This window comes from Siphateles boraxobius, unplaced genomic scaffold, assembly GCF_051911475.1.
Source record: "Siphateles boraxobius isolate OS27281-9 unplaced genomic scaffold, OSU_SipBor_1 11, whole genome shotgun sequence".
Taxonomy (NCBI): Eukaryota; Metazoa; Chordata; class Actinopteri; order Cypriniformes; family Leuciscidae; genus Siphateles; species Siphateles boraxobius.
The window spans coordinates 12,248,862-12,537,219 of NW_027508711.1; the positions used below are offsets into that span (position 1 = coordinate 12,248,862).

The following is a 288,358-nucleotide window of genomic DNA, read 5'->3' on the forward strand; positions in this document are numbered from 1 at the left end:
TGTCCTTACAGTGTCAAACACAACCCCAGCCCAGGCTGCGAGTTTTACAGACACAGCGCGCGCTGCTGTAATCACACACGCGCCCATTCACTCAGCTGCTCAGCGCGCGCCCGCGCCTCTGAGAGCTATGAGCTCAGGCGATTCACTGGCCGGGTCCCTGCGTCACAGCGGCCCGCCCCTAGCCTGTATTCAGCCCATATCTGTACACGCAGCGGCATGGGAAAATATTCCAGATATGCCGAAATGGGTATTGAATATAGTAAAGCACGGATACTCGCTCCAGTTCGCTCGCAGACCACCACGTTTTACGACTGTGGTCGAGACGAAAGTGAGAAAAGAGTGCTCACATGTTCTACGCACCGAGGTGCGCAAACTAATAGAAAAGGGTGCTGTGGAAACTGTTCCCCCCTCTCTGAGCGAGGCAGGTTTTTACAGCCGCTATTTTCTCGTCCCGAAAAAGGATGGCGGTCTCCGCCCCATCCTAGATCTCAGACACCTGAACAAAGCACTAATGATTCGCTCGTTCAGAATGTTAACAACCAAGCATATCCTCGCGCAAGTACGCCCAGGAGATTGGTTTCTCTCAGTGGATCTGAAAGATGCTTACTTTCACATTCCAATAGCGCCTCATCACAGGCCGTTTCTGAGATTCGCTTTCGAGGGACAGTCGTACCAGTACACAGTACTTCCGTTCGGCCTGTCCCTGGCTCCCCGTACATTCACGAAATGTATGGATGCAGCACTTTCCCCCCTAAGGCGAAGGGGAGTGCGAATACTGAATTATCTCGACGATTGGCTGATTCTAGCACAATCAGAGAGTCAGTTAATAACACACAGATCTTGGATTATCAGCCATTTAGAATGCCTGGGTCTAAGAATCAATTTTGCAAAAAGCATACTATCTCCCAGCCAGAGGATTTCTTTCCTGGGAATAGTTCTAGACTCGATGCAAATGACAGCGCGTCTCTCATCAGAGCGCGCGCTCACCATCCGGCGCCTTGCAACATCATTCAGGGCGGGCGCGCTCGCCCCCGTCAAGCGGTTTCAGAGGATGCTCGGTCTCATGGCCTCAGCATCGGCCGTACTCCAGCTAGGATTGTTGCATATGCGCCCTCTCCAACGCTGGCTCAAGAGCCGCGTCCCTACTCACGCGTGGCGTTCGGGCCACCTTTTAATCAGAGCGAACCACGGCTGTATAAAAGCCCTGACGCACTGGAAAGCCGCCGACTGGTACCAGTCAGGCGTGAGTCTGGGTGTGAACACAAGGAGAAAGATGATAACGACAGATGCCTCCAAAATAGGTTGGGGGGCCCTTTACGAGGGCAGGCCTGTCTCCGGCTTTTGGTCAAACCCGGAGAAGCGCCTACACATAAACTGTCTGGAAATGAAAGCGGTCGCTTTGGCTCTCAGAGCCCTGCTCCCACAGCTGAGAAACGAACACGTCTTGGTCCGAACGGACAACATGACGGTAGTATCGTACATAAATCGCCAGGGTGGACTCAGGTCGAGCTCCATGCATTCAATGGCCAGGAGACTCATTTTATGGTCCCAGCACAACTTGCGCTCGCTGAGAGCAGCGCATGTGCCAGGTGCCCTGAACCAGGGGGCGGACATGCTATCCAGAGACAAAATTCTCCCAGGAGAATGGGCTCTCAACCCGCTGACGATTCACTGGTTATGGAAAACCTTTGGCAAAGCGGAGATCGACCTCTTCGCCTCCAAGGAGAACGCGCACTGCCCTCTTTTCTTCACGAAAAGCATGGATGCGCTCGCCCAGAGCTGGCCGAGCCGTCCCTTATATGCCTTTCCCCCGATCGCGATGCTACCGCAGGTCATCAGTCGGGTCAGAGAGGAGAAAGACGCAGTGCTGCTGATAGCCCCACTCTGGAAGAACCAAACATGGTTTCCAGATCTGATGCAAATGCAATCTGCACCACGGCCGATTCCACTGAGGCCAGACCTCCTCAGTCAGGCCAACGGGATGATATTTCATCCCCGCCCCGATCTGTGGGCCCTTCATGCATGGCCCCTCAACGGGTTCCCAGGAACCTCACGAGCGGAGCACTAAAAACCATCGCTGAGGCGCGGGCGCCCTCCACGAGACGCTTATATGCCCAGAAATGGAAAGTGTTCAGTGTCTGGTGTAATGCCAAGGGCCTGAACCCTGAAACATGCGAGATTACGAACGTACTCGCTTTTCTACAAGGGCTTCTGGAGGCGGGCCGCGCCCCCTCCACGCTCAAAGTATATGTGGCGGCCATCACAGCATCACACGACCCTGTAATGGAACGTCCATTGGGAAGAAACGACCTAATTATTCGTTTCCTAAGGGGCGCTAGGAGGATGAACCCTTCACGCCCCCCCTCAGTGCCGATCTGGGACCTAGCTACTGTCCTAGACGCTCTTAAAGGGCCTCCGTTCGAACCACTCCGAACCGTGCACCTTAAACAGCTCTCGCTCAAGACTGCGCTCTTGCTGGCACTCGCCTCGGTCAAGAGAGTGGGCGACCTGCACGCGCTTTCGACAAGCGCTGCCTGCCTAGAATTCGGACCTAACGACTGCAGGGTCGTCCTTAGACCGAAACATGGGTATATTCCTAAAGTGCTCACCACTCCCTTCAGAGCACAGGTTATCTCCCTAACTGCGCTATCGTCCCCAGCAGACGAACACGACGCTAATCTACTCTGCCCCGTTAGGGCTCTCAGAGTGTATTTGGAGCGTTCTGCCCTATTCAGACAGACAGAACAACTGTTTGTATGCTTTGGCGGCCGTACGAAAGGTTCCGCCGTTTCAAAGCAGAGAATCTCTCACTGGATAGTTGAAGCTATAGCGCTGGCTTATGAAGCTAAGGGACTTCAATGCCCCTGGGGAGTCAAAGCACACTCCACCAGGAGTGTGGCTTCTTCCTGGGCATGGTCGAGCGGGATACCGATCGAGGATATTTGTGCGGCGGCAGGCTGGGCCTCACCGTCCACATTTATCAGGTTCTACAACCTACAGGTCCCGACACTGCATTCCAATGTACTATCAGCATGATGCTAGTTGAACTACGAGTTCGTATCTAGATTATGTATGTGCTTGTGTCACACTGAGCGCCTTCTAGCCGCTCTGTATTCTTTCCCACATATAAAGCTCGCCTCTGCCGGCTAGTTGGATGATAACTTTGCTTTTTTAGCTCAGGCACCTGCCTCTGGCTATCATAAGGCGAAGTTCAGCACGCACGGCGTTTTGCATGGTGTTCCCATAGCGTAAGCTACTTACGCAATAGGAGAGACCTCTCGAAAGGGAACGACTCGGTTACTAACGTAACCTCGGTTCCCTGAGAGGAGGGAACGAGTATTGCGTAAGCTGCCGTGCTTGTGCTTGGTTAGTTCGCTTCAGTCGTTTTAACCTAAAGAACTCTCATGACGGGGCGCCCAATATATAGCTCTTGGCCACGCCCATCTTGGCGGGCTCTGACGCGCGCGGGCGCGAAGCGCGCTCATTGGTCGCGCATTCAGAGTCGCCCCGTCATTGGTTCGAGCAAGTTGCCGCAGCACAGCCAATGACCGAGCTGCCTTCGTTCATTGCTGTCAGCTGTGCAGCTGCAATGCGTTTTACATAAAGACTTCAATATTCTCGAGAAAAGGAGTTTTCCCATAGCGTAAGCTACTTACGCAATACTCGTTCCCTCCTCTCAGGGAACCGAGGTTACGTTAGTAACCGAGTCGTTTTCCTTTGTCCTCATTGGTGAACGAGCAAAATCTAAAACTCAATTTACAGGATCCTGTGTTTGTGTTTTTCAGGTACTCCATCAGTGCAGACAGTAGCCAAAGTGGGAACACCTGTGTCACTGACCGGCCAGCGCTTCACCGTTCAGATTCCCAACTCACAGGCTTCATCTGTCAAATCAGGTACCAGTTTCCACCTTAGGACAAAGCAGTTCTCTTTGTATGATCTTCTTGTATATTAAGGACCATGTGGAAGATTTTGTGCCAAATCAGTGAGCAGGTCAAAAGTTAAGCTATTAATTGAGCTACAGTACCTATCAATAGTTTGGAAACATTACATTTTATTTTTTTGTCTCTTATACTCACAATGCTGCATTTCATAAAAAATACAGTAAAAAAAAAAGTAATATTGTGAAATATTATTACAATTAAAAGTGTAATTTATTCCTGTAATGCAAAGCTGTATTTTCAGCATCATTACTCCTGGCTTCGGTGTCACATGATCCTTCAGAATTCATTCTAATATGCTGATTTGCTGCTCAAGAAAGAATTCTCAATATTATTATTATCATTATAAATTTTGAAAACAGTTTTTGCTGATTAACATTTTTGTGGAAACAACGATGCCATTCAAACCTTTGTGGTAAGATTTAAAACAAAAAAGAAGAGAGAGAAATTATTACTTTCATTCATCAATGAAGGGGACCTTTTAAGCAAAGTTCACTTTTATATTGTTTTTGAACAGAATAATGTGTCCGTAGTGTGGGTACACAATCACCCTAATGTGGTCAAAATTCATCCACTCCATTTTTTATTTTCCCCATAAATCCGAAACAGTTTAAATCCGAAACAGTTTCTCAAAACGAGCCGTTCAGGAATGTGCTCCAATGTGACATCACACATGCTCAGGCCCCGCCCACGACTGGCGACTTAACCTGCACTATTAGCTTAGCTCCTCCCCTCAGTGAGCTGTACACAGTCCGCCATGTTTATCTCCACGCCAGAGCATTTAACAGCAGCATTCGATTAAGAAATGTATCCTTATTAAAGCTACTAAACTTATTTAATCAAGAGTAGTGAGTTATTTTCTGTTTTTCTTTGTTATTTGATTCATATTAATAGCATATATAGCAGTAGGTACTGTATATTACGCTAGGGCTGGTCGATTATGGAAAAAATCATAATCACGATCATTTTGGTCAGTATTGAAATCACATTTATGTAACACTATTATTTCACATGACTTTGGGAACGTGTTGCATTTATTAAAAAGATTTATTTGAACAATTCTTAAATCAAAATCTGAACATTTATTGTACTTTAACTATTAAAATAAATAATATAACAGATAGAATTTCATTAAGTATTTAATAATTCCCACAGGTCTACCACTTGTAATGCGGGAAATTCCCCCGCAAACATTGATTCACTTTAGCATGTAGATTGTATGAGTAGCCTAAATTATTCCACACAGATTATAAAATCAAATCAATCATTTTCATATTTCACAAACCGCGTGAGTGTTCAGCTGTGCTGCGTCTTCTCTCCGTCTCTCAAAATGGGTTGGACAAGGCAAGCGGTGAAACTACATTCTCGCGTTTAGCAGTCGGGACATGACGGAATTGTCACTTGCACAATCGGGCCAGCATTGCATCATAATGAAAGTTGCTCACTTCTTTTTAAATGTAATCAGTTTAAACATTAAAGCTGAGTGAGTTTATGGCTTCGGGAGGGGCGGATGTGCACGTGTCATTCACAACACAAGACAAAATAAGAGTGTTCTTGCAAAACAGAACATGGCAAAATAATCGTTTTTACTCGATTGTACTATTATCATAGTATTATCATTGTACTATGATCGTTGGGAGCCGAAATTGAAATTCAATTAATTGCACAGCCCTATATTACGCTTTATAAGCCCTTTCACTCTAATACACAGGTCAAATATACATGTGATTTCTTTACTTGCTGTTTACCTTCACAGACATAACCGACTGTGTTTGTGAACTTTGTTAAATACACACCAGGTTATGTCAAAAACATAGTTTAAGCGCAGTAAGATGTGAAAGAGAACTTAGTTTAATTCTCACGGGACGCCCCGTCTGACATTCAGCTTTCTGTGCACGAGCTTCTGATGAAAAACATATATCAGAAGTTTAGACTGATATGGCTTTAAAATACATGCAGATAATAAACTTTCAAGAAGATGAAGAACTGATATGTCAAATAAATGCTGCTCATTGGACTTTCTATTCATCAAAGAATCTGGAAAAAGTATGGCCATTTCCACAAAAATGTTAAGCAGTACAACTGTTTTCAACATTGATAGTAATAATAACAATAAATGTTTCTTGAGCAGAAAATCAGCATATTAGAATGGTTTCTGAAGACTTGTGTGACACTGAAGACTGGAGTAATGATGCAGAAAATACAGCTTTGCCATCCCTGGAATAAATTACATTTTCAAATATATTCAAGTAGAAACCTGTTCTTTTAATTTGTAATATTTCACAATGTTACTGAGAGACTTCTTTCAAAAACATTTAAAAAAGAAATTGACAGGTACTGTAAGAGAAATAAAAACATGACAGGCTTTAAGAACATGCAGTGAATTATGAATTATTTAATTTGTTTTCATTCACAGCTACTCCTACCACTCCCACGGTTCAGAACGTCCTCATCAACCCCTCTCTCATCGGCTCCAAGAACATCCTCATTACTACCAATATGGTGCCGCAGAATTCATCCAGTGACTCTACGTCTCTTAAGAGGAAGCATGAAGATGAGGATGACTATGATGCTTTATGACCTGCTGTGGTTTCTTACTAGTATGGAAGCAAAAGTGATTATGTAAATAAGCATTTGATAACTCTGAATTTGCCTTTCAGTAGTATTGTCTTGTTTAGAATATTACCATTGCATATTACCATTTATTGTTCATTTTTGTTAGTAAAAAATAAATACAATTAAAATGATAAATTGTGTGTTTTGTTGTTTTTATGTTTCACAGACTTCATTTAGTGGTTCAAAAAATCTTGATCACCCTGAGCCAGTTTAATAAATGAAGGGCAGTTTAATTATTTAGATAATTTAAACTCAATATTAGGTGTAAATAAAACGTAACGTGCTTATGAAATCAATGAAATGCCAGCAGAGGGAGCCAGTTAAACAAGGGCTCTTACTCCAGGATGCTGAGACTGATATATGCTTATGGTATATTATATTATACTGATATAATTTAGAGGCAGCTAACGAGAACGGAAAAACATTTGTTACATAGAAACAAAATCTTATGTGCAAATAATAAAAAAATAGCTATTATTAAATATTTATTTCGAAATGTATTTTTCTAGATTGAGAACGATTGAAAATAAACGCTGAGCTCATTTTAAGTTTTTGTTTTTTAAATATATTCTCATTGCACATATTTCATATGTCATATGTGTACGTTAACCCAAGCATGTTAATTGAAGTGCATTTTTGTTCTGTTTTTGTTCAGCCAGATAGGAGGGGGTTTTAATAGAGCTAATAAAATATGTTCCTTCCATTTTATAGTCCAGTGAGAACTTTTTATTAGGACTTTATATCTCATTTTGTTTTTCATTCTGTTTAGTTCTAATGATTTAGCTTTAATCTTTTTAAAAATGCGTCAGTCTTCTGATTGCATAAAACGATGAAACATCCTTCGATAGTGTCGAAGTGCCGTAGTGCAACTGTTTGCTGTTTACTTCACTAGCCAGTCACGTAGACTCTTACGTAAATGTCAAGAGCAGCTCTGTGATTGGCTGAAGAGAGTGTCAATCAAACATCCTTCATCCAATAGTATCGTTACTCGCTCTCAAACTATGGCGGCCATGTTGTATCCGCGGGGGATTGGAGGCTGCTCGGAACCGAGTCTCTCTTCAGTTGGGAGTACATGGTGAGGATCTCGGGCTTGAACTCGTCTGGGTTTTAAACCATCAGAGATCTACACTCCTCGCCATGAGCCGTCCGTCCTCGACGGGTGGTGCGGCTGGGGGACTCGGAGCTGGTAAAGCAGGAGGAAGTAAGCATGGAGGTTCTGGAGGAACAGCCGCAGCCACAGCCGCCGCAGGGGTCTCTGGCTCTGTCCCGGGCTCTGGTACTGTTCCCGCGGTCGCTGTAACCCTTCCAGCCGTCGCCCTGCCGGGACAGTCAGCTGAACTGACAGCGTTGTTTGAATGCCCAGTGTGTTTCGACTATGTGCTGCCTCCGATATTGCAGTGTCAGGCTGGGCATCTGGTGTGTAACCAGTGTCGGCAAAAGCTCAGCTGTTGTCCAACCTGTCGCGGCCCTCTTACGCCGAGCATAAGGAACTTGGCAATGGAAAAAGTTGCATCTAATCTACCGTTTCCTTGTAAGGTAAGAACAACCCCGAAGCACTGGTGAAATGCATTCACAACTTTCTTAATAACCAATCCAGTTAACTACCTGCCAGGTCGTTTCATTCAGTACTGTATGATGATGGCACACAGGCAGCAGCCATGAGTTTAGAAAGTGTGCTCATATCCTGTAACTGAAGCTCAGATGCCACAGGTGTATTACATCAAGCCAAGAACATGCAGCGCTTCTCCTTCATTCATATTTTCAGTCACCTTTCGCTTATATTTGAAGTGACATATCTAGCTGAAGTGTGTATTTTGTCTGTTAAAATACTTTTATCTACTATTCTTTATTATAGCGTCATATTCAGTTGTTCCTAAATGGATTTCATATCACTAAAATTCAAAATTATATTTTGAGCATCCCTACCAAAACCGTCGTATCAACATTGTCTCAACCAATGGCGTGTGTTTGGGGGCGGGGCTATCTTTTTGTTCAACTAGTGATAAGCAGGGAGGCGGGGAGTGTTTCGGAAACCTGTGTGAGAACATTCATTGTTATTTTTTTGTATTTCCGATTGGTTACGCTAGGGGCGCAGAAATTACACTTTAGCTTTAAAATTTGACATGGGGGGGTCATATAGGATGTGCCCTCATTCACTATTCCCTACATTAGTCCACTAATATAGGCTAGTTCACTTGAGAGAGTGAATGAAAACTAGTGAGTGAATTCGGACATGGAGTGCCTGAATTTTGGGGTTGCCGCTTTCGCATAGTTTGTGCTCCCTGTTTAATAATCATTTGAAACTAAGCAAACTGGCAGCTCCAGTTGTAATGAAAATATTTATCTTGAACTTTGTCATGGAAACTGTTCAAACCTTAGTTAAACAATTTAATAATCGGTTAAAAAATATATATACTTGTATGATATTACGCTGTGGCCACATTGAGCCAGCAGTTTGGAAAATGGATGGATTGATGATTCAGTCGAAGGCGTCATCTTCTGGTCTGACTTGAATATCTATTTGGCACACGACTCTCACAGACAGTGCATTATTCTCCAGTCGTTGAGTGGATATTAGTTGTACACTCGTTATTGCGGTGCATTGTGGGATTGAATGAGTGCACTCAATAATGTCCACTATGGTTTCGGACACCACTACAAATGGCTGTTCCTTCAAATACTGCCAAATTTAAGGGTATATAGGGGGCGATTTCAGACTTAGTTTCTTGACTGAAGTGTCCAAATGAACCAAAATTAATCAAAAACATTTTCAAACTTTTTTGCAAACCTAGCAGTCCCACCAAGATGTCCTGAATCTCCTTTCTGTTTCTTTTTTTTTTCTTTTTGCTGATTTTGTCATCAAACTACTGACCAATAACTGGTGTTATTTCCAGAATTCTGTGGAAAATTTGAGCTGTTTTATAATTCAGATACCACCACATTTACTATATTTATGACACTAGATGTAGTCATACAGCCCTGAAAAATAACAATCATTTAGTCTTTCATAATGGCAAATTATGGAGGATCGCAAAAACAGCTACATGTTGTTGATTTTTGAAAAACTGGAGGGCCTGAATTAATCAAACGGGTGATTTGTTTGCGATTCCGTATCTAGTTCTGATTCTACAACATACAACATATGTGATTATTGAAACATTATCAGGGATCATTTGAACATGATCAGACAAGGATCAGTCATATTTTACTAGGGTAATTACTGGAGTAAGTTTGATTGCTTTGTTTAAACATAAGAAGTCTTATTAAAACCGTGACTTGGTTTTGTTTATTTGATGATCAAACTGCACCAGAAAGATCTGAATTCACTATGGATTAGTTCTAGCTCTTGATACAGCATATTAAACCCTAAGATCAGTTCACATTTTTTTTACCACTGCAGCATTGCAGCAGTGTGTTGTAACTTTTTAGGCAGTTTGAGCTTAAAGTTTTCTTTTGACTGACCTGAAACTACTTGATTAGATCATCAGTACATTAAAGTTGTATTCTCTATGTTATCACTGGTTGAAAGTTGATCACTACTCTTGTTCCCTGGGGTAATGTTTCCTCCTTACAGTGGCTATAATCAGGACATGGCAACTGGTACGTGATGTAGTGCACTTTAGAGTCTGTGATAGTGATACAAGCCATCAGTAAAGGAAAGTAGGCCTAAGCCTCAACATTTGTGGTGAAAGTAAAGCTTTCTCCACTGTTGTTTCAGCAAAGGGCTTTGTCAGTTAGTTGTTCAATGCTCTGTACTAACAGAGCATATATATGAAAGAAACCTCTGTTGTTGTGAACTCTTTCTGGCATTTTTATTGCAATCTATTAATTTTACTACAGTTTTCTCTCTTTGGCTCTTGGAATAAATAATAAATATTTTTTATTGCAGTTTGGGGGTCAATAAATTGTATTTTTGGACTGGGGAGGACATTGTACGGAAGAGGATTCGGGCCAAGCAATAATAAAAAAATAAAACTATCTCGAGATTAAAGTCATTGTAATGCAAAATTAAACTCGTTAAATTTCGAGAGAAAAAAAACTCGAAATACAATCTTGAGAATAAACTCATTAAATATCGAGAATAAAGTCGTTGTGTTTAGAGAAAAAACTCGTTAAATTTCGAGAAAAAAGTCAAAATAATCGTGAGAATGAACGCGTTAAATTTTGAGATCGATTTGAGGCCACATTCATCCTAACATCCTAAAGTTGATAGTATTTCTTTGTTACTGAAAGAAAGTCTAAAATATAGCTCGACTAAGTGATCCAACTCTGCCATGTCCACTATCAGTAGGCTATGCAATGAACACTGATCGAATGCATTATTCTCTACATTTTATTTCGACTTTTTTTCTCGAAACACAACAACTTCATTCTAGAAATGTAATGAGTTTATTCTCAAGATTGTATTTCGACTTTTTTTCGTCGAAATTTAACGAGTTTAATTTTGCATTATAATGACTTTAATCTCGAGATGGTTTTATTTTTTTATTATTGCTTGGCCCTAATCCTCTTCCGTAACATTGAGACCTGAAAGTTATATAGTATATTTTCCATAGTACTTTTTTATTTCAAGTGGTCAAGGAAATATGTTTCTCATAAATTTGCCTTTTTTTAAGATGCTTTTTGAGGTATGACTATATGACTTTCTTCTGCGGAAGACAAAAGAAGATATTTTGAAGAGTTTGGTTACCATGCGCTTGCTTTTTATGAACAAAAAAAATTCTCAAAAAAGCTTCCTTTGTGTTCTCCATAGGCTAATAAAAGTCATACAGGTTTAGAACGGCATGAGGGTGAGTAGATGACAGAATTTGATTTTTGGGTAAAAATAATACGATTAAAAAAATGTAAAGTCAAAATAAATAAGGTACTATAAGCTAAATAATAAGGTACTGTTTTATATATTTAGGTACTGTTTTTAATATTTCATGGCTATCTTTGCATTGATGCATGCTGTTCTAAATGAAAACAAATAAAAATTGGCCATTTTAATAAGCGTGGCTGCTTTGTATACAGGGGTTACCAGGGTAAACATTATATTTCTGCTGTTCCATAAGTGCCACATATGGCAATTCAATTTCATTTTAATTCAGCCCACAGCAAATATTGACTAGGCTAGTCAGTGTTACTGTTGTTACAATGTGTTCGGCCATACACTGATGACATTACTTGGTCACCGTGGCACTGCCCCCACTGTCATGTATCTTTTTTTTATAGAAATAAAAACTATGTAGTTCAATTGGACAACAGATGCTACATTTATAAACTAAAAGTGTCTGCTGTGTTTCATAGCACAGTGCAGCATGAGTCAGATTTAACTCATCATGTGATGAGACTATGGAGAGGTAACTGACTGGACGATGGCGCCATGGTGGAGGATTTGGTGGGTAACACATCCTGAGCATAACTGACAAATAAATAAATGTAGAATGTGCAGTCAATACTGGCGCTGTTAATTTTATATTGTTTATTTTGGGTTTTGTTTTATTTTTTAGCTAATGAATCTCACCATTGCATACAACACTTGAGACTCTGGCTTCTTTGACACTTGCTAAGAAATAAGTAGGGGAGAGAAAATAGTGTCAAGTTCAATAGTACTATAAATAAGCTTTAACAACACAACTAATACCTTAACCTGTTTACTTGCATCCCCATTTGGAACCCAAATCCAAGAAATGGCATATCCCCTTGTGTTACGCAGCACGTTTGAGCTTCTGCAAGAACCAATGAGGTTCATTCTCGTGTTATTGAATACGTACAGGTCTTAAGAAAGGTCTTAAACGCCATACATTTAATTTCAAAAACCCTGCAGATACCCTTTTCCACATTCCTAAAAATGATTTATTTGGTTTATAAGAAACATGCGCCTTGGGAGAAGTGGAAAAGGAAACGGAAGGCTTGGATCTCAGTCGTAGTGTCCCGTCAGATGTCTTAGCAGCACACCTCATGATGTAGGATGTCCGTTTGAAGCTCGGCCCAGAGAGTCTGGCAGGAAGAGAGCAGTTCCTCAGAGCTGTCACTGAGATGAGATGCTTTCCTCACACACCAGGCCCTGTGTCCGGCTGGCATTCGTAGCCAGATTAGACATGGATACGCTTAGTCCCCTAAGGCTTGGGCATTTATTTTGCCATGTGAATCTATTTTCAGACTGTTCTGCGGGTTTGTTAAGACACAAGCTGATGTCCCTATGAATAGTGGCGGGTGCAAAGCGAATTAGAGGTTTGTAATGATCCTCATCAAACCCTGTTTAGGAGAGCACCACAGTGTGGCGAACACTGGTGCACCACTGCGCATGCGTCTCAAGGATTGCAGCACTGAGTGAAATACTCGTCCAAGCATCTGTGTACATGACACAAAAGGCTCTGCTGCCCTTGCAAATCAGTTTGTGCATGCTTTTGATTCTTATATTCTTGTTTACAAGATTTATTCTCACATAATTCTTAGCAAAAATCTTCATCGTTACCATACTTTACCCTAGAGAATGTGGACAACATCAGGCAGTCATTTTGATATTTTTGGTATTGTTCTATAAGTTTCCTCTTGGCTGGCTGTTGTCAGCATAGATATACGTAGACGCCACACTCCATCAGCTCAGACACGTCTGTGCTCTTGTCATCTTGCAACGGTCAGCGTATCATCACTTACAGTAAGAAATAAGAATCAATGTTCCCACAACATGCAGCTTCTGGTTGTGAAACCGTCGAGATTTAAAATCCCGAAGAAATGGGATAACATTTTATAGGTGAGAATTAGTTGGGTTGTGTTTTTGTATTAACTCAAATTACATGTTTTTATTTTGGTACTTTTACTGTGTTAACGTTTTAATGTCTTGTCAGCTGGCGCTTTCGTCTTGTTGCATTGTGTTAGTTTAGCTAAATCATCTGCTGAAATCTATTTCTTATATAGATATTCATAAATGCGTCTACCTACGGTTGCAGACGCTCAGTCAACTGGCTCTGGAAAGTTCACGGATCGCTCCAATATGGCGGAATAAATAACTGGGAATTATTCATATGAAACTTACAAAAAATGTAATGTAGTAAATATTAAAATACTGTCAAATATTTCTTTAGAAAGTCTTATATAATCAATATATATATATATATATATATATATATATATATATATATATATATATATATATATATATATATGTGTGTGTGTATGTGTATATATATATATATATATATATATATATATATTAGGGGTGGGCCGTTATCGGCGTTAACGTGCTGCGTTAACGTGAGACTCTTATCGGGCGATAAAAAAAATATCGCCGTTAATCTATTCTCAAAGTTGGGTTGGGATCATAAAATAGCTTTTTCGAATATCGTTATATTTTTGCGCAAATTTTTTATGGGCATGAGCGATGCTCAATCACTCTTTTGGGTCGATTCTGTTCAAAGACTTCATCAAACAAGTTGGCAGTTCTGTCTAAATCGGTTCGTGAATCAGTTCAGTTCAGTCCTCGCGCACTGAATCACTGAAGCGCGTTCAATCACACTCGACTCGGAGTCGTAACAGGAAGATTTAAAAACATCAAGAGCTACAGTTTAGTCTAGTGAAAGCAAATCTGCAAATGCATCATATTTTTTGCCAGCGATGAAGATCTTTATTAGTTGAACATCTTCGTAAGCTGTCTGTGAATGAATGATTCCACAGGACGATACATTCGATTTAATTTCATTCAGATACATTTTACAACCAAACAGATTATTACGCCACGATAGCACTACTAAAAAGTATGACATTATCCGTTGGACATATACATTAATTTATAGGCTACCAAATAAATAAGCTACCATTGTGTACAGTTTATGAAATGAACACCCGCCATCCCGCGGTAATGTGTGTGCATTGCGCAGGGGGCATTGTTTTTTTTCTTCTTCCAATCAGCCTAAGTTACTATGTTTAAAAAAAACGACGAAAACATGTTACTTGTTCAATTAATAAACAGTTTGTTTGATGACAAATCGCTAAAGATGAAATTGGCCTCCCTTTCTGTCATTGTAATTGTGCGTTTTATTTATTTATTTTATTTTATATATTTTTTTGAACGATATTCGACTTTTGCTCCTCTATTGTCGAATGGCATTTTTGGCAGAAGTTCACATCCCTACGCGAGGCGACCTATTCTCAAAGACTTACTTTTAGTCATTATTTGGGTAGCACACTTTTTTTCTGAATGCCTTCGGCAGAATTCAAATGAGCCATTTTAATCTAGATTAATTCCAAGATTCCAGTGAGATTAATCTAGATTAAAAAAATTAATCTATGCCCACCTCTAATATACATATACATATATATATATATATATATATATATATATATATATTATGAGCAATGAACAAATATTGCAATATTATGGAATTCATGTTTTTATCATTCAGATATGTAAATCAACATGTATAAACTGATATTAGTCAATTAATTGGGAGGAGATAATCGAATCGAAATCGAATCGGACTGGAGAAATGATTCGTAAGATAAATCGATGCATCGAAAAAATAATCGTTAGATTAATCGTTTAAAAAATAATCATTTATCCCAGCCCTAATATATAATATATATACAGTATACACACAAACACACACACTAAATTTGAATATATATATATATATATATATATATATATATATATATATATATATATATATATATATATATATATATATATATATATATATATATATATATATTGTTGTTAAGCAATCTGTATAATACTGATCTCTATATCTACACAGATATAGATATTTTGTGATATTTGTTTCAGTACCATAGTACATATAGTTTGAAAAAACATATATTGTTTTTGTGGCACATGTTTTGGCTACATAACTCTTTCTTCTTTTTTTCTCAAATATAGGCACACAAACCCAAACATGCCGCTGATCATAAAACATATAGACAAATATTTCACATGCATTATTATACAAAATGCACACACACACACACACACACACATTCATGCACAGAGATCTCCAGGCACTCAGTGTCAATTAAGTAAAGAAATGGAAGGATTAATGAGGAATCTGCAGTTTTCACACATGAGCTGTGCTGAGAGGTGGATCAAAAGGCCGTTTTAGCGCACCGCGTTTCCTCCCCCTACTGTAAGAGCTGCGGCCCCTTCATCATATCATTGGAGGAATGAATGTGAGCGGCCCGTAATTAATTTCACAGATGAGTTGCTCAGGGGGTAAGTCGCTCGCCCCTCTGCAGCTGCATGTGTGTGTTTGCAGGGATGTTGAGAAGGGACACGGTCAGCATATTGACGTGTGAACTTCAGAGGGCAAAGAATGACAGAAATGAAAGACTGATTTTGTGTATATCTGGAGGCCGAACGCAGAAAGGATGACTGAAGTGTTAGGTTAACGTAGAGTGCTTTTAATGGCAATCTGTACATTCATTCGCCAGAGGTAATGTAGGACTCTTTGTACTTCTAGGATACGTGTGGTCGATAAAGTAAAATTGTTGTTTGTCGACATTTCCTGCACTATAACACCTGTTTCTGCACAAGTTCACATTAGCAGAGATTCTGATACTGAGCAATTTGTTTTTTTTGCCACTGTAGAGAGAACAAGTCACGTTCCCAGTGAAATGCTCTCAGACAGCAAATGCAGTGAGTTTGCTTCCTCCTCCTCCTCTAAGAAAATCAATAATATCATAAAGGCGATCAGCACATCCTTGAGTTGCGCTGAGGTCAGACAGATCAGACCGCAACCTCAGAAAGTAGTTACTAATTACTCTGATTTCGAAGCAATCGATGGCAACATTTTGGAAGAAACAGTACAGCACCTTAAAACATCAACCTGCGCCCTTGACACACTTCCCACATCTTTTTCAAAAGTGTGTTAAACTGTTTAGAAGCAGATCTCCTAGAAGTGGTAAACGCCTCACTTCTTTTTGGGATTTTTCGAAAGTCCCTTAAAACTGCAGTTGTCAAGCCCCTCCTGGAAAAGAGCAATCTGGATAACACTGATCTCTGTTTTTTGAGGGGGGGGGGGGGGGGGGGGGGGGGTATAGAAATTGGCATCAATTATATGCATTTATTCATTTTTTGGAAGTGCCATGATATAATATATGCATAAATAACACAATTATACAGCACAGCAATATGGAAAGAGCAGAAAGAATGCAAAGTTAGCTGTTTTAGCTCTATTTCAATGAACGCAACTTCCTCTGAAATATTTAAGGAATATATTTGTCTCAAGATGCACACCAGTAATGTTTTTTTCTAGAGCACGATTATAAAAGCTACTTAAACGTCCTAATTAAACTAAGGCCTAATGCTGGCTTAATCTATGCCCTGTTTGTGAAACCAGGCCTTAAGTGTTAAACAGTTTTGTTATTTTACTCAAGTACACAAATCAAATACTTGAGTAAAACTACAGATACCCTAATCAAATATTACTCAGTTAAAAGTATTAAGTACTACTTTTCCATTTTACATGAATAAAAGACAAAAAAATACTTTATTTTAAATGTACTTGTGTATAGAAGTACTGATCGATTAACCATTTTTTAAATTTATACTAACCAGCACTTGTCATACTTGTGATTAGTAGGGGTGTGTGATATTAAAACGTGACGATATTTGAGGTGATTCATTATTTGCACTGCAGGTTTTAGAGTGAATCACAGCACTGTTTACTAGAGATGCTCCCATCAGCATTTTTGGGGCCGATCACCGATCACCAAAATCATGATCTGCCGATCACAGAATGGCAGGGGAATGGGAATCTTTTATCTATAATCTAGCAGAGTTTGCACTATTTGTCGAAATGTGTTTATTTAATTGTATTTAGAAAATGAGATGTCTTAAGGCTACTGTAGGCCAGCTTTCCCAAATAAGGCAGAGTAACATTAAATTATTCCAAACAAAGGGGGGTCAGGCAGACCAACACACATCAGATCAGCCTAATGGGAGGGGATCAAGTTACACTTAGGCATATTTGGAAATTGTAGCCTCTTAATACACCCACTACATTTACTAATTGGCAACAAAATGTACAACTTACACCAAAACTGGCTACTGATAAAAGGACAAAACTATGGCAAGTTTTTTTCTGTTATTATTATGAACGTCTGATGTAGTTGAGCAGAATGCTCTTTTATGAAGTTACTTCATTGAGAACATATTTAATGAGATTATGCCTGAAAAGGTTTTGGATTTTTTATCATATGTTCATTTAAAAATATATATTGTATAAAATTACTTCTTGTTTTGTTTTATTGTATTTATATGATATTTGTATTTTTATAATTGAATTTTTGCCATGAAAATAAATTTGAATGCTGACATGGCATTAAATAAAATAATCTGAATCTGAATCTGATGTAGTTGAGGAACAAACTACGTCAGATCAAAAAAAATAAAATACCACCACCACTTTTGAAACATCTCGCGGCACGAATGTACCAATACAAATAAATAAAAACATCTCCAGTTAACTCAGAGCATTCATTTTGTTCATTAGTTAAATAAGAGGCGATCTAGCGCTGAAATGTTTTTTTTTTTTTTTTATCAAGTGATCAAAGTGCTCGTTGCCGCAGCGATCAGTGGCGCAGATACCGCGTTCTGTTGTGGCTCGCGCGGTGCACGGTCTTCACTCGGACGAGCGCTTCAATCCGTTGGGAGACTCCCTATTAGTTCCGGTGAAGGGGAACTCATGTTGTAACTGCCAAGCTCCACTCTGCTGTTGTGTGCCCGTGCGCCACGCATGCAGGTGGGAAAAAGTCGCGCGAGTAATTTACGTCACGTGATCGGCTTTTTTGATCGGCGCTTTTGGGGTTCGCCGATCAATCTATTTTTAGCCAATATCGGCCGATCATGATCGGCGTCCGATCAATCGGAGCATCCCTACTGTTTACATGAGTGCTGGTAGCGAGTTTCTTCCATCTCAAAGCAGCTCCGTTCACAGTAAATGCTGCTCCACAAGAACTACTTTTTGTTTAGGTTTCCAATAATGTGGCTTTGGAAATGCATAAAATCTGACGCGCTTTGTGTGTCACAGCAAAGTGTTGCGCTGTTATCATTTATATGCATGGAGCGTGTCTCAGCAGCTTTGTTGAATGTGTTTAAGTATTATGCACTATTTACAAGTTGATTAGGGCTGCAACTAACGATTATTTTGATAATCGATTAATCGGACGATTATTTTTTCGATTAATCGATTAATCGGATAGAAATTAAATTAGATTTTTTTATTATTATAACTAAATAAAACCGTAAATCAGGGTATTTATGTGTAAAAGTGTACTTTAAAAAGTGCAAAAGCCACACATTGAGTTTTACTAATATCAATATTTGCATTGTTTTTAATGATAATTGCTGATGGCAAGTTGACAAACATGATTATTGTTAAAAAAATGATATCCAACATATTATGTTTTAACACAATTTTTGTTAAAACAAATTTACACAGACATGTTGTTCAGATGTGAATATCTGAACTAAAAACAAACTAAAAACATCTAAAATATATAATTAATTTAATTTTTATTTAAAATTAATTATATATAAGGAATATAAGGATAAAGAATATAATATATATTATATATAATATATAAAAGAATATAATATAAGGATAAATTGATTAAATAAATATAGAAAGACTGAAAACAATTGTGTGAACGTAGAGCCGCAGTAGATCGCGTTTGAAAAACAATTAAAACTTAGTAGACAAATGCTATAAAAAGAGAACGGAATGGAGGTAACGTTACCCAGCAAGCTAACAGGCTTGAGTAAAGGACAGGAGAAATTATGCATTAGTGCACAAGCATTCGCTGAAAACCACTGAGTACAGTGACTAAAAAACAATATTTTACTGCTGCTGTTATTAACTGCCTTTGTATTTAATGCTTCACTTTGTAAACACCGTTTTAATTTAACCTATTTCTGCGGTAGCGCTATTTTAATCCATCACTTACGTTGCGAGCGAACTGATTGCACAACCTGATGCTCGAGACAAAATACAGACATCCCGGAAGTCCCGGGAGTCTCCCGCATATTGATTGCGGCTCCCTGATGTCCGCGAATTAGTTCAAACTCCCGAAATCTAGAGCGCGCAAGCAAGAGCGCGCATGCAGACAGAAGAGACTGCTCCAAACCGTGTAGCGCGCGCGCTCGGCAGAGCGCCTGAGGGAGAGAGACCTTGCGTGTGTGTGTGCGTACCAGTAAACGCTCCCCGTGACGTAAGCAGACCAACTAATCGATAATGACATTCGTTGACAACGATTTTCATAATCGATTATAATCGATTTTATCGATTAGTTGTTGCAGCCCTAGGTGATGTGACCTACCAGTGTCAGTTGCGTCGCTTCACTGCCATTCATAAATCCTCTCCTGTGGCCTCATGGGATAGCAAAGTGTCTATCATATGCACACTTCAGTAGTGAGTCATCTGGGTACTTTTTGCCTACTCTTATATAAGTATTGTAAACTGAGTTTGGGTTGCTTATAACATTCATCCGGGATTGCAACGTGCTTCATTTTTAACGTAAATCCTTTATAAACCTAAGCCAACACAGGAGAAAACATCAATATGTTTCTAAACATGCAAACTGTAGGCCGTCACGATTTCGAAAGTTTAACCCCTCGCTCGAGTTTGCATGCATTGATGTCCACATGTTCTTGTCCAAGAAATTACAGTGGCTGTATCATTTCCATCGTAAAACAAGTGGCCAAATATTAAAGATTAAGTGGACATTTGAATGAAATGTTTGGCCTATATTAAACAAGGATTTGATCTGCTGTAAAGTGAAACAACACCAGGCCGTTGATGCCCACTGCAGGCATTTGTTATTATACATAATGTATAGGAGTTGATTGTTTATATTATGTATGTTACATTTTGTATTTTTAACCATGTTGTTCAATAAAACTATACGATTACTTGCTTTTGATACTTTATTTGAACCAATTATTATTGTCTCATTGTTATTATATAGCCTCATTTACTAGGCTATTGTTGTTCACTTAAGTCTATTTTTATTACCACAATTAAAAATACTGTGTGTGGTGTTAACACGACAGCAGACATCGTTGCATGAACAGGCATTGGAGATTAATATTTTGTAAATAAAGTGGTAAATTATGTTTTTTGCGGAAAAAAACACTCTCGTCGCTTCATAAAACTGAGGTTAAACCACTGGAGTCACGCGGATTACATTACATTTATGATGACTTTACTTACTTTTCTAGGGCTTGAAAGTGCCTGTCAATGGAGGGACAGAAAGCTCTTAGATTTCATTAAAAAGATTAAAAAGAGTGAAAGTCTTGCGGATCTGATAATTAATGACAGAATTTTCATTTTTGGGTGAACTATCCCTTTAAGTCATACAGTAACAAAGTAAAAATAGTTTACTCACCACATGTCTTCTATAAGAACACCTTTTCAATGTTATTGCTGTTAATATCAGTATATTTTCATCTGCAGCCCACACTCAATTTCTAAGCTTTACTGTCAAACATTTCCTGGAACAAAATATGCAAAATATGACTGCATTATAGGCTAGTATCATCCCTTTTTTTGGTTTCAGTCTTCCCAAAACAGCCATGTTAGTCTTGAGACCTTATACAGTAGCTAGCTAGCGCATGTTCTAGTAGCATGTTTTGTTTTGTTTTTTGTTATGTGGTTGCCGTTTCAGGCATTTACCTGCTCCACTTACAACAAAGTAATAGCACATTCCCGTAAGCACAGCAGTTACATTTCTGTGCAGCTCTTTATTATATGAACAGAATTGCTTTTCATCACGCGCTGAGCAATATCATCCTCAGCTTGTACTTCAAATTGGATTATCTGATGCAGTGGAATGCATTGCACCCAAGCTCATTCTTCCTCCCGCTCTCTCACTGTACAATGTGAGGACGCCTATGGAAAACAGTATTGACCTTTGGTGCCATGTCAGCAGCATTTTGTATCTGCCCCGTGGGCACACTGATGCGTCACTCCTCACTTCTTCTGCACATTAATGATGGACGCAGCGATCCTTGACCGCATTCTGCTCGGCCTGTTTAATGATGCGACATCTGCCTTGCGAACGATTCTGCTCGAAGCGCGCAACCTTCCAGTGGCTCTCTAGCGATCATGGCTCACTGCCCACAAGGAAAATGGCCCATCGTGGAATCCAGACAGGGTAATGGAATACAACGATCCACACAAAAAGCAATTAATCATTTAAAAGTTAATTGAGCTTTGTGACAACTTTTAAAGGAAACCTTTGTGAAAAAGCACACTTTGGCATGCCTTTAAAAAGAATACTTATTACGGAAATAAGAATATACTTAAGTTTTCGGACATCTAATTGCATATCATTTACAAATAAATGGAATTGCATTCTAGTTGAAACTTATGATAAATAAAATAAGTTGAACTTAAAGGGACATTGAGTAGGAATTTCTCCCATCTAGCGGTGAAATTGTATTTTGCATTCAAACGAATTGTGCTCTCCAGCGCCTCGCATTTTGAAATGCGTGTTGCATCTACGGTAGCTGTTATGTACCAAAAAGCTATGACAGGATGTCTTCTAATAGCACGTCGAGTTTTCCTTCGAGTGAACAGGTTTGTTATTTCAAACAAACTGCAATTTGACACAACGAACAAACAAATGTTATTACAGTATGAATAATAACAGTGCAATGCAGCCTTTTAAACTTGCCGGGGCCATGAAGCGCCTCTCACTGCTCTGCTCCTCCGTTTCTGCTGCTTTCAGTTACCAGCGTCAAACTGACTCTGAACGAAAACTCGTTGTGAAAACGCGTTGGTCTAGTACTTTTTGACCCTCTCTGCTATTATAGTTTTTCAAGATGGCGGAACGACATGGAAGCCTCCGTGGATCTACCCGTCACATGTATATAAAGATAATAAATTCTTCGTTTAAGAGGATAAGTCAGATAATTGGCAGAGGTATTTGTACACAATTAAGGACATATTTATGAATAAAGATATTGATTTTAGATAATAAAATACCTAAAAAACTACACATAGTCCCTTTAAGTGTGTTTTTTTTTCTCGAGTATGGTTTAAGTACTTTTTTATATGTAATTTCATAATTCTATTGTCTGTTGAAATACGGTTAAAGTGTACTGCTGAATGTACAAGCATTTATGGTAAACAAAAATATACTTTAGTGTAATTTCTATTAAAAGGTTTTGTCATAAATTTGTATTTACACATTCGTAAAGAGAGTTGCAATTTAGTACATTTAGAATATATTGACTAAATGTAGTGCTAACACAATACAGTTAAAATAATCTAGTTCTTAAGTATGTTAGTCACATCAAAATAAGTGTACTTTAAATTATGACAAAGTTATTAAAACAACGATTTAAATTATTTAAAATGTGTAATTAATAATAATAATAATGTAGGCCAATTATTATTGTCATCTCATGTTGTTCTAAACCCCCTCCATACAATGAAAAGTCAACAGGGAGGTCGGAGACCATTGTTATTTTGGACTTAATTGACTTTCATTGTGTGGGAAAAATGAATGAAACATTTAATAGCAGAATTCAGTCAGTCATATGGTTTTGAAACCACATGAGGGTGAGTAAATATTAGCAGAATTTTTATTTTTGGGTGAACTCTTTGTCAAACATTGTGATTTGATTTTTCGCCATTTGGAAATGGTTTCAACAATGGTTTCTTATTTGAAAGAAAGCTTCTGAACTGTAGAGTTAAATATGCATCTGGACGGTTTGCTGAATTTTATTGAGTTTAACCTTCGTCCCTCATCGCTTAAGCTTGTTTAATGTCCATTATAGCGCAGTCAATGAGCTCTTTAGCCAGCCGTAATCAATCCCTTACTGGGTGACCTTTCCTCATCCCATTAAACTAGCGAGCACTTAGCTTATTTAACTCATCCATGGATTTAAGGTAAGTGAGGGCCCACCAATCCACTTTGTAAATATATAGCTTAATATATTCCCTCCCCAGATTAGTTCCTCTATGTGAATATGGTTAAAGGAAGTCAGGCGAGATTAATGGGATGGCTCAATTGTCTCTGTTTCAATCATCTTTTCTTTGTAGCCCTTCTTCTACAGCCCGTCTCTGTCCCCATCCAGCTGCTTCCTTAGTAACTTGGACATTCACTTAACGGAGCCTTTTAATAAGGGGCCATTTGGAGCAGCGAGAGCTCTATGAGAGACGGGCAGCTTGGACTATTGTGCCTGAATTGAATGATTCCCAGGAGGCTAAACTGGAGGGGACACCAAGGTTTGTCATACAATGGGGCTCAAATTGAATGAAAGTGCAATTTAACCTTGTTCTACCCAATTAGGATTTGAGGAATAGAAGATATTGATGGTTGGACATGCCACTAGACAGATTTTCAAACCAGTGATTTGTAGGTTTCCTGTCATGGCATGTAATATTTGTTCAGGCTGAGGTGGAATGTTGTACGATTTATTATTAATAAGGACCAAATCAATCAATTTAAAATGATTTCTGAAGGGTCAGGTGACACTCTTTCAAACTATTTAAAATGATTTCTGAAGGATCATGTGACATTTTCACTTGCCCCTTCAAAAAATGTGTCAATGTCCAGTCCTATATACGCATGGTGATGAGCCAAAATATTATGAGCAGTCACATGTGTGTCGTTATTAATGTCTGGATAGGTTAGATGGTAAGTAAACAATTAGTTCTCATAATCAACGTGTTGGATGCAGGAGAAATGAGCAGGAATAAAGATCTAAGGAACTTTGACTAGGGCCAAATTGTTATGGCAAGTCGACTGGGTCAGTCGACAAGGTAACGACAAGGCTTGTGTGTCGCTCCCGGTCAGCAGTGGTGGGACTTTACCAACAGTGGTCTGAGAAGGGACAAACCACAAACTGACGACAGGGTGTCAGGCGGCCAAGGCTCATCGATTCACGAGGGCAACGAAGGCTATCCAGTCAATAGAAAAATCTACTGTGGCACAAGTCACAAAATTTTAATGATGGTTATGGGAAGAATGTGTCACAACACAGTTCATCGCGCACTGCTGCATATGAGGCTTCGTAGCCGCAGACCAATCAAACTGAATATGATGACCCCTGTCTACCATTGAAAAGGCATGTGCGGATTGGAACTGGACCTTGAGGCAGTGGAAAATGCGTAATTTTTTCGATGAGTCCTGTTTTCTTTTACATCACATGGGCAGGTGTGTACGTGTGCGCATTTACCTGTGGAAGTGATGGCACCCGCATGTATTGTGGAACAATGACAAGCCAGCTGAGGGAGTGTGATTCTCTGGGCAATATTCTGCTGGGAAACCATGAGTCCCACCATTCTTGTGGACGTAAATTTGACGTGTTAACTACCTAAACATTGTTGCAGACCAGGTACACCCCTTGGTACACCCCTTCAGGACAATGGTTTTAATGAAGAGTTCAAGCTGTTGCCCCTCTCCAAATTCACCAGATCTCAATCCAATTGAGCATCTGTAGGATGTGCTGGACAAACAAGTTTAATCAACAGCGGCTCCACCTCTAAACCTACAGGACTTGAAGGATCTGCTTCTAACATCTGGGTGCCAGAGACCACAAGATGCCTTCAAGGGTCTTATAGAGTCCATGCCTCGGGAGGTCGGCGCTGTATAGCATATTAGCCATTTGGTCATAATCTTTTGGCTAATAACAACATCTGTTATATTTGATGATATTTTGATGATGGCTGTGAATGTGTTTAGTAAAATGTTGTTGTTACACCATGGCTTTGTCCAAAATCACCCCCTATAGCCTTAAATAGGGCACTATTTGAGGAAATAGCCATTTGTAGCGGTGTCCGAAAACTTAGTTGACGTTATCAAGTGTACTCATTCAATCCCACAATGCACCGCAATGAGTGTACAACTGATGTACCATTAACATCTCGAGAATACCCATAATGCACTGTCTGTGAGTTGCGGCAATTAATTCCAGTGTCTCGACAGAACATGGCGCCTGCGACTGAATCATCCATCATCCATTTAGCAAACCAATGGTCCAACAGTGTAATATCATTCAATATAAATCTAAAGTATGTATTTATTTTTTAATTGATTAAACTGTTTAATTAAGGGTTATACATGCTAGTTTCCATGACAGAGTTCAAGATAAATATTTTCATCTTACTACTGGAGCTGCCAGTTTGCTAAGTTTCAAATAATTATTAAACAGCAAGAGCAAACTTCACAAAAGCTTCAGCCCTTCTGGCTTCTTCTTTCACTCCCTCAAGTGGACTATAGTTGAGTAATATATGATTTCTAACACAGCCCATGTGTACATGTAGGCAGTTTTACATGGCCTTTAGTTCTCCTGTGGATGAATGTTTTATTGCGCTGAGATATCACATCAGTGGTTTATAATATAGCCAGGCTTATATATGCCATGCCAGGCGGCGTAATGAAAAGTGTTGACACTAAATGATTTGTGGCAGAATATAAATTTGTGTAATGCCAGACATGGAAGTATCCAAGTCTTTTACTGCTGCTTCCAATCAGAGAGGGGAAGCCATTTCTCCTAATTCATTATCTCTCTCTCTCTCTCTCTCTCATTTACATTTCACACTCTGTCGACCCTAAAATGTCCACGTTCCTCAGCTCTTTACATTCTGCTCATGTCTGCGTTAAGAGCTGGTATTCTCTCTAGCGTTTGTGTGTGTGTGTGCAGGAAATGGAAATTGGAATGGTTTTGGAGGGTGCACACACTGGCAGGCTGCCAATCTCATCCCATCACTGTCTCGCTTGGCTCTTTGAGCACTTGGTGTTGGGGGCTGCAGTTGATTGATTGACAGGTGGTCCTCTCTGTTGAGCTCTTTGGGGTACAGCTTTGACAGAAATTGGTGCCTGTTGTAAGGCGAGTGATTACTACTGCAGATTAGCCTGTCCCACAGTTTGGGTATGTTTGTAATATTATACACATCCATGTTCTTAAATGTTTATTATAGCAGTTAGTTCCGGTCTACTAATTGGGATGAAGTAATAATATTTATTTAAATGATTTTCATTGTTTCTATAATAAAACCATTCGGCCGTGGAAAATCGGCTTTTGTCATTGTTTTTAATTTCGAGTACTGATAGGTTGAAGGTCAGATATTCTCAGGCATCTTGGCTTTTTTGTCTCCAATAAAATCAGAGTTTTGGCTTCTGGAACTCTGTGACTCAAGTTATTTTAGACTTTTTCCACAACAAAAATCTGTAAAATGCTAGAGTGGTAGCTGACTTAAAACACCATTCACTTTAAACCTTCCATTTAAATTTTGCGTTGCAAACGTCAATAACAGCCTTAACTTGTCAATGCTAGCAAACTACCATGGTATAAACTAGGGATGGGCATTTTTCAAAAAATCGAGTATTCTAATATTCCTTTATTTAAATGATTTCTCATTGTGGTGATGATATTATAACTCCGATTCAATAATTAATTTGATAAAAAGTTCAATTTTGTAAAATCATTTAGTAAGATAATTTTCAAGTAATTCCAAACTTCGCAAGGCAGACGACAACATCGCGAGTTGCGAGAGTTATCATGGATTCAGTGCATTTACGGCGAATATTCGTGCACCTCTCTAGTATAAACGGTAAAATCTACGGCTAGCTGTGCATTAAATGATTTTAATGTAAAGGCAAAGAACCGCCCATCGCTAAGCGGAGGGTTGTTGCTTCCGCGGAGTGTGCATTCAAGTCATATATCTAGGGATGCACCGATACCGATACCAGTATCGGTATCGGGCCCGATACCAAGCTCATGTACTTGTACTCGTACTCGTAAAAATACCCCGATACCAAAGACCGATACCTCACGTATATCCTTAGCTTATATTTCTTAATTCTTATGAACACTCTTCCTGCAGTTATAGTGTTGCTAGATTTAATAGTACACTCTAATATTTCACTTTACACTTTCAGCTGTGATTACATTGTTACTCAGTGTTATGTTAAACATTTGTTCTGTGATTTCTATGGCACTTTATGACAAATTTGATTGTCTTGTTGTCTGTGATTTCTTTAGCACTTTGACAACTTTGTGACAGGCAGGTAAAAATTACATTCATTATGTCCTTGGTTTTGCCCTTTGGAGGTTATTGGACACTGTGAAATTTGGGCTTTGAAAATTTGTGATAAGCACAATAAGAATTATTTATTTTCTTAAGTTTATTTAAGTTGTTGAAAATAAAGATGCTGATTTGTTCATTAGTCTCATTGTGTTCTTCTTAGAAAATTGCCACATAAAACGAGAACCCCCCCAGTACAACAGGCATCGGTATCGGTATCGGCGAGTACCAGGAAAAAAATATCGGTACTCGTACTCGACCCTTCAAAAGTGGTATCGGTGCATCCCTACATATATCCCTTACGTTTACAACCATAAGATGTGCAATGAAGAAAACACATCTCAAAAGCATTAAACAACACGCACGTCTGACGTTGATGAAAGCAATGCAGGTTTATGATTTTGTTTGAAGTCCTTAATATAAAGAACATCTCATGTTTAAGATAACTTAAGCCCAATTTATACTTATGCGTCGGACCTACGCCCTAGGCTATACGTTGGTTTTCATTTACTTCTGCGTCATCTGCCTTGACGTGCAGTTACCCATAGAGGGAGGGGTTCTAGCAGACCAATCACAGCGCTTGCGGTTCACATAGAATTGATGTTTTGTTAAATATTTGGAAAGGTACGCGTCAGGGTACGTCGTAGGCTATGCGTGCTACACACAGCCAGTGGTGTAGCTACGGCGTGAGTTCGACGCAGAAGTATAAATTGGGCTTTAGGGTGTGTTCACACTTGCAGTTTCGGTTCGCTTGGTTCTTTTGGTCCGAACCAAAAGGAGAAAATAATACATTTAGTCCTGGTTCACTTAGCATTCACACTGTCATTTTTAAAACCGAACTTAAAGGGGTCATATAATGCCATTTTTGTACAAGTTAATATGAATCTTTAGGGTCTAAAGGAAAACTTTGTAATATACTTTTATTAAAAATTATCATTAGTATTGTAAGAAAACACTATTTTTACATGGTCAAATACAGCTCTGTTTTCGGCACGCAGTTTCAGTGCATATGCCTTTAAATGATAATGAGCTTTGCTCACTCCACCCCTCTGTTCTTTTATGGTGTTTTGACACCACGCACATGGAGTGTTGCCTTGACAACAGTTGAGGGTATATTTTGCAACAAGAATGTTAGCGGGAGTCTCTGAGGACACATCTGTTCTACCATACCAATTTGAACCGGAGTCGGACCCGGAACAAGATGACGGCCCCGAAGAAGTTTGACAATTAAGGCTCGAACAGGACGTTTCTGAGTGGTTGGTTAACTCAGAACCAAAATGACTTAACACAAAAATAGATGTCACTTTGATCTATTTTTGTAACTTATGTACTGGCAGGGTAATTTAGAGTAGTAAGATACAGACGCTATGTGTTTACTGATGTACAGGTTAGTTCGTTGACCGATTGATGTTGAAAAACTTCTTTTTGGGTAAATGTAGGCTTGTCAGTGATGCGTAACGTTATCTCAGTGTTAGGTACAACTGTCAGTGCTGAAAGATAAACCATAACGCCTTGTTCATTATAAATGTGGGATTATGAATTATATTGAGAACGTCGTAACGTTACAGAGAAAACATGCCGTAATATACCCTGAGTGTAAACATTAGCCGCATTCATCGTGAAGCGTGCAAGCGATTTGCAAAGATTAATATTTAAAGGTAAATAAAACGTTACACTCACTTCTTCTGGAGGTGCAGCAGGAACACGAATAGTTGGTACCGATTCTGTTTTCAGGAGCAACTTCTTAGCAAAACCAGATTTACACTGATGCTCGTTTATAAAGCAGTCTGGTGAGAAATTATTAGCGCAAACATAAAAGCATTTACGTTGATCGTTGGGATAATCCCTTCAAAAATAAAACTCAGCCACTGCGTCTTCAGTGGTTCGAATTTAGGAACACCAAAATGGCTGCTGTGTTCCTTATTACACCCAAGAACAGAATACCACAATCGCTTAGACGCCATTCTGCTCCAGTGTATCAACAATGGCAGACTACGATGACGGCTCGCTCAGGGCGGGTCTGTGTTGAAACCATATAAACGCTGCTGTCAATTATCAATTGTGGGAGGGGCGTCCGTTTTATTGACGTCACAAAATCGAACGGCTCAATTTGAGGCAGGGGAAAACATATAAGGAGATTAAAACAAAAACACTGGATGGATTTTTATCATTATATGATGGTTGTGTGCAGGCACTGCCAACACACATTTCAGTATAATCAACTTGTAAAAGTACATGTACCATTATATGACCCCTTTAAAGATTAAAAAAAAATATATATTATTTCACGACGGAACGTGGCGTTCAAACCAATGCTGTGTTTTGGGAGAAATGCGCTTGTTCTATATGTGTACATATGATGGCATTTTGACCAGCTGAGAACTCGTGAAGAGTTTATAAAATGTGTAAAGGAGTTCTTTCATCACACACACAAACACACACACACACACAAAGATCCGCTGCAAAAAGACGGCGTTTCTGAAACCTGTACCGGACTATGATGAGAGAAAATTTCAGTTTAAATTTTAATTTAAAATAAAGTTTAGGGTGTTTTTGGTTCGTTAAGATGTCTTTGGTCTGTGTTGCGTCCATATTTCAGTCGAGCCACACCAGAGTTTGTTTGTTTGGTGCACACAAGGGTTCAGATGGCAGCGTTCAGTTCACACTTATTCAAATGAACCACACTAACAGAGCAAGCAAAACAAACCAAGTGTGAACACACATGCACTTATGCGGCAGAATCTCACTCTGTGTTATTTTTCAGATGTGTTCACAACATCGTTGTATATCATTATAAATAATATTGTCCCATCCTAGGGGGGGAAACTCAGGGTTTGTTCCTCACAGAGAGAAGTTTTGCATGTGCAGTGTTTAAAACAAACTGAAAGACCTGTACCGAATACGTGTACATTCACACCCTTAATGTTTATCAGTTAAGATTTAAATTACAGAGCAATAATCACAATACATTGATGTTTTGTTTTATGCTACATGTTGTACTTGGGTTTTGTTTTATTTATTTATTTTTTGTGGTTTGGTGTCTATGGTCTGCAGCATTCTTACCAAACCATTTTTTTTTTATTGGCAGAAGAAAAAATAAACAAAGTGCCAGATCATGATGTGTCTGAAATGTCACTTAACTTGATATTAAATGCATATTTTCTTGTAGAAAGCGCGACTCTCGCAAATATGCTGTTTAGCACTTGTGATATTTTTTTCACAAGATGTAAAATAAGTCTTTGATGTCTCCGGAGTGTGTATGTAAAGTTTTAGCTCAAAATACCTAACAGATATTTTTATGTAGCATGTTAAAATTGTTATTTTTTTGTCCCTTTAAATGCAAATGAGCTGCTGCTCCCGGCACAGAGGGCGGAGCTTCAACAGCTTGTGTCCTTTTACCTCACACAGAGATGCACTGAAAATTTCTAAAACTTTTAGCTTTTTATGTTCAAACCGGAGTCAGACAAAGATGAAGAGACTCAAGAAGTGACAACATGTAGAATGCTGTAGTATTTTCTCTTTAAAACTGCAGTGAACCAAAGACAGTCTCAAAAACGCGGTTTGAAATCGCTGGCGTTTCTGCCGTCACAAACTACCTTGTAACCAATCATGTCAACGAGTGAATCTCTAAGCTGCTGTGAGTGAGTGGAGGTCGGGCTAATTTGCATATTCATAGCACAGTGTATATTAACTGAGACAAGGGTGTAGAGTTATATTCAAGCTATTTTATGGCATGAAGAATTTTTTTTTTCAAGGAAAAAACTTTTAAATATGTAATTTTGGTGATCAAAGATGAGTTTTAAGGGATACAATTAGGACTTTAAGAGAGAGCCGTTTATTCAAGCTACTTTGAAAAAATTACCTGACCAGTTCTTGGAATTACACATGACATTGCCTTACTGTGAAAACACATTACTGGCTTCTGCGAGATAAAAAGCCTTATGTTATTGTACTGAACCAGTATCAATACGATCTGTCTCTGTCCCAGCTCAGCGAACATTAAATTTAAACCGCAATCACGGGTCAATCTGTCATGCCCCATAACTCCATGAGCAGCATCCCTTAATTCAATTGCCTGGTTTTGAGAACCCAAGGCAAGTTTAGTGCTTTCTGTATCCTTTATCTGTCATCATGGGGTCCAAATGGAAAAGCACTAGTTTTTTAGCTGGAGAGGAACACCTTGTCCAACTCATCCTCCTATTTTTGTGTCAAGTCAAGTCACCTTTATTTATAAAGTGCTTTTTACAATACCGATTGTTTCAAAGCAGCTTTACAGAGATATAATGTTGTAATAGTATTGTTAAATATAAAATTAAATGTCCCCAACTAAGCAAGCCAAAAGCCAATGGCGAAAAAAGGTGAAAAAGGCGACAGTGGTGAGGAACCAAAAAAACAGAATGGAGAAAAAAAAAAAGCGTGGGAGAACCCAGGCTCAGTTTGGGGGCCAGTCCTCCTTTGGCCAATGAACGAACGGTGTATGATTATGATTCAGGCAGCATTATAGGTCAGAAGTCAGATTGGACCAGAACTTAAACAATATTTATCCAGTTCAGGTTGGGGGTCGGATTCATCACGTTGGTATGGAGACGTGTGTGTGAGTGAGTGAGCGCGCGCCCATATGCTCATTACGACTGTATGGTGTGACAGTGTATAACATGTGTCAGCATTAAATGTCAACACATATCCGATCCTGCTGTCTGCTACGTTATATCCTCACTCCATAGCATGATTTTTAAAAATCTGACACCAGCAAGCAAACATTTGTATTCTATTTCTCAAAATGATAAACACAATATAATTGTACCTTATTGGTTATCTTCCAGGGTGTTGAATTGTGAAAACTCATTTCCCAATTTTTTACCTTTGTGTTATGCAGCGCACAGATGCAGTTAGTTTAAAACACTCTAACGAATCTCAAAATGAATATAAATTTTTCACACTGTACATGTATAATGTTTTGATGCCTGAATTGACTTGTAGTAGGGGTGTAACAATATATCATATCACAATGTATCGCAATACAAAAATGCAACTATATATATATATATATTGTTGGTCCTGATAATGGCAAATGTCTGATGTCACCAGTAAAAAGTGGCCTACATTATTTTACATATATCTAGTCAGTGACAGAGTGGAAGCATATTTGTCTAAAATAATTCTGTATTTTTAGCTTCAAAATCAAATATTTTTATTCTAGTGTCACCATTGTCCTGTGCATTGGGTTTCCAGCACCAAAGTCCAAAGCCTATTCATTCACACCCCAAATGTAATATCAAATTTTGCATTTTAATAAACAGTACATTTTTTGTTAACCTTTTATCATGCGTCTTGGAGTATCGCAATAATCGTTCGATATAGTGATTTGTATCGAATCGTGACAGGGTATAGTTACACCCCTAACTTGTAGCTTTTAAAATGATTTTAGTTTTTAGTGTATAATTTCAATTGATTTAGACAAAATATTATAACATTTAAATATTGGCCATTTAACGGTTATAACATGAATAATTGGCTTATCATATCAGAATTTATATTCAACAAATTTTTTGTTTAAATTTCCAGGAAAACTGTATCATGATATACGTACGGCTGTAAAATGAAGTGACTCATACTGGGATGTTCTTACCACCCACTCTAAAATGCTCATGCATGTCATTGTAATGAAATAAGAATGCGAGTGTCAGCCTCCGTCCCGTGTAGCCCTATAATTGTAACGTCCTGATTGTCCTGCCAGTCATCGTCAGGCTAAAAATAGGCGGACTTTTCCAAAGCAGAGAAAACCAAGAGGTATTAGCCTTGTGTGTGTGTGTGTGTGTGTGTGTGTGTGTGTGTGTGTGTGTGTGTGTGTGTGTGTGTGTGTGTGTGTGTGTGTGTGTGTGTGTGTGTGTGTGTGTGTGTGTGTGTGTGTGTGTGTGTGTGTGTGTGTGTGTGTGTGTGTGTGTGTGTGTGTGTGTGTGTGTGTGTGTGTGTGTGTGAAGAGGCTAAAGATGAGTAGAATGCGGTGAGACAGATTTTCTCTCTCCTTGTGCATGAATGTAAATAACACCTGTGGTACTGACGGCTAGATCCACAGACTTCCAGGCACACAGATGTGTGAATACATCCAGGTTCATCTGATGCATCTCAACCTTAAACAGGACCGTGAAGAAAAGAGAATGATGAAAAGGGAAATGGACAATAGGGAAAAAAATATGAAATGCTGGAGCTATGAGAATAAGTCATAGTCAGCACTGTGCTTAAGAAAAGAAAATCCAATGCATAGTGTGAATTTTTTTATTTTTTTATTTTTTATAGGCAACACACACACACACACACACACACACACACACACACACACACACACACACACACACACGTGGAATATACGGGATTAGGGATAGGCAATTTATTTGCAGTATATCTCATACAATTTTTCTTTTTGACAGTTTGATATTAACAATTATTGTGATTAACGGTTTATCGAAAAAGATAAAAAATTGTAGGATGAGACCTGGATCTATCCGTCGGTTGTGGATTTTATGTACATATGTCTGGCCAGAGTGTTTAAAATAATGTGTTTACATGAATGAATCATTGACAATAAGATCAGTAATTTGCATTTATACTTTTTTTTCTTTCATAAATATAACAGGATTTTTATTAGAAATGATTACAGGATTATGACAGAAATTAATTGTTTTTTAATTTAATTATTAAATGTAAATCTTGTACTTGTTTAGTGACTGGAAATTTTATAAAAATACCATTGATAATTTGAATTCATGTTTTTTTTTTCTACTTCTAAACATATAGATAGATTCAAACGGAATACTTTTATTCAGCCAGACGTATTAAATTGATCAAAAGTTTCCATAAATAAATTTGTTGTAAAAGTTACTATAAATAAATGCTGTACTTTTAAACTTTCCAACAAAGAATTTTGAACAAAATGCATACCGCAGGTTCCACAAAACCCAGCAAAAACTGTTTTCACCTTGATAATAAGAAGCAGCAAATCAGCATATTACAATGATTTGTGAATGTGGTTAAAATGTTTGTAGTTAATCCGCGATCTGTACGGATCAGGCCACACGGTTCGGCATGCATGTGATTCGCGGATTAATTGCTAAGTTTAACCATCATAGTGAAAGTTTATCATTTGCACATGTTTTGTCTGGCCAGTTTATACATTCAAGCTATTTTAAAGCTATTCCAGCGCAAGAAGAGGCGAAAGAGAACTCAGTTCCTGTGCGCTGTTATCTGTACAACCGTGAACACTGGATGTATTCCTCTTTTGCATCTCCTTGCACTTGAATGGACACATACACACAGAATTATGTCAAAATACCCGTCTAGGCAAGTATTCTCATAAACCCAGTTGGAGATGTCTTAAAGGAATAGTTCACTTAAAAATGAATAATTTACTCACCCTCAAGTTGTTTCAAACCTGTATGAGTTTCTTTCTACTGTTGAACACAAAAGAAGATATTTTGAATAATGTCGGTAACCAGACAGTTGATGGACCCCGTTGACTTTCATAGTAGGGAAAAAAATACTATGGAAGTCAATGGGGTCCATCAACTGTCTGGTTACCGACATTATTAAAAATATCTTCTTTTGTGTTCAACAGTAGAAAGAAATTCATACAGGTTTGAAACAACTTGAGGATGAGTAAATTATGAGACAATTTTAATTTTTTAGTGAACTATCCCTTTAAGTGAATGTAAACCGTTGAGAAAGAAATCGGATGGGTATCATTGTATTGGATCTGTGCATTAGGTCTTAAAGTGACAGCAGCCTACAAATACCTGCTGCTGTCTATCTCATTAATGTTATTCAAATAACAAAGCGCAGCAAATATGAGTCCATATTTGATTTATACAGTGAACACTATAGTGTTATTTGACATTTAGGCCTAATTACATTTCTGCACCCGAGTACTACTTTTAAACCTTACTTTATTTGTAACTTTGTTAAATTGTATTTATCTATGCTTGTAATTAGTGTATTTTTTCATACTTTTTTATTGACCCTGTCCTCCTCCCCCCTCCATTTGATTTTTTTCTTGCATATCCGAAAAATTATCCGATCTGTGACTCAAAACCGTAATATGATCCGAACCGTGAGTTTTGTTATCCATTGCAGGATCATGTGAGACTGAAGACTGGAGTAATGATGCAAAAAATTTAGCTTTACCCTCGAAGGAATAAATCAGTTTAATAAATATATCAGTAAAGTTGTTTTTAGTAAAAAAAATTTTTTACTGTATTTTTGATCAAATAAATGTAGCCATGGCATGCATTAGAGAAATATATCTATATTTTAGTTTTTTATGTTGATATTCACAAATCATGTATAATCCTCATTTTCCCTTGTGGCTCACTTTCTCATGTGTATATGCATGTTTCTATATCTGCCCTTCAAAGTGCGGCAGGGGAATAAACGAGCCCAAATCTAACATGAAAGACCTGTAGATTACGTTCTGCTTGATGTCCCCAAATGGCTGTGCTACAGGCATGAGAGAGGGAAAAAAACACGAGCGGAGGAATGGGGAGGTGAGAACCCCCCCCCCCCCCCCCCCCCGACACACACACACACACCATCTCCTCCTCCTCCTCCCCCACCCCCTCCCGTCGTGTGCAAGCTTGCTGCCAGTGCTGCAGTCCACAATGTTTTTCCGCGTCCGCAGCTCTGCTGAGTTGTCACCCTCCGGAGCGCAGCAACAACAGAGGAGAGAAGAAAGAAAGGAAGGAAGGAAGGAGGAAAGATTGTTTTGCAGAGATCGCAGTCATTTAGCCAGCTATATTTGTAGGATCTTGCACAATATGAGGAGAGGTTGATGCTTTCCTGCGGGTACAACATCTCACCTGACTGCATTTCAAAAGCCTTTTATTGAGGCTGATCAATTTGAACAGGATGCTGCGGTTCGTAGATGTTTTTGGGGCTTATCCTGAAAGCTTTTTCAAACAACTGATTTGACCTGAAAATCCAGAATTGGGAATTGAGAGAAAAGCGTAGGTTTTATTTATTTTTTCGTCTGCATGGAATGAGAACAGAATTTAAATTGGGATTGAGGTGTTTTGACACTGACAGTTTCTGTACGGCTACTGAATCCCAGCGAGGGTCTCTTTCTGGTCCTGTGAGGGGACAATGCAGTCCATGGTGTATATTTTGAATCAATAGATTGTTTGTTTGGTTTTACTGTTGTTATGTGCATGTGTTAGCCAGCAGACGAGGGGACTGCGTCGCTCTAACCGGTCCGTAAGACTTGTTTTGGCAGTGTCCTTCAGGACACACAAACAGAATCTGAGGTAAACAGAGACATTGAATATAATTACTCTGTGCTGCCATACACACTTGGACTTGTACAGATGCACTCATGGGAACGTTGTTTTTGCTTGAGTGAGCGAGTACAGCGTGTTCAGTTTGCCTCTGACTCTTAGTAGGGTCAGTAGGTTCATTTCACACAATTTCAAAATCATTATTTTTGCATTAATAGTAAAATTCTTAAGATTTAGATTTTATCTACCTGTGAATGGGAAGACCCCAAACAGTTTTCTTGTTTATGTTGAGCAGCATTTCTTCAGGTTGATTTGTGAATACTGAAGATAGAATTAGGCTAGCCTAATTTTGTCCGACACGGCAAACAGTCTCCAAACATTTTGACTGGAGTATTGAGGTGATGTTGTGCCCGGCCTCCTGTTTCCCTCTCCTGAGGGATTTGTCACAGTTGCGGTGCCTGCTCGGTTGGCCACGACAACGAGGTGTTTGTGTCACGGGCACAAATCGACCAGTTTGTCATACCAAGCCACTTCCAGGGAGCAAGGTGAGTATTGCATGTGAAGATCATTGCTCAATATTTTTATGTTAGATATTATGTATTATGGTATTTGTTAATTTGCTGTTTGCTGCAGGAATATTTTATAGGTTTTTCCCCCTCACTTATTTTACTTGTTTTCATATGTGTGAGCTGGCATTAAGCCCATGCATTTACTTGTAGAGGAAACCAAAGGACAATTTTAGGAAAATATGAATGTTACGTGAATAGGGAATGAAGTTGCGCCGCCTATGCCTATGGGAATAAAGTTGCACCATTTACAGAAATAAAATATTGCTTTAAAAATACTCTTATAATGGTAATAGAATACTTTCTCTAGGCTAAGTTTTAAGAAAAAAGTCATAAAACATGAAATTAAATTCATAATTTTATGACAAAGTAATAAAAAATAGCCTCAAAGACAAAAAAAATCCTAAAAGGCTTAAAACCATCGCAATGTTGTTTTTTAACGAAATGTTATGCATTTGTAAACCGCCTTTTATAAAATCATTTTCAAAACATTAAGACTTGATTCTCGAAAATGTAAATTTTTTGTTTTAGTCTCGCACTTAAATGTCATCCTACATTACAGAAGGCTCAGTTTCCATGTCTTTCCAGCTCAATGCCAGTTATACTATGTTCATACAGACACATTACACTAATTGCTCCGTAAAAACATTAAATGTAATTGAAGAACCGAGCGAGAAGACTGCAAGCAAGAACTCCCCTCCCCCTTTAACCTAATTACTCTGGCTTTCACTGGGCCGATTTCAGCTTTGAAACTTTTAACTAAATTGCTATTGATTCCGAGTGGCTAGGCTTCCATTGCAGTGGTTGAAGCGGGTGCAACGGCTTGCCACAGATCAGGAGAAATCCGATTTCTCTGTGCCTTTCGGTTGGGTTATTTGAAGGCCCCCACAGAGGTGATTTGTAATTATGATCTTGCTGCTTCCCAGCAGTGATGAGATCAAGTGCAAAGACAATGACATGGTGCTTTATAAGAGGGGACCAAGATGATGGTGGCCTTTCTTGGTCAAAGAGTGCTTTCTTTTGCCATGTCACCCTGTCCTTGAGAGAGAAGGGAAAAGACACAGTAATTATGCCATCTTGTCTGTCCTGGGCTCAGTCTCTTGGGATATGAATTCGGAGACGCCTTCGCTTTCAACTGACACTTCGGTGATGGCAACTCAAGGTCCTCCTGCTGGTTAATGGAGGAGAGATAAGCCTACCTCTCATTCATTTGCTCTGAATAGGTGAATGGGAGACATCAATAGTTTCTTGAAATGAGGCTACCCAGTGCTTCCCAACTGTCAACATTGTAGGCAAAGGCATTAGTCATTTGGAACAAGGAAAGGTACACTTGAAGCTTAACAGTACTTGCAGCACTAAATTTGTTTTGAAAACTGAGCATTTTATCCTAGGGTAAAATTAAAACCAACAAAAACCTATGAAGTGTGACTTTTACATGCCCATTTTGTGTTCTGATTTGCCGTTAATTTGTTGAATTAAAATACATTTTCATGTCAACACACTACAAAACTAGTTAATAGATTGTCAAAATTCCTTGTCATCTATCAAAATAAGCATATCCAATGACTTCCCCCTTTAAGCTAAAGTGGCAAGATATAATTTGCAACTTAAATGTGGAATTGTGTAAATAATTCAGTAGCTAAGCTCCTAGCCCAGGGTCTGTGCGTCTCCACAGGGCTAAATTGGCACAGCGTCAAGGGTGTCCCAGAAAGAGAGCACTTCATTTATTATTTTATCAGGTCTCTTTAGAGCAATGTACACTGATGATAGATTCAAAGTTTTAATTAAAGTGAATGAGAGTAGGAAACCAGTGGCAAATATGTTGGTCTTTGGATGTTCAAATGCGTTGTTGAAATGTTAATTTGTTTGCTCTAAGGGCTAATCAATGCTAGGTTAGTGATATACTGGGTTGTTTTGAGAAGTTCACAGCTGAATTCGGGTATAGTGATAACTGAGGGTTCTGAATGTCACACATGCTCATGAAACTGCACACACTCAACAGTGTACCCTAAACAAATACTTGATATGGTTCCTTCCTACCAGATACGCCAATACCCTCAGCTCCAACAAGCTCTAGAAAAAGGCTTTATCTCCACCGTACGGCCCTAGGATTACCGCTCAAAATCCTGTCATTCTCTCATTAAAAAGGTGGATAAGAGGATAACTGTCTGATTTGTAGGGAAGAGATGGGACACATAAACCTTCAACACCTAGAAGTCAGATTGTTTGATTCGTGAAAGAAAGGCTGGGTAATGAGGAAGGATTAGCTAAATGAATTTGAGGGTATTTGGACACAGGCCATGTCCTAATGAAAGACAGTTTGGAAAACCCAGTTTAACGTGAAGGAGATATAATGATTATTTCTCCTAGCTGCTTCTTAACGGCTTTTGACAATAAATGTCAGTGTTTTAAGGCAGTTACAGCCTCTGGGGTGTTCTGGACCACTGGATAACGGCTGTCACTCATTGATTTTTGCTAGGCAGCCAGTGACTTACCACTCAGATTAAAAATTAATTTGGCAGATATTGAAGCGCACCCTTGGGGGGCGTTGAGTGGGCTGAACGCCCACACCTCCAGCCTTGCATTAACTTGATAGAAACCAATTGCACTGTGGTGCAAGGATTTAAAAGTAATTAATAAAGTTTACATTTTCAGAAGAAAGAATCCAATATTTTGACTTGGTCTTAGTTCTTCACTGCCTAGACTAGTTGAGCTTGCTTTTTGTCAGAAAACCAGTATGTTTGCTCCTTTTTCCTGCCTATTCATGCTAGGATTTTCTTTCTTTGTTACTTTGTCTATGGTCTCATCTAAACCTTTACCCATAAATTGAGTTGAATACCTTGCCTTTACTGCAGCTCTGCTAAGCTGATGAAATTCCCTGAAAGGGGCATTTATCAGGTTATCGTGGGATTTCACCTTTTGTTGATGCAAGTCCAATCCAGTAGGCCATTCAGGGAGATAAATGTTGGTTTTAGAGTGTGCAGTGAAAGTCATGCAGTGTGCACATTTCTAGTAAAGTGAGCATATTGGGGGTACATTCATATTTGACCTTCATTGATATTCCCTTCCTTAGATAATCAAAGAGAGAGCCTTGCTGTGCTATTCATCTTCAAGGAATACAATCCGTCCCGCTCATTTCCCCAAACTGCACGTGCATTAAAAGAATGAGAGGGTTGTCACAGCTTGACACATGATTAGTAGCAACGTCGCTTTTATGGCAAGTACACACATGAACAGACGGATCACTCTATGTAATTTATGGATACGTTTCAAAATGATACTGCCATATCTCGACACATGGCCTAGTTCCGTCTTTCCCCTACCTATATATAATCTCCTGTGTCCTTCACCTGCCCTCCTGAAATCCCTTTATCCTACTTTTTCTCAATTTTTCCTTGTTCTCTCACCATTTCTCAGCCTCCCCACTCACCGTTCCTGCTACTGTCAGTGTTTTCCCATTACTTACCCGAGGATTCTTAATTCAAACACTCTTCACTTTCAGATGTGTACCAGAAGCCTTTTATTAATGTCTCTTTTCTTCTTTTTTCCCAACAGTATGCCTCGGCTGGATGTATGCTGTCCCTTCACCACAGCGAGAAGCCAGAACATGAAGAAGTGTGTGAGTTTCGCCCGTACACCTGCCCATGCCCGGGGGCCTCCTGTAAATGGCAGGGCTCCCTGGAGGCTGTCATGCCACATCTCATGCATGCCCACAAATCCATTACCACCTTACAGGGCGAGGACATTGTCTTTCTGGCCACGGATATCAACCTACCCGGGGCTGTGGACTGGGTCATGATGCAGTCGTGTTTCGGCCACCACTTCATGCTGGTTTTAGAGAAGCAAGAGAAATACGAGGGACACCAGCAGTTCTTTGCAATTGTGCTGCTCATTGGCACTCGAAAGCAAGCGGAGAACTTTGCCTACCGCCTCGAGTTGAACGGCAACCGTAGGCGGCTCACATGGGAGGCCACGCCGCGATCAATCCACGACGGTGTAGCGGCAGCCATCATGAACAGTGATTGTCTTGTATTTGATACCTCTATTGCTCACCTGTTTGCAGACAACGGCAATCTGGGTATTAACGTGACCATCTCCATGTGCTGAGGTGGCAGCGTTAGGCTTTTTCCATTGATCCAAACAATTGACAACCTCTGCTCCCCAACAGACTGCGGATTCTGAAGGCAACGGTTGGGAGATGTATACATTTGTGTATATTTCTGTTCAAGAGTCACCTGCAAAAACAACGCAGACTTTCCAGATTCACTTGTAGGTTAGTATGGTAGATGGATGGCAGGAGTTCTTCTCGAGATAAAGAGGGGGGAGTGTGTAGGTGTTGGCAGTCAGTTGAAGTGCAATTGAGATTTTCCCTTGTACACCCCAAGGATTCAAACACCTCAGTCCCCGGGTAAAGTTTATGTGTGGATGACCACATTTATTGTCTGGGATGTCCAGCCCAAAATCCACAGGAACTTGACAAGTGAATCTAGCTTCACAGAATCAAATGCTACATTGGGAAGATTCTAGGCATGAATGTGTAACATTTGCCTCAGAAAACCTGTGTTCAAAAACTGCACTGACTACTTTGGTTTTCCTCTCGGTATATCGAGTGGAACCATGGCAATGTAAATGGTAATCCTCTGAATTTCATAGTTGTATAATGGCTTGATAAAACAATACCCATGGTGGAGATGCAGTGTGCATGGTGGAAATAAAACTCACTTGCAAAAATAACTACAGAGCCACCATGTTTGCAAGAATCTAAGCTCATTTTTTTTTTTTTTTTACTAATATATCGGTCTTCAATGTTGCAAGATGTAGATGAGGATAAGTTTGTTAATTTGTGGTCTTGTTAACTTATCCAGAGGAGAGAACTGGTTTGTAAACGACACAGATTCAACATCATCAGCTACATGAAATGACAGAACTACAGCCAACTTTTCAGATGTTCTGTTACCCATGATCTAATGCCACATGATAATATTCTTAGATATATTTGTACATGATGCTTGATTTTTAAATGGATAGTTGACCTACCAATGATACATTTATCAACATTTACTCACCCTCATGTTTTGTTGTAACACTTTTTTTTGTGGGACACCAAAGCAGAAGTTTAGCAGAATATCAGCTGTTCTCTTTCAATACAATGTACGTGGATGGGGACCAAAGGACAAAAAAAAAAAAAAAAAAAAAAAAGCACCATACATGTAGTCCATACAACTTGTGCACTATATTACATGTCTTCTCAAGCCATATGATCGCATTGGGTGAGGAATGCCTAAAACTTAAGATGTTTTACACTGAAAACCATGCCTTTCATTGTATGTAAAAGAGCAGCTTGCACATTTAGCTAGATGACTGCTTATGTGTTCCATAGGATAGAGGAAATCATGCAGATTTCAGAATTTTCATTTTTGAGAGAACTATTCCTTTAATATAGGTGTTCCACCTTTTGCGTAAATTGTCCTGTCTCCAATGACCGTATGTAAAAGATTTAGCCTGCGCACACCCCCATCTGTTATTTCCCCATTGATTAAGTGGCTGAATTTGACTGGTTTTGTTGTCTTTGTACTTTTTCTTTCTATATATTCAAGGTAATATGTAAGATTAAGGAAAGTTTTTGTAAATATATAAACAACTTTAGTTTTGTTGATATTTGTTGTTATTGTTAAGTCTCTTTAAAATGATTGTTTAGTCTAGACTGAAGTTTTGTCTGTAAGTTCTGAGCAATTCCTCACTCTCCCCTTGAGAATGAACCCACAATGCCTTACTTGTATACAAACTTAGTCTTTTTTCGAGTCTGCCTTCTAGGACTCAAAGTGTGTCAGGTTCAGGTCACTATGCTCCAAACCTCCAGTGTCTTGAAAGAGACTTTTACAGAATTTACAAAGTGGCATTATGTGTGGGAAGGACATGGCGTGTTCACAGTAACCATTTCACTTACACTGTTCAAGTATGGAACCCAGCCTCTTATCTAATACCTCTGAAGACTTAGGAGATGTCTTTGCGAGAAGAGCATTGATATCCCTGAATGTGGTTGGTTCTGTGAAGAGATCCCAAGTTTGATGCACAACTTCACACCCTCAGCTTCTATTTCATTCTCTCTGGAAAATAATTTAAAAATGTAAATTAAATGTTTTATAAATCTGTTCTAGAGCAAATGTATTCTGTTTTGTTGATGAATTTGTACATTTATAGACCCATAGCTGGAGATGAAAGTGTGGTCAGTGACTCTCGTCCCCATGGTTGTGCGCTCTACATGCAGTTGTCATGGCAACTAAATATGCTAATGAGGAATCTAGCTCATTCATTCCAAGTAAAAAATTATTGTACATTTTTTTTATTATTATTATCTTAGTCTGAAATCCTATTTTGACACATTCTGTAGATGACAGATCCAAAATCCTAGATCCAAGATCCTAAATGTGTGTTGAACAGGATGGAGTAACTGCATGTAGATGGCAAGCCCTGAAGGAAGCCCAGAGCCCTGAGTCTGGGTGGTGTGGCTATAAAAACAATAGTAATGGGAAAAACTTAATTTGCATATTTAGCCTAATCTGTTTGGATTTTCAAGTAATACCCAGATATATTCAGGTCTTAATTCTGATATGACCAACCAACAATTGTAGCTTGTTGTAGCAAAACATACCATATCAAAATAGTCCACCAGCCATCTGTCTATCTCCCACGGCATTTCAGACTCCCCTACACCGAAGTGAACCTAAAACGGAATAAATACATTTTAATTAAGCCACTAGGTGGTTTCCCGAGCCGTGTGGCATGCCTCGCAATCAAGCCATCATGATCAATATTGAGTACCACATCCTAATGAACTGGTGAATAAACATGTTCCCATCAAGCACTAGAATACTTTACATGCATGGCGATGAAATTAGCTTTTTCCCGTTTCTTATGCCAACCCAGTGATACAAATACTAGCACATGTGAGTTTACAGGTCAATCACATTTGACAAACCCTAACCCTCGTTCTTTCAAATGCATTAATCTAGGAAAAACAATATTGAATAGATTAAGGTTAAAGTTGAGATGAAATAGAAGTAGCGACATAAGTAGGTTTTTTTTTCCATATTGTGACGTACATCTGAGTGAAACGGACAGGGACTTTCGTTCTATCGATATATCAGTTGTTGATTGGATGGAGACACTTCTGTCGCAGAAACAACTATTTCAATAACAGTTTGTGCAATATATTAGACTCGATTTGCCACCAAAATCTACACTGTCAAAAATTATAATGACCAATAAGTTATGACATGTTTTTACATTGCTTTAACTTCAAAAAAGATTTGTTCTACAAGATTCAACTAATTTTTTTAAGTCAGTTTAATGTCATTTAAGTTGAAATGAATTAAACATCCAAGTTGATTGTCCTTAAAAATTTAAGGCAGCAACTTTTTTACAGTGTATTTATATTTTGCTTTTAGAGGTCGTCCAAATGTAATTTTCCACAATGAATCAGTGTTTCTGCGGAAACCTAATGCTTTGCTCTTGAACTGTTCATTGAAATATTACGTTACATTAATAAAGTAATGAAATAATTGATATGAACATTCTTATGGTGAATAATTCACATAATTTAGTTTGGGAAATACTGTGAGACATTAATGAGCTAAAAATGACAATAATAATATGCCACTTACAACAACAAAAGACCGCTACATCCTGATGACGTATGGCAGCTGTTTATTTTTTAATAACCGGTGTAAGCATTTTTTCTTCTTTATTTTTTGATAGCTTCATCAAACCTGGGTTTGGGATGTACTCTAGTGAGTGAGCATGAAAAGAGGGACATCTTATGAGAGTGACAGTGCAAACAAACATTTGACCTTTAACCTTGAGTATTGACTTGAATCTTTAGTGTCTGTGACAGAACAAGACTAATGGAGTCACATCTGCAATCCTCCTGATTGGCCAATTAATGGATTGTTCATATTTGACTTGAATTGAACTGCTCGCAGTAACTAAGGATATTACATATAAGGGCAATTTTCTTAATTTACAGTATAAAAAGCTGTGCTAACTGGTGTTTTTCTACCGAAATCAATTATTTTGGACATAAAAAATGTGTTGGATTTCTTTAACTGTTTTTTGTCATTAGACGAGCTAGATAAATTCACCACAACCCACATTCACAACTCTGTTTATTACAAATAAATTCGGTGTGTTTATCTATTCAGAGTATATTTGTGTAGTTCTGTTTTATCCTCTCATGCTAGGTTATTGAATATGTTGATGTGGCAATAGCAATCATTTGAAATATTAGAGATGAAATGCTGTTTCCGGTTGAACAGGTATAAATGGATAATGTGCAAACCTGCTTGGTCTGATATAAATAATTTTCTTTTTACTTCACGCCCTTAACTAAATGTCTTGTAATAGTTTTACAACTGAATCCATAATGATTGGTGTACTTTGATTGCATCATCTTGATTTTAGAGTATTCAGTTGACACTGTTCATCAAGACATTTTTGTTTTTTGTACCATTTAAACTTAAATAAAGATTATTTATTTGTCAAAAAACTGTGTTGGGGTAATGCATTAACAAGTAACTTGAGATATGTAATCAGATTACTTTTTTCAAGTAACTAGCAAAGTAAAGCATTACTTTCAAATCTATAATTAAATATCTGAGTTACTTTTCAAATAAGTAACTTCGATTTCTCATGTTTTGACTGATAGCTCTGCTGTCGGGAGTGAGGTGCAGAGGCGTTGTGTGTGAACATGATGGTTATTGCAGTTCTAGAATGAATGTCTCACTTGTACAAAAACAGATTCAGTATTCCTGTAAGCAAAAACAGTGAAATGCCATTCAAAATATTATGCAAATCTGCAATAATTACATGTGTTAAATTATACAAATATACTTTATTTAATCTCACTTTATTAACCAATGACCATCACTGATTCAGTTCAACGACACTAAAAAGTAATAATCACTTTATATAAACATTACATATGTTTGTGTTGAAGTGTTGACATTTCTTCTCCTGCATCCTTTTCTTCTACGATCCAGATTCCAGAATGGAAGCGCGGGAAAGGATCCAGAAAAGTTTGTTTGAGCGGCGCCCTCTACTGTACAGACGTGCGTTTGCATTTCCTTCAGCCTTCGAGGCTTATTCATTTCATTTATGGTGAGAAAGGACGTGTTATGGTGTGACATTTGCCAGAAGTATAACTTTTTATATTAGAAAACAAACTAGAAAATGTAATGTAAAAGTAATCCAACCAGGGTTTGAAAGGTGGTATCCACCGGCCAATTTGGCAATTCAGAACTTCTACTAGCCAAAAAAAAGAAATTAACCAGATTAACTACGTTTAACAGCTTTCTATATGTATATATATATATATATATATATATATATATATATATATATATATATATATATATACACACACACAGACAAACAGACACATATAATACAATTTGGATTTCATATATTAATTTCTTATTCAAACAAAATCCTGTCATCCAGCCATCTCCTCCCTATATCCACATCACCAAAAATGTGTTTTAGGAGGACAGATACAGTAACAGATACAGTTTACAATACAGTAAAAAGAACATGTAGGATGTTGGTAAATAACAATGTCTTTTCTGTTAAACAAATGCTTTTTAATCTTCGCTATTGCTTCAATGCAAATGAACAAGCGCGCTGTTATTTGTTGCGTATTGACGTGAGTTCAAGTAAGCCAGAAAAGCGCAGATTCTAAGCAATACGCTGTATTAAATATCATGATGACACACGAGTTGAGTATTTGCACTAAATCTGCAGATTTGGCTTAGACGAACTTCCCCAGCAAAGTGAGTAAACATTAGTAACACAACAAATTAGCTAGTGATTTGACAGCGTTAAGCGCCACAGTTGATTTTTACCCGTATTTGGTGGGTGTTCATTTCAAACCCTGAACGCAACCCAATACTTTCCATAAAAAGTAATGTAATTTTAATAAATGTAACATTTAGTGATACAAATACTAGCACATGTGAGTTTACAGGTCAATCACATTTGACAAACCCTAACCCTTGTTCTTTCAAATGCATTAATCTAGGAAAAACAATATTAAATAGATAAATGTAAGGTTAAAGTTGAGATGAAACAGAAGTAGCGATTGGACTTTTTCCCCCCATATCGTGACGTACATCCGAGTGAAACGGACAGGGACTTTCGTTCTATCGATATATCAGTTGTTGATTGGAAGGAGACACTACTGTCGCAGAAACTATTTCAATAACAGTTACTGCAATTTATTAGACTCGATTTGACACCAAAATCTACACTGTAAAAAAATGATAATTATCAATAAGTTATGACATGTTTTTACATTGCTTTAACTCACCAAAATAAGTTAAGCCGTTTTCAAAAATGATTTGTTCTACAAGATTCAATTCATTTATTAAAGTCAGTTTAATGTCATTTAAGTTGAAATGAATTAAACATCCAAGTTGATAGTCCTTAAAAATTTAAGGCAGCAACTTTTTTACAGTGTATTTATATTTTGCTATTAACGCAATATTGTAACTCATTACTTTTAAGTGTGACTTTCCCCAACACTGCAAAAGAGTATATTGTGTGATATCAGGTGGTCATTATACAGTTAATTACTCCAAACAGATGTTTAATAAAAAATCTAAAGATTTATTTACATTTTCGAATCACACACACACACACACAAAAACACAAAAATTGTATTTTAAAAAAAAAGTAAAATAACTATCTCTGCTCAATTTCGCCTGTGTTCTCTTTCACGACTGTGTTGTCTGTGTTTGGCAAACCCTCGGTCTCGCTCCCTTCTGTCTCGCTCTCTATCCCGTTCCCTTTCTCTCTCTCGTTCCTCATTTCTCTCTCTTCCTCTATCCCCCTCCCTGTCTCGCTGTCTCACATCCTCTCTGTTTCTATCCGTCTTATTGTCTTCTTCTCTATCCCTGTACCTATCTCTGAATCTGTCCGCCTCATCCTGTGGATTCCCGGGATCCTGTCCGGGTCTGTCCCTCCTGCTCCCTGCCAGTCCTTTCCCAGCGTACTTCTCATATGCCGTGTCCTCCTTCTCCTTCTTCACTCTGACAGGGGAAGACGCTGACGCCTCATGTTTCTCTTCCTTCAGTGCCTTTTTCTTCTCTTTCTTTTCCTTCTTCTTTTTCTTCTTCTCCTTTTTATCTAAGGTATAACAATATGAGCCAAACAATTGTTAAATAAATAAAAACGGGAATTTATTAAAGAAAAACGAATTGCCTCTTGAAATAAAGACATGTTCCATTCAGTGAACAGATCCGCCTCTCCTCACCTTTTTTGGGCTTTTTCACAGGTACAGCATTATCTTCCTCAGACTCGGAAGGTTGGGGCACGTTGGGAGCGCATCCCTCCTCTCGCAAACGTTTGGTGACATCATCGATGTCATCTGTGTCCTTTGGTGGTCGATAATTTGCGACGTGGTCCACACGTATGGTTCGACCCTTAATCTGTAGAGCAGAAAAACAATTTAAAAAGATCAAATATATAGGTGATGTTAAAAATGGTTATATATGGCAATAAGTTAAAAAGGGTACTGATATCATAATAAAGACAAACAAAAAAATATATAAACATTACTTACTTAATACATTTAAATGATATTATAAACTATATTAAAAAAATATATATTTCTAACAATATGGTTTTGTAAAGAAAAATAAAAATATAAAATTAAATATATAAACATTAATTAAATGATATATTTAAATGATATTATAAACTATTAAATAAAATAATTTAGCATTTTTATAACAAGATGGTTTGTTAAGGTTGTAAAATGTCATGTGCGACTCCCCGAAAATGTAATATTTCTAAATTAATAATGCATGATATTGTTAAAAAAACAAAAAACTTTTATCTCAAAAAATATATATAATAAAACTTTTTTAAGATTTGCCTTTTTTAAGATTTTTTGAAAAGCATGGATACAAATAATATCACTGATCCACAACTAGGTCAGCATTTATCAATATTCATGTATATATATTGTTTATATAAATAACAAGAAATAGTATATTCCCTTAGTACACGCACACAACTGAATAAGCGTCTGGGAAAGCCCTTCACCTTGATTCCATTAAAGTTATCCACAGCCAGAATGGTGCTTCTTTGATCTTCATAGCACAGGAAGCAGAATCCTTTAGATTTGCCCGTCTTCTTATCTCGCACCAAGTTGATGTTGGCAATCTCTCCGTACCTGAGATGCACAGAGGAGGATTAAGCTTCACTAGGAGGAAATAAAACAAGAAGATGTGTTTCTGATGCAATTAGGACTTACTGAGAGAAAACACAGATGATGTCTCCTTCTGTCAGATCATATGGAAATCCACCTGCAGATTACAACATATTTACATACAAGGCTGAACAGGTCAGCATTTACCTCAAATAAATTATCAATAAATACAGAATTTATAAAACAAAGTATTATGCAATTCTTGAAATTGTTCTCTTTAGTCTGGCAAATGAGTGTGATCATGCCATTGTCTACTCTAGTGAAGAACAGGTTTAGTGAAACAGGTAAATGCTGCCACCATCTGGAACAGTGCAAATCTCTCCATCCAGAGAGCATTTCAGTGGCATTGCCTCCTACACCACAGACGGGTGAGAGGAGTCGGACCCCCATCCTACAATTTAAAACGCAGCTATATATTTTCATATATAAATATACAATTTATACTGTGAAAAACATACATTATAAATATGCATACAATTTTATTTAGAAAATATTTAGTTTCTGTGTTGTTACTATGTTTTAAACTCACTATAGTAGTGTACTTTTAGATATATTATTTATTTATTTGATTATTTATTATTTTTATGCATTTTATTCAAATGATTTATTTAGTACAATAGTTTTATCTTTTTATATACTTTTTACACTTCTGTCTCTGAATCAATTTATTATTATTTATTATTTTAATCTTTTTGTGTATTTTATTCAAATAATTTATTTAGGACAACAGTTCATTGTTTTTTACACTGTCTTTCTCGTAATCAATTTATAATTTTAATATTTTTATGTGTTTTATTTAAATTATTTATTTAGTTAGTATGATAGTTAGCTTGATCTTTTATATTTTTTATTTATTTTTTATTTACACTGTCTTTCTCTAAATCAACTTATTATTATTCTATTATTATTGTAGTATTTTTAAGTATTTTATTCAAATTATTTTTTCATTTAGTATGACAGTTACATTTTTTATTTCTCAAAGTTTTTACGCTGGTTTTCTCTTAATCCATTTATTACTATATTATTATTTATTTTAATTAATTTTTTTCATTTCAAATATTAAACTAACTATTATACTAAATAATTTAAATGAAAAAATAAATTATAAATATGTATACATACATATTTATATATGATACATACATACATACGTAAATATATATGTACATACATAGTCAAACAAAAATTTATTCAGACACCTTCAACATTTCTCACATTATCACAGTTTATTTGCTATAGTTTAGAATATTGTAATAAAATATGACAAGGACTAAGAGTTATCAAATCAGTTGATATTTCACTAGTTTTGTTCATCCCTCTGTTAGACTGTCTCACAAATGAATTAGGTTAAATAGCTGTTAAATTTAAGTACACTATTAGATAATACCAATTTAGTTCAACAAATTACCAAGCAATGTTTAATTTCCTCAGTCTGTGGTGTAAAAAGGTCGCCTTAACAATAAAGGAAAAAACGTAACCAAAACAATCATTTTTGGTCCAATTTTTTTTGACATTTTACTGGTAGTCCACTGTATGAAGAATTTGTGGGAATAATGTCACAGTTTACTTTATTTTGCTATCCTCACTTACATAAATTAATATTAGTGTCCTGCACCCACTAGTAATAAAATAATATCAAATTTTATAACTGGTTTCTGAATCATTTTTGGTTTGACTAATATATATATATATATATATATATACACATACACACACACACAAAGTCAAACCAAAAATGATTCAGAAATGACTCATATTCTTTTATTACTAGTGGGTGCAGGACACTATAATTAATTAATTTATTTAAGTGAGGATAGCAAAATAAAGTGAACTGTGACATCCAGCTGGGATTTTGGCACACAGTCACAGTGTTATAATCTAATAATCTATAATCTAACCAGTCACTTACCGATGAAGACCCAGGCGCTGTCTTTATAGACTGAATGCCAGGACACACTGTCTTTGACACCCAGTTCAGCCTCTCTTTCATTCAGTTCATTGATGAGTTTCACTTTGGTGAGTGGACTAAAGACAGATAATGAACATATATTTGCATTATATCTCATTTAGTACAATATACATGCTCTCTAATGACGTTTATTATTTTGTTGTGTAGTCTGTGCATCAAGATACCAGAATTATTTATGATTCTTCCATTAGGATGACTTTTCACTACTTGAAAACAATTAAATTCTTTAAAGTATGTCAACTGTATTCAAACATTTTATCTCAAATGTCCATTTATGGTAATAATACAGTATCTATAATACAGTATAATTATGTACAATAACTGTCACCCTGTATGCCGAAAGAGTCGTCGTTTTATGTTTTCATTTTCTTGTTATATGTCAGTGTCCTATAAATTATTCAAAAAGAATAAATGATTCGAGAATTAGTTTACTTTCATGTTTTACCAGATGGATGTTTAGCTTTTAGCTAACAGTAACTGCTAAAAACTCTGAGGCTAGTTGTTTAGCTTTCACCTTTAGTGACCTTTTCCATTACTGAGGGGTCTAGTAACTGTATTAGACTAATAAAAAAACATATGACAACAAAAGTAAGGGAGATATAACATTTTTAAAGCATAAATTTCAACGCATCACTTACTTCATTGTGATGAGCCGCAGTCACTCCGGAAGGATTTTGTTCCACTAACGTTAGCGATTTGAGCGTTTTGCATGTGGTACTACTTTTTCCGGGTTGTTGAAAAGGACTGTGGGATATGTAGTCAACTGACTGTTAAACTTAGATTTCTCCTTTAGCATTGATTGTGTGTTTGTAGCTGAAAGTGTATTTTCTCATATTTTGCAACGGCTTTTAGCCTTACAGCTGAAGAACTAACATATGAAGCATACACTGATAGTTTTATTGGCATAGTAAAAAAGTGTAACACTATAGATGCATAACGTTTACATAGGCTACATGTAGCACAATTTAAAGGAGTACAAAAATAAATGGTCTACAATAAAATAAATGGAATGGTAACATTTAAATAAAAGTAGAAATAACATTGAAATAGCCTAAGTTAGCCTAGCCTATAATTTTACTAATAAAATAATACACTTATTTTATTACATTTATTTTATTTTAATACACTTATTCTAACAATAATTTCACTGTTTACACATATGTTTCTTGGGAATTCATGGTTTTCGCACAGTTTTGAAGTCGTCTTCCAATTAGTGGTTGGCCTTTTGTCATAACACAGGGAAACTTTTTGATGCCCAAAACCCCCACTCTTGTGGAGGACCACAAGCAGATCATATTTTTATCTAGCCTCGTTTATATTGGCGGAAAACAATAATTGTGAAAGATAAATGTCATATCAAAAAGACTATAAATGATATTTAAATATCATCTACTATATTCTTTAGCAAGTGTTTGCAAGCTAAAATCTAATAATGCTACAAAGTACATAAACATTCGGTTTGTATAATAGCATATTGTACTCTTACTGTTAACCAGACTTCCTTTCCCATACTTCTTTTCTATATCACCAAATTACATTTATTTGTGAATGTATAATGGATAACAAAAACACGTTCTGTTGAATATGAGTTTAATCTATATTACCGTCATCTATTTTACAATTGAAAAAACAAACAAAAAAACAAGAGGAAACAGGGGAACTAAGTGCTATGGTTATATTTGGAATGTAATTTGTTCATTGCAAGCGGACAAGTTAAGCAAATAAAGTCTGTTTTATTTAGACAAATACTCTGGTCTTCACATCCATTAAAAAAGCCATTAACGACAAAGCAAGACCTTTTACAGTTTCCTATGACCAGAGGACTAAAAGGACATTCCCCCTCTATTGGCAATATTTTCCTGATGTAGTTCAGGAATTGTGACAGACCTACTATAATTCCCCGGAGAGGCTATCATCTTGTCATGAAACTCAACTGACTGAGTGACAGTCGGGTGGTCTGTGGGGTATCTGTCCGCTGTCTCGGAGTGTGTCACACAACACAACACAACTTTAACATGAGCGAAGAGCTCGCAGATCTTGTCACTCACCTCTCGCTGCCAGCAGGCGTAGACGAGGGGATTTATAAGGGAGTTCGAGAGTCCTAGCAGCCAGAGATGGTTCTCCAAAAAGTGATAAAGTTTACAGTTTGGACAAGACACCTGCACAATACTGACCACAAAAAAGGGGCACCAGCAGAGAGTGAAGCAGCCAACCAGCATTGCAACAGTCCGCAGGGCTTTTACGTGACCCCAGTAGCGGCTAGACGACAGAAAGCGTGTACTCGATTGCTGGGCGCAGATGCGCTTCTGGTGGCCACAGGCGATTTTTAGGATGTCCATGTAGAAATAGATGAAGACCGAGAGTAGTGGGAAGAAAAACAGGCAGAAGACCACAATGATGCTCTTAGGCTCAATGACGGAGAAGAATGTACAGACATTGAGATAGTCTTCTTTCTGCATTGGTTTCACAAAGCTGGGTGCAAATCCCACAAACATTGAGATCAGCCAGACGGGAACCAGAGCCCCAGCAATCATCTTCTCATTCATAAGCTGTGAATAGCGCAGGGGCAACTTTATAGCTATGTAGCGGTCCAGTGAGATCAAGAACATGGTTATGATGGAGGCTGCAGAGGGTGCGATGATAAAGGTCATGCGCAACAAACAAATGCCCTTCTCCATGGAGGCTGTCGTTCCTTCCAGAGCATCAGTGGCGATGCCAGTGATGGCCATGCCAACTAGGATGTCTGCAATGGATAGGTTTAAAACAAAACACCAACTCTGGCAGCCCCTTTTGCGGATAAGCAAGACCAGGGCAATGGCGACTAGAAGGTTGGTAGAGATGATCAAAATGGATCCTACACTAAGGATACAGCCCATGGTCACTACTGCTCTTTCTATGGGAGGGGTTGTGAGCTCTGGACTGGCTGATGTCACTCTATAGTTCTTCAGTGAAGTCTCCTGAGACACGTTGAAGGCGATCATTGTTGCACTCAATGTCTCATTTTATTTCAAAGTTGAGAGTTTAAACAGACCAGGATATTGATGGTTTCAAGAGGAGGAAATGGACACAAGAATGTAGATTTTTATTTGCTCCCATTGGGAAAAGCAAAACTTTTGGCTGCTGTGGTTCTGTTTGTCCGACCCTTGTGCTGTCTGGCTGTCATCCAGGTCCCATAAGAGCATGCTTCCTTCTAAGTGGCCATATATCCGTGAGCATTTGATTATGATGAACCTAACCTTGCTGAAGTACAAAGACAATGCTGATCTATTGATGAAATCTTTATCCTTTAATAAAGCTTTTCATTAAGGAGTAATCTCAGAATACTATTCGATTTCCAGATGTTTTAAGAGATGTCCTTGCCTGAAACGGTGATGAGAAGCAGAACTCCTTTCTCATGAAATCTCCATGTAAAACTCCAATAAATTCAACAGAAAACTATTCCAACTGAGGAAAAGATGTCCAGAACAAGGATACCAAGTGAGTGCGTCTTTCAGATTCGGTTGGCTTTCACTCAAAATAGGGGTGATGTCCAAGTGTTCGTTTTGTTGTCTCTCTGTCAGCAAGGGGAATCAGTCTACTTACTCTGAACAAACAAAAAGGGGAAGAGAAACTGATGAACATGTAAAGAGGTTTGGGTTTGGAGAGTGGGCTGGGAGGAGGGTGGACACTAACAGCGTGGCTGTGATTACTCATGAGTGAACCAACTCTGAACAAACAGAATCGCTCATGGGTAAATAAACTGTTACCATATCCAAACCATTTCACATTTTATCATAGGAGCCAGGGTCAATGCACAGATATGGATATATTTTGGGAGCAGGACGAATCATTTACATTAATTCCGCAATAATGCACTTCAACTTGCCTCTCGAGGACAATGAATGAGTCAAAGTACAATGGGCTTAAAATTACACAACTGGTTTTTAAAAATCTGCACACAGTTGTCCGTTCCAAGGAAAGGTCTGTTTGCTACACAATAAAGCCTGACTCCCACAGGCCAACAATGTGGTGATGTTATTCATCCCTACTAGACTTTTCACTGCTATTGAAAGTGGATTTAGGTCAGCAGTTGTTGTGCCCACTGCTATGCTCAGCCCACAGAAAGCTCTTGGATGCGATTTGTGCAGAACCGTGTCTACCCTTCGCCGACACATCACTGCCTGTCTTCAGTTTGAGGTGGATAAATAAGGAACGTCTTGGGCTCTTTGAAAAGAATACTGAAGATTCTTCAGAATCAGAGCATCGGGAAGATGTCTTTAAAGCGGAGACTGATCTCCATGTTGTTGTGCTGTATGTATTGCGTGGGGTCACTCTTTTGCCTCCACCCGGACAGAAACAACTGTGTCTCGAATGGTGCTCGGTGAGTTTAAAGGCCACCCTAAACTATTTAAAATACATCTAATCTTATTTGTCAAGCAATTAAAGGGATAGTCTGTGCAAAAATGGAACATAAAAGAAGAAACTTTGAAGAACTGTTTTTGTCCAAATTTTGAAAGAATGTTATTGTATGAAAAAAGACACAGGCATTTTTCAAAATATCTTCTTTTGAGTTTAATACGTTTGTAGCGACTTGAGAGAAATCAACCCATATAAAAAAAAAGTTAATTTATACTTTAGTAAAGTTCAAGTATATTTTTTGAGTATACTTTATGTAGTAAGTATACTAATATCAAAACGTACTAGGAGTATACTAGTAGTACTATTTCAATACTGCTTGGGACTAAATTGGCCTACTGTTTAGTAGACTATATAAAAGTATACTTTTAAGTATACTTTGCGAATCAGTAATAAACAGAGTACTATAGATATAAACTTTTTTACCATTTTAATACTTGTAGCACATGTTTTAGTTTATGAAAGTACACTTTGAAATATACTCTCAGTAACTTGTTTATTAGTTTTATACTGCAAGTATACTTATACTGCAAGTTTTCTTCAAGTGAACAAAACATCATACTTATACTTATACATGGGTTGGACATTTCATTCAGTAATGTTAGGCAGTTTTTATTTATATGCTGTTTAATGTTTAATGTTTGCGTTATTTTACATTTGCGTTAGCAATCTTCTATTGTTTCTTCTTCTTCTTCACCTGGGTTTTGATCTGGAGATTCTTTACTCTTTCACAGAAGATGCGTAGTTGCGCCCCATAACCTTATAACAGTGAAAACATGGATAGCCGGAAAATTCAGTCAATGGTGGGGAAAAGCAGATTTGAAGTAAATTCCTCTGTACACAACCAGTGGACTAGCCTACACCAAAATTCAGATACTCGTTTCTGACGTCACAAACTGCCTTTTAAACCAATCAGGTCAACGTGTGATCATCAACGAGTGGAAAACAAGCGTTTAGCCCAGACAAAAAGTTGCAAAATGTTTTTTTAACGGAAACGGTGGTGCGTTGAACACCCTTGTTCTGATGACGCAAGAGTTGCAGCTATGGCAGCTGAGAACGCCTTTCTTTGTGTTCTTTTTGAAGAATTTTCAGAGCCTGATGAAATCGGTATAAATACGTGTTTAATACTGCAAAATACGATCGATGTTATAGTCACTGCCCCTGCCGTCCAGAATAAAAGAGAACATCCCAATCGAGTGAGGGATTTGTGAAAATTGTGGTTCCTAATTATTGTGATCCAACATTTGGCTCGCATTTCAGGATGAAAAGATAAACATTTCAGGTGAAGGATAATCAGGATAATCAGGATTAATCAGGATAATTTCCATCCGAAACTGTGATCTACCTATCTGACCTTATTATTTTTATTGTGAGTATTAGGCTCATCATTATTGCTGATCACTATTGATGTGCTATATTTTTACGACAAACATTTCTTTAATATCTTCAAATGTTGCGTATACCGAGCTGAAGCGGACACATTTGTGAACGACTTTACTTGGATCCATTGTGCGAGCTGTCTCTTTAATACCGCGTGGTTTACATACATGTTGCTGCTGATTTTGCTGACATTTTTGTCACACCCAAACAAGAGAAAACGTATCTCAAACTCCGGTTCACACCGTTTCCGGGAAACATGTTGTTCAACCCGGAAACCGTAGCAAAATGTTGAGCTTCAACCCCTTGTGTGAGTGAGTGGAGGCGGGGCTAATTTGCAAATTCATAGACACATTTTTTTCAAGGAAAAAAATTAAATATGCAATTTTGGTTGCTCAAATGTGAGTTTTCAGGGATAAAATTATTGACTACAGGCGGACTCTCGATCAAAACATAGAGTACAAGTATAGGCCAAATTATACTTACACTTTTCTGTCAGTTTAGGTCAAGTATACTTACACTTTTCTGACAGTATAGGTCAAGTATACTTACCCTTTTCTGACAGTATAGGTTAAATATACTTATACTTTTCTGACAGTATAGGTCAAGTATACTTAAATTTTTCTGACAGTATAGGTTAAATATACTTATACTTTTCTGACAGTATAGGTCAAGTATACTTAAATTTTTCTGTCAGTATAGGTCAAGTATACTTACAATTTTCTGACAGTATAGGTCAAGTATACTTACACTTTTCTGACAGTATAGGTCAAGTATACTTTCACTTTTCTGACAGTATGTCAAATATACTTATACTTTTCTGACAGTATAGGTCAAGTATACTTACCCTTTTCTGACAGTATAGGTTAAATATACTTATACTTTTCTGACAGTATAGGTCAAGTATACTTACATTTTTCTGTCAGTATAGGTCAAGTATACTTACAATTTTCTGACAGTATAGGTCAAGTATACTTTCACTTTTCTGACAGTATGTCAAATATACTTACACTTTTCTGACAGTATAGGTCAAGTATACTCAAGTGCAATTTTAAGTATATTCCTGAAAAGTACATTAAAAGTGTACTTTCTTATTTTTAGTTTTAAGGAAGTATGCTAATAGCACACCTTCTGTAAAGGGAGTGATGACCTAAATTTTATTTTTGAAATGGAGAATCATCCCTTCAGTGAATCACGTGCATGAATAACAGTAACTCATGAAGTTCCTCACTTCTGTGTGTTGCAGGAATCTGGTATCAGTTGTTCAGCAGCTGTACCAGCGTGTGATGAGGCTCCTACGCACCACTCTGTGACATCACAACTAGAGGGAAGGTGAAACCACAACCAAAGTCTACGGACCACTTATCATGAGATCAGCATGATTGACATAAAACTGTGGACTTTTAAGCGCGAGAACTTTAAAATATATTTCCCGACATCATTAAAAGGTGCATCTCCTTTTACAATGAGTTTGTGTGTTCAAATTTATGATCTATACCGAAGCATTAAAAAGCCATAAGAGAGATCTACAATGGACGGAAATTACACTTTTTGCAGGTTGGGGTGTTCATTGCGAATGATGCTAATGGTGTGGATTTTTTTGTGGAAGCATAGTCCTGTTAAAGATGGACACATTTTGCTTGCATTATAACATGCGATCTGTATAACCTTATAGAGAAAACGGACAGACAATACAGAGAGAGTCAAAAGGTGATTCTTTGGTTGAACAAAGAGACGTTAATAGAAAGAAGTGGATTACACATTAGTTATTGACTGGTGTGATTGGGGTTCACCGTTTTCAATCAAATGATACCATTTGCCAGGCCTACTATACAAAGTTTCAGCTTTTCACAATACATTTTTAATTTTTTTATTTTTTTTTACATTCTGTTTTATGGGGAAAAAGCAGACCTTTTATTACCGTTGAGTGATAATAAAATGTGTAAAGATGAAAATTAAATAAACTGATCTCTGATCTTGTAACACTAATTTCTGATCACTGAATTTTATTTTATTTTGATAATCCAATATATATATATAGGCTCTCTCTCTCTCTCTCTCTCTCTCTCTCTCTCTCTCTCTCTCTCTCTCTCTATATATATATATATATATATATATATATATATACACATACATATGTATATGCATGAAGGACCACCCACATTTGACATCTCAGCTCTTTCCTTTAAAATACATTTTTCTAAAATTCCTCCTTACAATTGAGGTTAAGGAAATCTCATAAGTTATACAGTCTATCCTACCAAGCTATTTTTACAAAAAAATTAAAAGTGATATTTAAATAAAATGCTCTTTCTGTGGAAGTTCTGAAACCATTTCTCATGTTTTGATCTGTGTTTCTGGAAAGATGTTAAGAGATTCATTGCTGATAATATTTTAAATACTTCTCTCTTATCCTATAAATATGTAATTTAAATTATTGTATTAGGGACCATAGCTCAAAGGATGTTTGTTTCTTTATATATTTTATTTTTATGTAAATTTAATTTCCACAAATGTAAATTCACAAATGGCAAACCCAATTTTACAGTGCTTAAGAAGATTAAAATGTGCAAAGATGCATGTCAAAATCTAAATATATGCAATATGTTCTTAATTTAACATTTTCAAATAAACAGTATATATTTACACTTATTCAACAATATATAGACATGTCCCCTGTATGTTGTTTTCTTTCTTTTCTTTTCATTTTCTCTTTTTTTGTAATTTCTATTGTTCTGATGTAATATGGACATGCTATTGTACATGCAATTTGTTGATAAAAAAAAACCATGAATTTCTCTAACGTCCCCCTGGGGAAAAAAAAGTAAAAATAATTAAATAAATAAATAAAAGATTTGTTTAAATCAAACCTCACTGTTTGCTTGACGGACAGGGTGACATTGAAATGTGGAGGGGGGGAGTCTAGTCTCGTTCAAACTTCCGGGCGGGAACTTCCGGTTGCGGTGAGTTGAGTTCCTGCTAGAGACACATGATGGTAAACTAAGAGCCGTAGGTGCGCTTCTGGAGTTTGACTGCAAAAAGTACAATAAATCTACATGTGGTCGAGACGATGGAGTCAAAAATAAAATAACAGAGGTGACTGAACCACCAAGCCTCAGGTACGTGAGCTCACGAAGCGATATTGCATAAATGTCGCGATTACTCAGTGTTGTACTGTATAATGCTGCGAGTAACGTTAGTTCTGCGTACCTGGCTAACAGTTAATTTACAAGCCGTTGGATGTCCGATTCGCAACCAAGTATAGCGGTCTTTCACACTACGCCAACGCCATAGACCCATTTTATTTATATTGGTGAGTTTGGCCGCATTCTGTTTCATTTTTTAATTTGCATTGATAACCTAAAAAGTTAAGTGTTACACGGTTTGAAGAGAATAGGCGAGAGCCATTGCTTGTCCCTCAACCTCCTTGGCGACGGAAGTAGGTGGAACTTCAGATCCATCCAACCAATGAGGATCGCAGATAAAATGACTGACAGACTTTACAACCAATAGAATTTCCGCAAATTTCCTATGGCGCTTGCAATGATTATTTAATGCGGTTCGTTTTATTCCGGTGCACATTTGTCTATGCATCTGGGAAGACTGGCTGTAACACAGACGGGTAGCGCTATGTTGTACAGTGTGAGATTAAAACAGCTGGTTTGCTCATATTTTGGGTTTCTGCTGTTTTTAGTAGGACTCCATCAAGCCGAAGGGGCCGCTACAGAAATGGCAAACCTGAACTGGAAGCCGTTCGTCTATGGAGGAATGGCCTCAATTGTCGCAGAATTCGGTGAGTCTCTGTTGTGCACCTGCTATTTTTTATCACCTATTAAAGATCACTTATTCATTTAAGTTTGCGTAGTATATTTAAGCGGAATACATGTTGTTATCTCATATGAAAGTGACAGAATGCATATTCATATTTGAGGGAATATCGATATATTATATTTTTTTTCAGACGTATTTTTGTTTATGTGTCCAATAGCTGATATAAAGAACCGAGTTTCTTTCTACATTTTAACACTAATATGTAAATAATAATTAGGTTTCCACAATAAAACATGCATTATGAATATTTATTTTTTTATTAGTATCATTATTATAATTGTTATATGGTTGTATTAGTATAACATTATAATTGTAAAGCTGTTACATACTTATTATTCATATTTGTTAATTATATTGGTTGCTGTACTAAATATGCTGTTATTTATAACTATCAAAGTATTAGCCTACCTTTAGAATCACAATTGGCGCACATTGGAGGGACTATGAAATTAGTGTAAGAACGATGTTCAAAAAACAATTGCAGAACATGAAAAACAACATTCCCAACTACACAAAGAGAGCAAACTGTTTGAAATAGGGTAGGACATTAGATGACAGATATGAGAAGCAATATACATCCAAAGCAGCCGGTAGATAAAGTACTAATATGCATAATAAAGTACTTCTAGATTTGATCTGAAATGTAACCCACAATTGAAACTTGCAGGTACGTTTCCCATTGATCTCACAAAAACGCGGCTCCAGGTTCAAGGGCAGACGCACTGCATGGAGGTCCGATATCGGGGGATGTTCCACGCTTTGTTCAGAATTGGAAGTGAAGAAGGCGTCCGGGCGTTGTATTCGGGGTGAGTTTGAATTATTTAAGTATTCTGAATGACAATAAATGCTTCACTTTAGCATCAGTGTTATAGTGTTTTTGCTGTATAATTTCTGAAGATCAGAGTTGTTCCCTTTTAAAGGTATGTAACCTGTTCAGTTGGTTTTAAATACAGCTGATAGCTGTAATAAACTCTAAATATAGATGATATTTAATTCACGAGGTCTGTAGAGGAGCTGAGTCAAGTGAAACCGGCCCTCTGCTTTGGAAAGCACAGACTGCAGCCGTTCCAGTCTACTTGGTCATTTTATCTGTGTGTGTCAGAGCATCTTGTTTTTCAAACCATCATCTCATGTTAATCTGCTGTTTCTTTTCCTGGCCTGAAGCTTATGGTTAGGAGGTTACTGCCATTGCTTATCATTTTCTTTTTAAAACACTTTAAGGCTATGTGTGAATTATTCTTAGTGATTCAACTTTTTTGCCTGTCTCGCAATAATTCTGGTGAAAAAATAGACTTGGATTGAAAAAAGGACCAGATTTATATCTAGAGACTTCTAGGCTTTTTATTATTATTATTATGTGGGCCAATAAGCAATCACCCACCTCGTTGCTGAACTTAAGTAAAAAAAAATATAAAAAAATTTTCACTGCATTCCAAACTTATTGTTCTTCATTTCACAAAAACATATCAGAAATCAACTCCCTCTCTGAGATGCGATAGCAATGTTTGGTTTGTGATCAGGCACATTTTTTCAATGAACATGTTGATTCGTTTTGCAAAGCACACTGAATTAATTTGCGAATTGGACTCGAGTCAACAACTCTCTGATTTAATGATCTGGGCTGCATTTCCCAAAAGCACCGTAAGCTTTAAGAAAATTAGAGATGCACCGACATATTGACCGCCGATATTTATTCAAACTACTGTTAAAACTGCCTAAGAAACAGTTTATTTCATATGTATCTTTGTTCTGCTGTATTAATGTAGTTATGTTGGCCTGCTGAATGTTAAATGGCTCCAGTCATTATTCATTAGAAATGTTTTGATGATGCAACAATAAACTAGCTAGTATGACTTAATGCATGCATTTTTGAACTTAGCTAATTTAAAACATGATCAAAAAAATACTTAATGACAAAACTTCAAATTAGAGAGCAAGTGACAAATATCAGTATCTGAATCTGCCAGTAATTGTTTGTTAAAATCGGTATCGGCCCACATAAATCCAACCGGTGCATCTGCATCTCCTAATGAAAATCATATTAGTTATTTCAGAACTAAATCTGCTGTTTAACCCCATTGAATGAAATTCTTGATTGTGGATGTTTGCATTGCGTTCTTCTAAAAATGCTGATGCCTTTTATTTAGCCCATGTTATTTCTGCATATAATGTATGCTTCTATTATTTGCCACTACAATTACAGACAATTTGTATTCCCCTATTTTTTATACTATATGGTATATTTAGTCATTTTCATTTGTTTGAAGTGAACACTTGACTTATCAGTAACTTAAATTGATATTTTAGTATATTTAAAGTTAACCTCTTAAATGTCATGGGCCCACCGGTGGGCCCAAATCCATTACATATTTAAAACAGTAATAACCTATACTAAACCTAAACTAATTTTGACAAACTATATATCATTTGAAAGCTTACAATCTCTAGTTTCCATATTTGGTTACTGAATCTCAAAACAAATTACAGAGGAGCCGTAATTTATTAATTTGCAACAAGTGTTCAGACCTTTATTTTGAAATAGCAATGAACATGAAAAATCATGAAAGAAGGGTAGAAACCAGTTTGTTTTCATGCCAAGAGTTCAAAAGATGGCAAGCATTCAATTATTTTAGAAAAAAAAGGTCTGAAAATGTTTTAAATATAAAGAAAAAATAATAGATTCACCATTTGTGATGTGGCCGCGAGCTATAACGCACATATGTGTTCTTTTATGTGTTTATTCAAGGTTTAATTCATATCAAAATCTGCCAAACTTCCAATACTACTTCTGAATAGGATGTCTACTTTATAAATTGTATGAAAATTGTGAAAATGATGGTTCAGATCACTCAAACCACATATGGAAATGGAGGCGCCCTTATATGGGCAGTAATGGAGTCTGGTTGTGACCTAGTGAAAAAGTTTGGTACTGCGCCCAAACAAAATCTTACTGAAAGCTCATTTCATGAGATATCAACCTAAAATTTGAAACACAACTTGTTCAGATTTTTGGCTTTGATTTTTTTGCAGTTTAAGAGTTGTCCAGGTTTTGAAAATATATATTTTATATAAAATATGAATAATTAATTTTTTAAATCGTACATTTTCATAAACTCAAACTTCTGTAACTTTTTTTCTGTTTCACTTTCTTAATTTATTTCACTTCTACAAAAATCTGCCAAATGTCTTCTTTAAAACAAGACCAATTTTATGTCTATATTCCAAAGGATTCTTATCCTATACCATTTAAGTTTGGAATGTGCATTTTCATGTCTATTCAAAAAAAGGGGGGGTGACACTTAACAGGTTAATGTATTTAGTAATAAAACATTAGCATTTTTTCAGATCAATACATATTAAATGTCTGCTCTTATCTTCCTTATTGACTAGTGCTGGCTAAAGTAAATAATAAATGTGCTTCGATTAGTACCTTTTATTATTAATACTTAAATACATACAAAAATCAAGTTGTTTTGTACTTTTATTCATGTAGATTTTAAGTACTTTACTCAAGTACTTGATAAGTGTACTTAGTATTTTGTGCAATTTGCATTGATGAGTAAATCCAATCTACGTCTACATTTTCCTATGGTAGTAGTACTATGGAAAAATAGGGTGAAATGGTGTACTTTAGTTGAACCAGTTTGCACAAATGTTTGCATGATTTTGTCTTTGTCCTCTAAACATATAAGAAAGCTTTTGGCAAACTTTTGATGATGTGCACACTTTAATGTTTTCTGACATTGACGACCATTCATTCTGTTCTCTATTTTGATTACTCTAATAAAACAGCCATGGTCAGTTTAGCTAATCCTTTGAACTTAATTGATATAAATCCTTGCATTAATAAATGTGCTTGTTAAATGTTAGTCATTGCATGGTCTTGTGATGAATTTAGTCTATCATTGAAACTAATCTATTTCCATTTAACCTCAGAATGGAAAGAAAGCAATGACCTTGAAGTTGTGTATTTTTTTATTCCTAGAATTTCACCTGCGCTCCTCCGACAAGCTTCCTACGGCACAATCAAGATCGGTACATACAACACACTGAAGAAACTGTTTGTTAGCCATCCTGAAGGTGGGTTTAGGATGAATCTTTTGATCATACTGTTCATTTCATAAAACATATTTTCTTCTCAGTGCAACATTTCTGTAGTTTGAGAACAGAATGGAAAAGCTAAAAACACATTGTGTTTGGCACTTTGGTGCTGTTATCTTCAATTACATGATCTTACAATTATATTAATATCTAACTATATCTATATCTAAATATAAAAACATTGATATCAAACATCTCTGTGACAAAGTATTGATGATAACCTACTTTGACTGTATCGGGTAGCTCTATGACATGGAATGAATTGTCTCCAGAAGTCATTGACCAGTAGTCATAGCCAACATGACATAAACATGTTGCACACATCCAGTCAATTTATTTTTCTTTCTTTTTTTTTTCCTTTTTTTTTTTTTTTAAAGCGTAGCAATAGCTACTAGGGATAATTCACCCAAAAATGAAAATTCTGTCATTAATTACTCGCCCTCATGTCCTTCCAAACCCGTAAGACTTTTGATCATCTTCGGAATACAAATGAAGATAAAATCTTACAGCTACGCAACTACCACTTTGATGCCTCAAAAAGTTCATAAAGAGATTGATTGATTACAAATAAATATTCATGAACTCACACATCAGTTGTGGTAAACGGAAGCTCAAGCATGTTCACCTGACATGATAGAACCAAATAAGGTTCATTCTTGTGTTTTGCAGCACGTTTGAGCTTCAGCAAGAACCAATGAGGTTCATTCTTGTTACGAAGCACATTTGAGGTTCATTCTTTTGTTACGAAGCACGTTTGAGGTTAATTTTCGTGTTACGAAGCACGTTTGAGGTTCATTCTCGTGTTACGCAGCACGTTTGAGGTTCATTCTCGTGTTACGCAGCACATTTGAGGTTCATTCTCGTGTTACGCAGCACGTTTGAGGTTCATTCTCGTGTTACGCAGCACGTTTGAGGTTCATTCTCGTGTTACGCAGCACATTTGAGGTTCATTCTCGTGTTACGCAGCACGTTTGAGGTTCATTCTCGTGTTACACAGCACGTTTGAGGTTCATTCTCGTGTTACGCAGCACGTTTGAGGTTCATTCTCATGTTACGCAGCACGTTTGAGGTTCATTCTCGTGTTACGCAGCACATTTGAGGTTCATTCTCGTGTTACGAAGCACGTTTGAGGTTCATTCTCGTGTTACGCAGCACGTTTGAGGTTCATTCTCATGTTACGCAGCACGTTTGAGGTTCATTCTCGTGTTACGAAGCACGTTTGAGGTTCATTCTCGTGTTACACAGCACATTTGAGGTTCTGCAAGAGGTTTGTTCTGGCGAGTCAAGCAGGTTCGGTTGATCTTCTGTTTGTGTTCGCTGGTCAATGTTTATGTGAATAAAAGCCTAAATTCAATCTGTTCATCATATAAAGCGATAGTCTTTGGAGATTGATCTAAATTTGGACTAAACCACTCTATTCTTATGGATTAACGATTTCTTTATAGTTTTACAATCTCTGTATGAAATTTTTGAAGCGTCAAAGTGGTAGTTGTGTATGCGTAGCTGTCTAGGGAGAGACAGAAGGCTCTTGGATTTCATCAAAAAGATCTTCATTTGTGTTCCGAAGATGAATGAAAGTCTTACGGGTTTGGAGCGACATGAAGGGGAGTAATTCATGACAGAATTATCATTTTTGGGTGAACTATCCCATTAACTTCCCAGTCTTCCGAAATCGATGTTGAGAATCAGTCCAACGTTCATGTAGTTGTCCAAATAGTTTTTGTGTGGATTTGCATAAGCAATTGTTAACATTTGCCCCTGAATGAGTTTCAGATCAGCCCCTAGTAAGGTTACATTTCAGTTAGGTACCTAACACTGTGCCGTAACTAGGCATGATGTAAGTCAGAGAACAATAAATCCTGTCTCTCGTGTGCTAATCTGAGTTTGTCCTACCCAGCTGTGATTCAGTGGCAAGTCGTTTTCTTTGTATAAATCTGGCATTTTGATGAATAGTCATGCCCACTGAAAGGTGTCGTTCCACAAAACGGATGTGATTGGGAGAAATTGAATGATTTTGGTTAGATTTCTCTTACAATTCTGGTTCCATCCATCCCAACCGATCCTGACATGATGAAAGCAATAACTTGCACTTTAGTAAGAGAAAAAAATCAGTTCTCATGAATTTCTCTAGCGTGAGTTTCCTATTGCCAACTAAGGAAACGCACCCCTGACTGATTTATAAGTGTTTTTGATTCACTAAAAAGAACGGTCACATAAGAGCAATTTGTTCAGGAATTGCACTGAATTGTCTAGCTGTATAGTTTGTGATTTATTAAATGTTTAGTTCATCACAAAATGTAAATTTACTCCTGTTGTTTCAAATCCGTTGCACTTTTTTTTTTTATCTACAAATAGAAATGAAGATGTTTTGGATGAAACCTGAGCGAATTCGGTCCCTCCATTGAAAGCTCATTGCACCCAAACTTTGACTCTTCATAAAGAGATTGTAGAAGAGGAATCATGTGGTTTTATCCAAGTCATGAACACATGATCGAATATGGTGAACAGAAGCTCAAATGTGCTTGATTGAAAAAACAACAAAAAAACGCCTCATTGGAACATTATTCTGTTTTCTCACCTGTGGCTGTTGCTTGCTTGGTGGTTTTAAGTTGGTGTTGTTACACAATGGGATATAGATAACAGGGTTTTTAAGGAACATGTACTTTTGATTTTTCTTTTTTTTGGTAGCATTTAGCAAAATTTTCCACCGTTACGAGGCTCTACCATTACTGTTGTTGAAAACAAGGTGTAACCACCATCACTAATGTGCGGTCCAAACATAAGGTCTCTAGCATTACCTTATCTGGTGCTGGCGCCAGCGGATTTCCATCTGACCTGGTACAGAATCTTCCCTTCTCTGCAAACAACATCTGTATTACTTGTGACAAACACTCAAAGAAAGGTCACAGCTTGGCCTTTCAGTTGTATTAAACATGCTGTATTTAGACTCTTCTGGCCAATTTCTATTGCTTTACTGCACGGTTTTCCTAGGATGTTGCCACTTTGTGTCAAATGCTTATTTTGATACAGGCTTTGCCTGCTGGTGTTGGGATACCAATACCCGTTCTCCTGCCAAAATGAACGGATGTTCTGACTGTTGGTCACATTGATCAAGGAATTACTGTAATTATTGATCTAAATTTGATCCACACTTAAATTTTGTTCTGTCTCCTCCTGCCATCACACTGAACTCCAATCTCATTCATTTTTCTTTCTTGGGGTCTTATCATTAGTGCCTTGCTCTATAAAGACTAGGTGCCACATCTTTAAAATACTGCAACAAGGCTTCACTTGCAAAAATACAAAAATAAGGCTTTAGTTTATCTGTGGGTGATTTATTGCATGTCTTATTCCTTCCCTATTGTGTTTGTTATTATTGACTTGAATCATTAAACTGCTCATTGATTTGTAGCTTCTTCTTTTTGTAGTCTTTAATGAAACGTGTTAAAGAACATTCTGAATCTAATGGGTGCTCTTGTCTGTTTTTCAGATGAAACTATGGTGATTAATGTGTTTTGTGGGGTGGTGTCTGGTGTTTTGTCCTCCTCTTTGGCAAATCCAACTGATGTGCTTAAGGTATGTAAAATCTCCTCCGAAAAGACACAACAAATTTTAGTATAATAATGCAGAAAAATTTTAATATAACTGTGCATGTAATTAGTCTTTTTTTTCTGTTAGGGAATTATCCGGAGAGAATAAATAAATGTAAAAAACTAAATATTAATAAATAAATATAGAAAATGGAATTTGACACGAGATTTGTTTGATCCAAAAACTGAGATATTACTACAATTTAAAATCAAGTATGCATATAAAGTTTTTTGCTTATGATATTTGTGCTGTGTAATATTTTAGTTAAAACAGAATAGTTTTTCAGATTTTTTTGATAAATAAAAGAGTTCAAAAGAGCAATATTACAATAGAAATCTATGGTAGATATTATATCTTTACTGTCACTTTTGATCAATTTAATGTATCCTTGCTAAATAAAAGCAGTATTATTGTTATTTTACTTACTGACCTCTAACATTTGAACTGTGGTGTATGTGTGTGCAGATATATTTATTTTCATATTTATGCTTAGGTCTTCTTAAATTAATGATAATAAATAAGAGATTATGATTCTCCCACATTCCTGAATGGGCAGCAACATTGATTTCAGTATTTGACGGCTTGGCCAGCACGCAAATTTGCTTACGGTTATGAATTGCATGCGAACACATTTTGTGTACGTACTTTGTGTTAATAATCGAACTGCTTGCGGCTGTGTTAAAGATAAGTATGTTTCCCATCTCATCTTTATCCTAGCTAGGACGGCACGATATTGAAGAAAATTGTGATATGCGATAACTTGTTAAATAATGGGATATGTGATGCTTGAACTTTTGAAGAGTGTAAAATAAATAAATAAATAATATTTAAAAAATGAATTTATATAACCCATGTATAGGATTCCGCTACGTTTTGAAGTAGCCTATTAAAATCATTCAGATGTCACATGCTATTGTGATATGTACATTTGTGATATTTAGAAGTTCAATATATCATGCAGCCATAATCCTAAATTAGTTTTCACAACACAGACCACTGAGCTTGCTTTATCTGATGTCTTATTTCCCTCTGCTTTTTCAGATTCGCATGCAGGCTCAAGGCAGCCTGTTACAGGGAAGCATGATGTCTAATTTCATCAACATTTACCAGACCGAGGGCACGCGAGGCCTGTGGAGGGTGAGTGCTTTCATTACGTCTCGTCTGAGACCTCAGCGGTGAGATTTCAAAGCGTGCGTGGCCATCGGCTGTATTAATGTGTCCTTGGCAATCCAGCTTCTGGGATTTTGCTTTGATACAGTGATGTGTGTCTTGTTTTCAGGGTGTCATTCCTACTGCACAGAGGGCAGCCATCGTGGTGGGTGTGGAGCTGCCAGTCTATGACATCACCAAGAAGCATTTGATTCTTTCAGGCCTGATGGGAGACACCGTGTTAACTCACTTCATGTGAGCATTTCTAGCAGTTCTTGCTTGATGATGAAACATTTGAATTATTAAAACATTGACTTCATGAGTCCGATGATTTCTTCCGTTTATTTAGTTCCAGTTTTGCGTGTGGTCTGGCAGGAGCGCTGGCCTCCAACCCAGTGGACGTGGTGAGGACGCGTATGATGAATCAGCGTGTGCTCGCCGGTAACCATATGTACAAGGGCACCCTGGACGGACTCATGCAGACCTGGAGAAATGAAGGCTTTTTTGCTCTCTATAAAGGCTTCTGGCCCAACTGGCTGCGTCTGGGGCCCTGGAACATCATTGTATCCTTTATCAGTAAAATACTTTGTTTTAGGACCTTAAAGGGGCCAAGTGCGATTGTTCAAGTGGTCTGAAACCCTGGTGCTTTTGCCTTTCGTCTTACTTCATCACAAACTTGCGTGGCGCATTATATCGTACGTACTTATTCAGTGCTATTATGCTCAGCAGAGTGAACAACACTTGGGTCACTATATGTGCGTCGCTTTCTGCTGCTTGCAAACGGGCTCTGAGGAGACATCTGATTGTGAGCCATTCATTTGCACTCTCTCGATCGTATTAAAGGTAAATCATCACCTATCACCTACACTGTAAAAAATTGTTGGTCTAACTTAAAAAGTAACCTGGTTGCCTTAAAATTAAGTTAATTGAAATAAGAAATTTGAGATTGGTTTAATCAACAGAAACTCAAAATATGATGTTATCTGAACCACATAAATTATCCAGTTGATTTGACAAAAGAAAAAAAGATACATTTCAAGGATAAATCATGAAAATATTTTTTTACAGTGCATCTTTTGTTGAACTAATGTCCTGGGCTAAAACGCATGAGTAGGTTACTTTACTTCTTTTACAAGGGTGGACACATCCGCGATTTCACAATCCGCATGACAGCTTTCACTTTACAGGTTTTCATGCGATCCATGCTCTGTTTCCAACTAAACTTCCAGTGTGAAAGCATTCTTAGAAATGTCCTCGGGTTTGTAGTGTTTGCATAGTCCAACCACTAGAGGTCAGTACACTGCAACATGAGATAAATGGATATATATATCGCTCACACACACACACACACACACACGTTTTTTTTTTGTGATTTGTGAGGACATTCCATAGGCGTAATGGTTTTTATACTGGACAAACTGTATATTCTATCCCCTTACACTGCCCCATCCCTAAACCTACCCGTCACAGGAGACATTCTGCATTTTTACATTTTTAATAAAACACTGCTTAGTATGGTTTTAAAGCCATTTGAAATATGAGGACTCATGAAATGTCCTCATATTTCACGTTCAAGTTGTAATACCAATTTAATACCCATGTCATTATACACATTTGTGTCCTCACAAATCACACACACACACACACACACACACACACACACACACACACACACACACACACACACACACACACACACACACACACACACACACACACACACAAAGTGGGCCCCAAAAATACTTGGACCCTTAAGCCAGAAAAATATGGATTTCTATTATTAATATATTTTCATGAACATATCACAGGCATTACGTTATTATGAAGTGGGATTTATTTTAAGTAATTATTACTCAAACACACTTTTCAATCAAACCATTTAAAATAAATTTGGTTAAGGTTTCAAAATTCAAAACGATATATATACTGTATTGTTGAAATAATCGAAGACAAAGGAATGTCTCAGAAGAGGTAAGTTAGTTCTTGCATCATTTGTTTGCAGATGCCACTTGCTTCAATATTTTCTATGTAATGCAATGAAATTCCAACATTTTGAAGTAGACTTAAAGGATACGTTTGTAGATTTTTAACCATAACACATTGCCATACGGACAAGCAGTCAGTAATGAAATAATAAAAAATGAAAACTTGCAAAGGTAGTCTGACAGTGATCCATTAACCAGTCTTGACCATTTGAATCTGAATTTGAGTCTGAAAAAAACCTTACAGAATAGATAACATTTTGAATTATTATTATTGATTAAAAGAACGGGGCTCATAAGAGTCATTCTTTTGAGAATCAGACTACACTGGTATTGCTTTGATTTTGATTTGGTAAAAAGATCTGATTCATATGAGTCATGTGTGTTAGATTCAGACTACACTGGCCGAATTGCATGTTTGTTTTTGTGTGCAGCCCCAACACATTCAATACAGGTGCTAAACCTGCTTTCATAACTCTGGAAAATATGATTTGTGCTCCACTGCTAAAAAAAAAAAAGTAGTGCACAAAACACTGAACTTCACCTCAGGCAAAACAGAATATTGTGACATCAGAATAAGATTTGTGTGTGACATCTATCTATCTATTGTATATTCCTGTGATCCTTGACTTAAATTTCAGTTCTTCCTCACCTTTGAGCAGCTGAAGAAGTTTCCGTTGTAGCTGAACTGTGTGTGTGAACTGTGTGTGTGTGTGTGTGTGTGTGTGTGTGTGTGTGTGTGTGTGTGTGTGTGTGTGTGTGTGTGTGTGTGTGTGTGTGTGTGTGTGAATGGAGCTTTTGTCCTTTAGCATTCATCATCCCTTCTCCATCACACACACCTATAAGTATGTTTATTTAAGAACTTGTTTTATTCTGTTCTCATTTGTTTTGCACATACTTGACGCATTGAAACACTCGTTTTTGCACTCGTTAATGCTTTATTTTTCACTCCTGGCAGCTATCTGTCCGTCAGGGTCATGTTCACAGGCCCAGTGGTGATCTCATGATATAGGCTTAGTCAGATTGGAGCTGCTGGTGAATATCTGAAGTAAAGTGCTATAGCTGGAAACCATTAAGTTAAGTTACTTAAGACACGTCCACCAGGTGAGGATGTAGAGCAATAGTTAGTGTATTACTGAGTATAAGTAAAATATATTTATTTATTTTTTGAGGTCTTTACTCTCCAAATGAGATGTTATCCGTAAGTTAAACTGTTCACATGTAGACACCGCTTCAATGACAAATCTTTTTGCTTTATCTGTAGACTGCAGATATGATATTGATAGGAAATGTCCATGTTGCAAACTAGTATACAGGTCAAATTAATACCAAAGGAACTAGTGAGTTGAAGTGACCTCACGTCCTGGATCTTTGAAATCAATGGGCCCTCATTCATAAAACTCAAGAAAATTTGAGTGCAACAATCATTCATAAGTCCGTTCTTGCTCAAGTTGTCACATTTAAGTCAACGTTGCTTGTTTCATAAGTCGCAATGTGCGCAAAAAGCTTCTTTTATCCAATATTATGTCAGGGTTAGGGTTAGGGTTTCATCCCAAACTCTGAATGAAAATGGATGAGGAGTTAATGCTTGAAAACGCACAGAATTGAAAATCACTTGTGCTCAAGAAATGTACTGTTTTTATTTGTTTCTCTTTTTTTTGCAGCGATCTCTTTATTGCCACATAGATGTTTGTATGCAGTTTGTGTGTGTGCGTGTGTTCTGAGAAGCACATGCAAAATATTTAACATTTTGGCAACTGTCAAAAGTGTGCAAATACTGCTACTGTATGATAGAACTAAAATAAAATGTTAGCATATACAGTAGTTTTTTTTGTGCTTTTTTTTTCATTTCAGATTTTGTGGAAAAGGGTCAGTAGCATTTTGGGTGCTTGTCTCCTTTGCCAAACTGTACATGTTTTGAACCAGAACTGCACTGTTGAGTTTTTAAGTGACATTATTATTATTGGGAAGGTACTGTTACAAATTTATCATTGTTATGTCAATATATTTCAAGCCTTACCACTTCCTGCTTTTGTATTTATGCCTTTGCCTGATCGTTTTATGCCTCTTGGTGTGCTAGCCAAACATGAAGGGTTTAACTTCTGCTATAATTCAATGTGCTCTGTTGTTCATAACCTTTAACATGTACATAAGCAATTCAAACTACTGTAAACTAATCAAACATTCTTGCTTAAGTTAAATGGGCAAACTGTTCTTCATACGACTTTAAGGGGTTTTCCTCTGATATACTTGCTTCCAATTCTTTCTCAGACGTTGGCTTTTGCTAGATTGGTCATTACAGCATGGTGCATGAAATATTCCTCTCTGGATAACTTTTGAAAATGCTTCTCATTGTGTAGCAAAGACCAAGAACCACATTTACGAATGTGCCAGTGTTTTTATTTCAACTTACTGTTAGTCACCCATGGATCATTGTGTTTTTGTTCTGTCTTTTTTTGCTTTGCAGATTTTCAGAAACAAAAATGATTTAGCAGATATTTGCTGTTTATTTTTATATGCAATGTTCTTTTGTGTAGATGTACTTTAAATGTGTAGGGTGTTCATTTGGATGTATAATGGAAGTCATGAGGAATGTTCTGACGACAATGTCATACAATGATGAAAATTATACAATTTACTCCAACTTAAAATGTACTGCAGCAAATTCATATGATAAATGAGCTTATGAAAAAGGGCAGAATTAAAAGTGTTTACACACACGTATTATATTTGCTATATGTGTGTGTGTTTTAAAAGTGGGTATAAAAGCAAATAAAATCCCCAATGCTGCTTTTTTTCTTTCTTGAAAAATCGAAAAGCATCCAATATCCATTGCTGGGTATTATATGCTTGCAATTGCCAATTTCTTTGTGATCCACTCTTTAGTTAAATGTCTTCGGTGAACACAAACACATTATTTATTATGATCTGTTGCTTGAATAGACAATGATTGTATTAAAAATGTCTGATTTTGTGTGTGTGTGTGGCTGGTTTGATTTATTTTGCTTATTCTGATGTAACTCTGCACCCTGATAATAAACGACAGTTTTCGCTGCACATTTGTTTTTTATAGGTCACATTTAGTCCCAAACAAAATTAATGAATTGCATCATCTTACGGTTCTATCTTGTGTTTGAATGTGTTTATATATATATATATATATATATACACACACACACACACACTACATTGCCAAAAGTTGTGGGACATCTGCCTTTACATGCATGAACTTTAATAACATCCCATTCTAATCCGTAGCATTAAATATGGAGTTGGCCCACCCTTTGCAGCTAAAACAGCTTCAACTCTTCTGGGAAGGCTTTCCACAAGGTTTAGGAGTGTGTTTATTGGAATTTTTGACCATTCTTCTAGAAGTACATTTGTGAGGTCAGGCACTGATGTTGGATGAGAAGGCCTGGCTCTCAGTCTCTGCTCTAATTCATCCCAAAGGTGTTCTCTATCGGGTTGAGGTGAGGACTCTGTGCAGGCCAGTCAAGTTCCTCCACACCAAACTCACTCATCCATGTATTTATAGACCTTGCATTATGCACTGGAGTGCAGTCATGTTGGAACAGGAAGAGGCCAGCCCCAAACTGTTCCCACAAAGTTGGGAGCATGAAATTGTCCAAAATGTCTTGGTATGTTGAATCATTAAGAGTTCCTTTCACTGGAACTAAGGGCCCAAACCCTGAAAAACAACCCCACACCATAATCCCCCTTCCACTAAACTTTACTCTTGGCACAATACATTCAGACTCATCCATCGGATTGCCAGACAGAAGCGTGATTCGTCACTCCAGAGAACTCGTCTCCACTGATCTAGAGTTCAGTGGCGGTGTGCTTTACATCACTGCATCCAGCGCTTTGCATTGCACCAGGTGATGTACGGCTTGGATGCAGCTGCTCAGCCATGGAAACCCTTCCATGAAGCTCTCGACACACTGTTCTTGGGCTAATCGTTAGGGCAACACAAAGTTTGGAGGTCTGTAGCTATTCACTCAGCAGAAAGTTGGCCACTTCTGCGCACTGTGCACGACAGCATGCGCTGACCCCTCTCTGTGATTTTACCTGGCCTAACACTTCGTGGCTGAGTTGCTGTTGTTCCCAATTGCTTCCACTTTTTCTCTTATAATACAACTGACAGTTGTCCGTGGAATATTTAGTAGTGAGTAAATTTCATGAATGGACTTATTGCACAGGTGGCAACCTATCATGGTACCACGCTTGAATTCACTGAGATTCTGAGAGTGACCCATTCTTTCACAAATGTTTCAGGAGCAGTCTGCATGCCTAGGTGCTTGATGTTATACAAGTGATTGGAACATCTGAATTCAAAAATGTGTAGGGGTGTCCCAATACTTTTGACAATATAGTGTATATTTCCGAATGAGTTTTTAATGCAGCTTAGCCTATAGGTAAGAGTAATTTGATTTAAAAAAAAGTGTGATGCATTTTTTTAATGATATTATGAGATCATCATAGTGTTGCAATCAGGCATGGAAGAAACATTGCACCTCCATGCCAAGGGGTTGAACAGTTTGGATACCTGCCCAGATCTTTAACCATCAGACTTACACCTACATGCCAAGTTCAGCAAGGATAAATCGCATGTTATTAGCGTACAATCGGTATAATTCAAAGGTATTTTCTTTGAAAATTTTATATTCATGGATATAAAATATTGCAAGAAATCGTAATAAGTTAAACATGAAAAGGGTCTAGTTTCACCAAAGAGCACATATAAAAGTTTGGGGATAAATTCCTTTCTATGTTTGAAAAGTCAAACCAAAACAAATTGCAATAAATACAGTTCTAAAATAAGTGAATATTGTTTCTTCAAATTGATGACAAAAGAAGCAATTGGGTGTTATACTGGTAGCAAAAACTGCAAGTTTACAATTTAATGTAACAATTATTTACTGGGTAGAATAATTTGTTGAACCCGGAAATCTTTTTATTGTGTGACTGAAATTATTAGATAGGCTATATCAAAAAAAAAAAACTTTTTTCAAAAAATACAGACAATTATTACATCATTACAAAATGTAAGAATACACCCAGTCATCAGAATACAGAGAATTAAAATGAGTTAATTTGCTAGTGACGGAATAAAATAAGGAAGGAGGAAAAGAAGAGAAAGAAAATGAGAGCAAGAAATGAATTAATCAGTTACAGTATACAAATTAAAGACATTGCAAACTGAAGTTTTTCTAATGACTTATTAAACAAATGATTTTATTTAAAAAATTGACTTTTAAAATAAAAAAGCAAGGAAAAATGTTGGTGAACTTACATATGTGGATATAAAATTTGCAAAGCTAACTTTATAGCACAGAAAGCATTGTCTGAGTAACATTATTGTCCTAAAATAAATTGTCTTTTAAATTTAGTTACATCTTGTAGGATACCATTAAATGGGTAGTTCACCCTAAAATGTAAACGTCTGTCACCATTTACTCACCCTAAATTGTTCTAAACCTGTATGAGTTTCTTTCTTATGCTAAACACAAAAGAAGATATTTTGAAGAATGTTGGTAACCAGACAGTTCACGGTAACATTAGCAATTCGACGTCTTCGAGTATGTTTTTTTCCTACTGTGCAAGTAAATTGCTACCGTCAACTGTCTGGCTACCAATAACATTCTTCAAAATATCTTTTGTGTTTAGCAGAAGAACGAAACTTATACAGGTTTGGGACAACTTGAGGGTGAGTAAATGATGACGGAATTTTCATTTTTGTGTGAACTATCCCTTTAATAAATGTGCCAATTCCTTTTCCACCGTGTACAGGTGGACCTCCCTGTTGCTCCTCTCAGATATTTGAGCTTAGGGAGGAGTGAATAAGAAAACACGCCTCTTCTCATTTATACAACATTACTGGAGAGAGACTTCAGGAGTCGGTCAGCGGCACACGGGCTTCGCAAACTTCAAACACATTCATATTCTCTTTCATATCAATGATAATTCTTTTTTAATTATCTGGACTTACACAACCGCAGAAATGACTCTACCATACTCCCAAAGCGTGAGGACAGTGAGAACCGTGACCGTCGCAGAACCGAGCACACAGACTGTCTTGACATCCACTCCTGTCGGGATAAACGACGGTTCGACAACATACCGCACGGTAACGCACGCTGGATCACAACAACAGCAAACCTCTCATGTCGGGATAAGTGACGGTTCGACGACTCACCGCACGCTAACCCTCGCTGGATCTCAACTGCAGCAAGCCTCTCCTGTTGGCATAAACGAAGGAACGACCTTCCGAACGGTGAACTTCGCTGGGTCTCAACTACAGCCGATCCAGTACATTAACAGCCAAATGGAGGGGAACGTGATGTACGGGGGCGCACGTTACCTGGTGCCCGTGCAGCAGCAGCGGCCCGCAGAGTCGTACGTGTACCTGAGTCAGGCGCCGCGCGTCATGCAACAAGTGTACGTCCAGAACGTTCAGCCCATGAGCGTCAGCAGCGTCGACGAGACCGACTACAGTCAAGTTGTGAGTGTTTACTTATGCTTCTAACTTTTCCTTTTGCTTCACAGACACAGTAACGTTAGTATCTAAATAGCTAATATCATTAACCACTTTATTGTATACTCAATGTAGCTATATTGGCGTCCAGGTAGTTTGGAAAAATGTGGAGAAATGACCAAAATTGACAAAAGATGCTGCTGATGCTGTCGTGTCATGTCAGCAACAGCACATAGTTCAAAAGTTTTAGGTTTCTTTAGCACCCCCTAAGATCAGAAATTGAAATTTAACATGAATGTGCTAATGCAGATTTAGATTAGATTTTTTTTTGTCACGGTACCCCTTGACATTTTTCAATAACTTTGGCACCCATACTGGAATTTCTAACCTCGATACAGTAACTTGAAAAGTGTCCATATTCAAAACCATTTTCGATACCACGGGAAAGATGCGCTGTACTGTCATCTAGATATTTTTTAATATTTTCAAATTTTTGTCCATCCATTAAAAGCCTATGCAATAAATTTCTTCTGAAGAGATCACTTTATGTGATGACAGATTTCAATGTAGGCGTTTATATAAAATAAATATTGCTCTGTTTGGCTATTATTAACCATCTCACCTAAATGTTTACTCATTGAGTGAGTGTTTTTACAATGGGCTAATTTTGTGTCAACAGCACAAGATAGTTTGATTGAAAAAATGCCAAGTAAACAGTTTGCAATAAAATAAGAACAAATAAAAACAACAGAATAAAGATGCTTTCCCTTTAAGACCTGACGCATGTATCCAGTATACACGTGCTTTCTTTCTGAACTGTTTACATTCACTTACAGTGAGGAAAATAAGTATTTGAACACCCTGCTATTTTGCAAGTTCTCCCACTTGGAAATCATGGAGGGGTCTGAAATGGTCATCGTAGGTGCATGTCCACTGTGAGAGACATAATCTAAAAAAAATATCCAGAAATCACAGTAAATGATTTTTTTAACTATTTATTTGTATGATACAGCTGCAAATAAGTATTTGAACACCTGTCCATCAGCTAGAATTCTGACCCTCAAAGACCTGTTAGTCTGCCTTTAAAATGTCCACCTCCACTCCATTTATTATCCTAAATTATATGCACCTGTTTGAGGTCGTAAGCTGCATAAAGACACCTGTCCACCCCATACAATCAGTAAGAATCCAACTACTAACATGGCCAAGACCAAAGAGCTGTCCAAAACACTAGAGACAAAATTGTACACCTCCACAAGGCTGGAAAGGTCTAAGGGTAAAATGCCAAGCAGCTTGGTGAAAAAAGGTCCACTGTTTGGAGCAATCATTAGAAAATGGAAGAAGCTAAACATCACTGTCAATCTCCCTCGGACTGGGGCTCCATGCAAGATCTCACCTCGTGGGGTCTCCATGATCCTAAGAAAGGTGAGAAATCAGCCCAGAACTACATGGGAGGAGCTGGTCAATGACCTAAAGAGAGCTGGGACCTGTTGGTTATACACTAAACCGTCATGGTTTGAAATCATGCATGGCACGGAAGGTTCCCCTGCTTAAACCATTACATGTCAAGTCCCGTCTTAAGTTTGCCATTGACCATTTGGATGATCCAGAGGACTTCTCCACATGGGAGAAAGTCATGTGGTCAGATGAGACCAAAATAGAACTTTTTGGTCATAATTCCACATGCCGTGTTTGGAGGAAGAAGAATGATGAGTACCATCCCAAGAACACCTTCCCTACTGTGAAGCATGGGGGTGGTAGCATCATGCTTTGGGGGCGTTTTTCTGCACATGGGACAGGGCGACTGCACTGTATTAAGGAGAGGATGACCGGGGCCATTAATTGCGAGATTTTGGGGAACAACCTCCTTCCCTCAGTTAGAGCATTGAAGATGGGTCGAGGCTGGGTCTTCCAACATGACAATGACCCGAAGCACACAGCCAGGATAACCAAGGAGTGGCTCTGTAAGAAGCATATCAAGGTTCTGGCGTGGCCTAGCCAGTCTCCAGACCTAAACCCAATAGAGAATCTTTGGAGGGAGCTCAAACTCTGTGTTTCTCAGCGACAGCCCAGAAACCTGACTGATCTAGAGAAGATCTGTGTGGAGGAGTGGGCCAAAATCCCTCCTGCAGTGTGTGCAAACCTGGTAAAAAAAAAACTACAGGAAACGTTTGACCTCTGTAATTGCAAACAAAGGCTACTGTACCAAATATTAACATTGATTTTCTCAGGTGTTCAAATACTTATTTGCAGCTGTATCATACAAATAAATAGTTAAAAAAAATCATACATTGTGATCTCTGGATATTTTTTTTTAGATTATGTCTCTCACAGTGGACATACACCTACGATGACCATTTCACACCCCTCCATGATTTCTAAGTGGGAGAACTTGCAAAATAGCAGGGCGTTCAAATACTTATTTTCCTCACTGTAGGACGATTGTGCTTATGTGAATACTCAACAAGACAGACATTGTGACATTATCTTTTGTGTGTGTGTGTGTGTATTTGTTTTAAGTGTGTTTGACACTCGCAAACTTTATGAGAGGCGGGGTCATGTGCACATTTTGAATGTGAGTGCAATTGAAAAATGAAAATGATGCGCAATTCTCGCAATCTTGCACTGAAATTCAGACCAACCTTTCTTATGATTTGCATTTTTACTATCCATTTGTGTGTGTTCTTTGCTATCATTAGAAAGTGGTGATGTGTTAAATGCTGCACATTTTAGCAAATTAAAAAATGTTTGAAGGATTTTTACACGGCAACCCTGCTCTCACTAGATGCGTCTCCATGCACCCTGGTTGGGAAAAATGGAAAGTGACAGTGCCATAATATAGCCTAATATGAATCAACATCGACATGGCTTTTCAGAATTACGTTTTAGTTTGCATAGCGTCACATTTTAGTTCACAATATTGTTTTTTTGTGAGTTATAATAGCTCTTACCATTTTACCTTATCTGATTATAATAGCATTAGAGCTGTGCGATTAATCACTATTGATTTTCATTTTTTGATTTTGGCTTCCAACGATTATGATTACAAGATAGTCGAGGTAAAACGATCATTGTGGCGCTGCCACGTTTAGACGGATCGCTTTCGTTCCTCCCTAAGCTGAACTTAACATCCAAATTAGCCGAATAAGTGAGTGTTGTAAAATGCAGTCTACTGTTGCCAAACTGAGGGATTTGTCACATACAGCAAACATCTCCGCACTATCCGTTAGCTGCCTGTCCCCTGAACACACTGTAAAAAAACGTGGTCTCTACAGACACCCCAGGCTCCAAAAACGGCAACAAAAACAACGTATTCACGCACTAAATTTGAACAATGTATTATTCAATGAATTACTTCTAGATTTATATATCAAGTTGCTCCAGCAAGTGGTAAAACATTTAAAAATATAGCCTACTTTTCTTATTAAAATAATTTTAAACTAAAACTTACAATTGACAAAAAGAGCCGACTCTCATGCCTTTCTTTTGTATTTGCATAAAAAAAAACAACGTAAAAATATCTTGAGCTTGTTAACCACAGAGGCTTGAACTGATAGAGGAACAAATTAAGATTTTCAAATATGGGCTACCCCCCCAAAAATGTCTTTGGTTTGACGCATCAAAATTATTTCTATATTGTTATGACAGTCCTTAGATGATAATCATCAAATTTGTGTGACAATCAAACCAATTATCTAGGACAAGTTTAACAAAAGTTAAATTTTTTAATCTGCTTTATACCTGTATAGTCTCAAAGAATTTGGTCGGTCCAAAGTTATTGGCAAAAATGTAAATTTGATTATTATAGTGTGACCTAAAGGGAGGATTTGAGCCTATGATGTTCTACGGTTCAAGCAGTTCTAGCTAAAACGGATCAATCAGAACAAATATAATAGGATTCCTGCACTTTTGGTGCTTGAGCTACTACAGGTGCTGGTCATATAATTAGAATATCATCAAAAAGTTGATTTATTTCAGTAATTCCATTCAATTCCATTCCATTTTTGTATTGGTCTTAAGTAATATTCTAATTTTTGGATACTGAATTTGGGATTTTCATTAGTTGTCAGTTTTAATCATCACAATTAAATGAAATAAACATTTGAAATATATCAGTATGTGTGTAATGAATGAATATAATATCCAAATTTCACTTTTTGAATGGAATTACTGAAATAAATCAACTTTTTGATGATATTCTAATTGTATGACCAGCACCTGTAATATCTATCTACAAGTACAATTAGGCAATTAGAATCACTCAAGTAAATACAGAGTAACATAATATAAAGTGTAAATATAAACCCACTTTATAAAAACTTGCATGTAATTAGCAAACCGGTTCGGGTTGTAAGGCCTGCCCAATCGGCCCAACAACAGTTTCCGATAAACGGATGAAGGTTTCTGTTCGTTCGTTTTTTTCAGCGTGGCAAAGTAAATTCCAATTAAACTTTTATCTGACTCCATTTTATTACGACCTCGAATTTAGATTGGAATGTCAATTGTTAATTGGTCATTTAAATAATAGTTTAGCTACGCATTTGATTTATTCTATTCAACTCTTAATTAAAATTACACCCATTCTTCCAGATTCCTATAACACTTTGAGACTAATATTATTGATGGACGACCGTACTCTACTTACTCATTCTAGAATATATTATTTAGTCCCCATAGATCTGAAATCACATAATTAAGGTAAGATTATATCTAACTAGAGGTCATGACCATTACCATAGAACCAACCAAGCTGACCAACTTAACTCCCTCTAATGTTAACTTTGTATAATCATTCCACGGTTTCCCACATACAGTTTATTTAGAATAATATTACAATAGTCAGAGGTTGAGGTAGCCTAGAAATCTAGACGCACCCTAGCGGCAGCAAAATTAATTTTTTAGCCAGTGTAGTCTAGCAACTCTCCGTTGGCTTTCGAGCTGGAAAAACCAAACTCTAGTCAGGCCAATCACATTGTGTATAGAGTTGGTGGGCGGGCTTAACATAATGACGGCAGAGTTGTGACGGTTCTGTGAATTCCCTGCAACTTGAAAAAAAAGAAGATGACCGCTGCTGCGGGCGAACAGCGGTCTTTCGAATCGGCTTTGGCCACGACTCTGGAGGACTTAAAGGGATACTCCACTTTTCGGGGAAATAGGCTCATTTTACAACTCCCCCAGAGTTAAACTGTTGAGTTTTACCGTTTTTGAATCCATTCAACCGATCTCCATGAGTAAAATGAGTGCTAAAAGTGGTACCGCCAGAACCAGAGATCGGCTGAATGGATTCAAAAACGGTAAAACTCAACAGTTTAACTCTGGGGGAGTTGTAAAATTAGCCTATTTCTAAAAAAAGTGGAGTATCCCTTTAAGAGGAGTTAAGCTTTTCTTTGAGAAAAGAACAAAGAACGACACTTAAGTCCTTCTTAAAAAAGGAAGATGTGTTCAGAGTTTTGGCGACCGGATATGGCAAAAGTTTAATATCAACTAGCTCCGCTGGTGGGAAAATGCATGGGACTCACTCAGCCACAACCGTTCGTTGCTCTGGTTGGTTGTAGCGCTATCCTGTTGTATGCAGAGGGAATCTGAAAGACCACCGTTAATCCCGTCCCTCGGATTGAGGCATGCCAATGGTGAGTTCCCAGACCCAACATCTTGATGTGGGTCTGGCTTGCCAGGCTAAGGTTGAGGCTCACTCTATTTAGGTTGGTCTAACACACTGTTGTTCTAAATGGTAAACGCATTATTACCCTCCACAGTCTTAAGTATACATGACTAATGTCAATGTGTTAATCGGATCTCTTAAACTTCAGTCGGTGTGCTCTTCTGCTCCACATAAGCTGTATTTTAGTCCGTTACTAACCTGAGCATGTAGATTTGTGGTGTTATTATGGACTTAACGTAATCTACTAGAGTAAGGCTAATAATTTCAGAGGGAGTCAGAATAAATCTAAATATAACAATTTATTATTAGTCAGGTAAATGTATTGTACCAATTACTATCAATTCAAAGATAATCAATACATAACATCAAATGCTCTGAAGTAAAGAGTCAAAAATGCATACCTGAGCCCAGGAAAATAGATACATTATGCTTTATTATGGGTGGATCCGATTACAAATCGCGCCGAGCCATTTTCAGCATTTCTTTGTGGGGCATGCCCAATGTGGGGCATGAACTTACAATAGGAATTTGCATTGACTTGGGTTATAAACCTGGGGGGTTTGCACCTTGTCGAGGAACAGGAGGTTATTTGGATGACCACATCTAATCTCTAAATTCTTAACCCTTAACACCTTTTGGTTTACTTCTGTGGAGACGAGACCATTGTACCAGTCACTCTGAGACATTTTAATTGATACCAAACATGACCGTTATTTAACTTGCATTGACATAGAACATTATCATTTTTATATAATCTTTCTAAGTGAACTGAGTGAAGAGAAGAATAAGTGAAGTGAGTGAAGTTGAATTCATGAGCATTCAGATATTAATGTTTTGATGTGAAGAAGGGAAACTAGGGGTTAGTTGACAATGGCCACATACTGTAGGCTATGCTGTTTCTTAGTAACTATGTGGTTTTGAGTTGTATGCACAAATAAATACGTTTCTCTATGTTGGTTTCAAACATCATTAACTGTGAGTTCTGTCTTCCAATCTAAAATTACAATTTCATCCTTTTATATCCTAACATGTCCTGCTATTGTTCAGTGCATGTTCATTAATTTCTTTCCGTCAAATAATGGTGGAAACCTTCAATAGGTTTTTTGTAATCAACGAAGTTTTGTTTATTTACTGGAGTAAAAAGTGTGATAACTAGCTCACTAATAAATGAAACATACAAAATTATGAATCTTTACTGTATATTGCCTGTATTATACTTATAATAACTTATAGTTTAAAATGTTTGTTAATGTTAATTTAGTTATAAAGTTAGCCTTTTCCCCTTGTACCTTTAGATTTTTAAATCTAATTTTAATAAAGACATCAAAACCTAATGAAAAAAAGTTGTGCACAATGCAATTAATTTTTTTTGTTACTTTTAAGGCACAAGATGAAATATGTTCAAGAAGCCTGATTCATTCATGTTTTTTCTTTTCTATATTCAGAACATAAATGGACAAACATCTGTCTGCAGCCAGTTATCCAGTCCCGTCAAGAGCCCTGAACCATCTGAGGTAATAAAAGAACATGTACTATGTATGCAAAAAGGCACATAACAACTAACATTTAAGGCTGAATACTGTTTGAATGAAATCATTAGGTGTGTGTGTTTGTGTGCTAACCATAAGTTACCCTTGACCTCTTGACTTTAATGCCTTCACGTGGAATACATGAGCAATCGATACTGTATTACACACGCTTTCCTCTAGGTTTGTTTATGCCTCTGGCTTGCTAGATGTGCTGGGAGAACAAGCTTTACTGTAAGGCAGGCTTTGGTGTGTGTGTGTTTGTGTGTAGTTGCACGCACATGCTAATATGACCACAATTTATGCGTTGAGCACAAGTGCAGTACTTGCAGGGTTTAGGGTGTGTCTCAGAGAAAGAATGGACTCGGTAATTCCCAGAGGAGACAGTGTGTTAACACCCATTTAGATTGGGCCCGACAATAGTCATAATTGTAACACAAGGAAAGTGTTAGAGGGAGTTGCCCTTAATCATAACTGTTGGTGTCAACCAGCCTGCAGGTGATAAGAAGATGACGGGTATATACTGGAAGAGCTTAAATGTGTTCTACCAAACAAGCACCTTGTGTGCTTTTTATATTTTACCAAGCATTTTATGTGACAAAACATTATTTTTACATAACATTCAGTTGAGCTGTGATCACACAGTTTTTTTTCTTTTCAAAGGTTAGTGTATAAAGAAAACAGCAGTGTCAGTGAATTGTAATTTACATTCAAGTTGCAATATTTCAAATTATGCAAAAAGTGTCTAATATATTTCTTTAATTGTGTGTAGGTGAGATGCATAAAATGCTAGATTTGAAATTAGCCTTAGCAAGAGCATATGGTATGGGCAACATATGATATCATTCTCTAAAGCTTCTTTTTTTTTTTATAAATAAAAATTCACAGATAAACAATAATAATCTTGAAATTTGAATAGATATGCCATCCACACTAATTTCCTGCAACACTGAGAAATAAGGCATTGAACAAAACAGTTAGTCCATGTGTTTATTAGCCAGCTGAAAACACCAGATGCTCTTCTGCAAATGCCTTGCTGTTTCTTTCAGTTGAGACTGGTTGCTTTGATACGAAATGTCCATGGAAGTGTAACTATTATCTGATTTCGCATGTTTCTATGTATAAATTGTCGATACAATGTAAAGTATTTGCTTTGGCTCTTGCTTCAAATGATTTTGTTCTGTTGCAGTGCTTGTTTTTGTCGTCTGTTGCCGTTATACAAGCCGAATGTGGCGGTTTATCGGTGTGGTATTTGTCCCTCCCCTCTTCTGCTGTGATTGGACGGCTGGGTAAAAAAAGTAGGGGTGTGCACGAATATTCGATCTGTAAATATTATTCGAAAAATAAAAATACTATTCAAATTTTGCTACATATGTTGCTTTTGCTGGCCGTAAATTCAGTGAAATCCTATGCGCGCAAACTAAAACTCCCAGTTATAGCTAAATGCACTAGGTGGCGCTGTGGAGCTTGTCAACAAGTTGATTGTATTTGATCACAGAATGTAATCTGCCTCATTTTCCCTGCACCCGGACTCATTGTTATCAGACTTTCACCCGAGCGTGTGGATGTACTTTTTTTCCGAACATGTAAAACAATATTCCCGATAACCATATGCTGACTCGTCTGTATATGTACGTTCTGCATGATAACTGACGTGTTATTAGGGTTTTTTTTTTCCGCTTTGCTTCAGCCGAACAGATAGAGTTTGTTTTTTGTTTCTTTTGGTTGGCCAGACTCCAGCCAAAGCTCAGCCTAATGCTGTTTGACACAAGAGTGTGAAAAATAAACTGCGCCGGAATTAAGCCAGACTCGGCCCAGACTTAGTTGCTATCTAGGATGCATTTGTTCTGTATATTTTATTGTTTACACATATCTTTTAATATTTTCAACTAAAACATATAATGTAAGCTTGTTTTATATATTTGCTAATCATAATCTTGTTCACCAACGATTCACCAAAAATTTCATAATAAAATGTATTCTAAATTTACGGAAAAATATAGAAACGACTGAAACCACACGTATGCAAAAAGCAATTACTCTGTACAGCCTTATAATCGTGTTAAGAAATTCTATTTCATCCTATCATGACTATAATTATATTGAAGTATGTTGCATACTGAGCAAAATACATGTTTACATGTCACCACTGGGGAATAAACTGTTTTTTAATACAGTCTTGTAAACGCAGTTTACTTGCATTGCCAAATTATTGATTTGCATGTAAACTGGTAAATCGGGTTATTTCAATAAAGTGATTTTTGGTTGTTTTCAGCGTATTGCTCACTGACATTTCCTCCATTTGTGACCGTCTTTTCACTGTACGCATTTGCAGGTCATAGTTCATTCAAACATTAACTTTGGTACTACGCATCAGAAGAAAAAAAATTTGACTTGTAAGTTGTTATCTGTTCAGGTTCCTATCAGTTTTATTTTTAACACCGTCTCTATGGGCACTGCCAGTTTTTAACCCTTGAACGTGAAGGTCTAGTGCTAAGGTTGAGTTATCATCGGTCTTTCATGTGGCCTATCCTGAAGTTTGAAAAACATAACACTGATTTAAAGCGAGCTGGCATAGAGTTGTGCTTGCAAACATGCTGGGACAGGAGTTGCGAGCACATCATAAGCTTTAAGTTTCGTAGACAAAGGAGGGTGATTAGGCGTATTGCACTCAACACACTTAGGTTGTCTTAAATTGTAGTATCGTAATGTTAGATAGCATTGAAGATTGGTTAGGAGGAGTTTCACATGATGTCATTGAGCTGATGCAGGCACAATGATGAATATAAAAGTGGGCTTTAGTGCGCAAGCATCTTATTTCAAACTGTAACCTTGCTTTGGTTCCTTTGAAGAATTCATGCATCAGATTCATGCTATCCGAGGAGAGGTGAGGATTGTTTATCAAGCAGTTTTTAGTCCATGAACATACAGACACAAGGATTATCCAAACAAAAAGCCAATAGTTACACCAAACAGTGACGTTACGGGAGAGTTTAGAACAATTGTACAACGATTGACAAACACTGATTGAAACATGGTATGTGTTTAATTATATACACAAGAAGACAAGAGGCTAATGACGACTGACAAGGGCAATTAAGGAAACTAACCAGACGGCAATGAAAACAAAGGAAACAGGAACAAATGCACAGAAAATGAATCCAGAAACATCAAGGCAAACAGAATAACAAAATAAGAGTCTTTGAACAGGGGACTGTGACGGTAGTGGGTTTAGCTAGCTGTTTTGTTGACTTTTATTTGATATTGCACTTTTGCAGATCAATTATCTGCCATCTCCAATGGAATAGTTAATAAGTTTCAAGTTTTTAGTAATTATATTTAAAATTAATTTTGCCTTATACATATTTTCTTTAATAAAAGCATATTTAGAAATGGCTTGTATTTAAGATTCTATACATTATTATTTAGACTTGAGTTTGAAGGGTCTAATTCAAGTTAAATTCCAAGTTTAAACATTCGTTACTTGACTGTTTTATGTTTGTTTTTGACTGTTTGACAGCTTACTCTGAAAAGATCATGATTTAGGCTTGGCTCTTGCAAAACAATGACTTGGAGCGAATATTGAATGCAAAAAAACATGTTTCTTTGCCACATCTCTGAGGGATTACAATATGTAAAAATTGTATTAATCATTTTCATGTATAGTTCTTGTGTGTATGGGAGCATTTGAATTTGGCATTTAAAAATCCTAGGTAAGACCTTAAAGCTCCAGTCTGTAACTTTTTTTGGGTTAAAAATTACCCAAAATAATTTTTTGAGCAAGTACATAACCAGCCAGTGTTCAAAACTATATGGTTGCCTTATCTCGATTCAAAACGGTAAGACTGTAATAATGTTTTTAATTCCAGTGATACTGGTGGATTTCCGCAGGAAGTTCGAGCATGTCTCTTCGTTATTACGTCATGTCTGTACACGTAAACAAGGTGTCCCGGGTAGTGGCTATATTGTGTGTGAGGATGTTGGAGGTGGAGATTTATAGCCTTTCCTCACAGCACTTGATATAATTAAATTTATTAATTTGATGGCGGATCCAGAAAGGTTCAAACGACAATCACCAGTGACAACTTTGGACTTCGGAGTGGCTATAGAAAAAAAGAGACTGCAACCGGGCACATGCGAAAACAAGGATAATATCTGAAGGATATATGATAAGCGATCGTTAGATTTAATCAACGTGATTTACTGCAATGCTTTTTTCCTTAATTGGTCAGAACAAAAGTAGATGTTACTTGTTCAGATGACAATTTCCGGAGATAATTCTTATGTTGGTCATACTCCCAAAAAGTAGAATCTGTTATTCCGAATGCCAGTATCCACACCGGCCCGGCGACTGACAGCCGCACATTCTTCTCAAAACATTGGATTCACCCGCGCAGTGCCGTGCCGAGGCACAACCCACGTAAAGTTGATAATTCCGCGAATAACTGCAATTGCAGATTTCGAACAGAGATGGCAAAAAAGAGGAAAAACTACGGACTATAGCTATAAATAAATTCGCTTTTAAAATGAACCAGAAGAACCACATGAAATCATGTGATTGTAAACCGAAAAATAATATTGCAATGTTTGAAAACGGTCTCATGGAAAGATTCTTTGTAAAGGGTTTCAGTCTATTTTCATTTAGAACATTCCAACACTTAATGAATAATTTGGAATGATATTTTTTTACAATAGCCAAAGAGAACTGATCTTTCAAAAAAAAAAAAAACTGTAGTCCCTCCATTCATTCAAATGTCAAATCTCTCAGTTTCTCTGTACCTTCTCCACTTGCTTCCTGTGGTCAGACACAACTTTAGTTTGAAAACCGAGCTCCTCCTTCCTTTCACTGTAGACCAGAGCAATGACCTGCTGTTACACGGAACAGAGAAGCTTTTGGCTCACACATTGACCTATTTTATGCACACAGTAAGGTATTGTGGAAAGCAAAAGGCAGAAAGGACATCCCACAGTTGCAGGGTTAGTAGTAATGATTAGTAGTGACTTCTCATAATTCTTGAGAACTCGCTTATCAAAAGTTTAGATAAGATTTAGTTGTTATTTTCACATCAAAGTAAAGGGACACTAAGCTGCAGACTGATAAGACTGATATTATAGTTTGCGGTTCTAGTGGAGCCAGGGGTACAACACAGCTAGACTTAGGCTCTTTGTCACCTCACGTTAAAACATGAATTCCAAATCTAGGTTTGAATATTGACAGCTCTTTAAAACTGGACAAACAAATAAACTCCGTTTTAAAATCAAGTTTCTTTCACTTACACAGTCTAGCAAAGATGAAATCATGCTTGACGTTTAAAGGCCTTGAAACTGTGATCCACACTTTGATAACATCCAGACTTGACTATTGTAATGCGTTATATACGGGAATTAGTCAGTCATCTATTTCTCGTTTACAAAAAGTTCAAAATTCAGAGTTAGACTTTTGCTAGACTTTTAATGGGGATAAAAAAATGTGAGCAGATTACTTCTACCCTGATCTCCTTGCACTGGCTTCCGGTTTTGTATAGGATTTATTTTAAACTTCTGTTATTGGTGAACAAATCCTTGCATGGACTCACACCGGCCTATCTCTCAGATATTTTAACTGAATATCAGACTGGACGAAGTTTGGGAGCAGCGACTCAGAAGCTACTCAAAATACCCTGGACACATCGAAATCAAAAAGGAGATTGTGCTTTTGCTGCAGCATTGCCTAAACTTTGGAATAGTTTGTCTAAACGTATTAAAGACGCTGCTACTGTGCAGGATTTTAAAAGACAACTCAAAACACATCTCTTTTCAATAGCTTTTAATCAGTGAAAATTGTATTATATGTGTTGTCTATGTGATGTTCTTTTCTCTTTTTGTGTTCTGTGTTACATTGTAAAGCACTTTGGTCCACATGTGTTGTCTTAATTGTGCTATATATATATATATAAAGTTGCTATTGCTATATATATATATATATATATATATATATATATATTATAACCCTACAGTTTATATAAAGGTTAAGTATTTTTCATGTCTTTATTAACATGGTGGGATATATATACAAAATCTTTTTTATGAACGTTCTGTAATGTTGATTTTAGGATTACAGCTTAATGAAGCACTTTCTGTGCATTCCTGTGCAGAGTTGCTCAATCCTGCTGTGGAAATCGAGGTTACAAATAGTACAACTGAATGAAATTTGCATATAAGAAGGGAGTTCAGGGGATCTGGAACCACTCCTAGAAATCTTTGACAACCCATAATGTTTTTTTGGTCACACTTTTATTTTCTATTAACTAAGACTTTTGCCTCAATAAAACTCCTAATTTACTGCTTAGTAGTTTTTGTAGCATTTAAGTTTAGGTATTGGGTAGGATTAAGGGATGTAGAATATGATCATGCAGAATAAGACAATTATATGTGCTTTATAAGTACTAATAAATAGGGGTGCTCCGATCCGATACTCCGTATCGGTATTGCTCCGATACTAGCAATATTAACAGGTGTTCTGACGATTCATGCTACCCATCGAGATGTGCTACTTACTGGTTATGCGCATGTGCAGAATAATTTTTTTTGTGCTCACCACGCCCATAAATCTATGCATCCTTGCTGTGGAGACTTGTAGGAAACTTTGACAGGTCAAAGATGAATATTTGATGATAATTTTTACTTTTCACACCGTTTTAAAAATAAAAACAGTACAGTATACTGTAGTCTTAACTTCGAATAGAGAATGAATCAACATTCTCTGCGATCGATTCGCGCTTGGGTAGCATTTTTTTGCGAAGGCAGCACAAATCGATAGACTCTGCTATCGATTCGCGCTACGGTAGCATTTTTCGACAAGGCAGCACAAATCGTCAGAACACCGGATTGGGTATCGCCAGACGAGACCATCCAAATCCGATCCGATATTGTATAGCCTACGTATTTTATACAACACAAAAGGCACAAAAATATTATAAAGCACTATAATGTTTTCGTGTACTGTATTCCAAGATTTCTGAAGCCATTACATATAGTTTAATGTGAGGTACAGATTTAAATCGTTAAATTAATCTTCACCTAAGTGCTTCCCTCTGCTGCGGCTGTCAGTCATTCTCAGCACTCGGGTAAAACAGTCAACACGATGAAACTCTCTCCTAGATGAGTCAATGTTCCTATTATTATACTGTAGATCTGTAGATAAAGGTCTATGGTTTGCATAAAAGGATTTTAACGTGCTGGAGTTTCACATGTTACTTTCAACCGGGTGTCTGTTAGATCACAACACAACACCTCAGTGATCACAACACTGGAGTAGAGAGCGATATAATTGCTCTTCACACGCACATTAACTGAAATTTAAAACTTTTAAAAGGCTCAAACTAATGAATAAATAAAGAAATATATGTATATCTTACTTTTGTGCTTTTAACTTTTCAATGCGACGCGCTGCGCGCCGTGACTCCATGTTGCTTCGAGCGCATCATTCTGAGCACGGGATGCGCATAAGGTTTCGTGCCGCTCTGAATTGGAGCCTTTCATATTACAATACTTTTGCGCAATGGCAGTTTATTGATAGCCTTAGTTGTTCTGTCCAATCTATGTATCATATGTTGCTGCTTCATTAAAAAGTTGCGCTTAGAATTTTAAAATAAATGTATTTTAATTATATAGTATATATTTTGTCTGTATTGTTTTACAAAGTAAGGAAAATAATGTTTAAGTCAAGCTTTGATGCCTTTAACAAAAGAATAATCCCAGTCTCTTCCCCACAGTGAGGCATACAGATACAGTTTATTAGGTAATTTGGCACTGTTTTTTTAATTATTATTTTAGTATTGGATCGAATCGGTATCGGCCAATACTGAGTTCCAGGTATCGGAATCGGTATCGGAGGCAAAAAAAGCGGATCGTGCCACCCCTACTAATAAACAGCCAATATCCTAGTAATATGCACGATAAGCAACTAGTTAATAGTGAGAATTGGACCCTAAACTAAAATGTTACCTTTTTTTAAATGCACACTCTTATCGATTATGCATAGACCTAAGAGGCAGTTTGCTGGACTTCTAATTCTAGTGATACTACCTCTAGTCACCGAGTGAAACTAGAAGAACTAAACTCTATTATGTGTCCTTGCTTGCTGTGTGCAGAACCTGCTGCAACTTGTCAGATGGTAAAAGTAACTAATGTCCAAAGTACGTTTCAATCATTGATGATTTCTTATCTTCCTAATCTTTTAAGAACACACCCAGACGCAATCTTTAATTAACACAACTCTGCATCCACTCATGCACAGCTCATCCTGTAAAAATTAGGAGTTTAGTAATATGATTATGCGCAACTGTTAACAAGCTCGGCTCTTTGTTGTTGCAGCTCCAAACCGGTTTCGGCACAGCAGTCTCAGTAGTGAGTCCACACACCCAGTTAACACCGTCACTGCTGGTCTTTCTGCTACAGAATGTGTGGAATGTTCTCAAGGCCTGACACACCCACTGTCACAAACACTTGTCTTTCTATAAGTGCTCTCAAAACAGATGCTGACCCCTGCAAACACCTGGGTGAATGTCTCTTTTTATAGTACTTCTACTGCATTGCTAAACGTTCACTTTTTGCTGAATGCATTGGACAGAGCAGAAACACTTGTAGGATACTTGCTCCAGTTGCTTTTCTTGTAGAGCATGGTGCTACCAACACAGGTCACAAGTTTGAGTCGAAAACCTGGTAATCAAGTTGAAAACCTGGTAACTTGGTAAATGACTTCTAGTTATGTCAAGATGATTAAAATTTAATTATTTTGTAGTGTTAGTTCAGTTATAATTCTGGATGAAACCAGACCCTGAGTGATTCTCTCTCACGGATCAGTGGAATCTGGCCCGACCACTCCGACACACCTCGAGTTCTCGAAGTTACTGGAGGATTGACAAAACCGCTGCTCTGTCTTGCATTATATGTTGTGCCATCAATCATTTTGAAACTCAAACACTGCTGAAGCTTTTAGAATGCATAAATGTCAATCAATCTGAAACGCTATTAACTAACGCTGTTAATTATGGATGCACCAAAATAGAAAATTTGGCCAATAATTATTTTAAAAAGTAGCTTTCCACATATATTCCACATGTATATATACAGTATATATATATATATATATATATATTGTTGCAAAATGTGACTATTTTCGCCCAGCACTTTATATAAAGTTGGATATATATAACCTTGTCTAACTTAATCTGTTTACATACAGTATACTCGATACTCGCACAGGCAATATATACTATACAGCAAAATTGCTTACTGCTTACCTATATTATCGCCCAGCTTCTTCTAAATGTAACTATAAGGCTTTGAGATATTTTAAAGATTTACATCATGATTTTCTGCAAAGATGCTTTGGAACAATGTGTGTTGTGAAAAGTGCTATGCAAATAAATTTGACTTTGAAAAATCAGAGCAATGCCGATAATTAGAAAATGGTAATATTGGCCGATATCATATTTGTGCATCTCCACTACTACTACTAATGCTTTCTAGCAGATGACAATGTACAGAATGCAAAGTTTGCATAGAGACAGAATATTTCCATCAACAGCTTCAGTGCATATGCCACATTTTCTCCGCTCCCCTGAGACCTTATACCTTTATTGTCCACTCAATTCCCTGCATGTAGTTTTGTTTTCTGAAGTCACTCAGGAGTGTCTGATGTGGATCGATACACATGGGTGTGGGGTTTAACTTACTATTCATCGAGGTGTGGACTGGATTATGTCTTTCGTTGTATGCATCACTCACAATCTATTACTAAAATCTAACACGTAAATGTTAACCCTAATTTCTGAGCAGACATAGGCAGAGTTTGTTCGCTTCTTTGAAAAGTTTCCTCCATTTTGACATACTAACTGTTATGTAAGCATTATGTTTTGCATGTGTCAAGGAAGAGCAGTGTTGATCCTGTAGCTGATTTGTTTAATATTAAACTTCCAGAATAACATCTGATAAAAATTCATGTAACTCAACAAAAGTTGTGCACCAATGCTCAGAGTATCCTCTCTTCACATCCTGCCCTTCAAGCATTCAGGTTCAAGCATTCATGAGTACGCCGTGGACTTGAGGGAAATGAACAATGGCTTCTCTTCTGAGATTAAGACCGAGGTATTGGAGGTGGAACCCGTCGCCAAGATGGACAACCGCTTCTTTGGTGAGCTTCTGGCTGAGGTTTACCGCAAGAACTCCGATATTCACACCTGCATCTCCGAGCATGTGGCGAAGATCCGGGGAAGGTAGAGCACATCCTTCAGCATTTTAATGCTTTTTAAAACCGTTATTTCATAAGTACATTTTCGCAAGCTAATTCATGAAATGCCATGCTTCAATCACAATAATGAGATATAATGTGCAAATTGCATTTCACATAGTCTGTCTTAGTGAATTCCTCCCTGTGTGCCTTAAAGGAGTATTTTAATTGAAGATTTGCATGCAGATAACAGCCATTGACCCTGTCAAACACTATCTAGATGAGTGATGACTTAACACTGAGAAAACCTATTTCGGACCAAAATGAAATCTCATCTCTTCACCTAATCTGCAGCCACTTTCTCAAATGACTCATTAAAGTAGTGATCAAAAACCTGAAACCTCTCCACCTTGTCTAAAGCTGTCTAAGAGCAGGGCTCAATCTAGTGATTCATGGCAAGTTAAGAGGTTCTGTGAAGTGATTGTGAGAACAGCAACTCCTCTAGACACCTCTGCCTTTATTTATTTTTTTGTCATTTTGACTCATTCATATTGTTCTCCACCTCTGCAGGAAACACCTTCTGGACTCCACCATTGACTACAAGGTAGGGAGTGGCAGATTGTTCAGTTCCTGTGAAGTTGGCTAAAAGTTTTCCATGTTGCATACATGATTTCAAGTTTCAATCATGGTTAATTCTTAACCATCAGCCCCCCCCCCCACCATTTTTGTTCAAAAGTACATTTAAAGTGCACTTTATAATATGCACACAGTGGCTTTATTACACCTCTACTATTATGAGAATGATTTTTTGACGTTTTCAATGGGGCATAAATAAAAAAATATCAGTGTGAAAGAACTGTCCTGATATCAGAAAATAAATGTATATTAGAAAAATATTAAAAAAATCATATAATGCAACTTCCCAAAAACATTATTTATTAATTAATGATTCATGATATTTTGGAATAAAAAAAATGTTTGAAAATGTTCTTGGTCGAAGAATATATATGATGAACTTGTTGAACACGTGTTTGTCTGTATGTGTGTTTGCAGGTGGACAAAGATGAAATAGAGAGTCTCATTCCCAAAGGAGTGTCTGAACTGACTAAGCAACAGATCCGCTACCTGCTGCAGGTGAGCGCACATTATGAACGACTGCCCTGCCCACTTCCAGTCATCCCCACCCACCTCTCAGTACACCCCACCCTCAGACGCCTCTCCTGACAGCAGCAGATTATTAGCTCATAAAACCTGTCCCAGCAACACATGTTCCTCCAGGCACAATGTAGCCTCTCAGTCATTGTCTGAGCTGGGAGTCTGATAAAAAGAGATATTTGCTTCATTTTCAGTCAATTTTTGGATATTCAGTCAACTTTGAGCAAGTTAGATTCGATTATGTGCTTACATTTATTTTCTGTTTTTTGAACTGTAAATTCAGTACGGGGCTTTAAATTTTTTTTTAATATATGTGATTAATCATTTAAGATGCACTGTATTGCCAAAAGTATTGGGAAACCCCTCCAAATCATTGAATTCAGGTGTTCCAGTCACTTCCATGGCCACACTTGTATAACATCAAGCACCTAGGTATGCAGACTGCTCCTCAAATATTTGTGAAAGAATGGGTCACTCTCAGGATCTCAGTGAATTCAAGCGTGGTACCATGATAGGTTGCCACATGGTCAATAAGTCCATTCATGAAATTTCCTCACTACTAAATATTCCACGGTCAACTGTTAGTGGTATTATTACAAAGTGGAAGCAATTGGGAACAACAGCAACTCAGCCGCGAAGTGTTACGCCAGGTAAAATCACAGATGATTTTACAAATCACATGTAAAATCGCATGCTGAGGTGCACAGTGCGCAGAAGTCGCCAACTTTCTGCTGAGTGAATAGCTACAGACCTCCAAACTTCGTGTTGCCTTCAGATTAGCTCAAGAACAGTGTGTCGAGAGCTTCATGGAAGGGTTTCCATGGCTGAGCAGCTGCATCCAAGCCGTACATCACCAGGTGCAATGCAAAGCGCTGGATGCAGTGATGTAAAGCACACCGCCACTGAACTCTAGATCAGTGGAGACGAGTTCTCTGGAGTGACGAATCACGCTTCTGTCTGGCAATCCGATGGACAAGTCTGGGTTTGGCGGTTGCCAGGAGAACGCTACTTGATTGACTGCATTGTGCCAAGAGTAAAGTTTAGTGGAAGGGGGATTATGGTGTGGGGTTGTTTTTCAGGGTTTGGGCCCTTAGTTCCAGTGAAAGGAACTCTTAATGCTTCAACATACCAAGACATTTTGGACAATTTCATGCTCCCAACTTTTTGGGAACAGTTTGGGGCTGGCCTCTTCCTGTTCCAACATGACTGCACACCAGTGCATAAAGCAAGGTCTATAAATACATGGATGAGTGAGTTTGGTGTGGAGGAACTTGACTGGCCTGCACAGAGTCCTCACCTCAACCCGATAGAGAACACCATTGGGATGAATTAGAGCAGAGACTGAGAGCCAGGCCTTCTCATCCAACACCAGTGCCTGATCTCACAAATGTACTTCTAGAAGAATGGTCAAAAATTCCAATAAACACACTCCTAAACCTTGTGGAAACCTTTTCAGAAGAGTTGAAGCTGTTTTAGCTGCAAAGGGTGGGCCAACTCCATATTAAACCCAACAGATTAAAGAATGGGATGTCATTAAAGTTCATGTGCTTGTAAAGGCAGACATCCCACAACTTTTGGCAATATAGTTTGTAGATTCACACATATATTATGTAAACAAAAACGGTTATGTTAGCTGCGGATTAATCACAATTAATCAATTTGACAGCACTAAATATAATATAATATAAGAGTCAATACATATGAAGCACTTTAGTTGGCAGTAGTTTCAGACACAAAGTAAATGTCTTTCTTTCCCTCATCTAGACTCGTGTGACGGCTGATAAGACCATGCGTCTGTTGATGGCCACGTTCAGCAGTCTGCGAGAGGAACTAGTGCGTATGCAGGATGATCTGAGGGTGAGTGCGATTATTCTACTACTAAACCAACCGACAGCTTCCTGCCCTGCAGAAGCAGTAGATGTGATGATGAAACATATCAGGTTTTGCCTCGTGGGCGTGCGTATTCTTTACAATCCAGCTTTCAGCTGACCTTTCAAGGTGTTTTTCAAGGTGTGGTGTGTGTATACACAGATTCAATGGTATGATGTAACCGCTACACAACAGCCCCCAGCCCTTTAACATTATATTAGCATTATTTTGTTAAAGGTAAAACAATTTTTTTTATATAGTTCTTCGTTTATACATGAGAAAATTACAAAAGTTCATATTCATGGAAAGTTCATAATAATATGCACCTTACTTCTGCAAATACAAATTCAGATTGTGATACAGTATACCAAAATAATATCACAAAAGGCCAACCTGCTTTGTTGGTATAGCAAGAGGTAATTTCCTGTTTGACTGAACAAAGCTTCTGCTGATTTAAACATGAACCAACACAAGGTCATCACAAATACATGCAGCATCTTTTCAGTTGGTAAGCCAAAATGGAGCAGCCAACAGCTACTGAAGACAGCAACTACGTCAGTGTCTGAGTTTTCACTAATTATCCACTCAAAAAGATAATTGCTTATAATAAAGCTTTGTGTGCAAGAAGTTCTTTTGAAGCAAGAAGTATTGCAAACTTAATAATAATAATGTTTATTATTATTATTATTATTACTATTGTAATATTTCACCTTCAAAAAACAAACTGTAAAACTACTAATACTAATATATATGTTGCTGTCTTAATTTTCAAGCATTAAACCATCAGGCTTTTATTTAGGCGTAAACCACAGGTAGCCTTTAAAGCTTCTCTTTTTTGAAAAGTTTCATTACAAGTTTGGGAAGATGGTTTGCATGTTGTCTTCCCAAATGCGTGTTATGAGTGACCCAAACTCAAACACGTGCAGAGATGATTTCATGTGGACTCGCTCTGAAACACTGAAAACACCAGATCGCACTAAGCCATATCGCAAATTCAGTTTATTTTGATAATTTGTGCAGCACTAGTTATGACCACTAAACTATGTATTTGATCATTGTCCTTGGCTGACTTTGTTCTTCCAAAAGTTTTACTTTTAATAAAACATGTAAGCAAGGGTAATTAGCTCTAAAAGGTGTGGAAATGTACAGTAAGATGGTCATTATTACAAAAATAAATAAATTAATTAAATAACCAGACAGTGATAAGAGCCACCGTTTTGTAGTTTGTGAAGGGTTTTTGAAGATATAACCTTTTAGCATATAATTTGACTAGCATCTACTGAATTTACAAATTTATAAGCCTATTTTTTTATTTTTACTAAGCATGCACAATTATATGGTTAGTTGCAACTTGCATTTGGATTAACTGTGTGCATTTGCAGCATCTGGAGAGTGAGAAGGAGGAGCTGGAGAGAGATCTGAGCTTTAGAATTGCTCAAGGTTCTAAATATGAGGAACTCCTGGAGAAGGAGCGCGAGCAAAGCAGACAACTGCAGGTACCATACAACTTCTTCATCACTCCTGTCCACAATGCAACAATTTAACAGCAGCATTTCAGTAAGAAACGTATTCTTATTAAATCTACTAAAGTTGTTCAATCAAGAGCAGTGAGTGAATTTCTGTTTTTCTTTTGTTGTTTGATTCATATTAACAGCATATATAGTAGCAGGTACTGTATATTACGCTGCTGTCACTTTAATACACAAATCTAATACACACATGTGATTTCTTTTCTTGCTGTTTACATCCACAGACATAACCGACTGTGTTTATGTGAACTTTGTGTGTTTTTGACATAACCGTGTGTGTATTTAACAGTTTAAGCGCAATAAGACGTAAAAGAGAATTTAGTTTAATTCTCACGGGACGCTCCGTCTGACATCCAGCTTTCTGTGACGAGCTTCGGATGTGTGCGCTCAGAAAACCATATATCAGAAGTTTAGGCTGATATGGCTTTAAAACACATGCAGATAATAAACTTTCATGATGATGAAGAACTGCAATGTCACGTGAGCGTGACCGCGATAAAGATGTTAATCAAAACCAAACAGATGTTTTAGTTTTTGGCAGAGTATCTGATGCACCTGATGTAAAGGCTCCTTCCTCTTCTGGAAAGCTGGGTGGGGAGAAGCAACTCATTTGCATTTAAAGATTCATGCATGAAAATAGCATGTTTTTATTTCCACTCAAAAATGGTCATTTACAACATGGTATAAATGGCTTGTGGGGTATTTTGAGCTAAAACTTCACAGATCCATTCTGGGGACACTTGAGTGACTTATATTCTTGTAATATATATATCTTGTAAAAAGGGGCATAATAGGTCCCCTTTAATTAAGTCAAATACACATATGCATAATATGCATATGTCTGTCTCCAGGGCAAGACATTGACGAACAGTTTTACATCATCGCACCATAGGCCCCACCCACTGGCATTGAGTCGCCTAACGACTGACATCTGCCTACACTGGATACACTGGAGTGTTGCGTCGCATCACAGGCAGATAGAACCCATTATAATCGATGACGCTCTCTACACTGCCCTTAAAATGTATCATTTCAGACAGAGGGTCCACACTTATATTTGTTTTGTGTTTTGTGAAAAAAACTTGTCATGACCCCTTTAATGATGACAACTAACAATCTGTGCATGTTATTTGATATCTATCTCAGATCTTTCATTTCTGTTTTCTCTTAGGCGGCTGTGAGGGAAAGTAACAATGCCCAGCGTTCTCTAGAAAGTCAGCTACTGACCTTCCAGAGCAAAGACCCCAGCAAAGACTTCCGCATCAAAGAGCTGGAGGGCAGCAAGAGGGCCCTGGAGCAGGAGAATGAGCTGCTCAGGAAGAAGGTGGGCAAACCTCAGGGACTTCATCAAAATTCTGTTTGATAATTATACACCATTCACTCACATATATTATGTAAACACAAACTTTTATTTTGGATGCGATTAATCATTGCCCAGCCCTATTATATATGTTTTTTATTATTATTTAAATATCATTTATTATAAACACCAGCTGTGAAAGTGCATCTAAGCCTAGTTAAAAACCTTTATTATACACATAACACACGACTCACAAGAACAGTTAATTTACTATCAGATATAAGTGAAAATGACGCTCTGACGGTGCGATTCACTAAAGTTTTCAATAAAAGAACCAGTCAATCGTGTGTAGAGCAAACTACACTGGTCACACTGCATGTGTGTGTGCAGTGAAGTGCGCCGCAAAGACAACACAAGAGAAACATTGTTCATGGACCTTTAAACTCATCACTCAATTGACACTGCATAAAAATATAAATTCTTCTTTGTAGACTGGCTGGTCCTAACTATACATGCTATAATATTATGTTTCAGTATTTACTTAGCATTATTTACTATATAATTAGCAGTCTTGTAGTTAGGATGTAGACATATAATAGGAAAGTAGACATTATACTGTGGAAATCATTGATTCTAGGGTTGTTGTTTTTGTCTTCCTTTCCCTCATGTCTTCTTTTTTATGTTTGTCTGCATTAACTGGTATCTCTTCCGCAGATGACAGGGCAGTGCAGTAGTTCCACTGTCCAAATCAAAACACAGGAGCTGTCTAGAGATTATGAACGGATGCTGAATGATCTACGGGTAGAGAAGGACAGAGAGCTCCAGAACCTGCGGGTAAATAAGGAAGAAACAAACAAAAAGTTGATGAATTTGTACTCAATGTACAGGGTTCCCATGCTGCTTGAAAGTACTTGAAATTATATTTTATTAACAAAGAGCATGTTCAAATGATCTACCCTATCAGTACGATCAGAGGCTTATTTATATAGCTGAATCGTCTTGGTTCCTCAACAGTCTTTTCTGCTTCCCTCCCACTCCTCACTCTCGACTAGCTCTTTTACTCTATCTAATTATTTATAAGTGTGTACTCTTGAATTTCAGACACATGGATTCAAGGACTGGAAAGTGTGTGAAAACAAACATAGGGGCTTGAAAGTGCTTGAATTAAACCTAAACTAAATTTTGTGAGTAGCATGGTGCTATTACAGAAAATGGCCTTTATACACAGCCAACGCCAGAAGGAACAGCACTTCTGTTTGGGGAGAGAGTGGGAGTGGGAAAAACCTGAAAAAAAGCGTTGTGAGCGCATGGATCGTGATCATGCGCAGCAGCTCTGCATCATAAACGCATGAAGATATTAAACTAGCTTAACATCAGGGAAATTCAGTGACACTTGGCACAGTATTGAGCTACATAAAATCGTTGAATCAAATTTCCAACAAATAATGCCTAATAAATTAGTGTTTATAAGCGAAGGAGTGTTTATAAAATAGCAAGTTTACCAAGGTAACCGGAGTAACTGCTATATTTCTGCTGTTCCACAAGTGGAAAAGTAGCATTTCAGAGATTGAATTTGCATTTTCATTCATTGGGTCAGAAGATATAGACTCATATTTTTACACAGCTTACACACAGTGTTGTAAATGTTAACTAGTGGATTGATAAGAAGCTAATGTGCTTTCAAAAAATGTGGAATAATAAGGTATTTCGAATATAATATTTATATGGTATTGTATTTTAACTTTATATGTATAATCATTTATAATTTTGTCTCACCCCTTTTCTTATAAAATGGGTTGAAATGTGAGGTATATATTTATAAATATTTGTTTTTCGTCAAACCTTGTATTATTTGAACTGAAAAGTTGTTTAAGTCCTTGTTTTTATAGTCATGTTTTTATGGTTTAGGATGTTGCATAAACTCTGATCTCCCCCAATTAATTTTATTTGTGCATGTCTTAAAGGTCTTAAAAGACTTAAAATTGATTTTAAAAAAAACCCTGCATATATCATGTACACTATTTTGAATATTTTTTAAATATCTAACAATTACCTTGTCCATTTCAATTTCATTTAATTGACAAACTCGCTCGCTCGCTCTCTCACTCGTACACTCTACCAGAGCTCTCTCCTCAATGTATTTTAAAGTCATATGCCCCTTAAGTTTGATCTTAGTTGTCAGTATATGCCTTAACTAACTGCAGTACTGATAGACACCGTTACAGTAGGTCTTTGATAGTGTCCAGATTGGCAGTAACAAACCCACCTTTATTGTGTTTGATAGAAAGTAAAAGGTGCTTTTAAAAAGAGCTTGAAAGTCCTTGAATCTGGTGTTCATATGAAAGAGTGGGAACCCTGAATGTATTAAATTATGTTTTTAGGTAAAACCCACTTAAGTATTGAAAAGCTGTTTATTGCTTTTATAAGCATCCTAAAATGCTTTTATAAAATGACTAGAATGATAAAGACTCAGATGTTCAATAAATATTAAGTGACGGACAATTTAATTCAGTAATATAGTTAATTAGTCAAAATGTAGGCTGTGTATGATTGATAAACAATTTGGGTCATCATTAATATACACCACTGTTCAAAAGGTTGGGGTCAAATAGATTTTTAAAATGTTTTTTTTTAAAATTATCTTATGTTCAACAAAACTGCTTTTATTTGATCAAGATTACAGTAAAAACTGTAATATTGTTAAATATTATTACAATTTAAAATGATTATTTTCTGGTTTAATATATTTTAAAAAAGTAATTTATTCCTGTGATTTAAAGGTGAATTTTTAGCATCATTACTCCAGTCTTCAGTGTCACATAAGGATCATGAAATCATTCTAAAATGCTGATATGGTGCTTAAGAAACATTAATTATCATCATATCTGATACCAATATTTTTGTGGAAACCATGATATATTTGTTTTCAGGATACTTTGCTAAATATAAAGCATTTATTTGAAACGGAAAGATTTTAGAACATGTAGAAATGTCTTCACTATCACTGTTTTGATCAATTTAATGCCTCTTTGCTGAATAAAATTGATTTCTTTAAAAACATTTATAAAAAATCTTACTGACCCCAAACTTATGAATGTTAGTGTAGAATCCTTCAAATGCATCCCATCTAGTCAGAACTATCCCTAACCCTATTTTGATGTATATTTCTTCTTTTCCAGTCTCAGCTTATAAAAATCCAGACCGAGCGCACCGTAACACACACCTCTGACAGCACCCTGGAACTGCGCATCACTGAGCTCCTGAACAAACTGGAGAAACATGAAATCGTCATCAAACACCAGGAGGAGGTACGTCAACATACGCCCTCATACAGACATAAAATGCTCTGTCAGCATTGACAACAGCATCTGTTGTTTTTAAACAAGCACACAATGCGTTTGTCATCAGATCTGCCATGTGATGCGACATTTTCCCAATATTTCCTTGAGCTGAAATTTGACATCTTGGAAACCTGCTGGAAAAACATAAAGCTCAATGAGTTGAGGCAGTCCTTATTTTTGACCTTTTATGCATTTATTATTAGATAGGACAGTGTAGATGAGACCGGATCGAGTCGGGACTCGAACTCAGGTCGCCTGAGGCACATCACTGTCGGATTTGTCGGAGCTCTGTCCACAAGGCTATTGCTCTGACAGCTATTGCTGTCTATTATTTTCTGGTTTAATATATTTTAAAATGTAATTTATTCCTGTGATTAATTTATTCCTGTGAGGACAGCTGTCTGTCCTCAAGGCTATTGCTCCTCTTTGAACCATTTCATTTTCTTCATGCTATGTAAATATGCAGTCTGTCATTCTAGAAATGCCTCAGGAGCAATTTTAAGTTAAACCTGACTTAAAAGGGATCTATTATGCAAAAATTAAAATTTTCTCTCCAAACGAGTGGTTCCAGGTTTTACCCGTACCATTACATAAGAGTCAAGTCAAGTTAAAATTTATTTATATAGCACAATTTATACCGGCAAGCTGACCAATGTGCTTTACATAACAGTATAAAAATACACAACAGAAAAAACAAACCAGGTTCTTGCTGGAAGAGGTGCGCTGAGTACCTAGAAAAGCGCTAGTACATGAATATCAGATGATGTCACCAACGTCTCCTCACTGACGTCACTCAATTCTAAAACTTGTCTTCCGCCATCTTGAGTACCTGATTCGGCAAGATCGATACGTCAGTCGCAAAGGAAGTAGAGCTTATTCCAGCCCGTTCTCATCCTTTGGCGTCATACATGTGGGACGCTTTGGACATTTCGTTGAAATCTTACGCACATGGCATCCTTTAGCATCAATATGAGACGCAGAACCCAAGGCGTCATACAGGTGACGCTCGTCTAAATCCAAGGCACATGGCATCCTTTAGCGTGAATATGAGACGCAGATCCCAAGGCGTCATAACCGTACCCTACCCCAGACCTAAACCTACCCATAACAGTGCGTGTTATATTGACGCTAAAGGATGCCATGTGCGTAAGATTTCGACGAAATGTCATATGGCGTCACCTATATGACGCCAAAGGATGAGAATGCGTCTCATTCTCTGGCCGAGCCCGAACTTGCGGGCCGATATTTCCCGTCACTATCCTCGGGCCGGGCCCTTGATCTAGAGATGTGCACTCCCAATGCAAAAGAGTGCGGCGCGGGACTAGATTTGATGGCGAGTGCGAGCGGCAATGCACTCTCTGTGTGTGTGCGCGTTGCAGGGAGAATAAAACGATTCGCGGGACTCCCGCAAACTAGAAATATCTATGAATAAAACATATAAAAACTAATACATTTTTGCAGAAAAGCAACAAGAACTAAAACAAAATAGAAACGATTTACAGGCCAGAGTTTCCTTTTAAAACACGTTTGCAGCGTTGAGCAATGTAGCCAAAAACAGACATACGTGTTGATTTCTTCAATGCAAAGGCCAATCAGAAGCATTTAAGATAGACTCTCCTCACTGCTCAAAACCTCTATAATCAAAAACGGACTTTTTGTTCAAATCCTGACAAATCCTATAATTGTAACAGACAAAGTCTATATATTATGAAAGATTCATTGTGCAGTCAGCTTAATTGATATTAAAAGAGATGTGAGATCGCGATTAACTGATGTCAGCTTTTTAGGAATTATTAAGGGAGCGCACTTTGCGCGCATTCAGTCAAAATCCTTCAATCATATCATGCCCAACCATGCACGCAGCTGCTTGCTTTTATGTTATAACAGTGGTTTGTGTGTGCAAAACTGCCCCTAAACGGACAAACGCGTTTCGTTACTATGTTGCTCTTTTTCCAAGGAGGCAAGCTTAGTACCGCGAATAAAACACTGACACAATGATGAACAAGTAACAATAATATTCGCAATAACATATTTTTACTGAATAATTAAGTAAACATAATTTCTTAATTTATCCTTGTAAAGAAACCTCATTAATGAACTGGCTCCTCTCTGCTGTCTCAGAGGATGACACATTTTCCTGTTTGCCACCGTAACTTTTGTTGGTTGCAATTCGTATCCTCACCACTAGATGCCGCTAAAAATCACACACTGCACCTTTAATTCAGTCATTCATTCTCAACGCAATTTTTTTGTTAGATGTGTTTGTTGGAAAAATAGATATTTACTAAAATGAATTATATCAGTATTGACATGTTCAATGAAAACAACATCTATTTCTAACAAATCACTGAATGAGGACATGGTTCTCATTGTAAGGAGCAGCAATTGATAGTTGGCATTCTTTCGTTTCTTCCGTCTCTGTGTTACCTCGGCTTCATTACCCTTGAGGAATGTGAATTCATCGTACAATACTGGAGTACTTCATTCTGACCTTTGACTTTTCACTCTCAGGAGATCAAGCGACTCAGACAGCAGAGGACCGACAACTCCAGCTCCAGCAGTGCGACGAAGACTATCGTTACAAAGAGGTGTGTGTGTGTGTGTGTGTGTGTGTGTGTGTGTGTGTGTGTGTGTGTGTGTGTGTGTGTGTGTGTGTGTGTGTGTTTATTGCTTATGAATAGTTTGAAAACTATGTGAAAACTAAAGTGCCATTCAGTCCTAATGGTTATTGTGAACTCTTTCTTATCATGGAACAGATATGCAACCCAGTATCCTTTACTGGGTCTGCTGAGTGACGATTACAAGTACACACCACCTATTAAAGAGGACAGGACCATCATCATCGAGAGGACAGGGGAGGTCACCACACGACTAACCTAGATTGTAAGACTTGAAACTGTTTGGAATGGGAGGCTTTTTTCCAGGTGTTTTGTAGAAATGACTATGGTCACCTAAAAGGGGTCATGTAAATTATAAATGTTCATAAATGTTCTATGATATTTTGAAGGGAAAAAAGGCTTTTAGAAAAGGAGGTGTACACAAATGCATTTACACAAATGCTCATGTAAAGCTAATTTCTGAATTTATTGGATAATTTGTTACATTTAATATTACAAACATACACTATGATTAAAAAGTATGGGGCCGGTAAGTTATTTTTATTTTTTATACTTTATTCAGCAAAGATGCATTATATTGATCAAAAATGACAGTAAAGACATTTATAATGTTGTAAAAGATTTCGATTTCAAATAAATGTGGTTCTTTTGAACTTTCTATTTATTAAAATGTGGGGAAAAAAAACATCCATACTTTTCACACTTCATTAAGCAGCACTACCATTTTCAACTAATAATAATACAAAGAAATGTTCCTTGAGTCAAATCATCATATTAGAATGATTTCTGAAGGATAATGTGAGACTGAAGCCGGGAGTACTGTAATGATGCTGAAAAAAAAAAAAAAAAAAAAAAAAAAAAAATATATATATATATATATATATATATATATATATGCAGCATATCCTTCAAGTCCTGTAGGTTTCGAGGTAGAGACGCTGTTGATCAAACTTTTTGGTCCAGCACATTAAGATGCTCAAAACTGATTGTTTGTTTAACATCTAATCTTACCAGACAATATCCGGCCTTGTTAGAAGATGATCAATGATATTCACTTCACCTGTGACTGGTCATAATGTGTTGTTTTGTCAGTCTGTTGTGTGTGTGTGTGTGTGTTTGTGTGTGTGTGTGTATATATATATATATATATATATATATATATATAATATTAAATTGTAATCATATTCCACAAAATTAATTGTATTTTTTTTTTTTCAGTCTTGGTGAACATAAGACATCTTTCAAAAAACATAAAATTGTACCGACCTCAAACTTTTGAACAATATTAGGGTATACTCATCATGTACTGTGACCAGAGTTTTCTGGGTACATGTATATTTTCATGCAAAAAAAAGAAAGTGGTAAGACGACATTGTTTTCTTTAGTTGTCCAGAGCATTTATCTCAAGCATGTGTTTGTCTGGGAACCGTACACTGTTCATTAGTTAATAATAGATCGCTCCCTGGCGTAGAGGGCCAATGCTAAATTCTACTGCTGGCATAAGTGAATGATGTCATTGAACTCACTTTTTGCCAGTGACCTCATTATTTTATACACAATAACCGATGAAAAACAAAATGATGCAATAAAACAGAATGCATATTTAATCACTTTTCTGCTTAGACAAAGGATTGCCGGTAAGCACCACAAATACCACAAAAAAAAGGCTGTTCTTGCACAAGTTATAATTTTTAAGATAAAACGTTAACTGCATCATTTGCTCTATGTTGCAGCATTTCAGCTCTATATACAGCCCAGTGAATGTTTACGTCGACACCAGCAGTGCCAGAACATCTTTACAGAATGTGTTCGGTTGACAAATCTTGTGGTCGTATCATATTTTCAGAATGGATTAACCAATTTTTCAAAGTCTCATCGCTGGGCGTACTTTCTGGGAAGGAAGCCAGCGTGTCTGTATCCATTGAGCTTTCTACAAAGATTTGTGTTACTCCAAAGAATGTCAGAGTGACATTTTATCACTCAGAATACTATCAAAACTCCTACAATACGAAACGAATCCTGAAATCTGAAAAACTGCCTAGCATTCTCAAGCTGTAATGAACGCTGACGAGGAAATACCCAGAATTAGATGAGATGGTTATCGGGTGGTTAGTGAATAAAAAATGTGTTTCCCACTAAAATACAGCATGAACAAGTAGCCAAACTGTCTAGTGAATTTGTCCATGTGTTTTGTTATTACCAATTCTTAAAGAACTGTCTCTTTCTGACAGGAATGGAATGGAAGAAGAAGATTCCCGGTCTGAATCTCATTCCCTCTCTCTCTCCCTCTTCCCAGTGGCTCCTATTGGTGGCGGTGGCGCTGGTTTTTAGGGTTTAGGCTTTGGATTTGTATAATTCTGTATGAAGTATGAACCAACCACAGCATTTAATGACACAAAATCTTCCAGAAGCATCTTGTTTATTACGATATAGCGTGACTACTGATAGTTATTTTTATATTTGTGTCATCTCTTCATATGATGCACCACAACACTACTGTAAGGATGTACATATTTGGAGAGAAACGACTTGCAAGTATCATATACCTTGGCTGGAATTAAAGTTAAGCATGGTCAGTAATGTAAAAGGTGATTGCTGGTTTTCTTATTCATTTTGGGTACATTAATTATGCTAATTGTATTATTATTTTTTCTTATGTCATGTCACAGAGTTGATGCTTTATATAGAAAATGATGCTTATAGGTAATAGTGGTCAACCGATACATGTTTTTCAATGACAGACATCTGGAGAGCAGGATGACCCACTAAATACAAAATGTTTGGGCTCAGTAGCATTTTCTAATGTTTTTGCAAATGCAGAGCACATTTGATTAAAAATGCATTAAAACAAATATTGGGAAATATTACATTTTTAAATGACTGTTTTCTATTTTAATATATTTTAAAAATGTAATTTATTGTGGTGTTAAAGCTGAATTTTCAGCATCATTACTCCAGTCTTCAGTGTCTTATGATCCTTCAGAAATCACTCTAATATGATGATGCTCAAGAAACATTTCTTATTATTAATGTTGAAAACAGTTGTGCTGCTTAATATTGTTGTGGAAACCGCAATACATTTTTCCTGTCTGTCTGGCTATTTTCAGGATACTTTGGTAAAAACAGTCAATATTTTATTTGAACAATTTTTTTTTTTTAACTGTAAAAGTTTTCTCTCTTTTGATCAATTTAATGCATCCTTGCTGAATAAAAGTCTTACTGACCCCAAACTTTTGAATGGTAGTTTATATAGCATAGAAAACGTACACGAGAAGCACAAGAATGTAAAAATAAATAAATTAAATAAAGTACAAATAAAAAATAAGAAAAATATTTTTTGAAAAATCACATCATCTGTTTACAAAGCTGTCGTACTGGCACAAGGGGGCGCAAACACAGTTATCAGCCGACGGCAGATCGTTTAACATATATATATATACACACACACACACACATATATATATATATATATAAACTCACTAGGACCCTCCTAGCGATTGTTAAAAAACAAAGTGTAATATCTGGCTGATACATCGGTAGACCACTAATATGTAATGTAAGCTGGTGAGGGGGTTACTGCTTTAAAGTGGTTGATAGCATGGGATAACTGATTAGTGTAAGCTAATTTCTCAAAGCTATATACTGTATGTCATTTTTTTTTTGTATCTGTCAAATGGTTAATTAGCGTATGTAAACATTGGTTGTTTTTAAATAAAGTTAATAAACATTAAAACCTCCATAAATATTTCTGTTTTGTATAGTCTGAAACGGTTAGAACGGTAATTGTTTAAGTGTTTAAGTCTATATAGTCTCTGTTTTTGGCATGGTATAGAATCTATTTCTACAGAATCTGCCTGTGTTTTTTACACATTTAAAATTCTTCATAAGACTGAAACTTGAAGGGACAATATTATTTTTGAGTGTGGACTTTACTTTGAGGTTTACTTTCATTACAGTGCAAATTTGGAAAGCAAGACAAGTCCAAGTGGTTTCTGATGTCATCAAGCGGTAGATTGTAGCATTAGGTTACTTGGATATCTTTTTTAAAATATATGATGTAACTACAGAAAGTCTCCTCTTGAAATGTAAAGAACTTTGATGTGTGATATCCTGACTAAATACATATTTTTATCTTTTGAAATGTGTTGGTGTTTGATAAATGGTTTCAACATTTTTCCTGTCTGCATCAGTTTTTTTTTCAGTGTAACTGATATATAAGCTACTATTATCTATTACTGCTATTATTACTATTGTATCGCATAAAACTCTTTTTTAAACTGTATTTAAGCTTTTTTTTTTCTTGGAAAAAAAACATATTCTTATCTTAAAATACTTTGAATGTAATTCTACACCCCTCATTTAGTATGCTCGGTTCTATGAATATGCAAATTGGCCCCGCCTCCACTCACTCACACCAGCTCAGAGATCCACTTGTTGAGGATCACAGGTCGACCTGATTGGTTACAAGGTAGTTTGTGACGTCAGAAATACCAGCGATTTCAAACGAGTTTTTGAGACTGTCTTTGGTTCACTGCAGTTTTAAGGGGTGTTTTTTTTTTGCGTGATCATATCAGTGAACACCCCAGACCACTTGATGAGTTCCACGTCTTTGTAAACTAAAGTTTAATGCGATTATATGAATGATTGTTCCATTGCCCCTATGAAACCATTGTATGGGGGCGAACTTACCTTTTAAAGAGAAAATACTCAGCAATGGTGTTGACATGAATTTGCACATGGTTTCTCTTAAAGCATATTAAAAACACTACAGACATATAGACAACATTTAAAGCTTGATTTTCACCACAGGGGGACTTTCATATTTTGAATTAGATTTTCTTTTTCTATTTTCTGACTCGATTCCTCATGACACCACAATCAGCACAGGTGGCGGCTTCACTTTTCTACAATTGAAGAGTGGTTTGTCGTCCATCTTTTTTTTACAGTCTATATGGTTGCTAAGCGTCTAGCTGTAACATTCTAACATCGTTTCACAGGGTAGGCTACAAATTTGGCTCCGAAATGCGGTTAACATAACCCCGGGTAAAAAACGGTAGGCTACTAACCCCACTTCTAAATTACAAGTGTGAAACGTTCCTTTACCCAGGGATAAAAGCTATCTTTAGACCGACGATAACCTGGGGTTAAGCGCAGTGTGAAAAGCCCTTTTGGCTTGTTAATGCAGGGACTAGGCCTACTGTTTCCGGATCCAAGCCTCCATTCGTTTCAATTGAGAATATAATCTCTACAGCCATTTATTTATGAGCACTATTTATTCATATCACACTTTTAAGCTTACGATTTTAAAACGTTTCAGAGTACAATAACAGTCTCCTCCTGGCGTCTCGGACACTGAATATTTTAAAGATTTATAAAAGACAAATCACTCTCTGGCCAACTGATATTTCGCTATGGAGATTTTTCTAAATGAAAATGTGAAATGTTGCCTTGGCAACTAGCTGAAATAAAATAGGTTTAAGCTTTTCCAACGAAAATGTTTTTGTGTGTGTTTGTTTTAGGTAACCATAAAAAATAACCCTGTATGAATTGCTTAAAAATAAAGTCGAGAAATCACTAGTCTATTCACCAGAGGGCGCCAAAACAACAACTTTTGACATCCCCTCCATCTATGAGGTCATTATATCTGAAAGGGATTGAACAACATTTTGGTTTTCATATCTTTGATACAAATATTAAATTAATGTATTTCCCTCTTAAATGCCACCTATGATAATCCTAAAGTAATTTCAGAATGCAAACAATGGTTTGTATGCTTGCAATTTTGGCGATGTACATAATGTATAAAAAAATGTAATTTGTTAAATGTAATATCACCAGTAGACTATATAATATCACACAAAAATTGTGAGCAAGTGCTTTGAAAGATTGTTTGCACAATACTGCAACATTTACAAAGATGAGATGCAGAATTATACAAACCCTGTCCAAAATGTCACCAATCAGCAAGACCCTAAAGCCCACTGTTCAATGTCCAGCCCAATGCCTGGTGTCCCACAGCACCTACAAAGACTTTAAGAACAGACATCACCCCAGACTAATGCCATTTCCCCCTTCACTGGTTTCCTTGCTCTCTTTCTCTCTCCGGATGATCACACGGCCCTGCTGTGCTGTACAGTGCAGTGGGAGAGCAGGGGCAGTAATGCAAACGCATTGATTATGGCTGATAATTCAGCTTTGATGTGGATAATGCAGCCCAACTCTTCCTGCACTGGCCGTTCACTCCCAGCCCCTGGGGCCACAGAGGATATTGGGTTTACAGACATTGTTCAGTCTCTCTCTCTCTCTCTCTCTCTCTCTCTCTCTCTCTCTCTCTCTCTCTCTCTCTCTCTCTCTCTCTCTCTCTCTCTCTCTCTCTCTATACAGTATATCACTCAGTCCATTTCTCGTGCATATTTTTATATGCGATTTGGACTTTGGCGAATTACAGTATTTTATTAAATAGATTTGCATTAATTTATAATACTGAATCTTATTAATTATTAATCTGATCATCAAGAGGAAATATTGAGTTTTTTCTGTCGTATAAAACAGGTATAAAAATAAAGTAATAAAGGTGTATTAAAGTATTGAGGTATTAAAAATGTAAAAATGCTGAAAGTTTTCTGTGATGGGTAGGTTTAGATGTAGGGTAGTGTAGTGGGATAGAAAAAACATTACGTCTATGGAATGTCCCCATTTAGATTTAGCTAGGTAAACGTGTGTGTGTGTGTGTGTGTGTGTGTGTGTGTGTGTGTATTATCCATTTCGAGTCAGAGTGTTTTGCACATACATGATTCGCTGATTTTATATATTGTATGTTGTAGGAGTGGTATTTTAGAGTCTTTAGTTTAATTGATAAATTTATTGAAGCTTGAGAGCATAAATAATTGAATTATCATAGCTCTTTAATGTTTAACAATGTTTTAATGGTTTCTTTTGCAACAAAGGATGTTTCTATGTTGAATGCTGTGAGGTGATCTTGTTTTATGTTATGTAACAGATTAATCCACGAGGCATTGAGACAGGTGTAAAACACCTCAAAAAACAGAAAACAACCTCAAGGAAAGGAGTTTAATGCAATAAATGTTGTATTGAAAATTGTATCAGTGATCGTTAATTTGCCATCAATTTTTGTGTAAAATGTATTTTACAAATTAATGTTCTAGTAGAACTTAATTATTTGGTACTGCTGCAGGTTTTAAAGTTTCAAAACACCACTTTAGTTGGCCGAACTTATTGGATGTAGTTTAGAAAAATTAACTTTAGTTGGCCGAACTTAGATTCAAAGTTTACTTAACAAATGTTCTTTAATCTTCTTTAAGCGCAAAGGAGCAACTGTGTCTAAAGTGCTGAAAAAGAGAGAGTTAAAAGTTTTTGTCGCAATATCGAGTTCTTCTAAGCTATCTGGGATGCTGAGATAATGAAACTGATCAGGAGGATTATTAATAAAGCAATCTTTAGTGGCGGACGGAAGTTATAGGTCTAACATATTTGTAATACAGAGTCGGCTTTGCAGCCTTGGCTAAATTAAGTTTACTCAAGACTAGATAGTGATCTGAGATGTCATCGCTCTGCTGCAGAATTTCAACGGCATCAACATTGATTCCATGTGATAATATTAGATCTACAGTATGAGCACGACAATGAGTAGGTCCTGACACGTGTTGTCTAACTCCAATAGAGTTAAGAATGTCTTTAAACGCCAATCCCAATGCATCTTTTTCGTTATCTACTTGTATAGTAAAATCACCAACAATTAGGACTTTATCTGCAGCCAGTACTAACTCTGATAGAAAGTCAGCAAATTCTTTGATAAAGTCTGTATGGTGCCCTGGTGGCCTGTATACAGTAGCTAGCACAAATCTTAAACATGATTTATCATTTGCCCTATATGTTGTTACATTAAGCACCAACACTTAAAAATAATTATATTTGAAACTAGACTTCTTAGTAATTTTGAAAATATTACTATAAATTACAGCAACACCTCCCCCTTTGCCTTTCAGATGAGGTTCATGTTTATAACAGTAATCTTGCGGGGTGGACTCATTTAAAGTAATGTAATCGTTTGGTTTTAGCCAGGTTTCTATCATACACAGCACATCTAGGTTATAGTCTGTAATCACGTCATTAACAATAAGTGCTTTTGAAGTGCGGGATCGAATACTCAGCAACCCGAGTTTTATCATTTGTTCATTTGTATTAAATCTGTTTTTTATTTGTTGAACATCAAATACATTTTTAAGTTTGGAAGTTTTTTGTATTTCCTAATTCGGGGAACAGACACAGTCTCTATATGATGATATCTAGGTGAAAGAGCCTCTATGTGATGGGATTTATCTGACCTTGGTGACGTGAGACAGCTAGCAGACTGTCGGTTTAGCCAGTTTGTCTGCTTCCTGACCTGAGACCCAGATTGTCATGTTTGAGCTCTAAGACTATGTGCCATATTACCTCAGGAGGGATGAATACCATTTCTTTTCAACATGTCAGGTCTGCCCCAAAAGCTTTTCCAATTGTCTATGAATTCTATGGAGTGATGACAATCTGCTAACTATCTCATCACTCCTGCGAACAGGAAGGGGGCCAGAGCAAATTACAGTGCCTGACATCGTACTTGCGAGTTCACACGCCTCTTTAACATTAATTTTAGTGATCTCCGACTGGCGAAGTCGAACCTCATTAGTGCCGACGTGAATAATAATCTTAGAGAATTTACGATTAGCATTAGCCAGCACTTTTAAACTAAATAAATAAATAAATAAAGAGCGCACGGATGGCACGATAACAGGCTAGCGAATTAGTAGCTTGTTGTGCTAGCAACGATTTAGATTGAAGCTGCAGTAACTGCAGATGTACAGCAGATGTTCTACTGCTTCATTGTCCAGGAAGAACATCGTGATTTCCTAAGATTTTTGTGGTTTAAAGACAACAACCCAAACAAACACATCACTGAGAACCGCATGAAAGTTCACGTTTTTGGCAACTCTCCTTCCCCTGCAGTAGCCATCTACGGCCTGAGAAGAGCAGCCTTGCATGGAGGAAAGGAACAGGACAGTGAAGCTAAACAGTTCGTCATGAGAAATTTTTATGTTGATGATGGGCTTTCCTCATTTCCCACCAAACGAAAAGGCTATCGCCTTACTGAAAAACACAAAAGAGATGTTAGCAGAGTCAAGCATCAAGCTACATAAAATAGCCTCTAACAGCCGTGCTGTGATGGATGCCTTTCCCCCTGAGGAGCGGGCCAAAAACCTGGTGGATCTAGAGCTAACTGCTGACCCCTTGCCACTGCAGCGCAGTTTGGGACTCACCTGGAACTTGCAGTGAGACACGTTCACCTTCTGTGTATCAAGAGAGAAGAAACAATTTACTAGAAGGGGGATTCTTGTCTACAGTTAATGGACTTTACGACCCCCTGGGTCTCGTAGCCCATGTCACAATCAGAGGAAAGGCCTTAGTCAGGGAACTGTCTGCCGAACAAGCTGAATGGGACACTCCTCTGCCAGTGCCAAAAGAGGAACAGTGGAGAATGTGGACGGACTCACTCTGTGAGCTTGAGCAGCTTCAGATCGAAAGACCATATGTGCCTGTTTCCTTGTGCTCCAAAAAAAAAAAATTGAACTCTGTGTCTTCTCCGACGCCTCCACTATGGCCATATCAGCAGTTGCCTATCTCAAAGCAACAGATAAAAAAGGACACAATCACATTGGATTCCTCATGGGCAAGCAAAAGCTGGCTCCCCATCCCCCGCACACTGTTCCACGGCTCGAGCTTTGTGCTGCTGTCTTGGCTTTTGAAATGGCAGACTTAATTACAGAAGAACTTGACATAGACACCCACAAAATCACATTCTACACAGACAGCCGGATTGTACTGGGCTACATCAATAACACAAGCAGAAGATTCTATGTATATGTCGCCAACAGAGTTACTCGCATCAGAAAGTCTACAAGCCCGGAACAATGGCACTTTGTCACCACAGAACACAACCCTGCAGACCATGGGACTCACTCAGTGCCGGCTGGCATGTTGAAAGACACCAACTGGTTCAAAGGTCCATTCTTCTTAGCCAAAGACACCTCACAGCCAGAGGAGTTTGAGCTCATCGACCCTGAAGCAGACTCAGACGTACGCCCACAGGTCCAAGTTTTCATAATCAAGGCCGTCGAAGGCGAGCTGGGATCAAACCGATTTGAACGCTTCTCCAGCTGCAAGTCACTCATTCGAGCCGTTACCAAGCTCATAGACAAGGCCAAGTCCTGTGCAAAGGGCCCAATCAGCAATACGGATGAGCCGACACAAGCAAAACTAATAGTCATCAGAAACGCTCAACATGATGCGTTTGTGGAGGAGATAAAATGCCTTTCCAGAGGCGAAGTTGTTCCAAAGTCAAGCCCTCTGAGGAAACTGAATCCAATTGTGGACAAGGACGGCCTGCTGAGAGTTGGAGGACGCATTTCTTTGGCTGACATACCCTGGGAAGAGAAACACCCAATCATTGTTCTCAGAAAGCACCATGTAGCAACCTTATTGGTGAGGCATTACCACGTAAAGGTCGCTCTTCAGGGAAGACATATGATAGAGGGTGCTATTCGCTCTCCTGGACTGTGGCTGATTGGAGGCAGGAGACTGGTGTCAAGCATCATACATAGATGTGTAATAAGCTGAGAGGAAGAATGGAAGACCAAAAAAAAGTCAAGCCTACCTGCTGAACGACTCGACCCAGGTCCTCCATTCACAAATGTACTTGTTAATGTTTTCAGCCCATGGACCATAAGCTCAAGACGAACTTGCGGTGGCATTGTAGAGAACAAACGCTGGGCAGTCATCTTTACTTGCATGGTAACAAGAGCTGTGCATATCAAAGTGCTCGAGTCTCTGTCCTCCTCAAGCTTCGTTAATGCACTAAGGAGATTCACAGCTGTCCGTGGTCCTGTCCGTCTGTTTCGTTCTGACCAGGGAACAAACTTCATAGGGGCATGCAAGGAGCTTCAGATCAAATCTGATGACCATGAACTGAATACTTACCTTCACGATCAAAGAGCCACCTGGACCTTTAATCCTCCCCACTCCTCCCATATGGGTGGAGTGTGGGAACGTATGATAGGTATTGCCCGTAGAATACTGGATGCACTGCTGTTACAGACAAGCACTGGCCACCTGTCTCATGAAGTTCTGGTCACGCTCATGTCTGAAGTCATGGCCATTATGAACGCTAGACCCCTTGTTCCGGTGTCATCCGACCCAGACATGCCCACAGTGCTCACACCTGCCATGCTGCTAACACAGAAAGTCGACCCAGTGCTCCCACCAGCGGGTGATTATGACATTAAAGACCTATACAGCAAACTGTGGAAGCAAGTACAAGCATTGGCCGACTCGTTCTGGAAACGCTGGCGCCAAGAAGACCTGGTGTCACTACAACCAAGGAGAAAGTGGCACGTGGACAAGCCAAACCTGAGTGAAGGAGATGTTGTGTTGCTCAAGGATGCACAGGTCAAGCGGAACGAATGGCCTGTCGGAGTGGTGGTGAACGCCATTCCTAGCAAAGACTCTAAAGTTCGCAAAGTGGACGTGAGGGTGGGCAGACAGGGTACTCAGCGGGTGTATTCTAGACCTGTCTCAGAAGTTGTTCTACTTGTTAAAAGGGAATAGTGTTATAATACATTATAACAAGCGGGGAGTCTTATGTTCTGTTGTTTATCTGGGGAAAGAGAGACCTATTGTGGTGACTCCTGACATAGCATAATGTTTACTTTGTACTAGTATTCTTGCTTCAGTTTTACGGCTCTCGGTGAAGTAATCAATCTAATTTTTTCTCTCTGGATTTAATTTGGCCTAAATACAAGTTCGCCTGTAAGTACGAAGTCATACAATTATCCTGAATCTAGCACTAAGAATATTAGTAATGAAATCCTTTGTTAATGAAGTTTGGGGTTGTTCTAAATGTGTATTTTGATCACATATGCTAAACGTTAGCTTCGTAATGTAATTTCCCATAGAAGTTAGCATTAAGCTAGCGCATTTGTTTTTATTAGTTTTAACAGACTTTATTTCAATATTGTTCTTGAACAACTTATGTATCAGAACGAAATACTGAAATATATTGTTCTTTGCAGTTTTACAGTGCTTCCTGAGTAAAGTTTGGAAAGGATATACAAGCTTCATTCTTTGTCTTTGGGAAACTGTTAGCTATCTGCCGAGTTGATGTAACAGAGTAGGCCGCGTCATACAATCGCAGAAGCGGGGGCAGAATAATGGGACTGCATGATACAAGTCATGGGGATGGAAATATTTAGTACTTGCTACAAATGATGTGCAAATTTCAAAAGCAAAGTTTTTTGTTCCCCTGTAAAACCACCCATTCAGACCAGTATTACGATGAAAAGGAACACTGTGATCTCCATCATGGTGTTGGTGCAGATGGCTCTACAGAACGGACACTGAACCCAGCAGCACTGGCAGAAGTGATTGAGAAGCTAATTTGGCCTGAACTTGAGATCCAGGTTTACTGGAAATGTCTTTGTGAATCTACTGCTGATGTCAATCATTATTGCAGGAAGTTCATGTCTTATTACATCTTCTAGGAGGTTGAAATCATCAACATTATCATATTTCACTCCACTAAGCTCTTTTTCAGAGAAGATCAGCACAACTGAGAGCTGTTGTGTGAAACTCTTCAACCACAAACCTACATCTCTGTTTACTTGAACATGTTCAGTAGATTCATGTGCTGCTTTCACGATCTTCTGCTGCAGGAGTTTAATGTTCTCCTTCATCTTGGGTAAAATATTGGCACTGAACTTATTAGTGATCGACTGACTTCATCTCTGATAAAACTCTTGAAGTGATCTCTGGGATTCTGGATGTAGTTCATGTATTTGTTAAAATCCTCTTTGTCAGCCAGTGTCTTCAGGATGTGTTTCTCCAGATCATTTCTCATTTCATCTGCCAAATCTCTGGCAGTCTTCTTGTAGATACTCTGCTCAATGGGCTCTTTAAGTTTCTGACAGATGATCTCTCCAAAAATGGCATCTGATGTTGCTCCATGATAGTATTTCTGGAAAATACTATAGTACTCTCCTCTCTTCTTCTCAACATATATTACAGGATCATTGGCTTCTCTGAACAGTCTGTGTTGGTCAGTGATTGTCTTGTTTGTTCTTTCACAGATGGAAAGAAGAATTGATGTTTGAACTCGTATTTCTCTGATTTTTCTTCATGTTCTGTTACGTTTGCTTTGATGTAATCTGTGAGTAGTTTAATGCAGCTTTTGTTGTAGCCGATCTTTGCAATGTTAAATGAATTAATCAGTTTGTCTGTCTGCTGGTCAACATCTCTGACAAATTATCTTATTTGAGCTTCATCTTCTGGAGAAAGAATTTGATCCAAATTTAATCTAAATAAATCTTTTAGAGCCTCTTTAATCTTTCCTATTTTTGACTTTCTTAAAATAACGTAATACTTTCTCAGAATAACTCGGCATGGATAAAATATCCTTGTTCTCTTTTTTCTGGTCTAGAAGGAAATGTTCCTCATTGATGTCACTGAGTGTCTCTATCATATCTCTCATTATATCAGCGTCTTTGATTGGAGGAGTGTCACTGATGATCTTGTTCACACTCTCTTCCCAAAACGAATCAAACTTTTTCTTCAGTGTTTCTTCGTCGTTTGCTTTGTCTTTGAGATTTAAGGCAAGTTCTTTGCTCTTTTCATAGAGAGCGTTTTCATGTTGTGTCTACTGAGCATCAATCTTTTTCTTCAGGTCACGCTGCTGAAGAATATCACTTAATTTCCTCTTTGTTTCTCTTAAAATATTTTCCTGAAGCTCTTTGATTTTGATTTCAAATGATGTTTTCCACTGAATCGGTGTATCTTTGTTCTTGTCTTTCTCAAAGAATTCAGACATTGATTTTTTCACTTTTTCACTTGTCTCTTTCAGTTCTCTTTGAAGATCAGTTTCCTCAACCTCATGAATTGCTTCATTTTCTATTTTGTTGTGTAATTTGTTCTCAGTTTCTATCATGGCACTGTGAAGACTCCAGGACCACTTGCTGTATTCAGTCACCAGTTTCCTGTAGGCTGAAATCTCCAGTGAATTTCTGAAGCTGAAGATGAATCGTTCATTCAGTAAAGCATCACAGAGATCTGAAATACAAACTTTCAATTCATTCAGCGTTATTCCATCTGATTTTAAAGCATGAGATATAATATATTCCTTTAGTACTTGAATATTCTCACAGTAGTTTGGGTTTGGTGGTGCCATAGGTGGGCTGCCCTCCCAGAACTGAGCTAAATACTTTACATCATTCTGAACATTAAATCTAATGACATCATTGAAACTTTCTGCATCACACTCTTCCTCTTTAGCAGCGAGTTCTATTATCTCATCCAGTGTTACATGCAGTCATCTCCTTCCCTCCATATTTTTCTGCCCAGCTGTGATGTCTGAAATGTTCTGATGCACAAACATACACCTGGGAGACAGATTTACCTTCTTCATCCTCATGAAGGCCTGAACAACAATCTGAAGAATGTCTCGCATCTCAGATGGGTTTTCTCAGAAGATGTTGATCTAAGTCAAATTTGCAAGAGCAACAACAAATGTGGCCAATTCATTGTCATGATCTCTTGTTGATCTTCCAGACAGTTCTAGAGCACAAAGACCCTCAGAATCAACGACCAGAATATAGTCAAAGTTCATCTGTGGTTTCATCTCGTCTGACACTCTGACCAGCTGCATGAAAGCTCCTCTGGTGCAACTGCCAGCACTGACGGCAAACTGGAGCCCAAACATGGCGTTCAGCATGATGGATTTCCCAGAGCTCTGAATCCCTAAAACTGACAGCACAAAGACTCTCTGGTCTCCCAGTTTCTGGATGAGTTGATCTAGAACTGCAGAGATCCAGATCACAGGAACATGAGCAGCATTTCCATCCATCAGCTCCAGTGGAAATCCAGAGATCATTGTATCTCTGCTGCAAGACTCGGGATAGAAGAGAAGTCAAACTGCAGATCTTTCTTGTTCTTATTCACAGATGAACATGATTCATAGATCTGACCGATTCTCCCTCATGATGTGCTCCAAACCAAAGGCTGCAGCTTGAAGTTCCTCAGATATTTTCTCAAGTTCAGTTTGATCAGTTGTCAGTTTTTCAGTTTCATCACTATTTACTTTCAGTTTTACAACTGTTGACCATATTTTATTATATTTATGATGTAGAGCAGAAAGTTCATCCAGGAGGTGTCCAATCCATTTTAGGAAAAAATATGTTTGATTTAATTTCTTTAACAAAAACGTAATAAACTCACTGAGGACCAGTTCATGTTGCTTTTCAAGTATTTCCATAATCTTTGTGCATTTTCTACTTATTTCCATTTCTATATCATCTCCTCGAGGTCGATGTAGCTCTTTGTTAATCTGACACCAATCATGACACAGTTTCCCCTGATGAGGCAGAAATTATTCTTTAATTTCTGTCAGTTTTTTCTTCTCTAGTAAACTCATCATTTGCTGTGCTGCTTCTCTTCCTCTCCTGCAGTCATCATCATCTTCCTCATCTACTCTGATGTCTGAGTGTTTGGACAAATCTTCAAGTCTAAAAGTGGAAAATGATTCTGAGAGACAATAATTTATAGCTCTTCTAAGTTCTTTAGATACATCTGACTGATTTCTGTCTTTCAGACCAATTTTGTATTTTCCTTTCTGCATCTCATTTGAAGCAGATTCATCATCAGTAAGAAGACAATTGAGCGGCTTTCTGTCCTTTTACAGTTTTTGGATTACTGTTGCACTTCTGTCATTCCTGTCCAGTCGTGGTAGAAGAAAAACATTGAATGAGGCCATTTCAGTGGGGATCTGCAGCTGTTTCTCATGGTCTCCCGCATCAATGTGTAGATTATAGAACGCAACACATTTTATAAAATAAAGGGAATTTACCTGTGTTTTTTCCATCAGGACAGAACCAGGCGATCTCCACCACTCCATCCATCAGGACTCTGGTTTTTCTTCTGCCTGGGCAGTTCCTGTGGAAGAATGTGTTGTGTTTTTAATTGATCAGACCGTTCATCAGCTGAGACTTGGATGAAGACACAGAGCCAAACCTGAAGAAAAACACCATTGGAGTGTCATCCCTTGAAGATAGGCTGGGTTTGACTAAAGATTTCATTGTTGGTGTCTCTCTTCTTCCAGCTTTTGTTGATTTATCTAAACGTCCAGAGATGAAACTTAGTCTGTTGTGTGTCTGGATCAGGAACAAGCAGAGGCAGAGTGTACAGACACTGGGACAATTTAGTCACCATCACTTGTTTCAGGAAATGATCAGCACAATGAAACACGGCCATCTGAACATCCATCGGATGAATTCGATCAGACTGGCTGCTTCCTTTGTTAGATAAAGGATCATGTTTGAGAACATCATTAAAAATACCACACTCGGCTTCAAATGAGTCTTTGTCTCTTTGTTGAGAGTCATCTTGTTTATTTGTCTCATTAACATTGAGATATCTTGCTCTGTAGTTCATCATCAGTAGTTTTAGAAGGAAAGTCTGAATCAGCTCTTCTTCAGCACAAGACTCATGGGATTGTAAGGAACGTGCAGTTATCTGTAGAACATCAGAAGGTATCAGCTTATTGATGTTATTGACTTCCAGATGAAGTCTGGGGAATAGATTTATTCATTTTTTCAGTTGTAGGTATTGATCTGGACTAACTCCTGCTGTTCAACACTCCTTGTTTGTCCCTGTTGAAGATATACACATTTAGTTATTTACTTACAAAGTAAAAATTACCACCCTATACCCTCATTCACCATTCCCTACACTAGTTTACTGATATAGTCCACTTGACAGAGTGAATCTAGACACTGATGAACAAATGCTCCACAATAACTCCACAAACAGCATTACCAGCTTCACTTATTACTAACCAGACTGACTTTATTTCTGTCAGACGTCTACAAAGGTTTTATTGAGAATTAACAGGGGTTTAACTCTGTTTCATTTTTAGTCACCATAACAGTGATTAGTGTTTCCATTAGTTGAGCTCTTAACTTTTATTGTATATTTTGTCTTTTTTTTGGCTGCTGTGACAGTGTGTTTGTCAAACATATTTGCAACAGCAAAGGAAACTAAAGTGAAATGAGATCAGGTGATGATAGTTACCACACAAATAGAAACAGCGCCGGGATCCGCCCACAAAGTTACTTGCGCTTTGCGCTTTGACACTTGCGTTTCAGATCGTTAAAATAGGGCCCACTGTCATAGTAGCCATAAAAGTTAAAATATATACTAAAAGTTAAGAGACAAACTAATGGAAACACTAATCACTGTTATGGTGATTTCAAATGAAACGCATAGGGCCCTGTTTTAACGATCTGAAACGCAAGTTTCAAAGCGCAAAGCGCAAGTAACTTTGTGGGCGGATCCCGGCGCTGTTTCTATTTTCCCGGCGGGATAAATGCCTCTTGCGCCTGGCGCAAATCTAAAAGGGTTTTGATCTGAAGTAGCTTCATTATTCATAGGTGTGGTTTGGGCGTAACGGGAAACAAACCAATAAGAGCTTTATATCACATTCCCTTTAAGAGCATGATGAACGAGGTGCGCTTGTTCCATGGCGCAATACTATTATAACGGCGCATTTACCAGGCGCGCTTCAGAATCGGTTCACAGCCGAGGAGATCGATGTTCTCGTCAGGGCCGTAAAAGAAAGAGAAGTGACATTGGGGAATGGACAAACCCACCCAAATTAGCTTCGGTTAAACATGCATATAATAATTTGGGTAAATGTGTAAGCTTTATGCCTATTTTCCCCATCGTCATGGACACAGCAATGATTTCCCTCGTGTTTTAATATTTTTCCTTATAATAATTTATCATTTGCAAAAAGTTAAATGCATCTGTGTAGATGAGAGAATCATCTACAGTGTATGCGCGTTGTTCACACTCTGTATTATGGCCAAGCATGCGCGCTTAAAATAGCATCTGAATGTACGCGCAACGCGCCATTGACTTTAAACTAGTTATTTTCTGGTCAGTGGCGCAATTGTTTAATAGAACAGCAAAATAGCATGAGGGAAAGTTTGCGCCGGAACACGCCTCCTCTTTGCGCTAAACCGCCCCGGGGAGCGCAAGTGTATTTCTTAGTTAACCGACGTGTGTCTGTGGAGGGAAAAGTCCGCTTTGCGCGGGTGCAAAATAGGAATGATACATGCGTCAGTGTACAAAGTAATTTGCGCCGGGTGCAAGATAGGGCCCATAGAGTTAAAACCCTGTTAATTCTCAATACAACTTTTGTAGACGTCTGACAGAAATAAAGTCAGTCTGGTTAGTAATAAGTGAAGCTGGTAATGCTGTTTGTGGAGTTGTTTATTCCTCTGCTGAGATCTTGACAGATGTAATGTCTTCTTTTCTCTTCCGCTGATTTTATCTAAGGCTGGGGCTGAAATTACTCCATATTTAATATACACAGATTTTTTGGCTACGATAAGGTCCAGTTCTGGTTTATTTCTGTGCTCTTGGCTGACATGTGGCATTGCTATGCAGAGGTGTAAAGTCCAGTTTCAGAAAGTTAAAGTCAACCTCAGTAATTTGTTCCAATCACCTGGATTTGCTTATTCAGACAGGAGATATAACTTGTGAAATCAGCTGACTGAGTTCATGGGTGGAATAAACATATGGCAGGACTTTTACTCTTTGACCACTGGATTACCCACCTCTGACAAGAACTACAACTGACTGAACATGTGGCTGCCATGTGGCATTGCTATGGCCTGCTTGTGGCCCAGATTTTCCAAACAGGAGTGGGCCATCCAAGGTCCGCCATTCCACGCTGCATGTGGGCCAGATTATCATTCCACATGTACAAGATGTGGGCCGGATCTGGGACTTCACAACCCACTAAACACAATGGTGTCCAAAAGACGTCTTTTCAACGTCACAAAAGTCGGACGTTGAAAAGACGTCTTTTGGACATCATTTTGTTTAGTGGGAATGTTGCTAATTCCCACAAAGGTTTCAACATCATATTATTCAATTATTTAATGAAAACAAAAATAAATATAGCTGCAAGCAGCAAGTATCTGGGCCAAGTGCAAAGAAGACGATAAGACATGCCGACATAGCTGGAAGTATCAATAATCATATATATATATATTAGAGCCCGACCGATATATCGGTCGATATGAGACTGTCGCAGATATATATCGGTATCAGCGTATATGCTGCCGATATGAACTCTTTTTTTTACAGAACATACATTTTAAACAAGAGTAAGGTGTAGGTAAATACTTTTTAATTTGAAGCACAATTATACTGTATATAAAAAAAATATATATATATATTTTAAATACTGAGCTGCCAAACTAAAACTTTTTAAGCATTTAAAAATAGAAATAGAAAGTGCTACTGTTTAAATGTGTCTCCCTGAACTGATGGCTGAAGTAGCTCCATGTCTGGGCATTGACCGGGGAGAGTGTTGGGGGAACAAGCCTACTTGTCTTAAAGAAAAAACTCTCTATGGGTCTATTTCTTTTGATCGTTCGTCGTCTGTTTTCTTGCGTTTATTTTGCTGATGCTGATTGCCGTGGCCTCGTTTACACTGCAGGTCTTGATTTGATGCCCAATTCTGATTTGATGCCTATATCCGATCTGTTTGACCGTCCGTTTACACGTTCTTGTGACCCATATCTGATTCATGTGTTTAGCCTAAACTTGACATTAATCTGAAACATTGCGCATGTTTAAAGGGGGTTCTTCCTGCACAGATGGACGAACGCGCAGCGAGAGATATCTCAGGACTGGTGCCAAAAATAGTTTTTGCGTGCATATGATACGCACAGTAAACGTGCCAATTACACACCATAAAGTGCGTATCATATGCACGCCAAAACTATTTTTGCAGTATATGGCACGATAAATAAAATCCGTGCAAGACGCACTTTCATGAGATCGTGGCGGGCATTAATGAGGAGCAGTGGGTCTGAAATTTTTAGGATGAGCAAGCCAACCTTTGATATGTTGTGTCAACGTTTCTCCACATTCCTCTGGGCCATCCATCTCTTTGCAGATGCGTGTCGGGGTTGCTCTCGTCATTTAACCGCGGAGACGTAGCCTAATGCCTCAGAAAATCCGATCTGCCTGTTTAGGCCTATATGACAGTCGCATTGGCACATATCTGATTTATTTCCACATAAGAACCGATCTCGAAATATCCGAATGCCTGCGTTTTTTTCTTTTTTACACTGTGTAAGAACACATCAAAAAATCGGAAGCAAAAAATCGGAATTGGGTCGATTCTCTGGTGCTCAGGTCGCGATCTCAATAGCCACTTTCACACAGCGCGTTGATCCCGGGAAATTTCTAGAACACCTTCTGTCGGAACGCAAACACGACCCGGGATTGATGCCGGAGTCGTTGGCGGGTTGGGGACCTAGTAACATTGCCCTGTTCAGTCCCGGAACGCGCGCTGTGTGAACAAAAGCCGTAATCAATGGCTTGTCGTAATGATGGCGCTGAAGCCGGGATCGTTCGCCAGCGTGAAACGGTACGTAATGCGCTAGTTTACGATCGAATCAGAGAAAAAAATGCACAAGCATGGTTTCTCGAGAGAGAAATCGCAGCTCATAAGCAATATATAGACGCTGCTGAGATATTACATGTCACATCGATGTCACGTGTCTTTACGGGATTTTTACGGGTTGTGTGTGAACGCACTCTCTGATTCCGAAAAATCACTGGCAGTGTGAATGCACCAAAGTCGAACAAACCCGGGTCAAATCCCAGGTCACTTTATCCGTGTATTTTTTCTGAATCTCTGTGTGAAAAGGGCTAATCACACAGCATGGAGCACGAGGAGTGCAGGCCTACATGAATATCTGGACCACAGCCAATCAGAGGCAAAGACCCACCCCATCTCTGTCTCTGATTGGTTTAGACCACGATTTGATCCAACCATGAGTGGAGTTCCGTCAAAGGAGAACAAGCGCTTCGTTCGTGGAGAGGCAGCGGATGCGAGGAAGTTTGTGCACCGGTGCGACCTAGGAAAAATTTTAGTTGCACCCTTACAAAATTTGGTCGCATATTGGTCGCACTCTAGAGCCCTGTATACATTTATGGTAACACTTTATTTTGATGGTCCCTTTTGAACATTCTGTTGACTATAAGTAACTTTGCAACTATATGTCAACTAACTCTCATTAGAGTATTAGTGGACTATCTGCTGTATATCTGCAAACTCTTTACTGTGATGTTCCTCCAACAGACACTCTACTGACTATAAGTAACTTTGCAACTACATGTCAACTTATTCTAACCCTAACCCTACCAGTCTACTAATACTCTACTAATAATCTAATGAGAGTTAGTAGGCATGAAGGTGCAATGTTACTTATAGACAACAGAATGTGTTAAAGGGACTATCAAAATAAAGGGAAACCACATCTATCTATAATTGACCCTTCGCTAAGCCCCACCCTCCCTAGTTACTGTTGCTACGCCTGACAAGCTTTCGTGCCTGGCACGTCTATTACAGTGTGTATGCAACGGTGTCAGACATTCCCAATGAGATAATTAGTAGTTTTTGGCGAACATGTGAAATATCTGAGAGAGCAAGACAAAGGGGACTGCAGTATGCATTCGAGGAATATATCCACAAAATAATATGCAACCGATTAGAGAATAATTTCATAAAAATTGAAGCTAAAGCCTATAGTCCCAGCACTAGCAGCAGCCGCCTCATACGCTGACCATTCAAATGGGAAACACGAAATGTGAAAATAATCGAATAATTATAAATTAAACAGCTTATCCATAAATCTTGTGGAATAACACTAACACCGGGAGAGTCGCGATCGGATTGGGTTAAAGCTACTCAGTCAGGGGTAGTAGGCCGTCGATTAACAAAATGCTGAAATATATTTTAAAGTATGTCAGTGAGCCTCCCTCTTGTCTTTAATCATCTTATTTTACGTTAAAATATATGCATTATGAACAAAGAACCGTCATTATTTCCAAGCAATAGGTGTTTTTGTCAATCCTGTCGACATTTAGTTGTGAATGGGGTCTCCCACACTACTTGATCCACGCCCATCATTTCTCCCCTTGGCTTTTAGATTTTCGGGAAGGAGAAAAAATCCATTCTCCCGTCCAAACTTTTAGGATACCGGGTATCAGATTTGCACAATCCAAACGCACAACGCTTCGGCATGTTTCCCTCGCTCAAAAGCTTGCCACACCTCTCGCGCCTAGTTATGGTTGCTAAGACACGATTGGCCAGTGGCGGTTTTCGGTTGTGTCTTAGCGAGGGGTAAATTGTCTACCATTCGTTGAATGTTTTCTTTATCAAACAGTTTTTCTAAAATCCATGAGTTGTTTTTAAGAACTGTTCTGTTTAACTGACAGTTGGCAATGCCCAGTGCCTGTTTCCTTTCAAGTTAAATTTGTTTTTTCAAAGTAAGAGCTACCAAAATAAGCCAAATGATACAATATCAGATACAATGTGTTGTCTGTCATGTGGTATTTATATCTATCATTTGTTGACTATTTTGCTTTATCAAACTTTTTTTTATGAAATTAAAATTGATTTTAAAGTACTGTTTTATGCTACTGTTTTAAAGTACTGTTTTATGCAGTTATGCTGGTCAGAGACCTTATTTCTTGTTTTGATAAAGATAAAAAAGGCCTCCTGTGACACATCTGTTTTGTGAAATATGTAAAAATGTGTTACAAATCAAAATTAAAAAATAAAACCTTGTTAGGATAATGTGGTTTAATGAATTGAGAGGTTTTTTTTTTATACAGTTAGCCTACTAATACACGTATATTTCAATAAATGAAACATCCTCTAAATATATATCTGGCCCCTGATTTTATTCAAAACCCTCAGCATGGCCCTTACTGAGTTTGAATTTGACACCCCTGATTTAAAGGGTTACACACTAAAATGGTGCGTTTTTCTGAGCCCCAAAAAGTGACTATTTAAACATGCTGTAAAAAATTATCTGTTGGGTATTTTGAGCTAAAACTTCACATACACACTCTGGGGACATCAGAGACTTATTTTACATCTTGTGAGAAGGGGCATAATAGGACCCCTTTAAAGCTAGGTTAAAGCATAACTTTTGTAAACAAATATTTGTTGAAACTGTCATTATGTCCTGACAGTAGAATATGAGACAGATAATCTGTGAATAAAATCCAGCTCCTCTGGCTCCTCCCTGTGGTCCTATTGCCATTTGCAGAAATACACCGCTCCCGGTCAGAAACAACCAATCAGAGCCAGGAGGAATGTCTTAGCAGTGTCAATCACGCTCGTGTACGCGCTGATCACCCCTCTCTTGCACAGCACGAGCGCGTACCGTCGTTCGTGACTCTCCTGTTCGAACTCGTTCATCCAAATGAACGAATCTTTTTTCAAGTCATTTCGTTCATTCAACGAACGAAATGACTTGAAAAAAGATTTGTTCATTTTTAATGAACCAGTTCGAACAGGATCACGAACGTGCATCACAGAACAGAGCAAGGCAAGCATTTGGGCTTATAAAACTTATAAGCAGTTTTTAATTTATTTTTGAAATGACCGATCGTTTCGCTAGATAAGACCCTTATTCATCGTCTGGTATCGTTTAAAGCCCTTTGAAGCTGCACTGAAAATGTCATTTGGTCCTTGAAACGTTTGTGTCCTATTGAAGTCCATTATATGGAGAAAAAGCCTGGAATGTTTTAATCAAAAACCTTAATTTCTTTTCGACTGAAGAAAGAAAGACCGTCTCAGTTACATATGTAACCCTAGTTCCCTGATAGGGAACGAGACGCTGCGTCAAGCTGTGGGAACGCCTCTGCGTGTGTGCGTCATGAAGCACGTATGGAATCAGTCCAATGGAGAGACGGAACGTCATAGGCGGGTGACGTCATCGACCAGGAAACTATAAAGCACCCCCAAAACACAAGCGCGACAGCTTCTGATAGGCCTGAAGGAAGCGCTAACGGGCATGCTGGGAGTATGGCAAAACGACGCAGCGTCTCGTTCCCTATCAGGGAACTAGGGTTACATTCGTAACCGAGACGTTCCCTTTCAAGGGAACTCGAGCTGCGTCAAGCTGTGGGAACGCCAATACCCACGTCGCCATAGGAGCAAATGACCGTCATGTGGGAACTAGCGCACAGAGGACGAGAGCACCTGCGCCCCAGGAGTGGAACTTAAGTCCAATTCATAGAACTTAACAAATGTATGCGGTGAGGACCACCCAGCTGCATCACATCACTTAGCGATACTCCTGACAACAATGCTTTAGAAGCAGCCATACTCCTAGTTGAGTGGGCTCGTACAGCCAAAGGTGAAGGCTGACCAGCCGACTCATAAGCAAGTGAGATGGCCTCAACCACCCACTTGGTCATTCTCTGTTTAGACGCGGGACACCCTTTCCTGGGTGGTCCAAAGCACACAAATAACTGTTCTGATTTCCTTCACAGGGCAGCTCTGTAGACGTAAGCGTCTAACGCCCTAACCGGGCAGAGAAGGTTAAGTTTCTCCTGATCTGATGACACAAACGGAGGAGGATAGAAAGCCTGCAGCACTGTAGGTCTGACAGCTTTAGTAGGGACCTTAGGGACATAACCTGGTTTAGGGTATAGAAAAGCCTTAACCATACCAGGCGAAAACTCCAGGCACGAGGGTGCAACCGACAGGGCCTGCAAATCTCCGATTCTCTTAAGTGAGGAGATTGCAAGCAGAAAAAGAGTTTTATACGTGAGAAATTTCTCAGAAACTTCCTCAATAGGTTCAAAGGGGGCCAAAGAAAGGCCCTCTAGTACAATGGCCAAATCCCAAGTCGGTACCCTCGTACGAACTGCAGGCCTCAGCCTCAAAGTGCCACGAAGGAAGCGAGTTATAAGTGGGTGTCTCCCAAGAGAAACTCCACTGAAATTAGATTAGAACACTTCCCTCAAATCCTGATGTACTCGTTACATCATAAGAAGAATGGCATCTACGCTAATTTTAGTGTCTTTGTTTATCCCGAGGTTTTCCCGCAGCCTGCCGGATCCAGGCCGTTTCCAGATCTGACGAAGGACTTTCGCCTGGACCTGATGACAATGCAGTGCTGAAGTGCCAACTAGCCTCTCCCTAAGGAGGATCCCTATACCACTCTACAGATAAAGCGTTGTGGAATTTTTCAGTTCGCTTACCTACCCAAAGTGATAAGATAAAATAAAAATTCTGCATCAAATTTATAGACAAGTAGTTTGTTTAGGCATGGTTTAAAAGGAATTACAAACCTGCGCACATATATTCAAACGCACATAACTATAGAATCAATTCTTAATGCGCATGTGAACGCCATCAGCGTCTATCACAGGTTCACGTTTAAAGTCTGTTTAGAGAGAACGGTGTCGTCTTAGCGGCCCCTAATTTAATAACAAATGATCATTTAGACGGAAGTGAATCAATCAAAACTAACTTTAGCTGGAAAAAACATTTTTCAAGAGCCACTATAAAACCAAACCAATCTAGGTTACCTTACATTATATGTTTATTCTGTAAAGCTGCTTTGAAACAAGCTACATTGTTAAAAGCGCTATATAAATGAGGATGACTTGACTTGACTTGAAAGGGACATGGTAAGCAGCTAGTGCCGCCACATACACCTTTAGTGTGGAGGGGGATAACCCTGCAGAGAAACGCTCCTGCAGAAACTCCAGCACTGCACACACTGGGCCGTTAACTGGGTCCTGCCGGTGTTCTGCACACCAAGAAGTGAAAAGTTTCCACTTCAGGGCATATAACTTCCTCGTGGACGGAGCTCTGGAGTGAAGGATGGTCTCAACAACCTCAGTTGAGAGACCAGATTCTATGAGCTGGGCCCCCTCAGAGGCCAAGCCCACAGTTTCCACAACTCTGGGCGGGGGTGAAATATCGTACCGCCCTCCTGAGAGAGTAGATCCCTCCTGATCGGAATCTCCAAGGGAGAGCCGTCCAGAAGAGATATTAGGTCTGCGAACCATACTCGGGCCGACCAGAACGGGGCTACTAGAAGTAGGCTGACCCCGTCCCGGCGAACCCTCTCCAGAACTCCTGGTAGCAGAGCAACCGGGGGAAAAGCATACAGACGTGACCTCGGCCACGGCTGTACCAGAGGGTCCAACCCCAGAGGGGCTGGCTGACTGATGGAGAACCACAGATGACAGTGCGTTGTCTCCTTGGAAGCGAATAGGTCCACCTCGGCGCGACCGAAACTCAACCAAAGGAGCTCCACCACCTCGGGTGGAGCCTCCATTCCCCCGGCCTCGGCCCCTGCCTCAACAGGGAGTCTGCTACCACATTCAAATAACCAGGAAGATACATAGCTCTCAGAGACAGTAACTTCCCCTGGGACCACAGGAGGATCTGACGGGCCAACTTGTAAAGTGGACGCGACCGCAGGCCCCACTGATGATTTATATACGAGACCACCAACATGTTGTCTGACTGAACTAACACATGATGACCTCTGAGGTCTGCTAGGAAGGGTTTCAAAGCTTGGAACACCGCCAACATCTCTAGACAATTTATATGCCATGTTAGATGATGGTCCTGCCACAGACCTTGGGCTGGACGACCACTCATGACCGTCCACCACCCTGTGAGGGAAGCATCCGTCGTTAGCGTTACGCGACGACAAAGAGCCCCCAACACAGGCCCTTTGGATAGGAACCAGGTTTCTTTCCACATGACCAGAGCACGAAGCCAGCGCCGCGTGACTTTGATCGTGCGGAGGGGATTTCCCCTCGGGGAGAATCCCTTGGTCCGGAGCCACCACTGCAGTGGTCTCATGTACAACAGGCCGCAAAGTATAACGTTGGACGCTGCTGCCATCAGACCCAACAGTCTCTGAAACTGTTTTACAGTGAGTAGCTGGCCTAGCTTTACTTGTTTCATAGCTGAAAGAATCGAAGCGATGCGGGTCGGAGAAAGTCGCGCCCACATCAAGATCGAATCCCAAACGACACCCAGAAAAGTGGTCTTCTAAGAAGGAGATAATACACTTTTCGTTGCGTTCAGCCTCAACCCCAACTTTCTCATGTGAGCGAGAACAACATCTCGATGCTGAACCGCCATCTGCTCTGTCTGAGCTAAAATCAACCAATCGCCGATGTAATTGAGGATACGAATGCCCTGAAACCTCAGGGGCGCTAAAGCTGCATCCATGCATTTCTTGAAAGTGCGGGGAGATAAAGCTAGGCCAAATGGAAGAACCTTGTACTGGTACGCCTCGCCCCCGAAGGCGAACCTCAGGAACTTCCTGTGTTGTGGAAGGATGGAAATATGGAAGTACACGTCCTTAAGAACTATCGTGACAAACCAGTCCTCGGATCTGATTTGTGACACGATCTGCTATATAGTGAGCATCTTGAATTTTAGCTTCCCTACCGAGCAATTCAACAGGCGCAGATCTAAAATTGGACCCAACCCCCCATCCTTCTTTGGAACGATGAAATATCGGCTGTAAAAACCTGACTCCAACCTGGGAGGAGGAACCCGTACTATAGCCCCCTTTTGAAGGAGCGCTTTCACCTCTTGTTCCATTACCAGAGCCTGCTCGGGGCCCACCACTGTGGGCAGAACCCCTCTGAATTTTGGTGGACGACACCTGAATTGGATAGTATAACCCTTTTTTACTGTGTGCAGAACCCACTGAGATATTTTTGGAAGGCTTTTCCACTCTGCCAGAAATACTACTAAGGGTACCAGTCTCTCGAGGCTGGCCTCTGGTGTAACTTGAGCAGCAAACACAGCGCCCTGTAACGGTGCACCGGCAGGGAACGACTGGCTTAACTGCTCTGAGACCCTCCTCAGAGGGGGCGAGCGTCCCTCGGGAGAGCGCTCGCTGGGACCGTCTGTGCCCCGGCATGAAGGCGGGGTTGGCAGAACGGGCCCCTGAGGGCACCGAAGAAGAGCGGGCACCGTGTAATGCGGTGAACACCTCTCTCCCACGGCAGGGACCACCCTCATCATTCCTGACACGCCACTGGCGTCAGGACTTCCTCTTTGCCGAAGCCTTCTTAGCCATAATAACTGTCCTCAGATCAGTTTTGCCAGAAGACTTCGGCTGAGAGTGCCGCGTCTGGTCCCACTGTTTGGAAGGGGGAGCGCGAGACGCGACACTCTGCTTCTGTTGCGCCCTATGTGAGGAGCTGACTGACGGCCTGGACTGCTCCCGCCCAGCAGTACCGGGGACATGAATTTTAAGAGGCATACATTTCTGAAACGCTGCCGACTGTTTCTTCTCTTCCTGAAATCTATCTATGACAGTATTTACAGAATCACCAAAAAGACCATGAGGAGAGAGCGGAGCGTCCAAAAGAAAAGCTTTGTCTTTTTCTTTCATACCAGAGAGATTTAACCATAGATGCCTCTCTGCGGCCACCTGGGCTGCCATAGTACGGCCCATTAGCTTGACCGACTCCTTGGTGGCGCGCAGAGATAAATCTGCAGCCTATCGCAGTTCGCGAACTACGTCAGTGCTGACCTCTTGAGTGTCACTCACATCCTTTAATAAGTCAGCCTGGTATGCCTGCAAGATGGACATCGTGTGCAGGCATGCCGAGGCTTGACCGGCCGCCGAATACGCCTTACCCACTAAAGCTGACGTACTTCTAAGAGGCTTAGAGGGTAAAAGTGGTGCTTTAAAAGAAGATGCAGCTTCAGCAAAAAGATGACTAGCAAGCTCGTCTTCTGCTTTGGGCATCGCCCCATAACCATGAGATTTAGCCCCCACAATGTTTGAATAAGTGGAAGTTTGAGGGCTAAAAACACGATAAGAGACCGGCTTTTTCAACGATCTCGAAACCTCTGTGTGGAGATCAGGGAAAAAGGGCAAGCACCAGCGTGGAGGTTGAGAATGGGAAGGCAAAAATCTTTCATCTAATTTAGATTTTCTCTAGACTCCTGCCTAACAGCTGGCCACTCGATGCTTAATTTAGAAACAGCACGAGTGAGCACCTCCATAAGCTCCTCACTTTCGGGAGAGCGAGATGGCGAATCATCGACATCTCCCGCATCCAGCCTAACAACATCCAGATCCTCAGAACTGGATAGTTGCAGTACTGGGGCCTCAGTTCGGGGGGAAGAAACCGCAGAGCGTGCTTCCGAACCCGAGACTGAGGCACTGGATCTAACAGGTAAGGGTAAGTCTCAAGCCCCGCTGTTAGATCCATCTGCGATCCTCACGAATGACGTCGCCGCTCAGCCTCGGCATAAGCGGGACCCGATCCGCGGGGATCGCGAACCGAACCACTCTCCTCAAAGAGTGATCGGCGGGAGCGGAGCGTTCTAAGAGGCAAACGCTCGCAATGCTCACAATCAGCCCCCTCGAGAGCTGACTGGGCATGCTGCACTCCCAAACAAACAACACATAAGCTGTGTTTATCCCCGCTCGTTAAATAGCGCGAGCAGGGAGGAACACACTTCTTAAATTGTTGTTCGCTTGCCATTGTCTCTCAATAATATATATATATATATATATATTTATAGTTTTTTGAAATAGTGAAACTCCTGGTTAGTGACAGACAAAAACACTTGAGACAGATCCACATATAGCGCTTACTGAAGGCAAAGAAGCTGTCACGCTTGTGTTTTGGGGGTGCTTTATAGTTTCCTGGTCGATGACGTCACCCGCCTTTGACGTTCCGTCTCTCCATTGGACTGATTCCATACGTGCTTCATGACGCACACACGCAGAGGCGTTCCCACAGCTTGACGCAGCTCGAGTTCCCTTGAAAGGGAAATGGACATCTTGGATGATATGGGGTGAGTAAATTATCAGCAAAAGTTTTTTTGAAAGTGAACTAATCCTTTAACGTTATCTTACTAGCTATTTATAACTTATTGAAAGAGTGCAACGTTATAAAGTTACATGTATTGAAAAATACATAATGATTTGAGGACCAAATTTGTAGTCAAAGTATGGGAAGGCCATAGTCAATGTAAAGCATATTGTTGATGTTTCGTCCCTATTAGTGAATGTTCCCTAACTGTTTATAATCCGCCATCATCGGTGGTCCTGCTTACTAGCCTGCGCATTCACGGCAGGCTCCGCTGTGGGGGAGGAGCTGTGGAGGGAGGGCTGTAGCGCAGCAGAGAGCAAGGGGGTTGGAACTGTAAGTTGTGCTTGTTCAAATTTTCAGGTTAAGTCAACATTTTCTCAAAACTCCCTACTGCAGCTTTAAGTTAAGCTGGTAATAAGTGTACGGCCATGCATTTCCCCTTTTTGTTTGGTTTATTCCAACCAAAATTTAATAACTGCCCAACGTTGGAGCTTGACGTCAAACAAACATTGGATTTAGACATCAACCCGACTTTCATTTTCAACCAAAATTCAACGTCTGACCGACTTGGAATAAACATATGGCAGGACTTTTACTTTCCCATCCCTGGACTACCCACCTCTGATCACAATGTGAGTCACAGTGAGATAAAAGTGTAACCTTACAGTTGTCACGGTTGGTAGATCTACGGTCTCATTCTGGTCTTGTGTGTGTTTGTGTGTAGGTCTCGTTAGTACTGAGTGTTTCGTGTGGGCGTTACCGCTGATCAACACTCACTGTGTGCTCATATTATGGCCACGATGTGAGGTCACCCCAGCTAGAAATGTTATTGGGCATGGACTCCAACATCGCTCAGACGTCAAATTTTGGATGAAAATGAAAATTGGGTTGACGTCTAAACATTTGTTTGACGTCAGTCAACAATCAGATTCCAAACTCATTACACAACTCCACAAACAGGATTAACAGCTTCACTTATTACAAACCAGATTTACTTCTGTCATATGTGTACAAAAGTCCTTATTGAGATTAACAGAGGTTTAGATGTTGAGGATGTATTGAAAATAATAGTCTGGTTTTATGTGTTTGCTTTAGTTATGCAGTTTGACTCTTGATGTTTTAATGTTAGTTATCTCTGGCCTATTGTAAGTGTTTGTTATGGCAAGAACAGTAAGTGAAATGTGATCAGATGATGTCAGCTATTTGATGATAATTTTAACAATTAAATCATCATGTTGTGGCTTGATCAGGTGATCTCTACTGGACCTTCATGTGTGTAATTAATTTCATATAATTGATTATAGTAATTTTTCTACAGCATGACATCCAACTATGTGTGAAAAAGAAAATCTATAAAATTTAAAAATTACAATAAACATTTTGAAAAACTATTTCACTTAGACACAGTCAAACCTCAATAATCAGCGCGTGAATCTTAATAACGGTGACATGCTTCATGCCACAATGCATTCTGGGGAGCAACTGGTGAGTTTTGAATAATACACCCAGAATGCATTGCGGCATGAAGAATGCCACTGTTAGTGAGATTCACATGCTCATTCATGAGGTTTCACAAAGTGAGATCATTATGAGATTGAATAGTTGATTTGATAAAGAGAATTAAGTTAGAATAAGAACTTCTTTATTTTATTGTATTTTACCATATGTCCCAAATTATCTGGGAAGCTTGATGTATTTTTGAACATTGATAACCTGGACAGGATGGTAAAACAGATACTAAGGAAACACTTATCTAAAAAACAGTGTGGTTCAAAACACTAAAACTGGTTTCTCTATATTTATTTCCAGTTAAATACACTATTAAAGATTCTTAGAACATTCTTAGCGTGCTTTTCACAGCTCAAAAAACACAAAATGTCACTCAGATCGAAAGACATCACTAAACAACACATTAAACACTTTCACTTTCTGCCAAGTCAGGTGATTTTAAGAATGCAAACATTTTGACATCACACAGTTGTATAAATGGACTCAGACGGTAGAGAACTGTTATTTGCAGCTCATAACCGAACTGACTAGAGAAAGGGAAGACTTCTATACTGAGGTATGACTTCACTACTTTGTGTGTGTGTGTGTGTGTGTACCTGTGCTGCATCCTCTGAGGATGCTTGTGTGTGTGTGTCAGGATATGTCTCTCTTGTGTAAATCATGAGTTCCATGATCTTTTTTCCTCTGTTTCTCCAGTGTGTCTCCACTGTATTTATTTAGTTGTGTCTGGAATCCTTTGCATGCTTGTTTTTTTCACTGCCTGTTTTTCCCATTTCCTGTAGACAATGATACATGTGAATAGACGCAGACCTCGTTTGACAAAAGAAAGGAACCAACTCATTTTTTGTTAGCATTGAGCTGTGGTTGATGAATGCTCAGTTGGTGTTGTTTTTGCTTTGGCAAATTTAATGCAAAATATATTTATTTTGTATTTTAGACACAGCATCTTACAGGTCCTTTTGGTCCTGTGTGTTTAAAACACACTTTTAACATTAGTTTATTTTACTTTGAAGACCTGAAGGCCTCTTTTCGCATTTTAACTGAATCAACAATTGTCATATCCACCACATCTCAAATGATGTATAATGTCTAATAAAATTATGTGGTGGAAATTACATTTCAAACATTTCAGGAAAAATGTATATCAAATATACATAATTAAAATATTTTTTTCATCACGTATGTTTATATGTCAAAATAATAATTACATATTGAATTTGAATTCAATTTGAACTGGGGTTGCAAACCAGATTTTAAAGAAAACAGAAATGAAAAAAGAGTAGATTTCAAATAAATAAATAAAGATAGATAGATAGATAGATAGATAGATAGATAGATAGATAGATAGATAGATAGATGGATAGATAGATAGCTCACTCTCACACTATTCAAACCACAGAACCCCAACAACAGAACCAGACAGAACACTAGTCAAGTCAAAACAAGTCAACTTTATTTATATAGCGCTTTTTACAATACAAATTGTTTCAAAGCAGCTTTACAGAGATAACAGGAAAGTAAAGTTGTAATAGTATTGTTAAATTCAAAATTAAATGTTAAATGTCCCCAACTAAGCAAGCCAAAAGCCAATGGCGAATAAAGGCGACAGTGGCAAGGAACCATGTGGCGAAGGACGGCCGAGGGACGTGAGAGAACGGCGCGAGGCCGGTGGTGCGATTGCTAATGACATTTATTTTACATTTATTAATTTAGCTGACGCTTTTATCCAAAGCGAGTTACAATTGTTATATGTCAGAGGTCACACACCTCTGGAGCAACTAGGGGTTAAGTGTCTTGCTCAGGGACACAATGGTGTCTCACAGTGGATTCAAACCCGGGTCTCTCACACCAAAGGCATGTGTCTTATCCACTGCGCCATCACCACCCATGAGTAATGAGCAACACCTGTGTAGCACACTGGTCTCGCATCTCTCACGGAGGAGCGGAAGCATAAAGGAGGAGCGACGACGTTGATGATCGAGAGAGGAACAGGCCTGTATTTTAGTTGTGTTTTGGTTTTTGTATTTTAAGCCAGCAGTCGTCCGCGAGGGGCTGCTGGCAGTTATGTTTATTTTCGGTAGCCAGCAGTCGTCCGCGAGGGGCTGCTGGCGATATTTTGGTTTGTTTGTTTTATTTTAAATAAAGTTTCTCTGATTGTTCGCCGGTTCCCGCCTCCTTCTTCCCTGAACATTGCTACAAACCAAAACTCCATCAGGTGACAGAATGGAGAAAAAAACTTTGGGAGAACCCAGGCTCAGTCAGGGGGCCAGTCCTCCTTTGGCCAACAAATGAACAGTGTATGATTATGATTTAGGCGGCATAATAGGTCAGAAGTCAGATTGGATCCGAACTTTCACAATATTTATCCAATTCATCTGGTTAGGGGTCGGAGTCATCACGCCGGTATGGAGATGAGTTTGTTGAGGTGTCCATGAGGCCTTCATAGTGTTGATGAGGCTGGCACTTCAGGGATGCGTTGTCGTCGTGTCCATGTGATGGTCCTTCATCAGATCTGGATATGGCCTGGATCCGGGGGTTTGCGGTAAACCTCGGGATAAACAGAGAGACTAATATTAGCGTAGACGCCATCCTTCTTATGATGTACAAAGTACATCAGGATTTATGGGAAGTGTTCCTGGTTCCGGCTGATCTAAACTATGCAGCCTAACGTTGAATTATAGCAATCTATAATGTGTTATGTGTATGCTAAGCCAAAGAGATGTGTTTTTAGTTTAGATTTGAACTGACAGACTGTGTCTGCTTCCCGGACAATGTTAGGAAGATTGTTCCAAAGTTTTGGTACCAAGTAGGAAAAGGATCTACCACCAGCAGTTGATTTTGATATTCTAGGTATCAACTGGCCAGAATTTTGAGATCGCAATAGACGTGAAGGACTATAATGGGTTAAGAGCTCGCTCAAGTACTGGGGAGCTAAACCATTTAGTGCTTTGTAAGTAATCAGCAATATTTTAAAATTTATACAATGTTTAACAGGGAGCCAAGGCAGTGTTGACAGAACCGGGCTAATATGGTCATTCTTCCTGGTTCTGGTAAGAACTCTAGCGGCTGCGTTTTGGACCAGCTGTAGCTTGTTTATTAAGCGTGCAGGGCAACCACCCAGTAGAGCATTACAATAATCTAGCCTTGAGGTCATGAACGCATGCACTAATTGTTCTGCATTTGTCAATGAGAGCATATGATGTAATTTAGATATATTTTTAAGATGGAAAAATGCGCTTTTACAGATACTAGACACGTGACTTTCAAATGAGAGATTGGTATCAAAGAGCACACCCAGGTTCCTAACTGACGACGAAGACTTGACAGAGCAGCCATCAAGTGTTAAACAGTATTCTAGGTTATTGCGTGTGGAAGTTTTTTGTCCAATAATTAGAAGTGAACAGTAGTGAACAGCAGTGTTACAGAGTGAACAGCAGTGGTCCTAGTACTGAGCCTTGTGGTACGCCATACTGAACTTTTGACCGATAAGACATCTCTTCATTTACTGCTACAAACTGATAACAGTCAGATAAGTATGATTTAAACCATGCTAGTGCAATTCCACTAATGCCAACATAGTTTTCTAGTCTATTTAATAGAATGTTGTGGTCAATGGTGTCAAATGCAGCACTAAGATCAAGTAACACAGAGAGATACAACCACGATCGGATGATAAGAGCAAATCATTTGTGACTTTAATGAGAGCAGTCTCAGTACTATGGTACGGTCTAAATCCGGACTGAAAATCCTCGCAGATAGCATTTCCTTCAAGAAAGGAACACAGTTGTGAAGATACTGCCTATTCTAATATCTTTGACAGAAAAGGCAAATTCGAGATCGGCCTGTAATTGACTAATTCTGTAGGATCAAGTTGCGTTTTTTTAACAAGCGGTTTAATCATAGCCAGCTTAAAGGGTTTTGGTACGTATCCTAGAGACAAAGACAAATTAATGATATTGAGAAGAGGATCTACGACCTCTGGAAGCATCTCTTTCAATAGTGTAGTCGGTATAGGGTCTAACATACAAGTTGTCGATTTAGATGCGTTAACGATTTTGAAAAATTCTTCTTCTCCTATAGCAACAAATGAATCAAATTTTTCCTCAGGGAGACTACAATGCACTCCCTGATGTGATACTGTAGTAGACGGTTGCATAGTTATCATTTTGTCCCTGATATTATTGATCTTATAAGTGAAGAAGTTCATAAAGTCATTACTGCTGTGTTTCTTGGAAACTTCTGGGCATGAAGCTTTGTTTTTTGTTAGTTTAGCCACTTTTTCAAATAAATACCTAGGATTATTTTTATTTTCTTCTAATAGGGTTGAAAAATTAGCAGATCTAGCAGCTTTTAAAGCCTCTCTGTAAGCAATCGAGCTCTCCTTCCATGCAATCCGAAATACCTCTAGTTTTGTTTTCCTCCAGTTGCGCTCCATTTTTCTGGCTGCTCTCTTAAGGGTCTGAGTGTGCTCGTTGTACCGCGGCGTTGGACTATTTTCTTTAATCTTCTTTAAGCGCAGCAGAGCAACTGTGTCTAAAGTGCTGGAAAAGAGAGAGTTAAAAGTTTCTGTTGCAATATTGAGTTCTTCCAAACTATCTGGGATGCTGAGATGATGAAACTGATCAAGAAGATTATTGTTAAAGCAATCTTTCGTGGCAGAAGTGATAGGTCTAACATATTTATAACACGGAGTCGGCTTTGCAGCCTTGGCTAAATGTAATTTACATGAGACTAGATAATGATCTGAGATGTCGTCGCTCTGCTGCAGTATTTCAACGGCATCAACATCTATTCCATGTGATAATATTAGATCTAGAGTATGATTACGACAATGAGTAGGTCCTGACACGTGTTGTTTAACTCCAGTTGAGTTTACAATGTCTTTTAATGCCAATCCCAATGCTTCTTTTTCATTATATACATGTATATTAAAATCACCAACAATTAGTACTTTATCTGCAGCCAATACTAATTTTGATAGAAAGTCAGCAAAATCTTTGATAAAGTCTTTATGGTGCCCTGGGGGCCTGTATACAGTAGCCAGCAGAATTCTCAAACATGATTTATCGTTTACACTATATATTTTTACATTAAGCACCAACACTTCAAAAGAAGTATATTTAAAGCTAGATTTCTTAGTGGTTTTGAAAATATTACTATAAATAACAGCAACACCTCCCCCTTTGCCTTTCGGACGAGGTTCATGTTTATAACAGTAATCTTGCGGGGTGGACTCATTTAAAGTAATGTAATCGTTTAGTTTTAGCCAGGTTTCTGTCAAACACAGCACATCTAGGTTATAATCTGAAATCATATCATTAACAATAATTGCTTTTGAAGTAAGGGATCGAATATTCAGCAACCCAAGCTTTATCGTTTGCTCATCTGTATTATATCTGTTTTTTATTTTTTGAACATCAATAAAATTTTTAACCTTAGATAGGTTTGGAAGTTTTTTGTATTTCCAAATTCCGGGAACAGACACAGTCTCTATATGATGATATCTAGGTGAAAGAGCCTCTATGTGATGGGATTTATCTAAACTTGGTGACGCGAGGCCGCTAGCAGACGGTCGGTTTAGCCAGTCTGTCTGCTTCCTGACCTGAGCCCCAGATTGTCATGTTTTATCTCTAAGACTGATTTATGAGCCATTTATGAGCCAAATTACTAGAGAGAAGAGCAGCACCATCCCAGGAGGGAAGAATACCATCTCTATTTAACAGGTCAGGTTTGCCCCAAAAACTTTTCCAATTGTCTACGAATTCTATATTATTTTGCGGACACCACTTAGACAGCCAGCCATTGAGTGAACACAATCTACTAACTATCTCATCACTCCTTCGAACAGGAAGGGGGCCAGAGCAAATTACAGTGCCTGACACCGTACTTGTGAGTTCAAACACCTCTTTAATGTTAATTTTGGTGATCTCCGACTGGCGAAGTCGAACATCATTAGTGCCGACGTGAATAATAATCTTAGAGAATTTACGATTAGCATTTGCCAGCACTTTTAAATTTGCTTTGATGTCAGGCGCTCTGGCTCCCGGCAAGTATGTGACAATAATGGCTGGTGTCTCTATTTTCACGTTCTGTGTAATAGAATCGCCAATTACCAGGGCACAATCAACAGAATTCTCAGTCGGTGTTTCACTGAGTGGGGCAAAAAGATTTGTTGTGGTTATCGTAACGGAAGAGTGGTTTTTTGATCCGCGACTAGAGTGATCCCTCCCTGTCACCCATTTGCCTTGCTGCACAGGCAATAATTCAGCCGGAACCGAATCATGTAAAGGGTTCAGTATACTAGACGCATTCCAAAATAGTACACTATTTGCACACTTACTATCCTCAATTAAAGTTTGGATGCATGTCTCTAATTCTGAAATCTTCTCCGTCAGCCTGACTGTTTCCTTGCATTTATCACATATATATCCTATATTGCCGACGGGGAAGGCTATACTAAACATGTGGCATTAAGTGCAGGTGACAATAACAGGACAAGACATTACTCACCGTGTTTGTTGACTGATTCTTACTCACCTGGGCTTTTATTAACTCAGAGGCGCGGGCGCGCGAGAGAAATAAATAAAAATAAACTGAGCGCACGGGCGGCGCGTTAACAGACTAGCAAGTTACTAGTGTGTCGTGCTAAGAATAATGGAATCACCCCCACCACACACACACACACACACAGACACACACACACACACACACGCATACATTCCCTACGTGTTCTCTAAACATGGTATGTAAAGTTCTTTAAGTGACCTGGCAGTGTCCGGGTGCGAACAGGTCGCTGGAGGTCTGGGCCTGACCTGACAGCCTGAGGTGTTGGAGCGTCTTGCTCCACTGTGGGAATGGCCTGTGTGTCTTGTGTAACTGCTGGACATGATTTCGGAACTTTACAAAGATAGCTAGACTGCCGTCGTACAAAAGCTAAGATGCCGGGCCAAGCCGAAGGGGAATTCTGAAGGAAGGGACCAGGATCATGCCAGTCTGCTTTCTTTGTGAGGCCTGCAAACCCTAAAACAGTCATTGACAGCAATGTCTGGTGCTTTGGAGTGCTTGAGTCTGTCAGACCTGGGAGAGGTTTCAGGGCTAAGCTTTAAATTGAGCTCCGTACCCAACAGAGAGATCCGTCCACCATTGACCTCAATGCCACCATTGGCCTGGGGGTGAAAAAAGGTTTTAATAATCACATTGTCGCGGGCTAGGGTAAAAATGCACACTATAATTATGTTGGCAAAGATGGTGGTACCAGCGATCCAGTTTCAGTGGTTTGTGGCCTGTTCCTGTCGCCAGCAATGTCACTAGTGTGATGCTCCATTCTCACTGTGAAATGGCGGCTGTTTTGATCTTTAAAGGTCTAGGAGATGGAACGCAACGAAAAAGCAGAAAGAACCATGAATAGCATACAGCCAGTGTTGGAAATGTGATAATTTATTTTAAAAAGTTGAAGACTAGATACAGTGAGTGAGCTATGTACAATGCAAATGAAGACACAAAAAAGAAAACAAAAAGAAAAAGAAACTGCAAATAGTCATAGGGAAAAGGAACTTAAGTGGCGCCAAATTAAAGAATCAAATAAAACAATATAATTCCCTTAAACTTTTCCTCACAACCTCTAACCTAATAAAAGAAAATGTGGAAAATAAACCGAATTCTTCAGCGCATTTGAAGCCCTTAGATCTTTCTCTTACTAAGAAAACAAAAATACAAAGTATAGCAACAATTCGTACCTAGTGTATCTAACACCTGACATTACCACGGGAACAATGTACATCACTTGACCTGCTGACCTGTTCTCTTTTCCCACATAAAGAACAACAAACTCAGAATAAAGCATAAAGCACAACTACTAAAGTGATGAATGTTAGACTTCACATTCACAAATGGGATTCGATTAACAACTGATGCAAAGTACGCAACTCAGGACACTGAACACACACACACACTGCTGCCAAACAAGACGCGCTGGAAGTCTTTTAAAACAGCTGGGCGACAGCAGATTGGATGCAGAAGAGACGATGATTGACAGCTGACACTGCCTCTCACAGGAACCTGAGATCAAGATAGCGAAAAGGAGATGTAACAAGAGAGGGAGGGAAAAACAAAAACAAAAGCACAACAACAAACACGCATAGACCGTAACAGCGGCCATTAAGGTACATGTGCCATCTGCCCAGACGCATGCTAGCGCTTCCCGCTCCCCCACTGAATACCATTGCTCCATTGGGTCAAGGGCCTGTGAGGTGAAGGCTATGGGCCTTTCAACGCCACTCTATGTCTTTGACAGCATGGCTCCGATGGCTGTGGCAGACGAGTCGCAGGTGACCAGAGTATCACTGGAGGTGCTGAAATGTGCCAGCACTGGGGGCAATGTGAGTTGAGCCTTAAGAGTGTGTCCCATAGCCTTAATGCTTGAGTCCACACCCAGGGTTCATCTTTACGCAATATTTGCTGCAGGGGGGCTGTAGTTGGGGAAGAAAATTCAAGTAATAGCCCATCATTCATAGAAAGGAAGCCTCCTGTACTTGCAAAGTTGGTTTGAGGAATGGATTGGATAGTGTAGTGAGGGGGGCGTGGTTTTGCGGAGTTTGCAGCAGGAGAGTGAGGGAGGAGCCGAGCGGTAAGTAAGTGGATCAAGTGCAAAATAACGAACACCTGTGTCTGATTTCAGTAATTGATGTGGGGAGACTGCATAAAAGCCAGTTGCTGCATGAGAGGAGAGAGAGAAAAGGATCGGGGACTCGTATCTACACTGGCGACCTGATGGCTGACAAATGGACTGAGTTTGTGCTACGGAGAGTCTTATGAATAAAATGAGTTTACACATCGGGAAGAGTTTGATAAAAGTGGACTGAGAGCTGAACCAGCAGTAAAGAGTGTCTTTGAACTGTGCTGTAGTATTTCTACAGTGAAGGCGCATGTGGCGCACCTTTTCTTTATTTTGTTTTCAATTTTAAATAAAGTATACGAGTCCCGGTTACGCCGACCCTTGTCTTCTTTCATCCCTACACTGAACCTTCGTTACACTGGTGCCGAAACCCGAGATGGAAGAAGAAGCCGCCGCCAGACAGTCTCCGTCCCCATTTGCGGATGTCATCCACTCGCTCGCTGGTCTACATCAAGAGCAACATTGTGCCGGTTCGAGGCGCTCCTCCGCGCCCAGCAGGAGGACCGCGAGCTGTTCCGGAGCAGGATGGACCGGGAGGGACGGGCCGGACCATCAATGCCAGCTTCAGCCTCGGCCCAGACCATCCCGCTTCACAAGATGGGTCCGCAGGACGACCCGGAAGCGTTCCTCGACCTCTTCTAGAGGACGGCCGAGGCTTGGGGCTGGCCACCCGGGTACTGGCCAGTGCGGTTGATCCCGCTGTTGTCCGGAGAGGCACAGATCGCCGCACAGCAGTTGCCAGTGCCGAACCTTCTGGTCTATCAAGACCTCAAGCGCGCCTTCTTGCAGCGGGTCGCCCGGACCCCGGAGCAAAGCAGACAGCGGTTCCGGACCCTCGAGCTTGGGGAGTCTGGTCGACCCTTCGTCTTCGCGCAACAGCTCCGGGACGCGTGCCGCAAATGGCTGATGGCCGAAGATCGCGACGTCAAGGAAATCATTGACCAGGTGGTACTGGAGCAGTTTGTGGCGCAGCTCCCCCGGAGGACCGAGCAGTACCAGGCGTCGCTGAACCAGGCCATCCAGTTGGCGGAGGACCAGATGGTGGCGTGCCCAGGGGTCGGCGTGCCCCTTCCAGCTGCTTCTCTCTCTCTCTCTCTCTCTCTCTCTCTCTCTCTCTCTCTCTCCCTCATCCCTCATCCCTCTGTTTCTTCCCGTCCTGTCCCACTCCCTAGGTCCCGTGGGAGTTTCCAGCTGAGACCGGCACCCCGTTGGAGGACCAGGACCGGGGCAGAGCCTGTCCCCGCACCTAGGGCGCTGCCTGGGAGAACAGCCTCCGCTTCCGGCTTCTCTCCTCTCACTGCACCCGCGCTCTCCCCATGCCAACCACTTGACCCACTTGACGCCACTGGGGCGGCGGGAAGGACTGGGCCGGCCTGTTGGCGTTGCGGGGACCCTGGTCATTTTATCGATCAGTGTTCAGTGATGGAGGTGGGGACCTTGGTCAGGGTCCCTGACACACCGCAGGCCACCCCTGATCGAGCTGGGTTGTACCAAATACCAGTAAGTATAAAGGGGGGTACTTTTCAGGCTTTGGTGGATTCAGGTTGTAACCACACCACCATCCATCAAAGTCTGATTCAACCTGGGTTATTGGATAATAGGTTAAGGTAAGGTGTGTGCACGGGGAAGTGGTGGATTACCCCTTAATGCCAGTCACAATCCAATTTAGGGGCCAAAAGCATAGTGTGGAGGTAGCCGTAAGTCAGCACCTCCGACACCCGCTAATTTTGGGGACCAATTGGCCGGGGTTTAAAGTGTTATTGGGACATTTATGTGCGGGTGTTTCTGGGAGGAGAGCAGTCGCTCAGGTGGAAGAGGCTGTGCCGGGACCATTGGATCCTGCACCAGAGGATTGGAACGCTATTGAAAGACAGGATCTTTTCGAGCGTGATGACTTTCCTCTGGAGCAGTCCCGAGATGAAACGCTTAAAAATGGATTTGATCAGATCCGCACAATTGACGGGCAGCCTCTCCACCCAGACCGACCTCTTTCATATCCTTATTTCGCAATTATAAAAGATAAGTTGTATCGGGTGACCCAGGACGCCCAGACAAAACAAGATACAACACAGTTATTAGTTCCGAAGAGCCGTCGGGAAATGCCTTTCCGTTTGTTAAACCCACCGGCCAACCCAAAAGCACCGTTGTGCCCCCTTCCTTTAGTGGAGGTCTCCTTCGAGAGAATTGGCATGGACCTCATCGGGCCATTAGACAGGAGCGCCGGTTCGAGGCTCCTCCGTGCCCTTGTCTTCTTTCATCCCTACACTGAACCTTCGTTACAGATAGCTTCCACATTGGAATTAAGTGGGGAAATGTCCTCCGTTGACAATTTGAATCCCACAAATTCAATGGCAAATTCAAATTCAAATTCACAGCAAAAATAAATTTGTCAGTGTTGAGGGTTAAGTGATGTTTGGCTAGTGCATCGAACACCTTACTGAGGCGCTCATCATGAAACATCCTGGTCCCCCCATTCACAACCACATTGTCAAGATAAATGACCGTGCCTGGTTTGTCAGCTAGCGCCAGAGATGGGGACTCGAGTTTGAGACTCGGACTCGAGTGCGACTTAATTCGCACACACAGTGACTTCAGACTCGACTTGAGACTCGTCCTCGAAAGACTTCAGACTCGACTCGGACTCGAGCTGCGGGACTCGTGAACAATGTTTATTTTTAGGAAACATCTGATGAGCACGCTGTTATTCCCCTCCCTCTGACCCGTTACCTAAAACCTGCCTACATAACACGTACTACGTGCGCGCGCGCGGCCACACATGAGAGGACAACAAACAAACATGTCGACTGCACCGGCCGTTGCTGTGCCATTCATCGTCAGCTTTGGGTTTAAAAACTTCAAACAAGACGGGCCAAACAAAAGAAGCGCTCAATGCAAAATATGGGGTATCTGCGCGCGTGCACCTCATGGTGTTCCAGAGCGCAAGAGGTGGGTGTACGAGAGAGAGAGAGAGAGACTTGCGAGAGGTAGTGCTGCGCGAATGCGCTACGGCGCTCTGCAATCAAATACGATTTTAAATAGGCTTAGTAAAAATAAAAAAATAAATCGAAAATCAATGTGTGGCGGGCCGCCACAAATATATGAACCATGTATTTCACATCATTTGGTTGCAATAGTGTTTTGCATTTAGCTACTGTGATGTTTTGCACTATGTCAATTTTAGTGCTGTGAGGTAGGCTATAACATTTTCTATATTTGGTCTAATGGCTCCACAGAGCCAGCACAATAGGAGCCAAGGCCTTTCATTATAATTCAGCAACAGACATGAGAGTCCTTTTTCTTCAGAACCTCAATTTTTACAGATACAGATATTAACTTAAAAGTAAAGTATTCTTGGTGTTTTTGTCATGTTGAAATAGCCTGTTTAAACTGATTATATACCTAAATCAAAGCTGATATTGTATGCTATTAGATAAAGGAGTCATAATAACATATTACATGCTTTGAATTCCTTAATAGCTATGCAGTGTTCTAAGCAGCCTGGATGGGTCGCTGTACGTGATGCAACACTTATTATAACCACAAGAGACTTGAGACTTGACTTGGACTTTAGCTCAAAGACTTGAGACTTGACTTGGACTTTAGCTCAAAGACTTGAGACTTGACTTGGACTCTAGCTCAAAGACTTGAGACTTGACTTGGACTCTAGCTCAGAGACTTGTGAGCATCTCTGGCTAGCACTGAAGTCATTATCTTCTGTAAGCAGAGCTTAGGTTGGGAACATCCAAAGAATGTGCACAGAAAGCCGCCAAACAGCAAAAGACAAAGAAAACTCACTCGCAGTTCTTGACTGAGTAACTTTTGTAACTATATTTGTAATGTATATTTTACTTATAAAGTACAGTTATTTTAAATTTGATTAGTTGGTGAAGGGCAAAGCGTCCAGAGGCTCAATGAAATCTGCATCCTACAGCCACTGCAGCTGACACACCATCACAAAGGGCCAGGGGGAATACGGTGTAGTGGTTGAATTACAGTGGTGACAGGGGGATTGAGGAGAGGTTGGTGGGTAAACTTGGTGAGGCAGCCCAACCATTCGAACAGTACTGGCCACTGTTGCTGCCATGTTGTAGTCACGGCCAGAATGGGGAATACGGTGTAGTGGTTGAATTACAGTGGTGACAGGGGGATTGAGGAGAGGTTGGTGGGTAAACTTGGTGAGGCAGCCCAACCATTCGAACAGTACTGGCCACTGTTGCTGCCATGTTGTAGTCACGACCAGAATGGGGAATACGGTGTAGTGGTTGAATTACAGTGGTGACAGGGGGATTGAGGAGAGGTTGGTGGGTAAACTTGGTGAGGCAGCCCAACCATTCGAACAGTACTGGCCACTGTTGCTGCCATGTTGTAGTCACGGCCAGAATGGGGAATACTGTGTAGTGGTTGAATTACAGTGGTGACAGGGGGATTGAGGAGAGGTTGGTGGGTAAACTTGGTGAGGCAGCCCAACCATTCGAACAGTACTGGCCACTGTTGCTGCCATGTTGTAGTCACGGCCAGAATAGCAGACCCCCCACCCCCCATGTCCACCAAAGCAAGCCCCAAAGCAGTGAACAGATTCAACCCCATCACATTTCCTCCCTTAAGGGCCACATGGAATACAAAGGGGGAAGTGTTCTTTTCCCATAACAAACAGTCAATTTAAGCTACCCTAGTATCTCTATTTTGGAGTTGCTATACCCACAAATGTCAGTAGAGGGGGCAGCCAAGGGGAGCGAGTTAAAAAATAAACTTTCTGTATGTGTTGGCATTTAGAAGAGAGACACTAGCCCCTGTGTACAGCAGCAATGGAATGCACACATAATTTAGGGATACATTATTTGAATGTCGCCTATCCACCATAAATGACAATACATATGTATTTTATCAAATTTAATAGAGATGATAAAATTATGGACCAGTGTGAAAGAACACTTTATTTCCTAGAATGCATCATCTGTGTTTATAATTAGATTTAGAATTAACAATTGCTGAAATTGTTGTGTTTTTAAAGTTATTACAGTCTACAAATCCTTCTTGAGTGATAGCCGAATTTGATTTATGACCTTTTGAAAAGATAGAGCTTTTCTTGTCAATTCAGCTTGGCATTATACAATAAGAGAATATGAATCACCATCCACTTTAACTGAATTGAAAAGAGCAGCTTAGACATTCTGCTTAGCATCTTAATTTGTGTTTCACAGAAAAAAGAAAATAGTACAGGGTCAGAACAAAATGAGAGTAAGCAAATGTAGAAATAATTTTAAGTTTGGCTAGAACCATCCCTAAAAGGGCATGGAAACTGCTCAGCACCAGAGTTTGGAGACTGCAGCAAAAGCTTTAAGTTTTTCTGGATGTGCTATTAGGCTCTGTCCACTCTACACTCAGCAGTGAGAGAGACTGATTCAGACAGAAGTGCTTCCGCCCCAGGTTCATATTTCCTCACTTCTCGCTGCACTTCAATAATTAATATTCATAATCACATATCATGTCAGCAGAACACCCTCAGCTTCCTCTGCGGAATGACTGATCCCATCACCAACATTATTTTCCATTGTCACATCAGCATATATTAATAGCTTTATTCTACATTGCATGCAGCTGAAGTTGGCAAGCGTGGTCACACGATGCCAGTGGGTGGTCACTTAATACAATTAAGTGCAGTGACACAAATTTTAGAGATAATAAAGGCTAAGAAGCAAACTTTTTGCAATATTCTTTTTTAATTTTTTAATTTATTTTTCTGCTGATCAGATTGCAGTGGGGTGTGGAGGACTTGAAATAAAATTCACCGCTGGATTTGGTCCAATAACTAAAATTGTAGCTGATGTTTCATTACAGTATACATTGTTTTTGATACCTACTATCAACAAGGAGAAACACTGCACTATTAATAACATTAAACTATAATGTTTGTATTAATGTATAATTTATGAAAACTAAATTACATCAAAGTCTTATCAATATTGCATTTTTTAATCTTATACTGTATTTGTTGTAGTATTTGGCCTAAACCAGAGTGGCCTGTACAGGGGTGCACATAACTGGTGCGCATGACTGGTAAAAATAAATGATGCACAGCAGAAAATGTGGAGGGAAGTGCTTTTGAGTACCAACATTTTGGGAAGTTTTGGGGACAGGGACACGTTTACTTACTTAAGTAGGATTTTTCTCTGTCTCTGGTAAGAAAGCAATCATGTTGATAAGTGTGTCCATTAATTATCAGTTGTTATTTGTGCAACGGATCGCAGTTGATCCGTGATCTGTACAGACCAGGCCCCACGGATCGGCACCCATGAGATTCGTGGATTAACTGCTAAGTTTATCAATCATAGAGTGAAAGTTTTTCATTTGGACGTGCCAGCAGTGACAGCAGCCTAATATTTCTGCTGTTGTCTGTGTCATTAATGTTAATAAAATAGATAAAAAATACAGCTTTAACAAAGATTAACCTATATTTAATTTCTACTTTGAACAAATAGGGTCATAGTGAGGAGAGCAGTCAGGAGGAAAGTCATGACGACAACTTGTAGGATAAGTGTGCCACGTAAAGTTTGAGTACCAAGCAGCATCTTCAGGTGCTCCTATGAGAACCAGACAAAAAGGTTATGTGCACCCCTGTATATGTGTGTGTATATACAGTATATATATATATATATATATATATATATATATATATATATATATATACATAAATTCTCCTCACCTCAGGGAAGTAGAAAGGTGCTGTGTGCTAGCGGAGCACCCGGCTAGTTGCAGTTTACCTGCTCATAACTGACAACACACAGGACGAAACTGCATTAACCTGGAAATTGTAAAACCTAAAATCTCGCTAAGTTTCTGCTTGCGGTCCAGGTAGATACGTACGTGCAGCAAGCACGTACTGGACACAGCAATGACAAGGCTTGGTCTGGCTTGTCTCGAGGCAGCGCTTTCAAGTTCACCACTTGATCCCTAAAAGGGATAGTGGGGACTTTGGGCATATAGCCCGGAGGGGGTTTCAGGATAACGTGAGAGGACAGACCGAACTCAAGGCACATTTTGCTGACAGAGAACACCTGTAGGTCTACCACCCTCTTGATGGAAGTGAGCGAGGTCAGAAACACTGTCTTCAATGAGAGAGCCCTACGCTTGACTGACTCCAGTGGTTCAAAGGGAGCTCTCTGTAGGCCCAGCAAGACAACAGAGAGATCCCACAAGGGAATAAGGATATTCAACCTCCTGGCACCTCTAAGGAACCTGATGATCAGGTCGGGCTTCTCTAAAGACCTACCATCCAATGCGCTGTGATGTGTTGCTTTGCCGAAAGCGCACTTTGTCGATCTCCCTCATCTCAGCAAGGTTCAGCCAGAGATGACAATTCCTGGACCACTAGTGTGGGCCTCGCCTGGCCGTGAGCCGGTATTGTAACTTTTGTCGCTCTCAGAGCGAAGTCAATTGTTAAATGAAGTTCCTGCATCAATCCAGAATGGCCATGGCATTCAGTCCAGCAGCCTACAGGCCCTGGATGGGAGCCTAGGACAATTCCGTCAGGTGGCGGCATTTTGCAAATGCACCACAACTGTACGCTCCACCTGAGGAACATCCTTGTACCCTGGCCACCCCACCATCGAGGGTAGTGAGGTTGGAAGAGCCTGTGAAGTATTATCTGACAGTAAGAAATCTGGCTTCCACAACTTCGTGAACTCCTCATGCACTTCCGAGAAATAGGCCACTGGGGCAGGGTGTGGCTGTGAGTAGTGCTCCAAGCTCAGACACCAATCATCCAACTGAGAGTGCTCAGGACAGAGCGGAGGATTTCATTCTAGCCCAATTCTCTCGCTGGCCTAGGCAAGCATGGCCGGCAACTCTGTGTCACACTCAGACTGGGCCAGCGCACCCAAGGGTGAGAGTCCTCCATGTTGGAAGGCACTGGCCCACCCGCCGATGCTGCTGAGGACAGCTCATCCTTATCCGAAGCCCTGTATGAGAAATCAGGTGCATCATGTAATGCAACGTCAAACTCATCCAGAAGCTCCACCGGGTGCAATGTGTGTGAAGAGGAATGGGAGGCCCGTTCTAGCTCTCTTAGAGGAAAACCGCTCTTTTCAGATTGCTGAATAGCCCTGGGGAAGCTCTTGATACACGTGGGGTAGATATACAGCTGCAATTCGCTGTAATCTTCCAGCAAGGAGGTGAATGAGAATGAGCATCTGTCTGTAGTGACATGTTAGCTCCTTTTATACCTGTATTATTTATACCCATATTATCATTGGCCTTTTATAAATTATCAGAGGTATTTGGGGCTCCCAAGTGCGACCCCTAGTGTCAGCATTCAACATCACGCTGAAGTGACTGACAGATAGGGAACTCATTAATCAACTAGAAAAAAAAAGAAACTTTATAGAGGACAATTTTTCTAAATCGCAATTTAATTTAACAGTTTGGACTTGTTTTGTAATATTAACTACTAGTGTACCCACTGACAGGGATCACTGTATAGATTACAGCTAAATGAGAGAGATTATTAAAAAAAAATTGGCGACACACAGCACCCGATAAATATCCAAAGAAAGCAATATTGAATGAACATCGAAATCAAATCGAATCAAGACCTTGTAAATTGGAATCGGAATCCAATCGTGAAATGTTTGTTAATATCCAGCCCTAGTCAACAGTGACAGAATTTTCATATTTGCATGAACCATTCCTTTAAAATCTCAGCGTATCCACTTCATATATCCTGTCAACCCCCGTGCTCATGTAACTAGGGCTCTTATCAAGGGTCAACAGAGTCCCCCCTCACCTTCGGCCCTCACATACACAAACTCTCCTGACACTGAGACGTCTTTTGGATGAGAAAGTACCTTCGTCTTCTCCAATTGGCTGTGACTTTTTCTCAGCCATTTGACCCTCTCCTCCTCTGTGTTGAGTTTAATAAGAAATGGGCTTGTCTGTTAAGTCGTGGTTTTGATTGGGGGCGTGGCCTGCCTAGACATTTAATTTCCATCATCTGTTGAATCTCTATCTCCTGTCATAAGCCTACTGATCTCTCCAAGGGAAAGGTGACTGTCTGCCTTCATTTGTGTTATCTCTCCACATGTTCTCTTGGCCTCCTTTCACTCTACTCATACTAGTGTACGCCTAAATGTTGAAAGTATGAACTATTTAGCACTGGACTACCGGACCCCGAGTATTTATTAGGAATAACTGGTGCTCTCGTTCTCATTCATCGTCTTGTCTTTTATTCTATCTTCCCATTTCTTCATCTGTTTTCTCTTTATCTGTTTATGAGACAACGAACAGACACTTACGGCAGGTCTGCACTGTCTTAAAGATGTTCTTAAAAGGGCATTCTGGAAACTCTCCTTCTTCATCCCTTCCTCTATCAGAGCTCAATCATACTTAATGCTGTCTTTCCCCTCACTCCATCCATCTCTGTCATTCTCTCTCTCTTTCTCCTTCGCTGAGCCTTTGCTGATGCACTCCTGGCCATTAATAAAATTTTTATACATAGTCAGGAAGTGCATTTGCAGCGGGAGCGGCTGGAGGCTCTCAGGCCGGCAGGAAATGAGCCTCTGGCTGGCGGCCAGCTTGGCTATTCCGAGGGGCTGTCAGCTCAGCCAATCAGAGAGTTTGGTTCACTTAATGGAATATGGATACTTCACCCCCAATCTATTAGCGACAATTACGTGGTGCGTGGGGGGGGGGGGGGGGGGGTGTCAGGGAGTGTGTGTTTGTCTGTTATGAGAGGAGTTTGGGGTTTGTTTTGATGGGTTGTGTATGTGTGTGTTTGTGTTGATATCTTCACCCATGTCCATGTAATGGGGTGATGATGTGTAAGTATCTCCATGTGTGCATGGGACCAGGCGGCGAAAGGGGCAGCGGGGAAAGAAGGAGAATGTGGAGGGGGGTGGACATTAAATCTGATCAGATACAGATGGTGGTGTTTACGTAGCTCAGTGGTACAGAGCAGGAGGATGAGAGGGCTTGACTAGTTGTTTGGAAGAATAAGCTCCACTTGAGTGTGTGGGGTTAAGACCACTTTAAAAATTATACTTCAAGAAATCAGGAAGAATAGCTCACTTTTCTTTCTGGGGTGTAGTTTAAACAGACAGTCCTTGCAAATAATTCATCATTTACTCACCTTACCAAAATTATTTGACTTTATTTGGAACACAAAAGGACACTTTTTTTAAAATTCTATACTGGTCACTCTTTTCCATGACAGAAGTTTCAAGCTTCAAAAAGGACGCAGAAGTACCATAATTGTAATTTTAGTGATTCATTTGACCCGTGCACTCTACCGTCTTCTGAAGGTGAATGATAAGTGGCAAAACATTGTGAAATTTTAGGACGTTAACCTTTGTGAGTGAGTTGAACTTGACAACCTACTAGGTCTGATTTGTGAACAAATCATTCAAAGCGCCACTGTGAAAGTTAATTAATAGAAAAGATTTTTAAAAAATGTTTAATTCAGAAATCGCAGCCATTTGTAACCAATGTGTCGAGGCTTCCGTTGTCAGCAGCTCTGCAGGTATTTAGGAGTACAAAAACAGTTCATTACACTGCTTGATATTGCAAACGGGTATTAGTTATCATACTATTTTAATATATTATAGTCATAAACTGATTGTTTAGTGCACTTTGTTATTCTTCTAGTTATCTACTTATAGCAGCTCAATTATTTTACGTGAACTATCCCTTTAAGCGATCTAGAAGAGGCAGGGCCGTGAGTGAGGAGTGTTTAGTAACTCAATATTACAGCTTCATCTGCAGAGGTGCTTTGACATGGGGAGTGATCTTTACACTAACACTGTCATAACAGAACACACACGCTCATTCACACAAACACCCTTTGTTTCTCTATCAAACCCCAATATCAGCGTTTGTTTGTTTATCTAGCCTGGGTCTCTTTTTCTGCTTTTAATTTTCTCATTCTATCTCTCTTTCATATTTGAGTTTAAAACACACAAACATGCAAATCCCTCTTGTTTACACACACACACACACACACACACACACACACACACACACACACACACACACACACACACACACACACACACACACACACACACACACACACACACACACACACACACACACACACACAGAATACATAGTGCCGGCAGAAATGAATGACTTTGTCAGCTGTATGCCGGTCATTAACCAGGCCATTTAACATTGATCCTTTTATGGCCCAGAACTGTGCCTCTCTCTCTCTCTCTCTCTCTCTCTCTCTCTCTCTCTCTCTCTCTCTCTCTCTCTCTCTCTCTCTCTCTCTCTCTCTCTCTCTCTCACTCTCTCTGAGGCAGTGGCAGACCTTGAGGGAAAATGTTCCCATCACATACTGATAAAGTGAGATGAATACATGCTATTGCATCATACAGATGGGTAGAGATAAAAAAGGACTTGAGTAATTGTACGTCATAGCTATAAATATATATTTTTTTGGAAATCTGTACTTTTTCAGTACTATTAAAAAGTATACTTATACTCACATAAATTGAAATGGGAAACACCTATAAAAATTGCAATTGTTTAAAAATATATATTTTAACTTATTTTTATTTTAAAAAGATCAATTTAAATTATATGTTTGGTCACACTTTTGATTAGGTTCCAATGCTCACTATTAACACTTTACAAAGTGTAACTCCGATAGTATTTCCACTTTATGTCACTTTTTCGCTTGTAACTTAATGAAACATACTCCAATTGTGGAAAAAGGCACTGCATTATTTACATCAGATTCTCACAATTAAAATGATCCAAAAACCATGAGCCATTGCGTCGATCACAAGATATTCCATCCTAACGGAGTTATGACATATAAAACCCCACAGGGGCAAATGTATAGCTAAGTAAAATCAATCATAGCTTTCACGCGATGTTTACGCTTTTAACATCAAGAAACGTGCACAGATCATAGAAAATGGCACATCATTACTTACAGCGTATGCTCCAAATTGAAATGAGTCCAAAATCAACATAATACATTGCGTCGATCAAGAGATATTTCTCATGGAGGAATCTTTTAAAAAATGGCCATTAGGGGGTGTCAAGGGCTAAACAAACGGCTACCTTGATTCCAAATGCTGTAACTTGATTATTTTTTGCTATCACCACAAAATTTGATTCAGATGCTGCTCACATGTAGATCAACTTCACCAAAAACTAATGGTCCTCCATGTTATTTCCTTCCTGCGTTATTGCATGTCAAATAAGAAAGATATGTAAAATAATAATATAAAATTATATATATATATATATTTAACAGCAGTTTCTCAGCATGAAATGTCCAAATGTAATGATTTTTTTTTCTAAAAAGGTAAAGTTTTCTATCAAACGATACCTATATTTTGACTCTCCTTGCTATAGTTTTGGAGTTACAAGTCTTTACTTTTATACCACTCAGAAAAAAAACAACTCTAAAAATGCCTTCTGGGCTTAAAGGGTTAACTAACTATTACCTACGATTTGAAGGGATGCACAGTAGAATGTGATCATGCAGAATAAGCCATTAATATGTGCTTTATAAGTACTAATAAACAGCCATCCTATATGCATGCTAATAAGAAACTAGTTAATAGTGAGAATATACTAAAGTGTTACCAAGGTTTTTTTCCCTTTCAAATATAAAATGTAAATCCCCACAACTATGGTCATACAGTCTTTTCAGTCACTACAACATTTTGACCTTAAACAAAGCTCCAGTGGTGCTGTGTATTGTGCATTCATGGCCAGCTAGAAGACTTGCCAAAAAGTAATATTATTTGAAGAATATATTCGTTTTAGCTATTTAACTAAATGAGATGAGCAATTTTGGGCCTTTTCCCATTGGTTTAATATAGCATTTTAAAAAAGTGCTTGCCTTTTACAATCATTCATTATTACCATTTTTAAAAAACACCATTAACAATCAGCATACAAACAATGTATGTAAATTATCAAATATCTAATGCAAACAAACCATAATATCAGTAGTTAAAAGTTTAACAGTTCTAGGTAAGAGGTTTGAGGACATTGTTTTCAAACATTTATTAATCTTAGTCTTAGAGCCTTACATTATCAGGTATTAACTTGTAAATTGCATTTAGTTTTATCTGTTTCTTTTCTTTTAATCAAATCATAAACATTATGATGAAAAGAGTTGCTTAAAAATGCTAGAAGTTTGAAGAGAGCATCTCTTGATTTCCAGTCAGTTTCTAAATTTTAAAGTTTCATTTGTGTTAAATTTAATAACATACTTAAGTATGGTATGTTTCATGAATAGTTGAATATTATGAGACCACAAATGATTGGCAAAAGTAGAATCAAATGCCAGTAAACAAAACTGTTACTGCTAGTTATGCAGTGAATTAACTTCCATCTCATAAAACATTAGGTTATAGAGAGAGCAATAATGATACAAATTACATTGCGAACATAGTTTAAGCTGATTCTTTTTGGGGGCTGAAGCTCTTCTGTCATGCGTTTTGAACGTGTTTAGTATAGAGAAACCTTATTCACTCTCCTCTCTCATGCACTGTTTGGTCATCCAAGCTATTTCCCCTAACAGGAAGCCAGGAAGCACCCCTCTTCCTGCCCCATTACACACACACACACACACACACACACACACACACACACACACACACACACACACACACACACACACACACACACACACACACACACACACACACAGTCACACACAGTCACATACACACAAAATGTGTCCTGTTACCTTGGAGATACCTTTCATGTGCTCTCAATAGTCTGACATGGACACATATGAATATCCTGTAAAGTTTATTCATTCAAGTTCTTTTTTGTTGTTTTCGCAATATAATTTACATTTTTTCGTTCTTGATCATTTCACTGCGATTATGATAAGGCAGCTTGTTGTCTGTTGGCAATGACTGGAGTGAAGGAACATGGGCTGGGTTCCAATCTGTCATGCACTCGATTGAGACACTGAATTATTCACTGTTCTAGGATGTAACCTGCTCTAGGACAGCTGCTTGCTGGCACATACACATCAAAATGGGCCAGTGAGTTCCCAAATGTTGAGTCTACAACCACATGAGGCTCTTAGATTTAAAAATGGCATGTGATGTTCAAATACCTCGATGTTCTGTTCATGTTCACAAACTGTGACGTTCTGTGAAATATCAAGGTCTTCCTTTATATATATATATATATATATATATATATATATATATATATATATTCCACATACTTTTCCCCTACAGTGGCGCCAAATTCTTGGACACTTAAGACACACTTTTATTGCATAAGAAACATTTTCAAACCAAGTGGTATCTGCAAGCAAACGTCTTTTCACAGAACTAACTTCAATTTTCTGAGCCATTTTTTGCAATGATTTTTAATCCGCTTGTGTCAAAGTGATTTTAGTGGATGTATGAAGGCAGTTCTCCTCAAGTTCACACAGGTGTCCCAGTCATTACATATGTTCAAAATCAGAAAGTTTTGATACCTTTTGGGTTAATTCTGAACAAGATATCTACAGTAAATGTGATATTTTCTAATGCACAGATTCTACATACTTTTAACTGTATAAGTGCCCAAATACTTGGTGCCACTGCATGCAAGGGAAAGATCAGCAAGAATAATATTGTTGATATGTCCACAGAATGTTTACCGAACTGTTAGTCTCTTTATGGCTCCATGAACTGACACATATTCCTCAATAAAGTTCTTGTAAGTTATTGTTTCTCATCTCTCTCTCTCTTTTTTTTGTTTTCATCACCTTTCATTTTGTTGATTCATATTTTCCTTCTTTATCTTTGTATCAATTTCCCACTGTGTTCTTTATCTCTCTCTCTCTTTCTCTTTATCTCCTTTCTCTCCTCCCTCTATCCATCTTGTTAGGCTTAGCTCAGGGAATCATATAGAACAGTTCCTAAGGGGGAGAACATAAGAGATTGGGTTTCAGCCCGATGATGCCACTTAGCCATTAACTATCTCCAGCAAAACCAAGTGCCCCCCACCCCAACCCTCCTCAGCCCGGCCCTCCTTCCTTCTACCATTCATATCCAACCACCCCTCCTTCTCCTCCCCATCCCATCTCCCTCCCTCTCTCCCTCACTGTTTCTCACCCTTCTTCTCTCTCTATCTCTCTCTCTCTCTCTCTCTCTCTCTCTCTCTCTCTCTCTCTCTCTCTCTCTCTCTCTCACACTCACACATACATACATACATACACACACTCTGGGAGTGAGTGGACGATCACATAAGCAGGAAGCGCTGACCATACACAGATAGAAAGAGAAAAAGAGAGAGAGAGATTCCGCCAAGCTGCGGAGGAAGAGATACCTAAGGACACTAACACTAATTCTTTTGGGTTCCCCAGTTTCTCACAATTCATTTCTGTCAAATTCTTTGCTCTGGTTCCTTTCCCTTGTGTCAACAGCTGTGTTCTCCAGATGCTAAATTACAGTGTGATGTTAATGGCATTATCTCTCCATCCTCTGTGTCTAATAATAACCATAACTTTAGCCATAGACCATCTGAACTTCAACTATTTAATTTGATTCTAAATCTAACACTGATCCATTTATTTGATCTTTTCATTCTACAGGTTTATCCGATGTACCCTGATATTGGTCAGGCTTGCAGCTCAGCCCCTACCCTGGTGGCCCTTAAAGAATGGAGCCAGTACCACCTTTTCGGATGGACCCTGAAAGCCTGGATCTTCAGCAGGTGGTAGAACAGAGTGCTGCTTCGGACCAGAGACTTCTTACAGGACTAACGCCTTCCCATTCTGGTCTGGCCCCTGTGGTGCGGTCCCAGCCCAAAGATGACTTGAAACCTGACTCACTAGGCAAAGGACTGTCTGACAGTGAGGAAGCTGGCCTGCATCTCTTCATCTGTGAACGTTGCGGCCACTGTAAGTGCCAGGAGTGCTGCCCCCCCATGAATTCGCCTTCCTGCTGGACCTGTGGCCAGCGCTGCTTGTGGTCAGCTGAAGAATTCTTGGAGTACGCCACTTGCCTGTGCTGTGTGAAGGGTCTGTTCTACCACTGCTCGGCAGATAAGGAGGACAGCTGTGCTGACCGACCATGCTCCTGTGCCCCAGCTCACGCCTGCTCCCGCTGGAGTGCCATGGCCTTACTGGCGCTCTGCCTGCCTTGCCTGTGCTGCTACCCTCCTGCCAAGCTGTGCCTCACTTTATGCCAGCGTGGCTACGATCGCGCCACACGTCCAGGCTGCTGATTATGATAAGGCAGCTTGTTGTCTGTTGGCAATGACTGGAGTGAAGGAACATGGGCTGGGTTCCAATCTGTCATGCACTCGATTGAGACATTGAATTATTCACTGTTCTAGGATGTAACCTGCTATAGGACAGCTGCTTGCTGGCACATACACATCAAAATGGGTCAGTGAGCTCCCAAATGTTGAGTCTACAACCACATGAGGCTCTTAGAGTTAAAAGTGGCATGTGATGTTCATATACCTCGATGTTCTGTTTATGTTCACCAACTGGACGTTCTGTGAAATATCAAGGTCTTCCTTCATATATATATATATATATATATATATATATATATATATATTTATTCCATATACTTTTTTCCCCTATACAGTGGCGCCAAATGTTCTTGGACACTTAAGACACACTTTTATTGCATTAGAAACATTTTCAAACCAAGTGGTATCTGCAAACAAACGTCTTTTCACAGAACTAACTTTCTAGAACTAACTAATTCATTTTTTGCAATGATTTTTAATCTGCTTGTGTCAAAGTGATTTTAGTGGATGTATGATGGCAGTTCTCCTCAAGTTCACACAGGTGTCCCAGTCATTACATATGTTCAAAATCAGAAAGTTTTGATACCTTTTGGGTTAGTTCTGAACAGGATATCTACAGTAAATGTGATATTTTCTAATGCACAGATTCTACATACTTTTAACGGTATAAGTGCCCAAATACTTGGTGCCACTGCATGCAAGGGAAAGATCAGCAAGAATGATATTGTTGATATGTCTACAGAATGTTTACCGAACTGTTTGTCTCTTTATGGCTCCATGAACTGACACATATTCCTCAATAAAGTTCTTGTAATTTATTGTGTTTCTCATCTCTCTCTCTTTTATTGTTTTCATCACCTTTCATTTTGTTAATACATATTCATATTTTCCTTCTTTATCTTTATATCCATTTCCCACTGTGTTCTTTATCTCTCTCTCTCTCTCTCTTTCTCTTTATCTCCTTTTCCCTTCCTCCCTCTATCCATCTTGTTAGGCTTAGCTCAGGGAATCATATAGAACAGTTCCTGAGGGGGAGAACATAAGGGATTGGGTTTCAGCCCGATGATGCCACTTAGCCATTAACTATCTCCAGCAAAACCAAGTGCCCCCCACCCCAACCCTCCTCAGCCCGGCCCTCCTTCCTTCTACCATTCATATCCAACCACCCCTCCTTCTCCTCCCCATCCCATCTCCCTCCCTCTCTCCCTCACTGTTTCCCACCCTTCTTCTCTATCTCTCTCTCTCTCTCTCTCTCTCTCTCTCTCTCTCTCTCTCTCTCTCTCTCTCTCTCTCTCTCTCTCTCTCTCTCTCTCTCTCTCACACACACACACACACACATACATACACACACTCTGGGAGTGAGTGGATGATCGCATGAGGAGGAAGCGCTGACCATACACAGATAGAGAGAGAAAAAGAGAGAGAGATAGACAGTCCGTGAGAGACAATCCAGCACTCACACTTTTAGCTCATACTGAGAGACGACAAACTACAGAGCTGCTGCTGTGGTCTTTCCACACTGTTTTGTGGAAGTACTTTTGAAAACCGAAGCTCCTCTCTGTTACTTTGCCCTGGGGACATTTTTGTTTTTTACTCAAATAAATTGGGATATTTCGTGTGACATGTTGCCCTCATTTCTTCGTCTTACTTCTGAGTGCTCTCTGAACATGCAGTGCTCTGGCTTGATAAAGGCTGTTGGTGTTCTTCAGAGGGAATGACTGAGCACTGAGGAACCAGGATTGCTTGCACGTGTGGGACACTTGTGAAGAAGCGTCAGGAGGCAGAAGCGAGAAAACTGCTCAAGAAAACATAAAGGAAAGAAAGAAAACAAGAAACAAACAAACATAAAACACTGCTTTGGCGCAAAATGGATCTCCCTCCTTTTAGGGGTAAGAGATTCTTTATTTAAATCTCTTTAAGTCTTAGTCTTAATCTGTTTAAGCCTTTTTTTTTTTTAGCTCAGACTGTATTCTCTTGAGATTCTCTAGATCTAGTTCTCTGAATGAAATATAATCTAGTTGACATATAATGGGAGTAGAATAGCATCTGATCTCTGTGTGTCATGTAGTGCCCTAAACCCAACCCTGACCTAGCAAATGTACTGGGCTTCGGGTGCACAGGCATGGAATTGATTGTCCTCAAGGTTGGGGATGTCAATATTACCCAGTTTGTGGTGGCAGAGGCTGATGGAGAGTTTGGAAGTGGACGTGGGACAGCGCTGCACACATGTGTGCTCAATATGGTCTATGGTAAAGTTTCTGTGTATTTGGAACTGGTTTGTGATAAAGTAGAGGGCGGCAAAAGGAATGTGAATTTTGTGAATGGAAAGGTTAACAGTGAAAACGTATTAAAATGTCTCAAATTTCCTGACTGTGTCAATTAGTTTTATGTTGTCATAATAGTTTTTGATATCTATTAATATTTATCTGTTAATATTTAGAGTTACAGTTTTAGATTTACATGTTTGTCAGTGTTTTTGTGTGTGTGTGTGTGTGTGTGTGTGTGTGTGTGTGTGTGTGTGTGTTTCGCTCAATAATACTATCTTTATCTTATATATTCCTCCTTTCTCTAAGTAACCCTCCCCCTTTCTCTTCTCAGTCTCTCTCTGTCTCTCTCTCACCCAAACTTGCTGGTCTGCAGTGTCTATTTCAGTCCTTCCTGGGGGTCGGATTCGGCACATCCGGAATCTCATACAGTTTATTGTCATTCAATCCCACTGTGTTCCCAGTGGGGCCTGTAGGGCAGATCCCAGGGTCCTGGTGCCTGACAACTCCAGTCCAGCCGCAGTTAAGCCTGGCCCCTAGGAGCATACACATGCCCTCTGCAAAGCCCCAGGCCCCTACCCCCCACGACAACCAACTAATCAACCCTCAGTCAGCAATTGCCAATCTGCCACTCTATCTGAGTCAGAGAGAGAGAGAGAGAGCAGAAATGGAAAATGGATATCTCTAATGACAGTTAGCCTGCAGGAAGTCAGACTGGCCTGATGGCTGGCTGCAGAACTGCTGGATGCTTATCAGTGGCAGCAGGGGTCAATGAAAGGAGACTGGAGGCTTTAAAAATAGCACCACAGCATGATGTCATGGGCCAACATCCCATCAGCCCCCAAACAACAGCATCAGCACCTCATTCACCTGATGGTCACACCCACCAATAGATTAACAGGCTGAACAATCTTCAGCTGTTCCAATGTCGTCCAACGACCCTTTACGGGATGACTGTTTTGCCTTTTCTCATTTGCCTGTTCTCTCCTCCCTGTTTGGAGGTTTAAAGTTTCTCCCAGTCAGTGGAGTGTGGTGACTGTTATGAATTATATGCGCTTCTCATCCTCTTCCTGCCCTGGATTGGATTACTCTGGCCAAGGATGTGTGCAAGGTAACGGGTGCAAGGAGCCCCGGGGCAGAGCCGCGAGGTACAGCTCACTCAGCACTGATACTCCCAGAGCGCAGAGGCCTGTCTTCAGGTTACCCCTCATGGCAGGCAGGGCTGAGTAAACAAGGCCACTCTCTCCCTTCTTTTTCTCTCTCTGGCACACTAGATGCAGCTGTCTCTTACTTGCTCTGAGCTGTATGCACGGTTCTGGGACATACGTGTGCCTTAACCTGGGACAGGTGTTATCTTCTTGTGCACTCACAGTCTTCCATTTTCTTTTTCTTTTTTTTTTAGATCAGATGTCTGTTGCATTTCTATTCCCCCTAGTATAGTGGTTTAAATGTGATATTAAAAAGTTGGATGAGTGCTCATGTGACCTGAAAGAAAAAGAGAAATACAGACCATTTGTGGTGAATGGGTATGGACTTGCTTTACTTCATCCAATGTAAGAAGTGCTATCAAATTTGGAGAGCCAGATACAGAATATCCTTTTAAATGATAAAACCATCCAGCAAAAAATAGAAGATGGAGTCTTCAGATGTGGGATCGGGAAAAAGCAATACTTTGGATGAATGCTAGATTGCAGAAACAGATTCAGAACTGGTCTAAACTGATCCAATCAAGTGCTATGCTGAAGTAGTGTAGTGTAGTAACCTTCCTATTTTACTCATTCCTTGTCATCACAATTTTATAAAATGTATCAGTTTCAGGAAAGTTCTTTCTCATTTAGAGTAATTATTTTAGAGAAATTCAGAACTTACAAATGAGAAGACTTGACCTGAACAGTATAATCAATATCTCAGCATATGCAAGTAGACTTGAATCAACATGTCCAACGTCTATTGAATGTTCCCTAAACAACAGCCAGTAGAACTTTGGAAGGCACTCAAGTAGCAGTTATCCACAGAATTTGTTTAAGAGAAAACAATTGTGCAAGCTCCGCTGTAAAGACATGAAAGACCAGTCCACAGCCCTGGTACGGCCTCGCCCTGGTGTGCGGTCTGGGGCAGGTGGACCTAAAGAGTACTCTGGGACTCAGTAGGGAGTGGTAGTGTGCTCTTTGTTGGGAGTTTAAGAGTTGGGTGATGTCAGCATCTTACCTGCTATGCGACTGTAGTGTGACTTATCGACCCTCTGGCACCCTGACTGCTGCTGCTGGGTGCGGTGGAAGAATGTTTCAGGGGCTTTTATATAGCCGCTTCTGCTCTGGTCTTCTGCTTCACAGCTTATTTTACAAATGCACTATACTCCTTGACAGAGCATGGAAGTGGTTGGTGAACTCTAGTGGGAGGCAGTTTACGGTTAATGGATGGTGGCTTTCCAAACGGTCTGGCTCAAGGGAAGTAACTCATGGGATAAATGGGTATTTCATTGATGATAACTTGTGAGGAACTTTTGTGGACAGAATTAATGGTGAGCGGGCAGTTAATTAGAAAGTAGTAGTTTAGAATTTTTCTTTATACCATTTCTCAGAGACCAGGAAATGCATCTTTTTGAGGTGTAATTTGGGTCTGTTTTTACACAAGATCTCTGCAAGTCAGTGGAAAGTTCCAAATAAACTCCAGTGTAGCCGTGAGTGATAAATGCTCCCAAGTGCCGACACACTTGAGGAAAACCACATGGAGAGGACATGTGCAAATGCTCAAACAAATATGCAACCAAAGTGCCTGACATGACACAGATGAGCTAACCCAAAACTTCCTCTCTGGCTTGCCCTCAGATGCGAGACTAAAAGTCCAATGTTGTTTTCGAACTCAGGCCCCAAATAATGAGCTCATGGAAATGAACAGCAGACCCCTTTCAACAATTAGATGGACTGATAGGACCTGACTACAGCTCTCTGCTGGGTTTGATGTAATTACTCTCCAGGACTTCTCTTTCCTCCTCTGTGTAATTTGCAAATGCATTTTGTGCTTCCGACCTGGGCCTCCTTATCTTGAGTTTCTGGCTGGGCAGTGGGAGCGTGGGAGGATGCTATCTTACTTTTTTTTTTTTTTTTTTTGTGAGAGCATTCAGGGCTCTTGCCAGGAATTCAGCTGACTGTGCCCCGGATGCTTGAGGGACTGGGAGCAGACACTGCTTCTTCTAATCACTGCTGTTGTGTATGGATTTCCGTTGCTTGTTATGTCAGAAGCAGCTCTCTTCTCATGTCCAATCTCTTCTTAGGCGGCCAAAAATGTTTGCTTTTTTCCCTATCACACATTGACTTTTGGAACAGTCTGAGAGTCTGACAAACATCAAAAAGTGGTCTTCTATCACTCCTTTTATCGATGGAAGAAAACAAAACCCATCGCTATCTAATCCAATGCAATCCAATGTCTTGTTTGCCTATGACGTCCAATAATGCAAGCAACATGTTTCTCAATTCCAGGATGCTGATTATTTCCATGCACATTCCAAAAGCCATGTTGTTCCTGTTTATGAAGGATAAGGCCTAACAAAAGAAGGGCTACAGGGAGGGGCAAAATTCCGCCAAGCTGCTGAGGAAGAGATACCTCAGGACATTAACATTAATTCTTTTGGGTTCCCCAGTTTCTCACAATTCATTGCTGTCAAATTCTTTGCTCTGGTTCCTTTCCCTTGTGTCAACAGCTGTGTTCTCCAGATGCTAAATTACAGCGTGATGTCAATGGCATTATCTCTCCATCCTCTGTGTCTAATAATAACCATAGCTTTAGCCCTAGACCATCTGAACTTCAACCATTTAATTCGATTCTAAATCTAACACTGATCCATTTATTTTATCTTTTCATTCTACAGGTTTATCCGATGTACCCTGATATTGGTCAGGCTTGCAGCTCAGCCCCTACCCTGGTGGCCCTTAAAGAATGGATCAAGTACCACCTTTTCGGATGGACCCTGAAAGCCTGGATCTTCAGCAGGTCCCTGTTTTGTCCATTGACCAGATCCATGCTATAAGGGCTAATAATGACTATGTGGAACGCCCTGTGGCGCTGGAGCCTGCCACTCAGGTTGGTGTCTTCTATGTGCATGATGAGCGACATCCTCAGATGTCTCGCAGTCAAAGTCAGCATCAACATTCCCACTTGGCCTACTTGAGTCGTTCCAGTACTGTGAGCTCCATGTCCCGCAGCAGTGCTGCTTCGGACCAGAGACTTCTTACAGGACTAACGCCTTCCCATTCTGGTCTGGCCACTGTGGTGCGGTCCCAGCCCAAAGGTGACTTGAAACCTGACACACTAGGCAAAGGACTGGCTGACAGTGAGGACTTGGGCCTGCATCTCTTCATCTGTGAACGTTGCGGCCACTGTAAGTGCCAGGAGTGCTGTGCCCCTCGTAATTTGCCCTCCTGCTGGACCTGTGGCCAGCGCTGCTTGTGCTCAGCTGAAAAATTCTTGGAGTATGCCACTTGCCTGTGCTGTGTGAAGGGTCTGTTCTACCACTGCTCGGCAGATAAGGAGGATAACTGTGCTGACCGACCATGCTCCTGTGCCCCGGCTCACGCCTGCTCCCGCTGGAGTGCCATGGCCTTACTGGCGCTCTGCCTGCCTTGCCTGTGCTGCTACCCTCCTGCCAAGCTGTGCCTCACTTTATGCCAGCGTGGCTACGATCGCGCCACACGTCCAGGCTGCCGATGTAGCAACACCAACACTGTGTGCCGCAAGATCTCTGCCACCAACCCTGCACCCTTTCGTAAAACCCTGGAGAAGCCTGTATGACAGGTTGAATGAGCCTCTCGCAATTCTCCTTCGAGGAGACACCTCTATTGCTGAAGCAGCCAGGAAATTCTGCTAAATGAACTGACCAACTCTAAACCAATCAGGCATCCCTGCATCATGTTCATCATCATGTATCCTGTGCCCCCCCCTCCCCCTTCCCCAATTTTTTTTAGTAAACCCTTGTCTATTTATTTATTTATTGGACTTTCCAAGGTAGAGTTGGGTAATGTGAACCATAAGTAGCACAGGGAGTATGCTATCAAAATAAATGCAGAGGCTGTGCTTAGTAAAAGGATCATCTAGGCATCGCTTTCAACAGAAAGTCAGCTCTGAGTGTCTTCGTCAGCCTTACTGAATGGAAAAACTGTAAGCAAGCTGGTTCACTCTGACTTTACGTGGATACAGGGCACTGGTTAGTTAGGAGAGCCCAACCAAAATCTGACTATGTAAGTTAATTCAGTTTGACACCAAAAACAGGACCATTTAAAATCAGAAAATTAAGCTCACCTAAGAGGGATGTGTTTCAAGAGAGGCAGTAAAGAGAGACATTGTGTGCGAATGAGTGTGTAAGGAAGAAGAAGGGAAAATGTGTGCGTTTGTATGTGCATGTGTGTGCAGTCTCAGGCCGGCATCTGCTGTCAGCAGAAGCCTCTCTTTTTATTTTTAGAGGAGCTACTCTGAAAGATAAAGTGTCTGGTCAGGTTTCCAGCCCAGGGCAGCCTGACGCCAACCTCTCCCAAGCACTCTTACATCTTCAACTCGTTTTTTCTCAGCTGCCCATTGTACTTTCTAACTGTTGAACATCAGCGATAGGATCCCTGACCGTTTCTGCATCCTACGCTGTGGGACCAAACATCAAAAGGGGAGTCTGTCTGTCCACCTTTGACAGTCAGGATGAGATACAAGCCATTACTTTGGACAAATCGGCCAGAAAACCTGTGGGACCATGCTTCAGGTTATCATCAGATCCGAGTAGTATCAGCAAAATGAAGCCATTGTGGTTTCCCAGTTCTGCTATACACAAGGCATGAGTATCTCTAAAGACTTTGGCCTTTCCTGAGCTTCTCTGGTGTGCCTTGAATGCTTCGCATAAAAGTGAGGTTAATGGAAACTGTTGTGTCATCTGATAGGGAGAAGGGATTGTACTGAGACAAGGGCTTAGTCGCCTGGTCAGAACGAGGTAGAAAACCACACTTGGGAACAAGGTGAAACAGATGAACTGGCATCCAAAACTGGGAAGCAAGATGAATGAAATCCGTTTCAAGTGTGTGTGTTCTTCCCCAAAAAATGCACATCCTTGTGAGTTCCTTTGCTATATTTTTGTATGTACATAGAATTCTTATTGTATTTGTATTTTTATTCCATTTGTTTTAATCTGGTTATTATTATTACCATTACTTTCTATTACTGTTGGACATTAACCTTGTCAGAGACCTGGCTAATACTTAAGACTAACCATAATGCTGATGTTGTGGAGGAGAGGTACCTTGTGCATAACATTTGTTTTGCATCGCAGTACACTAAATTTCCATAAAAATTTGAGAATTCTTTCTTATTGGTCACATCTATATACCATAAATTGCTTTTGTCCTAAGAACAGAAACAATCACTCAGAACTGATTTAAAATGTTTTGTGGTGTTCAGACCTAAGACCTAAACAGCCTGAAATCAATTTTTTCCACACAAAAACAAAGGTTGGTTAAAGTCACACACAAGCTTCCAGAGCCAATAATATGTTTTTTCTAATTACTCAATATTTACTGGCATGAGAGTAAATAGCATGCATTACTATCACAGTGTGTGGCAAACTTTCACAGAATGAAATAGTGAGAAGATACCTCTCCTCCACAGTTGCATCCCATAAGAATGGCTCCTCTAAGGAGCGTCTATGCTGTGGGGTTTCAGTGTGCAGGTACATACAATTTACAAGAATGCCTAACGGGTGCAGTCCGCAGTCTCTAAGTTAACCACTAAAAGTTCACCATGTTGTATTAGTAAGTATTGCTTTGGTACAATTGGCATCTTGTAAGTTGTAAAAGAATTAAAGGAGAATATATAAATAAATATATATATATATAAATCTATACAAATGAATCTATTATATATATATATATATATATATATATATATATATATATATATATATATATATATATACATTTTACACTTTTTGTTGCTGATATTATCATAAAGCCACAGATATTTATTTAAATGGTTGCAAGAAAAGCTATGTATTTATTTTGGGTGAATGATAAAAAGACATTGAATGAAAAGACCCATGTGATGATTTCAGCTTTTTTCAAAGAGGATTGGTGGATATGGCCATATGGCCATGGATAATAAATAAAAGTTTTCAAATATTCTGTGTACAAAACTTGTTTTTATATCTGTGACAATTTACAATTCAGACTGTAAATCGAATTGCTTTTGATTCGAGATGTTTAGGAAAGATCAAATTCAATGCAAGGCTTTAAAAGTACACGTATACCCACAACTACAATGCTTGAGTCTACATGGTTGCATCTGTAGTTTTGTGGTGTTTGACTGCTATTCTTCAGATACCTGAAGGTATTATTAAGTGCATAAATGATCTGTTTAGAGGAAAATGCTGTGAAGTAGCAAATACTGTATATGTGTGGACACTGGTTTCTGTGCCGAGGGGTTCCGGTCAGTCTTTGTCTGTCTCTTTACTCCACTCCTCGCACTTCTGCCTGTTTGCCTCATAAATAAGTAATCAAGGCCAGCTTGTACTAATGGCCTTGGAAAAGAGGGACTAGAGATGTGTGTGTGTGTGTGTGTGTGTGTGTTACTTCAGATGTGTGAGAGTGAGTATAAGATGTGTTTGTATCACCATTTGTGCTGTTCATCACAGACACACAACCACGCCTCATTTTCCCAGAGCTTCAAAAGCATTAAGCCTGTTCCCCAACATCTTAATAGCCCACCCTCTCTCTTTGCTTTGTCTATATGAAGACACTGCATGAATAATACAGTCTTGCCTTTATGTGTGTGTACATTCAGATGTACAGTACATACAGCATTCTGGCGCCTGCAGACACACGGTTTTACAGTACAGTATTTATTAAACCCATTAAAAGGATAGTTCACCAAAAAATAAAATGAATTTACTCACCCTCATATCTTTCCAAACCTGTCTGACTTATTTAAAATATATATAAAAAATAATAGCATAAGTTCCATATGTATATTCCAGTATTCGTATAGTCTTCAGAAGCTACTGCATGTGATAGATTCAACCCGATCTCACGGCAATGCGGACTTATTTTATGAGGTGGCTAATTAGTATGAATTCATATGACCTCACTCGTACAAATTCGTACGATTTTTGCTAAATCGTACATATTTTACGAGTTGCTCAATTCGTATGAATTCGTAGGAATGACCTACCCCTGACCCCGCCCGTAAACCTACCCATCACTGGGGTTTAGACAAATCGTACGAGTGAGGTTGTCAAGTTTCAAGTTTCAAGTTTGTATTTATTTATATAGCATATTTAAAAACAGCAAACAGGGCTGACAAAAGTGCTGAACAATACACAAGATAAAGAACAAGGACAAACCACACATTCATGACAGAAGCTCACAATGAATTAAAAGCTAAAGAAAAAAATAGGTTTTAAGAGAGGATTTAAAAACAGTTACAGATTGAGCAGCTCTGATGTAAACCGGAAGGCTGTTCCACAGCCTAGGGCCAGCAACAGCAAAGGCTCTGTCCCCTCTATTCTTTAACCGAGATCTGGGGACAGACAGAAGTCTCTGATCACCAGACCTCAGGTTTCGTGTGGGGTTGTGTGGACAGAGTAGCTCAGACAAATAGCTCGGTGCCAGATTATTTACGGATTTAAAAACAAATAAAAGAATTTTAAACTCGATTCTAAAATGTACAGGTAGCCAATGCAGAGATTTTAAGATAAGTGAAATATGATCAAATTTGCGTTTTCTTTTGAGGAACTTTGCAGCAGTGTTCTGTATTAATTGGAGACGCGCAATAGACTGTTTGGGTATGCCAAAGTAGAGAGAGTTGCAATAGTCCAACGCGATGTAATGAGCGCATGGATTGCAATCTCTAGTGTTTTCTCAGAAAGGGAGGATTTAATTTTAGAGAGAAGACGTAACTGAAAAAAGCAAGAACTAATCAACGCATTGATTTGTTTTTCAAATTTCAGGTTTTGATCCCAGAGAACACCTAGGTTCTTAATGCAAGATGACTTTGGATCAAGATAGTCCAGATCAATGTTGCTGCTATTATAGTTGTCATGGGGGCCAAAGACTATAACCTCGGTCTTGGATTCATTCATAAATAAGACATTTTGAGAAAACGCCATTTTTACTTCCTCTTTGCATGCAAAAAGAGATTTTAGAGCGAGTTCTTACGAATTTGCCACCTTTTACTCACTTGTACGAATTGGTCGTGAGATAGTGTTGGAAAGATTTGTGTGAGGAACAGACTGAAATTTGTGTGAAAATTTTAACATCAAAGTATACTAGGGTTTATAAAAGTTGTTTTGTATTATGGTTTTTAGTTAATATATACAGTTCAATTTGGGTTGTTTCATGAAACGTGTGCTCAAACAAAAGGTTATGTGCAATGACAAAGGGTTCATCAAGATGTGTCATGGGATACAGTGAACCAGGACTGTCAAAAGTCAGAAAAGACTTCTTCACCCAGGAAGAAACTGACTCTGGAGGGATGCTCTTTGCTTTCTTAACCTTTAACCCAGCTAATAAAGAGCAAGAAGGGATGGGGTCGGTTGATCTTCTACCATCCTGACCTCATGGCCTCTGTAACCAGTGAATCCCCCTATGAGGGCCTTGTCTGGCGGGGACAGGCACTGTTGAGGACACTCCAGGGGTCGGGGATGGAGCTATAGAGGCTGTCAGTCAGAGCTCCATGCATGTGTCAATCACAGTCCAGCGGTGTGTGAAAATGGACCTTTTCTAAGACACCCTAATCCAAATGTAAAAACACTCCACTTAAAAGCAGCAGCATTAGGGCTTACAAATCACTTACATAATAGAGCAATATCAAAGCTCTTATTCTAAAATTAGATATTTGGATTTATAATAGTTCAAAATCATGTGTGTTTGCAGCTCCTTCTGTTTTGCTGTAGTAGCTTACATGTAAATGAGCCATTGGCCTTACTTAAGGCAAGACACTAGTGGCAAAACCATTGTTTTTTCACGCTGCATGTACTTTCCTTCCATCAAATGCGCACTTCAAAACCTCGGCAGAAGTTGTAGGTCTAATTAATTCATGCTTCAAAATCTACAGTAATTAGATTAAGTAAATGTGTCAGTAAATTGGGCAATGCTTTGCTTTTTATCATCGGGTGTGCCACATATGGAAATATTTGTTATATACAAATGTCATATTCTTTCAACTTTTTTGTTGACACTGACTGCTTTCTATACCACACAGGAGCACTGATCTTTTTAGACACAGATTTCAGCAGTATAGGAAAAAATAACTGGGAAAAGTCAATGCTTTATAAAAAGAAGATGAACAGTTGTATTCATACAGTACAGTTATTTTGTAGAAATGTCACATGCCAACTGAAAATTACTGGTTTTTTTTACAAACTCTATTACATCTTCCCCTAATACGACCACCACCCCACATTCTTATCTTCCTATAGCTGTTCCACGACAAGCAAACTTTTCAGTTTCCATGTAACACATTTCTCCAAAAATAAATGTACTGAATAAATAAACATTTATTTATACAGTACTGCTGTAGCTGCTGCTGTTTAGGGTTGTGACATTCCTCCATGTTCAAAAATGGTGGTGATTGTATTTGCATGTGAGAGGTCACACGATGAAAGAATGTTTAGCTGTTGTTAAGAGTTTGACAATTTCACTGAGAATCTACAGATTGATCAACAAGCCTTGTGCATTTAAATTGTAGACAGCTGCACTTACTCTTTTACACACGTGCCAAAACACTAAATCAATAAGGAATTCAAATCTAATGAGAACAACATACTAACTGTTCAGAGATGTGAACTTATTGTTTTGAGGGAAAAAAATCTAATTCAAGAACTGAGCCAAAGTGACTGAGAAAAACTGTAATTTGATTATGCAACCGGTGAAAGTATGATGAGATCTATTTACATGTTCTACCGTATTCACGATGTAGTGCCATTTTTGAATGCATGGTTACTTCCAGCACGGTGACTCCCAAAAGGTGAGACTGGTGTGTGTGTGCAGGCCTGAGCTGGAGCCTCAGAGGCTGGGGGAGAGCTGGAGCTGTTGACAGGTGGAGGTGTGATGGAGAAGCAGGCGCCAGAGAGAGCTGAAAGGGGCTGAAGAAGGCCACGGTGCCGGGGCAGACCGGAGCCAGCCTACAAACCCTAATAACAGGGATTGGGCATATATTTGAATACCTTTTGCATTTAAAACATATATACTTTTATTTATTTTAAACTGAACTTTAGTTTTTTTAGTTTTTTTAAATCTAATGTTTAATTTAATATCTCAGGGATTTTCTTTCTTCTTTTATTTATTTTTTATTTTTATTTTTTTGATAATTTTGTGCTGCTCATCATGGCCAGGTCACTTCTGTAAAAGAGATATTTTAATCTCAGAAAGTTTTATCGGGTTAAATAAAGGGCAAAAAAATTAAAAAATCAAAATTTTAGCCATTTTTTAAAAAATATTTTAGTATATTTTAAAAATAAAAAAATGTATTTTTTAAAAGCATTTAAAAATATATTTTGCCATCCATATATTTTAAACCAAGAAAATACATTTACAAATCTGACATTTAAAAAAAAACTTTAATTGTTGTACACGAAGTTTGAAATGTAAAAAAAAAACTTTTGCCACACTGCAAAAGTTGGAGTTTATAAAAAAGTTGGAGGAATAGTTTGAGGAACATGACCAAAAGTTCAAGTTGTTGGCAGGCGGTTTTAATGTTGTGGCTGATCAGTATATTTTAGAATGTAATTTTAAATGATGGATGCAAAATATCGTTTTGATCTTTAGGAGGCTATTCCATCCACATTTGCATTTAGCCTAAATGCAGTCTACTGTAAGATTGGAAATGTGTTTTCTTGCCCCTGAAATATTTTTCAAAATATATTTTGGTATACGAACGTTAAAACGAAATATATTTTAAATTTCAAAAATGTATGTGTACAACATATATTTAGCATATATTTAAATATATTTCAGCCAGAAAAAATATAAAATTTTGCTGTATGGGTAACATCCTACGCTCCCTAAAATTGTCCAAAATGTTTCATCCTCACTTCAGTTTGTTAATGGACGGGTATGGTCCAAGTAAATTAATCTCAATTATAGACTGTCTAGACATGACTGAACCAACTGTGATAGATTTTCTGTTGACTTGCCGAGGGCCCATCTGTGTTGTGGTGATCGGTTAGAGGTTGGCGGTGTTTGTGTTAAAGTGTGTGAAGTGTGTTTTAAAGTCGGGTTGGCTGAAATCTATGTATCCTGCTGCTCTTATGTGGCCAAAGAGATGGTGGGAAAGAGGAAATGTGGGAAAGATGGGAGATTTCCTCCCAGCTAACAAGTTCCCACCGAACCAATTTCATCAACCCTGTGGGACTCAAATCCTAAGCAGTTTCTTCACATCATCCCTTGAGAAATATGATATATTATATTATTTAAAAAAAAATAGAGATTTTTTGATAACAGTTTATTAAAATATGTTCCACACGATCTATCTATCTATCTATCTATCTATCTATCTATCTATCTATCTATCTATCTATCTATCTATCTATCTATCTATCTATCTATCTATCTATCTATCTATCTATCTATCTATCTATCTATCTATCTATAGCTATCCATTCGAGGTGGGACTGTGCTCAATGAAAGGATGGCGTGGTGGAAGAGTGATGTGTGGCGGGGGAGACGGAAGAGCACAAGGGAAGAAAGAGCGATGGAGTGGGGGAGGAGAGGAGAGGAGAGGAGGAGGAGGACTGCTGGGTGGCTGAGTGCAGACAGCTGGAGGAGGAGTTGATGGGAATGGTATCTGCAAGGTCAGGGGTCACTGGAGAGAGCTTTAGCACACTTCCGCTGCCGGCCCCACGGCTCTCCAGTCTCTGGAATTCTGCTCCTCCAGCTCCCACTCAAACTTGTGTGTTTTAAGCCACGTTTCTTCCTTTTTCACTATATTTTCATTTTTTTGTCTCCCTCTCTCCATTTATTTACCTCTACTTACAAAAAAAAAAAAAATTACAAAAAAGATTGTGGAATAACCATGTTTATTGGATGTGGTACCAATGATATTATTGTGTTTTTGGGGACATGTAAAAATGACTTTTCGAGTTCTTTTACTACATTTTACTATGTTTAAATATGCCATTTCAGAATGACATGTTTAATTCAATGTATTACTTGCTGTTTCTTTGCAATTATTAGCGATTTAGCGACCTATATTATAAACATATATAAAAAAATAGATGGATGGATGGATGGATGGATGGATGGATAGATAGATAGATAGATGTTTCCAGCTGTACAAAAGTATGTCAACTACCAATACTACTATACCATCGATGCTGCAACAGTACTTTTTCCTTAAGCATTCAAAGTCTTTATTTTTCTTTATTTTTACAGTCGTTCCTCTCACGCCATGGCCTACATGCATATTCCTGTGTGTGCTCCCACAGTCAATCAATGGCCGTATAGATCTACTGCTGCAGCTGTAATATAGATCTGCCCTTGCTCGATCCATGCAGTCCTGTCATTTCAACAGCGGAAACGCTGAGCTCTTCTCTCTCTCCTGGTCGCGCGCATATCGAGTGGCTGTTTTTCTCTGCGCTCTCGATGGCCCTTGCTACAGCCGTGCAAAGAGGCCAAACTATGATGAGGATAATATCTGTTATTTGGCCCCAGCCAGGGAAGCAGCGCACACTGCACTACCATTAAAGGGCATTAGTGTGCGTGTGTGTGTGTGTGTGTGTGTGTGTGTGAGAGAGAGAGAGAGAGAGAGAGAGAGAGAGAGAGAGAGAGAGAGAGAGAGAGAAAGAGAGAAATATATCTGTAGAAAGTTTGTGTGGCCTCTAGGAACAAGATAGCATGTGCTGAACGCTATACATGCGTGTTTTTGTAACATGATTCTGTCATCATCTGTGTGTTTCTCATTTAACGGCCCCCCGCCTGTCCTCCCCCTCCCACACACACACACACACACACACACACACACACACACATACATACATGCAGGGGAATGAGCAGTGCAAAATCTCCCTGCAGATGTTCTCGATTGTGGTGATCCAATATCCTCTTGTGTTCCGCTGTCTAAAAAAAGAGAGCTGTTTTACATTTCCCCTGAGGGCAAGAAGGGAGAGATTCTCACAGCGATAGAGCTGACCCAGGTCCTTCGAGGGCTGCCCCACATTATTTTAGACTGAGTCTGGGTTTTCTTTTTTGATATGAATTTGGGAGTCATTTACTTTCAGATATGGTGTGGAAAATGTGATAAAATCTTGTTGTCTGGTCTCTCAGCCTGATCTCACGGCAATTCGTACGAATTTTACGAGGTGGCTAATTCGTACGAATTCATACGACCACACTCGTACGATTTAGCTAAAATCGTACATATTTTACGAGTTGCCCAATTCGTATGAATTTGTACGAATGACCTACCCCTGACCCCGCCCCTAAACCTACCCATCACGTGGGTTCAGACAAATCGTACAAATTCGTACGAGTGAGGTCGTACGAATTCATACGAATTAGCCACTTTTTAATCACTCGTACAAATTCGTCCGAATTGGTCGTGAGATAGCGTTGTCTTCATGTGATTTTTAACAATTGCAATCCGTACAATCAATACAATCATTTGATTTGCGACAATTCTGAGAGACAAGACACAAAGTTTTTATTCTCAGAAAATAGACCTACATAGCCTCATATTTTCCTCAAGTGTTTCAGAAAACATGTCAACTTCACAAACTGCTTAGATTCGCCAAGATTTCAATGTGAAATAAATATGAAACATTTTAATCCAAATCTTTCTAGGACTGTGCGATCCATCTGAAACTCTATGCTTTATACTTTTATGATTATGCCACCACTAATTATCTCATACATTTCTGTTTTTATTTTTCCTAAATTTATTTTACATATAGCAACATTAAATGTGATGCTTTAATAGAATATTCATTGGTTTAATATAATTTAAGCTCAATTGAGGATGATTAATACAAAAACTTATTTTGACTCGTCCCTCATTTTCTCAAGTTGCAGTCAGACACTTACAAATGGAAAGTTAAAGGGGTAAGTTTATAATAATAATTTAATATTTTATAAAAGCACTTAAAATGTATTTAGAATTTGAACTGTAAAGTTGGTCATTTTAGGGTTTTAGGTGTTATGACAGCTAAGTTGTAAAATTGGATTGCAAAATACTGTTACTTTATAGAGAAAAGTTTAGTAACCGTTTTTCGTGCTATAATCATGTCAATGCATATTATTTGCATCTATTGAAACAATCATTTATTTTCTTAAGGGCCCCATTTCCACTAAAAGTGCCTCACTGTACCCTAGATTTTGTTTTTTGTTTTTAAGAAAAGGAGGAAGAAAGAACCCAGACAGCAACATAGTGTCAGCTCTGATCCGGCCCACATCTGGGCCATGTGGAATCCATGGTTGGATCTGGGCCGACACTATGTTGCTGTCTGGGAAAAAAAAAAATCTACATAAATTTGTGTGGTAATCAACATTAAGCCACAAGTGCTGTCGATTGAACTTAACTTGTATTAAACCCAGAATAGTCTTTAATTAAATAAAACTGAGACCTCAATTAACTCTGACCCAGGCAGCAACATAGTGTCGTGTTGGCCCAGATCCGGCCCTCATCTGGGCCGTGTGGAATACACGTGTTCCAGATGTGTGCCGACCCTATGTTGCTGTCTGGAGTGCTATGAAAGAACAGCATCTGAGCATCCCAAATAACGGTAATGTCAATTATATGTTATTATACATCTAATATTATGAGTAATGAGATGTGATAAATGTACAGTACATTAAACAACTGTGGTTTTAAACGTGTGATCATGATGCATATGAAGGCTGATGTACCAGCTGTGTGTTGGTGTGTCTAATCCTGCGTGGCTGGAAGCTGGAAACAGGAAACGCTGGTGCATTCCTCGCATTTTTCAAAATGCTACAAATTGCTGAGCACATCATTTTGACCGGACATGATCAGTGACCTGGGAGGTAAAGCGAGAGAGAAATCAGGAGGAATAGAGACTGATGCTCATGTGGGAGAGAGAAAGAGAAAGAGCACTAAAACACTACCTGTTCCGTTCCACTCACATCAATCCATGCTTTCACATTTGTGGTCACATTTATAACCTGCAAACGGAAATATTAGTCAATCATCTAACAGATCCGTTCAACAGGATCTCAGCTTGGAAAGACAAAATGATGCCTTTTACAAATGGGCCATTGCATCTTGTGAAAGGATGTACCAAGCAGTGTAAAAATAAGCTTTAGTCACCAAAGCCTGGATGATTACTCAGCTTGAACAGCACCAAAAACCAGAATCTCGGTCTTAACAAGCCTCATGCGTGACTCAGACTGAGGAGAGGAAAAGCAAAGAATAGAAACATCCAGTCCTTCCGAAAGGCAAGCACATAAATAGGTGGCCAGCTTAAGCAGGAAGTCTCGGCCACTGTGATGGTCAAGCCAGCCTTGGTGCTGTTTTCCTTGTCTTTGCACGTACATAGGGGGAGGGAACTATTTTTTTTTCTTGCAAAGAATGAATGGCGAATTCAGACCATCCTGAAGAAAGAGCTGCTGGATAAATTATTGAGTGCATTCTATCAAATCTGAGCACTCACTCTTATTCACTGCCTGCCACTGCAGGTTAAGTGTAGGGCCATTCAGTCTTTTAAAGGAAGACTCCGGGACGATGGACCACAGTGCGATGAACAGATGTTCTCGATTGTAAATTATGTACGTTTCGGTGGCTTGCACATTCCACTTGAAGGTTAACGGAACAACTCAAAGCTAATATTAAAGGTGTAGTTCACCCAAAAATTAAAGTCATTGACTTCCATAGTAGGACAAAAAAATACTATGAAAGTCAAAGGCTAAAATCAACTGTCTGGTTACCAACATTCTTTAAAATATCTTCTTTTGTGTTCAACGGAAGAAAGAAACTCATACAGGTTTGGAACAACACGAGGTTGAGTAAATGATGACAAAAAAATATTTTTTGGGGGGCAAACTATCCCTTTAAACTATAAAATAATGAAAAACAACAAGTATTGATCACCCATTTCTCTTGTCTCAAATCTCTTCTGTTCAATCATATGTAAGATATATTACATATAGTAGTAGCATACAAAAATATAAAGGATAATGTAATATTAGTAAATACATCATTGTATATATAAAATTTGACACTAACTTGCACCTATTCCATATGGCAAAGAGATGAATGATCTTCGATGTGTTGAAATACACCTGAAAGTTGCGAAACTGCTTGAAACCTAACTTAAATAATTAAATAATTAAATAAAAAATATTAAATAATTATTTATAAAAACGTACGTTTCCTTTCTGTCTCAAAAACGTACAAATGACTGACAGACAAAAAAGTACAGTAAAAAGAAAAATCCCAGATCAAACTTCTTAATTTAAAGGTGCTGTATGTAATATTGGCAACTAGTGGTTGAAATAGGTACTGCAGTCCAAATTCAAAATATCGTGAGAGGGGTGTTTCTCCCGCCCCCTCCACTTCATACTCGACGCACACACGTGTTTTTTCCAGATTGAGGACGCAACAGGAATGAGCGCAATTCACATTGAAAGACATTGAGCCTTACCCTCTAAGTTGATAAGTTGATTTATCTGCGTTTTAATATGCGTAATATGGTCGTAGAGCTTATTGTGGATGCCGAGGCTTTTTAGGTCGGGTAGAATCGCCAATCATTGTCTTTGTCTTTGTCTTAGTCTTTTTTTATGCTTTAGTAAAATAACATACAGCACCTCATATATATATTTATATATACAACATATAATCATGTTTGATTCATTTTGTGAATAATTACAATTAATTGTCTCGCTGTCAGGCTTACAGAAATAAAATGCATTGGAAAAAAACGTTTTTACCAAATATAATTAGCATTAGCAATGTCTATTTGACAATGCTAATTTTAAGGCACATGGACTCTCATATTCACAGGAATCTGCATATCATAAGACTGCTTTGAGGATAAGAATTCTTCACAATTCAAACTAGCTCTACAATATGCATCTTGACTGTGCAGTCGCTGTATAATCGACCTGATAATACACTGACTCAGAGGAACACATTCATGTAGTTTTCATTTCCTCTTCCCGCTTCTCGTCTCCATTCCTGCTACCTCACACACCATTCAGGAAAGTGAAGCCCATTGCCAGGCGGGAAGAACGTCAGTGGCCGAAAAAGCCATCGGGAGGAACTTGGAAAGAACATGTTTGATGTCAGCGCCAGCGTATTTTTGGGCCCGTGCGGAACAAAAGGCCTGGTATATTTAGCGGTGGTCAGGAAGCAGGCCGAGAGAAGGGCCGGGGGGTTCAACAGAGGCCTCGTCCACTTTCCCACACTTGCAGACCGGAAACAGGCGATGACAACTACTCCACCAAGAGGCCCCAGGTCGCCTGTTAGGGGAGCCATTGAGCCCAGAGGAAGGAAGAGGTTATACAGCCCTCCCCCCATCAACATCCCAGCTCTCCAAGAGTGACCTGAGCTTCCCCCATGATGCATATTTTGTCAACACCAAACATTTTAGGGTATATGAAGGTCCTGGCCCAGTTGCATATAGGCAGACACATGTTACATTTTTTATAAAAGGAACATTGGGATTCCTAAATGTGTAAGTTAAGCTGTAAAATTTCCATCACAAATGAAGTAGTTTACAGCAATTCACTTCCAAACAAACTGTGTATTTCTCCACATCTTTTTGGTTACATCTGTCCTACGCTCCATCTGCACATGGCCTGTATTGTCTGACCCTGGCTTGTACTCAAGCTTGGCATACTTTAGTGGCATGCTTATCCTAGACACATTTCCTCTGCAGGAAACACAGTATTAGATTGCAGTTTTATTTATTTACTTCATTCACACAGCTTGATTGCAGAATGCTCGGGGGATGATGAAGTTTGCTAAAGCATTTCCCTTGCAATCTGTTATTGGTCTTGTTGATTGAACAGACCTTTGCCATTTCTGCTTTATTTTCTGTTATTTCATATTATGTTCAGGTATTAATTTTACTTGATCTAGAGTGAAGCTATAAAGTGAAGTTAGATGATTGTCAGCCCATCATGAAATATCTACAATTAGCACAATCTCTCATTTCTTAAGGGCATTGCTTGTCAATCAATGTAGCCTATCTGGAATTAATGTCATTAATCATCATATTTTATCTGTTTTTTTTATCTGTCATATTTTATCTGTGTACTCATGTCTATAATTTCTCTATTACTGTTTTTCAGCTACTAACTAATGTTTTATCGGTCATTTCTCAAAATATTACTTTTCCTCACTAACTTAACCACAACTTATTTCTGAACTTTTAGGCCTGGTTTCACAGACCGGGCTTAGACTAAGCAAGGATTAGGCCCTAGTTCAAATATGACATTTAAGTAGCTTTTATTTAAACGTGCGTTATAAAAAATAAATAAAGAAAAAACATTTCTGGTCTGCATCTTGAGACAAAACAATGTCACTGACATATTTTAGGATACGTCAGTGCAAGTTGCTTTCAGTTAAACCAGCTCAAACATGCATTTTAGAGACAAAGCTTAAAAAACAAGAGATTGTAATGGTTAAAGAAATGAGTAGGCTACATCAAAAACGTGACGCTGTTGCGCATCGACCTCTGTATGTACTGGGTTTTGTGTCCATCTAGTGGTCGATGGGTGTCTCTACACCGAGCACACAGTTTGACATTTATTAAGCTTTTATATTTGCACCGAGTCACATGTAAAATGTAACGTTAAAGCATAAGTCACAGACACATTAATTTAAGTCAGATAAATAAAGGATCAGAATAACCAGTGTTTGTCGTGAAAGCTGTGCTACTAAACATAGAGACTAATAGAGTTTGTTACCATATGTTACCGACAGAATGCAGTGTTGTTTTATTATCATTGTGTTTTCACGCGTTTTCAGCGCAGTTGTTGATGAAAAATTGCTCTGGTAGCCAACTAATCGCAGATTAAGATGATTTAATTTGATGTCCAGTCAGTAGCCTAAAGCTTGTTGCTTTTCTCCCACTAGCTACTCTTAGCGCTCTTTTCATGCGAAAAGACATTTTTATTAAAGTTGGTAGGCTATGCCCCCTTTTAATGTAAGATAGTTTGATGACTGTTTGTACGCTTTTTCCCCCTTAAACTCTCAACAACATTACATGGACAGTTTCCTGAGCTCAAATGTGTCAGAGAGGGACTTATGTGAATGAAAGTGCGTCTTGATACTTTACCATACCAAAATGCCAACAGATTACCAGTGTAACTGGCTTGGTATTACAGTTTGATGTCAATTGTCTTGATGATTGCTTTTTTAATGTTTTGATACCGTTAAAATATTTGAATAACGTAATTCCAAATGTATTGTTTTTCTTAGAAATCCCAAACTATAACTGTTGAACCTGTTAAACTCTAAAATCAAGGTTTGCTGTTTGAATACCCTTAGTACGTCTAGGCCTATACTTAATTTCATTGGATTGCTGTGGGCTTTGGACATGGAATATGCTTTCTAATCTGGATAAATGTGTGGGAAATTACTGACCTTCAGGGATAACATTTTTAATGAACATTTATTGTTTGTCAGTGCTTGCCTAACATCTTGTGGTTGTTTGGAGGTTTCTGCAGTTTGATTATTTGTGTTTGATATAATACACATATATGCCTTTAATATATTTAATTGTTGGCAATTGACTAGGTGCTACAAATTGCATAAGCCTCTTTGTTGAAACTGCGAACTTTTCTCCTCAAACTACTGCGTTATGTCAGTTTGAAAGTTATGTTGACATGTAGAAGTAAATTATTTGAACCATCATCTGGCCGTAGTTTGATAAAACTCACATGCATGTCATTCTAGGATCTACTGGCTGTTTACAGGCGAACTGTGAAAAACCTTGAAGATCAAGTGAATGCAGGCAAATGAAGAGTAACGTAATAAAGAGGTGTCTGAAAGGCAATATCTGAGGGATTTATTTATTTTTTGATGGGGGGAACGTGGGCATGAATTTGTTTGGGGAGTTTAAACACTGAAGTATTGAGGGAGTTCAAGGGCAATAAATTTATAGAGCACAAAAGTCTACGAGTTAAGAGCAGAGTCTATTTTTATTATTAATCCTCAAAATGAATTTGATTCATTTGGGGTGGGGGTGGGGGGGGGGGGGTGTTTGAGACAGAGTTGATTTTTCTTCTTTTTTTCTTTTCTTTTCCCCTCCATTTTTCAACAGATGTAGAAATGATTGAATTCCCAGCTGACCTCATTATCTCAATCCTCCTGATGCCCAGGGAGGGCTTAAGGTCTTAAAGAAACGATTCAAACATGATTTGTATTAAAGCCAACAATCTCCCGCGCTGGAACATAAAATTACTGAGAACTTACACAGAAAAATGTGTGTGTTAGGGAGTTGCGTTTTAATGTGTGTGTGTGTGTGTGTGTGTGTGTGTGTGTGTGTGTGTGTGTGTGTGTGTGTGTGTGTGTGTGTGTGTGTGTGTGTGTGTGTGTGTGTGTGTGTGTATGTATGTTTTAAGACGTGGAGGGTTCACTTTCAACTGTTAATGCATTTGGCTCAATGAATCTTAACTCATTACGTCGAAAATAAAAAGTATATTGTTTTGGTCCGTTATTTTATTTTTTATGTGAAATTTTGCCTCAGGTTACATCATTTTGACATACCATTAAAAAAAAGTCATTGGCTGGTACTTCCCAACTTTTAGCACATCTATTCATAAGAGCAAAAGGTTTTAGCATTAGCAGAGTTTATTAGCAGATACATATGCAGCCTTGCTAATGACTTAAAGCAGGCCTCATGGGAGCTTCCTTTCCTTCTGTGTGTTAATTAGTGCTTTGTTTGCTCTGTTTATTAATAGTTCAGCATTAACCTTACAAATCCGTCTCCGGCAGGCACGCACCCATGCCAATTCTGTTCTTGTTTCTTTTTCTTTTTTTAAACGTCTCTTCTAAAGTGAAAGCAATTGACATAGTGCAAACAGCTGCACGCAACACTAAATAGATGTGACTTTAGGCTTTCGAAAAGCGATGTTTGATCCGTATTCTGTCATACTATTCTGAGACAGGCCTCAAAGGCTGGAGAGAGAGCAAAGAAAAGAGACATGAATGAGAGATATGTTTCTTTGTACCGACTGTGGCTTAGCTTTTGACTGGTGTGGAAAAATATTCAAGAAAATTGACTGTGATAGTGAGACCCACAGTGAAATTGTCTAAGGGGACGACATGCCCACTAGTGCCCCACACTGGGCTCATCTGAATGGATTCCCACCATGGGACTGGCAACCACACATCTCTGACCAATGGGCAAGTGCAGTTCTTTGATTCTTAATATTCCTAGCAATCCAGGGCCTTGGCAGCATGTACCGGCCTCACAATCCACTTTTCCTGTTCTATCCGCTTCTCTACTTCTTATGTCTTCCACTCACTGTTTCACTGAATAAAAAGCTTTGAAGAGGAAAAAAGATAGAGAGGGTGGAAAAGAGAGCGAGGATCGATGCCCCCTCTGAAAGATGCAGGGCAGAACAGGGTCCGGGCTGCATTGTGAGTCCAGCCCCTTGTCAATCGATAGCGCAACTCGAAGTCAGGAGGAGGCTGAAATCCCTGGTTGAATGAAGCACAGCTAAAAACACCAGAGGAAAAGCAGGAATGTTGAGAGGAAAGGCAATTGACAGGCAGATTGATTGATAGATAATCTAAATTCAGATTTGGGGGTAGGACACGGTGCTTGGTGTAAATGTTAACATTTGTGTAGTGAGTCTGTACTTGGGTGTTCTTGATATGTTTGTGCATATTAAATTGGAATTTAAAGGCAGATGCCACACCAACAGATACCGAATGACTGATTCAGAGTGTTTCAGTGAAGATTTGGCCACCAGCGCAGTGTGGCAACAGCGATGGGCTAGAATAATAATAGCCAGAGCAAGACGGCAGCCCGCCTAGTGGATTATGACTTCATCTACTGCTAATGAGGGAAAGACTGCTCTTTGTTCTTCTTCAAATCAATAGATAGATCATAATAAGACCTGGCTCATTTAAAGATTCCAACAGGATCAGAGCAGCGTGACTTTTATGAGGACAGACCCAAGCTGTTCCACATTATCTCAGATAAGAAGGCCTGAGCAGACCTATGGGAATTGGGGTTCTTTTGTGTCTCCAATCATTTGCCGCCTTATCAAGGCACAAGAATGTGGACAAATTATAGTACAAAGCTTCAATTACCCAGGATCCTTTAGAGACATTTTAGCACGTTGGAGTCTTAACGTAACATTTTAATTTTAAGGTCTGATCGTGCTTACCCTTGAGTTTTCAAATCGAGTCTTCATGAGTTTATTTCTTTCATGCCGGATTAATTCAGATTTTACTGAAAAACGTTTATGTGACTCCATGTACGCATCATACGCTAGGCCCCGCCCACACTATTTCATCGTACAATGTACATTAGTCTTTGAATTAGCATCTGCACCTCCCTGTGCCTGAACAAACACTTCCTTCGTGCAACCCTGCCTGACTCTCCAATAGACCCGTCAATGCTTCCCCATCTCTAGGGCACTGTTCCTTGATAACCCATTAATCTGGCCAGGCATCCGAGAGCCTGGGCAAACACCATCTCTATATGGTAAACACCCTCCCCTCTCCCCCTCTGTTGCCCAGGTGGCTGGGCATGGGAGCCTGGCGCCGTGGGGTTAAATTCTTTCAGATCATGTACACATAATAGGCCTGGTTAATATTCATGACAGGGGCCAGGTACAGGGAAGGTTAAATTTGACTTACTTTTCAAAAGCGCATTACTAATGCATGATGCCAATAAGAATATTCAAAGAGGCCGGGTGACCAAAGGTTGATGAGATCCTTACCTCTCCACTGACATTTTAAACACATTACCATGTGGGTGCCCTGCCTCTCAATTGTGGGGAGAGAATAAATTGCTGGCTAATCATGGCTAACCCCCGGCCTGTCCGAGCACAGACCTGCATGATGATGTTACTGGTGAGAGGGCCACTTAAGGGTTATATGGGTATTATTTTGGAATCTGGGTAACTGGAGAGGAAGAATCTCTTATGATGAGCAAACTGATCCGTCTTGGACGTTCCTCCAGATGAGTGTCAAAGTCAAACCATAATATGGCAACGTTGTTTACAATCTGTTGTGGCCACCAGCATTAAAATCAGCACAGTTATGATAATCTCAAATAAATTGCTGGCCAATCATGGCTAACCCCCGGCCTTTCCGAGCACAGACCTGCATGACGATTGGCCGCTTAAGGGTTGTGTGGGTAATATTATGGAATCTAACAAACCCTAGGTTTTAGATTTAAAAAATCACACTGAATTCCAGTTGTTTTATTTCTTTCTACTTTCTTTCTGTGAATTAATATTCTTGATTTCTGTTTGCTTCCTCAGTTCATATTCAGGAATTTAATTTTCAGAAGCAATCATAGCAAAAACAGTACCATATTAACATAGATAGACCATGGCTCCGTCTAGACCAATAGAAACAACACGCAACATGATTTTAAGAAGTTTAAATTAATTGAACCGTTGCCAGCTTTGTTTGTAGTATACATAAGCCTGCGGGAGGGGGGGGGGGGGGGGGGGGTAAGGGGAGATCTCTCTCAGGGTGGACTCTTGAGGTCTTGGTGGTGAGCAATGAGTTTCTTCTCATACTGAAGAACTGACAAGCCATTGTCCTGCTTGGAGAGCAAAGCCATATCATACATTATATAAAATATTCCAGTCATTCTGCATGTGAATGAGGTAACAATGAATACATTAAATATAACAGACATTTTTCATTGAAGAAATTAAGTTGTCTTGATGCTTCTGTATCAAACCTTCCCCCATAGTCCAGAAGTCTGTTATGGCTGTATACCAGAGGTAGTCTCTCATGGCTTGTCACGGGTTGGTCACCCGCAGGCATCTGATGGACAAAGCGATGTGTTAGATAACAAACAGAGGGCAAACTTTCATCTTTCAGACCTAATCAGTGTCAGCGGCAGCTGAAATGGAGCTGTCTGTCACCCTGAGGCACAACAGAGCTACAGTCAGGAGGTAGAGGAGCAGCACTGGGGCTTCAGGTGACACGCATGCATTACTGGGACTCGCAATGCCCTGTTTTTTCTTATCTGTTACCAAAAGCACAGGCATAAAGCACACACACATTTATCTCACAATCCTGAATATAATCTAAACCTGGACTCTAAAAAGTTGAATTTGATCAAATTCTCCATCAAAGCTTACACATCATGCTAACACTTGTTTTGCTGGTTTTGAGTAAGATAGACTCACTTTCTACTAATGTTTTGTTTTTCTTCACCATCTTCTGTGATCAAAGTCAAGTTTGCAGGGTTATTTATTAGACATGACATTTGGCAAGGGGCGTGTTGTCCTTTCTTAAAACATGTTGATGTGTCTCGCTTTACTTCTTTGGCTTTTTGTTACTAAAATACTGACAGTCCAGGTGTATAAATATGATGTATTTCCACGTACAAATTGGGATTTATAAAAAAGAAACTTCGCATAAATATGTGTGCACAGTCCGCACACTGCAGACCAAGCGCTCGCACTCTTTTACCGAAGTGAGCGAAATAATGAAGAAAACAGACTGATTTTAAACTCTGTTTTCATTTTGATATACACATTTAGATCAAATATTCCACTCTCATTAATGAAGTTAAGTACTCAAATTAGGCAACATAAAGTCATTATCCAAAAGTTAAACAAATTTAGATATTTATGAATACGCTGCTTTTGGACACCTTTCCAATGGCATGCTACCTTTTAATGTTTTAATGACAGCAAAGAGTTGCTGAGTTGCTGATGTCCTGAGAAAATATTTATCGCGAGAACAATGATCAATGATGTGCAATTTCATTTGGTGGTAAAACAGTCCATTGGCCGGTTTGAAAAGGTTTCGATGACAATACTTTTTTGTATTTATAGTCCGTATCTCATATTTTCCTAATAGGAATATGCATATGGAAATAATATGCAGATGAGGATATGCATAGTAAAAATAGGCTTTGTAGGCTCCATATGGTGATGTCGGGGAGGATATGGGATGGAGATACATACGCACAATCTTCCGCTGACTGGGTTTTATAAACGCATCCTTTTATGAATCTGAAAACTTTTGTGTGTACCCAAAATATATAGCTTTAGTGCGTACGCACACTTTTAGGATGAAATCTGTAAAGTTTTATACATGAGGCCCCAGGTTTTCAGGCCATTAAAAAAATTACTAGTGGATGAATTTTTCATCTAATCTCTTTCTGTAAATGATATTATCTAAGTCTTTCCAGACCTTACTCCCAATGGGTGTCTCCTCAGACCTGGGCCCTGGTTCTATCTTAAACGGTAGTAAATGGCTCTCGGCACAAATAATGCATAAACAGCTGTTTTGCCCAAGTAAGTTATCCTCTTAAAAGATTTAGAAGCCTCTCCCGCACTCTCTCCCACTCACTCTCTCTCTCAGTTGATTCATCAATTTCTTATGATAGCAACAGTTCGGAGCAGCGCAAGTGTTTAAGTACCAATTAGGGGCATGGTTCCCTTGGTCCTATTTGCCACACCTCTTCTCCTCCCCAATCTCTATTCCTCCTTCCTCCTCCCACCTTCCTCACTGTCCATGTCCCTTCACACCTCTTTCTGCCCCCACTGACCGCATATCCATTCTGTCATCTTCCCATCTTCTAAGGTGCCTTCTACTTAAATTATGAGGTTCGTCGTATTTTCTTTATTAAGTTTTTAGTAGCCTAAATTATTTATCCTTGATAATCACTGATCATAAGATTGATATAAGAGCACATCAATCAAAAGGAGTTTTATTAAAAGTTCCCTTTCCCTCTGCCAGGGACAGTGTCTCCACCCTGAGTAAACATCATGCCAAATGGTGGTGTCCTGAGCTGGCACACCCCAATCTAAGATGAACCCACTGGACTCAGTCAGCTCAGTCTGAAACCCTAAACAGGACATTCACTTCAACCTTAAACACACAGACATATGCACACACACAAATACACATCTTCTAATAAACAGGCCAGAGACAGATGGTGTTCATCTCTCTCATGTCTGAAGATCTTAAGTTGTATCCCTTGAGGTAGAGCTCGACAGCCGTATCTGGGTTTATAATTAGCCTGTAACTGATTGGTCATCACTTTTAATTCTGATGTCTTGCCACTTCTTGGAAAGCGGTTCAAACTTGATTTGAGAGTCCTCATGATTGAGAAAAGGGCTGGACAGATATTCTGTAGTACCATATTCTTGTACAGTGGGGGTGTCTTTTCATACAAGGCCAGGCCGAAGCGTAGGCAACTCTGACTCCTGAAGAAAGGAATAAAACAGATGGTAACAGCCTAAGAAAGCACTTGAGAGAAAAACCTTTTGGGACATAGTCTGAATTCATAACTTTTGCATATGGGGCATGTGACATTCTCGGAAGGAATACAGTCAGTATGTGCAATGAATTTGCATACGTTTGATTTTCTTTGTGTTTCTGGAGATTTCTTAAAGTTGTCCATTAAGTGTTTTAAGTACAGCTACAGTTCTCACATTTCATTCTGTTCTTGTAGATTTTTCTGGCAGTCATTTAAAAATTGTTGAAGCAATATAAAATAATTTAACTTGAACAACTTCTGGATCCTGGACAAGCCCCTAATTTATGTTACAACCCAGAATTATTTCAATGTCTAGGATTTTACAGAGTCTTAGCTATAAACATACTTTAATAAACATACTGTAGGTAATGCTCATACAGGATCTTGGTTCTTTCAATTGCATGTCAAATTTTGTGGCATTAGGTCAGGAAGCTAAAAGCAGAGAAAACACCTGCTTTTAGATCCCTGACCTAATACCACACAGTTTGACACACAATTACCGACAAGAGCACCAGTATCTTATGCAATGGCATATCAGGATACATATATTCTGTCCTCCATAAGTTTCTTAGTTACAGCTATATAGGTCTAGGTTTCCCACCCCAAGGTCTCTGCCCCCTTCTTAAAAACTTTGTCTTCTTATATTTCTTTATGATTATTTCATTTTCCCTCTCTTTGATCTGAGTTGCATGCCAAGGGACACCATTTTTTACACGTTCAAATATGTTTTGGAGCCAACTAACTTTTTATGTTTTCTGTTTCTCTACCCCTCCCACCTCCTCTTTTCCTGAATGGCAGGAGAGAGGGGCTTTATTTTGATTTGACACCACTAGTCGGGGATATTTTTTTTTGCTGACGTTCCACATCAGAATTGCACTCTGAAGAGGAATAAAAGATCATCTTTGAGAGTCTCCCAAGATTCCCAGCGCCCTTTCAAGATGCGCTTCTCGATTCATTTACTTGCCTTTCATGTTAAAAATTCGGTTTCATTATGGCAATTACTGCTTTATCTTCATGCCAATTATTGCATTAAAATATCCATCCTTCTCATCTGAACCACAGTCTTTTTTTTTTTTTTTTTTTGGTTTTCTCTAATTGATTCTTCAGGATAGCACTGTTTCCTTATCGCTGCATATGGTGATTTGTTCTTCCTCATTTGAGGAGCATTTGCTTGCTCATTAATGGTAGCTTCTTAAATTTCAGCATTGTGGTTGCACCATGAAATTTCCACTACTGCCAAATCAGTAGTGCAGTCATGTTAAGTAATTTGTCAAACATGCCAGATAATGGGCTGTACCACGGAGCCATGACACAAATAAACTCCTGTCCTTTGTTGCATGCTTCATGCCTTGTTTGAAAAACAGTCTTTCATAAAAAGAAAGAATGAAAGAAAGACAGAAAGTAAGAGCAAAAATATGATGTGTGTGTGTGTGTTGCATGCATGATTTATGAGGTCCACGGAGAAAGGGAGCGTGGAGAAAGAGAAACAGAGGAGGAGACAGCTTCAAAGGGGAACGCTGTTGATTTTCTGCTCCGTCCAGAGATCCGGGAGGTCGGGCAGAAGGGGAGCCCAGGGGAAAGGCTCCTTGGTGGTTCATTCGTCTCTCTCGCACCCCCAGCCCCCACCGCCCCCGATATCCAGAGATTCCTGCACCCCCCTGATCTGTGCCCTGCGGCAGCCAGGGTCAGCCTCTGGCTCCCTCTAATGAAGCCCCCGGCCCCCTTGCCTGCAGACTGAGTGGCATGTGTTCGTTTCACCTCCTACTCGACACATCCCTGTGCGTCTGCTGAAGCCCAGCACATCGAACTCTACACGCACGTACACACCAGCCACCCAAGCCTTTGATTTGGACTTCTCCAAACAGACATAACCATTTCCAATCCACCTTCAGTCACAATGCCCGTATGCCAGTTCAGGCAGCTGCGTTAATAGAAAATAATTTGAAGATGATTGTTGGTACATTCTTTTCATTTACCTTAGCTTTTAATAACATAATTGTCACTTATTGATTGATCCTATTCACTTGGAATTATGTCTTTGCACAGTGAAGAAACCAGGATTATTGGCTCCATTACATAAGGAACAGTTTCTATTCATTTTCTAAATATCTGTGTCATTTAATAACTGAAATCATTTAAAAATGGGAACCTTTTTCACTTTAACTCTTATCTTTGTACGTTTTATTATGGCCATCCCTCCCTCGCTTTCTCACTAAAAAGCAAATTGGAAGAAAAAGCTTCTGGGAGGCTTAGGGGCGGCTTTGGCGGCTAATTAAATTAGCAGCTAAATTAAAACTTGATTATTCCCATGGTATATGGTGTTAATATATTTACATACTACCATTGTTACATACTACCAGTCACAGGCAGTCTTTTTCTCTGGGTTCTTTTCTGCCGTGCAGAGGATATTCTTCAAGGCCAGTCTTGAGGGGATCGCCTGGAGGACGGAGATCTTTAACTCACTGCTAATTGCATTAATCTAAACACTTTCAAAGTACTTCTGATGAGGCTAATTGTGTCTCAAGCTCCTCTCTTTTTTCCACAGTTACTCGAAAGGGGACAGTGCTTACGGAGACACAAGCAGCAAAGTCTTTCAAAGGGAATTCAAATGACCCTGCTGCCGCTGTCTAACAGAAGATGTCTCTTGGGACTGGAGTATGGCTGTGCATTTTGATAATGCTGTTGTTGTGGATTTATCCTTTAGTGTTAAGGATTGAATACAGTTGGGAACTGACATTTTAACAGTTATTTGTTGTGGCTGATGGGTTGGATGAGAAGTTAACATTGCAGTTGTTGTAGATTCAGAACTGAAGTTCAGGTGATACAGTATAGATCCAATCAAAGGTTATTGATGTGACCAGTGTTGTGAGAATAATAGCTGGCATAATAGATACCATTCCTTTATTTAGATTTTTGGAGTCATTTTTGACTTTTCAAATCCATGTGCATCTTAAAGGAATTTTCTGGGTTTATCATATGGAATTACCACAGAAAGTTACTTATACCTTAGGACTTAGGACTTATATACCGCAGTTTGTAAAAATAAACAAATGTGTTCACAGTTTTTTAGTCGCAATGGATGCAAATCAATTCATCTGGATTTATAATAGATGTGGGCAACGGTTGCACACTTTTGCATTTTAATTAAATTGTTGTCCGCACCTGATTTGCTGATTAACAGATATTTAATTTACACAAAACAGAAGCCAAACTTCTATACCTATAACGTCTATAAAAAGTATGTCACAAATAAGAACCTTTTATTCACATGCCTTTCTGGAGATTGTTCATTAGGAACATAGGGTAAGTGATGCATCGTCAAAGGTTAAAAAATCCTCGTGTTTTTTTTTGGCCTTGGACCCATTTATGTCACAAGCATTTTTCATTATGAATCTATCACTGCACTTTTGTGTGGACAGCAGGCAGTGACTTGGAAAACATAACCCTCCATTCATAATTTACTAGTATAGCATAGGACCAGTTCCATTAATGGTGTATTCTGGTACTGAGGTTCTGGACATAGAAGCATTTATAGTACGTTGACTTCTGGGAGCCCAGGGCTCTTTGTCTTTCTGTTGCTTCCAATGCCAGGAATCAGATGAAGGCTTCCAAGGGCAGTTTGTTTTGTTTAGTATATTCATGTTCTATTCGTTAAAGGAATGGTCGTTCATGGTCATTCACGTCCTTATGTTTTCTATGGCCTTGATATATAAAGATGTACAAGTACTTGAATTGTTTGGCTTTGTAAGCAAAGCTAGGTATGACTGACTACCTCACAATACGATACTACATGATGGGGCTTTTCACACTTGAAATAGTTAACCCTGGGTCATTCCAGCCCCGCGGGTAAATGGGTTATCTTGTCTCACATTTCACATTGTTCATAATTTACACAGGGTTAACAATTAATTATTGGTGTTCATAAGCTGCCGTTTCACACGGTACACTCCCAAACCCTGGGTTAACGTTCTTATTTGCATATTTGTGACCTGTTTACATAAATGCTCTAGAATTGCATATCCATGTATTGCCAATGAATCGATCTCTTCTTTACTCCAATTGTCATGTTTTCTGTCACCATATGACACTTGTCACCCCACTGAAATGACTATTCATATACAGTACAACACGCCGCGTTTCCATGACTGTCCAAAGCAGATGAATATGAGCCACTCGATTGGCTATCAATTGCCTAGCATCTAGCTGTAACTTTCTAGCATCATTGCATCATTTCACACTGTACATGTTTGGCACTGAAATGCAGGGTTTTAACACTGTGGTCCTAACACTGCTCCGGGGCAGGGTTTCATAATTGTGGCGGTATAGGCCTATGTACCGTTCACCAATTTGTCTGCTCCATGTGTCATGACAATAACCACATGTAAAAAACAGTGCTAACCCCGCTTCTAAAATACAAGTGTGAAATGTTCCTTTACCCAAGGTTGAAAGAGTGGTTTAGAACGACGACAACCCAGGGATAAGCGTTCTGTGAAAAGCCCTGATGTGTCGCAATTCAATACGTTGTGATGCATCACAAGATCATAACTGGTCAAAACTGATACTGTGATATAATGAATAAGAAAACGCATTAAAACAATGGAATGAAGTAGTTTCTGCTTCACTATTAATTTTTGAAAGCCCTTTATACCCAAAGTCATGAGGTCCAACTAACATGCAGTTTTCAGGCTGTCAGGTTTATAGGATTAATGTTACATGAGATTCATGAAAATAATTCATATTATTTGTTTAAAAAAAAAAGTTTTTTGAAAACGGTCTCCGTGTAAACAACAAAAACGTGAATCTCTGAAAACAATGACGTCATGCACATGCGTATTACGTGTTCAGTCTATAGTGTTTCATCGCCATCTAATGGTCGGGCAGCAGAATACAGTGTTTTTAGTCATTTTCGCGGATCCGTGTGATGGGGATTGTTTTGACAATGAAAATTGTCCTATTTCCGTCTGTATGTAAAACTCAAAGGAAAAACTTCTTCGTTTTAAGCATATCGTTGTCGTGTAAACGTACGCTAAATTGAAACATTTCTTGATGATGGTTTTCAAGACCATATGAAACCAACATGAATACAGAGTGAGCAAGTTTGTGAATTAGAATAAAATTACTTTCTTCCATATGAACATTCTTGTTTTTTCTTGCCCAAATATATGTTCAAAAGATCTGAGGGATCGTTTTCAGGACATGATATAAATGCACAAATAAATTAACTTATGGAATGATTCAAAGATGATTCCAAGTTTTGTGACACATGATTGTATCGGCACAACACTGTCTGTAGGAGTGTGTGTTTGCGAGTCTGAGGTGGAGATTGGGGTATGGTGTGGACCCAGAGGAGTGAAGCAGTAGGATGGCTGCTGTCTTTCCGCTTTGCTGAGTTTTCCTTTTGCCCCTTTAGTGGGGATCCTAACCTCCCTGACAAAGACACAGCTTTCCCATCGATTCTCGCTCACTGACTCTCCCTGTGGCCTTGTCCTTTAAAGCATGGATGTTATGAATGCTCTGCCCTGCCCTGTGTGTATGTGTGTTCACAGAACCATGATTTTGAATGCCTGAGTGGATCTGTATGTGCGTGTTTACCAGGTCATATCAGGTGTGTAGAGAAGAAAATAATTTGTAGAGGTGGGGAACGGCAGGGAATTTGTTTCTGTTTGCTTGCATCTCATCTTGAGAAGATACAAAGAAAACATCCCTCTTTTCTCATTCTCTTTCTTTTCTCTCCCTCTCTCTGTCTTGACAAAACTTTGCTCTTGTTGAGGTAAAGCCTCCCTTGGCCCCTTTCCTGGCCCTGCTGAGTAGGCGGATGTTCATCCTGCCCACTTGTTTTTACGTGCCATTGGCCTTCCCATGTAAGAGGACTGTCTGGTAGCTTCTGCATCATTTAACAGGCTGCAGCAGCGGGATGCCAGGTACTGTCCTGACATGGCAAGGCCTCCAGGTGAGCCGTCTTACCGTTGGCACCTCTCTACAGTGCCACTCAGGGCTTAATTCGTAAAACTCATTTCGCTTGCCTCTCTCTCCGCTCTGTTATCTTTGCAATGGCGAAACGGCACACAGAGAAAAATCATTATCTTTTTCCAGCATTTTTCAGAACGAAAAGTTGGCAACTACAAACACTTGCTTGGTACTTGAAAAGATTAGTTTTCTCCATTTTTCCACATTTTTTAAACAACCTCAACCTAGTGTGAAAATACTTACAAGAACAACAACAACAAAAATGATAATAATAATAACAATAATAATAATAATTGTGAGCTATTATGGCGGTCTGATAATATTCTGAATTCCTGTATCGGATCTTTCCCAGAAGAGTTAGTCAATTGCTTATAGATTTAGTTATATTTTAAACGCTGCCCTATCGGTGATTTGTTTTATAGATGATTCCACACACATGGTCTAGTTTCTATGGAAGCTTGTTTCCACCACTAAATAAATAAATAATAATAATAATAATTGCGACTTTTTATCTCACAATTCTGAGTTTTTTTCTCACAATTGCGAGTCTGCATCTCGCAATTCTGACTTTATTTGACTTTACTGAAAAAAGTCAGAATTGCATGAAATAAAGTCGCAATTGCGTGTTATAACATCAGAATTGCGAGATATAAAGTCAGAATTGCGTGATATAAAGTCGCTATTGCGTGTTTTAAAGTCGGAATTGCGAGATATAAAGTCAGAATTGCGTGATATAAAACCGCAATTGCGTATTATAAAGGCAGAATTGTGAGATATAAAGTCGCAATTGCGTGTTATAAAGTCAGAATTGCGTGTGATATAAAGTTGTAATTGCGTGTTATCACGCAATTCTGACTTTATATCTCACAATTCTGTGAAATAAAGTCAGAATTTTTAGATAAAAAGTCGCAATTACCTTTTTTATTTTTCATTCTGTGGTGGAAACAAGCTTCCATAAGTTTCAGATAAAATGCTTATTTGTGAAATATTATATTATATTATATTTGTGGCTGTGCAACAATTAATCGCATCCAAAATAAAAGTTTGTGTTTACATATATACAATATATGTGTGTACTGTGTATAATTATTTAGTAGGCCTATACATAAATGCATGCATATATTTAAGGAATATTTGCATGTATATACTGTATATATTTATATATTATTTATATTATATATAAATATTTTATATAGAATTAACATATTTTTCTTAAATATACACATGCGTGTGTGTATTTATATATACAAAATAATTATACACAGTACACAAACATATATTATGTAAACACAAACTTTTATTTTGGATGCAATTAATTGTTGCACAGCCCTAATTATATTATATTATATTATATTATATTATATTATATTATATTATATTATATTATATTATATTATATTATATTATATTATATTATATTACATGAATTATATTATATTATATTATTGTCACAGTGTCTGGTTGTGTTTCCCTTGTTTGTCACTAGAGGTCCTCGTTCTCACGGTGTCCGTCACAATTTTGACTTCATTTCCCAGCTTCTCTCTGTCACTGTCACTCATCAGTCCATTGCACTCAGCTGTTCCCCGTAATCATTGTTCCAACCTGTTCATTGTTAGTCTTGTTAGATCTGTGTATACATACCCTGTCTGTGTCACTATGTGTATGGAGTTGTTGTATTATGTCCCCACACTTCCGTTCTCGTTTGTGTTTCTTGGTCTGTGTTGTTCTTGTCTTTTGGATTGCTACATGGTATTTGACTCCTGCCTGGACTGATTGTGAGTTGGATTACCCTATCATTAAAAACTACTGCTTTTGGATCTTCCTTCCCATGTGTGTGTTTCCGTGACAGAACGACTCAGTCAAACCCAGATCCAGCGGTATGTTTTCTAATATCTCTTCCTCCAACACCGAGCGGGAGGGACGGGAGTTTTTTAAGGGGACCCGGTTGGTCAAGTTTCGCGGGTCCCGTGGAGGTCACAGTGGAGGAGGTAGTCGGGAGATGATCCCTGTTCCAGTGGTCCCGGTTCCCGTGGTCCTGAGTCCGGTGGTGCGGAGAAGGAGGGGACACAGCCCGTCTGCCCAGTCAAAGAGACTGTTCACGTTCCGTCAGAAGTCAGAGACTGTTCACGTTCCGTCTGCCCAGTCAGAGACTTTTCACATCCCGTCTGCACAGTCAGAGACTGTTCACGTCCTGTCTGCCCAGTCAGAGACTGTTCACGTCCCGCTGTTCACGTCCCGTCTGCCCAGTCAGAGACTGTTCACGTCCCGTCTGCCCAGTCAGAGACTGTTCACGTCCCGTCTGCCCAGTCAGAAACTGTTCACGTCACGTCTGCCCAGTCAGAGACTGTTCATGTTCCGTCTGCCCAGTCAGAGAATGGTCACGTCACGTCTACCCAGCCAGAGACTGTTCATGTCCCGTCTGCCCGGTCTGAGACAGGTCAAGAGATGCCCATTCGTCTGGCCGCCAAGGCAATGCTGGACTATCTGGAGCGTCTGGCTCAGATCCTGGACATGCCAGAATCTGCTGTTCCTGAGCCGGAGCCAGTGTCTGCTGTTCCTGAGCCGGAGCCAGTGTCTGCTGTTCCTGAGCCAGAGCCAATGTCTGCTGTTCCTGAGCCGGAGCCAGTGTCTGCTGTTCCTGAGCCAATGTTTGTTTCTGTGTTTGTGTCTGTCTTTGTGGCTGTTCCTGAGCCGGTGTCTGTTGTTCCTGAGCCAATGTTTGTTTCTGTGTTTGTGTCTGTCTTTGTGGCTGTTCCTGAGCCGGTGTCTGTTCCTGAGCCGGTGTCTGTTCCTGAGCCGGTGTCGCCTGAGTGGTCATCTTCGCCCTGGTCATCACCAAGGGGTCTTCACCGCCCTGGCCGCCCGAGGGGTCTTCACCGCCATGGCCGCCCGATGGGTTGTCTGCTTCGCCCTGGCCGCCTGATGGGTCGTCTGCTTCGCCCTGGCCGCCCGATGGGTCGTCTGCTTCGCCCTGGCCGCCCGATGGGTCGTCTGCTTCGCCCTGGCCGCCCGATGGGTCGTCTGCTTCGCCCTGGCCGCCCGATGGGTCGTCTGCTTCGCCCTGGGCGCCCGATGGGTCGTCTGCTTCGCCCTGGCCGCCAGATGGATTCTCTGCTTCGCCCTGGCCGCCAGATGGATTCTCTGCTTCGCCCTGGCCGCCGGCTAAACCATCACTCCCTGTTTCTGTTCCCTTCCACGGACCTGGCCCCCCATCCCTCTCCCTGATCCTCCACCACTACACCTCCCGCCTGGACTCCTGTGTGTTTGTTTGTTATGTCGTGGAGCGTCTGGTAACCACTCCGTAGAGGGGGGGTTATGTCACAGTGTCTGGTTGTGTTTCCCTTGTTTGTCACTAGAGGTCCTCGTTCTCACAGTGTCCGTCACATTTGACTTCATTTCCCAGCTTCTGTCTGTCAATTTCATTCATCAGTCCATTGCACTCAGCTGTTCCCCGTAATCATTGTTCCCAGCTGTTCATTGTTAGTCTTGTTAGATCTGTGTATATATTCCCTGTCTGTGTCAGTATGTGTACGGAGTCGTTGTATTATGTCCCCACACTTCCGTTCTCGTTTGTGTTTCTTCGTCTGTGTTGTTCTTGTCTTTTGGATTGCTTCATGGTATTTGACCCCTGCCTGGACTGATTGTGAGATGGATTACCCTATCATTAAAAACTACTGCTTTTGGATCTTCTGTCCCCTGTGTGTGTTTCCGTGACTATTATATTATATTATACAAAAAATAGTTTACTGCTTATTTAGTGTATTAAGCCTACTTCAAAATAAATGTATTTTACATTTTAGTATTATGACATAAATTTTAAGATTCTCAATGCATTTGTTGAAAAAAAGCTAGTTTTTGTTCACAAAGATGCTTTCAGGTGTGTCATTAAAAAGTGTGTGTGTGTGTGTGTGTGTGTGTGGCAGAAGTGTTCTCTTTGTAAATCTTGAGTTTAAACTAAAGCAGGTATGAAGCTTGAAAAGATGCTTTGCTTGTTCCTCTGGATCCCTCTCCTCATTGCCTGTTTTAATCTGACTAAATACGATAACCTGCTCTTCATAAAAAATGGATGCTACTTCATTCAATGGGACCACCGGGGGCCCCAGGAGGCCCCATAAGCGAAGAGGTTGAGGGGGTCTGCTCGCCAAAATCACCGGGCGTAATTAATTTCCCCATAAATGAAATTTGGTTAAAAAGAAAAAAAAGAAGCCAAAGTGGGTGGTGGTGGGGCAGAGCGACGGAGCAAGGGGGAGAAGAGACGCTCTTGCCCAATCATGTGGGAGAGTTTGTCAAGCAGGAGATTGCAGTCTAAAATATTTATCAGCCTCCCTCCACCAAGAATGAGTGAGCCAGCTCCAAGAAGGGACACGACCTCTCAATATTTCATGAGCCAGTCCTGGCCCAGACATGAGGCTTGCAACTGGGCTGCCTTCCCCTTTAACGCTACATGCATCAACCGTCCCTTTAATGGACCCAGAGGTTGGGGCTGGCATAGGGTAGGATAGGGTATGTATTTTGATGGGGGTGTTGGTTAGGTAAATAGAGGAGTGGGTATCCAGGCAAAACATGACCTTTAAAACTACAGACAAAAGAAGAAGATAACAATGACCTCTTGCCTGCTTTAAATGGTATTTGGGATAGAATTAGAATTAATTCAAACTTGATTGAAAATGTTTTTCCCAATATACACTTAATATTGGTTGTTTCAGACATGTGCCTGCACAAGCCCCAGCCCTTATGCAACAATAATGCAGACTAGCATAGGAATTTGAGCTCTGGCCTGAACTGTAAAGCACACACTCAACCTTGGCTGTGGTCATAGGAAACCCTGTCTTTAAGAACAGATTACGGGGAGAAATCATAAATACAAAATGGTAACACTTTATTTTGATGGTCCCTTTTGAATTCTGTTCAACTTTGCAACTACATGTCAACTATCTCTCACTATAGTATTAGTAGACTGTCTGCTTAATTCTGCTAACACTTTATTGTGATTGCCCTACAACAGACATTCTACTGACAATAAGTAACTTTGTAACTACATGTCACTTATTAAAACCCTAACCCTACCAGTCTACTAATACTCTATAACACTCTAATAAGAGTTAGCAAACAAGTAGGTGCAATGTTACTTATGGTAAACAGAATGTGTTAAAGGGACCATCAACATATTTCATTCAACTCTGAAATATCCATGACAGACTAGAAAAAAAAGATCTGCAAACAAATTGCAGATATTACTTAAAGAAATTGGTGAATGATTGAAGGTTCAGATTCAAGCAAAGTGTGACTGTGCATGTCTGCATGATTGTGCTCCAAAAGAGGTGCTAAACATATTTAACCTCAGTTCTTTTACCTTCCGAACTGCCTTAAATATTTTCTGACATTGACATACAAGAGATCAAGGCATGAAAGGTTATACTTATGAAAGCTATCCGGGACCAATGGCAAAAAGACATACTGAAAGAAACAGAAGTGCAATGAAACTGTGGGAGGTTGAGTATTTGCATATCCCCAAAACCACATTTGAATGATTGTTGATTTTACATCTGGCATACTACAGTGATAGAGCAGTGCTACTGATTCGTACTCATATGTATACTTGAAATGAAGTACTTGTGGCATGTTGATGACAACAGACCAAGCTGATGAAAATGTTGCCTCTTATCCTCACTCAGCTCAAACTGTGCGGCCTATTGGGTGGTGCAACAAATTCAGTAGAAACTCTTCAGGGCTAAATTCTGCCAATTTAGTTTTGTTTTTTTTGAAAACAATTTATTTTAACGTTTAATGTCGAGCTTGATGAAAATATCTAGCCTATCATTACAGGTAAATATGGGTAACATCCAGGGCATGACAGTCCTTGCCAACTAGAAGATAATTTCTGTTTGCTTTGGAGTGTCGCACCTTGAGCACCACTGGGTGCTAGTGTTTGACCTCTGACCTTTCAGAGCATTGCATGTGCCTGGACTGCTCAATAATTGATGTGTGTGCATCATCCTGCCATGGGAGTCGGGCCACACCCCCTGTAGGCCTGGTTTCACACGCACACTAGTATTGATTTTGTTAACTGAGACCATTCAGCCAAGTGAGGAGCATAAACACTGCCCACTTTCTTCAATATAAGTTAGATGATTCATTTTTGAGCATCCTTTTTTTATTCTATATACAGCAGAGAGAGAAACATGAGATATGTCATGTCCTTATCTGTTTGCACCATAACTTTTCTAAATGTCATGGGTGTACTGGCTTTACATTTTTTTTATTCCCAAAGTACCTACCTAATCAGTAGAGATGCACCGTTCGACCGGCCATAAATTGGAACCGATTTTTAGTTTTATTTGGGCTGATCTCTGTTCTGAACTTTCACACAAACGGCATTGCACTCATTTCCCAAAATGTAATTTGTATGGAAATATTACAAAGTCTGTAAATAGGACGTTAACACAGGCCAGAGATGGGACATGCTGAAGACGATGGAAAACAGGAGAGCAGGGACGCACCAGCAGAGAAAATACACCACCAGGCACAACAAACTCACTTTTTGCAGTGCATGAAATATAGGAAGTACATTTTAAAATGTTTTTAAATTGGTGTTGGGGTTAAATGTATCTCTGAAAGCAAATGTTTTCAGAAAAGTTTTGATGGCATTTTGTTTTCCTCTTACCTCAGCTTTGAGCTTATTTATAACATTACCGCCCCTTAGTTCGAGCAAAGCATGCAAACTGTTCTGTTGTTGCTGCACAGACGAGCACTGAACACTATTTGACCAAAAAATTTCACAGATGGGTTATAAAGACCTCAGGGAACTGTCAACTTGTGTAAAAGTTAAACATGACGGTACATGCAAGTCGATTAAAATTAGATTAATCAATGTAACTCTACAACAACTACATACATGTATCCAATAACCATTCAGAAACGTCCATGTGGTTCTAAAAGTTAAGTCTAAGTGTCTCTCCGTAAGGCTGCTCTCTAATACTGGTAGTTATTTCTGAGATTTTGGATGAGTGACATTATTCACGTGTTTGTTATTGCCAGAGTGTCCGAAGCTTGTGTAAAGGCCCTTTTCTGAACAGGACAGGGAGCAGAAGCTCATTTGCATTTAAAGGGACACACACAAAAATGGTGTTTTATTATTTTTTGCTCACATCCAAAAAGGGAAATTTGACAAGCTATAAAAAATTCCCGTTGGGGTATTTTGAGCCGGAATTTCACAGACCCGTTCTGGGGACGCCATAGATTTATATTACAGCTTGTGAAAATGGGCATAATATGTCACCTTTAAAATCAGACCATTCTGTTTTCGCTTTAAATCATGAAATTATACAATTAAATTTCATGCAAAAACAACTGCAAATGCTGCATCTGTGTAGCATATTTGTTTGGACCGTGAATGCAGTGGTTGCCTATATAATTTCAAATGGCTACAGATATTTTTTGTTAAAGAACATGAAAAATCATAATCGGTACATCCCTACTAAACAGTATTTTAAGGCATAAAATGTACTACCAGCATTTGTTTGTTTGTAGGTGTTTTTTTTTTTTTTTTTTTTTGCTTAACGTATTGCATCATTAGCTTAAAAACATGCTGATTATAAACTTGAATCAATTCTGTTTGCTGTGTGGAGTTGCTACCTATGTAGAGATTTTCAAATATGATTTTTCAGTAAAATTTCATGGGTAAAAGAGGTCTATTGTCAATAGTGTAGTGATGCATGAAGCACTGACCACACAGAAGTCACTTTCGATCCAATTAAGCAGCTTTCTGTTGGTCAGTGTAGAAAATACACAAGACCAACTTGAACACAAGCTAAATCTGCATGGAGGACTTTTTTGCCTTTCCAATTGCACATAAAATTTCTGCTTTTATTATAGCTTGACTAATGAAATATGTCAGTTATTTTGGTTAAAAGCATCTGTCAAATGTGTAATTGTGTGACTTTAGATAACGTTGATAAGTAATCATATCATGCTATAGAGTGATTATCAATGTTTATGTCATGTCTTTTAAAATTGTATTTTTAGGTTATCCATACATTAACAATAATGGAAATTATTTTCTATCCAACAGGAAGCGGAGTTTCAGAATGAGTGGTTAAATCTTAGATGCTGTGCTTCAGTGCATTGCATGAGATATTATTTTTTTGCTTGAGGTATTTGTAGAAAAACTTCACATTTTGTTGTCAACATACAGGCTCTGGTTCAGATGTTTTTCTGGGTCAGTTCTGGCCCCGTTGGTAAGACTGACCCCATCTTGTCCTCATGAGATCCCCTCCCAGTCCGCCCCAGGTGCCCCTGGCATGGTCTTCACTCAGTTTTGTCCGTTAAGTACCACCTCAAATATTGATGAGTCTGTGTAGGTCAGGAGGTGGTGCATGCATGAAGTTACTGTTGACCACTGAGGTTTAGCTAACCCCCTCTGAAAGTGCTCATCTACAGAATGTTCAGCTTCAGAATCCTCTGAGGAGAATGTACTGTAGGTCTCCATAAACCGGATGTTTAAACAGTAGCCATTAGGGGTGTGTAACTGTACATGTAGTTATACAGAAAACTTTTGGTATGGGCCTTTCGGTTCTGTACCCATGTATACCAAACAAATACAGTGTTGTTTTACATTTACATTTACATTTACATTTAGTCATATAGCAGACGCTTTTATCCAAAGCGACTTACATCTGAGGACTAATGCAAGCGAGTCATCGTGAAGAGGGAAGAACGACGCAAGAAGTGCTCAAAATACAAAGTTCAGGCATTGCTCAGAGTAGCAAAAGCCAGACAAGGGAAGATTTAAAAGGGAAGGAAAGGGAAGGTTTTAACTATTGCATGTTCAGTCTGTCTCAGTGTGGGGAACATAATTTCAAACTCAGAGTTTGCCCCCTAGGATGGGACAATATTGTTTTTATCTTATTTATATTAAATCTGAAAAATGTAATATTCTGCCAGAAAAGTTATCTTAAACATGGAAGGTGCTTTATATGAAGCAATGCAATTCATAAACCTTTAAATCATACATTTAAAGACAGGCATAGTTTGTTTTTTTGTCCCTGATTTACCGAAAACATACCAAACTGTGACTTCAGAAATACCAAATCATCATTTCTGTGTACCGGTACGCCCTAGTGAGGGGACTAAATCTTTGCCTAAGTGAACTCCTACGTACGGTAGTTGTTAAGTTTAGGTATTGGGTAGGATTAAGGGATGTAGAATATGATCATGCAGAATGAGGCATTAATATGTGCTGTGTAAGTACTAATAAACAACCAATATCCAAATTATATGCATGATAATAAGCAACGAGTCCATTAGTGAGAATTGGACCCTTACCTAATTGGACCTTGTTGCCTAAATTCTTTGTATATCAACATTTTTATCTGTTTCCAGATCAGTAAGGGTTTATTTAAAAAAAATAAAAAAATCTTTATTTCTTTCTTTTATACACTTGAAACTTTTCATGATGGTGAGTCTGAACTTAGGTATTTGGTAAGATATTATCAGACTGGTGTGTAAACATAACATAACATAGGTTGGTGCACCATTTAATATAGTGCAGATTTGCAAACTATGAATACCACGTTATGTATGCATAATTTTGTTTATCTTTCTGGACATCTCTTACCTGTCTGTGAGATAAAGATCTGTTTCTGCTACTGAAATGCAGATGGTATGGTTACTGCTGATTTAGTTTTTATCTTGGTTAGTTTTTACCTTGCCTGAGGTTAACACTTTCACGCAAACTATCACACAAACAGCAGAACTTCATTGTCTATTGGCATGTTCCGACCCAGTGTGGTGAAAGTGAGAAGTTGTGGGGGAGGAAGCACCTTGTACACATGATCTGACTCGCGTGTGTTTGTGTTTAAAATTCAGAACTCTGCTGATTGACAGAGCCTTGCGTGTGGCTATTAAAGAGGATTCGAGCAGCCACTCGACGGAGTGTGAAATTACACCTGTTCGCTGTTTGCACACACTCTCATATCTGCATGAGCCCAAAATCACCATCAGAATTATATTCAAATACCTCCATGAGACAGCCAGTGACATGTGAAGGTCAGGTTAGAAATGTTTGTTTGGGATGTCATTTGTCTCATTATAAATTGGATATTTAATCCCATGTTCAACTTTTTAAGAGATATTTATGTTTAAGTAGGACTAGGACTTTTTACACTGACAAGGGAAATGGTAAGTAAATTAACCAATGCTACTGTATCTCACGACCAATTCGTACAAGGTAACTTATTACTAAAAATTCGTACGACCTCACTCGTACGAATTTGTACGATTTATTTTTTAAACCAAAGTGATGGCTAAGTTTAGGGGCGGGGTCAGGGGTAGGTCATTTGTACAAATTCATACGAATTGGGCAACTAGTAAAATATGTACGATTTAGCAAACATTGTACAAATTTGCACGAGTGGAGTCATATGAATACATACGAATTAGCCACCTCGTAAAATACATACGAATTGCCCTGAGATCAGGTTGAAATAAACATGAAAAAGAGTAAAAATTGTGAGTTAAAAATGGACTTATTGTGTACATAATTTTTTTTACATTGTACTAATATTTTGAAAATACCTGCATGCAATTACAGCTGTACTAAATGTATATAATTACATTTGTAATTACACTGTTGACCCTTCCCTTACACCTTAATCCACCCGTAAAGATACCCATACCATCACACCTGAACCTAACCTTACCAGTATCACACCTCAAAAGCAGCAAAAGTGTTTTACAATACAACATGAACACAATAAGTACATTGTACTTTTTCAAAGTAAGTACATAGTACTTAAAGCCACTTACAGTGATATAAAGTGGGACCAAAAATTTAACCAGAAGAAAGTAATGTTTGCATAGGCTAGGATAGATAGATAGATGGATAGATAGATAGATAGATAGATAGATAGATAGATAGATAGATAGATAGATAGATAGATAGATAGATAGATAGATAGATAGATAGATAGATAGATAGATAGATAGATAGATAGAACAAATAATTGAGCCTTTCTTGAACTCATAACTGCTCAATATTTGATCAGTTATGTGTTTTTTGAATTTGTGTCCTCCTTTTCCACACGATTGATCTACTCGTTCTCATGCGATTACTTTATCCAAACCATCTGCGCACATTGTCTTCCTCAGTGCAAAGACGTGGATGAGCCGGGTCGCTCGACTCTTGCGTGTTTTTACTTTAATTTGTCTGTGCTGTTTGTTGAGTGGTCCAGTGGAGCGCGTGGTGACAGATGATGTGAATTATTGATTGCAGCCTTCCTGTAGCTGAGTGTAGCAGGCCTTGTTCTCCTCCTATCCACACCCATCAGCCTCTCTCCGGCAGCACCACTCTACTCCGTCTGCCCTTTGCTCCTTCACCACCTGCAGACTGAGCACTCACTGAGCGCTCTGGGCTTCAGAGAGAGAAAAGATAGATGTTCACTTTGGCTCCAGTTCTGTTGACCAGATCTATGCCTTAACATTCAATTCAGGTGGATATCTGCACCCAACCCTACAGCTGTTCACAAGAACTCTTTAAAAATGGCACTATTGTCGCAGTAGTATTTATTTATAGTGAAATTGGTACAAAAGTTGGAAGATGTAGATAATCTTGACTTTTAGGGGACTTGTTAAGTACAAGGTGTTAAATACAAAAATACAATGAAGAGTTTTTTATTTTATGTTTGTTTTTATGTATCCTCTGATACTTCTCCACAGCATGGACTCCACAAGGTATGGTAGATATTTCTTAGTTGCCCATGTTGATGTAATGGCATCAGGCAGTTGCTTCAGATTTGTCAACTTTAGATTCATGTTATGATTCTTCCATTCACATCTCAACGGTGTTCTGTTGGATTGAGATTTTGTGACAGGAAGCCAACAGAGTGCCCCGAACTCCTGTTTATGGCTTGTAAATGAACCGGCTTGAGGTGATGTATGTTTTGTGACATGGGATGTTATCCCACTAGAGGTAACCTTTAGAAAATGTGGTCATAAAGGGATGCAAACCAAGAACAACAAGCAGAAGGAATTCCCCCTAACATCAGTCCTGCTAGCCATAAGCATTGAAACAAGGTGGGATGGATCTGTGGATTCAGGTTGGTAATGCCATTATCTTCCCCTACCATCTGTATGTCAGAATAAATCAAGAATTATCAGTCCAAGTAATAATCTTCTGCAGTCCAGTTTTGGTCAGCCTAATGTGTTCAGGTTAGGTTTAGTTTCCTGTTCTAGGGCTGATAGGAGTTGAAGCTGGTGTGGATTTCTGTTGCTGTTGCCTATCCATTTCAAAGTTTCACATGTTGTGGGTTCAGAGATGTTCTGCTGCGTAAGTTTGTCTGGTACTGTCGTCTTCCAGTCAACCCGAGCCAACCTGGCCATTGTTCTCTAACCTCTCTTACTAATTAACAAGGTGTTTTCACCCACAGAACTGCTGGGTTTAGCTTTAACCTGTTCCAACACACTAGCCTGTAATTGTGAGGTAATCCTTAAGACCTTGATTAGCTGGATCACTGGTGTTTAATTAGGGTCGGAGCACCCCGGCTCTGAGAGCATTGCAAATCCTGAAAGGTCGGCAGTTTCTCTGATCTAATACTCTAAGGCCATGTTCAGACAGCCAGCAAAAGTCAGATTATTTTTGCAAATCCAGATTTTATCCAGATGGGTTTTTGAAAGCCTGGACAGCAAAAAACACATAAAATCAGATTTTTTTCAAGTCTGATTCAAACCACATTTGATGGTGGTTTGAAATGCGATTCCAATCAGATTTTTACAGATGCGTCTCAGTCTGGATGCTCTGGCTGCTCAAATCGGACTTCAAATTGTCTTTTGAGTAACTCTTAACCCGGCACACACAACGATAAAGTCAAAACCGGTGATGGAAATGCTGGAAGTATTCAAACAGTATTCAAACGGTTTTTGAACAGTATTCAAAAAGATTTGCCGTGACTACAGCATAGAACATCACAATCTATATCAGTCTCCAGTTCCAGTCTACTAGTTCTGCACCGTGCCTTGACGGGGCGCTTATTTGGAGAACGAGATGATGCACCTCCATTTTTCATCTATATGTTTTGAAAGCCTTGTCACATACGTGGGTATGCCTACGTTGTTACCAAAGCAACCCAAGCAAATAGGTTGATTTATGTCTGGACCCACAAATCTTATTTGATCACTTGCAGTTAATAGTGCAGACAGTATGCCTAAAATAAAATAATTTTGAATTGCCTACAGTCTGAACATGTCACTTGGATCACATGTCTTTACTCTTCTGTTGTCTGGTTTGAACAACACCTGAACCTCTAGACCCCGTCTGGAAGCTTTTATATGGTACACTGAGTTACTTAGTAAGTTTATCCAGTTTTGACTGTCAACAAACTCTGGCACACTTTGTAGCTTGTTCTTGCCAAGAACACTCTTTCTTAGAAAGGAAGAGCCTGACGTGAAGCGACCATCTGCTTCCAAAACAATCCAATATGTTTTGTTTTAAATGCCATTTAGCGATGGGTAAATCTCAAACTGATTATACAACAATAACAGACTGGTGTGGAATTTTTTTTAATAACGGTGCCCCAGTCTTCAGGAATGGTTATACTGGGTGTATAATACCATAGTGTCTCTAGGTCCCTTGAAGTTAATCAAACCATTGTGACTGATACAATGGCATTGCATCACAGCTTAGATCCCAGTTGAGAGCACTATATCAGTCCAGTTCATTACCTAAACCCAGCATTTCATTAGTTGTACATCTGTGTACAGTCCCATGGTGAATTCTCAACTTAGAAACAGAGTACAGATTTTTTTAGAGCATTTTAGCATGTCTTGCGCTGCACTGGCTCTTTTGTAGGAATGCAAAAGCTTTGCTTCTGAATATAACCTCAAGCCCTGACTTAGCCACTGTCTTGGCCATTAGCAGGGACTGTTGCATATTTTTATATAGTATGGTACCGCTGCTGTCACATGTGTCAGGGGCCACTTTTGGCCTGATGGATCGGTGCAATGTAGATACCATGAGTCGAGGTGATGGCATCCGAAGTAGCAGGCGGGGGAAAAAAGAAACAATTACCTTGCTGCAGAAACGTAAAAAACTCATCAATATTTCAGCTTGCTTCTCATTGTACAAGACTGTTGTTCCTCTTCGCTGGCTGAAAATACTTTCTTCCCAGGCTGCTCTTTACCTGGAGAGTCTCCAGCTGCCGTGGCACAGCCGGCTCTAGACAAGAGGGCAGGGGAGTGAAAAGTGGTCATACTCATTGAGTAGTTTCTCCTCATAGCACCCCCATCTCCTCTGCCCAGGTCCCCATCACACCACCAACATCTCAGGAAAGCTCCTCATTTTGGTGATGATTAGCTTATTACTAATTCATGAGGCTATTCAGCTGTATGGTTGCCCCTTCCTATCCTCAGACCCCTTCTACCCATTCCTCCCCACCTTGGTCAAACCATCTAGTAACCCGTCCCACACACACACACACACACACACACACACACACACACACACACACACACACACACACACACACACACACACACACACACACACACACATACACTCATACACACACAAATACACTTCCACCTTTTTGGGCTCTGAAGCACATTGATTTCTCCATTAAGCAGCACTCCAAAGCCACTCCGTCCCCCCATGGATTCTGGTCTCCCTTCCTTCTCTTTGACTCACCCTCGACCAGTCATCTGGGAACAGCTGAGAGACAAAATTGCTGTCAACACTCTGATTCACATCAAATCTCCAAGTGCTCCACAAATGATCCATGCAAAGCACTATAGACATGGAATGGAGACTGTCTATCCATAGTGCCTCCTGCTGGATGGATGTGAAACTACTTAGTAGGCTAGATTTCTTCTGCTTATGGGAATGTCACTGGAAGAGGTACACCAAGATGTGTTGGAGCTAAAATTTACAGGAGCAGGTTTTAACACCCCATAACTAGATAATATAGCAATAGTTTATATTACATGACTAATATATGTTGAGACATTATTTGTAGCGGATTTTGATGTGCAACGGATTTTTTTTTTTTTCAGATTCAATCCATCCCTTTTTTATTGTGTTTATATCAGACCATGTGTGAATGAAATTGCTGAATTTGGAATAAACCGTGCTATGCATGTTCTTGCGGGCGAGTGAAACCCAGAGCCACAGGCTTGATCGATTTTTGCTGAAGTATGTTTCAGCATTTTGAACCTGTGGGCCTGCTGTATTGTATCGGAGCACAGCTCTAATGGTGGCAAAGGCAAAGTGCAATGCTGCATCTTGGAAAATCAATATGGATCTGCGATGGGTTTAGGTTAGAAAAAAAAATTCTCAGATATGCATCCTGATGAAATATAATTTTTCCTCCCTCTTTTTTTCCTGTTAGAGTGATCATAAAAACCATGTGCCCTTTATAATATCGATCAGTCAATAAATGACTTCTCTGACCAAATGGTGAGTACATTATCAGGTCATAAGTACACCTTAGCAAAAAAAAAAAAGAAGCAAAATTTGCCAAAGATTTTTTTTTGTTTAATTTTTTCTTTTCTTTTGTTTTAAATACATTTACAGTATAACACTATTATTTTTTATATTGCCTTAGCATTCAATTACAAAGAACTAGTTAACACTGACGCAAAGGTTTCTAATACATCTGCTGAGGGATGGTAAATTTGACATCTTTCTCTTTTCTGACTGCCGTAATCAACCTCTACATTTTCTTTTGCTTTTGGAGCTAATGAGGACGCAGAAATCATATTTGCTGACGTCTCCCTTTCACCACTAGTTGACCGAGCTATGATGAAATGTGAAAAAGGTCTGTTCTAAGTGCCTCGCTCTAAGTGCCACAACAAATAGCTTAGCTCTTAGATTTTCATACTGTTGGTTTGATTGTTTTTCAGAGTAAATGATGTGGAAACCACGTCTAATGTGAGTAAATAAGGCAACATCCAATTTATTTCCTGCCATTTCACATATCATTGATCCTTCCTTGGATGTACATTCATTAACATGCATAATTAAATTTTCTCCAGAATATAACATCACTCAAGGGGATATGATTTGAAGGCAAGTTATTGAGTAATGTGCAACTGATTGTGAGGTCATCATGAGCTATGATTGAGAGTTTCAGGTAAGCTGAAGGACACTTTACTTCAACTGAGACCCCTGGACGTCTCATTTTCCAGGGTAGAGTTAGTGATTGAGTTAGTGGTTGAGTAGGATGAGGTTGTGTTCTACTTTGAGGAGGTGCTTATTTACATGGCTGACACACTGGGATCCCCTTCAAAGCAGCTCGTAATGAGACGGGACGAGTGAGGAGGGAGGCCTGCCACTGCATGTGGTGCAGGGGACGACCGGGGAATGTACTGAATTATAAATGAGTATTCTGCACAAGAAATGTGACAGTTAGCTTTAATTCCCCGTTTAGCCGGAATAGGCTTAGACAAGACTGTGCTAACTAATCAATAGAGCCCCTGCCGCAAATGTTCTCGCTGCTCCTCTGCTCCTCAACCAGGCCAAGACTCAAATGCCTTGAACTCTACTCTGCTCTGATTCGTCTTCGTGTTACTCTGTATGAACATGGCTTTTACTTATTTTTGGATGTGAAGTTTAAAGCGGCACTATGCTGGATTTCTGAAGAGTCGCTGTTGAGTACTTGTATTTAACGTTACTGTCGTAAACACCACTCACGCAGAGCGTATCTGCACCTTTCTTTTACTGTCTATGATCTGCACTCACGGCCTCTGTACTTCATAATAATAAAGTAGCCTACCGCGTTAGGCTTACCTGAGCCTAAATGCCAGATGACACCAATAAAGTGTATCATGTACGTCGCATTATTTCGCAGGGCTCCAAAGTTTTGAAGACAGGCAAGAGTGACATCCAGCCGACAGATACATTTTTGTCATTGGTTGTTGCGTTAAATCTTACCCAGATACAATAGTGCTATTTTCTGATTGGCTATTGTGTAGCTCGACGAACAACACCAGCGGAGACGCGTTTGATTCCTGCCGGTTCCACAGTGAGAGCGGCGCGGCCAGAGTTTTGGGCGCTGCATCATATTAAATATATTACAAATAGTTTTTCAGCGTGAGAAATACAATGTGTGGCGGGAGAGCGTGACAAAAGACTGAAATGAGTGACTGTCACGCTCAATGCGAGACACTTGAGAGCCCTGATTTCGTAACAATGTCCGTTATGATGTTGTTAGACATGTTTATTGCAATTTATCATAATAGTTTGTAAATTGTGCTCATTTACACTATTTACAACATGTAGGCTTATTTATGTCCAGATAATTATGTGAGATATTGACAACTGTTCTCATGATAATCGCAGGAATCAACTTTAACAGTGAAAGACTGAGCGAGTGGGACTCTTGTCCGGTTCCTCGTGCTGTCAGATTCTCGCCATTCTGAAAACGCAGGTCCGATGTTTACTCGTGTCTGACTCCTCCCTCGGTCAGTCTGCCATTTCCTCTTTCTCTGTTCCTCCGACAATGCTTTTCTAGCTTTCTGCTTCTTATATGCCAGCTTTGCCATGGGACGATAGTTGTTCTTATAGCGAGCCGTATCCTGGATGGGGGCGTGTACGCGTGCAGTGCCGTAAAGCAATACGTTACCTCGCGAGACCTGATATCACACGATACTTCCTAACACTGGGCGGCCCGCCGGCCCAAAGTTGCAAGGGTGGTTTTGCGGCTCACAGGCACCAGGGGGGTGCGAGACGACCACCATTCAACACGAAATCAGTAATATAAACATTACAATGACTCCAAAGCTGTTCGGTTAAGGTAAAAAAGTTACTTAGTTCTGCTTTAAGAGGTAAGCACTCCACACCACGAATATGGATTTTTCCAGATCACATCACCTTGAAGGAGCTTGTACTGGAACTGAACTTTAGCCATTCCTTTAGCCAGTCGGTGTATGGAAAGCCAAATAAGATGATCAAAACCATCAATGAGTGAAGACATAAATACCTCTATTTCCCAAATTTCTGCAGATATACTGTACTGAAATCAAAGTCCATTTATGACATGTCAGTCACTCTTGTAATGCCCCATGGCAGCTCTTTCCTATATGGACAATATACCGCAGAACCTGATTTCACACAACATGTTCCTGGGTCAACATCTTTGTTGATCCTGGAACACTATTCCAATCAACCAATCAGATTTCAGGGACAGTTTATGTCAAGTTTAAGCTTACAACCAGGGTTAGGTGCTTCTATATCAGTGTTATTCAGCTATCTTTTCCCTCTGAATTTAGGGATAACTTATGGGGTTAGGTTTAGGGATAGGGTTAGGACAGGAACATGTCTAACTTGGCAAAACCAGGAGGTGCCAATATACTACAGCTCCTATCCATTTATATTGGAAAGACCAAAATCTCCAAAATAGTTTGTCTGTTTGCAGCCAAGTCTTTAGCCATTTTCGAGAAATCTTCATTGCATCTTTTTTCATCAACACTTGACCCATTAATACTAACACTTACTATTCTATTCTACTTTTTTTTTGCTTGTCACAGCGCTTGCATATTGTAGCTATATTGTTGGTTTTATTGCTTTCTATTGTTCTCCAAATTAGTAGGTCGCTTTGGATAAAAGCATCTGCTAATATTATAAATGTTGCTTTTTTCTCATTCATTTGTCTACTAATATTCCATCTCCCCCTTATATTTTCTCTGTTCATTGTAAAATGTGATCAATAAGGCGAAGACAGATATAAGGTATGTGAATGTTATTTATAATTCTGTTGAAGAGTGCATAAATTTTTCACAATGTGGAGACCAGGGAGTGTTACAAACATGCTGCATTTACATAATAGTTCTGGACATAAGAGGTTGCCCTTATTTCTACGTGTGTACAGACAAATAGTGCAGTAAAATTGATGCAAAACCATTTAAAAATATTTTAAAGTAACAACAAAATGTATTATTAAAAAGAAAAGAGTTATTTCAGTAGACAAAAAAGAATGAGGTTAATACTGAACTAATATCCACAAACAAATACATTAGGCCCTACATGGCATTAGAACATGAAAAGTGAAAATTTTTACTAGTCTCTGGTAGATAGACCTTGCTGTATTGCTTGAAATTAGGTTTGGATCACTTCTTTTGGCCAAGATCTGGCAACTTAGACAGGAAGAGAAAACGTCTCAGGTTACGTATGTAACCCTGGTTCCCTGATAGGGAACGAGACGCTGCGTTTGAGACGCGGTGGGAACGCTCTGCGTGATTACGTCGTGAAGCACGTGTAAAATCAGTCCAATGGAAGCCCGCTACGACATAGGTGACGTCATAGACCAGGAAACTATAAAGCAACCCTGAAATCAGACCGCGACAGCTTCTGAAAAACCTGAAGCAAGTCGATCAGGGCATGCAGGAAGTATGGCAGGCAAACGCAGCGTCTCGTTCCCTATCAGGGAACCAGGGTTACATACGTAACCTGAGACGTTCCCTTTCAAGGGAACTCGAGCTGCGTTTGAGACGCGGTGGGAACCCTATACCCACTACGCCATAGTGACAAATGCCCGTTCTGTGTGAGGTCCTGCGCACACTAAGAAGCAAGCAACCTCGCCCCAGGAGTGGAGAGGTCAAGGTCATAAAACCTGACAAATGTATGCGGAGAGGACCATCCTGCCGCATTACACACGTCAAGAAAGGAAACTCCCGAAATTAAGGCCATAGAGGCCGCCATACTCCGAGTAGAATGGGCCCGCACAGCCAAGGTGAAGGCTGTCCGGCCGCTTCATAAGCCAATGAAATAGCCTCGACTATCCATTTACTCATAACCTGCTTAGATGCAGGGCATCCTCTCTTGAGTGACCCAAAACAAACAAATAGTTGCTCAGATTTACGCCACAGGGCAGCTCTGTGAACGTAGGCATCTAAAGCCCGGACTGGACATAACAGGTTAAGCTGTTCCTGGTCAGGGGTATTAAAGGGTGGAGGATAGAAGGCCTGCAGCACTATTGGGCCCCCAACATTCAGTGGGACCTTAGGAATATAACCCGGCCTGTGGTAGAGAAATGCCTTCACCATACCAGGTGCAAATTCCAGAAATGAAGGAGCAACCGACAAAGCATGTAAATCACCAATTCTCTTGATAGATGAGATAGCAAGGAGAAATAAAGTCTTTAGAGTGAGGAACTTTTCAGAAACCTCCTCTATGGGCTCGAAGGGAGCTAAAGCCAGACCCTCGAGTACAATGGCCAAGTCCCAAGCCGGTAGAGCTTTAATCGGGCCTTAAAAGTTAGGCCCGACAAGGCCCGAGCCCGACGGAATTCGGCCCGAGCCCGACAAGTACAATTTGATTGATAGCTTTTTAAAAGCCCGAACCCGTTTACAGCCCGACATTATTCAAATGTGCGCACGCACACAGCTCTTTTGCCTTTTGTCAAGTCAAGTCAAGAATGAGTCATTTTATTTATACATTTTTAACATCATTTATTTATGACTAAGGTATAGGGAATTTGGAAGGAACAAAGAAATAAAATAAGTCCTCGGTAACATCTCAGGCTCAGCATATGCCGCATACACACATAGCCTATAAATAGGCCTACGTGCCTATAAAAATTAGTCTTTCTTAACAAATTAAATCAAGATAAATTCTAAACTAAGATTTGTACTTGGCAATAACGAAATAAAACGAAAAGTTTCATAAAATTGAGATTATGCCTAAGACAAACGAAAACCGGACTTGCTTGAGGCCGACTCTCTCCACAATAAAGCGTCTTTATAGGAGACTTTCTTAACAAATTAAATTAAGATCAATTCTAAATTAAGATGCGTGTTTGGCAATAACAAAATTAAGATAAAGATGCAGGCTTTGCTTCTCTCTCCACGATCCGCGGCCACAAAAAATGTGACGGTGAACAGCAGCTGAAATTTAATAAAAGAATAATGCCAACATTAGCCTGTAGCCTATACTCTGCTGTATGTATACATTATGGATTATGGATTATGCATTTAAGACTAAATTAATATTTAGTTATAATTTGAAAAACCTTTACTCACCAAGATTAGGCTACATGTTTTTGTGGAGGAAAATTATTGAATCCACTGTAGATGGCTTCAGCGCGGTCCTGCGCTCACTGATGGTGCGTCCAGCAGCACTGAACACCCTTTCACTGCTGCTGCTACTGGCCGGGATGCATAGTACTGATCTGGCTAATTTTGCAAGTTTTGGGTAGGATGGATTGTTGGCCTTCCACCAGCCAAGAACATCCATTTCATTTCCCATGACAGCAGCCATTTCAATGTAGCGAGTGACCTCTTCATCTTCCCACTCAGCTTGCCTTACATTTTCCCACTCCGCAAAATTCGCCCTTTTTGCCAGGGGACTGTCACTGGGTTCGACTCCGGAGAGCTCTGGTTCTCGAATCTCCACATCTGGTGCACCTGCAGCCATGGCTTGCAGAATGCACATGAGCATGTACGGCATTCCTGTCTGAATGTGATAACATTCTCAGCTGATTAAATTTTGGCCAGAGGAATGTTGCGATCTTGTGAAGGTCCTTTATGATCACTTTACGCGCGAGCCAGTCTTCGTGCCGTTTACGCACGACAGCTTGCTGAGGGGAGTCCAGGACATTGGGCTGACAGTGGCGTTTCAGTTTCTCACTCCAGAGACACACACTATTAAGTGTTGGATACTTGTCTCCCTCAAGTTCCCGCTGTGCTTCATAGAACGGCTTCAGAAAGTTTATCAAAAAGTCCAGTGTGTCTGGTGCTATTTTCTCAATGCGCGCGCTCTCTCCTCGCGCCTCCAGCTTTTCATGGAGCTCATGATAAATGGCCTGTATAGAAGTCAGTGTGAGGTACACCGTACTGAACCGAGTGTCTCCCATTTGTAGCAATGTTGTTGACAGTTGTGCAGCCAACCCCGACTGTTTAACGTACCTCACTAGTGATTTAGCAGCCGAAATGGTATCCCCTATGTCCGGAGCACCGTCGGCTTTGGATAACTCGGCAATGTCGAGTCCATGGCGCAGTACCGTATTGATGAGATGGTCAATGCAGTCCAATCTCTGGTATGGCCGCAGAGCTAATTTAATGTTTGCCCCCTCATCGGTCACCCAAACAATTTTGCTGAGAGAGGAAGCGTCAAGGCCAAACTTTGTCACCAGTAGTTTCAGTATCTCCCGTCTGATATTTTCTCCCGTCTTTGCCTCTTCCAAAGGGAACATTGTAGTTGTCAGGGTTTTATTCACCAGTTCCATATCCTCATTTATGAAATGGCATGTGATTGTCAAATAACTAATCTTCCGATAATCCTCTGTCCACATGTCCGTGGTCATTGCGACTGTGCCATCATTTAACAAAGTCTTCAGTTTCTGTACTAAAGCTTCCCTCTTTTCTTCTGCCATGTCAGTGCACCTCTTCGCAACTGTCACATGGCTGGGAATAACAGAATTTACGGGAACCCTCCCATATGCAGCCCCGACATTAATTAGTTCTTGCGCCAGCTCTTCAAACTCCTTACCATTTACGATATTAAAAGGCCTAATGTCTTTACAGCAAAAGCTGACACACTTCTCCGTCACCGTTTGTTTCACCTTTGCAGGGATGGGTTTTGATGCTGTAACAAACGACGTGATTGTAGTTTGATCCTGGGCACTGGCAGGTGTTGAACAGCTTCGATCAACATGCCTTTTCAGCGACGAATTCCCTGTCGTTTTGCTGTCGTACTTTAACAGAATGTCGCATCTTTTGCATTTCACATATCCCACTGTCTCATTGTTCTCATTATGCACAAAGTCAAAATTTTTCCACACCTCAGACTTTGCTTTCTTTGTCTGTGCAACCAAAACATAATCGCCAGAGGCCAACCTCCGTTTCACCTCCTCAGCATCCATTTTCGCGCTAATCGAAACGCATCACCTGACCATTCATTTACCGCGCAATCCGGAGCGCAAGCCCGAGCCCGGCCCGAGCCCGCATAAAATGATCGAAATTCAAACCGAACCCGACCGAACCCGACCGAACCCGTCGGGTCCCGTCGGGTTCGGGCAAAGATCTTCAGCTCTACAAGCCGGTGCTCTAGTGTGCAGTGCAGGTCTCAACCTCAATGTACCACGGAGAAAGCGAGTAATTAGAGGGTTTCTCCCAATAGAAGTACCCCCCAGAGGGGTGTGGTAGGCAGATATAGCCGCCACGTAAACCTTTAGGGTGGAAGGAGATAACCTGGCCGAGAAACGGTCTTGCAGAAAATCAAGAACTGAACCAACAGGGCAGTTAACAGGATCTAACTGACGTTCAACACACCACGTGGTGAAAAGTTTCCATTTTAGCGCATACAGCCTTCTCGTGGAAGGAGCTCTGGATTGAAGAATGGTTTCTACAACATCGGTCGAAAGACCGGTCTCCCTGAGCCTGGCCCCTCAGAGGCCAGGCCCATAGTTTCCACAACTCCGGCCGAGGGTGAAATATCGTGCCCCCGGCCTGAGACAGGAGGTCCACCCTGATTGGGATCTCCAAGGGGGAGCCATCCAGAAGAGACACCAAGTCCGAGAACCAAACTCGGGTCGGCCAATAAGGGGCTACTAGAAGCAGACGAGCCCCTTCTCGGCGAACCCTCTCCAGAACCCCCCGAAACAAAGATATCGGGGGAAAGAGGTACAGGTGCAGCCTCGGCCACACCTGCACCATAGCATCCAGACCGAGAGGAGCTGGGTGCGTTAGAGAGAACCACATGGGACAATGGGTTGAATCTGATGATGCGAAAAGGTCTACCTTAGCACGACAGAACTTTTCCCACAGGAACTCCACCACTTCTGGGTGAAGTCTCCACTCCCCGGGCCTCAGCCCCTGTCTCGACAGAATATCTGCTCCTACATTCTGACGCCCCGGAATATATACCGCCTTGAGCGACAGTAACTTCCCCTGGGCCCATAGGAGGATCTAATGGGCCAATTTGCAAAGGTGACGTGACCTCAGACCCCCCAGATGGTTGATATAGGAGACCACCGAAGTGTTGTCTGTGCGGACCAACACGTGATGGCCTCTCAGGTCTGGCAGGAAATATTTGAGTGCTAGAAATACCGCCATCAACTCTAAACAATTTATGTGCCAGGAACATTGATGGTCCTGCCACAGACCTTGCGCCGAGCGGCCACTCATGACCGCCCCCCATCCCGTGAGGGAAGCATCCGTCGAAAGCTCGACGCGTCGACAAGGAGCCCCCAACACTGGGCCCTGGGCGAGGAACCAAGGTTTCTTCCACAAGGCCAAGGCACGAAGGCATAGCCGCGTGACCTTGATCTTGCGGAACGGATTTCCCCTCGGAGAAAACCCCTTGGTCCTGAGCCACCACTGCAGGGGTCTCATGTACAGAAGGCCAAAAGTAATAACGTTGGACGCAGCTGCCATGAGACCCAACAGTCTTTGAAACTGTTTCACAGTGAGTGACTGGCCTAGTTTCACATTCTTTTCGGCTGTGAGAATCGCAGAAATACGAGCAGGAGACAGGCGTGCCTGCATTGTGTTCGAATCCCAAATTACACCTAGAAAAGTGGTCCTCTGAGCAGGGAGGAGCACACTCTTTTTGGTGTTTAGCCGCAACCCCAAACTCTTTATGTGGGACAGAACAGCATCTCGATGCTGAACTGCCACCTGCTCTGACTGAGCTAAAATCAACCAATCGTCGATGTAATTTAATACGCGGATGCCCTGGAGTCTCAACGGAGCCAGAGCTGCATCCACGCATTTTGTAAAAGTGCGGGGAGATAAACCTAGGCCAAATGGAAGAACCCGATATTGGTATGCTTCGCCCCCGAAAGCAAACCTCAGGAACCTCCTGTGATGAGGATGGATAGATACATGGAAGTACGCGTCCTTCAAGTCTATTGTGACAAACCAGTCCTCGGACTGAATCTGTGATACAATCTGTTTGAGTGTAAGCATTCTGAACTTGAGTTTCTGAACCCTGCTGTTTAACTGGCGCAGGTCTAGAATAGGACGCAGCCCTCCATCCTTCTTTGGAACAATGAAGTAAAGTTGTAAAACCGTGACTCTCTGCTGGGAGGAGAAACCCTTTCTATAGCTCCCTTTCGAAGAAGTGTCAGTACTTCTTGCTCCATTACCAGAGCCTGCTGTGAGTCCACCACCGTGGGGAGGACTCCTTGAAATCTGGGCGGACGAGAACCGAGCTGAATTCTGTAACCCTTTTCTATTATGTGCAGGACCCATAGAGAAATATTTGGCAGAAGTTTCCACGCTGCCAGAAATTCCGATAAGGGAACCAGTCTCTCGAGACTGGCCTCTGGATTTGATTGAACAACCATTTCGGTGCCCTGAAGCGGCGAACCGGCAGGGAACAACCGAACTGACCATTCTACAACCCTCCTCAGAGGATTGCACGGGGACGCTGACACCTCGGCGCCCTGAAGCGGCGAACCGGCAGGGAACAACCGAACTGGCAGCGCTGCGACCCTCCTCAGAGAGTCGCACCCCAGAGGGCGCCGTTAGGAGAAACGATTTCTCAAAACCGTCCCTCTTTTTTTTTTTCATTCGACAGGACTTCTTGTCTAAGCTTTATTAGAGATGACGACAGTCCTCAGATCTTGCCTACCTCTAACTAGCTTAGTTCCTATGACCCTCCTCGGAGGATCCTAGGAAAAAGCAGGCACCTCGGCACCCTGAAACGGTGAACCGGCAGGGAGACCGAACTGACTGCTCTACGATCCTCCTCGGAGGATCGTATGGGGACGCTGACACCTCGGTGCCCTGAACGGCGAACCGGCAGCCTTGGCATCAGGTCTTCTTCTTTGTACTCTATGCCAGTTTCAGGAACATAGATTGGTGAGGAAGAAACCTCTGGAACGCCGCTGAAAGGTTTAGTTTTCTTGAAAGCGGAGCGTCCAGAAGAACAGACATTTTCATCTTTCTTTTTCTTTATTTTTATATCAGAAAAACGTATACATATAAACATATATATATATATATTCTCGAATAGAGTCAATGCTGATATCCTCACATTCATCTATGTCCTTAAATACTTTACCCACCAGTACTGCCTAATAAAATTTATTTATTATTAAAGATGGCTGGTGGGTAACGTCGGGGTTAAAAATGATGACGCCGACTCGGGAGAGAGAAAGCTCGCAAGCGTCTCTATAATCCAAGGCACTGTCATACCATGATACTTAATACCCATAACATTACTCTAGTTAGACGTTTGGGTATTAAACACATAAAATAGAAACCGGTTTATTCCACGATCTCGACACCTCAGTGTGGAGATAGGGAAAAACCAGTAGTCCCCGACGAGGAGGCTGAGATACAGAGTTTTCCTGTTTTTTTTTTATATATTTCATCTAATAAACTCTTTTTATTTTCACTCTCATAATGTTCAGCTGTCCAGTAAATATTTAACTAGCAACAGCATTAGAAAAGCCTCCTTTTAAAAGCTCCTCTTTATTCAACAGAGTTATGAGCTGCCTATTTATTGAAAAATCAAACATCTGCCTTTTTCTTAATATGTTTATTTGTTTTGTTCACTTTTTCTTAACAAAACACTAACGATACCAATTCCTCAGAACTGGAAATCGCAGCACACTGAATCTGCAGGTGAAAGCTGAGATAGGGCGGGGCCCGTCCCAACCCACGCTGTCAGATCCGATTTCGAACCCCAAAATGCGAGTCGCCGCCGTGTCTAGGCAACAGCGGGACCCGCGCGGGGAGCGCAAACCGTACCGTCCTCCTCAAAGAACGATCGGCGAGAGCGGAGCGTCTTCATAGATAGACTCATACAATGCTCACAATCAGCCCCCTCGAGGACTGACTGAGCATGCTCCACTCCCAAACAAGCAACACAAAGCTGATGTGTTTGTCCCCACCCGTATATAACGAGGGCAGGGAACAACACACCGTCTATAATCTTGCTTGCTCGCCATAATAATGATAGATATATTGGGCTTGACAGACAACAATAAATAGACAAGGACAGATATACAGAGAGGGCTTGCTGAAGGTGCAGAAGCTGTCGCGGTCTGATTTCAGGGTTGCTTTATAGTTTCCTGGTCTATGACGTCACCTATGTCGTAGCGGGCTTCCATTGGACTGATTTTACACGTGCTTCACGACGTAATCACGCAGAGCGTTCCCAGCGCGTCTCAAACGCAGCGTCTCGTTCCCTTGAAAGGGAACCTGTTTGATAAATTTATTTATTTATCTGTTTGTTTGTGGGTTTATTTTTAATAGTACAATACTGGAACTGCACATAAAATGGTACAGCAGTTTATTCAAATGATTGTTCTGGGAAAAAAGAAGAAATTATGTATAGTCTGTTTGATAAGAATTTCTGCCTGTCCGGAAGTAAGTACAGATTATTTCACAGACATAACTCTGAACACACACTGGTTCAGTTCTTGAAATCTAATTAACGTTTTGTTGAAGTGCCTCAAACTAAATTTGTTTAAAGATTGATGGCGACCTGGGAAACTTTAGCAAATCTATATAATTATGATATATTATCAAATTTGATTGTATCATCTTGGAACCTTGTAAACAGTTTCCAAGCAGACTGAGAGAAAAGAAAAAAAACATGTCTTCCAAATTTACAGCTGGAAGTTGTGCACCACACACAGTAGTGTGGGTGGTCCCGTCTTAGGCAGAGACTAGATAATTTTACAAACTTTTCATATCAATAGAGGTTAAAATGTTTTGTGTAATTCACTTTTTGGCCATTTAATTAAATACAATTGTTTTTAAATGGAAAGACATCTTGATAATTGTTCTTATTCTTTCTAGAACATCTTGACATCAGGTCTGTTTTAGTAAGGTGTAAAGGTGCCAAACATCCTTCATAGTGAAACATGCAAAAGTTTTTCTCTGACCTTGGCTTATCAGTTGGGGTTGTGGGTTGTGTAGATGCAGTGGAGGGAAAATCTTAATCAAATCTCCAATGACTTTTGTGAAATTCAAATGCACTCCTACAAGCACAAGAGATGAAGCAGACTGGCATTCGCCGGGATGAGTGATACGGCACCCAGCGCTCTGACAGGATTGCGATCGATCCCTGCAAACCTTGTCTTTATAAAAAGCATGCGAAGATAAAGGGAAAAAAGCTCTAATAAACATCTCTTTAACTTGGCTTGCTTACAACAAAGCTACCCTTTCTGTCAGCCAGAGCTGCCTTAGAAAAAAAGATGCACATGTGATCAATTATGGATGCGCTGTCTCCTACCCCTGGAGTTGGCGAACACATTAGGTAATGCAGGAGCTCAATTTAACAAGATGGGCTTGTTAATGTGTCCCGCTGGGAAAGGCCTCCGGTTCCTTTGAGTTTCCTCTTGAGCGGGGAGGGAAAATAATATTTTGAGATGGTAGATGAGAGACACTTGGAGTTGGCACAGCGTCCCAAAGAGAGGGCCACCCCTTCTATGCTCGAGTCAAGGACACATGGTGTGGGCATTGGCCATAAACACTGTCAAGGACGCTGGTTGTGCTCTGGGAACCGGCTGCTGCTTTGCAGTCATTGTGCTTCTATTGCAATAGAGATTTAATTGATTACAATGCTAGGTTTTGACTTCTGGTGGTTTTAAAATGTTGTCAAGTGTTTTGTTCCATTTATTCATTGTTTCACTTGAACTTTTAAAGTCCCCCTGTGGTGAAAATCAAGATTTTAATGTCTATATGTTTTTTTTAATATGCTTTAGGTCAAACCATGTGCAAATTCATAAGTCAACACCATTGCTGAGTATTTTCTCTTTAAAACTGCAGTGAACCAGAGACAGTCTCAAAAACGCGATTTGAAATCGCACACTACTAAATCTCCCACTTAATATTAATCTTGCATTAAAAAACCCGTTATGTAACACTTAATTTTAGCATTTACTGTCCCTTTTGAGTGCCATGGCAAAGCACACTGCAAAGGAAATAGAAACACCAGTCCAGTTTCAATAAAATTTAAGCTTGTCTAAATTAAAAGAATCCAGTTAATTAAACTCAAAACAATGAAAACATTCAGATGCATTAAAAAGTGTCCGTTTTGTGAACTCAAAAGAAAAAGAACGTTCAACATACTCATAAAGGTTAATTTGGTTTAACTAATTTGCTCATACTGTTCATACTCAAACCAATTCATTATTTTGAGCGTTAGGGATTAGTTTAAACCCACAGGGCTTGTAAATTATTCAAAAAGTGTTCTTATTGTTTGTGATATATTAAATCAAACATGACTGGAAGGTAATTTGTTGTGTCGTTCAAGAGGAACCTGAGACCTCTTGTTCGTCTCTTCTGGATTATTTTGCTTTGTTTTACAGTAGCATGAGATGGAGGGTTTAACACCATATATATATATATATGACCCAGACACATGCAGATTCAGTCCTTGCTGAGAAATGTATGATCTTTCTCCTGTGCCCTGCACTCCATGATAGGCCTTTGTAGAGAATCTAAAAGGACCTCAATTAGCGGGCCGAGAAAGCGTATGATGGAATGAGAGTGCCGTCTGTGAACTCACTCTGCATGCGTCCGCTAATGCAGGCTGCGTTCGGGTCCCTGCCCTCAGCTCTAATGTGCTCACGTTGCTCTTGAGTGACACGGCGTATGCAAAAAAAGAGAGCGAGACCAGACTGGTCTGGGCTTTTTAATGTGACCACTTCCTTGGGACCGGCAACTGAGTGGTAATTGCAGACTGACGGAGAGGAGGTGGCAGGTGTGACTGTCAGCTCTAATCAAGCCCTCGTGCCCAAAACCCATGATCCTTTAGGAGCAGAAAAAAACGAAAATAGAGCGCTCACTTTCCACCGCCACATCCATTTTCTCTCACCCCACCTTCGCTCGTCCCCTGACTCTGTTCTCACCTTTCTCTTCTCTACCTTAGCCTGTGCTCTTTCACCCCTTTCCACACCTGTCGACTCGATTATGGAAATTAGCAGTTGTGACGGGGCTCTAAAAAGCAGATTAGCAGGAGGAAAGGCTTTTTATTGTGACATGACTATTCCATTGGGGACCAGAGGGTGGAATTTGCACATCATTTGGAGGGGGTCCCTTATGTTTGCTTATTCTCGTTGGGAAAGAGAAGTGGATTGTGAATATTGTTTTGTGTTTTTCCCCCCAGGGGGGCAGGGTATGGGTGCACAACAGGACGTCCCGTGGAAGGAGTCTTGTTTCAGCAATATCCTGTCAGATGTCTCTGACCTGCATGACCTCCAACATGAACACAATCATTAAATGACACAAAACAAGTCTTCTGATATGCAGTTTTTTTAATGTTATTTTTAGGAATATTCCTGGTTCAATGCAAGTTCAGGTCAATTGACAGCATTTTTGGCATAATGTCGATTAGTGCAAAAAACAATTTTGACTCATTCAAGATTACACCGAAGCACTAGATTTTAATAGAGACAATTTTGGAGAGTTTAAAAGCAGAAATGTAAATCCTAAAATTTTTGAGGCTCAAGATGAATTCTTCCATAAAATCTTGAAAAGTTGTTCTTGTCATTTTATGGTTGTTTTAGGAATTATGTTGTCAGGGCAATGAAATTGTAAATTTGGATATAACTTCTTTTTTTTTTTTTTACACCAAAATAATTTTGATAATAATAAACGTTTTTAAACACACTGTTTAAAAAAAGCATTAAACAGACTTTTTGTGGTAATACCATTATGTCATAAATGGTGTCGATTGAGCTTATTTTTAAATTTTGATAAAAAATGTTTTTACTCTGGAAACTCCTGTAATGCAGTAAAAAAGGAGAATATCACATTTGTTGTTTTAATATACTTTGGTATTTCACACAAGCGTTCAAGTCCAAGAACTTGTAAAGGCAAGACAATGATAAGATGAGATCTGAAGTCTTTTCAGAAAGATTAGATTCATTAAAAATGCACTTTGTCCCTTTTCCCCGACAGTGTTTAAATATTGTAACTGCCTTATATCATGTTGCATTTCACTGTATTATGATCCAGTACTTAACCCAGGGTTACAGGAAGATCTCTCCCACGTCAGCAGCTCCTGCTTCTCAACATCTGAGGCCTGAGTTCACTTCTTCATCTTTTTGAAGGCAGTCACTCAGAAGGAGGGCTCTGATCCGCCGGTGAATGCAAACTGTGCGTCAAGCACACAGTTTAACTCCTGATCTGACGTCAGTATTCATGGCGGTGAGTAAACAGCCTTCCATATAGGATTTTAGTATAGTATTATGTATTCATGGCCGATTCCAATTCCTATTGTTTTTTACAAGCAAATCGGCCAATTCTGATGTTGGTTGCCAATTTTTTTCTTTGTGTAAGCACATTTATTTGTTGTTTATTTGCTCTATACCAGGTAAACTTGCCTTAAACAAAAAATGTCTGTAGCCATTTGAAATTAGAGGCAACCACTGCATTTAATCACGGTCCAAGAAAAGGTGCATGTAGCATGAACTGTTTTTTTTTAAAATTTAAATTACATTGTATAGTATATAGTACACTCTGTATTTCTCAATAAGTTTCATTATATGTTTTATTTTATCTTCAACATTAGCCTATAATAATACATCGTTTTGTTGAATCAATGAAATGCATGTATTTTTATGGTAACACTTTACAATAAGTTTCATTTGTTAACATTAGTTGACTACCTTAGTTAACATGAACTAAGAATGACCAATACTTCTACAGTATTTATTAATCTTAGTTCATATTAATTTCAACATTTACTAATGCATTATTAAAATCAAAGTTTGTATTTGTTAACATTAGTTAATGCACGGTGAACATGACCAAACAACGAACAGCTGTATTTGTATTAACTAACATTAACGAAGATTAACTAATACAGTCTAAATCTGAGAAAGCCTGTATTTGGGCCATTAAGATGATTTATACAAGGAAATGCTATAAAGTTTAGGCTATAATTATACTAACATTGCAGGAAGGAGTGTTTCAGTGGCTAATTTTATATCTATAGCTTTCTATTGTATTAAATCTCTCTCCTTCACACTGTCACAGGATCATTCTCGAAGGGTTTGGGTGTCTGATTGGCCAGGCGGGTCATGTCTGGTGCTTCGTTGAACAACATGTGGAGGAAAGCCAGTATTGTGTAGAATATTTAATTTTTCTGCTGAAGAAGCCAGAAGGTCAGTATCTCACGTCTTTGAAGATGAAGAAATGGAGTTGTTGCTGTTTTTGGATTGGTAAAGTTTTGTTAAGTTACATTACTGTCTTAATTTTAATTTTAAAAAGGAAAGAGTTTTTCCACTACATATTTATAAGCGGTATTTATTTAAGACAAACATACATCTGTCCAGTGTAGTCCTAAACATTTTATGCCATTTTTAAGGTTGTTAATCATGGTGTGCAAATCTAGGTCTTTGGTTATGCAAGTTAGATCTATAAAGTAACAATGCTAACACATTCACAAATTTTAATTTGGCTCACAATATTTTGTGAGCTAAAAAAGTTTGATGCTTTTTTTCTCGCTTATACTTCACTATCCTATTTATGAAAGTCGCAAAAAGATTAAAATAGAATAATAACCTTATCTTAGTTAAGTAAGCATTATCCCTACATGTAATAAATGGGTTATATTCAAGAGGACGAAATAAAAATGTCCCCTCCCACCCCACACACATTTTTTTCCTCATCATATGTCAGACCTGCACATCCACAGAGTGGCTGAAGTTTGAAGAATGAATAAACCCTGTGAAAACGCATAAGAAGAAAGACGGCTGGGAGGAGGAGGAGGAGAGGGGAACGACACGGCTGCTAATTTGCTGACATGGGGGCGATGGGGAGGTTGGCCTCTGATAATATTGTTTTTTTGAAGGAGCAGCACAAGTAGTGAGAGGAACAAAAGTAACTGTGCCCCACAAATCCTGTAGCCAATTAGTCTGTATCAATAATTAATAGGCATTGTCTGTATGGGCCACAGCAGATTGAGTTTCTCTCTGCCTGCCTAGATTGTTATGACAAGTAGTGACTACATAATGATATTAGCGATTAATAATTCAGCGCAAGCAGTGTTGCTTCAGGTGACTGGGCTGGTCGTGTCTCCACTCCAGACCACACTTGTGCGGGGTGGTCAAAAATAGTATGTGTTTGTTTATATGTGTGTGTCGTTGAGGAAAGCATGTTGATGGACAAAGTAAATCTAGCCGTAAATAGACGTAAGCAAAACTGAAAGCTACACAAGAGTTGACCCTTAAAGTGTGACCAAGGGACTTTAGGTGTTATCATATTGAATACAACCTCTTACATTTAAAGGTGAATGTTTTTTTTTTATGTTTTACTAGCTGACATAGCAGTCTTATTTTTATAGTGACACCTAGTGGTGTGGATGCAGGACCATGCTAAAGTTTTCTTTTTTGATACTATTGTAAAAATGGATTATTCACAGGTATTTGAGATTAATTTATTCTGCAAGTTAATGTGTCCGATTAAAGGGAGGTAAAGTGAGTTCTAGATGGCTGGTCATGTGACCTCAAAATGCCTGCCCCAATGTTGGGACCCGCTCTATGTACAATAAATCAGCTTTTATTGGACTACTGATACTGTATGACTAGTGTCTTCATGCAAGTGAGCAAGGTTATTATTGTTATATAAGATTAAAGCAATTAAATAAAATGTGGTAATATAATTAAAACTGAAGTAAAATAAAAATGACAATTAGGTGAAAAGCTTGAACTAAACAAAAATTAGAAATGGCAACAAAATTAAAAAAAAAAATGAAACCCAAAAATGAAATTCTGTCACCATGTACTCACACCCCGCTAGTTCCACTCCCATAAGCCTTTCGTTCATCTTCAAAACCCAAATGAAGGTATTTTTAATAATATCTGAGAGATTTCTGTCCTTCCACTGACAGTCCACACAACTACCACTGTAATGACCCCTGTCGCTTGTTCCTATTGTCTATTGTGGACCTTTTATTTCCTGTTTTGTGCCATGTTTTGTAGTTCTTTGTAGTTTTTTTATATGTTGATTAGTCTTCCCCAGCTGTGTCTTGTTAACTTGTTATGCTTGTTTGCCCCTGTGTATTTATAGCCCTAGTGTTTCACTTGTTACTTTATCAGTTGTTGTCTGTGATCCTCGTGGTTTTGTTCCTTGAATTCTGTTCTTTCTGTTTAATATATTTCTTTATTAAAAACCCCTGCGTTTAGATCCTCACCTTCTCCAGTTTTCTCCAGCACCATTATAACCACTTTCTCTTCACTTCTTTTTACTGAAGAGTCACGATCGCTGGTTTAATTTAGGCTTTCATTCACATATGGGACAGATTTCTGAGATTTCCTTTAAAATATCTTCATTTATGTTTCAAAGATGAACAAAACTCTTACAGGGTTTGGAAAGACGTGAGAGTGAGGTTAAGGTTAGGTTTAAGTAAACTAACCCTTTAAAATATATTTAAAAAATCCAATTCAAAATGTGGTTTATTTTGAGTCAGTCTACTAATTATAAAAAAAACTCTGCAATTAGAGTATTAGTTGACTGTAGTGGACCATTAAAATAAAGTGTTACCCAAAATATTAATAAAAACTATACTATATAAAATTATTATAATTATACAAACACTACATGTGAGTGTATGTAACTTAAAAACGTATCTTCCAAAACTGTTTAAAAAGGAAAAACTACCTTTAATGTGTGAAGAAGTGCAGTAATAATATTAGTTTACACTTTGAAGCCAGTGGCCGCTGCGCTCCTGCCCATAAAGCCCACACTAATGGATTCAGAGCATCAGAGCTGTCTGCTCAGCCCACAGGGGGAGGATCTGGGACTTGCCTTGTTGAACCCACTTATGTGCTCTACTGTCAATGTGACAGATTGGTGTGTGGTCGCCGTCCCAGCGGTGCAGCTCCACATCTGGACCATTTCTGGCTGTTCTGAAATGCTTTAAGTGCTTTACGAGGTTGCCCAAGTGACAACCCTTAGATCAGTTTTGTTTGGTAGGACTGATTTCAGATTAGCATTTGATTTAGAGCATCTTTCTGGAAGTCTGCTGCCATGCTGATCGAATGATGTCAGTCCAGTGTCTCAGCGTTTGAACATTCCTTTTTCTAGCGCTGGATTGTTATAATTATATGTGAAAATCAGTGCTGGAGGAGGTTGAAATGGCTTAGTGTTTCAACATCACTCTTGGAGAGCCCTTAAAAGATGTGGTGGTTTATTTAAAAATCTTTTATTTTTCTTCTTTTTTTTTCTTTTCTTTTTTTCTTTACAGTTTTAAAAGCACACAATCCTAAAGTTTTGCAACATGTTCTTTAGTCATCACACTATTTCACTCTATAAATATGAACATTTCTGAAATTTGCTTGATCCCCACCAGTTAAAATCTTTGGATGTGCATTTTGTAGGGAGAAATCAGTCACATCTTCTATAGCGTAAAATATAACATTAAAATCACATATATGCTCAGTTTAACATTAAAGGTTTAATTATTTTTTGTCCATTACTTTTTTTCTATGATCAGATGCTAAATATTCTCCAAAAAAAAGTTTATTTAACTTGGATTAATGTAATTAACATTTCCCTAGCAGATTTGGTAGGTTTGCTCCGACAGTTTATTTCCGTAATAAATTAATGACTTCCTCTGATGTGCTAGTGAGGGCCTCTGATATTGTCTGATTGACGTTTAACCCTCTCCATTATTACACAGGGGGTAATCAATAAATAAATGAGTCATCAATGTGAATTAATTGCTTAGCAATGCATTATTCATCTGCAGAGTTCATTTACGAATAGAAGATCCCAGTGCTGTTTATCAAGCTGAAGGAAGAGTGTAGCAAAGAAAATCTTCTGCATTGAAGTTACAAGAAGACTTCTACTTTTTCAGGTACCCTGTGCATATATTATACTACAAATAGGTCAAACTGACTCTGTGAGAGTTTATTTTAGTTATTTGCTATAAATTAAGTAGATTGCTCAAAGTAGATTACTCACTTTTCAAGTCAAGTCACCTTTATTTATATAGTGCTTTTTACAATACAGATTGTTTCAAAGCAGCGTTACGGTGGTAACAGGAAAATAATGCAACAAAGTTTGTGTCCAGAAGAAAATAGCACAATCTAGCTTAAGCAAGTTCAATGATAGTTCATTTTTATATATCTAGCAGCTCTGGAGTAAACTTTGATGTCATCGTCCAGCTCAGTTCAGTTCTCAATGGTGTCAATGCAGGCAGATTAATATTGCAGGCAATATTGTTGAATATTAAATGTCCCCAAAAAGCAAGCCAAAAGCCAAGGCGAAAAAGGAGAAGATGGCAAAAGTGCCAAGGAACCAAAACTCCATCAGGTGACAGAATGTAGAAAAAACCTTGGGAGAAACCAGGCTCGGTCTCCTTCTCCTCTGTCCAACGAACAAGCAGTGTATGATTATGATTCAGGAAGCATTAAAGGTCAGGAGTCAGATTGCATTAGAACATTCAGAATATTTATTCAGTTTCATCTGGTTGAAGATCGGAGTCATCACGCATGTATGGAGAAGAGTTTGTTGAGGATCAGTGCCGTTGACTGTCGTGTTGATGAGGCCTTCACAGGGGAGAGTCTAGTTGGCAATCTCTGCTGACACTTCAGGGATGCGGCCGTGCGGTCGTGTGGTCGTGTCTAGGCGAAGGTCCACCATTTAAACTGGATACGGCCCAGATTCGGCTAGGAATCCACTTGCTCAACGGAATGTTGCAGGTTAAATATTACTATTCCTATTGATAGCCCTAATAATGGCATCTGTGTCATTCTGTTGATTATTTAACCTGTTCCTTGAAACTAATTCTTATTTTAAAAAAAAGCATTTGTCATAATCTGCATCAACATTTTCATTGAGCACCTATAACTGGTGCTAGCCTGTTGTGGTGTCAGGTAACTTTATCTGTGTGATTAGTTTTGATAGTTTTTCAATTGTTGAGGAGTTCACGTCTATGTTCTGTATGTTGATCTTTGATTGTAATGGAATTGTCACAGATACAGGGTTTATACCATCAAACAGGTTGGCTTGATTATAACAATTAGATAATCAGCTTGCAATATCAGTGTCAGCTACCAGGATCAAGCCTGAAGTGTCATAACCAGAAGTACGTATCAAACTTGTTTAAGTTGAAAAGTGTAATTTTTTTTCATAACATGTCACAAGCAATTATGTCTCTGGAATGTGCTTTTAGCGAACAACACTGCGTAGCCTCTAGTGGTGTTAAACAAAAAAACAAACAGTACCCACCTAAATGGGCCTGTCAGAGTTTCCAAACCGCAAAATCAAAGAAACAAGGTTCAAGTCTTCCCTGTTCTGGGATTATTCATTTGCAAGATGCGTTATATCCTTTTAGGCACAGCATGTTTACTTAGTCCTCACACTACTTTTCTGTGTAGCCGATACTCAGCAGCTGTTGCATAACATGAATCGAGACATATCACAGACGTGTACAATGCGCACACTTGCAAAATCAGACTAAAGCGCTTCCCCCTGCTGTTGTTGATTTCGTTTGATTCATTCAGTGGGTATAGAGAAGTGAATCAGATGTTGTCACATGTCTGTCCTGTCTTTGTGTGCACATGAGTGTTTTGTTATGTTGGGTCATGTGCTCTTGTCATTGTCTGGTCCCTCCCCCTTGTTATCTGATCATTGGTTTATTTGTCCCACCTGTTATCCTCGTTACCCTCCTTATTCGCCTTCCTATTTAATCTACCTGTGTTTGCTGTCCTGTGCTGGTACGTTGTTTATGGTTTCGGTGTTAGTCGGGTGGAGTTCTGTACCGGTCCTGTTTGGCCTTGTCTGTGTTGGATTTAGTTCGGAAATCATTGGATTCTTTTGTTGGTTTGTTTATTTCATGTTTTCTTTATTAAAATCTCATAATTCACTCTGCGCTTGAATCCTCTCTTCCATTCTCCACAACCCACCGTGACAGAACGTACGAGCCAATGTGGATTCAGCGGAGCGAACTCTCTCCTGAGTAGAGAGAGAATGGGATTTCTTTGTTTAAATACCTCACCATGTGTGTTCAAAGGAATGAGGAAGGGAGGGCAGCAGAGTCTTCCTCACGGGTCTCATCAGGAATGAAGTCCTCATCTCTGGATCTGTCGAGCGTGGGAACTTCATCGATGGTTTTAACCAGCCTCGAGTCTGCAGACATCCGTCAGAAGGGACGGAGAAGGAGAAGGGGGAGACACGTCTCGTCTGCCCAGCCAGAGACGGTTCACGTTCCGTCTGCCGAGTCAGAGATTGTTCACGTCACGTCTGCCCAGCCAGGGACTGTTCACGTCACGTCTGTCCAGCGAGAGACTGTCCACGTCACGTCTCCCCAGTGAGAGACTGTTCACGTCACGTCTGCCCAGTCAGAGACTGCTCACGTTCCGTCTGTCTAGTCTGGGACAGAGCAAGAGATGCCCATTCGCGTGGCCGCCAAGGCTGTGCTGGACTATCTGGAGCGTTTGGCTCGGATCCTGGACATGCCGGTGGATGCTGCTCCAGAGCCGAAGGCAGAGCCAGTTTCTGCTGTTCCGGAGCCGGAGGCAGAGCCAGTTTCTGCTGTTCCAGAGCCGGAGGCAGAGCCAGTGCCTGTTCCAGAGCCGGAGGCAGAGCCAGTGCCTGTTCCAGAGCCGGAGGCAGAGCCAGTGCCTGTTCCAGAGCCGGAGCCAATGTCTGTTCCAGACCCAGTGTTTGTTTCTGTGTTTGTGTCTGTCCTTGTGACTATTTCTGTTCTAGTGACTGTTCCTGAGCCAGTGTTTGCAGTTCCTGAGCCGGTGGCTGCTGCTCCAGAGCCGGTGGCTGCTGCTCCAGAGCCGGAGGCAGAGCCAGTGCCTGTTCCAGAGCCGGAGGCAGAGCCAGTGCCTGTTCCAGAGCCGGAGGCAGAGCCAGTGCCTGTTCCAGAGCCGGAGGCAGAGCCAGTGCCTTTTCCAGAGCCGGAGGCAGAGCCAGTGCCTGTTCCAGAGTAGGAGGCAGAGCCAGTGCCTGTTCCAGAGTTGGAGGCAGAGCCAATGCCTGTTCCAGAGTTGGAGGCAGAGCCAATGCCTGTTCCAGAGCCGGAGCCAGTGTCTGCTGTACCTGAGCCGGAGCCAGCATCTGTTCCTGAACCACTGTTTGTTTCTGTGTTTGTGTCTGTTCTTGTGGCTGTTCCTGAGCCAGTGTCTGTTCCTGAGCCGGTGTCTGTTCCTGAGCCGGTGTCTGTTCCTGAGCCAGTGTCTGTCCCTGAGCCGGAGCCAGTGTCTGTCCCTGAAGTGTCTGTCCCTGAGCCGGAGCCAGTGTCTGTCCCTGAGCCGGAGCCAGTGTCTGTCCCTGAGCCGGAGCCAGTGTCAGGGGTCTTCACCGCCTTGGCCGCCCGAGGGGTCTTCACCGCCCTGGCCGCCCGAGGGGTCTTCACCGCCCTGGCCGCCCGAGGGACTCTGCGTTTCGCCTTGGCCGCCCGATGGACTCTGTGCTTTGCCTTGGTCTGTAAATCCCGGCCCGCCCTGGTCCAAACCCCTCCCGTCCCGCCCTGGTGTTTCCTTCCGGTCCCGCCCTGGTCTTATGGAGCGTCTGGTAGCCGCTCCGTGGGGAGGGAGTAGTGTCACATGTCTGTCCTGTCTTTGTGTGCACATGAGTGTTTTGTTATGTTGGGTCATGTGCTCTTGTCATTGTCTGGTCCCTCCCCCTTGTTATCTGATCATTGGTTTATTTGTCCCACCTTTTATCCTCGTTACACTCCTTATTTGCCTTCCTATTTAATCTACCTGTGCTTGCTGTCCTGTGCTCGTACGTTGTTTATGGTTTGGGTGTTAGTCGAGTGGAGTTCTGTACCGGTCCTGTTTGGCCTTGTCTGTGTTGGATTTAGTTCGGAAATCATTGGATTCTTTTGTTGGTTTGTTTATTTCATGTTTTCTTTATTAAAATCTCATCATTCACTCTGCGCTTGAATCCTCTCTTCCATTCTCCACAACCCACCGTGACAGATGTGTTGTGCTCAAGCCTCCTCTAATTGCCATGGACCTCTCCCTCCATTGGCTTTCTTCTGTCCTGCGTAGAGAGAAAAAAACCACTACGTTTGTACCTCACTGTTCAGCTTTTATCTATATTTTAAGCCACACACAAGGTGTAGAGTTGAGCTGGAGCTTGTTACAGGGGCCTGCGACTGCATAATTCATGAGCGGGAGCGGGTTGCAGCAGCAGCTAAATAAAAGATCTTTCTTTCCGTGGCAGGACAGCAGCAGATACCTGTCTGTGCTGCTAGCTAGTGTCGTGGAACATGCAGGAAGATCAATACGAATTTGTGTGACACAAATCGCTCAGTCGACTGTGTGCCTTGAAAGTGATCAGTCCCCCAATGCTTGTCCCTAAAGTTGATACACTCTAGGATGCCAAAAAGACTCACGTTTCAAGCACAGCAGGCCTCCTTTACCTGACGTACCGCAGTAGAGGCGAAGGAAACTAATTTGTCTTGTTTATAACTTACACTGTTAAAAATTATTGTGATTTTAATGGTGAAAGACTGTAAAAATGCTACGGTGAAAAAAACCCCGTTAAAGGTACAATATGTAGGATTTTTGCAGTAAAATATCCAAAAACCACTAGGAAAATGTTATATATTTTGTTTAGTTGATGAGTTACAATATCCCAAATGTTTCAAACTATTTGTAAATCGTGAGAAAATTGTGATTTTAACCAAGGAAACTGTGCGTGTGAGCAGGGGTGAGGAGTCGCCAGTCAATGACGTCAAATCCGCGTTACCCTCGGTTTCCGCCAGGTTTGACCTCGTACTGCCATAGTAACCATGGCGACAGACGTTGACAACTGGGTTATGCCCGTTATGCCTAGCAGGACGCTTATGCTGTTGTTGTTTTGTTCAAACATTATGGACGATGGCAAGCAGACTTTGAGACAAAAGGACTAAAACGAAGATCAACATCTTTCGAGATGCCGAGAGCTCCACGTCCGTGACAAACTTTGACTTGACACAGTGTTGCATCTACTTTATTAGATAGGTGAGCAAATGTACATAAAACGAATCAATGTTATTTAGTTCAACATGATGAAATGTTAGAATATGATCTGTATGCTATTCTAATGTTGATCTAGCTTAATGTACTTAGTCTCATACAGCCAACACACAACCTAACTAACAACATTCAACACACTCAAATGCCGTTTAGTGTGATAGTGTAACTGTTAGAGCAAGTGAAACAGCACTGCATTACCTCAAGTTTAATTAGTCTAATAAACTGACCTGTGTGAGTATTAATTCGCACTTGCGTGTAGTTCCTTTATATCCGCGGGATTCGCGTTGTGTGTGGCGCTGGTATACGTCTAGCAATCGCGCCCTGCTTCACACCACAGTCATGTTAAAAACATCAATGTATTCACTCATCTATAAAAGAAACATCAGCTTTACGACAAGATCCATAATTCAGCTTAATGTGGAATTTACGTCATCAATATACGCCTTTGTTATTGTAAGAGGTTAGCGACCCCTGGTGGCGAATAATCCTGCATATTGTACCTTTAATTGGTTAACAGAATGTCTCCGTACTATATACGGTAAATAACTCTGATAGATCTAACATTTAATGTAATGGAAGTGAAAAAGAACAAGTCATCGTATAATTTACTGTATAACAAACCATAAATTGACATTCCCACAGTTCCCTGCGTGACACTTCACATTTGATGTATTTTTGTTGAAATAACTGTTTCTTCAAAGTTTTTCTTAGTTCTTTCTAATCAGTTATGTACATTAGGGTTTTATGGTAAATTTAATGTTGTTTTCATTTTTTTAAATGTCATGTGTGTTACCATGATGGTGTTTAGTGTTTGTGTGAATGACACTGTGCAGCTTATATATATAGGTATTAACCTTTTAGTGGTTGTTATTAATTTAATATTATTTAATGTTATATTAACATTATATCAGAGATTTCAAATATCTTTTTTTTACTGTAAATTTGAGTTAAGTCTGTTAAACCTAAAATGTTGCCACTGTAATTTTTTACAGTATATTTCTTACAACCACAGCTGCCGTTTTTTACAGTGTACAAATGAAGCCAATAACAGATTATGTGACTGATTTTTAATGTAATTTCCAGTCTTTGAAACTCTTCAACACCTAATGAGCTTGAAAGAGTCAGTGAAGGTTGGGAAGTTCTTTAATTTAAGGCAGCACTGAGCCACTGTTCCACTCTATTAGGCATCGGCACTGAGCCTATTACAGAACACTCCAGTTTGCAGGACTCAAACTCTCGAACTCCCTCTGCCTAGATTGCAGTGGATGGTGGATAAAGCAAGATTAAAAAATCATGCCAGGAGAAAAGACTTGATGTGCAGGGGGAGGCATAAAACCGCATACGGAAGGCGGCAGCTTCAAATTGGACAGCAGACTGCGCTCTATCTTTACAAAATGCATGAATCCACTGAAGACCCGAGATCAACCCCCTGACTGCCTGTCTTGGTTTCTCTTTTTGGACAAAGCAGCCGTGGTTCTGATGAAGGGCTTCGAAGGAACATATCAGGGAGCGACTGATCACGTTCTGAATGTGAGCTGGAGTGAGGGAATGAGCTGGTCAGAACAGGGGGTGCAGGTTCACATCTGAAGGCACGTGCGATGCAAACTGAAGCGTGCGGAGCTCCACCGAACAGACTCTGGCTATGACGGGGTGGAGAGTTGGGGGGGGGGGGGGGGGGTGATATTTTAAAAGCCTTCGTTCTCCACCAGTGAAATTATTACCAGTATGTGAAAACAAGGCTGGCTTCAGGCTAGCCACCCAGGAGAGTGCTCAGCCTCAGGGTGATTTCAGAAGAAAGTAACTCAGGAGAAATAATGGGGCTGGGAGTACAAGGGGGAAGGTAAAGGGAATTTTTATTCGGTTCACTCATAGTCTCGCTCTTCGTTTTCTCTGAAGCATTCACGACTTGCTCACCACCCCACATCTTGGCCATTGTTGTGGAGTAACAAAGCTTAAAAAAAAAAAGCCTGATGTGTGTTCACAGGGGCAGACTCTTTCGTTGCTTGGCGGTTCACCCGCTTTCAGACCTGCAGGGTCTTTTTTCTTCTTCTTGAGTTTGTCTAGGGCCAGTGTTTACATGCTATACAAATGAGAAATGTAAAGCAGACCGTTCACATCGCAACACATTCGGACATCATGCATGGATTCATTATATCAACTTTCAAATTCAAATTTGGACCAGAAACTAAATCTAGTAACATTCCGACTGCTTTGATTGAATCTGAATAAGCATTTTGTTAAAAAAGGATCACTCCAGCAAAAAGACCTTAAATATTTACTGAAAATGTAGCTGACTCTCAGCAAATATAAATCTTGCATAACATCATGAAGCAGAAGGAAATCTATCCCTTCTTCCCCTCATTTTCTGAATGAGCGCTGCCTGTCTTTGACCTCATAAAGATGGATTTTTTACAACAAAATATTACATTTAACAGAGACGTATCTATTAAAGTGGTATATTTCAGAGTAAAAATTGTTTAAAAATTCATTGTATAATCTAGATCATGATATGTATCGCTCCCGTTCCATCAGGATTTTCGTGATGGAATTTTCCTCACATTTTATGCACTTAAATGGGCCTTCCTTAGTGTGGGAGTTTGTGAAGTGTACAGTGGCCACACACTCAAACTTGTATAGCAGGACCAGCTCTGACTGTTATCAGTTTTGACATGTCAAAGGCAAGGCAGGGCGTTAGCCTGTGGCGTCCGGGAAAACATGCTAATAGTCAGATGCATTAGTGCACTCAGGGGCTCATGATGATCAAAAAGGATGTGTGTTTTTCAGCAGCCCCATCTCATGGCCTAGCAAAGGTACAACTCGTATAGACAGTACGAGCTCTCCGTCCACATCTTGTACATTTTCAGAAACCTTTACCTTTAGTCCTTGGTTATTTACAGTTTTTCTCAGTCGCTTTGGTGCATTTCTCAAATCATCCTTAATATTTGCAAAGAAGTATGTGCATTCTCAAAACAATTCGTACAAACAGCACCACACATTGGATTACCCGCAAAAGCCTGAAACTTACTCAAAATCTTTAATTTATCTCTCAAAAGTAAGTATTTATGTCAATGAACATATCAGTGCCATCAGAATGAAAAGTCCTTGTGTCATTGTTCACAAACAAGAAAGTCAAAATACTTAGTCATGTTGTCAATAAAACACTGCACCCTGTTAGTATTACCTGATGTAAACTATATGGCAATAGTTTGGATGACAGTTACTGTATTGAAATGTTCAAAGCTGTGCTTCTTCTGTATGCCATATATCCATTTCAAAAGTACAAATTTACACACTACTGTATGTGAATTATTGATTGAAAGAGACTGGATAGGATTCACAGTTACACTTTTACTAGTGGTCTGAAAAAAACATAAAAAAACATTACAATATCATTATGATATACAATAGAAAAAGAAATTTAGCACAAAGGCAAAAATACAACATTATAAAGGTTCATTCTGATACCTTCAGAAATATGTACCAAACACAGGAAAGACCCCTTAGGCAGAACTTTACTTTTGCATGCAATGCTGTATATATGCTTGCCAATGGAAGGTTCGTGAGATGCAACTTTGAGCTATTTCAGAGAACTGGTTTCTCTTTGTTTGATATACATTCTCTTCATTAGTGAAAGTCAAGATTCTCCTGCACAAATCATCAATTCATGGCACATTTACAAAAAGTCTAATAGAAATGTGTAGAAAATATGCTTGACAGTTTTTATGACAACTAGATCAACCTTGTAGCGTCTGGACCAATCACACACACACAAATTATTTGTTATAATTAATGAATAGTCTGGCAAACTCACTCTCCCAACAAAGATCTGTGTAACTTCTCTCGAAGCTAAAACCATTGTAATTTGAATGTAGCTACATCAAGTTAACCTGATTAACTGACACAAATATTCATAATCAATTATAACAAGTAATTGTTAATTGGTTATTAATATTTCATAGAGATAATTCACTACAACCATTTTGCATTTAATGACTTATACGATGAACTAATGACTAGACAGACAGATAGATAGATTAGATGGATGGTAAATCGACTGCATTTATATAGCGCTTTCACAGACCCAATGGCCACCAAAGTGCTTTACATATTGCCTCACATTCACCCATACACTCACCGACGGCGGTGTCAGCCATGCAAGGCGCCGTCCAGCTCGACGGGAGCAGCCGGGGTTAGGTGTCTTGCTCATGGACACCTTGACGCTTGGTCAGGTGCAACTGGGGATTGAACCACCAACCTTTCGGTTTATAGACAACCTACATGAACCACTGAGCCACTGCCGCCCCGCCCCAGATAGATAGATAGATAGATAGATAGATAGATAGATAGATAGATAGATAGATAGATAGATAGATAGATAGATAGATAGATAGATAGATAGATAGATAGATAGATAGATAGATAGATAGATAGATAGATAGACAGACAGAGAGATGGATGGACGGACGGACGGACGGATGGACCGACAGACAGACAGATAGATAGATAGATAGATAGATAGATAGATAGATAGATAGATAGACTAACACTAACACTGAAACAGCATTGACTCAACATTAGCCAATGAAATATATGGCGATTCCATCTATCAGTACTGTCACTGTGCATTAGTTCTCGTTTTTTTTATTCCATTAGAAGACTCTCATGAATATGCTAGTGTCAAGCTAATAAAATCCATTAATATTAAATCCACCATAATACGCACCCTCTGCTCTCGTAATGGAGGTCCTGCATTCGCTGATAATTTAAAGCCACTGTGACCAGCAGTGTTCCTAGGTTTAATTGGGGCGATTCATTTCAGTACAAGGAATTTTGGCAATACCAGCATGATGTTCCAGTTAATATCTCAAGTATTCCATTATTTAAAAAAAACAAACATTGATTTTGATTTACCTGATTTTGTTGGAACATGCATTTTTATATGAGGTTTCAAATTCAATAAAGAATGTTGGGCAGACTAGGAGTATTACACCCTGTAAAAGGGAATCTACAGTACATTTAGGGTGAGTTGTAATACCATCAGGTTAAACAATTAAGAATGAGTTAAAGGGGTGAAATCACTATCATACATCACCTCCACCACCTTAAGTGACAGTATAGGCTACAAGTCTCTGTGTAAAATTATAAATGAACTGCTTGAAAACATTTTTATACAAATCTATAAAAGAAATATATATTTTGAGGTAGGAAAGTGTTTATAGTGAAACATGAATGTTAAATGACAGAACAGGGTAGTGGGTTGTTATGGTCTCCCATGTACTTCTAAAGAAGTTTATCTTGCTAAAGTTTACTTCCTCGTCGTTTTGTAACCAGGTAACCATGGCAATGAGTATTTGGCGATAAATCGACAAAACTTATATTCCTTATGCGCCAGAGAAACAAGTGCACAGCCATATCTTTAGAATTTTGTCTTTGAATTTCTGTTTTTGCAGCTCTGTATATTTCTATGGCATCCCTGTCAAAGAGTAATTAGCTGGTGAAGTTTATTTACTTATTGTAGAGCATTGTAATGTTTGAAGCGAATATCATAACAAATGTCAGTAGACCGGGAAGATTTTAAAACGAGCGGTTCATTCATAAATCCGCAAGATCATACCTTCATGCTGTGGAAACACAAACCGGAAGACAGAACACAAGGGGAGGAGAGCTCTGAAAAGGGGCTGGGCTAGTTATTTATTATTCTATTATTAGAGTATTATTAGAGTAGACTACTGTCAACAGGGGTCCCAGGGGCACTAAAATGGACAATTTTTGAATATCAAGATAATAATAATAAAAAAAAAAACTGGCAGAAATTCCATGAAAAGTCAGCTCCCTGGTCTGGAAGTCACAAATTGATCGAAGGCAATGTGTGTTTGTCGAGTCTAATACTTATAATATCATTCTCCTTCAAAGAGTTTGGCAAACTTAACTGATTCTTTAATCTGGAGACAATTAACTCTCAGTTTCAACTCTATTACCTTTTGAAGGAGGGTTTCCTCAAATGTCTGATACCCCTCATGCATACAGGGTAGGCTATTTCACACGCCTAATCCTGGTCTTTTCAAAAGGGTGAATTTTATCAGTGCCCAAAAAATCCGGGAAAGGTGTGCCAAGGGCTGTTTAAATTTTCATGGCAAACCAACAGACTTTCGCACTCTCCGTGGCCTCAACAGGTCGTTGAGTAAATCCCCAGTGGCTGTTCAAGCAAATACACTTAGCTACTGAAATGAACTGAATCCTGTCCAGTCAAATCTTTAAAGGGTCTGCATGTCAACCCCTCGTCATGACAGCCATCGGCACAGATGCTCAGCAATGGCCACAAGAACCATGCCTATGACCAGCTTCGGCTCCATACCAGCGTGATGAATCTGATCTTCAAGCAAAATAGACTGTCTGGACAATGACATAATTTTTTGTTGTTGTTGCAGAACTGCTTCAAAGATGAAATGAACTAATTTAATAATTGATGATCTCTTTATGATGGACCTGAATCAATGACTTCAGCAGAACAACAGCCGAAATGCATAATTTTCCTGTTATCAATGTAAAGCTGATTTGAAACAATCTGTATAGTAAAAAGCGCTATATAAATAAAAGGTGTCTTAACTTGACTTGACTTGTCAGATTTGATATCCACATTGCCTCCCATAATTTCTCAATCCAAGCATTCCATTTTGAAAACTTTCTGCCATGGTGTAGGCAAAGCCAAGTTTTGTCTGTTTAAAATCTGGTGTATCTCAGGACTAACTGCATTTTTTTTTAACAAACATTGAGAGTTTTGCTCCTGATTTCCTCTCCAAACATGCCCAGAGCTCGAGTAATTACAGAGATCGTCAAATCCTTTAGTCATCGCTGATTTTCATTAATAGACAGCGTGCTCATTAATCTGACTGTTGATGCACTTATTAGCGCTCATCAATTCATTATTCATGGCCTGAGTGAATACAAAGAGAGCGAGTGTCTGTACGGGACAAGGCGGCCAACAGCAAAGCGTCCTCCTGAAATACGCCAGAGCTGGACGGAACCCCTCGTTATTATTGCATACTGTCCTCACACCGACAGGTATAAAGCACACACTGGCCCCACAATGCCGCGGGTAAAATGTGAATTCATTGTGGAACGCTTGTTGGTAATTCTGTTAACAAAAGGTATCCTTAGAAGGAATTAAATATTTATTCGTTCTATGAATAACAATTGGTTAGGGACGACTGACTGTGTTTACTCTGTATGGCACATTTGGCTGCGCTTTTCTGTCGAGCGAGAGATACAGTACGTGCGAAAGAGTGGAGCAGAGTCTATCTATCTATCTATCTATCTATCTATCTATCTATCTATCTATCTATCTATCTATCTATCTATCTATCTATCTATCTATCCATCCATCCATCCATCCATCCATCCATCCATCTATCTCTCTTCTCCATCCACAGGCCTGATTGCTTGACAGTGTTACAGAACGGTTGAGTATCTGTAGCCTATTTATAGTAGTACAATTTATTCTAACGCTCGTACGTTGTACAAATTATATGATCAATAAGTTATGACAACATATGTTTTTACTCAAATAAGTTAAGCAATTTTTAACTTTTTTTTGTTATACAATATTTCATCTTTTTTTATGTCAGTTTAATGTAATTTAAGGTGAAATGACTTAAACTTCCAAGTTCATTGCTTAAAAATGTAAGGTAGCAACTTAGAAGGGGGTGTTACAGTCAAATACTGACCACCAACTGCAGTTTGTAATGTGCTTAACATGAATGACATTTCTAATCGTCACTGTCACTTTGCCTGAAAGAGATGGGGCTCCTCTGTTATTTTATTTTTCCATCATATTTATTTATTTATTTATTTATTTATTTATTTATTTATTTTGTCTGTTCTCTAAACGTTTGTCGTGATAATGGTGACAGCACTACTGGCTCAATTTTTCTTTGTTATAAATGCATATCGACATAATATATCAAAATGTGTGTTACACTTTATTTTAAGGTGTCATTGTTACAGTGTAATTATATATTTAAGTACTGAGTAATATTAAGTAACTACATGTACTTACAAGGGTTAGGGTAGGATTATGATTTGGCTGAGGGTTAGTTGCATGTAATTATGCATAATTTACTGTTATTACTATGGTAAGTACACATATATAACAAGGTCACTATAAAATAAAGTGTTACCAATTTTAGCTATGTATAATAATAGCGTAGAATTGAATTTTCCAAATTTCAGCGCTTTAAAGTTCCCGTTATAAATCACAAAAAAAATGGAATGCAATCAAATTTGAATGAAATGATATGCTTTATAACACGATTGCAGGCAACAAACAAGCTGCTACTCTTCTGAGAACACTTCTTGCGCTATACGCAAACGTTAATGATCATATTCCTCTTGTTAAGGTGTTTGCCTTCCTCGCTGTTAATTACCAGCACGAACTCCCCATGACTGGGCTGAGTGGAGCTGGCGGAGGGTGAAAACACTGGTTAAGCAAATTGGTATTTAAATGTATACTCGCTGGCCTTCATGCCTTGCATTATTCATTGCCGATACAAAAAAAAAAACGTTGCACTTCAAGCCGGGGTTCTGCAGCAGGCGGACATGAGGCCTGTCTACTGGGAAGTGCGAAATGTAGGGCAGAGAATTGTGGTCCGTGCACTCAGCACTCACTCCTCGTCTGTCTGTGAAGACTGAGCAAGTTCTTATATATATATACACTATAACTATAGCCTAAGCCTAAGCACAAGTCAAAGTTTATGTTTAATGTCAATATTTTATTTCATATTTCGCGTAGTTATTTAAAATTTAAATACTGACTGATTTTTTTAAACTCTTTATTTTGCTGACTTTTCTGGTTTTGATTATTGACCGTGTATCCTATTTGATGAATGAATTGCATGTACTTGAGGTGCATCTTCAGAAATACCCACCGTCAGTGTATTTAATTTCATTAATTTTGTACCTCAGCTAAACGAATCTATTTAACTGGTGTCCGGCTACAAACGGGATTTTATTTTGTAGTAGGCTACCGGACCGTGTTAGGGTATCTTGTCAGTTTAGAATAAATTATGTATGGGACATGATTAGAAGCTTATACGCATTACTTTGAACATATTCCTTTGAATTAAATGTAAGAAACTCATTTCATCTGTTTTGATTTACATATGAAGTGGAATTATTTCATCAACATGGACGTATAGATTTCATAACTGATCTCCTTTTGATTTTGTGACATTTGGAAAAACAGAACATTATTGTGTATGCCCAATAATACACATATCAGCATTATCTTAAATATGTTTTTTTTGTTTGTTTGTTTGATCATTAATTGTATATACGTTTTAGACCTTTTCGTTGTCACTGTCTTGTTTATATATATATATATATATATATATATATATATATATATATATGTGTGTGTGTGTGTGTGTGTGTGTGTGTGTGTGTGTGTGTGTGTGTGTGTGTGTGTGTGTGTGTGTGTGTGTGTGTGTGTGTGTGTTTGTGTGTGTGTGTGTGTGTGTGTGATTATTTCGGTCATTTTGCAGACATTTTTATATTTCTGATTTGATATTTATTAAGAACACAACACGCGTCTTGTTTTTTTATTATTATTGTTTTTTTTTTTTATGTAAAAATACCTTAGGCTAACCTATGTGCAAATGATGTATAAGAATAGAGAAATGTTGCCTTGAGATGTTTTGACATTACTCATAAAGAAAACGTTATAATTGAGACGTTTTCAGCACTGCGTTGTGAAATTAACTTTTGTTAAGTGCTGTCCGTGGTCCTGACGGCCCTGAATACGTTACGTTTTATACTTACATTTGTCTTAACTGGATATTTTTTGTAAGATTTTTGTCCTTTTGTTCAGAGCGGTGACATTACAGCAGTAAAGATAACGAACAAGTAAAATCATAGTAGCCTATCTTTACCATTAGTTTACAATTATTATTTTATTATTATTTTGTACCTTTCTTCTCTGTTGATTGCCGCATATTTGACCGAATTAAAACAACACAATTTTACCCTATGTCCATTTACATGTGGCAGACTCGTTTATTGAAGGAAAAAAACATAGGCTAAACACTTAATGTACACATTTTAGGAATTAAAATTTGTATGTATTTTTCTCTCTGTGACAGACGTGCACAGCCTCCCTAATTGTCTTCCGCGCGTGTTGGAATGAGCACGAGCCCGCGCTCGAGGAGAAGCTTCCTGCACGCGGAGGAGTCGCGAAAACCGTCATTAAAAAGTCATGCTTCCCACGCTTTAACTCTTCAGCACGCGTGTAATGTAGGCTTTCGGATTTTAGAGTGTTCTGAATGTCTCCAATCTCCATCATCATGGGTCAATGAAGAGAACACATAGACGTTTTAACCAATGAGGCATTGTACAACATTACTTAAAATAAAATAAAAAAATATATTTTTTAATCAGACTACTTTCATTTGTCTTAACTGGATCTATTTTTGTTAGATATTTGTCCTTCTGATTAGCCTTGTGCTGTAAATTTGTCTTTCCTTTTTACATTTTTGGGAAATAAAACGTAACGTCACATCATATTCAAAGAAAACGGTTAATGGGTTTAGGTATATAGGGATTAATCCTTCATTGGCTCAGAATATTTGATTTGCATTCCATTTAGATAGCAAAGACTAACATACAAATCAAAATAGTTTTTGCATGAATGAAGAGTGATACAAAGTCCTCCGCCAAAGTCACGACATTCCTGAGACTATTTTATAAATCTTATCATGACCGATCAACATGTAATAAAACATTTACAAGAGTCTCACATTTTACCCTCTATACCATAGAATATCCCCAATTGTAAAATGTGTTTAATCTGTAATTGTTTTTGAGTTTCAGGTAACACTTTATTTTACAGTGTGCTTGTAACATATTTTACATGCACTTACCATAGTAATAACGGTACATTATGCATAATTACCTGCCCACAACCAAACCCTAATCCTACTATAACCCTATAGTAAGTAGGCTACATGTTGTTTTATTTTTTGTATAATTTTGTATAATTATAAATCATTAATATACTTAAATATACAATTACACTGTTTGACCTTAAAATAAAGTGTAACCCATTTTACATTAGTCTTCGTATTACATAATCAGTATAGTAAATAATCATTACAATATTTTAATGTACATTTAATGTAGGCTAATGTCAGGTCAGGTGTGAACTCTAATAGATTTCAAATTAAGACACTTACATCTGAATAGCATGAAGCTGATAATTCATTTTGACCAGTGACATCATTCTTATGCAAGCTGAACAAGAGCCAAATTACATGATATATTTTGTTACTGTGCTTCAATTGTTTTTGATGATCTATCAGTCAGTTTGTCTCAGTGCCAAAAATTCAGATCTATGTCTTTTGATCATCCCCAGCTGCTTCTGTCATTCATTAGGCTTGATTACTTATACACGATACTTAATTACAACAGCCATGTTTTAATTCTCGTCGAATATGCATAATTCCAGTCTGTGATGTGGCATGCTCGTGAGTGATCATATGTGTCGGTATATATTTATTTTAATTCGCAGTTAAAGACAGCAAGTGTTAGATTCCCTTGTTCACCTTGTCAGGATCAATTTGAGTTGCTCTCCCTTGCACCTTCATTTAGGACTTTTGCCTTTCAGTTTCACATGTTGGTTATCTTTAAGTACAAATCAGCAATGATTGGCAGTCAAAAACCAGCTCAGACTTCAGGTTAGGCGTTTTCGTAAGCTTGCGCTTCTCTCAGTATGAGAACTCTGATATCTTGAACGCTGCATTGGGCTTATATATTAACGCGCTTGATAAATATTGCATTGTACTGATTTAGAGCTTCCAGTGCCGGAGGTGTGATCTGACAGTAAAGCGCGCACACGCGGATCAAAACATAGGGAGCGCGCAACGCGGATGGAAACACTGAGGGAAGTTTATTTACCTCGCTCGAAGTCGGTTGTAAGGCTGGGCTGAAATAAATGAAACGTTGCTGCTGTAATTCTCAAAAGAAAAAAAAAAAAAAATCGCGACTAGGCTACTACTCTCGACGAGCAATGGACTGAGCCGGTCGAACGGGCCTTGTTGCTGCAATGTTTGTGAGGAAAGAGGGAGCCATAGTCATGTACCAGAGAGCTGATTCTCCAAGGCCCTCAGTCGAGCAGCACTCAAGACTCTGGCTTCATTAAAATTTTATACGCAGCGCTTGGCCAAGGTCTATTTATGAAAATGCGCTTTCCACTCCATGGAAAACACAAGACTGTAAGGAACCATGGGGAGGAATGTAAATCTAAGAGCGGAATTATATACACTTACACATATTTTTCACTCCGGCTGCATTTTACAAAATAAAGTAACCAGTGCCACAGTGAAAATATTGCCTCGCATTTGACGTCTATATGTTGCGTGGCTTGAACGGTTGATGAAGTATGTAGATGATTATATGCAAATCTTCAATTGTGGGCACATTTGAGCACGATAGGCTATACAAATTTGAGTATAGCCTATTGTCTCGCATATTTCAAGATATTCATGCAAGAAACAACTGTAGCTGGCCAGTGGTTTTCTTTCACTATGGACAAACTGACTTGTGCTGATGAAAACACTCTAAATATAATAGCGTCACAATGTTGGGTTACACATTTTGGTAACACTTTATTTTACAGTCTCCTTGTTACATATGTTGCATGTACTTACCATAGTAATAACAGTAAACTGTGCATAATTACATGCAACTAACCATCAAACAAATCCAAACCCTAGTAAGTACAGGTAGTTGCTTACTATTACTCAGTGCTTAAATATAATTAAACTGTACCAATGTCACCTTAAAATAAAGTGTAACCCACATTTTAAGTTGTCCGTATTACAGTGTAATTGAGTAATAATAATGAACTACATACTACTATAGGGTTAGGAGTAGGGTGAGATTAAGGTTAGTTGTATGTAATTATGCACACTTTATTGTAATGTAACATGTGTAACAAGGACACTGTAAAAATAAATAGAAAATATCCAATATTGTACTTACAATCGCTCTCATATGCACTATGAATGCGTTTACATATCTCAAATACGTTTTCCACTGCCTTCAGTATTTAAAGACATGGGGCGGAACGATTCTGATTTGCGTAACTTGTCTCTTCACTTTGTATTCAGCAGGAAACGAAAAAGAAACGATGACCTCCAGTATGTGAATTATTCAAATCAAACAATTGACGCACAGTGTCGTGGGAATAGGCTTTACCTCGTGCGTCTACTCAGCCGCACTGTTTTTTGTGAACAAACTTACTAAATCAAGCCTTATAATTTGTCTTATGATAAGAATCTTAAATCTTTTTGCGTAGATGTCTTATTATAGGCTATATATAGATTACTCATGCAATATATATACTCTAAATCTTCGTTTATATTTTTATTTATTTTATAGATGCCTATACTTACTTTTCATCTTATTATGGTGCGTTCAAGTCATGTCGGAAAATCGCATTTACGAGTTGATCGCACAATGCTGTTAAATACGAGTGGGAAGCTCGGGGTTTTCTTTAAACCCACGAGTTGGGGGCGTGTCAGTGAGAAACGTGGCGAAATACTTGCCTATTTATTTGCAACAAAATAAGCTAACCACCTGCACAAAACATGATTGTAATATGAACATGAGGCTAAATGTAGGCTAACGAAGAAGTGCAGCCGGTTCATAAATTACCGGTAATTAAAAACATCAAAAAGCAAAACACACTTGATGCACGTTTTTATTCTTCATTTTAGAAATAGAGTTTAAAATCCATGCTGTTTTTTTGTGTGCAAGTATACCGACATCTTGCTCCGACTTCCCAAATCGAGAAACACGACTTCCCAACTCGTAAAAAACAACTTCTCAGGAGTACATGTGCGCACCATTAGTGTGTGTGTGTGTGTGTGTGTGTGTGTGTGTGTGTGTGTGTGTGTGTGTGTGTGTGTGTGTCTGTCTGTCTGTTGTTATTATTATATAATATTTTGTAAATGACAAATAATTAAAAAGTATTTGGTTGTTCTGCACCACACTTTGTGTTTAAGACAGATTCGGACTGACTTCTTTTTTCAAATAACTTTTTGTAGGAATTCAATTCCTGTTTAATAAATGAGTTAAGACTACTGAACTCCACGGGGGAAAGGACGATAACTCTTGTTGTACATCCGTTCAGCAATAGGATATCTTCCTCTTAACAAACACTTGCCAAATCGATAGTATCATAACACTTCATATTTATTATTCATAAATAACCAGATTTACGGACTCAAAACCACCTCCTGAACACCAAAGAGAGTCCGAACTTGACAACTCCTAAAATAAGCGAACTTGTTTTCCTCTTACAATGACCAATTTAATAGCGTAACGTGTTATAAAAGAAAAACATTCGGAGTTTCCTCATACATAAATTATGGATTTGATCGGGTTTGTAGAAATTTATATGAACGTGATTTCAAGTTTTTTTTTTCTCTCTAATTCTTTTAATCAGCTCGGCTAACAGGATAACCTAGGAACCTCGCAATATTTGAGGAAACCACAGACATATCACTATTAAACTTTCACTATTAGTTTATTCGTTCGTTATATATAATGATGAGCAACAACTGAAACGATAATAATAATCATCATCATGAAGGTCGGAGATTTTGATTTAAAATAAGCCTGAAATTATTAAGGGACGAAAAAAAGCTTAGCCCACATCATTGCATGTGTGTCCTCTTATTTAGAGAACGGTATACCTAATAATTATTGTTATACTAAGCACAATCAATAAAGAAGACTCAACAATAAAGCAAGTTCAGGGTCATAAACACACTGCAGTAACTGAGGTAAGACGTGCATGGTTTATTGAAAATTCTGTCGCGTACACAGACACAGTTAAGCACACTTTCACAAATGAACCATGTGTGGTATTCAAAATAAATTAAGCTCAAATAAATAAGTAAACGACAATATCAACGAAGTAGAAATATAAATAGGCAAAACAAATAAGAAAAATCGGAATTATATCTACAAAGTGCAATGAATCTCTGAATATGTAATTAAATGTTCCCATCTACAAACTTAGTGCGATAATAATAATAATGATAATAATAATAATAATAATAATAATAATTTAGATTAAAGACGTACAGTAGAAGGGGGTCAAAATAATTAAATAATTTGATTGTCAAAGCATCGTTGAAGTGAAATTAGTTGTAACACACAACGCTTCGTGTTTTCTATCTAATTTTACCCAAAATGTGTCAAAACTGAAGACTATTCAAACAAATCTAGTGTTATGCCCTATTTCCAAAATAACCATGAATGTGTCAAGACGTCAGGAATCATGAGGTAGACACAGAAACGTATATTAAGGATGTCCGTGTGTACGTGCGTTCGCCTGTGCGTGTTCTCTCTTATTGCAATACATCAAAATTAATGGAATTTTCAAACGGTAAATGAAGACTTAACGCCTTGTAAACCATGCAAAGGATCAGAGCAGAACCTTCATGAATTTCTTCAGGAGCATATAGAATAACACTAAGGTTTCTAGAATGGGACATCTTTTGCACAACAGCGTTTTTAGCTTTCTTTCTTTTCATCCTTAAAAAAACAGAATTGTGATGCGTTCTTCACACAAAGAGGTGCAGTGTATTCACAGATATGTACACAGATGAATATAAAAAGAGTTGTTTTGAGTTAAGAGAATAATCATTATTATTCAATTCTCGATTTTTGTACAATAATTGCAACATTTAGTTGATGTTGGTTGTCCTCTCGGTCGTCTTCCAGAGCGTGTTGTTCTTGACATAATGCCATGACAAACTTTTTAGGACAGTTTCTGTCTCTGGGATGTTGAAGCCCAGCTCCCAATTCCTGCCTGGGACGCGTTTCGCCTCACCATTGAAGAGTTTTGTCGGCTCTGTTCACTTTTATTTAAATTTTAAGTTTATTTAAATGCGTTATTTCTGGCCTAGTGCGTAGCCGAAAACTTCATCCGTTTCTGCTTTTGCCTTTGATTACAAAACCATACGCGGACCACGTTTTTTTTCAGGTCCAGTTTCTCGGCGATGGCAGCGATTTTCTCCGACGACGGTCTCGGCTGGACGGCAAAGTAAGCCTCCAGCGATCGCTTCTCTGGAGCAGCGATCGAAGTACGTTTTCTCTTTTTGTCCCCGCCGTTAAAAATCTCCGGTTTGGCCATTTTCTCTCTCTGAGCCCGTTCTGCCTCCTCTAACCACGCTTCCAGGATAGGCTTGAGGGCGACCATGTTATTGTGGGACAAAGTGAGAGACTCGAACCGACAGATAGTGCTCTGGCTCAGGCAGCCAACCCCGGGGATTTTAAGATTGGCTAACGCCGAACCCACGTCGGCCTGCGTGACCCCGAGTTTGATCCGCCTCTGCTTAAAGCGCTCGGCGAAAGACTCGAGCTCCCGGGGATCAGGCTCGGAGTCTCCAACGCCACCCAGAGAGGTATGCGAGCCCAGGCTGTGGTGGTGCATGTTCATGCTTTGCTGGTGGTGATGCTGCATGTGGTTAATTGCTGACATGTGTGAATGCGGGTGGGAAGCGGTGGAGCAAACGTCGGAGCCCATGCCTCCGATGGAGATGCCCGGGGTGAGGTGGTCGAGCAGGTCGCCCTCCAGGCCCTGCGTCGGCTGGTGGTGGGGATGATGGTGGTGAGAGGTCAGCACCGACGGGTGATGAAGGTGCCCAGAAGAGGACGTGGGAGTGCAGGTCATGCTCGTCATGGTGGTCATGGTGTGGTAGGTGGCATCTGGTTTGAACGGATGACTCTTTTGAGCCATGTCTACCGCCGCCAGCGCCTCGGCTCTCTGGAGAAGGGTCTCGTCGAAGCCGGCAAAGATGTTACCCTGCAACTGCGTGACAGAGAGCAAGAGTATCAATGGCAAAGTCAGTTTTAAGTTTCCAAATCATTATTATTTATTTTTTTAAAGAAAACAGATTATGCAACATGCATTTGTTTATTTAGTGTGGTAAAACAGTGTTGTAAAAAGTTTATGGGACCAAATTGGGTCACTTTTAGAAAATCATCTAAAGCGGCATTCAAATGGATATTCAATTAAACCCTAATTTCTAAAGTGTTGCTCTAATTTCTAAAGTGCCGTAACAACTTATATGATTCTATTTTTAAAAATAAACGCAGTAAAATAAATGTAGCTGAAAGTGCAGGATTTATTTAGGCGACAGAATTTAAGCCAACTGAAATCGATGCACGTCAATTTTTTGTCACGCGAGAAAAGTTTAGACCACTTATAGCCTAATGCAAATGACTACGGTGATCATGAATCGCAAACATCAGAATAAAATATTAAACTTACCGAGGGCGTGGGCAAACATGCTCGCCGGATAGCTTCAGAGCTGGAATGTAGAGGCGTGTATTTAGGCTCGTGCAAAATCGGATGCATACTAAACGGCTGTTTGCTATTCATGGACATCATTTTGGCAGAGGTGTGAGGGGGTCGCTTCTCGTCTTCTTCGTTTATCTCCGGTTTACCCCAGTACAGTGTCTAATCTGGATGATAAAAACAGAAAAGGTATGCCTGAAAAAGTCTTCTTTTCTGGCTGAGCTGTAGCCAGGCGCGAGCTGTCAGTGTCTGTGATACAGTAGGAATTTACGCAGGCACCTAAAATATAACGATGTCTCTTTTAGCCCCGCCCAGATAGGTACAGGTCCCGCCCAACTACTATTACAGTACCCTCAACTGTTATTGGTAAGTTTGGGATGTGAACACGCCTCCGGGGTTTCTGGTCCCATTCCCCATCATGTGCGCTGGAGCAAAGAAGGCGTGGCTCTGACTCTGAGACTCTTATGGTATGTTTTTATTGGTGCTGTGATTTTGACAGGTCACCCTAGAATGGTTTTTGTGAACGCTTCGATCTTTATGTTCACATCCTCTTGGTTTAAATGTCTGTCACCATAGCTATGAATTGTTATGATCCTCATAAAACATAGGCTACTTTAAAGATTCAAATGAAAATAACGGTTAATTAGACATTTTAAAAATACATTTAACCCATTTTTATATATTTTTATTATGACATTTTATTTAAAAAAATTAAAAATAAAACTTTTTGTAGTATTTTGGTAAAGAAAAGCATTTTGGGAACCTGCCAAATAAATATATTTATATTCGGTTGTTTAAAGATAAAAAAAACATGATATTTTACAATTATTTGAGTTTCATATTTCAAATCCAATTATATGGTTATATAATTATATATATAATTATAATCAATTTTTTTAAACTTTAAACAATCGAATTAATGACTGAATATACACAAGTGCTAAATGTTTCCTTTAATTATGATCAGTTTTGTTGTGTTGTGTGAAGCAAGTGATGTATTTTTTTTTTCTTCATGTGGCCAGCCTTAACAATTTGTTACATGAATTAATTATTGTTCATTTACTTTGTGGTATGCACCACAATATGGATTCTCAAATAGCACAAATAGGCTGGGATGATAAGAGCCCATGTACAATTAAATATTGATTAAAAAAAACAAAGGTCAAACAAATGAGAGCAGTCAATCAAATACCTCAGTCTGACAAATGAAATGCTGGTACCACCATCCATTTGCATGAATGAATGATTGAATTCATTTCATAAACACTTTTTGTTATATTGGTTGAAACTATCTTCACGCCCTGATACTGTAGCAATCATTAACAGAAGTGGTCTAAATATAAAAAAATGAAGTCTAAGAACCAAAAAAAATTGCATCCAATCATTGCATTCGGTCCAAATGCATTGATTGGATGTCTTACCTGCTTGTCAACCTATATATTTAGACATCACACATCATCAAGGCGTTCCATGATGAGGCTATGCAGAGTTGCAGACAGACAGTCACAGAGCGCCGCAAACAAACATAGCCGCATTTTGCAGTTCCTCCTGGACAAAACTTATGCTGCTTATTACCATAATTAAGAGATGGCAAAAGGTCTTGGTTCAGTGAATAGATCACATTAGCCTTCATGCAGTGAAGCTGCTAAAATAGGAACTTCATTACTGGACCTTGACTGTTTAATCAGCACCTCTTCAAAGTGGGTTGTGTGTTGCACAGGTTTTGTAGTGCATGCAAGCTGCTCTGGATTGGCTTGTATAGAGCCTATATCTATCACTCTAATTGGGGCTGAAACCCCAGACATGGACAATAAAGTCCCACAATGGGAGAAGGAGTCTCTGCGAGTGTGACTCAGAAACCTGAGATGCAGACGCAGATAGCAACATCGTCCCCTCGTGCCTTGCTCTCCGGCAAGGCCTTGGCACCCGCTCATCAAATATGCATCAATGCTGCCATCTCTCCCCCAGCAACCACTGTCACTGGGGACTCCAAATGCTGTGGGACGGACAGAGAGGCACAGCAAAAGTGACAGAACAGAGAGAGAGGCAGTCTGGGAAAGAGAAGAGGGCTCAAAGAGTGAGCTTATACATGTAGATAGAGAGACAGACATGCATCCGAGATGATACACAAGCCATACTTGTTGAATCTATTGAGTCGTTCCCTCTTTTCACGTCATTCCTTCTTTCTCTTTCAGACTGCCGACACAGAGTCACAGTCATTTTCCTGATGAGTTTTCTGCAAACAAGCCTGGGGAAGTGCTTGATTATTGCTAATGGAACATTTTCCTCAATGAATATTAATGCTGAAATGGGGAATTGGTGGTATTGGCTGTTAGGATTCCTACTGCAGATGATAAGTTGAGGTGTTGAGACTGTAATTTACTGTCATCTATAGTTCACAGAAAACAGGAAAAGCGTCCATGTCATACTAACTATAAACTATGCAACCACATGTCGAGAGCATAGTTCCAACTAGACAATGCTGTTTGCGAATGTTCATTGGAACTAACAGAATGTTTGACCATAGTTGACCAATGATGCTTTTGGTAAATGCACCTCTGTTGGACTAAATTGTGGATATTTGTGTTTCACACTATAAATAAACATGTGTTGTGGAATATATTGGACAGAATTCCATGTCTCCAGACTTTAAATGAATGGTTCACCCAAAAATGAACATTCTGTCATTATTTACTCACCCTCATGTCATTCTTTCTTCTACAGAAGACACATGTTTCAAGAATGGAAATCAGTAGGGTCCAAAACAACACTGAACCCAATGACTTTCAATGGATGGGGAAAATTATATATATATATATATATATATATATATATATATATATATATATATATGTATATATATATTTAAAATATCTTCTTTTGTGAAGAAAGAATTTCTAACCGGTTTGGAATGATATGGGTGTGAGTAAATTATGACATAATTTTAATTTGGGGTGAACTACCACTTCACCTTTTATCCTTGCTTCTTGTCTTTACACTTTAAAATGGTTAATCTCATTTATTTGTTTGTCGATTGCCCCTGATACATTTTTACTGTACAACAACCATCTGAGTACAGCCAGACTTTTTGTTTGCGCAAATGCAATGGGAGTGTTTGTGTGATGCCAGAGCTCTGAAGAGAGAGTGAAAGCAAGATGTCAACACAAGTAAATATTTCTGGTACCTTAAGCAAATGGACATGCACATGAGCGCATGTACCCCGATTTTTTTTTCTCCTCACTTTCTTTTTTCCATTCTTGCCTCCTCAACCCTCCCCCATTTCGTGATTGGTGAATTATTGATAACGTGTAAAATCTAACATTGTAGATATGTGACCATTCACCAAATCAGCGGGTTCACACTGTGGGGCTGCCGAAGGGAAGGGGTGTCTAAGCACACACTTTAATATAATTGCCTTTAGGGTTCCTGGTAAATATTTTATTGTCTGCCAGCACAAATTAAAGGTACAAAGTTACCGAAACGGGGTGATTCCTCACTCCGAAGCTCTGCAGAAGATGTCCTTGTGCTTGTCATTTGACTTGACTTTTTGGGTACTTGTCTTATAGTAAGTTTTAAATTCAAAGGATCGTGCAAGATGCTCACTTGGGAAATAAAACAAAATAGAAGCAAGCATGCGCCTCCGAGAGCTGTGTGTGGTGGTTGTTGGGGCTGCTGTTTGGTTCCGTTCACTGAGGCTGAAAGAGCTCTTGATTTAAGTGATTTTGGTGGAAAGAAAAGAAGAAAAGGGGTGGTGGGGGGGACTCATACATTGCCAGTCCGCGAGGAAAGTAAGCAGAAAGATGGGAACAGGAAAACTTCATTACCTGATGGGGCAGTGGCCAAAAAGACATTAAAAATGAATGGCAGCCGACACAGATGGTAAGCTGACCTGGATGGGATGTGAAGCGTCGATGGGAAGATTTGTATTTTTCTGTTCCACACTTAGAGAACAAATTCACAGGTCCAGGTTGTTTTTCTCCTCTGGGATTTTGGTCTGTTATCCCTGTTCTAAATTAAATGAAACTATTTACCCTTCGGAACTGATCCCTGTTTTTACTTTTGATTCCTTAAAAACACAATCAGTGTGTCTTGCTAACCTTGTCAATTTGTTTGGTGTAGTCGCTTTTAATGCCTCGTTTCTATCTCCTTTACCGGAATCCCTCCTGTGTGCACATACTATGATCCACATAGTTTCCTTGGCACCCCGTAATTCTCTTTGCACCATTCCGCTGTTACCTGCCGTTCGCCGTCCAAACGGGATGGGCTGCACTAAGTCTGGATCAATAGATTAACTGAGTGGTTATGAATTATGCAGAAGAGCCCTACAGCAGTTGAACGTAAAGAGCTTGTGCTCTTGAATTGGCGTGTAAAAGCTAAGTACAGGCCTGTTTACTTGTTCCCCGGCATGCTGGGTGCTGTGCTTCAAGACATGCCCCCCCCCCCCCCCCCCCCCCCGGGGATGACTTGAATTAAATTCGAAAAATGTTTTTTTTAAACTAGTTATAGGTTAGTTTGCTCTAACATGCATGTGTTATGATGGCAACGGTTGAAAGGCAGCGCAGAGAGTTTGCTCACAGAGTCTTGTCGATCTTTTCTGAATCAAACCTCCGAGGACACAGCTACAGCAATAGCATTAGATTAATATTCCACCGCGCATGTAATTTTACATTTGCATACAATCAAACTTGGTGTCACTCATGTTTTTTTGTGTGTTCCACAATGGTAAAACAAAGGAGGGAAAAGAATAAACAAGCAAAATGCTGTAAATATGATAGTGAAGGCATATTCATGATATGTAAATCTCAGTGTAGTTTTAGAGCAGTACAAAGAAAGAAAATGATCTTTTTATGTGTACCAGGAACTGTTTTCCAGAAGACAAGTGTGGTATGTTGAGACAGATGCGTTGTGTGACTTTTACATAACCGTCAGCCGCTCGTTCAGTGCCAAATAAGAAGCTATGAAAAGAGGAAGAAGGCCCAAAACTGAAACATTTGTCTTGGATCTCCTTTCTTCTTTATTTATTAAAATATTAATGCCTTTGCTTGAGGCCAAGTGTGTTTATGCATGCAGCTCAGAGCGTTGACCGAAATGCCGACTGATGCTCTCTCATTGATTTTTTTTATTGTGGGTGTATCTGTCTAAGTAGAGGCTGCCAGTCACCCTACCACCCTCCCTGTTCTCCTGCTCCCTCTGCTTCAGTATGCGTTCCTCTAAGTCCTGGCCCCATTCCTCTGCTTCATCTGCCCTTATTAGACTCTTCAAATGGAGCTGCTGCTTTAACTCGGTGTGTGAGACACTTCAAAGGACGGCTGTGTTAATTGTTGGTTTGTTTGGAGATACTTGTAGAGGAGGGTGTGTAAGGGATGTTGCAGACATGCTGGAATCTTTATGATGTGAGCAATGAGCTGAGAAATGAGGAAATAATGAGAGCAGAAAAGGGCAAATGAGTACTTTCAAAAGCTCTGGTGGATGCGAGATGACATATGCATTTGTTTATCTATGCATGTCATGTAATTTTCTCCCATTAGAGAAAGTATCACAGGATTCCCTTTATAAGTTTAGGGACTTTTTCCTGTCGTCTCAGGTCTTTTGAGGCAAGCAGGCAAATTCTTCTTCAGTTTCTCACAAGTGTTTTACGGTATTGTAATTCTACATGGTGTAAGTGTTTATCCAATACTTTAAAGACAAAGTTGTTCCATCAAAAAATAATTTGCTCAAAGGTTGTAGGCCAAACTCTTGGGAAACTCAATGAATCATATTATGATTATAATATATGAAGAATGGCCAACAATATTGTTGCTGATCCTAATCATGTCCTGAGTAATGAACTACTACCATCAAACAGTAGATTTGGAAATCCATGATTTAATAAGGTGTGTTGAAGGACTTGTTTGTAAGGGCCCCAAAATACTCACGGCGAAGATCTTTTTTGTTCTTAGTTTAGGGGTAAAAAGAAGTTCGAAATGCGTGAGCAGTTGTTTGCTACTGTTAGCCAGAGGTGTAAAGTCCAGGGGTCAGAAAGTAAAAGTCCTGCCATATGTTTATTCCACCCATGGACTCAGCCAGCTGAACTCAGCAGCCACACGCCTACCTATTACATAATCGCCACAGAACAATGGAAGTACAAAAGGTGTTTAGTAGCCGTAGCAAACTTTTCCAGATTTGGCAAGCTGTTTTGAACTCCCAAAAATCTCCAAACGAAGTTCGTTTTGGCCTGATTTTGTTCGAAATGACATCACATCAGTTTGTTCTTCGATTTTGCTTTAAGTATATGAGATGTAGATGGTCCTTTAAGTAAAGCTGCTGGGATCCAAAACAAATTTGTGATGCAAAAAAAAAGAGTAACATATTGATTAGTAAGGTGGGAATTGAGGTCTTTGTAACCCTGACCCCTCTTGTACTTGACCTTTATGGTGTCTAGATGTATTTTGGGTTCTTTAGCAGACACGTACACTTCTCTACTGATATGGGCAGTTGATGCCTAATCGCCCCTGTCCACTGAGTAGAGGTAATGGTATTAAGGGTCTTTGCAGGTGGCCTGGTGAGCAGCACAACACCATGAGGAACACTGAAGAAAAGATTTTGAAAGCCTCTGGGGAACAGGGGGTGGGTTTGATCGGGTAGGAGCGCTCGGGACCCCAGCTGCTGCAGGACGGGGTCCTATTGTGCTCCCCACCCTCCTCCTCACAGTGCTAACAGGATTAGGCGACGGAGAGCACCCTCTCCTCAAAACCCCAGGCTTTTCCTTGCATGTCCTGTCTGATCTGGGGTTTTAAGGGTCCACTTCTCATGCTTTAATAAACCAAAAACCTCTCCCACAGGGAGACTTTGAGATTCAATCTTCAAGACTACATCTGAAGCACAAGTTAACAGCACATATGAAGACGGCTTTTGGATGTTATGGCTCCTCAAAATGGCTTGGCTTTCAATATGACTCATAACCATGCTGAAGAAACACACATAAACCAGCCTAAGGTGGTTTGCTGATCTAAGCTGGTTTTAAGATTCCAACCTGGGGTTTGTTCCCGTACAACGACGTAACTCGCTGCTTAACTACAATAGTACGATCCATCGTTGAAGAAATCAAGTAGCTAGTCACGACTGTTTCCCGAAACCATATTGTCGCAATGTGGTCGTTCAACCACGTTGGTTAATGAGCTCATGCACGTGCTGGAGTAATAACTTCTTTTAATGAATCTGTTTGAGATCTAATTAATGCTAGATGTTTTGCTATAAATTATGGACATGGCATCTGAGAACTTCTAATTTTTCTCAATTATTTTGCTTTATATCCAGTTTAGGCTCGTTTGTATGTACTAGAGCACGGATGCACCTGCACACTCTTCAAAAACTGTGCTTTAAATCTTTTGACAAACTAAAATAAATGACCTTTGTATGTTGAGGCGAACAGGACGAGGCCGAGGGACATGAGAGAACGGCGCGAGGCCAGTGGTGCGAGTGTTAATGAACCGGTGTGCCTCACAGGTGTCGCACATTAACACTCGCACCACCGGCCTCGCGCCGTTCTCTCACGTCCCTCGGCCTCGTCCTGTTCGCCACATATGTATTCTAAATAAAAGATACATATTGTACTGAATGTCAGCTTGCTTATTTAGCTCAAGATAAGGATTTATTGAGTCCACATGTCATGAAAACAAGAAACTATGCTTCTAACCACAGGTCAAGAGCTGTCGTTCCAACCACACAACTTTGCTATGTTCATTGGAACGATGGTTTCGGGAAACGCCGACCTGTGAACTATGCTGATAACGACGGAACTTGCGACCATAGTTGGCTAACGATACTTTCGGTAAATTCACCCCTGGCTAGGCTGATACAATAAGTCTAAAACTAAAACTAGGAGAAAAACTAAGATCAGAAAATAAGTTTAACCTTAGAATGCATATCCAAAAAACCTACATGAATACATAAAATGAGTCAACACTTCTTCTTTTTTTTTAAACACGAAACTGACATTGTCATAAACCATATTTTTGAGTAATTCATGTATTTACAAAGATGTGGGGTAGTGACAAAGAAGTATAACTTTTTTCTGAACCTTTGACAAATAAGCATGTCAATAAATTTAATGATGCAATAGAAAAAAAAACACATCTGAAAACAATACCCTATCGAGTCAGTTTGATCCTTTATGCATCCTACGGTTAAGATGTCACTGTCAGCACGAAATAAAAACTTCTCCAAGGTTGGTGCACACTTTTCTTCATGAATTGAAAGGAAAATGGATGCACACGAGTGTCCTGACCCTCTTTTCCAAGACCCTCCCCTGTGGACTTGAGCCTGACTTTACAATGAATCCCAAGCAGTCTGGCATTCATATCACCACAGCACAAAAACTCCCCATATCACTTTCTCACACCAGATACCACACACGTTCTAGAGGTTCCTTCAGCTTTCACCCTTTAACCTCAACCCACACCCAACACATGCTGTGGTTGGCAGCATTTACCTTTAGTCTTTTTTTTAGTGTCTTTACTCTGTTTTTAACCTATTCTTGATATCGGAGTGAACAGGTCTGGTGTAAATGCAGCAGTAGTCCTGATGGAGGCACAGCGCTCGTACCTGACAGTGCAGCGGGACACCGCTCTCATTACCACAACAATGAAATAATTATGAATGCCGCAGCGAGACTTCATCAGAGGAATATCTATTGTATTATTTATTCAGTCCCCTGGTTCAGGGAGAACACATATAAACTTCCAGCCATGCTCTACCCCATGCACACACTCTCCTGTCTGCCTTTCAAAGCGGTGGCTTGCTCCTGCCCCTGTTTTATACTTCATTTCTCCAGGCCCTGGGATGCTTTGCTTGGACATTGCCTCTGATACTGTATGTATTCATGGCTGACCCTAACCGTCTCAAAGGACTATTACAGTCTGCACAGTGCCAGTTGGAGGATGTTCATTTATCAGTAAGCGGTCAATACTCTGATGGGTTCATGGCTACAAGCGATTCCTCAACGTGGAACCAGCTGACTTCGGATGGAAGGCCAAAGCAGAGGCCCAGTCCATCCATGAAGGGCGATGCCTGGAGAATCGGCTCTATTGAAGATAACACTGCAACAACACCAGCCACGCGAACACACAAAAACAGGTGAGCGCTGTCTTCTAGCTTGCCGGAAGGGTTTGACTGATGTCTCTCATCTTGCATGTTGTGAACTTTTTAACTCGGGCAACAAACGCGTGTGGGGTACATTCATGCCCCTGTGTTTTTTTGCTCCTGTGTCCGTCCTTTGCAGTGAGGTTGCACGATGGTTGTGAGAGAGCAACACAGCATCATAAATAATGCAGCGCCTGCCTGGCAACGCCATTGCTGGTGCTTGGCAACTTCTAAAATGCCGTAGCGTTGTGGGGAAAGTGGATGCAGTGGGCGGAGTCCTGCAGGTGCTCGGCTCCTCTTTCTCATCTTTCTCATCCGTTCATCCGATCCCGGCTTGGGAGATTGCTAGTGTACCAAGCAGATGCACCTCCTGCTCACTCAGCTGAAACAGAGGAGGCCTTTGTTACTTTGCACTGTAATACGTCACATATGAATACGTCGACGACACACTCCTCTCAGCCCGCAATGAAAATGACCATATTTTAATGGCTTTTTATCATATAGTAATGAATGCACATACTGTATGATTCAAGCCAAAACATTATGGAAATTTCTAATGTCTTGTGCAGTGCATACACTTACAGGGGCCTGGTAAAAGATTCAGTTGTATTACATCGTAAGAGATAAAGTGAGAAAAACTGTTGATATAGAGATATTTTTTGGACATTGAAGATTGGCTCATGCCAAGCATATGTTGCCTGTCCATTATGAATCATGTTCATAATAACTGTAATTGTAAAAATGAAAAGATGAAATGAAAATATTTTCACTAAACTGATAAGTAATTATATTTTGAAGCCAATAACTGATATATTGGCCAGTACTAGATATAATGTTTACACTTATCTTCAAAACCAAATGTCTTGTGGAAATCTGATTTCAATTTTTAAATCAGTCTTTCAAGTTCTTCTATTTATATAGCACATTTTAAAACAGCCACAAGACTGACCAAAGTGCTCAGATAAACCACAGTTTAAGTAATCTCAACAAGTAGTAATAAATGCATGGACACCCATCACTGAAGTTTTATCGGTTAGAGCATGTTTAATTTTAGATAGTTGGCTTTCATGTCCCACAGTTATGTAACAAAGTTAGGCTTACCATGACTCTCTTAAACAAATAAATTATGAATAAACATATATAAAGAATATAACAAAGAATACAGACAAAAATGCCTGTGTGCCATAGATTTAAAAACATTTTCTTCTTTTTTTAATCAGCATTTATGTAAAATTGTTTAAAAAAAATAGGTAGGCCAACCAGAATTTTTTTTTTTGGGGGGCCCATAATCTTTTGGTCATAATTTAATGCATCAAATATATCAGCTTAATTTTTGAAGCAATACTGATAACATATGGCGACCAATATAATGTTGTGCTATCTTTTTTTCTGCCAAATGATTGGCATGAAATAAAGTAAATGAAGATTATCTTTACATTTTTGTTTGCTCTCCTAAAGATAAACGACCAGTAAAACCAACTTCACCGACTCAAGCATACATATATGTTTCCATATGTGATTCTTAGGATTGATCAGGTCAGTGATGTGTGACATAGTTCGCTTTTAATGGTGCTCAGATACACTGGATTTCAGTTAGTGTGAATATCTGTGGCTTATCGTAGTGTGTTTTCAACAAGTGTGGTTCAACCTTTTGTCTGTATTGGAAATACGGGGTCTCCTATACCCTCCGGCCTTGGGCCTGGCCCGTGCACTATGGTCCGTTTTCAGGAAACATCGGCCCGTCGGGCTAAGGTGTGCAGCTAAAAGATTAATAACTTACCACCTTCTCTGATTTGTTCATGTAAATTATTAACCATCACCTCATTATCAATTATTTAAATATCAGACTTTGTTCTTTTTTTCCCATGCTCTCATTCACAGAAAGAATTGCAGTTCCTTTCTCTGTTTTGGACACATTTTTCTCAGTGGCTCGTGAGAAGTGGGGGTTACTTGTCTATAGTTCTGTTCCATCGTTTCTGTCTCCTAAAACATGGTTAATACTTCATGATGAGACAGCAGATAAGGTAACAGGGTAAGTAATGCTCTCGGGGCAGAAATATGCCACTGTTCAACAGCTTGATGAATTCCAGCACAATATCCACAGAAAGTGCTGATGCAAGCATTTATTATGGAGAACATTACTTAACATAACTTTGCAATCAACTTTGAAATTCTTCAGAATAAAAGTGAATGATTTGAATTAAAAGATTAAAAAGTACCAAATTATTGTATAATTTATTTAAATCTATTTAAGCTTTTGTTAATTAATGTTTTACTAAAATAATAATTTATAAATTAATACAATCATTACATAATTTGATCAATCTACTACAATCATTAGATTAGAAATAATATTGATATAAAATGATTATAAATATTTTTAAACTACTTATACCCATACATAATAATATAATCATAAAGTAGTTATTTAAATAATAATTTCTGAAATAAATATAAAATAATTAATAAAAAATGTGATTCAGTCTCAATTTCAGGAATTGAATACAAATGCCAATCAGAATTTCCTGCATAACTGAGAGTGGTTAAATTCTAGAGACTGACTGTGCCTTTGTGTGATTCCATATAATGTTGATATTAATTAATGTGATTGCCATGTAGCTCAATTCATAAAAATGATTATGAAGGAATAAGCAAATTAGAGCAATTAGGTGGAATGAGGAATGTGTGTGTGTGTGTGTGTGTGTGTGTGTGTGTGTGTGTGTGTGTGTGTGTGTGTGTGTGTGTGTGTGTGTGTGTGTGTGTGTGTGTGTGTGTGTGTGTGTGTGTGCGTGTGCGTGTGTGTGTGTACATTTTTACCTTGTGGAGATTTTTGTTTTGTTTTGGTCCCCATGATGAAACAAGCTCAATCATGCAGAATTATTTTTTTTAAAATATCTAAAATAGCAGAAAGTTTTCTCTGATGGGTAGGTTTAGATGTAGTGGAATAGAATATATTTTTTGCAGTATAAAAATCATTATGTCCATGGAAAGCCCCCATAAATCATGGAAACCCAACGTATATGTTTTTGTGTACACATGCCTCATGTGAAATTGCCCAGAACAAGACGGGAAGTATGTACCTTCCACCAACTACCTGTTTGAAAGGTCAGAGGTCAGACATGTGGGCCACCCTACCTGCTTTTCGTGTCATTTCCCAATGAATTTCACCACAGGCTAGTAGCGCTCTGGTTCATCCCTGTCAAAATCAACAGCACTGTAAGTCAATGTGCGCAGTTAACCGATGCCGAACCTCTTCGCTCAGCATTGCCGCCAATTTGATGTGTTTATGATGTCAAGAAGAAGCCTCATATATTTTGCATGACATTTGCTGTTTCCTGTGATGGTGCCTCTTAGGTGAAGACAGACACGGAGGTATAACAAGCCACCACTTTTGCTCTCATTACGTCTCAGAGGCGAGATGGAGGGAGATAGAAGAAAAGAGAAGTTTGGCGGCACACCCCACTCTCTCTCTCTCTCTCTCTCTCTCTGCCTGCTCCTCTGCATTAAGAGCTGCCTGGGGGCATGCGAGCAGGGCTGGGGGGGAGGGAGGGTCGGTTAAGAGCTGTCATTTAAATAAGCGTTTATAGAGAGAGGAAGAGAGCTGGGGGAGGAGTACAGAGTCATGGAAGGCAGAGAGAGAGAGAGAGAGAGAGAGAGAGAGTGAGGGGGAAGGGGTGGGGAACAGTCGCTTTAATGTGTCTCTGATCTCTCGCACCAGTCCACAGCTGCTGCAGCAGCAGGCCATCCTGCTCGGCCATATGTTCCCTGCGCTGCTCCAATTATCCTCCCTGGAGCAAGGGCCCACTCACAGCCTGTGTGGCTGGCCTGCCAGGGTCGGCTACTGTTTCAGCACAGCTCTCACTGCTGTCACCGTGCTCGCACCCAGAGCGCCCCGTCACCCCCCACCCACCCTCCTCTCACGCGCCCTCCAGCCCGACACACACACACACACACATCTCTATCTCTATCTCTGTCTATTCCTTTCCATCCCATCAGTAACTTGTTGTTATGAACGTGGACTTTATTTTGGCTTCACCCCTTTTTAGAAACCAGTTAGACGCGAATAGTTTTTCAAAAGTTTACATGAATATTAAAGGGATAGTTCGCCCAAAAATTAAAATTAGCCCACACCCGTTGCCTTGAAATTATTAAGTAAATAAACTTCATGCTTATTCGAAAAAAAATAAGTAATGTAGAATAGTCAAGTTCACATAACTTAATTTGTTCAATTAAGCATTATCTTTATTTACTTAATAAGTTTAACGCACATTTTTTTTAGTAAGTGAACTGAAGTCATCCTAGGTGTATATGATGAATAAAAGATGAATAAAGATGAATTCTTCCTTTCTTTCAGATGAATAAAATCAGAGTTATATTTAAAAATGTCCTGTCTCCTCCAAGCTTTGTGAAGTCCATAAAAGTGCATCTATCCATCATTAAAATGCTCCACACGGCTCCCTGGGGAGCTTGCATATAGGCCTTCTGAAGCAAAACGATGAGTTTGAGTAAGAAAAACATTCATATTTATCATGTTACAAAGAAAAATTCTAGCTTCTGGCCAAACGAACATACGCAGTCTACTTATGCCGAATGCGCAACTTATGACATTGGAATAGCGTAGTGCGTCATACCGTATAGTAAATATCAGCAGTACGTCACATTACTCGCATAAGTTGCGCTTTAGACTCAAGTCGAATCCGTAAGTTCGTTTGGCTGGGAGCTAGTTATTTTACTTTATTAAGTTCTAAATAAAGTTTGCTTCAGAAAGCGTTTATTAACCCCCTCGGAGCCGTGTGGAGAACTTTTATGATGGACAGATGCACTTTTATGGACTTCAAAACAGAAATGGCCATTTACTGCCATTATAAAACTTGGAAGAGCCAGGACAGTTTTTAATATAACTATATAAAAGATTGTCATACACACCTAGGATGACATGAGGGTGAGTAAATCATTGGCTAATTTTCATTTTTGGGTGAACTATCCCTTTAATGGGGGTGGCCAGAAGCAATTTTAAAGGCATCTTTAAAAAATACGTTATTTGCATTTTTTGGTAATTAAGTTGAAATATTATTGAAGTAAAAAATGTTTTGGTTATGTAGAAATCATCATTTCACAGGTCTAAATTCGGCCAGATCAATAAAGTCGCAGTTTGATTTCTGTACACACTCATATGTCGCTCAGAACTCACTTTTTCCCAAGAAACACAGCAGGAGTTTTTATTAAAATGTCAACTTTGTTCTTTTCCATACGCAAACATTCATGATCGCTGGCTGTCGAGTTCAGTTGTATTTTTCGTAGATAATTAAATGAATTATAAATTAGGGTGGGATTTGAACCCAGGTCCCCCAGCATGCTGAACAACAAGTGCATGACTAACCTAACGCGTCGGTCGCTGACGTAAAGAACTACTAGATGTTAAAAAGTGTTATTTTTTCTTTCTTTGGTCATGTCATATTTTGCCTAGGGCACCGAGTGAGCCAGAACTGCAACTGCAACTCCCTTTGAAAAAAAAAAAATAGATACAGTATGAGGATATTATGATTACTATTATATATGTTACTGTTTCAATTGTTATAATAATAAGCATTATTATTATTATTATTATTTTGGTAACACTTTACAATGAGGTTCATAAGTTAAGATTAGGTAACTACATTAGTTAGCATGAACTAATAATGAACTGCACTTATACAGCATTTATTAATCTTTGTTAATGTTAATTTCAACATTTACTAATACTTTATTAAAATCGTGTTAACATTCATTGTCAGATTTACATGGCATTTTATATGATGGAATGTTATTTTAGATTTGGATAAAGTTTGACATATTTACACAGTTTGCTGCAAAGCTCTGAAAGTGTTATATTAGCATTTGCATGAAATAAATCCACAGGAAACTAAACTAATCAAGTAATGACCTGGGTTCATCAGGAGTTCAGCATCTAAAGAAAAAATAAAGCCCTTCAGAAAGGCAGAACAGAAGCTTCTATGAGGAGTTTTCATTAAGGCCCTGTGCCTTTGATCGCCTCATTAGACAGAAGACGGATTGTGAAGCATGTTGACATATTCATTTTCATTCAACTGATCAAACAAAAAGAAGAATTTCTACTACTGGCGAATAAAGGAGCAACAATCATTTGGCTGTGTTAAACCAGAAATGTGCTCACCATAAAGCATCACTTGAGATTTAAAATGAAGCTCCTTCTGTATGAAAACAGAGAATATGAGTGACAGGTGATAATACTGGGACAGAATGGAGGTTGTATCTTACTATGTGTTTCCCAAGCATCTAATGATGCCACAGGGGCCGATCCACTCGTCGAAACCTGTTCTCAGGGCGACTCTGCTCTCTTTCCAGCGACTCACACCCCTTCATGACTCTGTTTACTGAACTTTCAACCTGTGAAATATTTATTAGAAAAGGAAGCATGGTTGAACTCAGGAACAAGAGAGAGATGTGGGATAGAGGCGAGGAGCAGGAAGAGGGGCAGAGTTTCTTTTTAGATTTCTGTCTTCTGTCTGACAGTGGTGGTTATAAGGACAGGGTCCTGCTTAGCTTGAAGAAATTCCGCATATAACTCGACACACGTACGAAATGTTTGAATTCCTGCTTTCACCACTTCTCTCTGTGACACGTTCACCGCTACTTCATATCTGTGTGAGGTCATGGGGTCGCGGAGAGCACCATGTGCTGTAATTCAAGATGGAGGAGCGAGACGGGGGTCGTAGGTCAGAGAGCAGGAACAATATTGCAACTCTCTCTGTCCAGCTCTTATTCGCCCATGCATTTCCTTTATTTTGCTGCCAGTCAACACGCAAAAAATCTGTTTTTCTGTGTGTTATTTTGCCGGAAAACAGCATCCTTCAGTTCCTCGCAATGTTTGCATTGGACAAAAGAATAGGAAGTAAGCCAAGCTGGCTCCTCATGAATCTTTAACCGGGAGTTTGTTTTGTCTTATGAATGTAATTAATGCATAATTAATATTTAAAGATTGCCTCATTTATCAAATTTAACCACTTTACCCACTCACCACAACAGAGTTGACTCATAAAACTCCGAGAATAAACAGCAGAGAGATTTTTGGAGTCGTGAAGACGAGGAAAGCAAAGACTAATGAGGTTGGTGTTTAATTAGTGGCAGGTTGCAGCGGTTTCTTTTATTGAATGTGGATTCCCATGGACCGTCAGGAAACGGGTCAGTAGACCAGGGTTCTGTTCAGATCGGAGTCTGGCACATGAGCAGCCAGAGCCGGGTCTCCAGCGACCCTCTTGTTCTGCCTCCCCTGTGACAATACTGAGAATACCGACACATTTATTGTCCCCTTTCATTTGTGGCCCTCACGCAAACATGTAAGAAATCGTTTTTTGCTGTTATGAAAATTGACACGTTTTCTTGGTGGAATAGATGGTCTGAATGCTATACTGTAAATGTAAAATAATAAATCAATGATTTGTCATTAAAGACGTACCGTGCAATTTCTGCAACACCATTGGTACCAAAAAGAATCGCAAACAGGGTTATCTGATACCCATCCTTTGTTTGGATTGACAGTTAGTCTCACCCTAAACTCATGCTATTAATTGAGCCAGATGTTGACAAGTCAAAGACCATTGAGCCACAGTGGTGCACTTTTATTAGGAAATTGCATATGAATGGTTTACTTATAGTTATTTCACAGCAGATTTAACCAGTAAATGGGCAAAAAAATAAGCTGTTTGTGAATGTAAAAGGTCTGCAAAATTTAAAGATCAAAGTGCATGATAAACGGAGTTAGAAGCTGTGTCCCAATTCAGGGGCTGCATCCTTTGAAGGTTGCATCCTTCAAAGTGCGCGGCCGACGCGGTTTAAAGGGGAAAGTATAGCCGAGCAAGTCACCGCGGCGCGACGAAGGCTGTCCCAATTCGAAGGTCCTTCGAAGGCTCCTTCAAAATGTGGCCTGCAAATGCATCCTTCTTTTCCTGTGAATGCAGGATACATCAGAAGGATCCTTCACAGCCTCGGCTACCCCAGAATTCATGCCCGCCGGAAATGAAATTGCCAGATTACACTTTTAATTGGATTTCAGTTTAATCGAGTAATCTAATGTATCTAATGATAAAAATTAAAGAAAAATGTATAATAAAGATTAAAATGTTGACTTATATGTTACCAGCATGTGATTTTATATAGGCTGGTTTATACTATTTAGACTTTACTATGTAGCCTACATAAATTGACCATGGTGAACATTTGTAAGTTATAATTTTAAGAAGTCCATTACAAATGTTACTGTCACCGTCGTGACTTGTCACAACGGCTATCTCCAGTTGCTAGGCAACAAAAACCAGACCATCCCATTGAACAACTCACGGGACACAGGTAGCAACAATTTGTTAATGTGACAATAAATTTTGTTAGTTCCACCAGTGGCGGAATGTAACAAAATACATTTACTCTGTATTTAAGTATAAATTCTAAGTACTTTAGAAAAACTTTAAAAACTGACTTTTTACACAAGGATATTAGATTTCGATATTAGATATTGTTTAAAAAATATGAACAGTATATAATAGAAACACTTAAAATAGTTCAGGGATAGGCAATGTTCGGGCCTGGAGGGCCGCTGTCCTGCTGAATTTAGCTCATAGGACAGTTTGCATGTTAAAATAATTTATGGTTTGATTTTTGAGTATGTGAGATAATTTCATTTATTCTTCCCTCTGTCTGAGAACAGTGATTGGCAGCCCACACCTGAGTCAGCCTTGCAAACCTGTTGGTAGACAGTGGAAATATGCACTGATCCCAGATGATGTCCCTCCGGCAGAGGCTTTACCAGAGTCTTTATTGTTGCACCCCTCCCGGTCCAGCAGCACCACCAGAATCTCCTTACTCAGCTCAATAAAAGTCTACAGAAAAATGTTTTCTTCATATCTGTTTTATGAATACTGTTATTTTAAATTTGTATTGTGTTTTTCTTATCTTGTAAACACTTGTAAAAAGTACTGTAAGTAAAAATGTAGCCTATAGAACAATTTATTTTGTTTAATTTACAAATTAATTTACATGACAAAAATAAATGTAGCCTACAGAATAATTTATTTATTACATTTACAAGTTATAACTTGCATTAGAAAAATAAAAAATGTGAAGAAATAATTTTTTTGTTTCATTTACAAATATAACTTTTATGTATACGATTGTTTCATTGACAAATTTTAATTCACATAACCAAAAGTTTATTTCTCTTCCAATCTGTCCATTCTCTCCCAGCTCTTCTGTGATCTCCTCTCCTCTGTCTCTCTCTGAAACTTCATGTCCTCCCTAAATATCTCGATCAGCTCATCCTCTCGGTCTAATTTTCTCTTGGCTGCTGCTGTTCCTCGATCTCCTTCGCGGACCGGGGAAAGAAGAACGGTAGGCAGGGTTGCCAGGTCTGTGCAACAAAAGTAGCCCAAAAAGCCCATCGGCTCTTCTCCGTCGGGCGGTCGAATTCTCCAAAAAATGTTTTGAATATGAGGGATGTTTTTTGGGGGAGGAGGGGGTGGAGCGCCGGAATTGTACTTACGGGGGTGGAAATCAACCCGCGGAAAAAAAGTTTACCCACGGCAACAACTTAAAAGTAGCCCAATTCCGCGGGAAAACCTCGGACTTGGCAACACTAATGATAGGCTGCATTCGACATGTTGCGCCGCTGTGACGCAATCGGCTTCCAAATGGGGCCTTCGGAGGATGCAGCCCCTGAATTGGGACACAGCTATTGTCTCTCAAAATAAAGACTCGATTCGGAACTGCCTGAAACGTGTCATCAGCAATTCCGGTCTTACTTCCAACACAAACCTACAAAGGCTACATTAGGCAAATTTGCATAATGTCCACCTGCAGTCTTCATACAGAAAAATATATTTGACCCGCCCTCAAACACTGCTGTTGCAGCTGAACCCTTGAGGAGTTTTGTTGGGGGTTTGGGGTTTAGAAAAGCTGAATCCTTTATGTAACTGTTTCAGACACTGTGAGAAATGAGGTGATGCTGCAATGTATTTTATGAGAAAAGTGTTTTTTGACCTTGGATGCATGTATAAACGTATTTTAGAACACCTTCGAAATAAAATGTGAACATTTTAAAATAGTGGTCTAGGGGCACTAATGTTCTCTTTAACGAAACCAGGTATATTTCCATGGGGTGGTGTATACCAGGTACCAGGTACATCACATGGGGTGGTGATGGCACAATGGATAAGACACATGCCTTTGGTGTGAGAGACCCAGGTTCGAATCCACTGTGAGACACCAATGTGTCCCTGAGCAAGACACTTAACCCCTAGTTGCTCCGGAGGCGTGCGACCTCTGAAATATAGCAATTGTAAGTCGCTTTGGATAAAAGCGTCAGCTAAATGAAAAAATGTAAATATTTCTCATCAAGTTAGTACCTTTAAGATGTTATTTTTATTCCAATAACTAGAAGAACACAGCGGTCACAGACACGATCAACAAGCTGATTGCTCACTAAAATACCCTTACAGATCATTTTTTTCAAGTCATTTCACTTTTGATTTTGATGTGACATAAAGCGATGATATCTAATTTGGGGATTTGTTTACCTATTTTTTAATTAGTCTTGCCATTAACACCACTAGATGGCACAGTTCATTCAGATTGATTTGAAGACTCAGAAAGCTTGTGATTTAGTAATGGGAATTATATTGCAATGGATGCATTTTCTCCTCTCATTTGACCTTTTTCCATTCATTCTCAATACTCTTTGTTTTTATTGCAGAAGTAAGAGCGTTGAAGTTTCTTCTCCTACGTCCTATTCTTCTGTAATTCAAAATGGCAGCACAGCTGAAAGGTTTATTTGAGCTGCGCCCTCTACTGTACAGGAGTGAATCTGCATCTCCTTCAGCCTCAGGCTTATTCATTTCACTTTTGGTGTGAAAAGGCTTTTACATTTGCCAAAAATAGAACTATTTTTGTTGTATTAAAAAACAATCAAGCAAGCCCAGCCCAGTTGAGAAAAAGTAACGCAAACATAACAACACATTATTTTGCATGAAAAGTAACTAATGGAATTAGTTACTTTTTAGGGTGTAATGCAGTATTGTAATGCATCACTTTTAAATGTAAATTTCCCCAACACTGCTCATTGCTCCGTATTACGGAGCCCCTAAAGGGACGTGGTGGTGAAAAAAATTAGGTGGTGGGAAAATTTTTTTGCGTTCCCGCGCAAAGCCTGTTGTGAGCTCGGACAGACACTTCCTGTTTAATGTCCCGCTGGCAGTGCTTCAGAGCTCCGTACCTCAATGGAGCGTTTCATAGTGTTTGAACTTGGACTCAAATATAAAGAAATGCGGTCAGTGCTTAACTCAAGGAACTTCCCGGATCAATATTCTTGAGCTAATCGTTGTTAAAACACAAACGACACCTATTTACAATCACAGTAACCTAGACAACGAGCTACAACCCAATTTTTCTCAAAACGAGCCTTATAATATAGGCCCCTAGGCTAAATGGATCTTTATGTGCAGGCGGCTGAGAGACAAGTCAAGGGACCATCTGCAAAGTACAATATAACCCAACCAACAACTACAGCATTAACTCATATTCAAAAATACAAAAATAGTCATTAACTTCAATGTTACAAACTGTAGTGCCACCCAATTCAGCTTACACATCAATGGTGACCCACTGGTCATACTACACTGCTTTTGCACATTTTTTATTATGAAAAATATTCAATAACTCATCACTGCTCTAATATTGGTTATACAACACTTTGTCTTCCAAACGCATAACTGTAAATTTAACTCTTTAATCCAAAGGTATAGATTTACATTCTTATAAGTTCTTGCTCTTCCCTGGGAATCGAACGTATGACCTTGGTATTGCATGCACCAACGCTCTACTGTTTGAGCTACAGGAAAGCTAGTATGGGAAGTAATTGCACATAAAAAATAAGTAGGCCTATTATTTACACAAAATTATATTGGTACTGTGCGCAGCTAGTTACAATCATAGCTGATGCATTATATTTGCTTACTGAATTTCGATGGCATTACACATAACAGTGTGAAGTTATTGAATTTATTTCATGAAAAATCATAACAACTATGCTTTTTTTTAATCAAACTAAGTATTTTAGTATAAGCTATAGTATAAGTCATAGTGAAGCTATAGAATATGTTTAATAATATAAAATGTGCAGATGGGTTTGGGATTTGAACTTTGCAGACGGCCACTTATTTGAACTTGTCTCTCAATCGGCTGTTTAGAGATAAATTTATATTATGAGGAGAATTAGCTCGTTGTCTAGGTTACTGTGATAGTAAATAGGTGTCGTTTGTGTTTTAAGAACGTTTAGCTCAAGAATATTGATCCGGGAAGTTCGAATAGCCTATTTGAAAATTGCAGCATTTCTTTATATTTGAGTCCAAGTTTCTATGAAACGCTCCATTAACGTACGGAGCTCTGAAGCACTGTCAGCGGAACATTAAACAGGAAGTGTCTGTCCGAGCTCACAACAGGGTTTGCGTGGGAACGCAAATATCTTTGCGAGGGAACGCAAAAGATTTTTTTTTTTAAAATTCTCCCATCCGAAATTTTTTCCACCACCACGTCCCTTTGATGGCTCCATACTATTTTACTGTATCTGCACTTTTATTTTACCGTAAAAGACATTGAGCTGCCATATTATTCCTGAATCCTAATAAGAGTTTTTCGTTACAGTTCAATGAATTGATCTCACTGACAAAAGATAATGTTTTTGACTAAAGTATTTGATTTTGATGTGACACTTTGAGGTTTGTAAAAGTTTATGTGTGGTTCTGATATTGTGTTTATAGAGAAAATGGTGAACTGTTTCATGATTTGTGTTAGCAATCATGAAAAAACTGGAATGCCAATTATTTAGTTGTTGTTTTCAATAGATGTTTATAGTGAATTATGTACTACACAATTAATGAAGAACATATATAGCAGTTACTTTAGGAAAAGTACAGCTATATCCGGTCTCCATGTATCTGTGCATGGCATACGCCGTATCAGCCCTGCAGTGACTCATGTGATGGTCTTGTCTCAGTCCTCTTTATCTAGTCACTTGAGACCAGCGTTAGACTTCTTCCATCAGGCTGGCTAAAGTGGGGATTAAGTAGGGCATTTCTCCCTGTCAATATATAATCATTGAGCTCAGCTGGGATGACATAGATCTGTTTCCTCTGTGAGTGAGTGATTGTGCTAGTCTATCAAAGGCTGTGATGCACCAAACTGATTTATGCCCCCACTTCTGTCACTGTTGTTGTTCTTTTCTCTGCGTGTTGATGTCGAGGGAGTTGCAGTGGAACAGTATAGCATGCTGTCTCGTTTAATAATCACTGACAATAAACTTAGGCTGCAATTGAAAAAGCTCACTGAATTACCAAGTGGGGGTGGGGGGGGGGGGATTGGGTTGACACATTGGGGTGGTTGGATATGACCCAGTTTACTGGATGTATCTAACTGAACATGACAGAAAATATCATAAATGTCTGATTTTCTATGGACTTACAGTGATAGTTCACTTTAAACAATAATTCTGTCGTCATGTACTCACCCTCGTGTCCTGAATCACTCTATTTTGAAAAATGTCACAATCCAAAATGTTGTTTTGGATCCCATTGGCTTTCATTGTACGGATACGAATGGATGAAACATTCCTGAAGGTTTGGAGCAACATTAATGTGAGTAAATGACTGCAATAAGGTGAGTAATCGAAAATGATTACAGCAAGGGGAAAAAAACTAAACAAAATGGAAGTAATCAAATTGATATAAACATCCTCAATAAATATCTTTCAAAAGTGAGGAGAAAAAAAGCACTCCCCTTTTATTTGAAACTCTTTGGAAATGTTAAACAAGCAAATGAATGAGAGTGAGGGAGAGAAAAAAAATGCTCATGAACCAACTAGGTTCCTTGAACTAATGGAGACAGCGGCTAATGGGTTAATTTAATTCCGCTAGGCAGCACACTCTGTCTTGTTGCTAACAATTAGCCGGGAATGGAGTTGTTAATTTTTAATGATGAGCAAGGTAAAGGGAGAAAACAGAGGAAAAGCCTCCTGCACTTAACAGAACTACCAGAGGCCAGTGTGGCACTTGCCTTCTGCTTTTTGTACACAGAATATTACAAATAACAATAATAAAAGAAAAAATGTTTACCTCTTGCTTTGGCTTTTTTTAGAATAGTTTAGAATATGCTAAAACAATTGGACTTACCCGATCTCACGACAATTCTTACGTATTTTACGAGGTTGCCAATTCGTATGAATTCATACGACCTCACTTGTACGAATTCGTAAATTCTTTGCTAAATCGTACATATTTTACAAGTTGCCCAATTCGTATGAATTTGTACGAATGACCTACCCCTGACCCCGCCCCTAAACCTACCCATTTGTCACAAACTGCTTAGAGACAAGAAGGTTGAGGCTCCAAATGCAGTATTTATTGAACAGGGTAATCCAAAGACGTAATCCAAAGTATAGTCAAGGTCAAACACAGACAGGCAGTCCATGCAAACACAACAAGGCAGGGAACACGGGCAAAAGAGTAAACCACGGAACAGGCAAGAAATCCAAAACCAAGAGACATGAAACCAGGGAGAATGCTCGGACTTGCAGTGTAACACTAAACAAGACTTTGCAGATAGAGATGTAGTTTGTGAGGGAATGACAATAGTCTGATGTGGAGTGCACTCTGGTGGCTCTCAAAGGCACTCCAGCTGGTGACCACAGTGTAACACTAAACAAGACTTCACAGATAATGAATGAGAAAGCCAGGCTTATATGGGGTGAGCTAAACAAGATAATGAGACACAGGTGAATGTGATAATGGATGAAGAGTCTGAGCAGTGAGTTATGGGAGATGTATTTGTGAGGGAATGACAAGAGTCTGATGTGTAGTTCCCTCTGGTGGCTCTCAAGGGCACTCCAGCTGGTGACCGGGTTTAGACAAATCGTACGAATTCGTACGAGTGAGGTCGAACAAATTCGTCTGAATTAGCCACCTATTACTCACTCGTATGAATTCGTACAAATTGGTCGTGAGATAGCATCTCTCTATCTATCTATCCATCCATCTGTAATTTATCGCCTATGTTAATGGTCTCTATCTCTGTGGTAGCTATCTCGCTCACAAACTCAATATTGTTGATTTTTATAACAGTGATGCTCAAGCCCTTTCACTCACTTGCACATTAAAATGCTGTTATTGTAGATACTGTATCAGCACTTCAGAGACCATTAAGAGGTAAGGCACTGACAGAAGCAGAGGAGAAGCCTGGAACAGAGTGTCTCCGTCCTCACTGTTTATTCACAAAACCATGAGTTTTTTCTTCTCCAGTTTTTTTTCTTCAACAACAGTTTATAAAATGATCAGATACCTGAAAAGATAAGGAAGGAACAACAGCAGTAACATTAGAGAAACCAAACACATGCAACACAACGGTCTGTATTTGTACAAGGATTCTAATGCAAATTTGGATTGATATTCAAACTTATGTGTGTTGTGGGAGATAATTTGTGGAACAATGACATGAAAGCATTTCTATTTTATTGTGATTTTCTCCAAATCATTTGATAGTCTTGGCAACAGTTGGGACAACAACATGGAGATGTCTTATAATTTTCCTTAAAACAGTTTTCTTTGCTACATGAGTGATACTTTTCATTGTTTTTTTTTTCTGCCACTTTGGATTCATAAACAACCCTTTGTGGATACAGAATGCCATTGAACAAAACCTGAATAGAGCAACATCGCAATTATGGACCCTATATACCCTATATTCATTTATGACAAATGGTTAAGCTCAAACGTGCTGCGTAACACATGAGAATGAACCTCATTGGTTCCTGCTGAAGCTCAAACGTGCTGCGTAACTATTAAAAATATGCGTAGTAATTTAAATTAATCTTTATCTCTCAATAACACTTTTCTTTGTTCTGAGGCAGAATCTTCCATATCTACAGTATGTGTGAGGTTGTTATTTGATGTTATTTGCATTAAAATAAAACAATTTCCGTTTTGAGTAAACTGTTTTTACTGGTTATTGAAAATATAATTAATCATTAACAGTGCTATAGAAATATTGAGCATTATTGCCACATTTTTTTATGTTAAAACAATCAATCAGAAAAAAAAACTGGTGTGCTATCATTACAACACCTAAGTTCCTTTACAAAAGAACAAATCATTCATGTTCAGTCATTCGTGATGATTGCGCTCTTTAAGCAAGCTGTATCTTTTACCAGTTAGCTGGATAATCCGAGGATAAGCTTGCATAAGCTTCTTTGGATTTGACCGGGTAGCATTGGCAGTGGACTAACCTGCCAATGCAGTTCCCTAAAAATGACCTAAAATGACTGAGATTGCACTCATCAAGGATTTAACCTAAAAATGAATGAGATTCCCAGTCATCTGATCATTTAACCCTGTTATCTCCAGTATGTCCTATTCCAAACAACTCTATAGCCAGGCAAGGGCACATACATCGAGCAATGCTATTCAACTTAAACAGTAAACAAACAATGACTTTATTGTTTTGTCTAAATAATTAATGGCACTAACTCCAAGACTTTATCTTGGCAAGCACAAATATCTGTTGAAGAAGATGCTGACAACATATTGAACCATCTGTAGCTCAAACAATACAACAGACATTTAACAAAATGTGTATAACACACTGTGAATTCACTCACTTTCTCCTAAACACACACACACACACACACACACACACACACACACACACACACACACACACACACACACACACACACACACACACACACACACACACACACACACACACACACACACACACACACACGCAGGTTAGGCCTGTGTCGATCAGAGGCTGTTGAAGTGTTTACAGACAGACAGGGCAGATGAATAAGTGATGCCGTTGATGTATAATAAATGGCACTGCTTCGTTACACATTCTCACAATCAGGAGGGCATTCCAGAGGGCAGTCAGGGATGGACGCCGTGAGCTCCAGCATGCTAACATCATCAACAAGTGCCTAACAAGAGCTCTGCCTAAATGTGGGTTGCTGGGCCGAGCAACCTTGTTGTTGTGTCCCGCACTGGGATTTGGACCTAGTATAATGTCTAAAGGGTATGACCGTGTAAATACATTGTCAATACAGCGAATATGCTGCTAAAATGAGGGTGTAGGGAAAGTGAAGAATAGTGTAAAGACTGGATTAACTGATTACGTGTTTTACCAACACTATCGTACGAATTCGTACGATTTGTCTAAACCCCAATGATGGTTAGGTTTAGGGACGGGGTCAGGGGTAGGTAATTTGTACGAATTCATACGAATTAGCCACCTCGTAAAATATGTACGAATTGCCGTGAGATCAGGTTGGTTTTACCTTTACTGGATTAAATTGATTTGGTTGTCATGAACACCCTAGTGCAACATTTCGAAAATCTTTATCAGTTTTGTTTTAATACGTTTTATTATAGCTATCGAACACGTTGTTACAACATTATAAGTGCAAAAATTATTTTTTAGTAAGTATTTGTGTCTAATTTTTTAGTCACAAATACATCTACAAATCCTTGAAACAAAGTGCATGTGCTTGAAAAGCAACACTGCATTAGAAATCGAGACTTATTTCATTTTATTAGATTGATTTGCTGGACACCCCAGTGCAACATTTAAAAGATCCATAGAATCTTTGTCAAAGTTCTTTATGGTTTATTACATTTTCTTATGGCTATCGAACATGTCATTGCACTTTAAAAATCCACTTTTTTAATTTATTTTTTAAGTATTTGAGTTTAATTCTTAGTTAAAAATATATATAAAAATGCTTGAAACAAGATGCATGTATACTTGAGAAGCAACTCTGCATAAGATATTAAGATTATTTTTCAGGGAATTTATTTATCAGATTTATTTAAATTTTTGAAAGAAGTTTTTTACACGTTTTATAAACAATTAAAAAATGAGTGCACAAATCTGCCAGTGCTGCAAGACAAAATACGCTCATATTCATGTATTATTCTAATCTATTAAAACAAGCCAGGATATCTTATGCAGATCGGTCGGATCCAGGCCGTATCAGGATCTGATGAAGGACCTGCGCCTGGACACGACGACAACGCAGTCCTGAAGTGTCAGTCTCTCCCCTGTGAAGGCCTCCTTCCTTTTACCTTTGTACTGATAAAACGTGGTCGGGATAATTCCGATTCACGTGGCTACGCAGAAGCAATAAAAAATTCTCAGAGCCACCAGGCACTGTTTTATGCAAATGAACGGCCAGGGGTGCGTTTCCCAAAGCCAACTACGGTCGCATGTTCCGTCGTTACCAATACAGTTCAATGGAAATTGCGATCATAGTTGGCCAACGATGCTTTCGGGAAACGCACCCCAGATCAGGTTTTCTGTTAGAACGGTGTCGTGTTAGCGGCCCATAAGTTAATAACTAACGATCGTTGCGACGGAAGTGAATCAATCAAAAGTAACTTTAGCTGGACAATAACTTTATTCTAGAGCTGCTGTAAAGCCAAAACAATCTCTGTTACTTTAATTTCCAATTATCACTGTAAAGCTGCTTTGAAACAGTCCATATTGTTAAAAGCGCTATATAAATGAAGGTGACTGACTTGACTAGTGGAATGCTCTTCTCTAAGATCTGATCATTCTGTGGCTCTTATGACTTTAATCTCTCAACCTCCTGCTCTCATCCTTTCCTAATCCTCTTCACTGAGAGAACAGAGGAAACTGATATTCTCTTCCCATCTGTTTGTAATTTGGAACTTCTGTAAAGCATGGGCAACCACCCAGCCTTTTCTAACTGAAGAGATCATTGGAAAAACATTGCCAACGTCTACAAATAAATGTGTTTCCCACCGGCTCAACGACGTGCGTGCCTGTGTTTGCGGAGGAAAATGATTTAGATTTGCATGGTGTTGGAAATGTCATTTGAAGTATTTGTGTAGCAGCTCAAATAGTGTTCGATTTGGTCATTTCTTCCTCTGGAGAACAAGAACGGGCTGTTGTCTTTGCATGCGGCTGTATTAGTGTGCATCTGAATGACGAGGCTTGTGTTATCTGGGGTAAGCTTCATCTAAAGCTTCATAAAATAATTTCAAGGTAGCTGAAATTCTTGTATCAAATTCTTGTATCAAACATAACAATGTATCTGTCTCTGAAAACATTGTTACGTCCTTTTGTAGAGCTTGCACCTGTGCAGAATGTTTAAACGCTGTTGGATGCTCAAGGCTTTTTGGAATGAATAGAAATTATTTTTTGAGAGGTAATCCTACACTCTAAAAAGATGGTTATTTAAAAGATGTTATTTCTTTACATAGTAACAATTATTTTTAGTACATATCACAATTCATATCTGTTATGATGAGGTGGAAGCAAGGAGGAAGCAGGATCCAATTGCAGCACACTTTATTTAATAAACTCAAACTACATAAAGACTCTGGCTAGGGCACAAGACTCAGGAACAGAACCACCAACATCAAGGTACAACAACAACAAGAACTCACAAAGACTGGACTGAAACACAGGGCTTAAATACAAGGCAAAACAATCTAAACAAGATAACAAGGGGGCGTGGTATACATGAACACAAACGAGGAGCGGGAAAACTGAACAGGACTGAACCAAAAGCACAAAGACCGGGGGAACACAGACAGACATTACAACATAGCCCCCCCTCTATGGGCGGCTCCCGACGCCCATCAAAACTAGAGACATAGTTCGGGAGGGTGGTGGAGCGGAGGCGGTCCCGGGGGAGGGATGGCGGGCCAGGTCCGTGCAGGGAACGGGACCGGGGTCTTGCGACGGCGGACCTGGGCCATGGAACATGGGCGGAGCTGGACGAACAGACTGCCAGGGCGGAGCAGGCTGTGGGCGTGTCCACGACGGAGCAGGCTGAGGGCGAGGCCACGGCGGAGCAGGCTGAGGGCGTGACCAGGGCGGAGCAGGCTGTGGACCCTCGGGCATCCAGGGCGAAGCTGTCGGACCCTCGGGCGTCCAGGGCGGAGCTGTCGGACCCTCGGGCGTCCAGGGCGGAGCTGTCGGACCCTCGGGCGTCCAGGGCGGAGCTGTCGGACCCTCGGGCGTCCAGGGCGGAGCTGTCGGACCCTCGGGCGTCCAGGGCGGAGCTGTCCGACCCTCGGGCGTCCAGGGCGGAGCTGTCGGACCCTCGGGCGTCCAGGGCGGAGCTGTCGGACCCGCGGGCGTCCAGGGCGGAGCAGACCCTTCGGGCGTCCAGGGCGGAGCTGTCGGACCCTCGGGCATCCAGCGCGGAGCTGTCGGACCCTCGGGCGTCCAGCGCGGAGCTGTCGGACCCTCGGGCGTCCAGCGCGGAGCTGTCGGACCCTCGGGCGTCCAGCGCGGAGCTGTCGGACCCTCGGGCGTCCAGCGCGGAGCTGTCGGACCCTCGGGCGTCCAGCGCGGAGCTGTCGGACCCTCGGGCGTCCAGGGCGGAGCTGTCGGACCCTCGGGCGTCCAGGGCGGAGCTGTCGGACCCTCGGGCGTCCACGGCGGTGAAGACCCCTCGGGCGGCCACGGCGGTGAAGACCCTTCGGGCGGCCACGGCGGTGAAGACCCTTGGGGCGGCCACGGCGGTGAAGACACTTCGGGCGGCCACGGCGGTGAAGACCCTTCGGGCGGCCACGGCGGTGAAGACCCTTCGGGCGGCCGTGCTGGAGAGGACCCTTCGGGTGGCCATGGTGGTGGCCTACTGCCCCCCCCCAAAAAATTCTTGGGGGTAGCTACGGGGTCGTAGCCTGGAGAAGGCACCGGCTCAGGAGAAAAAGGCAGAACCAGCGGTGAAGAGGGCTTTAGGCTGGGCAGGACCAGCGGTGAAGGAAACTCTGGGCTGAACAGGACTGGCGCAGGATCAGCGGGCTCTGGCGCAGGATCAGCGGGCTCTGGCGCAGGATCAGCGGGCTCTGGCGCAGGATCAGCGGGCTCTGGCGCAGGATCAGCGGGCTCTGGCGCAGGATCAGCGGGCTCTGGCGCAGGATCAGCGGGCTCTGGCGCAGGATCAGCGGGCTCTGGCGCAGGATCAGCGGGCTCTGGCGCAGGATCAGCGGGCTCTGGCGCAGGATCAGCGGGCTCTGGCGCAGGATCAGCGGGCTCTGGCGCAGGATCAGCGGGCTCTGGCGCAGGATCAGCGGGCTCTGGCGCAGGATCAGCGGGCTCTGGCGCAGGATCAGCAGACACCGGCTCAAGTGTGTGCGTAGCCCACACACACCACATGGCTGTGGCCATAATGGCCAGTGTTGCGGTCACTGAGGGCTCAGGCGGCGCATGCGTGGCGTGATCAGTCTCTGACTGGGAAGACGTGACGAGAACAGTCTCTGGCTGGACGGTCTCTGGCTGGACGGTCTCTGGCTGGACGGTCTCTGG

The 288,358-nt window shown here is 39.6% G+C and overlaps 9 protein-coding genes and 1 pseudogene across 13 annotated transcripts in view; 6 read left to right on the plus strand and 4 right to left on the minus strand.

Annotated features, from left to right (window-relative positions):
* taf9 (TAF9 RNA polymerase II, TATA box binding protein (TBP)-associated factor) overlaps nucleotides 1-6,689 on the plus strand; it is an 11,860-nt gene extending 5,171 nt beyond the window's left edge. The window contains exons 6-7 of the mRNA XM_077196916.1: nucleotides 3,786-3,893; nucleotides 6,355-6,689. Coding sequence (XP_077053031.1) covers nucleotides 3,786-3,893; nucleotides 6,355-6,518 — 272 coding nt within the window. The 3' untranslated portion in view covers nucleotides 6,519-6,689. The remainder of the gene's footprint in view (nucleotides 1-3,785; nucleotides 3,894-6,354) is intronic.
* An 851-nt stretch (nucleotides 6,690-7,540) lies between these two features.
* On the plus strand, nucleotides 7,541-45,948 carry siah2l (seven in absentia homolog 2 (Drosophila)-like). Its single transcript, XM_077196902.1, has 2 exons — nucleotides 7,541-8,090; nucleotides 40,959-45,948. The coding sequence occupies exons 1-2, from the start codon at nucleotides 7,692-7,694 to the stop codon at nucleotides 41,508-41,510; spliced, it is 951 nt and encodes a 316-aa protein (XP_077053017.1). The 5' UTR covers nucleotides 7,541-7,691; the 3' UTR covers nucleotides 41,511-45,948.
* Nucleotides 45,949-48,044: 2,096 nt separating this feature from the next.
* On the minus strand, nucleotides 48,045-52,362 carry rbmx2 (RNA binding motif protein X-linked 2). Its single transcript, XM_077196952.1, has 6 exons — nucleotides 52,279-52,362; nucleotides 51,581-51,696; nucleotides 49,717-49,768; nucleotides 49,506-49,635; nucleotides 48,712-48,886; nucleotides 48,045-48,584 (listed from the first exon to the last, which is right to left on the minus strand). The coding sequence occupies exons 1-6, from the start codon at nucleotides 52,281-52,283 to the stop codon at nucleotides 48,151-48,153; spliced, it is 912 nt and encodes a 303-aa protein (XP_077053067.1). The 5' UTR covers nucleotides 52,284-52,362; the 3' UTR covers nucleotides 48,045-48,150.
* Nucleotides 52,363-53,223: 861 nt separating this feature from the next.
* Nucleotides 53,224-55,209, minus strand: gpr119 (G protein-coupled receptor 119). Its single transcript, XM_077248541.1, has one exon. The coding sequence runs from the start codon at nucleotides 54,619-54,621 to the stop codon at nucleotides 53,464-53,466; it is 1,158 nt and encodes a 385-aa protein (XP_077104656.1). The 5' UTR covers nucleotides 54,622-55,209; the 3' UTR covers nucleotides 53,224-53,463.
* Nucleotides 55,210-60,367: 5,158 nt separating this feature from the next.
* slc25a14 (solute carrier family 25 member 14) lies at nucleotides 60,368-75,123 on the plus strand. 5 transcript variants are annotated; one of them, XR_013190693.1, is made up of 10 exons: nucleotides 60,373-60,531; nucleotides 61,110-61,205; nucleotides 61,911-62,049; nucleotides 65,229-65,323; nucleotides 68,835-68,920; nucleotides 69,977-70,072; nucleotides 70,215-70,339; nucleotides 70,434-70,647; nucleotides 72,708-72,911; nucleotides 73,025-75,123. XR_013190693.1 is itself a non-coding variant. In XM_077196984.1 (9 exons), exons 2-9 carry the CDS (start codon nucleotides 61,142-61,144, stop codon nucleotides 72,747-72,749), a joined length of 861 nt encoding a protein of 286 aa, XP_077053099.1. In that variant the 5' UTR covers nucleotides 60,368-60,531; nucleotides 61,110-61,141; the 3' UTR covers nucleotides 72,750-75,123. The 5 variants fall into 5 exon arrangements, 3 of the variants coding, with proteins under 3 accessions (XP_077053099.1, XP_077053091.1, XP_077053082.1); XR_013190692.1 differs by having other exon boundaries at nucleotides 60,378-60,531; nucleotides 61,107-61,205; XM_077196984.1 differs by having other exon boundaries at nucleotides 60,368-60,531; nucleotides 72,708-75,123.
* Nucleotides 75,124-77,828: 2,705 nt separating this feature from the next.
* pof1b (POF1B actin binding protein) lies at nucleotides 77,829-110,984 on the plus strand. The gene is made up of 13 exons (XM_077197019.1): nucleotides 77,829-78,568; nucleotides 85,649-85,717; nucleotides 95,780-95,988; nucleotides 96,513-96,546; nucleotides 96,996-97,076; nucleotides 98,862-98,954; nucleotides 100,349-100,462; nucleotides 101,667-101,819; nucleotides 102,510-102,629; nucleotides 104,975-105,103; nucleotides 107,648-107,724; nucleotides 107,893-108,019; nucleotides 109,986-110,984. The coding sequence occupies exons 1-12, from the start codon at nucleotides 78,068-78,070 to the stop codon at nucleotides 108,014-108,016; spliced, it is 1,704 nt and encodes a 567-aa protein (XP_077053134.1). The 5' UTR covers nucleotides 77,829-78,067; the 3' UTR covers nucleotides 108,017-108,019; nucleotides 109,986-110,984.
* Nucleotides 110,985-120,052: 9,068 nt separating this feature from the next.
* LOC143704357 (interferon-induced very large GTPase 1-like) lies at nucleotides 120,053-123,749 on the minus strand (annotated as a pseudogene).
* A 15,783-nt stretch (nucleotides 123,750-139,532) lies between these two features.
* Nucleotides 139,533-164,196, plus strand: LOC143703198 (protein sprouty homolog 3-like). Its single transcript, XM_077197262.1, has 2 exons — nucleotides 139,533-139,621; nucleotides 163,302-164,196. The coding sequence occupies exon 2, from the start codon at nucleotides 163,370-163,372 to the stop codon at nucleotides 163,934-163,936; it is 567 nt and encodes a 188-aa protein (XP_077053377.1). The 5' UTR covers nucleotides 139,533-139,621; nucleotides 163,302-163,369; the 3' UTR covers nucleotides 163,937-164,196.
* A 915-nt stretch (nucleotides 164,197-165,111) lies between these two features.
* LOC143702996 (protein sprouty homolog 2-like) lies at nucleotides 165,112-173,378 on the plus strand. The gene is made up of 2 exons (XM_077197007.1): nucleotides 165,112-165,861; nucleotides 170,105-173,378. The coding sequence occupies exon 2, from the start codon at nucleotides 170,173-170,175 to the stop codon at nucleotides 171,022-171,024; it is 852 nt and encodes a 283-aa protein (XP_077053122.1). The 5' UTR covers nucleotides 165,112-165,861; nucleotides 170,105-170,172; the 3' UTR covers nucleotides 171,025-173,378.
* An 82,281-nt stretch (nucleotides 173,379-255,659) lies between these two features.
* On the minus strand, nucleotides 255,660-258,084 carry pou4f4 (POU class 4 homeobox 4). Its single transcript, XM_077248550.1, has 2 exons — nucleotides 257,819-258,084; nucleotides 255,660-257,356 (listed from the first exon to the last, which is right to left on the minus strand). Exons 1-2 carry the CDS (start codon nucleotides 257,936-257,938, stop codon nucleotides 256,448-256,450), a joined length of 1,029 nt encoding a protein of 342 aa, XP_077104665.1. The 5' UTR covers nucleotides 257,939-258,084; the 3' UTR covers nucleotides 255,660-256,447.
* Nucleotides 258,085-288,358: the final 30,274 nt, after the last annotated feature.

Bases quoted from the DNA above. Each gene is read 5' to 3' on its own strand.
- siah2l (XM_077196902.1), top strand. From the start codon at position 7,692: ATGAGCCGTCCGTCCTCGACGGGTGGTGCGGCTGGGGGACTCGGAGCT. The intron at 8,091-40,958 runs GTAAGAACAACC...TTTTCCCAACAG, and splicing joins ATCTACCGTTTCCTTGTAAG to TATGCCTCGGCTGGATGTAT.
- rbmx2 (XM_077196952.1), bottom strand. The intron at 49,769-51,580 runs GTAAGTGACTGG...TGTAATCTGCAG, and splicing joins CAGCGCCTGGGTCTTCATCG to GTGGATTTCCATATGATCTG. The intron at 49,636-49,716 runs GTAAGTCCTAAT...TGTGCATCTCAG, and splicing joins ATCATCTGTGTTTTCTCTCA to GTACGGAGAGATTGCCAACA.
- gpr119 (XM_077248541.1), bottom strand. From the start codon at position 54,621: ATGATCGCCTTCAACGTGTCTCAGGAGACTTCACTGAAGAACTATAGA.
- slc25a14 (XM_077196984.1), top strand. From the start codon at position 61,142: ATGGCAAACCTGAACTGGAAGCCGTTCGTCTATGGAGGAATGGCCTCA. The intron at 62,050-65,228 runs GTGAGTTTGAAT...TTTTATTCCTAG, and splicing joins GTCCGGGCGTTGTATTCGGG to AATTTCACCTGCGCTCCTCC. The intron at 70,340-70,433 runs GTGAGCATTTCT...CCGTTTATTTAG, and splicing joins ACCGTGTTAACTCACTTCAT to TTCCAGTTTTGCGTGTGGTC.
- pof1b (XM_077197019.1), top strand. From the start codon at position 78,068: ATGACTCTACCATACTCCCAAAGCGTGAGGACAGTGAGAACCGTGACC. The intron at 105,104-107,647 runs GTACGTCAACAT...TTTCACTCTCAG, and splicing joins TCATCAAACACCAGGAGGAG to GAGATCAAGCGACTCAGACA. The intron at 107,725-107,892 runs GTGTGTGTGTGT...ATCATGGAACAG, and splicing joins AAGACTATCGTTACAAAGAG to ATATGCAACCCAGTATCCTT.
- LOC143703198 (XM_077197262.1), top strand. From the start codon at position 163,370: ATGGAGCCAGTACCACCTTTTCGGATGGACCCTGAAAGCCTGGATCTT.
- LOC143702996 (XM_077197007.1), top strand. From the start codon at position 170,173: ATGGATCAAGTACCACCTTTTCGGATGGACCCTGAAAGCCTGGATCTT.
- pou4f4 (XM_077248550.1), bottom strand. From the start codon at position 257,938: ATGATGTCCATGAATAGCAAACAGCCGTTTAGTATGCATCCGATTTTG. The intron at 257,357-257,818 runs GTAAGTTTAATA...TCTGTCACGCAG, and splicing joins CATGTTTGCCCACGCCCTCG to TTGCAGGGTAACATCTTTGC.